Source organism: Zootoca vivipara, chromosome 7, assembly GCF_965207765.1.
Source record: "Zootoca vivipara chromosome 7, rZooViv2.hap1.1, whole genome shotgun sequence".
Classification (NCBI taxonomy): domain Eukaryota; kingdom Metazoa; phylum Chordata; class Lepidosauria; order Squamata; family Lacertidae; genus Zootoca; species Zootoca vivipara.
In genome coordinates this window covers 81,529,925-81,749,403 of record NC_142590.1, presented here as the reverse complement: position 1 = coordinate 81,749,403, position 219,479 = coordinate 81,529,925, and the positions used below count along the sequence as shown (strand labels likewise).

At 43.7% G+C, this 219,479-nt stretch overlaps 3 protein-coding genes and 2 long non-coding RNA genes across 8 annotated transcripts; 2 read left to right on the top strand and 3 right to left on the bottom strand.

Moving 5' to 3' along the window:
• Positions 1 to 3,917: 3,917 nt before the first annotated feature.
• Positions 3,918 to 8,314, bottom strand: LOC148685162 (uncharacterized). The gene is made up of 2 exons (XR_015951182.1): positions 8,284 to 8,314; positions 3,918 to 6,129 (listed from the first exon to the last, which is right to left on the bottom strand). It is a non-coding gene; the product is annotated as an uncharacterized LOC148685162 (long non-coding RNA).
• An 820-nt stretch (positions 8,315 to 9,134) lies between these two features.
• RAE1 (ribonucleic acid export 1) lies at positions 9,135 to 20,214 on the bottom strand. Its single transcript, XM_035123371.3, has 12 exons — positions 20,087 to 20,214; positions 18,305 to 18,401; positions 17,502 to 17,606; positions 16,333 to 16,425; positions 15,893 to 15,979; positions 15,206 to 15,292; positions 14,546 to 14,617; positions 14,212 to 14,319; positions 13,226 to 13,332; positions 13,022 to 13,097; positions 11,609 to 11,803; positions 9,135 to 10,641 (listed from the first exon to the last, which is right to left on the bottom strand). The coding sequence occupies exons 2-12, from the start codon at positions 18,392 to 18,394 to the stop codon at positions 10,555 to 10,557; spliced, it is 1,107 nt and encodes a 368-aa protein (XP_034979262.1). The 5' UTR covers positions 18,395 to 18,401; positions 20,087 to 20,214; the 3' UTR covers positions 9,135 to 10,554.
• Positions 20,215 to 22,969: 2,755 nt separating this feature from the next.
• SPO11 (SPO11 initiator of meiotic double strand breaks) lies at positions 22,970 to 47,313 on the bottom strand. The gene is made up of 13 exons (XM_035122091.3): positions 47,174 to 47,313; positions 43,161 to 43,274; positions 39,883 to 39,977; positions 38,682 to 38,748; positions 37,263 to 37,371; positions 35,292 to 35,378; positions 32,575 to 32,608; positions 32,247 to 32,356; positions 32,024 to 32,123; positions 31,298 to 31,335; positions 29,460 to 29,536; positions 24,877 to 24,988; positions 22,970 to 23,135 (listed from the first exon to the last, which is right to left on the bottom strand). The coding sequence occupies exons 1-13, from the start codon at positions 47,311 to 47,313 to the stop codon at positions 23,016 to 23,018; spliced, it is 1,203 nt and encodes a 400-aa protein (XP_034977982.1). The 3' UTR covers positions 22,970 to 23,015.
• LOC148685161 (uncharacterized) lies at positions 36,836 to 74,937 on the top strand. Of its 3 annotated transcripts, none has more exons than XR_015951181.1 (5): positions 36,836 to 37,055; positions 40,320 to 40,373; positions 70,949 to 71,042; positions 71,788 to 71,831; positions 72,911 to 74,937. It is a non-coding gene; the product is annotated as an uncharacterized LOC148685161 (long non-coding RNA). The 3 variants fall into 3 exon arrangements; XR_015951179.1 differs by having other exon boundaries at positions 36,924 to 37,050; positions 72,911 to 74,143; XR_015951180.1 differs by lacking the exon at positions 40,320 to 40,373 and having other exon boundaries at positions 36,911 to 37,050; positions 72,911 to 74,143.
• Positions 74,938 to 84,215: 9,278 nt separating this feature from the next.
• Positions 84,216 to 160,107, top strand: BMP7 (bone morphogenetic protein 7). 2 transcript variants are annotated; one of them, XM_035122480.3, is made up of 7 exons: positions 84,216 to 85,035; positions 140,747 to 140,939; positions 148,010 to 148,158; positions 152,521 to 152,721; positions 154,019 to 154,095; positions 156,006 to 156,116; positions 158,946 to 160,107. In XM_035122480.3, the coding sequence occupies exons 1-7, from the start codon at positions 84,585 to 84,587 to the stop codon at positions 159,093 to 159,095; spliced, it is 1,332 nt and encodes a 443-aa protein (XP_034978371.2). In that variant the 5' UTR covers positions 84,216 to 84,584; the 3' UTR covers positions 159,096 to 160,107. The 2 variants fall into 2 exon arrangements, with proteins under 2 accessions (XP_034978371.2, XP_060133302.2); XM_060277319.2 differs by having other exon boundaries at positions 84,253 to 85,035; positions 152,521 to 152,736.
• Positions 160,108 to 219,479: the final 59,372 nt, after the last annotated feature.

The window sequence follows — 219,479 nt, the reverse complement described above, 5'->3', positions numbered from 1 at the left end:
CGGATTGTGCATGTTCCAAAATTTCTGATCTGCACCATCATGTCTGCCACCTCATTTGTTTAAGTCAGACAAAAGATGCAACAGCCGGCATTGTTGGCTTCCTAAAGGGAGCACATTTTCTCCTACTGACTGATTAATTACTCGGTGAATGCATTCAGCTTGAAGAGACACTTTAATTATTCAGGGGCTGCATGGATGTTAATGTAGTGTGTGTGTGTTTCTTTTGAGTCTGCCGGATCTTGTCACGTGAAGCCAAGCCCCTAGCTTTTGTGTATGCAAGGAAATGTTTCTGAAAGCTGCCTTCCTGGACCAGGTACCAGGCGAAAGTAATGCAATAGCTCTAGAGAGGGAGGGCTTCGCTTATTCTTCCACTGCTTTTTGGGAACATTGAAAGGAACAGCTGGTATGGGCATAAAACCCTCCTACCGTATGATGGGTAAAAAAGTGCATTGACTCTGTTCGTCCTGGAGAAGCAGGCATGGGGGGAGATGACATACTTTATGGTGGAGAGATAAGATTTCCCTTCCAGATTTACTTATTTATGGTGTATAAATAATGGGTGAGTAGGCACAGCTGTTTTCATATAGCTTGCGTTCTCAACAAATTACAGGGATCCTCCCTTAGAAATATATTTTCCCCCACTGGGACTGGTGGGGTGGAAAGCATGGAGACCAACAGTATTGTCATTGCCATCATTATTATCAACAATAAAACTAAAAAAATTGTATACAGCCCTTCATCTGTAGACCTCAGGGCAGTTCCCAGCAGCAGAAAAATGCAAGATTAAAAACTCAGAATACATAATGAAGACAAGAACAAAAGCAAAGCAAACCAACATTAATAATAATTTTATTATTATACCCCGCCCATCTGACTGGGCTGCCTCAGCCAATCTAGGCAGCTTCCAGCGTATATAAAAACATAATAAAACATTAAACTTTAGAAACTTCCCTATACAGGGCCTCCTTCAGATGTCTTTTAAGGGTTGTAGAGTTACTTATCTCCTTGACATCTGATGGGTGGGAGTGCCACGATTGAGAAGGCCCAATAACCAGCCCTCCCCCAGTAGCCAATGACAGGCAGGGGCAAGTGTTTTTGCCCCTATGCTCATCGCTGCTGAGTTCTGTAAAGACAACACTTGAGATTGAGGAGGAGCGTGCCATACAAATTTAACTACGCAACAAATATAACTGTCATCTCCATTGTCTTTTAGTAGACGTTATTCTGTCTCCTTTGAAGCAGAGCTTGCTATCCTGGTTGGTACCTGTGTTGGATTTGAAATGGGTTATAAAATGTTTTCATTGCTTTATACGTAATTGTTGAAAACTTGCTTTTATACATGCAATTGTTTTATATACATTTTTTTTATTGTGTTGCTTTTGGCTTTGAGATGCTCATCAGAAGCAATTCATTTGTAAATGAAATAACTAACCTATGTATCCTGTTGCGATTACTGAAGGCACCCCCTCATGACGCTGTTTTTTTTTATATGGTGGGGTGCAAAGAGAGTACAGAGGTCCCTTCCACCAACAGGGAGGGCATGTGTCCTACCTTACAAAGGGCAGTCCTCTATTTGAAGGGCTATCTGGTCCAAGTCCAGATTTAAACATACCGAACCCTAAGGAAATTCTGTATCATCAACAGCCGCAGGCTCTCCTGCTGCGGTGTAGTTTTTATATTGATGGGAATTGTTTCTAAATTTGCATCTATACAGATACACTAATACATGCAAATTTTATGTAAATCTCTCTTTTGGTGATGCCTACAAGGCCAGCCTGTTCACCCAAGTCCAGACTTCATCACCTTTTGGAAGTGTGGCAAGACCCACCTGCTTAGGAAGGTGGGAGGGATTGAATTGATTTTGTTTTCTTGGTGCCATTTTTCTTTTTCGTTTTGATTTTCTTCTTTCCATATGCATCCAGGGTTTGGTTTTAAAAAAATAAAATTTTGTATATAGTGAATGCTGTATGGCCATCCCTTATATAGCCAAAATAACACCATTCGAGCATGAGGAGGAGGTAAAAGCAGGCTGTGGGGAAATCCCAAGTTTTTTTCTGAAGTGCAACAAACACCATCTCCCTTTAAAAAATAGGGCCATGGGAAGTAGGGTGGGTGGGTGTGGGAACTGCAAACAGACTAGGGAGGACTGAGCATGCTCAGCAGTCGTGGAATGCTAGCTGGCTGCTTGGGTGGGTGGAGAGGTGGGAAAGCAGTATATAAATATCCAAAACAAACAAATAAAAATGGTGGTGGAATGGAATGGAGTATCCTGAAAGAGGATTGGGACCATAAATAGGAGCACTGCAAGTCCCACTTGTAAATATATATTGCTCTTTGAATACATCAACCTATTTTTTAGCAGAGAGAGAAAGGAATACTTATAATAGCTGCTGAAGGAGTTGGGAGCTAATCCTGGAACACAATGGGGAAGCACTTGACGCAATTGCAGCAGGCACCTATAATTATCAGGAAAATAAAAATAAGGCATCTGACTTCAGAGGGCGCTTGTTGTTTCCTGGTGTCAATAAAGCCCATAGTCATGGAAGTCTGTGTGGTCTTCTTTTTTTCTTGTTTCATTTTTTCTTTTATTAGCACCTGGCAGAATGTACTGAGCCCTCCAGAGGCATCGACTCAGTAAGTTTCAACGGATACAAATGCTGCCATCTTCTGGCCCAAATAAAGGTTTACAACTGCCAATGTAAAGTCATATGCCAAGTGCAAGATGCAGCTTTTAAGCATCCTGTTGATGGGAAAACCCACTGGCACCCAAAGAAGTTGGTTCCATTGTGAAACAGCACTTACCTTTCAAGAAATTCTCATCCATCTGACAAAGTGGGCTTTGACCCATAATAGGATTTATGCCACAACAGGCTTATTAATCTTTTGAGGTCCCTCCTGGATTCTTTGCTCTTACAGGGTAGGAGCGGCTTTTTCCTTTCTCCACAGCATATCGAAAGCTAAGCCAGAGGGCAGTCTGGCATTGTGACTGTTCTGATCTCACTTGTCCTTTTTTTGCAGGCTTTGGGGCTCAATCCACATAGCCACCAGATGGATACGGGGAGCGAACGGGCAATTGCTACTGCCAGGAGGACAAGATGAGCCCATTCAGGAAGAATGCTTGCTGAGGATTAAGACCCACACAAAACTAAGAGGGCCAACAATGTATTAAAAAATAAACTTTAAATAGCTTAACAGTGCAATCTTATGTCCACTCCAAAGTAAGCCACATTGAGTTCAATGGGTCTTATTCCCAGGTAAATGAACATAGGATTGCAGCCCAAAAGTCTCTTTTATGCAATATTTAAAGATAACAAGAATCCAAACTGGTATTTGTGCACATCTTAAGATTATGTATCTATAAATACTAGATCAATTATCCTGTAACTTTTCCAGCAAGCAATTCACTGGATTCCAATATATTGTCTTATAATATTTGGCAAACACATTTGGGCAATGATATAACGTGCCGTAATTTTTTGTCTTTAGAAGAAAGGTGGAGTGTAATTTCATTAAATTCTCTAAGAGGAGATAAATTGGTAAAGAGTTCAATGCAATGCACTCTCTTCTCTCCACACAACCACTGGGGGAGAAAGCACATAATTAACATAAGATAGCCATCTTGCACATTTTATTTTGCTATAAATTCAAGTGACATGACAGACTGCTTTTTCTAGCAGATATAGTCTTAAACCAATAACCCAGGGAGCGCAGTTATTCCTAGTTGCATATCATATTTACACCACAGGTTATATTTATACAAGAAAGTCACATAAATTCAAGTTTTACTGCTTGTGACCAGTCCTGTGATACATTTCTCTTTGTCATCAAGATTACAATGTGTGGCATATTACATGGGGTGGTGTGTGTGTGTGTGTGTGTGTGCGTGTGTGTGCTGGTGGCCAGATTTTTTTAAAAAAAATTAATGAAGGTTGTTACTTCTCTTCAATGGAAGTCATCTTTTGTCTACTTTCAATCTGGATTAAGACTGGATTCTTACAATGTCAAAAGATTGAGAGTACTCATTTGGAGTGCAAGATCATTGGAAAATGTGTTTCGAGCATTAATGTGGTAGTATATGATCTTAAAGCTGCAATAAATCTATCAATAAATCTATCTATCATCTATCTATCTATCTATCTATCTAACTCTAATGTAGTAGTGGAAAAAACTTTTCGAAAGGTCTCAAAATCAGGTCTGATTCACACCAATAGCTGAAGAGCTGGTAAAACTGCAGTGGACTGTTTCATTTCAGACTGAGAGCACATGGCTGAACATATCTTCATAGCTGCCAAGTCTCCCGTATTCCCCAGGAAACCCCCATTTTTCCAGCCATTTCCAGCTGAAAAAACTGATTTTTTTTTGTTTCCCCCCGGTTTATTCTGGCGCGGTGGCCATTTTGGAACTGGGCGGAGCATGCTCAGAAGCGACAGTTCCAAAATGGTTGCAGCGCGACTTCCGGTGTGCTACTTCTGGTCCGATCCCTTATTTTTCCGGCAGGAACTTGGCAGGTATGCATATCTTCATGAAAGAATAGAAAAATCAAGCACATAAAAAAAAGCATATCAGAGATAAGGCTGGATTCTGATGCACAAAACATATTATGATGATTAAGGGAAGGGAATTTTGTTATGATCCACTATCTACAATCTGTTGTGGTACAGTCCACTTACCACCTCATGAAACCCTTGTAGATCACATAAATGCATTAGTGGTAGAGGACCTCAGTTAACCCTTGGACAGCGCAGGAATATTACCACTGGTCCAACTGTACACCACCCACTTAAATGTGGCTAGCCACAGAAGGCCTTTGAACACCCAGCCCAGATTAACTAGGAATACCATTTTGAATGAAAGAGCAAGGAAGCATGAACAAAATTATTTCCCCCTTTCTCCTTGCAATAAGCCAATTTATGGTGAGAAGCAAGGCCTGAATGATGAAAGGAAGGGAACGCCAGAGGCTTTCCCTCAGGCATAAACTAAACCAATACACATTAGAAAAAGCTAGGATTCGGCTTCGGTGTCTTTTGTCATGGCCGGTTCTTATTGTGACTGGCGTAGAGGGTGGTCGCACACAGCAGACCTTAAGGCAGAGCAGTGAAGATGCAGGAATGTATTGCTACAGAAAATGGATCTTTTTGGCCAAGGGAGGGGTAGGGGAAGAGGGAGACACCAGGGGTGGCAAGCCTCCAAGGATTCTGCAAGTAGGGAGCCTTCTTCAGATTAACTAACTTGCTGAGGAAGAACTGCTTTCTTACAGCATCCCCCCACCCTTCATGCAGGGTGCTTGCTGGAGCCATTGATCCTCACCATCATATTAAAAGTTCATTATGCAATACAGATGTTTCTACATGCACATTGCAGGGGAACAGCAGTAGTCTTGGGCAGACCATTGTTCATCTCTTTAACATACATGTACTGTATTTACATCGCACATTTTTCCCATCAAGAAACTCAAGGTGACGCACTTGAAGTTCTCAAGCAGTCTCCTATCCATGCAGGCACTGACCAGAACGGGACCATCATGCACCCTCAGACTATGTCAGGAACAAGGATGCTTTTACACCTTTACTGATCATGGAAGGAAGTCCCTTGCTAAGCCTTCAGTGAACTTTTCAAGGTGCCCTGGAAATTACAGAACTAGGGAAATGAACTGGAGACTGCTTTGTTCTTGGCAAGGATGGAGAAGGCAGGTGATACAATTTTGCACCTGTTGTTCAGCTATGTGAACCTTTGGGTACACATTTTTAAGCTACAGGTGCTTGTCTGCCTGTTAATGTTCTATAACTCAGTTTAAAACACCTGCTAGTAGTATCATGTGCCAATACTGTGCAATCCTATGCAAGTTTACTAAAAATAAATAAAAAATACGCCCTTGGTGTAAGTGGGTAGAAATGTTGACATAGGTCAACCCATAGGAGGAGAGTTTAAGGAAAACCAGGGGTAGTTCCCACAGAACAAAAACATAGATAAAAAGGTTTAGGAGGAGAAGAAGAAGAAAAAACAGCAGTATAGTTTAAGCATTTTGGTTGCTACAGGTAAGATGACACAAGGAAGAAGCCCAACTGGCAAGCAAGGCTAGCTAACTTCTGGGTAGAGAGACACCTTCCTCAGTTGAAATTCCTGTGGTACCTTCAAAACAAAAACAAAAAAGAACAAGAGGACTCGTAAGGGTGCTTTATTTATAAAACTCAACTCCAGCCCTTCAAAGACCTTAAATTAGAAACAGAATAGGGAGGCACCCAAGAGGCTAATTCATTCAACCTTGTTCCACAAAACACTCAAGGAGCATGACAGCCCTGAAGAGTTGTGTATGGATAAGATTGCTATTGAAACACTGGAAGGGAGACAGCAGGGGAGAGAACATTTTACAGCATAAATCCTAGCACAAAGGCGAACAATAATGTTGGGTTTTTTTTTTTAAAAGGAAGCACTAACAAGCCTGTAGGGCTTAGAAATAACTTCGCAGACAGACTGAGCCACACCATGCTGCTAATTCAAGCACTTCGGTTTAACAGAATGGCAAAAGGGGCTGGCACTTCCTACTTTCCCTTACTCACTTTCCTTCCCTGCTTCTGGCTATCCCAGGGATGCTACATGAATTTATTATTTGCTGCATTTAGAGCCTTAACAACTTAATACATATAAGTTTCATAAAATACATTTCATTTATTTTATACAATAAATAAATCTAGACAGCCACAGGCTAATCTTCCCTACTGTATAGGGACTGGCTCCTATATGCTTGATTCTTTAGGATAATTCTTATTTTAGTGGTTTTTGTGCTGTGATTGGGGAAATTCTACAGCTCTTTTTGAAGCTAGTTCCTTAAGATGCACAACGGAGACCAGCTTTCTTGAAATATAGCTTCGACATTTCAAATGATATTCTCCCTGAAATCTGGAGTTCCATGGGAATGACAGGAGTATTGATTGATATGGGGGGCAATGTTGACGTTCAATAGGCCTGGGCAGTGTCCCGCATGAACTCAGCATGCACTGCAGAATAAATTCCAGAATCTTTTACTTACAGCAAGGTGGAGATGTTGCTAAATAGCTGAGAACTAGTAGCTGCGCTCAGAAATTTGGTTGGGGACAACATGGAAATATCATAAATAAGCAATGTATTCTGTACCCATTTGCTAAAACAAAAATGCTATAATTTTTTTAAAAAACAGAAATATAGACCCTTCAATGTAGCTTAAGAACCTTATTTAGTTATAAATCAAGCTTTCAGTGATAACTATTTTTATGTGAAATATCTGATGTGCAAATGGGAAACTTGATTTAAAACTTCAATTTAGATCAGTCCACTCCTCGTTTATCACGTTCATCTCAAAATAACTATGAAGGCTACAGGAAGAGTCCACTCTCATTTTCTGCCTCATCCACAAAGCCGAGACACTTCTCTTCAGAAAGCTACATCAGCTAATGCACAAAATGCTCTAACAGCATGCATAAAAAGGCAATCAAACTCTGCTTAACTCTGGTCTTGCCCTCAAAGTGTTCTCCTCACACACAAAGCACAGAAACATAATGCAAGTGATATTCCCTGCAGGTGCATCAAAAGGTAAACAGAATATACAGATTCCTGAATGAGCGCATTTCTGAAGGAATGTGCTCATATAATCAACTAAAACTCATACGAAAATAGCAGCCTGCTACCTTGTTATAAAGGTCTTAGGGGAACCAAGTTTATCATTTCAGCTCTATAGGGTTCCTACGCTATACTCATAACTTGCTCCCAAGGATATAAACAAAGAGGGTGGTTAAAAAAGAAAAGAAAAAAGAAGATCTGGATCTGTTCCAAGTTCCCCTTTTGGTATGGATTTGCAGAGTGGTTGTAAATAAGTTGCTTTATCAGGCACAGACCTGGGTTTCACATACACAAAAAGGAAGTAAAGGACTGATTCGCATCTGAATATCAATATAAATCACCACGAGAAAACAGCAACCATCTCACCAAATGTAGTCAGGCTAGCAAATAAGCATGATGCTTAAAACTGCACAATACAACCATAATGCTAAGCCTTCTTGCAAAAGCGAGCCAGAATTAGAGTAAAAACCAGTTTGCTCTTGAAACTTCACCAGCCATTTTGGAAGGAACATCAATACTGCATGTGTCGATTGTGGGGTTTCACTAAATTGCCACGCCACTCACTAAAAAAAGGGAAATATATACTGTACTATGCTCAATTTACTACACAGATAAGCAGGCGGTAGCTCAAGTGAAGCCAGGGATTATTTGCTCTGCACAGGTCACACACGTAACACACACCATTGTTACCTGCTAGACTTCTGACCTCCACAAGATTTAACTGCAAAATGAAAGAGGTTGTTTTCATAATCAGAAAGAATAAGTGTTAAGTCTGCAATAGTCCGTTTGCAGTTCAGCAGCACACGGACGCTAAAAAAACAAAACAAACACCCAGCCCTAACAAAGAAGGCATGAATTGCTAGTGGCTAAAGTTAACTGTACATGACAACTAGAAGCAGCACGAGGGGAGCTTGCCTTGAGGAAAAGACTGAGCTGATAGCCAAAGCAATGAATTTGGCACTGGAAGCTTATAATTCTGTATCTGTTTCACCTCTTGAGAAGTTCGATGCTATCTTATTTACTGGTTATTCAAAGTACTGTAGTTGCATCCAAAGTACTGGGTGTATACCACACTGCCATTGTAAATACATATGCAACATGCATCTCCAAGGCCTTCAGAGCAGACAATTCTGGGCTGGTTATACAAAATATAATCTTGTCGTATGGATGCCGGTTCCCCAGGACTTTCACATACAGAATTGGCAGACACGTGATACATGGCCCTATAGGAAACCATGCCAGTATTTGAAGAGGCCCGTGTTGAGGTTAAGAACCTTTTAAGCAAGGTATTGGTCGAATAGTTTTCATGCATCCTTGTGTTTTGTGGAAAGTGGCCCTTTTGATCAGCGATTCCAAAGAACCTATTTTTTGTTCTTGAATTCAGGCTATCTGTACCATAATGGAACCATCGTAGCTCACGCGTAGAGCATGTGCTTTAAGGTCCCAGGTTCAACTCAACTGGCATCTCCATTTAAAAGGATCTCTGGTAGCAGGAGTCAGAAAAGACATTAATTTGTGTACAATACAAAACAAGAGACTGGTTGAGATTCCATGAAATCATTTAATAAGAGTAGTTTTAAATATTTTGCCTCTGATCCCTCAGTTCACCAGCACTAATAACTGAAGTACTTACATAAGGCTTTGTTCAAATTCAAAACAGTTTTATTTAAATCATAGCAAGTTTTACAACATATGTGCTTACAGAAAAAAATTCTGCCAGAAGCTTATTTGTATACAAATTCTGCCCCCCCCTTCTTCCTTTCATTATAAAACGGAAATCAGCATCAAGCTTTTTGTAAGAAAATCCTTTGACGTTTTGAACAGCAGATTCCCCAATGTGAATAAGCCTGGACTAGATGCACATTATATAAGCCTCTGTACCATTTCTACTTAGTTGTATTCCGATGAGGTTTACCCGCCTAACACTATGCAATATTAGTGGAGTTAGGAATGCTTTCTCTACTTGAGGCAACACTTGGAAATAAGCTGCATCTGCAGCTCTTTTAAGACACAGATTAGGGTACAGAAGTGGTCCTATTATGTGGCACATGTATATGAAACTGTTCTTTTAGTTATGATAAGGCCCTTTCTTTTTCTTGCTACTGCAGACACGGGCAGAGTGCAATGCAGAGACATTGTATTGTTCGTCTGATATCTTGCATCCAATGACCAGGCAAGAGTTCACGGAATCACAGGCACAACAGTATTTCTACATGACACGGAGTCCCTGGGTCTGTAGCCACCTTCTCAACTGTTGAATGTTAATGTGCCATAAGAGAGGGCTTGTGCTATGCAACTCTAGCCCCCTAGTGAGTCGCCCACATCTCAAAAGCACAACCCAGGCACAGTCTGCAGCAAAATCAGAACTGAATTATTCCTAGAATGCATCAAAACTTAAATTTGGGTTTATTCTGGAATTTTTTTTGCCTTCAGTACATAGCCCACTTACATGAGTAGAAAAATATGTCTAAGACCAAAAACCAGGTACACATTGGCAGCAGATTAATATTTAATTTACAATTCTATGAAAAAGAAAACCTCAGAAGAATCTAAAATCACAAAAACTTACTTTCCCTAACTCTCATTAGCCCCAATTCTCAATCCAGTAAGAAAAAAAAGGTTTGCCGAGAATTATTGCAAAGCACATATTTTTCTGTAGTATTCATAAAATATTGGCAAGTACTTAGGATGCAACAACTGTTTCTTGGTCCAGTGCAGGTATTTTGCAACTATTAAGAAAACTGGCAAGTCTTCATGCAAATGTCAGGCATTCCTGGGCAGCATGGAACACACTAGTCAAAGGGTACTTTTCCAGCCCATAAGAATGTACTTTGGTATTTGTCACAGAGACCCCTGCTAAGGGTTACCAATCCAAGACAGACAACTGGAAAGAGATCAATGGGGCAAGGGGGGGCACGTGGCAAGAAAGCAGTGCTACAAGGATGGTCTGAATTATACTCACTACTTCTTATTTCTGGGTTTTAACTCTTCGGCAGCATTGCGCAGAAATATATAGTTCTTCTTTTGCGGATTATAGAATTCATGCCCCTGCAAAAATGGTTAAATACAGTTGTATTACACAGTGGTAGCAAATTAAACCTAAACCAAGTACCGTATATGCTGGCGTATAAGGCGACTGGGCGTATAAGACGACCCCTTACTTTTCAAGTTAAAATATAGAATTTGGGATGTACTCCAGCCCTTTTTTGGCGGGGAGGGGAGGGGAGGCTGTCTTCTCCAGCACTCAAGTCTGCAGCCGGGGAAATGGTGGTTTGTTTGTTTGTTTGCTTGCTTGCTTAGTTATTGAGAGGGGGAAAGAAGCCAGAGAGAGGAGAGATAGAGAAGCAGAGACATCGATCAAAAGGAGGGAGAGGGAGAGGGAGGCAGAGACATCGAGCAAAAGGGGGGGGAAAGAAACCATAGAGAGGATAGCGATAGAGGGGCAGAGACATCGGAGGCTCACACAGCCAGCGAAAGACGCTGAGCAGCAGTGAAAGAGAGAGCGGAGAGAGAGAGAGACGGAGAGATCCCTTTGCTTTGCGCTGACAAAAAGAGAAGAGGCAGCAGCTTGACACCAATGAAATACACAAAACTGTATCTCTGCGCTGATCCAGGTCACAAAGCCATGAGGGAGCCATTCTCCCTGGCGGGGAGCAGCCCCCTCCCGAGCGCGCTTCTTTGCGTTCATATGGTCACTGCATACAGTGGGGATGCGGCCGTTTTTGAGCTCCCCCCACCGTATGCGGTGACTGCAGATTCTTGGACGCGGCGTATAAGACGGGCCCCCAACTTTTGAAAAAAATTTCCTGGGTTCAAAAACCGTCTAATACGCCAGTATATACGGTATCTTATTTAACATCTTACAAGTAAGTGGGGCTCTGGCTGCATTTGGATATTGTGCCACGATACTAGATGTGTTTCCTTCTCTTTCTAGATATTTCAGTTTAACTGAGATGCCAAATTTCTCCAATGACATATATTAAAAGATGCTCTCTTTACGTTTCAGCCAACTCACCTTTGACCAATCGTAACTAGATGCATATGCAAATATATTGCCGTTGTGGTTGAAGGAGCAAGCAGATATTGGCTGGTCCAGCTGTTCTGAGGTTTTTAGCTTTGTCCGTGCATCTTTATCCCAAAAGCTGAATCTGCCATCAGATCCTACGGTTGCAAGGGTGCCGTGGGCAGGATGAAAGGCGATCCCATTAACCTTCAAAGTAATCATTTAAAATTTAATTTAAGCGTTTTCACGCCACTCTTTGGAAAACATTTCGAGTGACTTACACGGTATTAGTTTGCGCTCTCTGGCTTATAACCTAAGAGACATGATAGCGAAAGAGGGAGGAGGAAGGAAGAGGAAAATATTCACATTCAAACACCAGTTCCAAAAGTGAACAAAAGTCTTATACGGATCAGTTTGAAAGTTAACAGCTGAACCAACACACTTCGGAGAGGAGGCAAATGATCCTGGTCTCCCACCACAGGCAATGGAGAGGCTGGGCTTCTCATCTCTCTCTTTTGAGTTAATGCAAAACAAAATACACAGTAGATAAATGTATTTTTAAAAAAGTCATTGCAAGCTTTGTTTAGTCGTTTCAGACCAAAACAACAAAGTTCATTCATGTAAAAAAAAAAGTCTATTATTGACAGTTTCCAATATTTCCCGAAAATACTTTATCACCCTTCCCCCACCTCCTAGTTTTATACCACTGAAGCAGGCCTGACACCACAACTAGCTCTGCTTACAAAGGCAATGGTCACAGGGAAGGACTGGAGGAGGAAAGGAGATGAACTGTTGTTCTTCGGTCCTTCCTCACCTACCCCCCTAGACTAAGGACAAGGTGGGGTCTGACGTGCAACTTTAAGTTTTCCCCTACGTAAACAAAAGGTGTGTGTGTCATTAGATCTTATGGTAGAAAATCAAGATATACACTCAAGGGATATTCTTGGCCTGGTAATCCAAGTATTTTGGGGGGGAGAAGGGGGTTTTACCCCTCTAAAATGTTTCCCAAACTGGGTCCCATTTGCTTTGTCCTAGTTAAAATCAATGGAATCTGCAGCTCTAAGTCCCAGTTACTAAACATGCTAAAGCGGAACGAAACGTTAGGAGAGAATATTGGAAACTGGCTATTATATAGACCATCTGTCCCAAGGGCATGGGGAAATGTCATTTTCTTCACTCAAGAACGTATTTTACTGGAATAAAAAAAAAATGGATTGAAAACGTAGCAGGCCAAAATTCTTCAGCGACTCATATTCTGATTGTTACAGATGTCAGTTTTCTGCCTTTAGACAGAGGCAAAATTTCTCTTTAGGGACAAAATGTCAAAGAACGAAGACTCCAGATTTGACATCATATCTATACTTGGTCTGGATAACTTTCAGCAGCCCTGGAGGATCCTTACTGCATGTCGTGCGAAATACTTACAGCATAGATATCCTGAGGTGCAGATGTGTTTGTGCCATTGGAACGATGACATTTGAAGGTGAAGTTGTCTTTGGCACTGGAAGGAGGGGGGAAAGCATTTAAGTTTGTCATTTCACATTGCACGCAACAGATTGCCTACTTCTACAAGCCCATGTTCCGTGCAAGCCTAAGTGGTCAGTTTGCAGCCCATTTCAAGATACTTACGGATTTGGTGGGTTAATGTAATGAATGGCTACTCTTCCTTCGATGCTTCCAAGGGCAAACCCTGTTGGCTTGTTCACTTTGTCTTTAAAGATAGCAACACAGCGATGCTAAATGGGGGATAGAGGTTGCGTTTTATGGCACCATCTTATACATGTCTACTCCAAAGCAAATCCCACTAAGGTGAATAGGACTTATTCCCACATTAGTGTATATAGGATTGCATCTTCAGTCGGCTATCAAACAAGCCTAAAGTGTTAGCAGGGACAATGCAACATGAAAGCTACTGAATAGTTAAGAGCATGCAGAGCATTTACTTATTAAAGATTTTGCCAAGGAATTGTGTGTGATTCAAATCCCAATGGGAAGAACAGGTCCAAATATTCAAGGGCCTTTGGGAAGTAGTTATTTCTCAGACGTCAATTTCTGGCTGCACTCAGAGGATGAGGGCCAAGTTTCAAGTAACTCACTTTGGGTTTCTCAAACGGTAGCCCACCATGCCATAAGACAAACCTTTTCAGAAACTGAAGAAATTTTCAAAGTGATTTGCATTATGGCATGGAGGTCTGTGTGCCAAAGAAAAGAGCGTTTTACAATTCCATATGTGTAAGCTCAAGTTCTCTTAAACACTTGGAATAGCGTTTTTGAATTCTAGATTATCAAATTTAAATTCATTGCAATAAGATATATGCTGGCAAAGTCATTTTTGGGGGTACTTCTAATAAGCTATTCTTTCAACCAGTTTTGATTCTTATCCCTCTCAAAAGAACAGCTAAGAATAAAATTTAAGATACCAGTAGTGATAATGGCAGAGTTATTTATGTAAACAAATTATAGAATTTGGCCCATGATGCTAAAAATAAATAAAAACCTATCACATAAATAGAACTCCTAGAAATACTATTTTTAAAAGTATTGATTTAGGCACAACTTAAAGAAGGCCAACTTCCTATAAATCAAGACAAGTTAACTCAAGTTTAATTATTTACCTGATGCTTAAGTGGAGAGTCTATTCTTCGAAATTCAGAAGGCTGATTCTCTAACTGATAAACTATCAAGCCTCTCTCTGCAGTAGCTACAACAGCCATGGGGTATACCTGAAACAAGATAAAGTAAAAAGTAGAAAATAAAACTTTTAAATTATCATCTGAATCAAAATTTACATAAAGTCAAAACGAACAGCAAAAGCACTTGCCTAAAATGATAACAGCAACACTTAATACAAACTCAGCATATTAGTTACTGTGGTAGAAAGACAGCTAAACAAATGGCAAACGACAGCATGTTTTCATGCAAACACACGCCAAAAGATCTCTTACTTACTACATCAGCACAGTAGCACCGCTCAGGCAACTGCAGGGTCATCATTGGTGTGGGTGATCGTGTATCCCAGAACTAAAAAAAATGAAAAACATCAACAATCCCACATGTAAGGTATTATATGGGCTACCTTAGCAAAACAAGACTATGCTGTCTCCATGACCTTAATTAAGACTGGTTCTGGAAAGCCTGTGCTTTTACACACTGAAGTCATATTAAAAATAGATACTACTATATAAACAAGCACTGTATAGCTGGCTAAAGACTTTGGGCATTTCACATGCATTCTTTATCATTCTCAGAGCAACCTTGAACAAACTAGGGCACCAAAGGAGTAGAGCAAGTGGACCCTTTTAACAATCCTTTGTTGAGGGAGCTCATGGCCTCACACGGATTACAACCAGGAGCTTCCAGTTCATACCTCACACCCTCAAGCATAAATGTTAAGCACAATTATTTAGAATAAAGGCCCACTGAATGCAGCAGGGCTTGCTTCTAAGTAAACATGCATACGATTGTACTGCATACAATAATGCTACAAACAAAACAAAACAAAACACAGAACCCACAATTTTCTCCATAATACATGCTTCGTAAAATCTGCTGCAAACATTTTCAATTATGTAGAGCAGCATTAATGCAATCAAAATATCCACATCTTACCTTCAGAGTTTTATCCCAGCTTCCAGTCATCACACAGCTATAATTTGGTGCTTTAATCCAATGGACAGTCTTTACAGGAGCTTCATGCTAAAGGACAAGAAGGTTTTAAAAGATGTCTAGAATAAGGCTCATTCATGCATTTTAGGTTGGGTGTAGACATAAATGGAATGAAGACCGCTGCTTTTTCTTCTTTTGCAAAGCAAGCCTGGTTTCGCCTTGTACCTTCTCTTTTGATGGACATAGTTAGCAATGCAAAGCAAACACTAATCACATTAGCGTTCTTGCACTCCCCCCCCCATTTCATACAGGCATGGGAGGATAGAGCAAAGTTCTGCCTTTTGCAAAACCTAGGGCATATGAAGGGTACTGCAGAGCTTTTCTCTCCTATCTTCTTACAAGCTCTGTTTGAAGCATCTATGGAGAAAATTGATAGGTGAACCTGGAGTGTACTAAGAATTAAATATATACCTGTTTCCATGGGAAATAGGTTGTGAAGGTTTGACCCACTTTTTAGTTTAGCCTGCCCACTACTAGAATGCAACCCCTGACAGCTTTCTATTAAGGTAATGCAGACCATGCGTAAGAAAGCTTCCCCATTCTGATGAAGATGGATTAAAATTCTTGACATTTATCTGAATAGCACTTCTATTCAGTTTTTCTATAAAAGACTATGGGGAAAAATCATACCTGTGCAATTTGTATTGCCTGGTTGCTGTTGAGATCCCACATTTTGGCAGTTTTATCACAAGATGCTGTAAACACTTTACTCCCATCCTATATAATGACAAGAGAAGGTGTGGGTGGGAAATATAAATTCCATTGTATTTTATCTGTTTCTAAAATTCATTTCCGAGTGTGACAGCATATCAAGGGCAGAGATCTCCTGATATTGTAGAAAATAACATTATAATTTTCAGGACAGGATCATGCCATTTAGTGGATGCAGGTTATTCTAAAGAGGTTCTTCCACCCAACTCTTCCATCCTTCTCCACTGAAGAAACTATATAGTTATTCTAAAGAGGTTCTTCCACCCAATTCTTCCATCCTTCTCCACTGAAGAAACTATATTTCCCAAAGAAACATTACAGATCTTTAAGAATACTTCTTGTGCAATAAAAGGACGTACGTCACTCCAGCAAACGTCTAGCACAGGTCCTGTGTGCATTTGTTGTGCTTTTGGAATTGTCTGCCCATTATCCTGGACTTCCCAACAACGAACCTGAAGTAAAGAGACAGAATAATTTTAAAGTAAGATTCATTTGTACACCACTCTTATTGTACAGCTGTTCACATTGTTTGCCCTTAAAACAACCCTGAATTCTTGTGACTTTCCCCATTTTACATCAAAACAATGGAGGTAGTGAGATTGCAGCCATCTGGTGAACCCTTTCCTTAGGTTTTTATTTAAGGTCTTTGATTTCCACCTTAGCCACTGGGCTGCAATGGTTCTCAATATTACCCTAAATATTATTGGGGTTTTTCCAGGTGTTTTGAAAACACTAGGCCAAAGAACCTCCTGATGAACTGACGCTGCTTTATGAATGCATCAATAAATTTGTTGCTTTTAAGGTGCCACAGGACTTTTATTTTTGCAACAATAGATGCAAACCTAATCCTATGAATGCTTACTCCCAGGAGTAAGTACCACTGTTCAAAGAAGTCTATTAAGTATGAATAAGATTGCAGTATAGCATGACTATTATTTTAGAATTTGCCTGCTAAAACAACTTCATTCTCAACAGATGAACCAACAGATGCAGGAGACCTTGAGGCTGTGATGCAATATCCACTTACTTGGAAGTAAGACCCAGTGAACGCCATGGGACTTACTTCTGAGCAGACATGTATAACATTGTACTATTAGAAAAGAGTGAACAATTAATGCACACACAGATGTTATGTCAACAGCCCTGTGTTAAGAGAAATGCAAACTATGATACTACTACCTCTATTTTTCATCAAATTGTTAATGTTTTTAACGATTAAAATCTTTTGGAATGTTTTATGGGAAGTGATTCATGTATAAAAGAAATCATCATTAGTCTCTATTCCAATAATAGGAGATGCTCCTTGTTAACAGGAGGCAACCAATTTTTTTAAAAAACAACATTTAAATTGTTAATGTTTTTTTAGTCTGTCAGTATATTGCAACAGACTTGTCTCAGAGAGTGGTACACAAATGCTTTAAACATTAAGATTATCACATTATGTCTGCACGAAGCAGCTGCCCATATTCAGTACAAATTGTGCAGGCAAAGTGCATGGCCTCAATACCTACTTTCATTTGTTACTTACATCATTTGCCCATGATCCTGCAATAAGGAAATTCCCCGGCAATGTTGGTGGGCTGAAAGCTAAACAGCCTATGCTGTCATCAGGTGGTGAAGTAACTTCAATATCCTGGAACAGAAATCAAAGTTAGACATGTCTCCAGGCAGATATATTACTTATAAGAGAATATCATCACACTGCCCCCACTGGAAAATTTATTTCCAATTTATTTCACTCGTAATCCCATGTGCTATCTTGAACATGAAGTCTTCAACTCAAAGTAGCAATTCTCAACAGGTATTCAGTTAACAGGCAAATACCCATATATGTACATCCATCAATTAAACTTAACCTCTTCCAACTGAACAAGCTAGCTTACAGGCTTGCTGTTAAAATCCTATTCCTCTTATATATAAAGCAACATATATAACCACAGGGGTGTGTGCAAAGGGGGCTGCAGAACACGAGAGGAGAGGAGGCATGGAAAAGTGGGTGGTCTATATGCAAGGGAGAGTTGAGAAAAGGAGGACGGAAGACAAATCTGAGTGAATATGAAAACGGTGGGCACAAGGCAGGGTTGCAAAAAAGGAGGGACAGGTGGCATGGTAATGGGAGTTATGAAAAGGCTGCAGAATAATGACTTCATAACTGGATGGAAAGGGGGAAAGGGTGCTTAGTAGGTGCAATGTGTAGGAGGAGGAAGATGCAGGAGGTTACCATGGGAGTGGTCTCTATGATGGGAAGAGTTTGCACAAAAAAGGGAGGTGGCATGGATATGGGGGTCACCTAAAGGTGAAAACAAAGAGATGCAAAGTGGGGCTATATACCTTCATAGGGTTGTGATTATCTGTGGCTGTGCTGCCAAACATGCTGGTACCTCCAGTTCCAAACCCTGATGTTGACCCAAACAAACTCATCTTGCCCCTGTAAAAATAATTGAAAATAATTTAAATAGAAGTATTTTCTATGCGGACTATGCAACAATAATCATACTTACAATATGACCATTTATTTATTATTTACAAAAATTTATGCCCTAAATCACACAAATACAGTGGCATAGAAGCAAATCTGAAGGACTACCTTCTTTCACATGACTTATCTGAGATTCTCCCTCCAGACCCATCATCTAAAGTTAGGCAGGTGGTGACTGGGGAGAAGACCTTCTACAGTCAAACCTTGGTTCCCGAATGGCTCTGCTCTCAAATGTTTCGGCTCCTGAACGCCGAAAACCCAGAAGCTGAACGTCCGATGCAGCTTCCACTTGAGTGCAGAAAGCTCTTGCAACCAATCGGGAAGCTGTGCATCGGTTGTCAAACGTTTTGGAAGCTGGATGGGCTTCCAAAGTGGATTACGTTCGACAACCAAGGTTTGACTGTATCCTTCCTGAGGATTATATAGTAGTTGTTGACATGGCTTTTGCTGGATTTTACTGGTGACATATCGTTTTATGTAGTGTTTTATTGTGTTTTAATTTTGTATACTTTACACTGCCCTGTGAGCCTTGCAGTGAAGGGTGGTCTATAAATAAACGCCACTGAATTAAGTGGGATTTACACAACCATACGCATGCTTACTGAAAAGCAGGTCCCACTTTATTCAATGAGGTGTTACTCATTCTTTAAGTAAATGTGTTTAAGATTGAATCCTTCATTCAATATTCAGATAACACCCTCCAGAAAGAAGAACTATCACAATGTAAGTGGGGGTGCACTTTGTTCTCTACCTTAATGCTGGTTCGTATTGTGGAAAATTCAAAGTTTTACTTAGCACAAGCAGTGTAAAACGGTGCATCTCCAGGGAAAGCATATGGATACTCTGCACATATTCCCAACTGTTACTAAAAAGGGTAATGAAGCATTCATGCTTTCACTGCTGTACATTGTACAAGACACATCCCTGTAGCAATTATAAAGATCTCTGTTTCAAGGTGACATCCCAAAAGTGTAGGGTGTACCGGTATCTCCCCACCCCCACCCCCAGGCATGCTGCGCCTTGGGCAACTGCATAGTTTTTTTTCTCCAGAGTGTTACAACAACCCTGGGCGGCAGGGGACACTGCTGGTACCCCCACAGGACCGTTAGCTAAGGTTGAGGCTAATAGAATCAGTGAGCCGTGGAGTAGGAGGGGACCCCAAGGATCATCTAGTCCAATGCCCTGCAATGCAGGAACCTCAACTAAAGCACCCATGACAGGCGGCCATCCACCTGCCCTTTTCTCTGCCTGTCTTCCTTTCTCTTTTTGCCTGAGGGGAGCACTGAATTGCCTTGAAGAATAAATAAAGTCCTGCTCCGACAGCACGTGCGGCGGAAGTCCTTCCCTACAAGCGGCTCTACTGCGCTGCTTGAAAGGGCGGGCTACCAGCCCTATCCCTCCCCCCCCCCCAATGCCCGGAGGGCACCATCGCTGGGGAAGGACCCCCATGACGCGGCCAAGCAAGGGAAGGGCCGCGGCTGAAGGGGAACGAGCGGGCGCGGAGAAAACCGGGAGAGGGAGCCGGGGAGAGAAGCGCGAGGTGCCACGGCTCCAGCGGGAGGGCCTGGCGAGCCACGCGGCCGGCCCCGAACGCCACACGCGGGCTTGGCCAGGCGCAGGGAAGGGGAGCGTACCTCAGGCGGGCCGGGGCCGACCGTCCTCCTTCCCCACGCGACTCTCTCCTCCTTCTCCAAGGGACACCCCGGAGCCGCGGCAACAGAACGCAGGCCCCTCCGCGCTGCGCATGCGTCACCGTAGAACTGAACTCGTAGGCGCCGGCGTCAGTTCACGGGTTAAAGGAGGGCGTGGCCTCTGGCGGGGGCTCACGTGCTTTACCCGGTTGGTCCTTTCCCTTGCAGGCTCTGTCTGTTCGCAGGAGCTGCTGCTTTTAGGTTATTGCAAAGTGGTTTCCGATACTCGTGCGGTTCCCCGATTAGGCTATTACTTCAATTTAGCCAAAGGTAACAATTTTGGCTAAGGAGCGGGAAATCTGGATTAAAAAAATTATTATTATTACTTGTGAGGTGTTGGGAAGTTTGTTCAACGACGAATCTGGATGCATCTTAATTTTGCATTTTACCTGCTTTTGAGGGGGGGGTTAACAAGTGGCCAGCCAGCCAGGTGTAATGGAATGGTAAATTTTGAAGTGCAGGAGCTCGTCGTGACGCCCCCTATAGGCACGTCTCCAAGGAGAGTTCGGTTCCTTGTCCTCAAGAGCCGTCCAAAAGAGCAGACAGCTAGCTGTGTTTGTTACCATTCGCGTGCGCACCCCAAACGGCAGCAGTACATAGCATAATAACCATTTTACTATATCAGCAATATTATATATCGCTTCCTGGGGAGGAAACTGCAAAACTCAGTGATCTTCACTTCTAACAACTCCACTGAACTTAGCGATGCTTTCTTCTGACTATATTGGTTCAACTTGAAAAACATATTTAATAAAGAACTTCCTCCAGCTGAAATGCAATCTTTAGCATTTAATTAGAAAGCAAACAATTTTGTAGAGAAGTGTTACCATTTAAACAAGTGTAAAGTAGGAAGCCCATCAAAACTAAAGAAATACTCTGTATGATTATTTTCCTCATTCTGTGACTTCCTCTATGCCAGTTACAGGTAGGTAGCCGTGTTGGTCTGACGTAGTCGAAACAAAATAAAAAAAATTCTTAAGTAGCACCTTAAAGACCAACTAAGTTTTTATTTTGGTATGAGCTTTCGTGTGCATGCACACTTCTTCAGATACACTGAATTAGAAGTCCTAATTCTAATTCAGTGTATCTGAAGAAGTGTGCATGCACACGAAAGCTCATACCAAAATAAAAACTTAGTTGGTCTTTAAGGTGCTACTGAAGGAATTTTTTTTAATTTTGTTTCCTCTATGCCAGTCTTCCCAAACCTTGTTTTGTTTAGTCGTTTAGTCATGTACGACTCTTTGTGACCCCATGGACAGAGCACGCCAGGCACTCCTGTCTTCCACTGCCTCCCGCAGTTTGGTCAGACTCATGTTGGTGGCTTCGAGAACACTGTTCAACCATCTCATCCTCTGTCGTCCCCTTCTCCTTGTGCCCTCAATCTTTCCCAACACCAGGGTCTTTTCCAGGGAGTCTTCTCTTCTCGTGAGGTGGCCAAAGTATTGGAGCCTCAGCTTCAGGATCTGTCCTTCCAGTGAGCACTCAGGGTTGATTTCCTTCAGAATGGATAGGTTTGATCTTCTTGCAGTCCATGGGACTCTCAAGAGTCTCCTCCAGCACCATAATTCAAAAGCATCAATTCTTTAAGGTCCAGCTCTCACTTCCATACATCACTACTGGGAAAACCATAGCTTTAACTATACGGACCTTTGTTGGCAAGGTGATGTCTCTGCTTTTTAAGATGCTGTCTAGGTTTGTCATTGCTTTTCTTCCAAGAAGCAGGCGTCTTTTAATTTCGTGATTGCTGTCACCATCTGCAGTGATCATGGAACCCAAGAAAATAAAATCTCACTGCCTCCATTTCTTCCCCTTCTATTTTCCAGGAGGTGATGTGCATAGCTGCCAAGTTTTCCCTTTTCTCGCGAGGAAGCCTATTCAGCATAAGGGAAAATCCCTTTAAAAAAGGGATAACTTGGCAGCTATGGTGATGTGGCCAGTGGCCATGATCTTAGGTTTTTTTTTTTTATGTTGAGCTTCAGACCATATTTTGCACTCTCCTCTTTCACCCTCATTAAAAGGTTCTTTAATTCCTCCTCACTTTCTGCCATCAAAGTTGTGTCATCAGCATATCTGAGGTTGTTGATATTTCTTCCGGCAATCTTAATTCCGGCTTGGGATTCAAACCTAGCTAACTCCAAATGTCTTGGACTAACGGCTCCCTTTAGTCCCAGCAAGCACAAATGTTACTGCAGCACAGTTGGACATTAGGGAATGCTGCTCTGGGCTTCTATGTCGACCACACTTAAAAGCCTCATAGTCACCTCATTCATGCATGCCAAAGCAAGGAAGATCCATCAACTACTCTGGTGTTCCTACTCTGAAATGTTCTGGCACTGCACTCTCATGCACTGACCAACCCACTTCAATATTACTACAAGTGCCTGTGAAATATTGAATGTTTGCATATGTTTCAATTTTTCTAGGAATTTTATAAAGATGAGGAATAATCATTTTATAGTTTTTTATCTTGTGGTTAACTTGCAATTGTCTGTAAGCTGTAATAAAATAATGAATATAAGATACATCATATCTTACAGTATTTGCAACAATAGTTTGCATTAAAAATAGCAGTTTTGTATCTTGAATTATGAGAAATTAATCAAGGTTTTAAATTAAATGTTAGAACATATCCTCTGCCTTTCTGTAAGAATCACTTTTTATTTTTAACAATTTGCAATTGGTATATTTTGGTGGCACTGCAGAATAATGTGGATTCATGGAAGGAAATTATCACTCTTTCCAATAAAAAAAAAATCAAAGACAAAAACAAATGCACCCCAAACTAAAAAAAAAAACCTGCAGCTTTTCAATTAGGATTGCATGAAACATTTTTACAGTGATGCATGAAATGTTTTAACAGTTGACTGAAAATTCATATCCATCCACCAAACTGTAATTTATTTGGCAAATACACTCTGGAAAGATAATCGGATGAAAAATATGTCAATGCTTGAATTTCGGCCTTCATTTTGCATGTTGCCATAATATCCAGCTGTAAAGGAAAGCATTGGAAATTAAACTTCTATTGAAATTGATATGATGCATATATTACACTTAGTAACTGTGCCACATCAGAAACAAAGAGTTTTGTTCCAGTTTCAAGTTATTTCGTAGTATAAAAACAAACCTTTATTGTACAAGAGCAGCTTTTGGCCACAATTGAATATGTACTGTGTAAGTGTACTGAAGCTATTGATTTTGATTGACTTAAGGATGCTTAGGTTTGTGTTGGATTATGGTCTTGATCTCTTTTTACTTGTAGAAATTACCTTTTTTTACGTTATGCATGGCAGTTTACAGCTCAATCTACCAGCTGCTGCTGCTGCAGTACAATCAAAAGCTTGCACTGCAACAAATAAAGCAGCTTACCGTACTACTGTATATGAATCAAGGTAGTCAGATATACTAAGGTCTGTAATGTGGTCTTTTCTTGTTCCCTGTTTGTATTTTATTTGGTGGTATAATAATAAAATGTCTTTCATTACAATTACAGTGTTTGCTGTTTGTCAGTGGGAGGACAGTTGGGCAACGTGCTTAATAAATCATGCATTTGTTAGTGAACTGTATTTTTATATGGCTTTGGCTCACAGGCACATATGACTTCAGTGTAGTTGTGGTAGCTGAACTCCAAGCTCACAAAAAGCCATGGATAGGCTTTACAAATATGCAGCATGTTTATTGTCCCTTTTATAAGGCCTAAATACTGATTTAAATACCAAGGATTTATTCTACCTATATAAGCCTGAAAGGCCTTTAAAGGACTAGTTATTGGCTATTGGTGAGAAAATAACTAATAACTTAAAAGTGATAAAAGGATAAGCATGACTGGACAAATGCTATGCAATACAGTAGCTGTTTATTCAATATACAAATGAACGTGGTCTTAAAGATAAACTGTGATGGATAAACCAACTTTTGTGCTGTCACCAAGACATTTTATGTTTGACATTTGGATAATTTGTATGGATTAATAAAAACTGTAATCCAATCTATACCTGTTATCTGTTAGTCTGCTTTTATTTTCCATTATCTTAGCATTTACATTAATACACTCACTCCTGTCTCAATAGTGCATCATCTAGAGGCAAAGCCGTGGTGGGTTGTATCAGTTGGTAGATTACACAAAGCTAGTTAGCAGAAAACATGAACTTTGATTCAAAAGTGTTCTTCTAATAGTTGAAAGCCGTTGCACAGTAATTTCCAATTGCCTGACAGCCAGCTGGCTGTGGTGCGCTTGGGAAATGTACAAGGGATTTTGATAGGTGAGTGAGATAACACACCTGTCAATAATCTGATGTCATGACAGTTTATGATCGACATATGGGATGTCCCACCCACCTGTCAAATTTGGCCTGTTGGGGTAAAGCCAATCTGGCCTACTGAACCGGGAAAGGTTCCCCACCCCTATGCTAGCTGTTACACATGAGTTTGTGGAATAGATTTCTCTTTCCAGTTGCTTGAATCCAAGCAATAATTTGGAATCCTAGTTCTGATTTGAGTTTGGTGGTTGATTGTATACCATGGCTTCCTCATTCAAGCACCATGCTATTAAACTGTTGTTTGGCATGATGTATGATTTTTTCTCCTACTCTACAGAGAAAGAATATATTACCTCAGTTAGAATCACATAATTCTATTCTAATTAAGGTAACATATTCTTTCTGTGTAAAGTAATAGGGGAAATGAGTTTGTTCAGGAAGCTAAAAAAATAGTAAAAAAATGTCTGTACATACTTCTTTTTTCCATGTTGATTGATAAGCAATATAAGGTCTTGTATTCAAACTGTCCAATTTACTTTGATCTTGTTTAGTCAATGGAATCAATGCAGTCTTGGGTATACTCAGTCTGAAAGGCAGATAGGTGAATCTGACTAGTGTATCTTTATTTTTCACACTTGTATAAAAATATTTTTTCCATAAATCACTACACACTGAAATAAAAGGGGTGGGGCACTGATTGAAAAACCCTCCCTCTTACCCTGTAGCTGTCCATGTGTACCGTGTTTCTCATATTATAAGACACGTCTTATATTTATTTTTTCCTCAAAAAAACACACTATGGCTTATTTTCAAGGGATGTTTTATTTTTTTCCTCCTCCTCCTGCCGCGGCCGGCATTGCTGCTGCGCCTATCACTATGTCTTATTTTCGGGGTATGGCTTATATTCCTTGAATGCTTAGAATCCTGCTATGGCTTATTTTATGGGTATGTCTTAAAATATGAGAAACAGGGTATTTTATACAAAATAATCCAACAGAAGTTTTCCAGTTTTGTGGGATTTAAAGTAAATGTGTTGTTGTTATTGTTGTTTAAGAATTTTTATTGCAAAGTAAATACATAGTACCAAGCCATACATAAAGAATGATATAAAGAAAAAGAAAAAAAGAAAAGAAAAAATGTGAAGAAAAGTAGACAGTAAAAGAATAAAGAAAAGTATATTTCAATATAATAAACACTATTTTACAAAATCCCCTTCATGGATCAATGCCTTGTCGTGGCGAAGGGGCTTGAATAACTCAGAGAAGCTATGAGCTATGCCATGCAGGGCCACCCAAGATGGACAGGTCATAGTGGAGAGTTTTGACTAAACGTGATCCACCTGGAGAAGGAACTGGCAAGCCACTCCAGTATCCCTGCCAAGAAAACTCCATGGACAAAGACAACAGGCATATAAAAGTTATGACGCTGGAAGATGAGCCCCTCAGGTCGGAAGGCGTCCAACATGCTACTGAGGAAGAACGGAGGACAAGTTCAAGTAGATTCAGAGCTGATGAAGCGGCTGGGCCAAAGCCGAAAGGACACTCAGTTGCGGATATGCCTGGAAGTGAAAGGAAAGTCCGATGCTGTAAAGAAAAATATTGCATAGGAACCTGGAATGTAAGAACCATGAGTGGAGGTAAGCTGGATGTGGTCAAAAATGAGATGACAAGAATAAATATCGACATCCTGGGCATCAGTGAACTAAAATGGAAGGGAATGGGCGAATTCAGTTCGGGTGACTATCATATCTACTACTGTGGGCAAGAATCCTGTAGCAGAAATGGAGTGGCCCTCATAGTCAACAAAAGAGTGGCAAAAGCTGTAATGGGATGCAATCTCAAAAATGACAGAATGATCTCGATACGAATCCAAGGCAGACCTTTTAACATCACAGTAATCCAAGTTTATGCACCAACTACCGGTGCTGAAGAAAGTGAAATTGACCAATTCTATGAAGACCTACAACAACTTCTAGAAATGACACCAAAGAAGGATGTTCTTCTCATTACAGGGGATTGGAATGCTAAAGTAGGGAATCAAGAGATAAAAGGAACAACTGGCAAGTTTGGCCTTGGAGTTCAAAATGAAGCAGGGCAAAGGCTAATAGAGTTCTGTCAAGAGAACAAGCTGGTCATCACAAACACTCTCTTCCAACAACACAAGAGACGACTCTACACATGGATATCACCAAATGGGCACCATCGAAATCAGATTGATTATATTCTCTGCAGCCAAAGATGGAGAAGCTCTATACAGTCAGCGAAAACAAGACCTGGAGCTGACTGTAACTCAGATCATCAGCTTCTTATAGCAAAATTCCAGCTTAAACTGAAGAAAGTAGGAAAAACCACTGGGCCAGTAAGATACAATCTGAATCAAATCCCTTATGAATACACAGTGGAAGTGAGGAACAGGTTTAAGGATTTAGATTTGGTGGACAGAGTGCCTGAAGAACTATGGATGGAGGCTCGTAACATTATACAGGAGGCAGCAACGAAAACCATCCCAAGGAAAAGGAAATGCAAGAAAGCAAAATGGCTATCCAACGAGGCCTTACAAATAGCGGAGGAGAGGAGGCAAGCAAAATGCAAGGGAGATAGGGAAAGATACAGGAAACTGAATGCAGATTTCCAAAAAACAGCAAGGAGAGACAAGAGGGTCTTCTTAAATGAGCAATGCAAAGAAATAGAGGAAAACAATAGAATGGGGAAAACCAGAGATCTGTTCAAGAAAATTGGAGATATGAAAGGAACATTTCGTACAAAGATTACCATAATCAAGGACAAAAGTGGTAAGGACCTAACAGAAGCAGAAGACATCAAGAAGAGGTGGCAAGAATACACAGAGGAATTATACCAGAAAGATATGGAGGTCTCATACACCCCAGGTAGTGTGGTTGCTGACCTTGAGCCAGACATCTTGGAGAGTGAAGTCAAATGGGCCTTAGAAAGCATTGCTAATAACAAGGCCAGTGGAAGTGATGATATTCCAGCTGAACTATTTAAAATTTTAAAAGATGATGCTGTTAAGGTGCTACACCCAATATGCCAGCAAGTTTGGAAAACTCAGCAATGGCCAGAGGATTGGAGAAGATCAGTCTACATCCCAATTCCAAAGAAGGGCAGTGCCAAAGAATGCTCCAACTACCGCACAATTGCGCTCATTTCACACGCTAGCAAGGTTATGCTTAAAATTCTACAAGGCAGGCTTAGGCAGTATGTGGACCGAGAACTCCCAGAAGTGCAAGCTGGATTTCGAAAGGGCAGAGGAACCAGAGACCAAATAGCAAACATGCGCTGGATTATGGAGAAAGCTAGAGAGTTCCAGAAAAACGTCTACTTCTGCTTCATTGACTATGCAAAAGCCTTTGACTGTGTCGACCACAGCAAACTATGGCAAGTTCTTAAAGAAATGGGAGTGCCTGATCACCTCATCTGTCTCCTGAGAAATCTCTATGTGGGACAAGAAGCTACAGTTAGAACTGGATATGGAACAACTGATTGGTTCAAAATTGGGAAAGGAGTACAACAAGGTTGTATATTGTCTCCCTGCTTATTTAACTTATATGCAGAATTCATCATGCGAAAGGCTGGACTAGATGAATCCCAAGCCGGAATTAAGATTGCCGGAAGAAATATCAACAACCTCAGATATGCAGATGACACAACCTTGATGGCAGAAAGCGAGGAGGAATTAAAGAACCTTTTAATGAGGGTGAAAGAGGAGAGCGCAAAATATGGTCTGAAGCTCAACATCAAAAAAACCAAGATTATGGCCACTGGTCCCATCACCTCCTGGCAAATAGAAGGGGAAGAAATGGAGGCAGTGAGAGATTTTACTTTCTTGGGCTCCTTGATCACTGCAGATGGTGACAGCAGTCACGAAATTAAAAGACGCCTGCTTCTTGGGAGAAAAGCAATGACAAACCTAGACAGCATCTTAAAAAGCAGAGACATCACTTTGCCAACAAAGGTCCGTATAGTTAAAGCTATGGTTTTCCCAGTAGTGATGTATGGAAGTGAGAGCTGGACCATAAAGAAGGCTGATCGCCGAAGAATTGATGCTTTTGAATTATGGTGTTGGAGGAGACTCTTGAGAGTCCCATGGACTGCTAGAAGATCAAACCTATCCATTCTTAAGAAAATCAGCCCTGAGTGCTCCCTGGAAGGACAGATTGTGAAGCTGAGGCTCCAATACTTTGGCCACCTCATGAGAAGAGAAGAATCCTTGGAAAAGACCCTGATGTTGGGAAAGATTGAGGGCACTAGGAGAAGGGGACGACAGAGGACAAGATGGTTGGACAGTGTTCTCGAAGCTACGAACATGAGTTTGACCAAACTGCGGGAGGCAGTGCAAGACAGGAGTGCCTGGCGTGCTATGGTCCATGGGGTCACGAAGAGTCGGACACGACTAAACGACTAAACAACAACAACATTTTACAAAATAATAATAGTAATAGACTTCCATCATCACTCTCACAACACTTCCTTTCACATTTCATATTTTATCTGTATTTCAGTATTCTTTTCATCTTTAATATACAGGGATAGATATGTATATATATGTTTCCCCTTTTCCATTCACGAGGTTATTCTAGACACAGCCAAATTTTTACATTAGAATCTTGTCTTTCTAAATAATCATTCAAGCACTTCCATTCCTTCTTGACTCTATTCATTGGCTTTAGTCTTAACAAATTCGTCAATTTGGCCAGTTCCAAATATTCATGTAATTTACATAACCATTCCTCTTTGGTCGGTACCTGGTTACCCTGACAGTACTTAGCCACCAGGATTCTCACCACAGATTTCGCGTAGAGGAAGAATTTAGTATTTTCTCTAGAAATATCACTAATATTCCCAAAAGGTATGTTCCCTAGTCTTTTCCTATGTGAAGTTCTTAGTAACTTTTATTATTTTTTCATGGATCATGTCCCAAAACTTTCTGATCTCTGGACATGTCCACCACATATGGTAGAAGGTTCCAATCTGTATTGTTTTTGGTTTCATTTTTGTGAAAGAATGGGGGAAATTAAAGTTCTTAGAAAAGTAACTAACCGGTCAAAATCAGATGGAAGAAGTCCAAGCCATCTTATAGCAGGAACCGTGAGGCGATGGGCTTCAAATGACATAGACTGAAATGTGGGGGGGGGGACATTTGTTTTCTCAATTCTTATGACAGTACTCTCCACTTACCTGTCTGTAGCTCATTGCAAATATCTAGATAAGCTTTATTTATTCTTGTGAATGAAGCATCCCATACTTTTTTGATTTTTATGTGTTTCATGAAGTTCTATTTTGTTATTGGGGTTATATGGTTAAAATTAAATAAAAATACTTTTTTTAAAAAAAGAAAAATGTCAGCTTGGAAGTTTATCTGACAAAAGATATTGGTGGTAGTGGGATAGATAATGGGAAAAATAAAAGCCTCTTTCTATTGAGATAACTGGTTTTAGATGAGCTTCAATCCTTCTATTAAAAAACCCCATCAGAATCCTGTTTTCTAGTCACATCTATCCAGGATGAGGAATCTCCATCTAAATGTTCACAACCCATGCTCATTTTGGTAGAGATGCAGGTATACTATTTTATAGGTTTAGGGACCCTCCTAATCCTAAACCCTAGAAATTAATAAATGGTAGGATTTTAATTATTTGGGATGTGAAGGGAGAAATACAAACTGCAGAAGAATTCCTGGGCTAGCCTATGCAAAAAGAAAAAAGACCTAGCTAAGTCAAGGGTATTAAGAAACAATACAGGGCCATTGAGGGCCATTGGCAATGTAAGAGAACTGTCCTTCTGTCCTGAGGTGTGAACAGAGACTGAGGGTTGGAGGGTTGCTAGGGTAACTGGGTATGAGGTGACAGTAAAAGAGTATTTTTAGCAAGGTATGTTGGGAACAAGAAGGGATAACAAAAAGGGAAATCCATGTTGGGCAGGCTGGCTGAAGGCATCCTACCCCCTCCAGATCCTGGCACTGATTGCTGTGGATCTATTCTCCATAAACTACAGTCATACCTTGACATCCGAACGACGCGACTTCCAAAGGTTTCGACTTCCGAAGTTGACAACCCCGGAAGTCTTTTCGCCGTGCGCGCGGTCCGTGCATGCGCAGAAGCACAAAATCGCACTTCGCACATGCACAGAATGGGCGCTTCGACAAATGAAGACTTCGACTTATGAAGACTTTCCACGGAACGGATCGTCTTCGTAAGTCGAGGTACCACTGTAAGCCCCTCAGGACCCTTTCCTTCTATGCACTTGGCTGCATTCAAAAGCCCACTTACCTGGGAGTAAGTCTCACTGAATTCAGTAGAACCTACTTCTAAGTTGACATGGCTAGGCTTACACAGTAAACCCAATTCAACTTTAGTTTACTAGGCAGGATTAGTCTAGGGCAGCCCTTCCACTGGAGAAGCAATGAAGACTCACATTGCCTTTATGCTCCAGGGGAAAGTGCCATCCCAAGATTAAGGGCCCTACAGGAGCCTCATGAGAATGAGATACTGTATAACCCACTCTGCACCTTTTTTTTTTACTTCTAGGATGTATTTTTGGAGATAGAGTGAACAGAACTATACAAAATACTCTAAATGTGGTTACAACATAAATTTGTATCAGAACTTTACAACTTTACTATACAGTTTCATTTTCAGTTCTTTCTTTTGTAATTCCTAGCATGGGTGTCATCCTTTTCCCAGCTGCTACACACTGAGTTGACATTTTCCATCAACTGCAGTCCCAAAAGATATGATTTTGGTTCAGAAACAATATAGACCAAAATAAGACATAACGTATTAGTCCTGCTTAAATAAACCAGCAATAGTTTTCACATATCACATTTTAGCTGGAAATGGTGCAACAGAATTTTGAATTTAAAGTTGTAAAAAACTTACCACAGAACCATACTTGTAGATACACATTATTTCAATACCTAATATAAAGATGATATGAAATGAAAATTGAGTTATACCTACTGGGGGGCAGATTTGGTTCATAGAACATTGCCCCATTGCACTTTTGGTTGGGGCAATAGCATTAGTCCACTGGTGGAGCACTTCTGGGCTGGGCAGAAATATATCTCCACTTTATCTAAACTCCCCTCCCCAGCATGTTGGATAATATTTTGGATTGAGCCACCATTGGTGTTTTGAATACATGGTTGCATTTTTTGAAAGGTAAAAATAAATCACTGTATGATTTAGCAATGTATCTTAACTGTAAATCTTTGTATATCAAAATAGTGCTATGAATTATTAATAGATACGTTGCCTTCCCAGTTTTTTCAGTAGGGCAGAGTTCCTAACTCTGTTTTTGCAGAAATCATGCAAATGTCTGGTAGGGGGCACTTGGAAGGCTGCCAACTCTGCCTGCTTCTGCATTTATGTTCACTTTTGTTTTCAGAAGAAAGCTGGGGAGGGATGATGGGTTGCTGGGTGGGAAAATGTTAAGTATCTCATTCCAATTTTCTCCTGCAAGTGTTCCCAGCATCACTTTACAAGGGAGCCATGAGACTGAGAGAACTGTTTCTATCATAAAGTCTCATTCTGCTCTTAGACTACTCTATCTTTATAAATAATATGGTGAGGAGGACTATCTTCATTCCCATTTCTCACACTTACCATGTGGATCACCATCCATGAGAGCAAAGATAGGCACATGGCATGTATCCCATAACTTTCTGACTAGAAGCCTCGTGTTGACATCCGGCACACCTTTTCCCTAAGGAAATAATGCCTAACTAGAGTTTATATAATTATCAATGTTTTGAATATATATTGAGAAATCATTGCACTACCAATCAAATACGGTAAGTTCCAGAGTTACAAAATGTTAGCTACATACCGTAATTATTATGCATGGGGACATTTTACTGCAGAAGTTGTCATCCAGCAGTCTCTGAAAAGTTGCATCTTTTTCAACAATTAGAATAAATTTTGCTTCTGTGATCAAATCTATAAAATTAAGGCCACAAATATTGATAGGATTCCATTGTGCCATACAATTAAGTGCTGAATACTGTAGTAAATAACTTAGTATCATTTTACTAAGTAATATTACTTAGTAATATTTTAAAGAGAAAAAGAAGTACAAATTTTATATTGGTCTTTGTCTCTCTTTAGAAGAAAAACCCTCCCCCAGTCTACAGATAGATGTTTTCCTTAAAGGATACTTCTCATTCCTTCTACATTAGATGGTACAGCTACCTAAAACAACAAAAGGCAAAGTACCAAAAATAAAGATATGCAATTTAATAATTTAATAAACAGAAACAGGAATAAATCACCTAAAGGCCTTAACTGTTAATTTCCAATATAGTTTTCTACATTAATAATTGATTGCTTTATAGACTCCATGTGTATTGATGAATACTGCACGTGCAGAAACAACCTTATTGACCTTTGGACTCATTTTTGGTTTTGTCCACTCAATCTACCAGTCCATCTTCATATGCAGGGGAAATCCCTACCTCACTGAGTGTTTGAGACCCATCAACTACCATCACCTGGTTTAGCTGGTTAGTTGATGCGATTCCTGGGGTGTGGGCACTGCTGCATTATGACAGCTTCCAGGAGCCACAGGTGAGATCTGACTGCAGGGTGGGAGCAAAGGTGGACAAACTGCTCCAGAAGGAGCACAATGTCTCCCCCATCAGAAGTACTACCCCACCCTTAACACCCCATATTGCATTTATATCCCACTGGCGCTGTGGTCTAAACCACAGAGCCTAGGGCTTGCCGATCGAAGGTCGGCGGTTCGAATCCCCGCGACGGGGTGAGCTGCCATTGCTTGGTCCCTGCTCCTGCCCACCTAGCAGTTTGAAAGAACGTCAAGTGCAAGTAGATAAATAGGTACTGCTCTGGCGGGAAGGTAAACGGCGTTTCCATGCACTGCTCTGGTTTCGCCAGAAGCGGCTTAGTCATGCTGGCCACGACCTGGAAGCTGTACGCTGGCTCCGTCAGCCAGTAAAGCGAGATGAGTGCCGCAACACCAGAGTCGACCGCAACTGGACCTAACAGTCAGGGGTCCCTTTACCTTTATTCTTCTCCAAAGAGTTCAAGGTAGTGAGCATGGTTCTCCCCCTTCTCATGTAATTCCCCAAACATCCCTGTGAGGTAGGTTAGACTGAGGGAAGACAGTGACTAGCCCAAGGTCACCCAGCAAGCTTTGTAGCCAACTGGGAGTTCAAACCCTAGTCTCCCAGGTACCATGTTTGACACTCTAACCATGAAATCAATGTGCCCAAAACACACTACCCAAACAATAACTTTCTTTTATGCTGAAATTTGCATATGGTCACTAGAAAGAGCAAACGTTAAACATCCTGATGACAGATGTTTACAGACACTTTAAACTGCTGTATTTTCCATTTGTTTTATTGCCTTTCAGCTATTATTCAACTCAAGTGAGATATGAGTTCCAGAGTTATGGGGAAAGTTGTTAACATTTCATATCTCATATTGGAATTTGACTCAATATGGCAAACATATGGAGAAAGAACCAGGGAAGGAGATGGGGGAGGGGAGAAATTGGCACAGATACCTATATACTGTAAGCTGAAGTGTGTGGCCTTACTGTTTAACCATTATATCATTGCAGGTGTTCAAGATAGAACATCTGGACATACTAAAATATAAGGAAAGCCTGAGAAATATTAATCTTGAAGGAACCTTATATTTAGTCCTAGAAAAGGAAATGTGTCTTACATGCTCACATAGTTATTTTTTCTCCATTGGAATGAATGGGCCAGATTGTGTGCACTAGGGAACTGAATGCATGTGGTTCTCTGAGTGAGAAGCTTGTTTTTAAGTAATGTATTCCCTCATATCTTGCACTACTTAACTTATTAAAGCATCTCCATTGTGTATGGCTGGGTGGATCCATGGTGTGGCCAATGCATCTTTGTGGGAGGAAGTGGTCCTGGCCTTCTTGAATAATAGAATCATAGAGTTGGAAGAGACCACAAGGGCCATTCAGTCCAACCCCCTGCCAAGCAGGAAACAAGACAGTGATTGAACTGCTTCTGAAAAAGCCCACTCTAGATGAACTGGGTTGTTTGTTTGTTATTTAATGTTTTTGTGAATGAAAAAAATTATATATGGTTTGTTGTCGATATGTATTGTTAAATATTTTTTTTAATGTTTCATTAATACAGTGGTACCTTGGTTGTCAAACTTAATCCGTTCCAGGAGTCTGTTTGACTCCCGGAACCATTTGAAAACCAAGGTGCGGCTTCCAATTGGCTGCAAGAGCTTCCTGCACTCAATCGGAAGCCACAGAGGACGTTTGGCTTCCGAAAAACGTTCGCAAACTGGAACACTCACTTCCAGGTTAGGGGCGTTCAGGAACTGATTTGTTCAGGAGCCAAGGCATTCAACAACCAAGGTACCATTGTAGAAGTGTTGAGATTTTATATGTTTACTATTAACACATTGCAACATCTTTGAATATTTTATGGATTTAGACAGACATTCTGTTACGGTTCTAAGAGAAGCAATAGCTAAGGAACAATTGGTTTTAACTCCTTTTCTTACATTTTCTTACATTCCTTCAACATTTCCTTACATTGCTTCACCATTTTCTTAGACAGTGTTGGTTAAGTTGTAGTCAAACATTAATTGCAAACTAAAATATGGATACTATATTAGGACTCCTGAGAAAGAATAGGAGTTCCCCAACTCTTGAGGAAAGGTTATAATATACAAAATGCATTGAGCAATCATTTATCTTTTGCAAATATTTGAAATCACCTCCTTCTTTAGTTGCCCAGCTGCAAAACCTCAATTGCATATTTATTTATATAATATGTAAATTAATTAACCAAAACTATTTCCTTCCAACTCTACAAATTCTATGATTCTATTATTCTAAGGAATTAGTAATACATACTGTTGTACTGCAGCTACAATTCACTTTTGTACCATCTTCTTCAACATAACTTAGATTACCAGCAATGCAACCTTTGCTGGTAGACAGCTGTGGAAAAGAAATTGGAAATTAGCTTGTCAGTTTTTTGGGTCAATCTGATTTTGGAAATATGTTGCTTACTGTAGAACTCCATTCACTTTCCAAGTCCCTTTTGACAACTGGTTTCCCAAAATCCTGCCATCTCACTTAAAGGGCTCACTACAACACAAAGTGGGAAGAGAAAGGTTTCTTCTGCCCATTGTTGCAGTGGCGCACTCACTGTCTGTTTTCTGACACCGAAGCAGCCCCTGCAGTTTTTTCAAGGGCTATTGCAATGTCAACATGTTTAAGCATAGAAAGGAAAGTATGGCAAGGGGGGGGGTGAGTAGAGGGAGACCACCCTGTCTTCTTGGCAGGCTACAGGAGTGCTGCCACCAGACAGAGGGAAATACCTTACTTTCCTCTTCTGTAAGTCTTGCAGCTACTACAGCCTGGTGAGAATGGTAGGTAGAACAGGTTGGGGATTAAAATGAAAGCTGGAGAAAAATTTAGAAGCTGTAATACCATCTCAAATGTGAGGTGAGTCTTACAGGCCTATGAAACTTGTATTTCTGAGCCCATAAGTAAATGTTTTGTTGTCATCCTTAATGGTTACAGTGTACCACAGAAATAAAGAATAATGTTGCATACTGTAGAAATAAATAAAAGTAATGCTTATACAATTCAGAACACAGATGTGAAATAAAAATAGTTTCGTAAAGACATTATAATTTTTTGTTAGCTATGACTTCTGTGATTAGATGATTGAACAAGTAACTCTTGAATCACTAAACCTAGGAATAATTACAGAGCAGACATTGTCAAATATTCAAAGAATGCTGATGTCATGGTGTGTTTGCTTCAGAGAAGTTAAATAGTTCAATGAGAAAGCAATGAAAGTTGCAAAAGAGAAAAGTAAATAAGAATAAATGAAGCTACTGCAAACTCTGTTCCTTATAAATATCTGGGATGTTCACAATCTGAGGCCTTGAGCTGTCAGAAATATGTGTACTGTGTTAGATATATAGGACATGTATAATGATATGGATATTATAGAAGTATTTAAAATCAAAATTGCTGACTGTGCTTAGAGTCAGAACTGCCTGTCCAAAACAGTGTACGTAAGCAGCAAGAACCTTGCAACTATGTTCTTTAACAGGAGATTAATAGTTGGCCAGATAAGAGGAGGAAAACATATTGGAATGTAATGGTAAGGAGTTAGCACAAACAAGAATTGTCAAGGACAAGTTTGGGAGGGAAAGGTAACAGAATATGCAAGCCAAAACCTGCTGAAAAGGAATGATTGAGGATGGCATCTTAATAAGATAACGGGAGTTTCAAAGTGGAAAACAACTCCAAATATGGTGTGTCCAATTGGAAGGCCAGGTAGAGTATCCACAAGCTGTTCACACATTGCTTTAGCCAATAATGTTGCATAAATGATACGGGCAAGAGGATTTCATGTATTTACCTGATAGAAGATGAGTATACAGTATAAGAAGAGCCTGAGAGCATGTACTGTTGTCAAACCTTGCTTGTGGCAATAGCCTCGTGGCTGACCATTCAGCGCTGTCTTAATGATTAATAATTATCTGTTGTGACTACCTTGTGTACCTGACTCCTCTTTCCTTAGAGGCTTTCGGCAGTCTACTTCAAGGAAGGAGCCCTAAGAATTTTCCTAGCGGAGCTGAGACACTAATTGGTGAGGTATTAAGCATTTTTTTATTGTAGCAATGTACCAAGCTTTTTTATTTCTCTCCTTATTGGCATCTTCAGCTAGAAATAGTAAGTGCAATAACTTTCTTGGCCTATTTGCCTTCTACAGCTTCAAATGATAATACTGTAATTTGCTGTACTTTTCCAAATGTGATACATTTTTGCAGACCATGTAATAAAACTTTTTTGATACTTAACAATATGTAGACTCCTTCTTGGGATCTTGAGCATACAGGAAATGTCATTGGTAATGTCATCCACCACTCTTTGGTTACCAAAATGTGCTGTATCAGTGTAAAATATGTCTCTGTCAAGATACAAAATATTGTCATTCAAATAATAATAGTACCATAAAATATTGATGTTACATAGGGAATACAGTATAGTCTAAGTACTTAAATATCATGCATATTATCATGTCTTCTACCACCTGCCTCCCTAAACTGATACCACCCCAACAACCATAGCCTTGGCCCGAACAAGTACTTTCTGTGTATAAGACGCCCCCATGTATAAGACAAGCCCAATTTTTCTGAACCCAAAATTAAGAAAACAATATTTTAAGAGCAGAGCATGACCCACCAGCGCCGGGGGGTCTAAGCAGGGAGAGGGGGACATCCTTTGCTCCACCCACCCTGCGAAAAGGGATCGGGCTACTGAACTGCCTCAGGGCTGCCTTGCCAGTCGCCCATGAGGTGGGCTCTTTCTGGCCAAGCTGAAAGCAGCCACCTCGGGGGGTTCAGCAGCTGCAAGTCAGCTGCACTTTTTGCAGTTGCACGAATCTGGCACTACAACAGGGGGGAGCTGGTGGGGAGGCGCACTGGGGAGGTGCTGGTGGCCTGGGCACAGAGTCCCCACTATGACCGACCTGTGGATCGGGACAACAAGGTGCTCCTCCTCCAGCTCCCTCCCTGGGGGGAAAGTGCCAGGCAAAAACATTCATCCTCTCCCACACCTTTGGCTAATGAAACAATCTTTGTCATTTTAAACTGTGTGTGGCAGGGTGGGGGGAGGTATTGTTTTTGTTTATGACTATGTTATGCATTTTTATGTTTTTATATTGTAAACTGCCATGTGATCCTCGAATGAAGGGTGGTCTAGACATTTAATAAATAAATAAAATAAGTAACCCTGAGATCAGATTCTCCTTCTTCAGGAAATGAGATCTAAGACTTAAGTGCGAAGAAGAACTGGATGCAGGGCCAATCTAAAGCACATCCACAAGATGAGCCTATGCTAACTGTGCCACTTTAACCCAAAGATGTTGTATTGCTGTCCTCTGACTCAGAGGACTCCATTCCAGAAGTTCCAATACAACCAGAGGCTCCCCTGCTCTGTCAACACACTGGTGTGAGCCAAGCCCCTTTAACTGAAGAGGCACTTTTCAGGAAAGGTGGAGTTTACAACTGAAACAAAACTTGTGCTCTATAAGACCCTGTCTATGGTTGATTGTTGCTGAAGCAACAGCTGAGTGCTGCTCACTAAAAACATTCAACCTGAGCTCAGTGCTTGCATCATAACACTATTTTACCTATACATAGTGTGCCAAATCTATTATATCACATTTTTAATTTTAAATGGTTATTTCAATTTTGCAGTTACATACAAAGTTATTACCTTTTTGTTGCATAAATGTTTGTCTGTACCATCTTGTAGATAATAGATAATATTTTAAGAAATAGAGCTGAAATATAAAATAACAGCTAGTAAATTTTACCAGCCATCTGAGTGTTTCTGAATAAAGATTGGTGTACTCTTAGCTGAATTTTAAAATGTATTATACCATTCTGTGTATATATACTAATCAATGAAGTTTCTGCAAGATTAGAAAAATGTACTTTGCTGTAATTACAAGTATCCTTTTTTTCAAATCCAAATCTTGAGGGTGAACAGGACTTCTGTAGTCCAATACTGTATTCCACTCTGTTCAATGCCTGAAGTATGATCCCTACTATGATGTAAACTTTCTGTACCAAGCTTTGATGTGTAGTAGAAAAAAAATGTTCAAACATTTTTCAAATCTTTCCTTTAATCAGTTACCCTGAGTCCAATATAGTTTTAGTCCTAGTATGGTGTTCATCTTACAGCTAGCCTTGCTTGTCAAGGAACAAAAGGCAGTACACTTTAAGGCTCCTGGTTGTTTCCCTGCAGTTGTGCCTTTACCTGCCCCACATCAGATCTCACAGTCAGGTGTGGGCCAGGTGGGTATAGTTTGGAGAAAATGGCCTTTTGTGCCAAACTAAGTCCCCTGCTGAGCCTAATTGGCCCAAAGTTAGTTTGAGCAAAGGACATGCAGTATAGTTTTACAGTAAAGGAAAGGTGTTTTAGTTGAATATTATATTGGTGTCAATACTGTTCCAACACATTACAAAAAGGGATATCTGAAAGAAGAATCTGTTGGGATTGTTGGACATATGTGCTGAGGATGCTCAGTCAAGTGGTTAAGTTCACCGCATAAAACCCATTTAACAGAGTTATCTTTACTAGGCCAAAACCAACATACACTACTATACATAAACACACTATTTACAGATGTTACAAGCAGTCTTCTCTCACTGATTCCAGAGAGGGATCTTTGCTTCAAAGTTTTTGCTGTGTTGGAGTCCCCTAAGTGGCACTGAAGGGCCTGCTGATTCAAATGTGCTCCCAATTGCTGACCCCAATACAGAGAAAGTCGCTTTAGCATCATTGACTGATTGATAATATTGAAACTGCAGATAGATAGATGATAGATAGATGTAAAGTCATGTTTTTTGTACTTCAGAATATTACATTAAAATAAAATAAATTGGTATATTGCTCAGTTTCTTAAACTTACCAAATTTTGGTGCTGATTTGGGACAGTCACTTCTTATTTTCCTTGTGGTACAATTACCAGTAGATGTCATCTGCAAACCTACAGAATCTGTAAACCTGTGGATGTGTAAACCAGTTCAGCTGTATGTTACACTTCAGAATTGGTGTTATCATGTAAAGTTTAACACAAAAGAGGGTTGCTTCATGAATGCAGATATGCAAAAGTCAAATGCTATCTCAAAGGAAGATGGATTTGGAATTTAGAAAATGGTTTGTCTCTCTGTTTATCATTTGTTTTCTATGTGTGTACACCTTCCAAAATGCTGCCCCCAAACTCAGCAAGAGGATTTATAGGGTGGTGTGGCACACTTTCTTGCTGTTTGACACTGGGTGCCATTTGAATAAAAATGGTGAACCCAAACTTGACTTCGGTGTGTCTTTCCCATATTTTGTCCATAGATTCAGCTTGCTTCTGAATATATTGACACCAAGCTTGGCATGAAAGTTCCTGAGGTAAGGATGGGCAGGATCTACATTGACATTTTGGTGCCAGGGGCCATTTTGAATCAGGGTATCTTTGTTGATGTTTAGATGCCAGGTATCACTTTGAATCAAATTAGTGGACTAAAATGTGACTTTGAAGTAACTTCACCTGTTTTTGGTGTCATAAGTCAAAAACCACAAAATTCAATAATCCATTTAAAAATCACAATATAGTTTGGTTTCTAAAAATTCCCATGCACTCCCTGCTTGTAATTATATAAATGCACTGTGCATGGTTAAATTAAACCGACATATTGTCAGATCTAGGTAAGGAATTAGAATAAAATCTAGAGTCATGGGCATGTAAACTGCCCTGAGATCCTAGGAGGAGGAACAGCATATAAATGTGACTAATAAATCATTTATTTCAACATAATGTACTTGAGATTTGGTCACAATGTATATTTGTCATCCTGGATATTGTACTATATTTACTAAATATGGTGTGCCATGGTATGTGTTTACCATTAACGAATAACATTCATAATTAACATATTGTTGATAGGTATAATCACAATGAAATTTGGAGTGGTATTATTAGGGAAAGGTTATATTGGTTTCATTGCGCAAATGTGACATGACTGCATTTTCACTTTTTAAATGCACTGCTTTTTATGTCCTTAAGGTGGCAGAAGACACTGCACTGTAAAGTTACAGAAAAGCCTATGATCCAGAAAAAAACTGACTTTTCTCTGCAGACTATTTCCATTCTTATCTTGCTCTACCCCTAGAAAAATAGCTAAAGGTCAGCTATCATCTAAATAAAGAGGTAGGATGTACATAGGTCATATCTGAAGGTATTTCCATACAAAACATAGATCTAATTTTAGACCAGTTGCACACAATCTAATCTCATGGTTTAAATTAGCATACAAAAAGTCCAAATGGGCTACATCTGAGACAAGTCATATTTCGAATATGCTTTCTTTACAATCATATCTGCAATTTCAGTTGTGGAATGTTGTGATTAAGTAACACAATTATTACATAGGAAGTTATTTGGGTTTGCTGTGCAAGGTTCTGAAGCAAAACCTGTTGGGGGGAGTCAAACCTTGGAGCCTTCTGCATACAGTGCATGTTTGCTATTAAATAACTAATCACAGTACAACACATTTAAGTCAGCTGCAAGTTAATTTCCCAAGTGTCTCAATGCAATATACGTAAAACTTGAGATGAATTGGTCTAGAACTGTTGCTGTTTGGGATATCCTTGTAAACCAGCTATAAATATGTAATTAGCTATTCAAAAACATCACTAACAGATCCTGATTCCATTGATTTGATTGCATTTATATTCCAACTTGCCTCCAAGGAGCTCAAGGTGATAAACATGGTGCTCCTCCTCCTCATTTAATTCCCACAACAAACTTATGAGGTAGGTTACACTGAAAGGCAGTGTGGCCCAAAGTGACCCAGTGAGCCTCATGGCTGAGTGGGGAATTGAACCCTGGTCTCCCAGATCATAGTCCAACACAGACTACATCACACTGTGTAGTGTAGCATCATTGTTCAATAGAAGCCCATGATTTTCCTATTACTTTGTAGTTTATGAGATACCACATATGGTATATTGGCAGTTCCTTTTTCTCTTTCTTATGTCTGTGGGCTGTATTTATGAATGGTTCTGCAGTCGTGGCTGCTTGAAATTTGGTATTGTTAATAGCCATGTCAGTCCAGCACTCTTTAATAATAATAATAATAATAATAATTTATTTATTTAAACCCAGCCACTCTGGGTGGCTTCCAACCGAATATTAAAACAGTACAGCATTAAACAGTAAAAAATTCCCTAAACAGGGCTGCCTTCAGTTGTCTTCTAAATGTAAAATAGTTACTTATTGCCTTGACATCTGCTGGGAGGGCGTTCCACAGGACGGGTGCCACTACCGAGAAGGCCCTCTGTCTGGTTCCCTGTAACCTCACTTCTCGCAATGAGGGAACCACCAGAAGGCCCTTGGTGCTGGATCTCAGTGTCCGGGCTGAATGGTGGGGGTGGAGACACTCCTTCAGGTATACAGGACCGAGGCCGTTTAATTAATTACTTCTATCAATTATTTCTATCAAAATTAATTTACTTCTATCAATTCCTCAACTGTCTAGGGTTCATAGCAGGGGGTTTAGGCACGAGTGGTGTGCACACAGTGGGTGCTAAAGCTAAACCATGTGAGGTGCCTTCTCAAAGTTAGGCTCTGGGTTTGGGGAAGGAGACAGAGTCATAGAGTCTCTTATCCATCTTTGGGAACGCAGCACAAGAGCTTGGGTGTGTGTCAAATTTTGACCTTGCACAGGATGCCATATTACCCAAGCCCTCTGAGAGGTATAGAAAGTTAATTTATTCATTGTTCATCGTCTGCTAAGATTATAATGTACTACTTCAAAACTTGTATTATCATCCACAGTTGGGACCTGTTCTTGGGACTTTTAAAAAAACTGTGTAGCAGTTGTGATTTTCACTGAAACCATGGTGACCTTTAGTCAGATTGTCAGTTCATGCACTGACTAAAAACCACACACAGCAGATTGTAAGAATAAGTGTACAATTTTGTTAATGGTTTTTTTTCTGGAAAACATTGTAGCATGGCATAGGGCTTCATAAAACATGAAGAAGCAATAATAAAAGTTGTTAATGTTTTTGTGTTTGTTTGATGCCAGTACACCACCTTAATACGTGGTGTGATTAAGATGATAGTATATAATGTTATAAACAAACAAACAAACAACTTTTGTTACACACACACACACGGTAAAATATACCTACTGTATATTTCCCCAATTAGATCTGTTATTTAATATGAGAACGGGTGCTTCATTTCTGGATAGACTTGCGATAACATCTTCAATAACATTTTCAATTGCTCTAAGAACATCAGTGCTGAAACAAGTTATGACATAGAATTAAAGACTGCATGTATACCAGTTCCAAAGTCTACAATAAAATGTTGACATGCATAACTGCCTTAAGTATCTGTTAGATTTATGAAGCTGCAAGAAACATTTTACTGTCCTTTTTTTTTGCTTCAGTACCCTTAGAAATCTTAATTTGCTATTTCATGTGTGTATACTTCAAGCATTAGAAAGTATACTGCCTACCGCTTCTCTTGATATTTTTTTCAACCAGCCAAACATTTGGATCAACTGGTTTAAAACTATGATTAATGTTTTAAATCAAATGATGTAATATTAACTTTGGCTAGGGTTTGACTTAACATGTTTTCAAATGCTGTAAACTTCAAAAAATGTTCAATGGTATAATATAAGTACTTCCTCTCTACCATAGCACATTAACCTTTTGATCTGACACTTTGAATGAGTGCCTGTGGTTTTTAATTATATGTAGGTTTTGGCAGGATAACAACATTGTGTGTGTGGCGGGGGGAGATAAAGTGTGCAATGAACTGAACTAAGAACAGTAGTACTGTAATATTGTTCCCTATATAGCAAAATAGCAGATTGTGTGGAACCTCCTATAAACAAAAGGACATTTTTGCTTAATTTTATCAGCTCCCTTGCTCTCCAAGCTGTGTATGTTATACAGAGCTGCCATTTCATAGATGCTGAGATCTGGGGGAACCCCCCCCAAAAAAACACCCTACTTTAGGCACTCAAAATAACTTCCTTTAGCTCAGTGATTTATTTATTTTTTTACTTGAAAGTACACACCCATTACATATCACAAACCACTTTAGAGACTCTCCTCAGTTTCAAAAAATGATTTTTCATGAGAGTGGAGGTGGTGGGGTGGAAGGGAGTTTGGCTGAAGTTGAAAGAACACAAGTCCAAAGTTCCTTTTGGCATACAGAAATACTTGTGTGGTTCTTTGGATCCTGACCATAAACTTCTAACTCTGGATGATCACATTCAGTTGTGGATAAGAATGTGGTCCTTTTCTTAAATGGGAGCACATTGATGATATATATCACAGTGAACTTCAGACACTCATAATATGCTTCCTCTCTATTAAGGAAGTACAGTATTAAGTGCTTTTTGAAGATGATTGTATATTACTCATAATCTTACAAAGGAGGAAACTGGAAATGTTTTTGTTTTGTTAGAAAACTAGCATTTATCAAAATAAGAAGGAAGGGATTGATATAGGCCCCCACAATCCTCAGCTTTTAGATATCTTCTCTCTAAAAAATGGTTAATGTGTCAGGTTGAAAAGTTTCAGAATAAGATTATTTGATGGTTCGATTTATTCAACAGACAAGGGTCATCAGCACTTCTCATTTGCTATGTTTCCTACTGGTACTTTTTATTATTGCATTATTATTTATTTAGGACATTTATGCACCATTCCAGTGGTTTATTTGCAATCAATTAAAATAAGGCATCCCTGCAAGCAGATTGAAAATCTTAAACACAGAACACAAAAGGAAAGAGGGAAGAAGAAGAAGAAGAAGAAGAAGAAACAAATTCATGCACCAATTCTTAAAGTTAAATAGTGATTCTTGTTCCAGATGGAACTTGGTAACTTTTTACCCAATTAATTATGATTCCTTCAGTTTCTGCAGTTGCTGCAATGATCTTTTATGACCCATGTGCATTGAATTTTATCATAGTTCTGTATAAGGCAGATAATTTAGCTGGATAGGTTTCTGTTTCATCTTTAAAAATGTGTGGGTAAGTGAGCAGTGCCAAATGGTAGATCCAGGTTTCACATTCAGGCTTATTGTCTGCTGTTTGGGGCCAACATAAGTTGAGAGTACTTTAAAGGAGAAAGAGAAGGATTTGAATGGCATGCTCATTGGAACAAATCACATATGTTCTTTCTTTAATTTTAGCTCCCACTTCTTAAAGATGAAGTAACCTTTAAGAAGAAAAAGATACATTACTGGCCAAACATGCCAACTTAAAAAGCTCTCAGCATTAATTACAGAGAAATCTAAGCTGGGAACAGCAAGGCACTGCAGATGTATCACATGAGGATAAAGCCTGTCAGCTCATTTCCAACAAGTCACAGCATGAGCATTATTTTTTTCTTTCTTTTTTCTTTTGGCAGCACGAATAGAAATGCACTTAAATCATTATTTCACAACAGGAATAAAACAAACAAACCAAGTTACAGATTTAATCCTATAGCGTGTGTGTTAAGTGAACGGTATGCACGTAGATTAGAATTATTTTAAATTAAATTTGCAAAACCATATGTTGCTTAAGACAAAGATATTAAAGTGCCAAATTTCTTATGCTAAATATATCCATTGCATTAGTATGATAAATGCATACAGCATCAGAAGCACACTATTTTTCCTTTGTGTGTGTGTGTGTGTGTGTGTGTGTGGATCTGGTTATTATAACGTATCCTGCAATTGACTTTTGGGTGAACCCCCCTCCCCCCAAGAAGAGTATTCTACTAAATATGTATAGGTTCAGAGCCTTAAAAAAATCAGTCTGTGATTCCAGGTTGTTTACACAGATCATGTGTGGCTCTTGAACAGTTCCACAGTTGTGGACTCCCCTGTGAGGGAAGGTTACAATTTACGGGTTTTTTAGTTTAGAAATAAGGCAGGTAAGGAAGGGGGAGTTCAAGCTATGTAAAATTATGCATGGTGCGGGAAAAGTGGATAAAAAAGATGTTTCTTGCTATGCAGGACAGACAAAAGGAAGTACTGGTTTAATACAGCACAGTTAAACCTTCAAATATGCTTCTACAAGATTATGGCCACCAGCTTAGATTGTTGTATTTCATTAATCAATCAGTCAATCAATCAATTAAATATTATTATTGTAAACTTATTTGCAATATGAGCTTGTTATGTTACCTATCTTGAGGAGGCTTCCTCAGGGAAGGATATATTTGTGGGCTAGAAAGACCAATATTTACCAATTAATTTGTTTAGAAAATGGATATCCTGCTTTTCAATGGAATGATCTTCCAGGTGGTTTGAAACAAATTGGATTTAATACTCAAACAGGCAACACAAAACACAGCAGCTCTCTGTCTTTTACCAGTGGGCAGGGCTTACTTTCAACTTTGTAATGCCAAATATCCAAAGCAACTTCATATTCTCAGAATATAACAGTTTAGAAGCAGTTCTGTGGTAATAATGTTGTCTTTTATTCATTTTACGCCTCTCAATGGGGTAGGTACTGCCACTGGGACTAAGCTGAAGAGTCAAGCATTCATTATTGCAATGAACTTTTGAGGGAAAGATCCTCCACCACTCTAATATCTCCCAACTATTGGAGCTAGAAAAGAGGAAGCATTAAGTGTATAAAAATGCAAATGGTTAAGTCCAACATGTTTCAGTTACAACCTTCTTTGGGATCACAGGACTGCAAAACAAAAACATGTTTGCTCTCCAAATACTTTGTTGCAAAACAGCATACAAGTACTACTGTACAGATAAACTGCAGTTTCCGTACAGTAAAGCTACTGTAGTTCCATGCTAGTAGCTGGGGTACAGTTTCACCACAGAATGAGCTAAGTAGATGCCCCTCATTTCAGAGCATGAGTTTCATTTTAGGTGATGACAGATCAGAAATCTCTTTCCCAATCCTTTGTGAAATGGCCATCCAATGGATGTCTCCCACATTGATGGAGTGAACTGTTTGCATACGTAAGCACCAGGTTACTGTTTTACCAGTATCTGCTCTGTGAGCTGTTTTGAGGGAGGAACGAGTGAACCTGGGCAACAACACTAGCTACCTTCTTTCCCTTTTGTTTAATGTGGTGTAGTTTTTACAGAGAAAGAGAGAGGTGGTGGTTGCTGCCTCTGTGGTGCTCGCAGTGGAAGCAGCTTTCCATCTTGCCTGACTATGAGTCTTTACCTAGAGATCTCACAGCTCTGGCTGGCCACAAAGGGGCCATGCCTGCTTCCAAGTGTTACACCAGCTGCTTCCCTGAGTGAAAGTCGGTGTTTGTCCAGTAAGGTGAACAAGGACCAGTTCGTCTCTCCAGGGAAGGTCATGGCTAAAGATGGAGCGAAGGCACTAAATGGAAGGCTAGGAAAAGAGGGGGGCGGGGGTGGAATCTGAGAGGAAGCTATTCGTCGCTCGTCTCTATCTACTGATCCTTTTTCCGTGGCGTTCCTGAAGAGGAGAGGCTCGCGCGCAAAACCAACGGTCTTTCCCGCCCTCTCCTATATATTTTGGCGCGCGGGGAGGGGGAGGAGGTAACGCGCGCACCTGTCCAGCAAAGACGGTTTTGCGTCAGTCTTCAGCAGGACTGAGCCAGACAACCAATCAAATTAGGAGATATAGGCGGGCTCTCCGCTCTCTCCCTCTCATACACACACCGAGTTGAGGGGAGGGATGAAGATCTGAGGGAGGTTATGAGAGGAAAAGTTGCCACGAGGATGCTTTTTTAAAAACCACCACCACCACAACAACAACTGGGGAGGAAATAAAGCTTCGAGAGAATTCCTGAAGGAAAGCTGCCACGAGGACCCAGCTTTTAAAATAAAAACAAACAGATAAAAGATACTAGGTTTGCTAGTTGTTGCGCTAAATGATTTGCTGAGGAAACGCTTTGACTGGATGGCAACAAACTTCACTGTTTCGTTGTTTGTTTTTGTTTTGAAAACGGTCTCCCATCTGCCTCCGCCACAGATAAACAGAAAGTCAACTCCAGGGACGACTTGTTAAACAGATTTGTATTAGTGTTTAGAAAAAAATACAAACAGGGCAAAGGAGGGAGAGAGGTGATTATTACTAGCTGCACAATCCTAATAGGAAACCCTGCTGAATTCCTTGGGGCTTTTTCCCAGTTTAGGGCAGCCCAAGAAGGCACCTATTGTGGAAAACTTGAGATGAAAGCAGTGGTTTTTTTTCCCTTTAAAAATGTTTATGGGTACTCTCATTTTGACTCAAGAAAATCACCATTTTATAGTTCAAATCGGGGGAAAGAAATACAGTAAATGGACAAAAGTACAAAGATTCACAAAATGTTTATGTTTATGCGTACCCCTGCGTGCCCCCAGGAAAAAACCCACTGGATTAAAGTATTATATAGTATAAAGATGGTGGTGCTCCTCGAAATTTGCCGCATATATTTCCCGTCCCTCTGTCTGTGTATAAATGCCAACTGAAGCATCCGATGAAGTGAAAACTACTCCACAAAAGCCCACATGCTAAACTGGGTAAAAGCGTTGCCCCTGCCCTATATCGTTTGCAATCCTGACATCCTTCTGCTCTTTGTGAGGACTAGGCTACCATTATTTTCAGAGGGATAACCATATAGAATTGTAGCGTTGGAAGGGACCCATCTGTTGGTGCAAAAGCAAGATTCTTCTGGCACCTGCAATACTTAATACATATTGTTGTGGCATAAGCTTACTTATTCTACCACTGGTCCCAGTTTTCCTGCAACTGAGAACATCCCAGTTGTCGAATGTTAAATTGTGATAAGAAAAAAGCCAATATGTCAAGGGGTGCAGAAAATGTTAATGCTGCGATCCTAAGCACACTTACCTATGTGAGGCATATGAGCCTCTGTCTTTAAAGTGGATAAATACAGGGGAAAGTAAAGGGCCAATCTTCACAATGGGAAACTCCCAAATCATGACCACATAGTATTTAGCAAAATATGGTGAATCTAGCCTAGGACCCAAGAGGTGTATGCACATGGCTCGAATACCATGGGTTAGTATAAATTCTAATTTTGTTGTATAGTAAATCACTAGAGCTAACAATGTCTAGAAGCTTTATGATAAAGATATTTTCCTATTTTCTTGTTGTTATCCCTGTCTACAAAATCTTTGGTTACAGGTAGGTAGCCGTGTTGGTCTGGATCGAAGTAAAATAAAAAAATTCCTTCAGTAGCACCTTAAAGACCAACTAAGTTTTTATTTTGGTATGAGCTTTCGTGTGCATGCACACTTCTTCAGGTATCTGAAGAAGTGTGCATGCACACGAAAGCTCATACCAAAATAAAAACTTAGTTGGTCTTTAAGGTGCTACTGAAGGAATTTTTTTTATTTTACAAAATCTTTGTGAAGGAGAGCTTCAAAAAAAGTAACCACAAAGGCAAACAATCCTACCCACAAGAATTTTGGGTGCTATGTTTTGAACATTTGTGTTCAAGAGCAGACTTTATGCCATGATTTCCAATACAAAATTAGAAAGTTGTTACAGAATTTAGTTGATACTCACCATGTGGCATAATAATTGCTCACATTAAAAACTTTGCTAGTGTTTGCAATTGCCAGCAGCAGTTGCTGTGAAGCAATGCCACAAAGCATTGCTATGGTCCATGGGGTCACGAAGAGTCGGACACGACTAAATGACTAAACAACAACAACAATGCCACAAAAGCTTATCTGTATAGTGCTGAAGTTCACTTGGGTAGAAGTAGGGCAGAACGGCATTGAGGTCAAGGTGACTAGCCAAAGGTTACCTGGTGAGCTTCATGTCTTGAGTCCTGATTTTAACCCTAGTCTCCCAGGACATACCGATAATCTAACACCAGTGGCAGATTTTGGTGTCTCAAATTTCATTGGTGCCCAGTACAATACCAAAATTTGGTGTCCCTCTGCCTCTCACCTTCCATTCAACATCATACAGTAGATGTGGTGCCCCCCTGCAGCACCCTTGAGGCTCCGTGCCCAGTGCAGCCAAACCAGTCATGCTACCCTAAATCTGCCTCTGCTGCCACCTGCAAAACCTGCTATTTATTTATTTATTTTTGTAAATGCTGTGAACCAATTTAGAGTGGGTTCCTGAGTTCCTTTCACAAAAATTATAATGATAGATAGAAATTTGGGACAGCATTGGATCCATGCCACAGGATTGTCAGCAATTTGCCACAATTTGCCATGAAGGGGCAGAATAATTTCCTGTTGAATTCTACCTTTGGGTCTATATACCATGGACATAAAGTTCACAACATTGCTTTCACCAATTAGCCTCAACTGAATTATATGGGATTTGAGATTTAGCCCACCATGACAGTGGTAACACAAATATAAGCTTTTCATTTTAGTAAAGCCTCAGGCTCCAACATGAAAGAAACTGGTGCAATTATCAAAGAAACAACAAAAGAAGAGGGAATCAACAAATCCTTTTAAATAACACACCTTTTTTTGCCTTCAGGTATATTGAGATCAAACGGAAAATACTTATGCAAACCCCCATAGCTCTTTTTAAGAACTCCATATCAAGCATCTGTGTTTCAAGGTTTATTTGATACACAGGCTGACAAGTATATGTCAGGACTTTAAATAACAGTTGCAAATGAAATTGTGCACTATATTAAGATATTTTAAAGACTCCTTTTATTTCAATGCAGCATCAAATATCCACTGCAATTAGGCTTGACTCCAAAATTGAATATAATTTCCTACATTACTCTTATTGAAAGAAATAATGATAATTTAGTATTTAAATTGCCCTTCTAGATAAACTCAAGTATTAGAATGTTCTCAGTGAAATGGTCACCATTTGGCAAGTTCCCAACATTAGTCAATTAAAGGTAGGTTGTGCTCATAAGTATTATCATTTAAATAAAAATACAAAACACATGTGGATAGCCCACCAATGTTGTATCAGATGAAATGCCTCAGTGTACAAACAAATTTATCATCTTCATCTTCTGTGCTAATTATTTAATGTTCTAAAGACAAGTGGTTACTTCCACATGCAGCGTGTGATGCAGTGAATTACACACATCAAGAAATTAAACTACTGTATGCTCATAATGATTTCATAATCCTTAAAAAAGTAACTTTTTACTCCACATTATATTGGTTCAATAGTTACAAAACATTCAGATTTATTATATCCATAATTATGGGTTTGGTTTTTTACAAAGAATCTTATTGGATAATACATATTGTCTCATATTAGACAATGTCACTTATTTCCCTTCCTCTAACAGGAACAGGTTATTTTCCTACTAAGAAACTCTCTAGAATAAATTATAGCAATTTGGTAACATATAGGAATCCAGTTGCTTTTGTTAGTAGAATGAATGAATCAATTTATATCAGTCACTGACCAGAGTGTTAATAGAAATAGGAAGTAGTTGAAAGACAATATAATTGGCAACAAGAATTTTCTGGATCTGTTATTGTATCACTTCTCAGTTTCTCATGGCTGTGAGAAAACGTTGAAGAAAAATGTATCCCATGCACCAGCAGATTTGACTATGAACAAGAGCTGAGTATGGGAACCAGACCTATCACCTGCTGCTTACATGGAAAGATGTTGATCTTTTTTAATGAACAGGGCCTCTAGTATAGAAATAGGAGATGAAAAGTCATTCACAGCAAAGAGCATAAAGAGGGCATATCCTTTCTGATTTGACATGCCTTGCTTAAAGAATAAAATCCAATACGTTTTTAGCTTACATAACGTTTGAATGAGAAACACCTGCAGGTAATTTAGTATCATGGCAGCCAGGCCAGTACAATAGAGGGATTTTATTTTCTGACCATTGTTCTTTGTTTTGACTCTTTCAGCCACATATCCTTTATTTAGTGAGAAGGAAGCTTATGGCTAATCTCTGTCACAATACCTTTGGAATCTAACATTGAAGATATTTATACTTTTTCTAGCATGATAGGAGAGTGTAACACCAAGCAACTATCATAAAGTGTTCATCACACTTATATAATTGCAAAGTTGTTTTATGGGTTTTAAGGCTTGTATCTTTTGTATTTCATTTTAACTTTATTATCATACACTGCTTCAGTTCTTCTGAGTGAATGTTATATGTGAATGATGTGGTTTTAGGAAAGAACTGATATTTTTATTTGTTATGTTTAGTATTTATTTCATGTGCATATTTTTGAACTCTGAAAACAAATATTAAAAACCACCAGTGGGCGCACTCACACATGCTGTGCACATTGTGTGATTTATCTTCATCTAGTAATATATAACTTCAAACTGTATGTGTGAAATGACTCCATTTAAAATAATTGGCTTGCATTCAAAGCTCCCCCATCCCTTCACAGAGTGGATTATGGGAGACAAATTTTCATAGACTAGGGGGAACTTTTTTTGATAATATATAGCAGAGGTGGCCAACTCTGAAGAGACTAAAGTTGTTAAGCTTTTTTTAGGGAGGAGGAAAGCCCGTTTTCAGGGGTTCAGGTCAGAGTTGTTGAGCTTTTCTGAGGCGGGAGGAAAGCCCTGTTTGGGGGGGGGGTGAAGGGCTAAAATGTTGAGCATTTTTTAGGATAGCCAAAGTTGTTGAGCTTCTTTGGGGGGAGCCAGTGATCTACCACAGATGTCCAGTGATCTGCCAGTAGATCACGATCTACCTGTTGGACGTGCCTGATATATAGGAAAAGAAGAAATGTAGTATGTGATGCTATCAGACCAACACCACTTCACTGGCTGCTCCATTTGGAAGGTGAATGAAACATTTATAGAATCATAGAGGGACCGTGAAGACTGTGATGCTGTCATGTGATGTGTAACTACCGGTATGTGGCTGCTGCTGACCTAAAAACATTTGGTTCAGTTGCAGCCACATAGACATGACCACTACAATTAGTTAGGATCTCAAATGCTGGCATTCTTTTATGCTTTGCTAGGGAACATAATTCCTTGGCTCTTGTGCCATGCGATTAAGAAAACATTACATAACACTGTTGGGGGTTCACTGCACCAAGGAGAAAATTTTATTCTAAGGGATTAATTTTGTTCCAAGTTGACTTTGTCTTGACACCCACAGCACTCTCAGTGCTGCAAATTGGCAATACTGATTTCTTAAATTTTAATGCTATTTTGAAGGGAGGGGGGGACTCATTTGGCTATTGGGTACACAACACAATTAAACCCACCTTAAATCACCCTGAAGCTACTATAACCCATGATGGGGTGGAGCAGGAAGAGTTGCTTGTGTTATGTGAATACCTATATTTTCCGCCACCACAGCTAATGGGATAGGCAATTTAAGAAAGGAAAATACCGGTAGCACTTGGAAAGGAGCTAATCCCTCCCAAAGTGCCAGTCCGAATCAGCACAAATGGCTGCTTTTTAATAATAATAATAAAAGAACAGAACCTCTTGGGAGATGACAGATGATATGTAATTTGCCCCTAAGGTTATATAGTCTAAGCAAATTTAGAAATATGTATCAGTGAGGTGCCTTTCAGTGTGCAGTCTACCAAAATCTAGTCTCAACAACAAAGAACCTTCAGGAACTTGTATTTTGTGTTTGAAACTGTTATCATGCTTTTCATTCTCTCTCTCTCTCTCTCTCTTTTTAAAAATATATATTTTATTTTCAAAAAGAAAACATTTTTTTAAACACACACACGTACACAGAGACATGTACACTTATTTCCACAAAACCATATTCATATCAACACAGTACAGAATTTCTAAACCCCCGGACTTCCTCCCACCCCTCCCCTGGCTTCCAGAATTCTTCCTCTTTTAATTGCCTCTAATTACTTTATCTAACTTTGTTATACTCCATTTTTACCCTTTGTTGATTTAAATTACAAATGTTATGTGAATCCTGCTAATGTTTTAAAACTATTACAGTGTTCTTTAATGTATTCAATAAAGTTTTACCATTCTCTACTAAACTTATTGTCCTCTTAGTGCCTGATCTTCCTGATTAATGGTGCCAACTCCGCATATTCTATCATCTTCAGTATCCATTCTTCTTTCGATGGGGCTCTTTCCTCTTTCCATCCCTGGGCGTATAATATTCTTGCTGCTGTCATCGCATATAAAACCAATACTTTTTTATCCTTCAGTATTTCTTCTCCTGCTAAACCTAATAAAAATGCCTCTGGTTTTTAAATGAAAGTTATTTTGAACATTTTTTTTCAGTTCATTGTAAATCATTTCCCAGAAGGCCTTAGCTATTTTACATGTCCACCACATATGGTAGAATGTACCCTCCTTAACTTTACACTTCCAACATAGGTTGGTTATGTTCTTATACATATTTGCAAGTCTTGTAGGAGTCAGATACCATCTATACATCATGTTCATAATGTTTTCTTTTAATGAACAACAACCAGTAAATTTTAGGTCTTTATTCCATAACTTTTCCCATGAGTCTAGTTACAGGTAGGTAGCCATGTTGGTCTGAGTCGAAGCAAAATAAAAAAAATCCTTCAGTAGCACCTTAAAGACCAACTAAGTTTTTATTTTGGTATGAGCTTTCGTGTGCATGCACCAGTGTATCTGAAGAAGTGTGCATTCACTTAAATCCCTGCGAAGTTATGGAATTTGGACTGAAAGCAGCACCCTATTCAGATTGGCGAGAGACCATTGTGACGTCACAATAGAGGGATACTTTTAACTTTTGTTTCCTGGCTGGAGGCTTTGAAGCTACTGTGGTGACTGGAACTGATACTTAACTTTCGTTTTTCAAGTTGGGAAATACAAGTTTCACCATTCCCTGTTTCTTAAACCCTGCTGCAGCCTCTAATATGGAGAGATGCCAACAAATAATACAACATCTGATTTTTATGAGATGATAGTTTAGATTAAATTAGATAATTGCTAATGTTAATATGTGAGGAATTTATAGTAAAGGATAGAATTTAAAGAATATTTTAAGCTATGATTTATGAAAACTGCTAAAGATGATTTAAAATGAAAATCAGAAGGGGGGACCCTTTCTTTGTTGTTAGTTGTATTGTGCATTGTCTTTTGTTTTATTATGTGTGTTATTATAAAATGAATTAAAAAAATTCAGAAAAAAGAGAAAAGAAATAGGGCTAGGGATGTGGTGATAACTCCACCCTACTGTTACCAAGCTGGGATTTGGGACTCAGCTATATTAGTCAAATTACAACGTTTTAAACGTTATAACACCCGTGACACCAGATGGCGATGTAGAGCTAAAACCGCAACTCAATATTTTCCATTGTGAGCTTTACAGTGGGTTTTTCAAGAGCATTTTCAGAGCATTTTTTTTTATAGCTGTGTAGATCTAGCCTTGGATTGTCCTGCAAAAAAGATAGCCAGTGTAACAAGCACATTGGAAGATCAGACAAATATGCTGTGAAGTCCTTCAAATGTCTCTTGAGATAAAAGCTTTTCAAGCCAATCGTCTTAAAAACACAAGAGGGTGTTTGGTGGGCCTCTTTGAGCAGGGAATTCCATGTATGCATCCTAACATCAAAAGGGGGCCTGCTTCATGTCACTATATTTCTAACCTCACTAGGCCAGCAAGCCCTCAGCAGGGAAGGCCTCAGAAGGGATTTTCTTCTCTTTATCTGTCTTCTACTGTGGTACTTTTTAAGAATTGCACCGGAATATGAAAGGGAGTAGAGCATGTGCTTCAGGCTCTAACAAATCTGCTTGTGGTCTCCTGCCTTTGGTACTTCTGAGGAAATGAATGCATGTTACTAGCTAGCTAACTAACTAACTAACTAACTAACCAAATAACGTATCCGAATGTATCTGAAGAAGTGTGCATTCACACAAAAGCTTATACCCAGAACAAACTTAGTTGGTCTCTAAGGTGCTACTGGACAATTTTTTATATATTTCAACTGAAATATTTATATATTTCAGACCAACAGCTACCTACCTGTAACTAACTAACTAACTAACTAACTAACTAACTAACTAACTAACTAACTAACTACTCATCTTATTTCTTGTCTAAGTAGGCCAATAAAACCTAAGTAGGGCGTCAACATACAGAGAAGGGCTCATATGGGGGTGGGTGGGTGGGAAGCAAGTATTGTATTCTCTTCAACTGCTTTCTATCCTAAAATGTGGTACTAAAAAATTAAACAATTATGTGGGCTACCCACTGTTAATCAACACAGTGTTAAGTAAAGCAATGTATTGCATTGAAATCTCAGCTAGTGTACCGCAAATTAGCTTATTTTTCCCTATAAGGAAAGCCTGCACAGTAGTTGCATTATATCTGTCTCCAGTTAGAAATATGATCTCTTGTTCTTTTCCAGTTTTTTCCATGTTAACACAATCTTACAAAATATAAGATTACTCCAAGGACCCCCAAAAATAGTCTAAAAATTTAAGATGCAGCCTGCTTACAATTACACGTCTATCAAACCACTGAAATGAAGGGTGTGGTGCCTTTAACATTTATGCAGTTAGAACTCTGGAATACAGGCGTCTCCACACTTTTGCATGTTTGACTCGTGTGTGTGACCATGTGTGACACCAGGAAATAAAAAAATTTATGTAAACTGCAAAAGGACACAAAAAGTGCAAAAATTGCCCCAAAAGAGTAGGAAAAGTGCAAAAATTATACCAAAAGAATGGGGAAATGACTACCGTAGCAAGCCCAAGAGCCTTTGCAACTGCAATCTCAGAAAGCTTTGTGCTGACATTTGAGTTCTGTGGAGAGTTGGAGTTTGAGAAAGGAGATTTGGAGGGAGCAATTGTGATGGAGTTTGGTAGATTTTTGGCAGAGTTTGGCTTTTTAGATGGTGTTTCCCACTACAGTGGTACCTCGGGTTATAAACGCTTCAGGTTACAAACGCTTCAGGTTACAGACTCTGCTAACCCAGAAATAGTACCTCGGGTTAAGAACTTTGCTTCAGGATGAGAACAGAAATTGTGCGGCGGCGGCGCAACAGCAGCGGGAGGCCCCATTAGCTAAAGTGGTGCCTCAAGTTAAGAATAGTTTCAGGTTAGGAACGGACCTCCAGAACGAATTAAGTTCTTAACCAGAGGTACCACTGTATACACAAGTTCACGTATATGTGCAGTACCTGGGAACATAATCCCTGTGTATGTGGGGATAAGGGGATGCGGGTGGCACTGTGGGTTAAACCACTGAGCCTAGGGCTTGCCAATCAGAAGGTTGGCGGTTCGAATCCCTGTGACAGGGTGAGCTCCTGTTGCCCGGTCCCAGCTTCTGCCAACGTAGCAGTTCGAAAGCAAGTCAAAGTGCAAGTAGATAAATAGGTACCACTACAGCGGGAAGGTAAACGGTGTTTCCATGTGCTGCTCTGGTTTGCCAGAAGCGGCTTTGTCATGCTGGCCACATGACCTGGAAGCTGTACGCCGGCTCCCTCGGCCAATAACGCAAGATGAGCGCGCAACCCCAGAGTCGGTCATGACTGGACCTAATGGTCAGGGGTTCCTTTACCTATGTGGGGATAAAAGGAAAATGGGCAAAAACATTATTGCCAAAGATCCTTGATTTTATTTTGCTCATCATGAAATGCAGTGGAAGGACTCCTGTCAACCTGTTATGGACCTCCATATTTTTTGTTTCTCTTATTTTGCTTAATAAGTATTTTAAATACTTCCTTGCCCTCCCCCCGCCATCCAGTCTTAAAAGTTAGGGGAAGTTACATTTCCATTTTTTCAGGACTCTTTCCTATGTATGTGTAGGTCATTCTTTTCTTCAGGCTCAGAACAAGCCCAAATGAATCGGATTGATGTCATCACTGTAAATCACATGCTGTATTTGGGTATGCAGGAAAGCATGACTTATTGCTTTGTGGTTGGCCAATGGGAACTGTGAATGATCTAAGTTGAATTCTGCTTCCAAATAGCATTTCAGTTCTTGAATTATTAACTGTTCTGTCAGTGAAACTGCAAAAAGAATGATATGAAGACAAATAACTGAAGTATTGAGCTCTTCCTTACTGCAGTGAGCTCAAAACACCTTTGAAATCGTGAAATAGACACATTGTGTGTGAATTTGCCAGGTTGTGTTGGGAGAAAATGGTTACCTGATGTATTAAAAGTTGTCTTTCTGTTATAAGCTACATTTATTAAATACAATAACTACACAAGGTTTGTTTAGGACCTACGGTAGATAAACTGTATTTGTGACAGATGCACTGAAAAAGTAACCATGAGGTCAAAACATACTTCTCACAGTTCACGTGAGGCCTGGGTACCCGTTTAAGGAAAAGTTCATTCAGTAACTTTGACTTTAGTTTGAAATTATCTTCTTTGAATCCCAACCATGCCCAACTGAAACAAACCCATTCAGAATGTTCAAAAAACCCTCTAGTTACTCCACCACACATTAAGCCAGAATTATACTTCCTTTTTGCTTATGATGCCATTCTTCGCTCAATCCCTAACAAGTTGGGTGGCGTCCTAGCCCTTTTATTTTCGATCTTCATCCTACTTATTATGCCAATAACCCATTTATCAAAACAACGCACCTACTGCTATTGCCCACTATCCCAAATACTATTTTGACTTTTAATCTCAAACATAATCATGTTAACATGAATTGGGGACCAACCTATAGAACATCCATTCATTATTAAGTCAATTAGCTTCAACACTATACTTCACAATCCTTCTTTTCCTTCTGCCTATAGCCGCTATAATCGAAAACAAACTACTTAAATGATAACCAGCCTTAGTAGCTTAAATAACCTAAAGCACAGGCCCTGTAAGCCAGAACTGAGAACACACTATCCTAGGACATCAAAAGAGAAGGCAAGGCCGCAACCCCTCATTCTGAATGGGTTTGTTTCAGTTGGGCATGGTTAGGATTCAAAGAAGATCCTGAAGCTGAGGCTCCAATATTTTGGCCAACTCATGAGAAGAGAAGACTCCCTGGAAAAGACCCCGATGCTGGGAAAGATGGAGGGCACAAGAGGAAGGGGACGACAGAGGACAAGATGGTTGGACAGTGTTCTCGAAGCTACCAACATGAGTTTGACCATACTGCGGGAGGCAGTGGAAGAAAGGAGTGCCTGGCGTGCTCTGGTCCATGGGGTCACGAAGAGTCGGACACGACTAAACAACAACAGGATTCAAAGAAGATAATTTCAAACTAAAGTCAAAGTTACTGAATTAACTTTTCCTTAAGCGGGTATTCCAGCATTCTAATTCAACAGTCACACCAGAAGCTGCTTTTTTCTGAGAGTTCATTGGTCTACCTAGTTCAGTATTTGTCTACATTGACTGGCGGAAGCTCTCCAGGGCAATTCCAGATGGGTGTGTATTGTGACATCAGCACCCCTCAGGCATGCAAGTTCCTAAGCAGCAATATTCTCATAAAAATGCTGGCTTGTGTTTCCCTTCCTCTTCATTTAAATTGGAGTTACCTTTCTGGGAGAAATCTGGGTTTGTTTTGGTTTTTGTTTAACAACCTGTCACCAACTACACAGTTAAAATATTAAGTTGCATCTTGGAGCACCCTTAGAGACAGGAATACCTAGAACACTTGAAAAGGTACATATGCTTTACCAGAGTACGCTGTACTTGAGTACGTAATGAGGTCATCAGACACCATGGACGCTGTGAATTGTGTCCAGTTAAGTCATACTCAGAGAATTAGCTGAAACCTTAGTGTTGCCTGCTAGCAAGTCCTAGATACTATGTTGGGTTGCTGTTTTGTTGTTCATAAATACAACTATTGAAGTTCTCCTGACTCCTGCTGTTTCCTGGTATTATGCCAGACCCTTTGCAAGGTTTAATCACACAGTAAATATCCTTCCCAAATACTAAAGTTCATTACAGTCATACCTCGGGGTAAGTATGCTTCAGGTTGCGTACTTTCTGGTTAAGTACTCCGCGGACTTCCGGGTTCCACCCCGCACACATGCACAGAACGATCTGTGCAGAAGTGTTCTGTGCATTTCACGCATGCGCAGAAGTGCTCTATCAACGCTTCACGCACGCATGTTATCGCTGCTCGGGTTAAGTACTTTTCGGGGTACGAATGGCACCCCGGAACCAATTAAGTACTTAACCCGAGGTACCACTGTAAATGTTAATTTTTTCTACAATACTGTCTTATTTATTTTATAGTACAGTACATTGATTATTGCCTTCATTTTATGGGTCAATGGTCTCGTTAGACAGTAAAATTTGTGTTAAATTGCTGTTTTAGGGGGTGTTTTTCATTGTCTGGAACTGATCAATCCACTTTCCATTACTTTCAATGGGAAAGTTCGCTTCAGGTTAAGTACGCTTCAGGTTATTTACGGATTCCGGAACCAATTAAGTACTTAACCTGAGGTACCACTGTAATTTCAATGGGCGCCTACTCTGTTTTTGAACTACTGTAGTTGACACAACCCATAGCATCCTAAGGCTTTCTGTATTTTGGGTACTGAGATGAGCATGCAGAAGAGATTCTCAGGAGCATATATATTTACTTTATTTACTTTTCTGGCATGCTTTATATCTCTACAAAATACTCAGGCATTCTAGAAAAATTATATATTTCTGGTACCATCAGGTAAGGTGTGGGGTGAGGGGGAGGATAGATCAGTTGTGTGGCATGATGGTGCTGGGGTGAGTTCAAATTCAGCCATGCCCAAATGTCAATGACATTTGGACTTGGCTCATATTAAGTTTGAAGGTGGTGAATTCTTTATTTCATCTTATGAGCCCCCACTTATGAACTTTTGAACCAGCTTTTATGCAGACTATGCTGCTGGATCCATTTTGTTTAAAAATTAATGGCAGAACATGACCCTGATTAGAGAGATCATATTTGCAAGTTTTAGAAGCGAGAAATATCATTTACAGTAACATTACCTTATCCATCTAGAATCATAAATGTAATTTTATTAGGTTATATTCTCTTAGGCAAACTACTTTATAACTATTTCATTTTTTGTCTTGTTCATTTCAGTATATGGACTTAATAGTTGGAAATATGACCTCTTCATACCCTCCAACATTTGTCTGACAAAAATAGGCACGTTCCATATTCAATATGTATGGAGATTGCTTGTTTTAGGTGTTCTTCAGGATGTGTGTGCTTCAGTGCATGCATGCTCCCTTCTCCCATTCCTTTATCCTACTGCTTATATGTGCTAGAGGGGCAGAGTGCATAGCCTAATTATTAGGATCTTAGCTCAGTGGCAGAGCACATTTTGCATGCAAATATTCACTCCTGGGATCTCTATGCAGAGGAGGAAATCCTCAATAAATGTTGGAGTAAAAAAATACATAGGAATACATTTATCCTTTCAGCTGAGTATTGTCTGCACCATGGGTAAAGAAACCTTTTCACCCCAAGAAGTACATTCCCTCATGGGCACCTTTCTGATGGCTACATATCATTTGGCCACTATGAGAACAGGATGCAGGGCAGTCTTGAGCAGGTCGCGCGCCCTGGCGCTGAGGGGCGGAAATCGCTCCGGCGCCCCTGCCCTGGCGCCCCGCGCCACCGGGACTCTACCTAGAGCCGGCCCTGACAGGATGCTAGATGAGATGGGCCCATTGGTCTAATTTAGCAGGCTCTACTTAATGTTCTTAATGCATGAAGCTCATAATGGTGAACAAAGATTCTAAAATACAGTACAGCACCAATGAATGCCATTTCCTTTGAAAAAGGGCTATGCCTTCTCCCCCTCTTACTTGATGTAAGTCACTAAAATTAGTGCTTTTCACATAAAGACACTTTTCCTTAGAGTGAACATGAACGACCCCTTAAAGGCTAGCTAATGATGAAATCCCTGAAGGTGTTAATTAAACAGGACAATTATGATCTACCCGTGATTTATAGTTATAGATTACTAGCCCACAGTGGTTGGTCTGATAGGCATTAATTGCCCACTTAACCATTTAAGGTTGTTTTAATATTTTAAAAAATCATTGTGGTACAAAAGGTGATGAATGTTTCTGTTCAAACAGTCCATTAAGATGATTAATTAACATTACAATGAGGTCCTGCAGGCTTCATTGGTGCTGGTAAAAGTCTGGGAAAGTGTGTGAGAGGCATTACCATAGGAAATTATATTGTGGCCAAATGTGCACATAGAATTTAAAAACTGCTTTCCAGAGAGATCTTTCTTTCTTTCTTTCTTTCTTTCTTTCTTTCTTTCTTTCTTTCTTTCTTTCTTTCTTTCTTTCTTTCTTTCTTTCTGTTACCCAACCAGGTTTACATGGATGCTTTGTACAACTTCATGCCTTTGGCATAAAGAAGGTCTTATCTTTCCAATGCAAGAGATACTGGAAGAAAGGAATAATAAAATTCAAACACTAAAACTTCATAGTCCTCTTTGAAGCGGTTTGGCTGGAATGTCAAACCACTGGTTGCACCATAGGAGAATGAAAGGGGGAGAGAGTTAAATGCAATGAATTATGGTTAAGAAGGCCATAGCTTTATTTGATCATATGTAAAAATAAAAAGAGGTGCTCTATGTGGTCATTTCAGGTCAAATAACCAACCCCCTGTAGCTGGGGGTCTCTGTAAAAAGAAAGGGGAAATGCCACATTTTCAAACAGCATGATTTAGAAAGGCAGCTTTTGAGTTCATTACAACTCTGAAACTGGCAACACTTGTAGGTTTTCATTCCAAGCAAAAGTATAAGAAAACAACGAAGAGAGGAGTTTCCTTTCTCAGAAACTCTTGTGAGCTGCCCTGAGTAGCATTTAGAGAATAACACGGTGTGTTTTAAGCAATTTATCTGTCTGGGAAGATTGTAAGGATTTCCTATAGTAAGGAAGATTCTGACAGTAAGTGCTATTTGACAGAGGAACAGACTGCCATGAAAGGAGGTGGATGGCCAATGGTCATGTGTGATCTAGTTGATATTTCTGCATTGCGGGGGTTTAGACTAGATGACCTTGGCATCCCTTCCAACTCAACAATCCTATGATGCTATGAAATCCATAAACCAGTGTGATAAATTGGTTTAGGTATCAAATCCCTTTTATTGTTCAAGGCAGTCCATATATCCCTGAACTATATTCTAGGGTTGTGGAGCTGACAGACAGTGTAAATGGGTCGTGTTGTGCCATCCCTCAATGGCGGGTGGGTGAATAGGGGTGAGGCTTCCACCCCCCCACACTTTGGGGACCCCATACCTGGTGCCAGCAACCACAGTCGGTGAAAAGTAAGTTGGGGGAAGAGTCTGCAAAAACAACAAAATGTCACTGGGGAGGGTATCAGAGGCATATAGTCAATGCATAGGTATAATGGGCTGTCGGCAATCTGGCTGCAGCATTCTGCACTAACCAGTTTCTGTTACCAACTGCAAGGGAAGACTTACATAGAGTGGATCACAGTTACCCATGCCTGGACTACCTACTTTCATCAAGCTATCCTGGATTAGGAACGGTTGCAGCTGTCATATTAGCTGAAGCTGGTTCCTAGTCACCAAGGTCACCTGGGCCTCCAGTGATAAGGCTGGAAGAGCAGCCACACACACACACCGAAGATGATGCATAGGATCAAGTAAAGTTTTCCATAATAATAATACCCAAGAGGCAAGTGACTGAGGCAAGTGATTGAATAGTCTCTCCTCTGATGTGTGCAGGTCACACCTCTTTTAAAAAACAGATTAAAGGCAATTTAAAAGGGAAGAAAATAAAATGATGACAGAAAATAAAATGATGACAGTAAAAAAAACAACCTAATTGCTCATTTTGCCCTGGATAAATTAAAAATTCCTCTTCTGGGGGAGCTCTTCTGGGGAGGGTTTCAGAAAATAAGGTAAGGTGTTTTCAACAATTTTTTATCTGTCTGGAATTTCCAAACCATGAAGCCTTTGAAGCTGCAGCCAGCAGACTGCAGTCAGTTGTAGTCAACCGTTTATCAGAAAGACTCATAAGTACATTGCTGCCTTTTGAGTAGAAACTTTTCAAGTAACAGAGACAACATGTGGCATAGTTTAATGGTATAAAACTCTAAAGTGTGATACATTCTTTGGTACATTTTGTCTTGCAACCTAGACCCCAAATACCTTACAAGCATATATGAATATGTTTGCACACAGAAGAAATCCTTGTAGGTATTATTATTATTATTATTATTATTATTATTATTATTATTATTATTATCAGTTTTATATTAGGCAGCACACATTAAGGACAGACAGCTGACAGGACAGAAGCATAATTATATAGTTTTCATCATTTGCTAAAGACTTGCTTCTTTACCCTGGCCTTTGATTTTTGTGAGACCAGTTCCATTGTCTGATGTAAATTCTTTGTTTTAAATCTTTTTTATGGGATTTTAATATTGTAACCTGCTCTGGGGCCTTGGGGTAAGAAATCTGATAAACAAACAACCTGATCATTAAGATCTTTCCATCCAGTGCCATCAAAAACCACTAATCTTGAGTGACACCTTCCCTCTATTACACACCTTGGGCCCCTCAAGACATTCTTTTTATTCTGCATTCCCAGTAATTTGTGCTTACAATGGTATTGGGGTGGTTAAATGAAAGGGACCCTAAGGGTCATCTAGTCCAACCCCGTGCAATGCAGATGGTCATCCAAAGAAACCTTCAAAGGAGAGTCTACCCCAGGCACCCCCAATGATCCCTAGCTAACAGGACCAGTGGTTGGGGAAGATGGGAATTGTAGTCCTAAACATCAGGAGGGCCGAAGTTTGGGGATGCCTGGTCTACCCCCTCTTGTGGGAGTCTGTTCTACTGTTGAACAACCCTTTAAACTTTAAAGCACATTATTTCCCCCAAAGAGTCCGGGGAGTTTAAGGGTGCTGGGAATTGTAGCTTTGTGGGGAGTGAACTACAGTTCCCAGAATCAGGAGTAGGTGGCATAATGTGTTGGAAATGTGTGGTGTATATGCAGCCCTGGTCACTGAAGCATAACTTTGTTTTGCTTTGACGGGAGAAACTGTGCTTCACAAAGACCAGGCCTTGGTTGAAGGAGCTAGTCTCCTCATGATGTTCATTTCTAGGTAGAAAGAATTGGAGTTAGTCAGGTTGTGTGTTCTAATATAAACTTAGCCCTCACCAAACAACTGTCGGGAACTGGATCACAACAGTTCACAAAGCTCCTGACCCCTTTCTGAAAAGGCTTGGCAGATTTAAATCAATGTCAGTCCAAAAACCATCCACATGAAGGGGTCCTATTATCAGACCAATCACCACCTCCTAATTATGGGGAAAGAGGCAAGGAATTCAATGCGTGCATTTTCTTTCCGGTTGGATTTTGGCGGAAGGTTGCCTTTCACATTGTTCAGAAACATTTTGGGCATAAAATAAAACAAGGGGACTAAAGCAGGAAATTATTCATAACCTCATTAACCCCCAGTTGTATAAAGAGACACTTTTCTGACAGCTGCGGAGAAGTACACAACATCTTCGGACAGGCATTTAACTTGCAGGCCACTGTGAAGCTTTGGATTTTTACAGGAGCTAAATAGCTTAAGGTTACAAGTTGTGCTGCAGTTTTTCCCTTCCTGTAATTCTTTAAGGCCATGTTTTCCCCAAGTACACCAGCTGTGTGTCTCATTTCCCATCATGTTCCTAGACTCTTAAGAGCTAGTGTGGTTTACAAGGCACCATATTGAAGATAGTAGAGGGACCTGGGTTCAAATCCCACGGAAACCATGCAGGTTACTAGGTAACCTGACTCTGTTGCTTTCTCTGAGTCTAATCTACTTTTCAGGCTTATTGTGAGGACAAAGTGGCAAGAGGAAACCATGTAGACTGACCTGAGATACACAGGATAACAATGTAATAAATGGTTTCCATAAATATTTCTGTTTGCACAGCCTACATCATCACGTAGTATGCATGAATAAAATCTGGATTTGTGCTATTATATCTAATTCAAGAAAGAGATTTTACTTTCTTGGGTTCCATGATCACTGCAGATGGTGACAGCAGTCACGAAATTAAAAGACGCCTGCTTCTTGGGAGAAAAGCAATGACAAACCTAGACAGCATCTTAAAAAGCAGAGACATCACCTTGCCTACAAAGGTCCGTATAGTTAAAGCTATGGTTTTCCCAGTAGTGATGTATGGAAGTGAGAGCTGGACCATAAAGAAGGCTGATCACTGAAGAATTGATGCTTTTGAATTATGGTGCTGGAGGAGACTCTTGAGAGTCCCATGGACTGCAAGAAGATCAAACTTATCCATTCTGAAGGAAATCAGCCCTGAGTGCTCACTGGAAGGACAGATCCTGAAACTGAGGCTCCAATACTTTGGCCACCTCATGAGAAGAGAAGACTCCCTGGAAAAGACCCTGATGTTGGGAAAGATGGAGGGCACAAGGAGAAGGGGATGACAGAGGACGAGATGGTTGGACAGTGTTCTCGAAGCTACGAACATGAGTCTGACAAAACTGCAGGAGGCAGTGGAAAGACAGGAGAGCCTGGCATGCTCTGGTCCATGGGGTCACGAAGAGTCGGACATGACTAAATGACTAAACAACAACAACAATCTAATTCACAAAGAAAAAAATTGGCCCAAAGAGACAAGTGGATGTACAACGATAAGGTCCTCCACTGAACGTTATGTTAACCACTAAATCACACTGGCTATAGGCCTGTAAGAATGCAAGCCTATGCACATTAATGATAGTAGGGAACATAGGAATCTGTGTTATACTGATTCAGATCATTGCTCCATGGAGCTCAGTATTTTCTATATTCAGTGGTAGTGGCTTTTCAGGGTTCCTAGAATTGGAGAGTTGGAAGGGACTCTAAGGGTCAACTAGTCCAACCCCCTGCAATGCAGAACTCTCAACTAAAGCATCCATGACAGGTGGCCATCGAAACTCTGCTTAAAAACCTCTAAGGAAGGAGAGCCCACAACCTCCCAAGAGAATTTGTTCCACTTTTGAATAGCTCTTAGTCAGAAAGTTCTTCCTGAAGTTTAATCTCCTTTCTTGTAACATAAAGCCATTAGTTCAAGTCCCATGCTCCAGAGCAGGAGAAAACAAGCTTGCTCCATCTCCCATGTGACAGCCCTTGAGATATTTGAAGATGGCTGTCACATCTCCTCTCAGTCTCCTCTTTCCAAGGCTAAACATACCCAGCTCCTTCAACCTTTCCTCATAAAGCTTGGTTTCCAGTCTCTTGATTTTCTTGGTTGCCCTCCTCTGCAAATGTTCCAGCTTGTCAATATCCTTCTTAATTTGTGGTGCACGGAACAGGACACAGTATTCCAGGTGTGGCCTGACCAAGGCAGAATAGAATGGTACTATTACTTCCCTGCCTTGAAGCAGTCCATCAGCAATTTGCAGAAGGCATACATACAGGTCACCTGGTCACAGTCTTCACTACTACCGTGAAATATATTTCTATTTTAACTCATAGGAATTATTTATATTCCTAGTAAATTTATATGTACTTGCACCTGTACATATAAATTAGCAGATGCAAATCTGTGTCCACTTTATTTTTTCTTTTCTCCTTTTCTGTGACACATAAGTGGGCAACCCTTAAAGTTTCGGAGGGTTCATTCACCCCACCCCTTCTCTCTTGCACACACTTCCATGAAATTTCACAGGTCCTCACTTGCAGTCTCTTATTTGAAAATGAAATGAAGCCCCAGAGCAAATTTCAAGCATGCCTTGCTATTTGTAGGATGATATGTCAGGTTTCTATCTATTTTTGCTCTTGTTTTCTCCTATCCCTTTTCTGCAGTCAGACCACCAAGGTGGTGCGAAGAGCCAGCAACTCTCTGTGAGTTTCTACTTCACGTTCTGCTCTGCTTAGCCTTTTGAAAGGGGTCTCAATACAGGGCCTTGTTGATACCTCCACTGGTGCCGCTGTTGATACAGGGGATCATTAGGAACAGTTTAGCCTGAACAAAAGACTTTTTGTTTCCATTGTCCTCCTTGCAATTTGATGTCTTAACTGAAAAAAATCATCTTAATTGTCCAACAATATATATTTGCCTACAGGGTTCAGAAAACCATAAAGGGGGGGTGGGGTTCCCATTGACTGCTGAAAGGGGGGATAATTTATGCTGGAGAGCTCTGCCATATAGGGAATACAGTTTTAATGTATATCATGCTAAAAATCAATTTGAGCTTTGCAGTCAGGATTATATATTGGGGTTGCATAGCTGTCAAGTTTTCCCTTTTCTCGTGAGGAAGCCTATTCAGCATAAGGGAATTTCCCTTATAAAAAGGGAGAACTTGACAGCTATGTGGGGTTGTGCATTATGATTGTTAATAATAATCCCTCACATAAAAAGCTCCTTGCCTTGCATGAAGTAAACTTGCATGTTAAGGTAAATGCTGTGCTAAATCTTTGCCACTGGTGTGTTGAGGTTTTTTAAGCTGCTGGGGCCACATATTCCCCAGCTTAAAATGTTATATACATTTGCAGGGATGTTTTCACACAACACAAGGGACCCAGGTGGCGCTGTGGGTTAAACCACTGAGCCTAGGGCTTGCTGATCAAAAGGTCAGCAGTTCAAATCCCTGTGACGGGGTGAGCTCCCGTTGCTCGGTCCCAGCTCCTGCCAACCTAGCAGTTCGAAAGCACGTCAAAATGCAAGTAGATAAATAGGAACTGCTACAGCGGGAAGGTAAACAGTGTTTCCATGTGCTGCTCTGGTTCGCCAGAAGTGGCTTTGTCATGCTGGCCACATGACCTGGAAGCTGTACGCCGGCTCCCTCGGCCAATAATGCGAGATGAGCGTGCAACCCCAGAGTCGGTCACGACTGGACCTAATGGTCAGGGCTCCCTTTACCTTTACCTTTCACACAACACAGTTTTCAAATACAGTGGAAGCTTGGTTCTCGAACTTAATCCGTTCCGGAAGTCCGTTCGACTTCTGAAATGGTCAAAAACCAAGGCGGGGCTTCCAGTTGGTGCAGGCGCCCCGGAAACAATAGCCGGCAGCCGCATTAGACGTTTGGCTTCCGAAAAACGTTAAAAAACTGGAACACTTACTTCTGGGTTTTCAGCATTTGGGAGCCAATTTCTTCGTCAACTAAGCCGTTCGAGAACCAAGGTTCCAGTGGATGGGTCTGGCATAGCACACTCCAGTCTTACTACCTAATTACAATGAATTCCACAAAACTAGGCAGATTCATTGTCTGGTTTCAACATGAATTCTGAAGGAGGAGAGTGGATTGCTCCATTCTAAGCTGCACATGGAGGAAGACATTTTCTAATGTGCCCATATTAACAACAACTCTATGCAAGTTAAAAAACTAGTACATCAGGGAGAAATATTCTCCCTCTCCACCTCCCTTTCCTTTTGTGTGGTGCCTTTTAGATTGCAGGGACAACCTTTTTAATTCTGTGTGTAGCACTTAGCAAATTCTGGGCCCCATTCAAGTGGTGTATAAATTGTATGAAATGCACAAGTAATAAAATATATACTGCAGTAACTGTACGTTACTCAGCTCCTTGATAGCTATGTACAAGATTGCTCCCTAGAGACAGGAGTGAGATTCGCTGGTTTTTATGATTGACTAAGCAGAGAAGATGGGCAGACACATCTAGGTAACCTCTCAGTCACTGAAAATATAGTTACAGGTAGGTAGCCGTGTTGGTCTGACGTAGTCGAAACGAAATAAAAAAATTCCTTTCAGTAGCATCTTAGAGAACAACTAAGTTTGCATGCACACGAAAGCTCATACCAATGACAAACTTAGTTGGTCTCTAAGGTGCTACTGGAAGGAATTGTTAAAATTTTGTTCTGAAAATATAGTACAGCAACATAGTTGTGGGTGACAGGGAAAAGACTGAACCGTGGTTTTGGAAGTTTGGGGTAATTATGTAATTAATAAGGTAAAGGTAAAGGGACCCCTGACCATTAGGTCCAGTCGTGACCGACTCTGGGGTTGCGCGCTCATCTCGCATTATTGGCCGAGGGAGCCGGCGTATAGCTTCCAGGTCATGTGGCCAGCATGACAAAGCCGCTTCTGGCAAACCAGAGCAGCACATGGAAACGCCGTTTACCTTCCCGCTGTAGCGGTTCCTATTTATCTACTTGCATTTTGATGTGCTTTCGAACTGCTAGGTTGGCAGGAGCTGGGACCGAGCAACGGGAGCTCACCCCATCACAGGGATTCGAACCGCTGACCTTCTGATCAGCAAGCCCTAGGCTCAGTGGTTTAACCCACAGTGCCACCTGGGTCCCTTATGTAATTAATAATGGAATACAAATTCATCAATGCTTGATCCCTGCCAAATAATTACACAGGATATGGAAGATTTCCCTTGCTAGTCAAAAGCACAATAATTAATTAATTTTATTCCTCCTGCACCCTGCCCACGCACTGCGTATAGAGATTGCATGCTACTCTTTATGTAGCAAACTAGTGAATCAGGATGAGAGCCAGGTTGATCCTACACATGGGGCAGAAAAAGAGAAGGGTCCTGGGGTGAAAAGAATGAGCATTCCTCTTCCTGCTCTAATGTGCAAAAACACTTTTGAATGCTCCTAGGTCCATGGTGACAGGCAGCTCTACAGGTGAGTGGAGCCCATAGGTCAGAGGCACGGGCACTGAAGCCTCTTCCAAATGACCACTTGGGGCAAGGGGCTCACTTTGCCTAATGGATGGGCTGGCCCTGAATGCTCCCACCAAATAATAAACTGCATGAAGAGGAAAAAAGTAGCACATTAGTTGGAATGGTTCTCTCCAAGCTCTTTGCCTACGGTGCTAGTTTTCTACCCGCAGGGTTGTTGTCTTTTTAACCACAGAACATTCAAAAATATGATACCTCCCACATGCAGTTTGATTGGACAAGTTAACACTCCCATTTCGGCATTATACCGCCTTATTCTGCAGCTTGAGAAGCCCAAGCCTAAATCTTTCCTCCTGATGTTCTAGTTTCCTACATACTGAGAATGAGTTTTTCTGTTAGGAAGAATTTGAAAAATGCAATTCAGAATCTACCCTCTCACTCTGTGCAAAGTAGCTGAGCTGTGTCCTTACCTAAACAGTTTGGAGCAAGTCACTATTTCTTGGCTTCAGATGCTCATCGGTCTATGTTTGTGTATATGTGTGGGATGTTCCTCAACATCATTTATGCTATTACAGGAACACGTTTCAGTGATCTGCCTTCCTGTGCTTTGCACTGCAGTGAAGTTCATCTTGGGACATGTCTTGCCTAGAAATACAAAACGCTACAGAGGTGGGTATGTTTAGCCTGGAGATGAGAAGATTAAGGGGTGATATGATAGCCATGTTTAAATATATACTGTAAAAGGATGTCATATGGAAGAGGGTGAAAGGTTGTTTTCTGCTGCTCCAGAGAAGCGGACACAGAGCAATGGATTCAAGCTACAAAAAAGAAGATTCCACCTAAACATTAGGAAGAACTTCCTGACAGTAAGAGCTGTTCGACAGTGGAATTTGCTGCCAAGAAGTGTGGTGGAGTCTCCTTCTTTGGAGGTCTTTAAGCGGAGGCTTGACAGCCATCTGTCAGGAATGCTTTGATGGTGTTTGCTGCTTGGCAGGGGGTTGGACTGGATGGCCCTTGTGGTCTCTTCCAACTCTATGATTCTATGTGGAGAATTTGTAGTTTCATTTAATGCCAATTTTGATTTCTACCTTTCCCCTGGTTCTGCTCCTGTGCCCAGCAGGAGTTTGACTCATAGAAATTTATCACCTTTCCCCCATTTTTTTTTTACTTGCATGCCAAGAAAAGCTTCAAGTATTATTTGTTTGTATTTATTTCAGATGTGCTACTTAAGAGAGGCACAGGAGCCTCAAAGGCGTAAAAATTAAAACAAAGATGGCAGTCCTATCTAGGGTTTCCAACATTTTTTTTTTAAAAAATTAGCCCCTGCTAGTTTAACAGCACCTTGGCATGCAGGCATTAGCACAGGAAAGTAGTAATCTCATGCTGTGACACCTTTACTCACTGATTTCTACAGATCACTAATGGCTGCAGAGTGTGACTGGCGTCAGGTTTTTTCAGGTCAGTTGGCAACCTTACCCATGGTAAATTTTCCCACAGTACTGAGAGTTACAAGTACTGTTCTGTAATGAGTTGCGGGTGTGTAACAAACCTGCTTAAAATAATTATGTCGTTACCACAAATCTCTTAATTGTCATAGAAGACGTAAGACCCATGCAGATTATTTCCTACATGGTTGAGGTTGACAGTGAAAAACAAACCATCTGATAACTGTAATGTAGGAACCAGCCCAAGGGTAAAAGTGGAGTTTCAGTTTCATTTGGGAAAGGAGTAAGTAAGAAGAGTTGGGCGGCCTCATATCCAAAAATATAAAATCAAGAAGAGGCTTATCTGACCAAGTTGTGCAAGTTTACTTGCCTCCATAATGGATCAAGGTGAATTCAGCTGCCAGGAGGCAAGGCCTGATCTCAGATGTGCTTTCAGATTAAATTTAAAGTAGAAAAGCATTTTGAGGGCATTTGTTGCTGTTACTCCTTTGTCCTTCAAAATAACCATATCAATATGCTTAATACAGGCCAACAACTCCCCTTTTTTAAGGGATCCAGGTGGCGCTGTGGGTTAAACCATAGAGTCTAGGGCTTGCTGATCAGAAGGTTGGCGGTTCGAATCCCTGCAACGGGGGGACCGCTCCGGTGGGAAGGTAAACGGTGTTTCCGTGCGCTGCTCTGGTTCGCCAGAAGCAGCTTTGTCATGCTGGCCACATGATTCGGAAGCTGTCTGTGGACAAACGCCGGCTCCCTCGGCCTATAGAGTGAGATGAGCACCGCAACCCCAGAGTCGGTCACGACTGGACCTAATGGTCAGGGGCCCCTTTACCTTTAAGTCTCCTTTAGGAGCCAAATTAGATATTGTGGCACATAACTGCTTTAGTTAAGGAGAAAGAGAGGGAAGGGCAGGAGTCTGATTTTGAAAGCAAAAAGGTCAGGCAGGTGAGGAGTGGGGAACCCTTTCCCTGCCATAAATAATCTTGCTCTAGCCTGGCATTCCTCACCTCCACACCATCTGGGACTTAAAAGTGATGCTGGCTAAGATTGTTTTTTAACTGCTCTCCCTTATGCTGCTTTTCTTTTTAAAACCAGATTCTCTACATCTTCCTTTGAAGAACAGCCTAGAGCAGGGATGTCCAAGAGACTGCGATCTACTCCCACTATAAAAACACCGGCAGTGATCTACCCGCTGGATTGACCAAAGTTGTTGAGCTTTTTTGAGGGAGTCAGACCCAAAGTTGTTGAGCTCCCCCCCCCTTTTTTGGGGGGGGAGGGAGGGAAAAAATACACCAGGATCAAGCGATAGACCACAAACGCCCCACGATCGACCAGTAGATCGCGACCCATCCTTGGCCTAGTGGTTCTGCATACAGAAGGTTCAAAGTTTAATCCTCAGCACCTCCAGTTAAATGGTCAAGTAACATTTGGTCAGGTTGGAAAGACCTTGCCAGAGCTTCTGGAGAGTTGCTGCCAGGCAATACTATGCTTGACAGACAGATGACATGCAAGGCAACTTCTTAAATCTCTATGCAATTGGGGTGGCTCCGTGCTTAGAACACACAGAACTGTTGCCATCACATTTGGCTCATCCCTATGCATACCAAAGGATAAAAGATCTGCAGAGCTAGTTTATAGCCCTATTTAATTGCTTCTAACAACAGCCACTCCCTGTATAGAGATGCTAGGAGCCACACCGAGGCTGGTGCAAGAACCTTGAACCTATGCTCCATCCCCCCCCCCAATTTGGTAAATTAAGTTTCCTTTACATATGTAAGACTGTTTGTATTTAGGTTTTGCTCCTTCAGTTATTCATACCCACTCCTTTATTTGTTTGGCTTGGGCTGCAGGCCTGTGTAGCATCAATCTCTGAGCACTGAGCTCTTCTTTAGACTGACCCTTTACATTGGCATTGGAATTTAACTTCTTTGGCACAGCGTGGGGTTGGTTGAGCTCCACAGCCCCTGCTAGAAGCTTCAGAACACTGATCCATTTGTGGCGTCCTTTGATAAAGTGCCCCCCCCCCCCCGTCCCATTTTTTGCCTAATCCCCAGATCCATTTACTGCCTTTGGAGTTAATTTTGCATGCAGATGACCTTAATGAGCCTCTGGCATGCGCTTCCTCAATTTGCATACATAGTATGCATGGCAACTCACCCCATGGGGATGGGCAACTGGCTTTTAGGAACTTTTAGGCAACTTTTAGGCAACTTGCTTTTAGGAAGCTTCTTTTTTCTGTGTGTGGGGGGAGAGGACTGGGCTTCTCCTGCTCAAAGTGCAACAACAATTAAAAAAGAAAGAAAGAAAGAAGTAGAAGCAAACCTTACGAAATATATGAAAAAAAACAAGGAGATAATGAGACTCTGGAAGACACAACAGCAAAAGTTGCTGATCTTGTCATATGACCTAAGTGGAATTCTGCGGGAAAGAGGCACCCTGGGTTGGATGTTTATCTCATGGAAGAATCTGAAGAAACAGCTGCCAGCACACACAGGTTGCTTCATCCTGGAGGAGAGGAGAGAGGGCCAAAAGGAAGGCAGGAAAGCAGAAAAACTGGTTTCTTTATGCTGCTCTGGGATGAGATCATGGATCTTTAATATTCCCAGCAAACTGTTTTTATTACATGGGAGCTTAGGAGCATGGTGCATTTCCCACATGGGTTATTAACAAACGTGGATGTGTTCATGCAAGGTTGCAAACAACCTGGGAAAGATGCAAATTAAAAATAAATATATGAATAAACATAAGCCTCGAGGAGGGGGGGGTGCACAGGTAATACTTTCACACACCTTCTCTTGGTTATACATTAATGTGAATGTGACCATTCTATATTACTTAAAAATGATTCGAAGAATATGATGTGTCAATTCTGAAAAGTTTAACAGGGCTATTGTAATAGCTTTATAGTTGTTTGACCTTATATTTTCTTTTTTAAAATCTTTCTTGAGATGTAATGCACAGTGTCTGTAACTAAAAGTATTGTGTGGTGTGGAGTACCGAGCGAGACCATTGGTCAGCCTAGTTCAGTATTATCTGCTTTTGGCAACTCTCTTAGGCTTTAAACAGGGCTCCTTTTAAAATAAAAATTATTATTAAAACAAACAAGCAAGCAAACAAACAAACAAGGCTCCTTTTCTGGAGATGCCAGGGGGCAAACTTAGGATCTTCCACCAGAAAAAGCATGTGATTTACTGCAACGCCTCCCTTATTAGTACTTTCTGGGTACTGTAATAAACTATGGTTATCAAATTCCCTTTCAATGGTCATACACTGCTACATGAGTGGCAGTTCAGTAGTAATATTTCCAAATGATTGGTCATGACTAGGGCTCCTGACTTCTTTTTTCCTTGGATGGCTTTTGTCATACCTGCAAAATGGGCAACAAAAATGAATAGGTTAAACTCTTCACATCTGTGCATCTCTATGGAAAAAATATATATTATTGCGGATTCCACACTCAGCGGCAGAGCTTCATGCTCCACCACCGGGGGAAGAGAGCAGGCGCACTGCCCCCAGTGATGTGGCACACGTTCTGGGGGCGGAGGGCGGCGCGTGCAATGATGTGGTGTACGTTTGGGGGCGGGGCGCGCCGTGTGCAGTGACGTGGCTTGCGTTTGGGGGCGGGGTGGTCAGCGGCGATGGCGCCCCTGGGATCACGTCACTCGGGGCGCACCGCCCCCAGCGCCCCTATCTTCCTACGCCTGCAGTTGTTAACCAGAAATTTGGGAGTGGGACGAATAGTACCGGTATGTTGAACGTTGCAAGTCAATGGAAACCAACAAGATTGAATGCAAGTAGCCCAATGTGATTATAAAATTAAACCTTATTGACAACCGGTTATCAATCATTCCAGTGCATTTTGTCATTGGCATAAACTCTGGAAACAGGAACAGAGAAAGTGTCATAGACCAGCAGGGGTCAGCAAACTTTTTCAGCAGGGGGCCAGTCCACTGTCCCTCAGACCTTGTGGGGGGCCAGCCTATATTTTGAAAAAAATAAAATAATGAACCAATTCCTATGCCCCACAAATAACCCAGAGATGCATTTTAAATAAAAGCACACATTCTACTCATGTAAAAACACCAGGCAGGCCCCACAAATAACCCAGAGATGCATTTTAAATAAAAGGACACATTCTACTCATGTAAAAACACGCTGATTCCTGGACTGTCCGCGGGCCGGATTTAGAAGGCGATTGGGCCAGATCCGGCCCCCAGGCCTTAGTTTGCCTACCCATGGACCAGATCATACCAGATCATACCACTGGCTCATTTAATACCTACTCTCAGTGGTGGCTGGTGTCCATTGGGGCTGGTTGGGTGTAAGGCAGGAGGCCAACAATAGGTGGAGACAGAGCCAAGGACAGGTGCAGCCATAGCAAAGGAGAACACAGACTGAGGAGGGGGAAGCTGACAGCCAGTGCCACCTACAGGACTGGTTGTACATAGGAAGGCAAGAATTGGAGACTTTTGAGAAATGAATCCTGAAGACAAAGGGAAGAAACATACCCGAAGGGTCAGGAAACACCTGCCTACAACCTTGTTTAAGCACAGGGGAGCCCTGCCAGGAAACCGCTTTCAGCCTAGTCATGACCTGCCAGCGAATCACAGGTGTGTTTTGGCTGCGTCACCATCACCTAATGGCTGCAAAGGGCAATATGGAATACAAAGTAGATTTGCTTCAAAGCCTGGGACATGAGCCAACAGATGAACCCTGAATAAAGGCAAACTGTCAATGGGTGTATCCTTGGCTTAGGGAAAAACAGTATGAGAACTGCTAAAAATGGGTACTGACTATAAAATTAACAGCAACTTTTATACTGTGATGGAGACCTATTTGCCAGCTTTTTACTCTGGAGGGCCACTCCGGACTGTTTTTATCTTTTGTTGCTGGGTATTCTGAAACATGTTCATGGCACAAAAGTAATACATTAGTGGTGGATTTATACTACCGGTAGACCATCCATCCATCATTCTGCATTATTCATTGTTCTTCTCAGCTTTCCCCATGCTACCATTATTATTGGTGCCCGGAAAAGGTATAGCACAGCAAAAGTAAGAATCCTCCCCTCAAAAAAATCTCAGTACAGTGGTACCTCGGAAGCTGAACGGAATCCACTCCGGAAGTCCGTTCAACTTCCAAAATGTTTGGAAAGTAAGGTGCAGCTTCCAATTGGCTGTAGGAAGCTGCAGCCAATCGGAAGCCCCATCCGACGTTCGAGTTCCAAGGAAGATTCGCAAACTGGAACACTCACTTCCAGGTTTGCAGTGTTCCGGAGCCAAAACGTTAGACTCGCAAGGCGTTTGGGATCCAAGGTATGACACTACTTTTGTGTTATGAAAAGTTATGGGATTTCAACAGGAAGTTATAGGATATGCACTGGTGGGAAACGAAGCCATACAACCTCCCCCAAACTTTTGCAGACATGAACAATATTGAAAATTGGATTGTGTATGACTGCTCCAGTAGCATCATGAGCACAAATAATCATAAATACACATAAGAAAGATGTCTGTAGAGGCCCCTAGACTATAGGTTAGGCTTGTCCAACTTCCAAGAGACTGCAATCTACTCCTACTATAAAAAAAGCTGGCAGTGATCTACCCACTGGATTAACCAAAGTTGTTGAGCTTTTTTTAGGACATAAATGTTGTTGAGGTTTTCATTGGGAGGTCAAAGTTGTTGGCTTTTTGGGGGGGTCCCAAGATCTACCGCGATCTACCACAGCATCAGGAAAAGACCCTGATGTTGGGAAAGATTGAGGGCACTAGGAGAAGGGGACGACAGAGGACGAGATGGTCGGACAGTGTTCTCGAAGCTACGAACATGAGTTTGACCAAACTGCGGGAGGCAGTGCAAGACAGGAGTGCCTGGCGTGCTACGGTATGGTCCATGGGGTCACGAAGAGTCGGACACGACTAAACGACTAAAAAACAACAACCACAGCTACCTCGCAATCTACCAGTAGATCACGATCTACCTGTTGGCTATCCCTGCTCTAGGTCTTAGAATTAGATGCTTAGTCAGTGCACCAGTAGTGCAGACCTTTGGATACAAACATTGCTTAATAAAGTAACACAACTTTTTGAGGACAAAAGAATTAGGTATTGCGTACCCATGATTCTATTAATCCACTTTCATAAGGGAGCTTGTTATGCCAGATCAACTTTTCAGCTTCCACCACCTGTGACCTGATTCTGAGCTTTCGAATTGCAGCTTAAGAAGAATCTTGGAAGGTTGCAGTGAGAAAAACCATGTTTTAGCCAATGAGCAAAGTCCAGCACACAAGCTTTCTGGGAAAATAAGCAAGATCTATCCCACTAATCCAAATGGGAAACATTAGGGAATGAGCAGATTCAAAACCGTGTTGGGGCGGTGGTGGGGGGCCACGGAATCCCATTATATAAAGAGCAGTTCTGCATAAACACAATCAGGATTAGGCTGTTAAATGGCAACCTCAACCTAATCAGTGAACAGTTTAAGCGTGTTTACATGGAAGTCTCACTGTATTCAGTGCAGTTTTAGCTAGCTTCTAGCTAGCAGTTTCTTGAGAAGTCGGTGCTGTTCATGCATGCATATTCTAAGCAGTGTCCACACAATAACATCAACATGATGCCCCAAATTGCTTTCCCATTCAGGCTACATACATCATATGCGGTGAAACCCTTGTCAAATTCCCTGAAGTCAGGCTCCAATTTGTGGTAGAGCTGACAAGATGGTGCAGAAACTCTATGCAACTAGTTTCCCCTTCCAAAGACCAGCACTGGTGTGCAATGAAATACTTGCTTTTTTTAAAAAAAAGCAACCACCTGACAAGGCTTTTCTCCAGTTTTGTCAGCTTCACCTGAGTACAGAGAAGGGAAACAGTAAAGGAAATGGCCCTGTCTCAGAAACCCTGTTGCAGAAAAGGAGGAGTAAGGGAGCCACACTTGCATCCAATAATTATGACCAAAGAGAGACTTCCATATAGGGGTTGAGAGGGAAAGTGGAAAAAGAGACGCTCTCAAATGTGTATGACTGTATGGAAAAAGAGGTAGGCAGAGGATTAAAAATGCTCTTTATATAGGAAGTAGGCAGTTGGAATGTAATTGTAGCCCCACCTTCCTGCATGGTGAACTAAAACAAATTCTGCAGATAAGCATTTCAAGAACTGCATCCATACAAATGGTGATGCTCATTGCCTCTCCAGATGTCTTTTGTATTGTAAATTACTAATTATTTGTGCTCATGATGGTGTTGGGGCAGTTATACATGATCCTGCTTTCAATACTGTTTGTGCCTGCAAAAGATCTGGGGCAGTCACGCTGTTTTGCTTCAAACAGTCCATGTCCTGTAGCTCCCTGCTGAAATCCTTTTCATGCCACAAATGTTCTGTTGCTGTCCCCCCCCCCCCCCAGTTTTGTTGCACTGTGGTGTAAGGGTGCCCCTTTAGACAGTAATAATCCAGTAACATTGAGGAAGCATCACAGAACTACTAATAAAGCAGAAAAATGAGTGGATGGTCCAGCATAAATCCACCACTGGTGTACTATTATTGTGCCAATGACATTTTGTAGGATTTACCTGCTTTTTTAAAATCATGAACTTGGAGGGGGCATCATAAGCATTTTAACAGACACAAGTGAAATTAATCATGGGACAGATACTCCAACCAGCAGGTAGTGCCATTCTCTCTATAGCAGTGATGGGCAACTTTTTGAGCTTGGTGTCAAAATTCGCCAAAAAAGCGAGCATAACTCGGGTGGTGTGGAGAAAAAATAATACTTTCGCGATATTTATAGTTTAAATAACAAAAATGTATAATTGTAATATATAACTGTTTTTAATAAACCAAAAACTAATTATTTAACCAAACCAAACCAAAAACCCATTATTTATCACAAAGTGCCCAGAGTTGTTGAGCTTTTTGGGGGGAGCTGCTGACCAAAGTTTTGGAGGTTTTTTGGGGGGATGCAAAAGTTGCTTTGCTTTTTGGTGGGGATGCCCCAAAGCTCTGTGCTTTTTTGGGGGGGGGGGAAGAACAGAAATAAATGACGAATAATACCTTCGTTGGAACTAACACGCAGCACCGACATAGTCTGCCAAAGCACCAAAAAACCCAGCACAGAACGGGTTAAAAAACGAATGCTGTTACACCCAATCATCGTCTGCCAAAGCGCCAGAAAAACGGCACAGAAAGGGTTAAAAACCAATCTCTGGCTACCAGCAACAACAACAACAAAAAAGGATCCGGGTTTTAACAGCGGAGACAAGCTGTAGCGCGAATGGGCAGATGGGGCGTGTGCCAGCAGTGAGAGCTCTGCGTGTCACGTCTGACACGCGTGTTATAGGTTCGCCATCACTGCTCTATAGTGTAGGACAGTGGTTTTCAACCAGTGTGCTGTGGGGTGTCTTGAATGATGGTCAGGGGTGCTGCAGGCACCCCTGGCCTCTGTCCCTCTTTCCTTCCCTCCCTCCCTCCTCTGATGCCCTCTTGTGTCTCTGCCTCCCAAAGGCTTGCAGGGCGTTTTGTTGCAGCAGCCTTGGCTACAAGCTCCGCAGGTGAATGGTGCCTCTCTCTTTGGGGAGGGGGGCAGCTCAGAGACCAAGGACAGGACTCCCAAGGGGAGGGGAGAGGAGGCTTCCACAAAGGAGGGTGTTCGAAAAAGGGTGAGAGGCTGCCAGCTCTGCAGGCATGGGGTGACATAAGTGGGCTCCTGAGCCCCACAGGGGTGCAGCAAAAAGGTTGAAAACCTCTGGTTGAGGAGCTGAATTCTACCTCATGTCAATGGGGGCGAGGGCAGCTAAAATCTCTGAAAGATTCTTAAAGGAAAAGTTGGCTTTCCCAGATTTTGCTCCTGCTCTATCTCTGCACCATAGAAGAGCAACGTAAGCACCTATCACATCAAGAGGACCAGCAGCGCCTGTTTTATGTAATCATGGCACAGCAGTTGCTTGACCTGGTAACACAGCCTCTCACCCCTGTAAGCAGAGAATGGTGTTTTTTTTTTAAATGCACTGTGGCATCCCTCAACGCCCAAGTCAGAATCAGGTGTTGCTGTGAGGCAAAGATTATATATGATAAGGAAGTTGGATCATCAGTTTTGTCTATGCTAAAACTGAAGACAAGACACAACACGTGCATGTGGGTGGGGAGGCCTGGATCAAGAACTGTTAAGATCATGCTGCAACATAAGCTAACACTGACAGTATCAAGCTTATTTCTTTGTCTTATCAAACCACAAGCTGCTCTGCTTAAACATTTTCATGGCAACTTTCCTTTCCCCTTTTCCATTGGGGAAAAGTGATCTTTGGCTGTCTTAGCCCACATCCATGCTAACCTGTTTGTAGTATTAGAAAGTGTTTCTCAATATACAATCATTCATGCACGTCCTCAACATGCTCCTTTCAATCTGGAGCAGAGGTTCCCAACCTTTTTTTGGCCATGCCCCACCTAAGCATCTGTAAAACTGATGCCCGCCCCCCCACCCCCTGTGACATATAATTTTTATTCAAAAAGTGAACTCCTATTCACACGGAGGAAGCCTAAAAGGCCGCTCACTGTTAATAACTCATCCTCGAATTGCCCCCATCAAAAATAAAATTGCCTCCCTGTGGGGCGTGTGCCCCACATTGGGAACCACGGATCTAGAGTGATTCTAGATCCTGCCACCCACAAGGGTGAGTGTAGTTACTCGATACAATTTGAAAAGGTTACTTGCACCTTTTCCTCCCTGCACATGATGCAGGTGAATGAAAGAGAAAGTGGTGACACACCCATCCACAAGATCATTGAGCAGGTGTGAATATGCCCGCCTCCCATTCCCTAGTGAACTGTCAGAGAAGCGGTCTGCCTGAGTGACACCAATCTCCCAAGCTCAACGTCACCGACTACTATCCTCACAGAGCCAATTCTCTGATAATTGTTGCTCCATGTGCGGAATAGAGGTCCCCCAACAGCTGTTAGTTCCCTTAACAAACCACAGTTTCCAGGATACTTTTGGGGAAGCCATGTGTGAAGGTCCTGTGTGAGTGCCTGGAGCCGGTTGGAGGATGGATGGTGGCTAATGGGATTGAGGTTGAATCCTGACAAGACAGAAGTACTGTCCATGGAAGTGCAGGTCAGTTCTGTGTCAGGACAGCTGTCTGCCAGCTCCATCTGGTATGCAGGCTGAGACCCTACCTGCCTCCAGACTGTCTCACCAGAGTGGTGCATGCTTTAGTTTATCTCTCGCTTGTGCTCTACATGGGGCTACCTTTGAAGGTGACCCGGAAACTACAACTAGACTGGTGACTGGGGGCAGCTGCCGAGACTACATAACACTGGTCCTGAAAGACCTACATTGGCTCCCAGTATGTTTCCGAGCACAATTCAAAGTGTTGGTGCTGACCTTTAAAGCCCTAAACGGCCTCAGCCCAATATACCTGAAGGAGCGTCTCCACCCCCATCGTTCTGCCCGGACGCTGAGGTCCAGCGCCGAGGGCCTTCTGGCGGTTCCCTCACTGCGAGAAGCAAAGTTACAGGGAACCAGGCAGAGGGCCTTCTTGGCAGTGGTGCCCGCCTTGTGGAACACCCTCCCATCAGATGTAAAAGAGATAAACAACCACCTGACATTTAGAAGACATCTGAAGGCAACCCTGTTCAGGGAAGTATATGACAGTGCTATGACACTGTTTCAATTGTATAGTGCAGACTGAGTCCTTGAAGAGTCTCTGGCAGAGTAGGCAGTGGATCAATTGTCTGACTCGGTATAAGGCAGTTTCATGTGTTCACCCTGACTTGTATGCTGAACATTCTCCAGGACGTGGTGAACCACAGTGACTTAGTGGGCATTCAGAAGACCAGTTGCTATGAGAAAAATAATAGCTCACAACTGCTCCATCAAACAGTCATCACTATGTAGAAACAAGTGTGTGAATCATCCTTTTTTTTCTAGCTCCAACAAAGGCTGTAGTCAAATGTCACTTTCTGAAAGTCTCAGTGATTACTATCAATTGATATTGGCTGGACAAATAAAGAAATAATGTAGCGAAATTATTTCTGGACTGCAGATGGGATATTGTGTGCTTGACTATTCCTCCATGGGAATGGGGAAGAGATAATCAAAGTTTAAACACAAACATACACTAGAAACCATCTTCTTGACTTTTAAATTTCTGTTTTGGGGTATTATTTTTAAAGTGGAGGAGCATTCAGTCATGTAATTCCCCACAAAGCTGCTGTCTAATGGAAGTCCAGTTACCTGGACTTCCTGTTATCTGCTACTGATGGGCTGGGTTCCCCCCCCTTATCTATAATCTGAACTTTGTTTGGCTTTCTGCTTTATTTGGTAACTGGTTTTCAACATTTTTGTATGAATTGTTGTGAATCTTTCAAACTGATGTGTATTGTGAAGGAAAAATGACCCCCCCCCCAAAGAGGAAACGTGGAGGTGCCCTGCAAAGTATGGGGACGGGGGTTAATAAGGATAGGTTCAAATATTTTAAGTCCTTTGCACTGGGCCCTAGATTTCCTGGCCACCCTTTCTTAAACATGAAAAAGGTTTTTGAAAACAACAACTTGGCATTCAAGGCAGTGAGCATGCTGCAAAGTGCGAGCCACTCGCCGTCTTAATTTGTTCAGAGATCTAAATTTGCATCCATTCATACATATTAGCATTTGCAAAGTCTACGCAAATTTGCATCATGAGCCTGTTCCGAGAATCCTTTTAAAGACCTAGAAACGCCCTTACTTACTTACGTAGTACTGTAGCATAAAGCTACGGAGATCGAAAGGAAGCAGTATCGAGCTTTATTTTGTTTTTACCTGCTTGCTGTGCTTGCTTTAAAACTGCGCAGCTCCTAGTCAAGGAGAACAGTATACCAGAAGTATAGTTCCCACTTCACAATCCCGCCCCCTCCAAAATGTGGTTAGCAGCTACTACACTTTAGAAATAAACGCTGCGGTTTAATTCCCCCATCCCAGAACTTTGGCGGGGCGTTGCTGTTGCCGGAACTGCAACAACTTCACCGCAGCCGCCCGCTTTGGGGCTCGTTCGAGGCCGCCCCCACGTGAGATCCTACCTGGGGGAGCAAACCCCGTCGAGCAAAGTGGGGAGGGGTCGCTCCCGCGGAAACGCGCCGCGTGCCTGCGTAAAACAAGTGCCTCGCTTTCCCGGTGCCAGATGTGGAAGGCCGATCCGCACGCCGCGTGCGTAAAAACCTTTATTTCCCAACCGCCCACCCCCCCACTCCAAGGGTCCGTGCGTTGTTGGGGACACAGAGCCTGAATCGGCGGGGGCAGCAAACGGCGGACCCAGGCAGGCGGCGAGGCTGGCTTTTCTTGTGGCTTCACTTCGGGACACTTATACCAGTTGGGCGAGGGAGTGCAACGCGCCGAGCTCCGCCCCTTCGCGCGAACTCCCGCTGCCGCCTGCTCTGCGAAGCCGCCGCTCAGAAGACTTGCGCTTGGTGGTGAGGCGGACGGGCGAGCGAGCGAGCTAGCACATCCCCGAGGGAAGCGGTCAGGTCGGAGCCCGGGGTCGCCGGGCCGCTCTCCTCCCCTCTCTCCGCCTATGGCTCTCGGCAACTAAGCGCGCTCGCTCCTCCCTCCTTCCCGGGATCGCCCGGGCTATCATGCGCGCCTCTCGGTGGGCTCTCCAGGGCAGCTCGCCGGCCAAGTGATCTGTCCCTCCGCGGGGCGCTCGGCTGCCCCTTCCTTTTTAATGCGCGGCTCTTTCGGCCGGTCGCCTCTCCCGCCGCCGCCGCCGCTCAGCCCGCCGGCTCCCTGGCTCTGCCCCCCGTGACGGAGATGCGCGCGGCGGGGTGGTTCAAGCGGCGGGCGGCGGAGGCGGCTGCCGCCCGGCTGCTCGTGTGGCTCCTCTTGGGCGCCTGGGCTGTGGAGCTGCGCTGCGCCCTGGCCGACTTCACGCTGGAGAACGAGGTGCACTCGAGCTTCATCCACCGGAGGCTCCGTAGCCAGGAGCGCCGGGAGATGCAGCGGGAGATCCTCTCCATCCTGGGCTTGCCCCACCGGCCGAGGCCCCATCTGCACGGCAAGCACAACTCGGCACCCATGTTCATGCTGGACCTCTACAATGCCATGTCGGTGGAGGAGGAGGGCGCCGGAGGCAGCGACGGCGGAGAGGGCTACTCGTACCCTTACAAGCCCATCTTCAGCACCCAGGGGCCGCCCCTGGCCAGCCTGCAGGACAGCAACTTCCTCACCGAGGCCGACATGGTCATGAGCTTCGTCAACATGGGTGAGTCTCTTGGCTTGCAGGGAGAGGGAGAAGGTGCTTGGGGAACACTTTGGAGACGGACACTTCCTCGTGGCCTCGGGGAAGCCAGGAGGAACCTGTGGGGTGCTGAGGCCGAGTGGCTGGCACCGGCAATGCAAGGGCATAGCAGCCCAGGCCTGGCATCCTGGGCAGTTCCTGTGGCATCCATGCGCCACCCTGTAGGGCCTGTTTGGGCAGACACCTGCTGAGGGCTTCTCTAGCAGCAGCCAGGAGCCATTTTCCCCAATCCTCCCCCAATAGTGGTACTCTATGGCATTGTGGGAAATTGCAGTGACCCAGTGGGGTGGCCCCCCATGAGAGGACACTTTGCCAGACATCTCTTCAAACATGGAGCTATTTTTTTAAATAAAAAAACACACAACACCCAGAAGTATTAGACTGGGCTTTAAAAATATTAACGCTCCACTTAAGCACCTTTTGAGGAACAACCCTCTGGTTACATGTATGAGGCAGCTGTTAAAGGAAGGGCAGCACTTCTGAAGTGTTTTGATCTCCACCTTCCAAAAAGTTTATTTTAATTTCCGGGCTCCCCCATCCTTGCACCAACCACCAGGACAGCAAATCCTTGGTGTGCCATTCTTGTGTGCCTGATGCTGTTAAAGACCTGTTGATTGGGGTTCTTACCTGGCATTTGAAAAGGCGATGGTGTTTGAAAAGCAGATTTATGATGCCTCTCAAATCTGCAAGCAGGGAAACATCGAAATTAGTGGGTCTTTGCTAATCTGGTTGGATGGATGGAGCAAGTGGAGGAACTGCTATCCTCACAAATCCAATGTGAATCAGTTATGATCCTCTTCTAAGGGACATCCACCCTACCAGTGTGTCTTGAATGCTGAGAGAAGGGTGGGTCCACCCGCCTCAGGATCCTGCCCTCCTTATACCTTTATATCCCTCCTTCTAGGACTAGGTGATCCATACTACTCAACAAGGGTGGTGGTGTCCCACAGTACGAGAGCCATTAATTTAACATGTAACCTGTCAGTGCTGAGTGATCTTCAGATATGTGCTTTTTGAGTGTTTCTAGGATAGCCACCTGAAATACTATTCCAAAGCCAAAGGTTTGTGCCACCAGCTGTCTTCAGTCCTTTCCCTGCAAAGAGAGCATTCATAGATTCACTTTAAGGCTGCAATCAGATGCACACTAACTTGGGAGTGAGTGGTGCTTGAATGCATAGGACCAAGATGCATGGCAAACCATGGCATGTTCAAAAGGCAGATTAACCACTGAGTAGCAAATAGAGCCCTTTGGGTTCCATGCTTGCAACAGTCAGTGTGCATTGCAAGCATCAACTGAAAGCTTCACCAATGAGTATGGATTTTTAAAAGATGAGGAAATTGCATCATTTTACTGTGTACGAGTGCTTGGAGCCTGGAGGTTACAGAATCTTGTGTATGGGCCCCTAATTATACTTTAATGTACATGTTTTGGTACCCAGTTCACAGTAGGGGTGGGGTACTTGCTTAGCTCTTTAAAAATCAAGTAAAACAGGGAGGGGTATGGTGCTGCTATGGGGTAATTTAACCTAGAATAAAGACCTTCGTGACTAATTTAGGATTGTGAGAATAATTCCATATGCATGTGCTGAAAGAGTAATAATTTCTTTTCTTTTACCATGGAAGTATGGATAAAGTGTTCTTATGGAAAACAGCTCTTTATCAAGAAGACTTGAGAGCCAGCTATAAAAAGGTGGTTCTCAGTTGTGGTTGCAACTGTGATGATTGATCATGTGGTGTTGTTAATTGTGGATTAATTAATCTCAATTAGTGTCATCTTGTAAATGCACTCGGGAGCTGGCTCAGAGATATTTGCTGTGGCGACTTAGAACTCCTTGCTTCACCTCCCAATCTTGTTTTGTTGTCTTTGATACTGCCTAAAGAGGAATGCCATGATGTCCATCCTTATTTCTTTGCTTTAGCGGTGTTTGCCTGCATTTTGCCGTGAGGCTAGTTCTGACTTGGGAACCTGAACTACAGCAGGCCACAGGCTGCAACACATAACAGATGAAGGGGCTTAAACCACCTGCAACATTGCTGGAGCTGCTGTAAATGGAGAGATCCTGGTGGAAAAGGAGATACACAGAGGCAGTATTTAAGCTTCTCCAAAGAGCCAGCTTTCATAGGATTGCTTGTGGGGTTTCATTTCTTCTTCAGGCTGCAGTCCCCAAACCCTTTACTTTAGAGGGATCGTATTTAGACCAGTGGGAGAACTCTGCAGTAAGTGGGTTGTGATCTTAATGACCCCAAGAAAGGTTCTCTAGTAAATCCTCATTTGCTGTTCTTTCTAATGAGCTAGCCTGGGTTGCCAGCCTGTGCTCTTTTGGTGAGCACATGTGGATGGGTTTATGCAAATTAAATGGAAGTTGTCACTTTTCGGCTTGCGGTTGGCTGAGCCTTTTTAATGGGATGTGGTCCTCCAATGGGGTTTTCTCTTTGTGTGTTATGGGTCAGAATAAACTGGCTGGATTTGAGTCGAACACTCTCAGGGGCAAGCTGTCTATTTAAAATATATAATTATAGGCACCAGTTTTGCTGTATCTGTTTTTAGCCTGTGTCACATGCATCTGTGAAACCACCGCATGTACAGATTGCAACTCTGTGAATCCAGACCAAATCCAAACAGAAGTTCAGAACAGCGAAGAGCTTTAAACGCAGCCCCAGGCTCCCCCCACTGCTCTCTACTCTGCAACTCTAAACAAGAAGGGACTCACCGGGAATTTGAAGGGACACACACACCCTTTGAATATGAAATGGTAATCTGACTCATCTTTGTTGTTGTGTATATGGGTTCTTTTGCCTAAGATTTCATGATTGTCCAGATGAGCACCAATGATAAAATTCTGGTTTTGGAAGAAACTTATGAATAGTCTGCAAGGTGCGGTTGCTGGGAGATAAAAGGCTAAAGACATGGGTAGACAAACTAAGATCCGGGGGCCGGATCTGGCCCAATCGCCTTCTAAATCTGGCCCGCGGACGGTCCGGGAATCAGCATGTTTTTACATGAGTAGAATGCATTCTTTTATTTAAAATGCATCTCTGGGTTATTTGTGGGGCATAGGAATTCGTTTACCCCCCCCATATAGTCCGGCCCCCCACAAGGTCTGAGGGACAGTGAACTGGCCCCCCTGCTGAAAAAGTTTGCTGACCCCTGGCTAAAGAGGTGCCACTTCTAAGGAGACCTGGGTTGGGGGTGTCAAATCACCACCCCCAGGCCTCTTCACCTGTCCATCAGGACTTTTCTGAGGCCACACCTCTTATCTCCAGGCCAGATCCTTCAGTGAATCTGCTCTGTATTGCCTGGGTAGAATATTTCCTTTAACTGCGATGATGCTGGCTTGGATCGATGGCAGCGAGATAGGTGTGGGTCTATGCACTATACAAAAGTTAGAGGCATACCCACTTTTGACTCTGGTCCCCAGAAGGTTGCCTAAGATAGTATGTGGCTCTTGGGCTGACAAGAGTTCTGCACCTCTGCTTTAGACATTGTCGTTGAACCTGTATGGAACTCCATTGTTGGGAATCCTTTGTACCTGTAAGACTTGGGTTTGGTAAGGAAAAACCCCATACTGAGCTGAGCGTTTGAACCAAGCTTATTCTTCTCTCTACAGCAGGCACCCCCAAACTGCGGCCCTCCAGATGTTTTGGCCTACAACTCCCATGATCCCTAGCTAACAGGACCAGTGGTCAGGGATGATGGGAATTGTAGTCCAAAACATCTGGAGGGCCGAAGTTTGGGGGTGCCTGCTCTACATTCATTCTCTAAAAGAGAATTGCCAGCAGCTTGCTGTTTTATGTATGTCATCGTTTGTGCATCGGGTGATATACATCTGATCCTTGTAATTGTTCCACCCCCTCTTTGATGCAGAAGGATCATGGCAACTGGGTGCACACACACTGGCAACCACGTGAACCTGCACACAGTTGTTTATAAACATGGTGTGTATGTATGTATGTAGATACATGCGCATAAACACAGAGAGAGCCAAAATGTTCAGGCACACTATCTAATTCCAGGAAAACCAGGATGAACTTATAAAGAATGAAACTCAATTCATAGAATCATAGGATAGCTCAGTCTGCAGAGCACGTGACTTTAATCTCAACCCAATCCTGTGCAGGCTTAAAAGGTAAAGGGACACCTGACCACTAGGTCCAGTTGTGACCGACTCTGGAGTTGCGGTGCTCATCTTGCGTTATTGGCCGAGGGAGCCGGCGTACAGCTTCCGGGTCATGTGGCCTGCATGACAAAGCCGCTTGTGGTGAACCAGAGCAGCACATGGAAACACCGTTTACCTTCCCGCTGCAGCGGTACCTATTTATCTACTTTCACTTTGATGTGCTTTCAAACTGCTAGGTTGGCAGGAGCTTACTCTGTGCAGGCTTACTCTGAACTACCGGTAAACACTGCTGTGTTCAGAGGAACGTGGTCCCCACATAAGTGAGCAAAGGATTGCAAGACTTGGAGCTGCTTTGCATATACACATCCATCCCTTGGTGGCTGCAGCAGCGTCAAGCAATGACCTGTTTGTGTGATGAAACCATCAGGTTGAACACCACATATAGAGCTGTAGTATTCCATTCAATCAATGCCTTGCCTTTCCATGGAACTGCTCAGCTGCATCAAATAGTGAGCAATCAAGAGATGCACATGAATGAATGAAATAGCTCACATTTTCCATTGTTTATCTCCGGGGTGGGGAACCTCTTTCAGCCCAAGAGGCATATTCCATTGCGGGCAGCCTTTCAGGGGCCACGTACCAGTGGTGGGCATGGCCAGAGGCAATGTGGGCATAACAACAGGTTTGACTCTTACCTTTGTAATAGTAGGCTATTTTCCAGCATGCAAAAGTCAGAGATTTCTGCATGCACATACACCCCCCCCATCTCCTCAATTCTTGGTCGTACACCTAGGCAAGCAGAGGCATTACTGCAGTTCAAGTACACATCCCATTCTAGGAGGATCACTTGAGGCAGTTTCAGGGCAGGAACAATGAGGTGTGAACCATAGAATTGTAGAGTTGGAAGGGCCCATGAGGGTCATCTCCAACTCTCTGCAATGCAGGAATCTTTTGCCCAACGCTGGGCTCAAACCCACGACCCTGAGATATAAGAGTCTCATGCTCTACTGCAGGCATAGACAACCTTGACTCTCCAGATGTTTTGGAACTACAACTCCCATGATCCCTGACCACTGGCCCTGTTAGCTAGGGATTATGGGAGTTGTAGTTCCAAAACATATGGAGAGCCAAGGTTCCCTATGTCTGCTCTACTGACTGAGCTATCCCAACAGTTAAGTGTGCAGCTTGAGGAGAGGGGATGTAGCTTAGATAAAAGTTATATAATAGTAGGAACATAAGGAGAGCTTTGCTGGATCAGACGAAAAGCCCATCTGGTTGAGCGTCCTGTTTTCACAATGGCGAACCAGATTCCAGCAGAACCTGAGTGCAACAGGTTCTTATGGTGGCAGATTCTTTGTTTAATTTTGTGCTTTGTTAAGAAATTCTTTTGTCAGCCTTGAATCTTCCAACATTCTGCTTCATTGGAGATCCTGGGTTCTCATACCATGCATAAACTTATGCACCTTTATCATGCCCTGTTTTACTCATGCTGTGATGCTTTCTCAGAACAGAATTGGCCAAGCCACTGTATCATTTTGGTCACACTTTTCTGATTCCCCCCCACCCTTCTCCAGAATGCCTTTTTTGAGGTGAAGTGACTAAAACTGTACACAGTATTTCAAGGCTGGCTGAACCTTAGATTTTTATTAACAGCATTAATGACAGTTTTGTTTTCAATCCCTTTCCCAATAACCCTTAACGTGAAATTTGTCCTTTTACTGCCTATCCACACAGTTTGGAAATATCATTTTGGAGCTCATTGCAATCCACCTTTCTTTTAAACTACTCTGAATAAATTGGTATCAACAGCAAACTTTGCTACCTCTCTGCTCACCCCTTAACTTTAGATCATTTATGAACAAGTTAAAAAGCACAGGTCCTAATACCGGTGCCAGTCCTTGGGGTGGGGGGGGGGAGAGAGAGAGAGTTCACTTTCTAAAACTCTCCAGCAGTAGAAGTAGATAAACACAGGTGGCAGTTCCAGAGAAACAGCATGCATTATTTGTTTCCTAAAAAGCTAGCTGACTTTCCACAAATGTCTTAGAATCCTCATCCATGATCTCTATGTAAACAAAAGCTACAGGAGTCTTGTGTTATAGTTTGAAATATTTTAACAAACCATTTCATTTGAGAGTTTAAGCGATATCAGAAAAATTGTAGCCCAGAGAAAAGTGTAAAGCTTCATTTGAAATGCTGAACCGAAAGCTCTTCTTTGTCAGGTCCTGTTTAGGAAAAAATCACAGTGTCCATAAAAGCAGACAACATGCTTCTACACTGTGCAGGTTGATGGGACAAAGTTAAGAAAATTGCATGTATTATATTGGGTCCAAACCCAACCCCTTCCTAGGGCCAGCATATATACAATCAACTGGGTTTCTCTGCCCCCCCCCAGCTACTTAAGGTTAGATGAAGGGGGCTGTGCACCTGAGGCTACCTTTGTGTTGAAAAAATACCACATCAGGGAGAAGGATAGGCTCAACTTTTCCTCTTGATGTGCTAATTTTCTATGGTGTGTAGGCAGTTTGCTTTATGGGAGAGCACCCAGTCGCTCCCCTGCTGCCCGCCGATTGTAGAGACCAGTCTAATGCTATACTGCAGGAGATGCTCTTCAAGAAATCATGGTGCTGCTATAGTTCTGTTGTGTTTGCCTTCTGTTAGCATGGTCTGTCATTAGTAAGATGATAGGCAAGATCCAATCGTTTTAACATAGACAGGTGGAACAAGGCACTTCTGAGAGTTTTGTCTGTATGGTTTTGTTCCCCTGTCAACAGTGCATGCCAGGACGAGTTTAAGAAAGGACATAGATCCATAATAGCTTTCTTCATCCTTGTGCACACCTTTCATCCCATTGTAGCCTCAGTTCTTTCATCTCCATGGGACAAAGGCCAGCTTGTTTATAGGCTTCTTAATGAATTAGACTAGTTGCTAGCCAGCCTATATAGCGAAGCACAGCACCTGGTTTCAGACATACAGATTTCTATTGACAGTGGAAATTAGAAGATCTTTTGTGAGGTGGCGTCCCCCCCCCTTTTAAACTGAACGGTTTCTATAGCGATCTTTTAAAATTGCAGTCTGTATTAAACTGTGTGCCTTGGTTTTGTAAGAGATACTCTTGTGGGCATTGTATTTCCCAGGCAGGGTTTTGTTACATACGTCAAACTAGTGCAGCAAGTGCCATAATGCCAGAATGTGCATTGCAGCAGAGAAGTGTCATAGCACTATGGAAGCCTTTGCAGTTCCTTTTCCTTTTTTTTAAAAGTAAGTTAAGTACAGAACATAAATAAAATAAATGCATCCCTCAATAACTGCAACATATTGGTACACATTAACTGACTTCCTAGCAGTTTTCTACCTACCCCATTGCGTGTCTGGTCATTCGGAGAAGGAGTTTTTCAAGGAGGTGCTAGGTGGGCAAGCTTTGCAAGGATGGCGAAAGATCTAAAAGATTTTGCATTTGGAACAAATGATCCTTTATGAGAAGACAGAGTGGCTTTGTAAGTTGCAAGGAAGCACCGAAAGATGGAGAACCAGCAAACGACACTTACTCTTTTCTTTTTGTGCTCAATACAGTCAAGTGTAGTTGGGGAATGTGTGAGGAGCTGTGTGTCCTCTGATGCATAGACAGCCCCAGAGGTGATGCATGACTTTCCCCTCCATTGGTTACACTGGAATTGCAGAGAGAGGAAGTGCAATGGTCATATGCTTCCTTGCAATGTGCAAAGCCACCTTGAAAACAAACTTTGGTTATGGAAACCACAACAGTTTACTTGTCATGACTCACACTGGAGAACCTGGGCTTTTAACTTGATGTAGGTATTGAAACTTCACTTTTAAGAAATCCTGTCCTACTGAGTGACAGTTCCCATAATCTGCAGATCATTGTTTAGTGTGCACAGTTCATCAAACTGCCATCATAAGGGCAAAGGAAACGGGAAATACCGGTGTGCATTGATCTTTGCTATTCTTATCCAAGGAGGGGTTGTCCCTAATATGGCAGTTACGGGTGCAAGTCTCTAGCACTAGCGTGCCAGCAAAACAGTGCAAGTTGGGTTTATGGGAGTATTGACCCTGCCTGCTCTGCCAGTAACATCAGAGCGCCACATGCCTGCAGCAGCTAACAGCTCTTTTTCCAGCCCCTTAAACAGATGTGGAATTGAAAAACAGCAGTGATTTGACAAACCACGCAGAGGAAGGCTTTCCAAAGGTGTGGAACCACCACTGTCAAGACACTGATCCTTTAGGAGGGAGGGTACATTAACTGAAGGGGGAACGGATTCTTTTTTCGGGCAGGGGAGTTGTTGATATTTGAAGTTGAGATCCCATCTGTTACACTGTTTGTAGCCCTGGGCAAGTTTCCACCTTGCTGAATATTCTTTTTACATAAGCCCATCAAATGCCTTTGAGAAGCTTGCAAGCAGGTATGAAGTCAACATTTCCTTGTTCATGATGAAAATGTTGGCAAGGAGAGGGGCTGTTAGAGGCACCAATTGGTCTGGAGTCCAGAGGGCAGCTGGGACATAGAGCAGGGGAAGCCGCCTTATATTGATCAGACCAGAGGTCGGTCGGTCTGTCTGTCTGTCTGTCTGTCTCTCTCTCTTGTTTATATGGATTGGCAGCAGCTCTTCCCACCCCTACTTGAAGATGGCAGGGATTGAACTTGGAACCTTCTGTGTGCAAAGCAGATGCCTTACCCCTGACGGTTAAATCAGTTTTAAGTTTGTGGTGCAATATGCTCTTAGTGTTACAATTTTGGCCCTTATTCCTGCTTCAGCCGGTATCTTCCTCTCTTCTCTTGTTCCTTTTCCTTGGTTTTTCCTATCTGGCTCTCTGCTTGTTGTTGTCCCTTCTCTTTTTCACACTCGCATATGGGCAGATAAAGCATATTCCAATACGCATTTAAAGCACATTGCTTCCCCAAAAGAATCCTATAGACAGAATCCCCTGACAGAGCTACCATTTCCAGAACTCTTTAAAAACTACAGTTCCCAGCAGCCTTTGGGGGAAGCAGCGGGTGGCGCTGTGGGTTAAACTACAGAGCTTAGGGCTTGCCAATCAGAAGGTCGGCGGTTCGAATCCCTGCGACAGGGTGAGTTGCTCGGTCCCAGCTCCTGCCAACCTAGCAGTTCGAAAGCACGTCAAAGTGCAAGTAGATAAATAGGTACTACTCCAGTGGGAAGGTAAACGCCGTTTCCATGTGCTGCTCTGGTTCGCCTGAAGTGGCTTTGTCATGCTGGCCACATGACCTGGAAGCTGTACGCTGGCTCCCTCGGCCAATAACGCGAGATGAGTGCCGCAACCCCAGAGTTGGTCACAACTGGACCTAATGGTCAGGGGTCCCTTTACTTTACCTTTATGCCCTTTAAACATGCATAGAATATGCTTTAAATGTGTAGCGTGGAGCTGTCCTCCTGCATTCCGGCTCCCTTCCTTTCCTCTGGCTCTCTTCTTGGTGGCTGAGACCCACACCCCATTGTTGTCCTGTGCTGGGCTGAGCAGTGCTGCATCCTCAGGGAGGTCTTCTTGCTCCATCCCTTCCTTTCCAACTGGCTCACCTTCCAGCCAGACTGCCAACACCACAGCACCCTGGAGATGACTCCTTCCTAAACTCTCATCACAGTAGCTTAGCCCCAGAGATGGTTGTTGTTGTTGTTGTTTAGTCGTTTAGTCGTGTCCGACTCTTCGTGACCCCATGGACCATAGCACGCCAGGCACTCCTGTCTTGCACTGCCTCCCACAGTTTGGTCAAACTCATGTTCGTAGCTTCGAGAACACTGTCCAACCATCTTGTCCTCTGACGTCCCCTTCTCCTAGTGCCCTCAATCTTTCCCAACATCAGGGTCTTTTCCAAGGATTCTTCTCTTCTCATGAGGTGGCCAAAGTATTGGAGCCTCAGCTTCACGATCTGTCCTTCCAGGGAGCACTCAGGGCTGATTTCCTTAAGAATGGATAGGTTTGATCTTCTTGCAGTCCATGGGACTCTCTCAAAAAAAAATCCTTCCAGTAGCACCTTAGAGACCAACTAAGTTTGTCATTGGTATGAGCTTTTGTGTGCATGCACACTTGGTATCCGAAGAAGTGTGCATGCACACGAAAGCTCATACATATGACAAACTTAGTTGATCTCTAAGGTGCTACTGGAAGGATTTTTTTTTTATTTTCTCTTCCTTCTGGCTTAGTTAAAAGCAGCAGGCAAGGGCTTGGCAGTTGCCCATCTACCACCAAAGGACTCCCTCCCTCAGAATAGGGCCCCCAGGCCAACTTTTAAGATTGATGGTTTTCCCAGATCAATAGGTAAGTGAAACCCCAGTATTCAAGGAGAGAACAATACCACCCCACCTCTCTCAGACATGCAAAATAACCTGAGGGGTGTGTGTGGAGATACTTGCCTTCTGCTTTAGGATTGCATTTGAAACATAGCCACCCCAGGGTGAAACTCATTGTCTTTCTGTTGCAAATTGAGGAAGGACCTCACCCTTTAAAATGAAGAGTAAATCTTGGCTGCTGCTACTGAGAATCAAAAGGCAGGTTGTTGTTGTTGTTGTTGTTGCTGTTGTGTGTTTTTTTTAAAAAAAGTATTAAGCTTTAGGATGGATTTAGAAGGGGATTAGGCTGTGAATGGCTCCTGTTTACCAGTCATGATATATGCTATCTCCAGGATCAGTGAGCCTTTGCACTGGGGAACGCCTTCAGAGTGTTGTTGATTTCAAGTCCTACTTAGCAGGGTGCCTAGTTGGCTGCTGGGGGAATCTGGGTTGCCGGACTGGATAAGGCTCTGACCTGGTCTAGTTCAGCATCCGGTTCTCACAGTGCTGTGGGGAGCCCGCAAGCAGGACCTGAACGCAACAACACTTGTGGCACTCAGCAACTGGGAGCGACACTTGAGCAATCCTTATACCTGCCCCACACTGACCGATGGAGACTGTTTTGTGCCTGGGGACATAAGATGCAGGAAGGATAGGGCATAGCCAAGTAGCAAGGAAGTGCTGTAGGTAGCTCAGTGCACCTCAGCATCTCCCTGGCCTCTCTTGCAAGAGCTGGGAGGGACTCCTGTCTGAAATTATAGCTGGCCACTGGCAGTCAGCGTTGACTGTACTGATCTCAATAGACTAATGGTCCGACTTGATTATAAAGTAGCTTCCTATGTACATTTTCCCAGGCTATGGTTGGCTTTGCATATGCCCCAGCCCCTTCTCTGTTTATAGTGGTGTTATTAGGAAATATGCTTTGTTTGCACTTGTTATTTGGGCATCTAAAGTCATAAATGGCTTGGGAACCAGGTAATTGAAAGAGCACATGCCCCGGTATCGGCCATCTTGGACACTATGATTGGCAGACGAGGCCTTGTTGGTGGTGATGCCACCAGGGGCTGCTTGGCTGGTGTTGACCTGTGACAGGCCCTTTCTGGTGGTGGCTCCCTTTTTGTGGAATGCCCTCCCTCTCTGGTGAGGTGTATCTTGCTTTCAGAAGCAGTTTGAAAACTTTCCTGTTTATAGGCATTTGATGGCTGAACTTGGATACTGTTCCTGACAACCCTGAGACCACGAGATGAGAGAATGCTTTTAACTGTTTTTAGAATGTCTTGATGATAACTGTTTCTGGTATTTTTAACTGCAATTGTTTTTTTTAGAATTCTCCATGATTCCAGAATGGTGATACCCAAATTGGATATATTTCAGGTTTTAGAGAACTGTTTCCATATTGAATTCTCTGTGGACCTGCTACAAATGCTTTATAGGTTTCAGAGTACAGTGGTACCTCTACTTACGAATTTAATGCATTCCGAATGCACATTCGTAAGTCGGATTTTTTTTTAAGTCAAATCCCATAAGAATGCATTGGGAGAAAAAATTCGTAAGTCGAAGCAACCCTATCTAAAAATTCGTAAGTAGAAAAAATCCTATCTAAACCGCATCCAAGATGGCGGACGGAGCTCTGTTCGTAAGTAGAAACATTCGTAAGTACCGGTAGAGTTATTCGTGAGTAGAGGTACCGCTGTATTTTAAGGTATGTGCTGAGCTCATAGGAAACAGTGGTCCAGGCTGTTGGGGACTGTTACCTCATGTGAACTGAGAGGCACCCCTTCCACCCTGATCACAGGAAATCAGGAATCCAGCTGTATTTCTGAGATGTTTGTCCATTATTATTTATCTCATTGATTAAATCCCTTCAGGATTCCTTGCAACAAGGTTTGAAAAGTACCTCTCTAGGCTACCAAGGAGTCCGTGCTGCTTCTCAACAGGGTTCTGTGTGATCCTTGGAAACGCAGCTGGGTCTTTCAGTAGTGAGAAGTACAGATTTAACTCAAAGGTGGCCAACTGATTTTATCTTTTATGCATTGCTTTTTAAGCTCAGGCAATGGAGCTGGAAACTGTGACTCATAAATTTTATAAATAAAAACAATAATACAAGGCCATGAACTCTTCCAGTTGTGGTTTTGGTGATGAAGCAGGAATAAAATCATAGGCTGGGCACATTTGCAGTGCATTTCATTCTGAACATGATTTTAGCAGGCTTTGCTGTAATATTGTTTTCTTTTCAGAAAATTCTTTTTTTTGTGTGAATCAAAAGTGCATCAGCATGGAAGCAGTTTCTCCCTTCCACCGCTCAGGTAGCCCTGTAATTGACATTGAGGTGTGCTGACTTCAGGCTTACAGGATGTACTTCGTTATACACTGAATGTGCACTGGGATAGCTCAGTTGGTAGAGCATGGGACTCTTAATCTCAGGGTTGCGGGTTCGAGCCCCAAGTCGCACAAAAGATTCCTGCATTGCAGGGGGTTGGGTTCATGTAAGCGAAGATGCTGAGGAGACCTCAAGTTTCAGTTTACTTCATACCACCTGGTGGTGTTCTCTCCCCCCCCTCAATTCCCACCCCTCCCGACAAGTATTTGGCACCAGAATATGCATCCCGTTGCCCCCCTAGAATAGCAGGCTTTTAGCACTGTAGGGCATTAGCGCTTTTTCATTCTGAAGCAGTTTAAAGAGGTTTTGGGGGGGGCGTGTACAGAATCCTCCGTTGGGAATTGCTTTGTGAAGTGAATGCAGGGGGCAGGCATTTGCAGCTGTAACCTGGCTTGTGTTAAAAATTGGAAAGGCTGCTTTGCATTCCATCTCACTACAGGCCTTCCTTGGTGTGCAGCCAAAGGTTAATATAGATGTCGCAAAGTTTCTCCCTCCCCGCCCCAACCCCCCACTTCGGAGAGCTTCAGATATAAGAGTATGTGCACAGCTGTGTTTGTAGTAACCCTTTCATAATCACACTTCTTAAACTTCATTTCCCGGCTTGTATAAATGAAAAGAATTTCTGAAGGGATATTTGACCTGCATTTGAACTTATTTGATCTTCACGTATTTCCCACTTGAAACAAAGCAGATTAAATCTTGGCCCTGGGAAGGCCTGTCGAGGATCACATGATGTGGTCCATACATCAGGGTAAATACACTTCGCTCTCTCTTTCTCCCTCCTTTTTTAAACGTCTCTCTGGCTCTTTTGAGAACCGTGTGCATTGGGTCATTTTATGGTGAGATTTATAAACCGGCCCAAAGGCGCAAAGCAAAGCAACACCAGTGTTCCTTAGGGACCTTTGAGAATAGCTCCTACAACAGCAATCTTAATAAGGATATGCAAAAAGGTACTTCTGTATGTGAATGTAGAAAAGTGTTCAAAATTGCCTGTCAAATCATCTCTCATTAAAAGTTTGCTAAAAAAAAAAGCTGCAAAGTTTTCTTTGAAGATGCTTGTGCTTTACAACCTCTAGATGTTCTAGAACTAGGGAGCAACCATTGAGAGGCGCCCTCTCCCCCTGCTCTGTCCCCCCCAACATTTTAATCTGATGTATAGGCAGCACTGCCAAGCATTGAATGGACCATAGAAATTGACGTGGGACATGGCCTGGGCTGATGGGTTCTATAGCATGTGTGTCAAATAAAAATATCAGGTGGTGTGATGTTGTTCAGCAAGGTGCAAGGGTGATTATTTATAGCAATACAAAGGATAAAGGGGAAATGGAAAACGTATGTTCCAAAATCCAGATCGAGAGTGGTCTGTGTATGTGTGTGTTGCAGGTGGGGGTCTGCATGCTTTTAGTTACGTTCCTGAAATATCTCATTTCTCTCTAGCATTTCGCATCAGGAGGCTTTGAAAACCTCTTTGGGTTGGGAAGCATTCAAACTACTTGACTTTTTTTTTTTAAAAAAAGGGAGCTGCATATGTGCATGGACTTGTAATTAAAGTACCAGGACAAGTGGTTAAGTGCATAGGCCTCAGGAGGAATATTGCAGAGGGAGTTGTTTTCAGGCTTGTAAGCCTGCTTTAGGATATCATCGCTATGCACGAGAGATTCAGAACAGGTCCTCTAGCACATGTATGTTATGTTATGATTGGCAGGATGTTTTATTTAGTTCCTTTTTTAAAAAAAATAGTTCCCTAATCAGGGAAAATCCAAAGCAAAGACTGCAATTCAGTTGGATTCTTCTTAGGATATCCTTCATTCTGAATATCAAAGTGTTCGGTTAACAGTTGTATTTAGGAATGAGGGTTCCAGAGCTGAACCTCTCCACTGAAAGACACCCCCACCTTTCTGAGCCATTAATGCTGATATCTGTTCTTTAGATGATGCTGTAATATTTTGGTATGTTACAAGGGGTGGGGGCAGAAGCCATGCAATTTATTTGTGACATATTACATGTTCTTCACGACACAAACAATTTAAAAAGTTAAGAGTGTAGCTGTCAGAGATGCAGATGCGGCTACTCTAGAGTAACGACTCCTCACAGCATTGTCCTTTTAGGCTTTTATTAAGTGCTGATTATTTACAGTGCTCGGAGCGATCTATATACAGTGGTACCTCGGTTTATGAACACAATTGGTTCCGGAAGTCTGTTCATAAACTGAAGCGTTCATAAACTGAAGCGAACTTTTCCATTGAAAGTAATGGAAAGTGGATTAATCCGTTCCAGACGGTCCGCAGAGTACTTAAACTGAAGCGTTCATAAACTGAAGCGAACTTTCCCATTGAAAGTAATGGAAAGTGGATTAATCCGTTCCAGACAGGTCCGCAGAGTACTTAAACTGAAGCGTTCATAAACTGAAGCATGGGTGTAATTGGTTCCGGAAGTCTGTTCATAAACTGAAGCGTTCATAAACTGAAGCGAACTTTCCCATTGAAAGTAATGGAAAATGAATTAATCCGTTCCAGATGGGTCCATGGTGTTCATAAACCGAAAATTCATAAACCGAGGTGTTCATAAACTGAGGTTCCACTGTACATGTTGTCTGTCAGGTGTCAGTACCTACGAATGGAGGTTGGCGCGTTTTCTTCCAGCAAAGAAGTTTGGGAAGACCTAATCTCCTCCCACGACGTTTCTTGCGTAATTCCGGGGTCAGCGGGATCGGCCTTCCCCCCTTGCTCCCCCCCTTCCTGTCCCACCTTGTGCATGGGCTCCGCTACCTTGCCGGAGCCTCGGTCACCACTTCCTGAATCTCCGCTTGAGGCGGAACCCTCCCTGCTTTCCCCAGCGCTTGGCGATGAGCTGGTACTTAAGATGGGAGGGACCTCCCGGTATCCCCTGTCCCTCACAGTAGCCAACTAAGTTTTACTTGAAACCAATGGACCTAAGTTATGGAGCAATCCTGAGCTCAGATCTGCTGGGATGAGCAGCTCCAGAGCTCATGGCTGAATCCTGCCTCAGCTGGGCAATGCTAGCGTAAGCTCCTGCTGAGCCAAGACCAGCACATTGTAAGAATTCTGGGGGAGTGGGGAGGATAGGAATGAAGTGGAGATGTGTGTGCGCCTTATGCTGGATCCTTAGCCTGTTCATCTTGGTCACATGACCCGACAACCTAGCATGAGTTCCGCCAGCAATTGAAGTCCATGGGGACTTTCATGCAGAAAGGCAGTCCTGTGACTGAGACCAAAACTCAACTCTGCACCTTGGCAGGAGGGGGACCCCACTGTAGTGGTTTGCAAATAAAGACTGAATGTTTGCAACTGTATGCTCTGTCTCTTGTTTATTCACATATATTGACTGCTACATTAATTGCCAGTTGCTATCCAGGGTTTCAGACACTGCCCTTTTCTAGCCTTATCCGGAGATGCAAGACGTTGAACATGGGCTCTTTTGCATGTAAAACTCAGGTTTTTCTTATGAGCTACGGACTGCTCCTCCTTGATGCTAAAGGAGAAGATGAGGCTTACATAAAACCCTCTCTACCCTGTTTCTCCTATTTTAAGACGTAGTCATAAAATAAGCCATAGCAGGATTTTTAAGCATTCAAGGAATATAAGCCATACCCCGAAAATAAGACATAGTGATAAGCGCAGCAGCAATGCCAGCCATGGCAGGAGGAGGGGGGAAAAAGGCATCCCCTTAAAATAAGCCATAGTGTTTTGTTTGTTTTTGAGGAAAAATAAATATAAGACGGTGTCTTATTTTCGGAGAAACACGGTATATAGGCAATGAGTAATGCTTGACCCTGGGCTGTTACTCATTTTGCACAACCTCAGTACAGGTATATGGCTGGGTTAACTGTTATGCTAAGAGCTCTGCAGAGTAGGGCCCTTTTTACCTTGATGAGTTATGCATATCATTGCTATCTTTTTAGCTGCTGGGCATGGTAAGCAGAAATCTTTAGGAAGGTAGCTGAAAAGTAAGACAAAAAAAGCCTTATTTGCTAGAAACAATAGCAAAATCCTGTCTAGATTTCTGTTCGTGCATGCAAAGAAATCAGTACACTGATGTATTTATCTAATGTGCTGGGGTTGTAACCAGCAATGTAGCACCTGGCTGATGCTCCACTAGCCAGTTGACTCTAGTGCATTTTGAATGAAGCTATATGGTCTGTTTGGAGATTTCTCTCCCTCCACATTTCCCTTTTGTAGCCTCTCCCAGCTCAAGGCCTTGGAGGAAAAGTGACTGCTTGTGACATGTTAATGAGGTGTTAATAGCTCCAAGTGAGGTGCGAATAGTTGCTGAAATAGTCTTAATGGCAGCTGCATGGACCTTATACTGTAGGTGGGGAAGAAGAAGAAGAAAGACCGAAAGGACTTTCATTTCCCAGAAGGTGGAAGAAGCAACAAGGGGAGCATCTTTCTTGGACCTGGTCCTCTCTAACAGAGAGGAACTGATTGACGAAGTGGAAGTACTGGGAACCTTGTGAGGAAGTGATAATGTTCTCTTGGGTTTCATTCTATAGAGGCAAGGGAAAGCTGAGTGTAGTCGAACATGCACTCTGGACTTTAAGAAGACTGATTTCAAAAAGCTTAAGGAATTACTGAGTAATCTCAGAGACTCTGTCTATCATCTTTGAGAATACTTGGAATACAGGTGAGGTCCATCTTCAAAAAGGCGAAAAGAAGACCCAGGTAACTATTAACCAGACAAGGTGGTGTTGATACCAGGAAGGGTCCTTGAGCATATAACTAAACAGTCGGTCTGTGAGCACTTAAGAACCAGCATGGGTTTCTAAGCTGCAACTACAGAAGTATAGTGTCCTATCAAGGGAAGTAATAGTACCACTCTATTCTGCCTTGGTCAGGCCAGACCTGGAGTACTGTGCCCAGTTCCAGCCCAAGCTGGAACATAAAGAGGAGGGCAACCAAGATGATCAATGGTCTGGAAGCCCTTGAGGAATCGTTAAGGGAGTTGGGTGTGTTTAGCCTGGTAAAGACGACACTGAGAGGAGATATGATTGCCATCTTCAAATATCTCAAGGGCTGTCACATGGAAGATTGAGTAAGTTTGTTTTCTCCTGTTCTGGAGGGTAGGACCCAAACCAATGGCTTCAGGTTGCAAGAAAGGAGATTCCAGCTTAACATCAGGAATAACTTTCTGATGGTAAGAGCTGTTTGACAGTGGAATGGACTCCCTCAGAAGCTGGCGGACTCTCCTTCCTTGGAGGTGCTTAAGCAGAGGTTGGATGGCCATCTGTCATGGATGCTTTAGTTGAGATTCCTGCACTGCAGATTTGAAGTATAACAGCTGATAGGAAGTGGAAGTTTAATGTATAAAGGTAAAATATATGTAATATAGCAGCTTTATAAGGGAAGAAACGAACACCATGGAAGGCTGGATGGGAAGGCAATGCATATGAGATACCGGTATATGTTCTGACGGTTGTTTAAAAGAATTTGAAAAGCTAAAAAAAAAAAAAAAAAGAGTTTCATGAACTTCAGGGGGTTGGGCTAGGTAACCCTTGAGGTACCTTCCAAGCCTACAGTTCTATGGTTCTTTAACAGGAGGGCATGTGCCACTGCTGTTTACATGGAGGGTGGCAAGGAGGAGATCCATTGTCCATGCCTTTGGAGCACGGAGAGGCATTACCAACTCATTCTTGAGCATCCACATGCACTGAATACTTGATTTTGCGAGGCAGTTGGGCAATCAGATTGGCCAAGGGTACTTTCTAAGGGCATTCCAAAAAGTGTGAACCTGTCGACTTCGCTAGATCACCAGAAAACAGAGCTTTGGGAGAAGGAGCTGCTACAGAGACCCTCGTCAAGGCCTGTGGTTTTAAGAAGCCCCGAAGCAAGTCTTGCAATGTACAGCCGAAAAGGAAGGCCCCTCTTGAAACCCATAACATGTGTTCTTATGGTGCGGCCATTGCTGTTGACGAACAGCATACATTTTGACATCCCTGTGTGCATAAGTGTTGTTGTTGTTGTTTAGTCGTTTAGTCGTGTCCGACTCTTCGTAACCCCATGGACCAGAGCACGCCAGGCACTCCTGTCTTCCACTGCCTCCCGCAGTTTGGTCAAACTCATGTTCGTAGCTTCGAGAACACTGTCCAACCATCTTGTCCAACCATCTCGCATAAGCATACCAGATGTCTTTGGAGAGTGTGGGCAGCCTGAGCAGGTTGCTTTTAGTCACTGCAGTGGTTTTACACCAGTTTGGGGAGCAGTTTTATTCCAAGACATACAGAGGTCTAATTTGACCGTTTTTGTTCTCTCCGTTGTTGCTTGTTCAGCTGCTTTTAAAACACACACACACACACACACACACACAGGGAGAGAGAGAACTTTATGCCTTTTGTTAATAAAAATTGCATCCAGTTTGGGACATCTTGTGGGGGCAACGGTACAGGGTGGAGAATGAATGCAACTGGAAAGATTAATTTTTTTAAACGCTTCTAACTATTAAAGCCTAGTCAGGGGCCGTTGACAGATGCCTTTTTAAACGGGACACTGTTATGCTTTAGTTTAATATATTCTGGCAGTGTCAGTGAGGTTAAGGCTAATACAGAGTTGTGTGGATCCTGTCAGGAGGAATGTGGGAATTACATTAAAAAGGGGGTGGGTGGGGTGAGCGGCGCAGCTGTGTACACTTATTACAAAAAGGGGGGTTAAGTCCCACCGCTAGAATCAATATATTAAATTGCAAGGGCCTTTGTTTTTAATTAGTCAAAATAAAGTATGCTGTTATAGCTGTTATGGCTTCTCTCCTTGAACCGCAGTGAGGAAATGCTAATATTTATACTGAAACTGTTAATTTGTGGCTAAAACAATAACATGTTTAGTTTTTACACAGCTCAGTGCGTCTTAATGCACAAGATGCCCGAGAGTGGCTGAGATGATGGATTGAAATCAGCTGAGTGAATGAATAAGGCAGAGTGCTTAACAGTGGCCAGGTGGAATATTTTAGCCAGTAATGCACCACATTTGGCAATAATGGTATCTCCCCCCCCCTTTCTTTTTTCCTAAACCCTTCCTGTCACACACTTGACTTATTTCAATAATGTTCATCCGGGATTGACTTAATTGTGTCCGTTTTAGACTTTCAAGAAACAAACTAAGGGACAGCTTTAGAAATAAATTTTTAAAAATGCATTCTATGGGATTTCTAATGAGTAACATACGCACAAGAGACTGCAATTTTTACTCAGACTAGACCCATTGAAATGAATGGACTGAGTTAGTCACATCCATTCATTTCAATGGGTTTACACTGAGTGCTCCTAAACCCAGGATCAGGATGCGGGAACTGATTCTTTAACGCAAGGGTGGGGTACTGCAGATGTTTTTGGCTCCCAGCTCCCAGCAAGGATGGCCAGTAGTTGAGGATGAGTTGCAGCCCATCAAAATCTGAAGGGCCACATTCCTGGCTTCAGTGTTGCTTTATAGTCTGAAAACTCATTAAAAGTTAGGTAAGCATCTGTCTGAATGAGCAAGCTCCATTGCTCATTAGCAGTAGAACAAAAACTGATCTTGACTTTAGTTACACAAGCATAAATCCTGCATTATTCTAATTGAACCATATTTTCACCCAATACAACTGGAGTAGGCTACAGCCAAGATCACCACAAGGAAAAGGCTAGCATGTGGTAGCTTGTTATGTTTGGCCTCAAATTAAGTACCCAGTGAAGGAGTGCAACCTTGGGTGTGTTTTTTTTTTAAATTCAGGCCGAGTGAGATGTTCTTTCTTAGGTGTCTAGAGCAAAGGAAAGATGTTTTATGTTTGTGCAGTTCAGTAGTTTGGTGTTATGGTAGTAGTTTCCCCTGTTCACTTCTGGGACCTCTTTTGTTTATTGATTCATATTTGGTGTGCTGCATCCCCTGTGCCACCTCTCACACTGTTCCAGTCTGCCCCCAACCTTCTGGAGCAGTTTTTTGGAGTGTGCAGGGATCTAAATGGGGAAATGGGCAAAAGTCACCTGCCATTCTGCCGGCAGGAACAAAGCCTTGATCCAAGCCATAGTAGCTATTTGTTGCATTGAGATATTATATACAATGTGTGTGTGTGTGTGTGTGTGTGTGTGTGTGTGTATGCACCTTTGAAAATTGTAAGTATGAAAATCAATGTGTTAAGGAATGGTTGACAGTCATTAGTTTCGGAATGGTAAATTTAGGGATGATGTACGACTATTCTCTCTGCGTTGGTCTGACAAAATAGTTCTTAGGTATTTTAACATGCTGGTGTGCCTGTAGTTTTTAAGAGAAGTGAATAATTATGTGCAATATTTTCTTGACCTTCTTGTTTATTTTTAAATAAAAATGCATGTTATATACGGTATATATATTTACCAATGTGTGCGAGGCATGTGCAGCCTAAGTAGCTCACGATGCTTGCTAAAATGAAACTCAGATATCACTCAGAACTGCAATTGTTAGTTCTTAAAGAGGAGGGCCATTCCAGCTGGCATAGCCTTTTCCCCTGGGGCAGAGTGGAATAATTGTCTTTGCAGCTGCCCCAGGGAAGTCGGCTATAAACGCAGCATGAAATCAGTCCTGTTGCCGAATCCCCAGAACATATATTAGTGCAATCCTTCTTTCATAATGGCATAGGAACAAAGGAAGCGGCCTTCCAATGATTCAGACTGTTTCTCTGTCTCGTTCATTATTGCCTGAACTGACTGGTAGCAGCTCTCTGGGGGTTTAGGCAAAGGTCTTTTCTGGCTCTACCTAGAGGTACTGGGGATTGAACCTGGGGATCTTCTGTATGCAGAGCAGATGCTCTACCCCTGAGCTATGGCCCTTCACTCTGCAGTCTCCATTGGCCTTTGGTCTGCACCGAAGTGCCCTGGCTACCTGGGGAAAGGAGGGTGAGCTTCCATCTGCATAGAAGGGCCTGGATGAGAGCCAGGAAGAGGTAGAACCTCCAGCTCTAATATGATCTTCCAGTTAGAACTTCTTCATTGCTGAAGCTTTCCGCTCCATCTGGGGAACAGACCAGAAGTCCTTAAATGCTTTGGGTTAGGGGGCTTCTGGGTCTGGTTGTAGGTAGTTCTGAGCTCTTGTAGTTCTCTTCTTATAACCGCAGATCCCTATTATGGTGCCCAACACAAATTAGAGCCCCACATTCTCCTTTTGGCCTTTGGTACCTTCTTGCTAAGTGGAGCAAAACCTCCAAACAATGGCTTATCTAGTCGCTCAGAACAATCATGGTCTACAGTCCTCCTTAGGACTGGGACATTTAAGAATGCTGCTTCAAATGCCTAGGGAAGATAGGAAGGTCCCTTATACCAGGTCCACCTTATTCTAGTATTGCCTAGCATTGGGGTGGGAAGAAGGTAGATTGGGAATTTAGGGTAGATCTCTGGGTGTTTTGCTTTTGGTCGGCTGGACTTTTGATTTCCAGTTGTTGAACCATAGCAACAACAGAAAATACTTTCCCCCCCAAGTAGACTTTTGAAACAAAGAAAGCTGGGGCAGGAGTGGGAAGTGTGGAGTTTTCTGTTCAAAGACTAGGAGTCATGGAATCATAGAGTTTGAAGGAACCCCAAGGGTCATCTAGTCCAATCTCCCACAAAACAGGAATCCCAACTAAAGCATCCATGACAGATGGCCACCCAACCCTCTGCTTCAAAACCTCCAAAGAAGGAGAGCCTACCACCTCTCATGGGAGTCCATTCCACTGCTGAACAGCTCTTATCGTCATAAAGTTATTCCTGTTTAGTTGGAACCTCCTTTCCTGTAACTTGAAGCCATTGGTTCAAGTCCTACCTTCCAGAGCAGAAGCTCAGTTCTAGCACCAGAAACAAATTGTATGGTTGAGCCATGTGCTTGAAAGTAGCCTGCACCAGTTCTTTATCTGGCTCCTGAGCCACTGTTTTTCACTTGGGTCTGGTTGTTGGCTTTTGAGGTTCTAGCAAAAAGCAAAGTAGGTTCTGTAATCCTGAAATCTGTCTCCCACCCACAAGGCTAGCAGATGCTGCCCAAAGTCTCAGGCAGAGCCTTACTGCCTGAAATAGCTTTTACAGTACTGGAGATGCCCAGGATTGAGTTCAGGACTTATAAAAGCATGTGCTCTGCCACTGATCCATAGTCTTCTCTATGAAAACTTCCCCACACCTAGAAATGTTAGCACGTCAGGCAGAAAGCTAGACATGTTTCCCATAACACTCTAGCTTTCCAGAGGCAGTGTTGTTGTTGTTTTAATATGGAGACCATTCAGTTACGGGATTCCCCACAACTACAGTTTGCTGCCCCGCACGGTTTCTGAACATGTAGATGAGGTCTGCGTGCTCTAAGCTCCAAGTTCCAGTGTAATTGCCTTATTGTTTTGGAACCAAGATGTTTATAATCTGGTTCCTGTGCAAACATGCTGAATGTGTGTTAATGTGTTTCAAAACCCGACCCCCTCAGCAAAATCTCTGCTTTTCATTAATTGACATCAGTAGCACATGGTACAGTATTTCAAAGTGCCGGCCAAATCTGAGCTGTGTTTCTAATTTCCTTACTTTCCTGTGTTTGGAATGCCAATGTTAATTTGTTCCCATGGAAGAGCAAGCACTGCCAACCATCGCTTTAAGTAAATGGCTTTGCAGTGCGGGGCTGCCAACGCTAAATGATACTTGGGGGAGATTCCTTGGCCGAGCTTGCCAGATTTTGTACCCAGTGCTGGAAGTGCAAAGCAAGAATGGGGTGTTTACAATATTGGTTACAAGTCTTTGCTTTGAAAGATGCAGTACAGCATGCTTTCAATTTTAATGAATAATCATAATAATGAAAAGGGCCGGATTAGCTCATTTAACGAAGGACAAATGCAAGAGATTTACTGTTTGCACACGTTTCAGGCAGTGAAACCCTCCCCACAGTTACTTGCAACCTGATTTCAGTGGCACTGTCTGCAAAAGGAAAGGTGTTTAGGGCTTCCACCTTAAAAGCAAATGACTACCCACAAACACCAAGTCATTATTATTTTAATTCATGTTTTACATCTATACACTTCCAAGCGCTTTGAGGTACTTGATTTTACTTGCTGTGGTATGCTAACAGGTTCTCTCTGAAGTCACCCTCAGGCATGCAAGCAGATCTTTCTCTCCCTCCCTCTCCCCACTGTTATCAGGCAGGTGACCCTGTACATTTACTCAGATGTCAGATGACATCATTAATGTGCGGATCCCCTCCCCTGAAGTTTGTATGTAAACCTGCTATTAGGACCCGGCTAATAATGTAGGGAATAGTGTCCGTTCCTCCTTAGAGTCATTTTCCTACTAGACTTTTTTTTCCTGCCTCCTATGATCCTTTTACTTTTTGTTGTGACTTTCAACTACTGTATTATTGCTTTCCCCCCCTTTATGGCCCTTTGAACCACAAGGGGCCCCAGGGTGCAGTCTGAAGCCACATTAGACCACCAACTTGCTGAAGCCAAGCAGGTCTCGGTCTTATCAATACCTGAATGAAAGACCTCCTGGGAAACTCCCATCTTTTGCACCTTGTGTTCCATGATGGAAGAAAAGGGGGGTATAAATGCAAGAAAATAAATGAGAGTTAACTTTTCAAAAGTTGTCTCACAAAGAGGGTGTTGTGTATTGAGTCAAAGGATTTTATATCTGTATTATTATTGTCTGTATTTGCATTAGGATAAAGTAACTGCCTTTTGGTTCCAGAGGGTACAGCTACTATTGGTTCATTTAAGCTGCTGTATTTGGATCCTCTGTCTTATTGGTTCCCTCCAAAAGGCAGCACTGTGATTGCCTGATATTGTTCCCTCCAAAATGTATCCCTTTCTAGCTAGTTCCCTGTCCCTATAAATGTAGCCTTCGAACTGCCGTCCTTCTGATCGGCAAGCCCATGAGGCCCAGTGGTTTAGACCACAGCACCACCCACATAGAATCATAGAATCGTAGAGTTGGAAGAGAGACCACAAGGGCCATCCAGTCCAACCCCCTGCCAAGCAGGAAACACCACCAAAGCATTCTTGACATATGCCTGTCAAGCCTCTGCTTAAAGACCTCCAAAGAAGGAGACTCCACCACACTCCTTGGTAGCAAATTCCACTGCCGAACAGCTCTTACTGTCAGGAAGTTCTTCCTAATGTTTAGGTGGAATCTTCTTTCTTGTAGTTTGAATCCATTGCTCCGTGTCCGCTTCTCTGGAGCAGCAGAAAACAATCTTTCTCCCTCCTCTATATGACATCCTTTCATATATTTGAACATGGCTATCATATCACCCCTTAACCTTCTCTTCTCCAGGCTAAACATACCCAGTTCCCTAAGCCGTTCCTCATAAGGCATCGTTTCCAGGCCTTTGACCATATACATGTTTACTTATAGGCAAATCTCACTGTGTCCTGGCACCCACCATCCCTGATCTGGTAGGGCTGATAGGCGTTGCACTTCAACAACATCTGCAGACCACCAGAGGCTGGCTGCTCTTGCCCTAGTAACTGTGTTTACGATGACTGTGCTAAGTAACACTTGAAGGATGCTAAGGTACAGATGGCCAAGCTTTGCCATGACATAATGTGAAAGAAAATAAGGAAATTGTATAAGCTCGTGGTTAGTTTTCGTTGTGTGCGCTATCTCTCTTAAAGATTCAGAGCATTTTGATTTGATGTATCTCCTTTTGCTTGAAATGCAGCTTGACATAAGGAGGGCAACTTCACCTACTCCAGCCCTTCTCTCGAGGAGGCTTTTCAGAGCACAAGCTGCCTTCGGTTTCGTGCGGCTAATGACACCAAATGGTTTTGAATCTCCTGTTTTATTGGAACAGGTGTAGCGTCTGCCATCTGCGCCAATGCCTTCCTTGGCCGGCAAGCAGAGCACTGTTTTGGTTCAATGGATTTAAAAGCCTCCCGAGAGCAAAGCAGCGAAAGAATGCAGAAAGTGTCTGGCAAAGGAAAAGCACTTTAAGTAATGAGCTTTGTCACTCAAGGCTTCTAGTAAATTGCCTTCAAATATTTCCAAACTCTTTTTGGGGTGGAGGTGGGGTGTGTGTGTGGCAGAGTTGGGGGCTGGAGACGTGGAAGGGGGAAAAGAGAGAAATCTGCCTGCAGAGTTTTAAGTTTCTGTTGCTCTATGAAATCTTCTTTATCTTCTTGCAGTAGCTTCCAAGTGAGTTTGTTGGCCGGTTGATTTCAGCCTTATGCTGCGTCCGTCAGCGGTGTGTGTGTGTGTGTAGGAGGAGATACTTTTAATACTTTGATAAGAATATAAAACTGTTGCAGTGTTGCAGTGATGGGAATTCTGTTGATAAGAATAGGAGAAAGACCAAAACAAGGTTCTTCAGAGCAGTTAAAAAAAGAAAAGGAAAAGGAAAAGGTAATTTTGCAACTCTTAACAGACAAAGATCGTGCTGAGTCTGCGGTTAGAGCAACCACCACCACCCTTCATTGTGTCCGACCTGGCAGGGTTGAGTCAATGTGTCTGGAACACTCTTAACAGCTAAAGGGCCTGAGGGGTGGGAATGAATTTTTCTCCTTTAGTGCACAACCTTGTAGTATCAAGTCTGTTTGACTTGGGAAGCTAAGCTGGCTTTTTGGAATGGAAAATCCTCTTAGTTTTATTATGACAGGAAACTCTTTAAAACCTTTAAAGCACTGTCCGCTTCTCCCCTCCCCACAAGTTGGCATGCCTTTACTTGGAAAGCTTTAATGAGAGAACAATCTTCAAATAGATAGTTTTATGTAATTATGCAGGTGCTCATTAAAAAAAGTCTTGTTTCTCCCTGTGCCCAGCTGGTTTCCTTTCTCTTTGTCCCTGTGGAGGCTTTTATCCAATCATGTATACAGTAGCAACACTTGTAGAGCTGAGGTTGAAGATGCTGAAAAGCAATAAAGAGAAGTCCCTGAATGATCCTTCTCTCCCCGCCCCCCGCCTTTTCCTTTGCCTCTTATTTTCACCTTGCAGTCTGAGTAGGCAGTACTTCTATCTGTGTGCCGTATGAGTCAGAAAAAAGGAACATTGTGTCTCCACTGCCAGAGATAGGATGGCCTTTCTTGTCCGGCAAGTTCGTAATTATGTGATTTGGAATGTAAATTGTATGGATGTATTACGAACTCAGCCTGGATTCCCACAGAAATTCTCCTCCAGCTTGGAATTTAAAACGAGGTTCTGTGCATAAAAAGTAAAGGACCCCTGACAGTTAGGTCCAGTCACAGACGACTCTGGCTTTACAGGCCGAGGGAGCCGGTGTTTGTCCGCAGGCAGTTTTTTTCAGGGTCATGCGGGCAGCATGACTAAGCTGCTTCTGGCGAAACCAGAGCAGCACACGAAAATGCCGTTTAGCTTCCCGCTGGAGCAGTACCTATTTATCTACTTGCACTTTGACGTGCTTTCGAACTGCTAGGTTGGCAGGAGCTGGGACCGAGCAACGGGAGCTCACTCCGCCGCAGGGATTCGAACCGCCGACCTTCCGATCTGCAAGCCCTAAGCTCTGTGGTTTACACCACAGCACCACCCGTGTCTTACACTTCTAGTAAGTTACTAAATTTGCGTTTACAGATTGTTGTTGTTGCATTTCAAGGTAGAAAATAACATATCTGGGAATTTAGGCTCAGTTTGTAATGCCTCCAAATTCTAGGGTTTCCAGGTCACAACCCAGAGATCCATCTGGTGCAGCTCAGAGATACCTTGTGTCGTTTAACATTTCCTGATGTATCAAGAGTTGGAGTGGGTGTACCCTCTCCTGTCTGTTCCTTGCCCAGTCCAGACATTTCTTCCCTTGCTCATATCCCAATTTGCCTGCTGTAACAAGCCGGACTCTAGGTGTGGTACAGTGCAAATGGAGAGGTGAATTGATGACAAGGTCAGAAGGAAGAGCTGGCTGAGATAAAACACTAAGGGTTCAGGGCAGATACTGTATTTTGGCTGCACCCAGGCGGCTCAAACCATTGTACCCAACAGTGGCCTTTTTACTTGCAGATTTGTCAATTGCCATGCAGATTTCCCATGTTAATTCTACATATCTCTATACCTTCTGGTTTACTTTGATCATTTTCTTGTGATAGAGAACATGGATATAAAATGCCCTTGGCCACGGACAGTTGAACTATAGCAATGAAAACAACAGGATGCATATCTCACCTGTTTTCCAATTAAAAGGATGGGCTACTTTCCCAGGTTGATAAGCCCCATCTGCCCCTAACTTCCCTGAGTCCACAGCATGTGCAGAAAATGCCTTCTTGACTCTTGGACCCACGATGGGTCTTGTCCATTCAATCCACTGGAGCCTGTCTTTGCATGAGCTGCTAATTCACAGAGGGTTTGAGACTCATTGGCTACCCTCACCGGGTTTAGCCAGCCAGTCAGAGCCATTTTCTGGGGTGTAGCAGCAACAAAGAGACAACCACGGTGATGTTGGCGAAACAATGAAAAGGTAAACCACCGTGAGGTGTAAATATTTAAATGTAATACATTTAAATATTTACACCTCACGGTGATTTTCTGGGGTGTGGCTGCTGTTAAGGGGTTTTTATTTTGTTTTTTGAATGGTCATTGCTGAAGTTCTATAAAAACTCAAAAGTCACAATTTTCTGCTGGATAATAGAAATTGGTAGTGTGGGATGGCATATTGCCTTGAGACATTTGTGTTGAAGGCGATTAATAAATAATAATAATATTGAATCCTTAAAAACTGTGTGTGTTTGTATGGGGGTGAAGAGAGAAGCCCCTGCCTCTCAATATGTTTAAAATTAACTCTGGTTATTGCTTTTTATATATATAAAAATGCACCATGTTCACGAAAAATAGACCTCAGAGAATTTTATTCTTGCACATTTTCATTTTATTTTAAAGTACTGAGCAGTTTTAAACTATAAAGTTATAAGCCCAGAGGGAAACTTTGAGGGTTAAAAATATATTTTGCCCATCACTTTTTCTGACCCCAGTGTGGCCCTATAAATATTTGCATGGGAGTTTAAGTTCCTCTTTTTGATTATGAGTTGGGGGGGGCAGGGTTGTTTCAGGAGGGTGATTGGGGTTATTTTAAAGTGGAAAAATGTAACTTTAGTTCCATGATCTGTTAAGTACATGGAGTAATAAATGTTTATTTGAGGCAGGGAAAACCTAACCTAGTAGTGGTTGGCTGTTTCCTTTTGGAGGAAACTATAAATTCACCCACTTGTGCTTTAACTACATTACCACTGGGGCCCCTAATTACCCTCATGCATATAATAAGCTGCAGTGGAGGGGAACTTGCGTTTTTTCTTTCTTTCATTTTAGCATCATTCTGTAACTAACTTACAGCACTAGACAAGAATCTTAAATGTCTTGGTTATTGCAGACCACTTGTGGTGGTTTGCTAGTAGTATATGGACCACCAAAACCCTCTCCTTTTGACCTTAAGAACAGAAGAAAAAACCGCTGAATCAGACCAAGGGCCCATCTAATCTAACATTTTGTCCCAGCAATGGTCAAACAGATTCCTTTGGGAAGCCCACAAGCAGAAAATGAGGACAAAAAGCTTGCTCCTACTGTTCCTCAGAACCTAGTATTCAGGGTGTTCTGGGAGTGTCATGCCTAGTAGCCTTTAGCAGCTTTATCTTCCATGAATTTGCCCTAACCCCCTTTTAAAAGAGGCATTTCCTTTTCTCACTCCCGAATCTCCCACAATTCAGTTCCACTGGATGACCCTGGGTTCTAATATTACGGGAGAAGGAGAAAAAATGGCCCTCTGCCTGCTCGCTTCACACGCATGCATAATTTGACACACCTCTATCAGATACCCCCTTTTCTTCATTTTATCCAAAGCTTTTCCTCATGGGGGAGTTGCTCAAGCCCCTTCGTTTTGGTTGCTCCCCCCCAGCTTTAGGGGGGGGCACTTTCTGAGGTGTGGTGACCGGAACAGGAGAAAGTGGCTTTTATTCCATGTAGTGTTAAGTAACTACCCTGTCGGTGTAAGGATTTCCTCTTGCAGAACAGGACTCCTCCTGTGCAGCTTGTATCCTCCCCACATTTGCTGTGCAAAGTTGGGAGAACCCCCAGAAGAGATTTAGGGGGCCCATGGGGGGAGGAGAGTGGGGAAACTCCCATTGCACCAGTGGAAATCTTTGTGGTGATGGGACAGTTACTTAGCACTACAAAAGGGACGCGGGTGGCGCTGTGGTCTAAACCACTGAGCCTCTTGGGCTTGCTGATCAGAAGGTTGGCGGTTCGAATTCCCGCGACGGAGTGAGCTCCCGTTGCTCGGTCCCAGCTCCTGCCAACCTAGCAGTTTGAAAGCACACCAGTGCGAGTAGATAAATAGGTACTGCTGTGGCAGGAAGGTAAACGGCGTTTCCGTGCACTCTGGTTTCTGTCACGGTGTCCCGTTGCGCCAGAAGTGGTTTAGTCCTGCTGGCCACATGACCCGGAAAGCTATCTGTGGACAAATGTCGGCTCCCTCGGCCTGAAAGCGAGATGAGGGCCGCAATCCCATAGTTGCCTTTGACTGGACTTAACTGTCCAGGGGTCCTATACCTTTACCCTATTTTACTTAGCACTACGTTGGATACAAGCCAATATTCCAAGTGTGGTACAATGTAGAGTTGTAGAGGGGTCTTGTAGTTATTTCTGCTATCCCTTTCCTAATGATCCCTAGCATTGAATTCAGGTCTTTTCATCTTTCATATGGGAGGCTGGTGGTTCTGGTGCGCCATTTATACAGCTGCCAGATGATGTTGGGCAAAAACTCCCGCCAAGTTACCGGTATTAGACAGGCGATTCTGACTAAACACCAGGAAGAGCTTTCTGACACTAAGAGCTGTTCGACAGTGGAACAGACTCCCACAAGAGGTGGTGGACTCTCCTCCTTCAGAGGTTGGATGGCCACCTGTCATGTATGATTTAGTTGAGATTCCTGCATTGGAGGGGGTTGGACTAGATGACCCTCAGGATCTATTCCAACTCTGCAATTGTATGATCATTCCTGACCCTTTGTCAGGCTGGTTGGAGCTGCTGGGAGCTGTGGTCCAAAATATCTGGAGGGCACCAAATTGTGGAAGGTGTGTGTAAATGATAATTAAAAATGCAGATGTTAGGGAATATGAAGTTTGCTCTGGAGGGATAAAGATGGCAACATCCCAATTTTTGCCTACCATGGTTTGTAGGGAACCACTGTTTAGCATAATTTCTATACCAGCCTTTGTGCTTCACCTCTCCCTACCTGAGTTTTGCCACCTTATCCTGAGCATGCCTCCCATATGCTTTTGGATTCGGATGACAAAGTCAAATTGTGTGTGATGCAAGAGACATGTGATTAGCCTCCTTGGGTGTGTTTGCTGCACTCAAATACATTCATGGAGGGTTCTGAATTCAATGGAAGAACATGTGTGCAAGTTATTATCTGTTCCTTTTTACCAGTCAAAATCACTCTCCTACCTGCAAGGGGAAAGACACAGGCTCCACATCCCCCCCCCCCCCCGAGAAAGCAGTTGGGCAATAAATTATTCTGATTAGAAAAACAGTTCTAATTCCCTTGGGCTTCAGTAGATTCACAGACCTCTGTTGGCGCAGTTGAGGGGTGTTTGGTGTTTTTTTAAAACCCTCTTCCCTCCTCAGCTCTTCTTCCTTTTATGCCATGTCTTTTAGATTGTAAGCATTCAGGCGCAGGGACTCTTTAGTTTCAGTTGGTTGTGCATCAGCTTCTCCGGGGCCTTTTTTTGGCTGAAGAGTGGATGAAAGCTGTTCCAAGTAAATAACTGGGAGATTAACCATATGTTTCTCACATCACATATAGTTTGAAGCTGCAAAGACAGAAAAATACTATGAACTTGAAAAATAACAACAGAGCAGGTGTTTCAGAGGTTGACAGGGAAAAGGCATGGGAATTATATTGAGGAACTTTTTCGGGATAAAGAGCTTTGTTTTCCCAAGACAAGCATCTAGTCAACAGCAATCTAGTCAACATTCCAGCGATAGCAATAAGCCATTAGAAGATTCCATCACCTAATCTCTTTCCTTTAAGTGTTACCAGTTGATGGATGTATGGGCTCTATATGCTTGTGCTTTTTAAGGACTTTTATTCTGAACTCAAGATGTGGATCTTATGGTATTAAGGGAAACAGAACAATCCTTTATTTAGCTGCACCTGCACCTTAATGCCTAATGAGTTTAGTTTGATGGAATCCAGACCTCAGGAAGGATTATAAATTCTCATTTGATTTCATTTACTTCTGAAATACCTTAAACCAGCTGTACCAGCCTGCAATCCAGTTGGCTCTTCAGGACTTTTTCTTCTTCTTTTTTGCAAAGGCCTGTGAGCCTATTGCATTTGTAACTTTAACTTTCTAATGTGCAAACAGTAATAAAGAACAGGAGGCAGGTTTGAGAAGGGGGGGGGGAAATCTACTGGAAAGATAAATTTCAACTTACATGAATTTGAAAGCAATCACCTTAAGAGCAAAAGTCTGCCTGCCCTCCCCCATCATATTGAGCGTGAAAGGAAGCATTTGACAAAAAATAAAGGAACACGCCGTCCGACTTGTTCCAAGCCTTTGAAAAATTAGAGGAAGTGAATTTTCATAGGTGACATTTGAATTGCCTTTGAGCTTCTCTCACATAGTTCATGTGCATGAATTTCTGGCAGTTCTTAATGTGGAAGAGGGACTTTTCTTGAGTGTCGATCAGTTTCCTGACCATTCTAAGTTTTAATTTTGTACTGCAAAGCAATTGAAGCAAGCTCACTCAAACAGGGTTGCCATATTTCAAAAAGTAAAATTAATGACACCCTCAAATTTGTTGATTTTTTTTGGGGGGGGGGGATTTCCCCTCAAAATAGTGATTTTTAACGCCATTTTTACACCTGAAAACCAGGACATTTCAGGGTTTTTCCTGATGTATGGCAAGCCTGCACTCAAAAACCACCAACAACACAGCTCTCCGTTTAAGGCTGTAATCTTTTATGCACTTACAGGCTCGGCTCGTTTCTTTTGCAGTGTCGCATCCATACGGTACATTTAAAGCACACTTATGGCACACTGATTGTAAAGGCCTTCCCCAGAGAACCCTGATAATTGTAGCTGAGCCCTCACAGAGCTACAATGCTCAAAACCTTCAATAAAATGCAGTTCCCAGAATTCTTTGGGAGAAGCCATGTTATTTAAATGCTTGGTGTGGATGTGACTAGTGTTGTTGTTGTTTTAAAAAAGCAAGGTCAAAGGGGAACACAGATTTGCAGAAAACAGGCATATGCTAATTGGTGCAAGTTTAGGAATAATTCTTAAAAATTTAAATGAAACTATAATAGATCTCACTTTAGTGGGGAGTACTGTGACCAGGTCTATGGTCAAGATGTTGATGGGCAATTTCATGGCCCCTGTTCTTCAATGTTAGGTTTTATAAATATCTTTAAACCAGACTTGGACAGGACACAGCCCTTCAAAGAGGGGACTTTACTCTGTAATGTAGGAGTCAAGGCCACCCAACATGGTGAAACGGGGAGTAAGTTCCATTGGATTTCTTCTGAGTAGGGATGCATAGAATTCAGTTGAACATCTCCTGTTAAAATGCTCGATGGCCCCAGCTGCACTTAATATACCCCCATCTTCTCTTTCTGGCCAAAATGACACATTAGATACAGTATAGCTTCATGTAGCAAAGTTACATAAAAGGGAGCATTGAACAGGTATGTGGACAGTCTTCCACATTTTCACCCGACAGTCTTCATTTTTCACCCGTAACATTGGCACAGCAAGGGAGCCCCATCTCTTGTGTGATCTGGCAACCTCAAGACAAATCTGTTCTTCCCCGTCTGTCTCAGATTGGTTCTGTTAGGCGATGGTGCTTTCTAGTGTTCCTTGGCTTCCCAGATATTATTGAACTACAACTTCCATCATCCCTGACCATTGGCTAAGCTGGCTGGGGCTGATGGTAACTGGTGTCCAACAACATCTGGGAGCCCACGGTTGAAGGACACCGCTTTAGATTCAGTTGCATTGCTGCTTCTGAAGGACAGCAGCACAATGCAGCAACAACAAATTTAAAGAAATTTAAGTCCACATGACAACCCTGAGAGGAGCAAAACCATTAAATGACACCACATAACCACAAAGACAACAAACTAACTTTGGAAACTCCTCACCCCCGCCTCCTAAATCTGAACCCTTACAGACACGGCTAAATATGGCTTAAGGGAAATAGCAAATTCCCTCAAACACAGCACCAACGACGACAAGCAGAAAATGAGTAAAAAAAAATCTGCACACCAAAAACCTACACCCCAAGGCACTTAAGACACACACACACACACACACACACACTCACTCACACACACACACACACACACACACTTAAAATGCGTGCACACAGAAACAAGATTGTGTTTACCTCTTCCAGATTAAAATAATGCTTAAACTTCTCCATTGTGGGCAGCAACTGCCAGTAATCCTTCAGACTATTATTGAAAAGCCTCATTTGCTCCCCTGACCACCTCGCAGTAAAACTCTCTCAGGCAGTCTTGACCAGGCATCCCCAAACTGCGGCCCTCCAGATGTTTTGGCCTACAACTCCCATGATCCCTAGCTAACAGGACCAGTGGTCAGGGGTGATGGGAATTGTAGTCCAAAACATCTGGAGGGCCGAAGTTTGGGGACGCCTGGTCTTGACTCTTGCTACAGTTAAAAGCAGGCATAGGCAAATTTGGCCCTCCAGATGTTTTGGGACTACAACTTCCATCATCCCTAGCTAACAGGACCAGTGGTCAGGGATGATGGGAATTGTAGTCTCAAAACATCTGGAGGGCCGAGTTTGCCTATGCCTGGTTAAAAGGCATTTCCTAACCTCCAGTTAAATGAAGCTTTTCTAGAACTCATGATATTCCTTTATCGTCTTTTTCCTCTTCTCTTGCCTGATCGCTGTTTTGTTGCTGTCTTAAAATGAACTGCTTAAACCTGGAGGAAGAGATGCTCTTTGCCGCAGGATGCCACTCACTGCAGCTTGGCCAAAGCAACAACCTGGAGCTGGGTATGCGTGGTTCCGTCTTCTGTTGTGCTTGCAATTCTTTTCGTTTTGCTTCATCTGCCCTAACATCTAGCATCTGATGCCTTCCTCTTATTCATACGAATGTCATCCAACTTGAACTTTTAATAGAGTTTCTGACTTCCTGAGTAACAGATGGAATAGCAGGATGTGGTCCTTTCCAACCTTACGCAATCCCATCCCTTCCTGTAGCTTCAGGAAGGTTCTTGGTTCCTGGGTGATGGAACAAGATCCTTCTGGGTGTAAGCTTGGAAAAAGGCATGCCTTCCAAATGCAGCGCTGTGAGTGTGGGGATGGCTACCTCAAGCTCGCACAGACTAATTTTCTGGAGTTTGATTCCATCTGAGACAAACACGCGACAGCTTGAGAGATAATTGAATCCATCTTCCCTGAACTCCGACTTCTTGGTGTCTCCACAATGGTACCATTGTTCATGGCTTCATGGCACACATGTTGACATTAAAGTGTTTAATCTTGTACTACAGTATTCAGGTTCTCCCTCCCCCCCTCAACATCTGTATATGATAAGAAATGGTTTGTATTAAGAGGATTTGTTGACAAAGTAATAGCTAATGCTTATACATCTGCAGATGGGAAATGTCTCTCCCCCCCCCATTCCATTCAGCAGGAGGGACGTTCCTTACTTCAAGTCTGGCTGCAGATGTGATATGCCCCATTGCTATTAGAGGGGTTTTTTTTTTTAAAAAAAGCGAGAAGTCCATTTGTGATGGAAGGAAAAGGAAAGTCTCGGCTCTGTTTCAGGACAGATGATTTGGTTTTCAACAACATTATTGTGATGAAAACTTACAGCAGTAGGGAGTGGGTCCAGTGTTAGCTTTACACTTGTGAGAAGTGCTTTTGCTTGAATTTTGCACTTGATTTTCACTGATATCCCCTATATTTACTGTAGTCCTCTGCATATACTGTTCTGGAAGGTCCACCATCCTACAGGAACAGTTTTCCTGGGGGGTGGGGTAGGGGAAGGGAGCTGCAGCAATTCAGGGGATTGGCAGAAATCCAATGTCCTGCAGTGATAGAAGCAGAAATAATTTCCACCAGCACAAAGCCATGATGGTTGGCAACTAGCAATTGGCCCTTGAGCAACGTTGCTTGGTTTTGCTTGACGGTACAAGTCACATTTGGGCTACGGTCAGCAGAACTAAGGCCTGCTTTGCAAGATAGTGTACTGTTGTGTTTTGCACACCATGGTGCTACTGGGATGCCAGTGATAATACTCGAGGAAGCCTGTGTTTTCAAAACAGGCACATGGGCTGCAGCAGTGAACCGATTATCAGATTAATTTACTGGAGACTATGAAAGCAGTGTGTTGATTTCCTAGCACAAAGCCTCTTGTGCTGGTGCCCATAATTTTTGACAGTGTCATGCTAATACTGTTTTAAAGAAACATTTTCATGTTTGATACACAGTGTGCAGCATTTTCTGCACTCTGCTTCCATAACCCTTATTTGTGGATTCTTATTTTTTTTAAAGTGCTGATTCAGCTCTGTGGTCCAAGCATGTAAATCTCTTTGTCAAGGGGGCTGGGGTAAATGAAGACGAACTTGTGTAACTTTGCCTTAATCATTGTCTACTTTTTGTTTTATTTGCAACAACCCTCATAACTTACGTCAAGCAGCAAGTGGAGATAGATAGACATTCCGGCCCATAACATTGTTAATAGGAGAGTTGACTGTGGTCATTATGAATCTTGCCCTAATAAATTGGTTAGTCTTGAAGATGCCACCGGACTTTTCTTTTTGCTACAACAGAGTAACACAGCTACCCTTCTGGAAATTATTTCGGTATAGCAGCCTGCTCCATCTTGGTGCTGTCCAGCTGCTTTGAGCTACAACTCGCACCATTCCTGGCCGTTGGGTAGCTGGTTGGGGCTGATGGAGGTTGTCATCTTTGGAGAGCTTGCGGGCCCATACATGTACTATTTTGAATGCCATAATTTGGGGTGGCACGCCAGAATTTCAGAGATAAGGGGTGCCAATGCCAGCTCCATGTTTAAAGTGGCTCTTTGAGTGGGACGACTTCCTCATTGCCACTGTCATCACTGCGAATTCACTTCCCCACTTCCACTAGGCCCACTCCGCACTGTTGGAAGCGCAGCAGTAGAGGTCATTCTGTTTGCAACTCGAGGGTTAATTCTGTTAGTGTTAAAGTCAACTAGCCAAGGAGGAAGGGTGGATTGAGGTGTTGCTCAGCAACCTGGCAGAGTGGCATGATCTTCACGGCTGTGTCGCTGTCGTTCTGAGGGCGTTTCTCATCTGTATATTCCAGTGGTTTTCAGCCAGTGTGCTGTGGCACCCTGGGGTGCCTTGAATGATGGTCAGGGGTGCTGAGGGCAACACTAGCCTCTGTCCCTCTTTCTTCCCCTCCCTGCTCTGATGCCCTCTTGCGTCTCTGCCTCCCAAAGGCTTGCACAGCTGTTCGTTGCAGCAGCCCTGTCTTCTCTGGGGCTGGTCAGTGGGGCTGGTCAGCCAGGAGCTGAGGCGGCTTCGGAGTAAGCAACCAACACCTCTTGGTTTGCAGCAACTGGCTGAAAACGTCTTAAAATGTTTCCAATTTTGGTTCCTCTGTTTCATTTTTGTCGGGTTGGTGTTGGTTAAATGTTTAGTTTGGGGTTGGTGGTTGTTTTAATTTGGGTATAACTGTAAACTGTTCAATATTGTTGTTCTTGATTTATTGTTTGTTGCTTGTATAGGATATTTTGTTTTTAAATTTTTGATGTTTTGTTGTGTTTTTATATATAGTGGTACCTCTACTTACAAATAACTCTACTTACGAATGTTTCTGCTTACGAATGGAGCTCCGTCTGCCATCTTGGATGCGGTTTAGATAGGATTTTTTCTACTTACGAGATAGGGTTGCTTCGACTTACGAATTTTTTCTCTCAATGCATTCCTATGGGATTCGACTTACAATTTTTTTTCTACTTATGAATGTTCATTCGGAACGCATTAAATTTGTAAGTAGAGGTACCATTGTATGTTGTAAGTCGCCCAGAGTGGCTGGGGAAACCCAGCCAGATGGGTGGGATACGAATTAAAAAATTAAATTCAAAATTAAAGCCCAGCCAAGCCAGTCCACCAACCCTTGCTGTTGGGAATGGACAGACAAGTGGGAGGCTGGGCAGGCAGGCAGGTGCCACTCTGGCCTTTCTTGTGCTGGATGTGTGCAAGGCTTGCCTGGGAGCTGAGTGCCTGGTGCCAAAGGGGAGCCTTTCTGCCTGGCAGCGCCCGCTGCTGCCTTCCAAAGTAAGGTGCTGGCCTCCCATTCAGCTTCGTCCAGTCTCTGTTGGGCCACTAAGGCTGGCTGGGGCATCTTCTTCCCAGGCCCCTGTGGGGCAGTGTGAGGAGGCACCTCTCTTTGGGGCAGCAGGGGCAGCTTAGAGACAGGGGCAGCAGATGCGGCTGCCCAGAGCACTCCCAAGGAGAGGGGAGAGGAGGCTGAGGGAACACTTCACAAGGGAGGGTGTTTGAAAAAGGGGTGAGAGGCTGCCAATTCGCCACGCAAGGGGTGGCATAACGGCTCCTGAGCCCCACAGAAAGAATGTAATTGGTCAAGAGCAGGCATCCCCAAACTTTGGCCCTCCAGATGTTTTGGACTACAATTCCCATCATCCCTGACCACTGGTCCTGTTAGCTAGGGGTCATGGGAGTTGTAGGCCAAAACAACTGGAGGGCTGCAGTTTGGGGATGCCTGGTCAAGAGAGCCGTGGACTCCAAAAGGTTGAAAACTTCTGGTACATTGGGTTGAATGTCACCCTGCTACGTACAAGGCCAAAAGTAAGAAAAACCAAACCTCTCTGTTTCTTTCATTTTCCTCGGTCATGTTTTATGTAAGTGGCTTTGCTAACATGCACAACCTCACAGAGGGAGAACTCAAGGCACGCAGAGGATGTTGCACCGTCTTCTCATTCTTCCACTGCTTTCATGCTCGGAGAGGTTGGACAATGGTTAGGAGGAGGGGATCTCAGGGCTGGGAGGTCCCAGCAGTAGACAAGATGCCCCTGCAAAGGTGTGGATTTTGCCATGTGTTCTGTGATCCAAATGCTGCCCTGGTTGTGGCATCTGAAACTGGGAACTCCCATTAGGTTCTGTGATGTGTTAAACAGCAAGGGTTGTATTCAACATAGCACCAAAATGAATAGCACAACATAGCACAAGGGTTTCTCCTGGTACATTGGAATGTTCTCCCCCTTACCTTCTCCGGTGTACTACTCAATCTGTTCTGGGGTTCCCCCAACCCTCTGGGGCAGAGATTGGGATGCAAGGATTTAGTTAAATATCATCCCAAGAGTTTTAAAAAGTGGAGCATCTGAAAGCCTGCAGCCAATGTAGTACAGTGGTACCTCGGTTTATGAACACAATTGGTTCCGGAAGTCTGTTCATAAACTGAAGCGTTCATAAACTGAAGCGAACTTTCTCATTGAAAGTAATGGAAAGTGGATTAATCCGTTCCAGACGGTCCGCGGAGTAACCGTTCATAAACTGAACTGAACTTTTCCATTGAAAGTAATGGAAAGTGGATTAATCCGTTCCAGACAGGTCCGTGAAGTACTTAAACTGAAGCGTTCATAAACTGAAACATGGGTGTAATTGGTTCCAGAAGTCTGTTCATAAACTGAAGCGTTCATAAACTGAAGCGAATTTTCCCATTAAAAGTAATGGAAAGTGAATTAATCCGTTCCAGATGGGTCTGTGGCGTTCATAAACCGAAAATTCATAAACCGAGGTGTTCATAAACCGAGGTTCCACTGTAGATAACTAGCAGCTTCTGAACTGCAGAGTAGTATTGCCTGTCCTTTACTCTGTGGATGTTATGCTGTTTGCTGCCAGTATGATTTTTTTCTTAATCCTGGTGATACAGAAATTGTAGCAAACAACTGAAAACTAAACAGTTGTGAATAGAGTGAGGGTTATGGCTGCAGTGTTTTGCTGGAAGTCCAGTGGACACGCTCCATTTGTACCCTTGTTGTCTCTGTGCATGAGCATTGCTGCCGGATTAACCTCCTCCCTGTGAGGAGGCACACTCACTGCCTTGACTCAGTGAAAAAGAGGGTAATTCTTACTCCCATGCATTCTGAACACAATCCTATAAGGGTGTCACATGCTTCTCCACTTTTAATTTGGGGAGGAAAATTTGCGGAAACGTTGGCCCCTATGTATTACCACTCCTAGCTGTACCTGTGCAAATAAATGTAATCCTTCTGCACATCACCGTCTGCCTCCCTCCCCTTCATTTGAGGTGCCATCTTCCATTAGATGAGACTCTTAATCTCAGGGTCATGGGTTCAAGCCCCACGCTGGGCAAAAGATCCCTGCATTTCAGTGGGTTGGACTAGATGACCTTGGTGGTCCCTTCCAACTCAACAATTCTGTGATTCTGTTATTCTATGACACTGGGAGGTACCACCATATGCAACACCAGTCCCTTTCACCCTGAAGAAATGGATTTGCTTGTGAAGAGCAGAACCGTGCTGGCTAGTGATGTACCATAATGTGACACTCTGACCATGGCCCTGACCTTCACCGGTTTGGCTGTTTGTGTGCAGGGGCTTGCACAATGTTGAAAACCCCGATTGCTCAAGGTTTCCAGTTGCATGGATGCCACCCCCACCCCTGATATGTGGATATCTGCACATGTGCAGAAGCCCTTTTATGAGGTCAATTGAACACAGAGACATCAGATACGTGGTCAAAAGGGGACACTTGACTTGGGTGCCAGGAATAGAAGGTTCCACATCTCCATGTGGTCTGAGTCCCTTCATCAATTGATATCGTGAACATTGAATTGCGTTTATGCTGGAGATGACAATGCATGGAATTTGTGCATGTAATACCCGTTTTGTCCTCTAGACTCTACTTTCCCTTTGCTTATCTTTTAGTTTCAGGAATTCGAGAACTCGGGGGTTGGGGTGGGGACAGAGAGATTAAAAGTCCTTCGCAAATCCCTTATGGCCTTTTTTGGGGAGGAAAGAAGCTGAGAGACATTGAAATGCATGTGCATACTCAAAATTGTATGCACATTCCTGTTGGCCTGTTTCTTTCTTTCTCTCTCTCTCTCTTCACCACACTACCATTTTAAGTGGAAGGAAAGAATTGCTCTGCACTCTTTCTGTATGGGTCACCTTACTGGTGTTGGGAAGAGAAGCCCACATTTCATTATATTTATTTGCTACAAATATGCATACCCCGTCTTTTCCACATAAAGAGAATTGCTGGAGGCGGCTTAACAATACGGCAATAACCATGAGAAAGAGAATTTGTCAGAATGTAAAACTCAAGCACGCCATAAAAAAGAATGCCCCAAAGAAATGAACAGCCCGGAAAACAAAGATAGCACTAGCCATATCTCCAAGCAGCATAGGATGCACTTCAATAAAATATGCCAGGTGACAGGCCACTGGGCAAAGAGTTTGGTTATTGCCACTAGTGGAATGCCATCAAAAGGGTTTGGGAAGGCAAACCTCCCTAGGGAGGAGATACCAAAATCTAGATAATAATAATAATAATAATAATTTTTTATTTGTACCCCGCCCATCTGGCTGAGTCTCCCCAGCCACTCTGGGCGGCTTCCAATTGAATATCAAAACAATACAGCAATAACACAATTACAAAAGTCACAAACAATACATAAACCACATCAAAAAAATACACAACCGAATGGAAAACAGTTTTGACATAAATCAAAATCTAAAACTAATACATCCTTAATACAGTTTAAAATAACATAGGTAAAAATAACAGGAATTTACTGTAAACAAAAAACAAAACAAAATGGGGCCCTCTCTGCCCAGCAGCAGCGGCGGCAACAGTCCTTTATAAAGCCCATCAGGCCCCGCCCTGGGCCAGGTGGTGAGTGGCAGGACTGGGGCCTCCAGGCGCTGAGCAGGGGAGTCCTCCTGGCTGGTAGCAGCAGCAGTTCTTATAGGCCTCAGGCCCCGCCCTAGGCCAGGTGGTGAGTCCAGCCATTAAAAATGTCCTCTTTTTTGGCTCCCCACCAGAGGCACTTCTTACACCAGTGGGTCACAGAGGAGAGCCTCGCTTGTAGATCTTATTGCCTTGGGACAGGCTTGCAGTGGAGCAAACTGTCCTTCAGATCCAAGACAATACATTTTAAAGAAGGAATACAGATATTTTCATCCTCTTCCCTTACAGTTTGAATGCTTAGAATTTTGCAGAACATTTACACTGTGGAACTATTACAATAAGATCATTTTAACACACACACTGATCTCTAGCAGAAGCAGAAAAAATGGTGTACTAAGGCTAGTTTTCAGGAGTTTTTTTAATTGTGCATCCCGTAATGCTAACTCTCTTTCTTGAGATTCAGTATGCATTAGCTGTGATCTAATGAGGGGTGAGCTCCTGTTGCTCGGTCCCAGTTCCTGCCCACCTAGCAGTTCGAAAGCACCTCAAAGTGCAAGTAGATAAATAGGTACCCCTCCGGTGGGAAGGTAAACGGTGTTCCGTGCGCTGCTCTTGTTTCGGCCGAAGCAGCTTAGTCATGCTGGCCACACGACCCGGAAAAACTGTCTGCAGACAAACGCCGGCTCCCTCGGCCAGTAAAGTGAGATGAGCGCCGCAACCCCAGAGTTGTTTGTAACTGGACTTAACGGTCAGGGGTCCTTTACCTCTTTTAATGAGCAACTACCTGCTGCAGTCTGTCTCACGTTGGCCGGCAGTGGTCATACCCCCAGTTTTACTGCTAGTGGAATGACTTTGGTTTTGGCTCAGCAAGCAGCAGTCCTGGGAATGAAACTGGTTCCCACATGTCATGTGCTGCTCATGCACAAAGAGGGAAGATTTTTGTTTGCAATTCCCACTGCAGTTGCATTGCTGGCATGAGAAGTGAGAGAAAATTTCAATTACTGGGGTGCGGTCAGACTGGTTAGGCCTTGATGGTCTTGATGAACTGCTGCTCAGAACAGCACACTGTTATTAAAAGATTTAACAGTAGGCCTAGTGCAGTTGGTGGCAGGCAACTCTTTCGTGGAGAGATTTTGACCACTTGGTTGTTGGAAACCAATCCCATGTAGTTTTTCCAGTGCTTTGAATTACTCTGTGGAGCCAAAGGTGGATGGCGATAATATTTTATATTCCACTTTCCCACAAAAACTGTGTCCAACGCAGCTCACATAATAGAATAGCAACAATAAAGATCGTGCATTATTCCCAAACTAATGGTTTTGATACAACCCAATAAATTAAAAAAAGAAATAGAAATAGTGTTTCAAAAAGTTGTATCAGCATTTCCTGCAAAACAGGATGATGGTCAAGATATTGGAGAAGCTAACTTTAAGGACTTGTGTGTGTGTGTGTGTGTGTGTGTGTGTGTGTGTTTTAAATATAATTATTTTGTTTGTTTGTTTGATAATAATTTTTATTACTTTTCAATTACACAATCCAATAATAGCCGCATTATAACAATTCCATAATACAATTAAAGTGCCAATCATTGAGATGCCAAATTATACAGGTGGCCCCCCCACGTGCTAGAATTAATAGTTTGATGATTTTCTTTGTTTCTGTGTTCCAAAGTCTTAAAAATTTCAATTACGCTCCAGTCCAGATACCAGTCCCTTATATCGCAGCTGCAGTTTCAACGACTTCCATTCGTATTGACACATTGAATGATTTCTGCACCTACAGATGAAGCATTCAAACTCTTTCCTTCCTGTGTGCCCATAAGGTTTCTTCCTGTCCTTGTAATATATTATGTCTGTCTTTTGTCAATTGCTGCTGTTCTCCAGCATGCCTTGGCCGGTGCTAGTGTCCCATTAAATATCGATCCTTCTGGCCCTCCCCCTCCCATGTTATCCTCAAAACCACCCTGTGAGTAGGTTAGGCTGAATCATAGAGTTTGGAAGGAGTGACTGGTCCATAGTCCCCCAGTGAGCCTCATAGCTCACTAACATAGTTAGACTCAGTTATCCTCAGTCCGAGCCTGACACTCTAACCATTAGAATGCAGAAACTCCCTAAAATGTAGTGTCCAGTTACTGTGCTTGCACTGAAAAAGTGGAGGATGCCGACAGGCTGGTATGTAAAATGTCTCAGAATCTGGGGGCTGTCTACATATGTTTCTTTATTGCTGACTGTTCACAATTATCTGGTTATCTGGGCCGTGTGTGGCTTTGTGGAGAGCGTACAGTACGTTTATCACACTTAAGCAGCAATCTCCAACATAGTTGCAAAGAATCATTTTGTTTTATCTCTGTCGTGATACCTGTGATTGCTAGCAAGTGCCTCTCTTCATTTCTTGGCGATATGGCCCTTCCTCTATGCAGCAGCTTACACCAGGGTGTGTTAGGATGGAGAAAATTCAGATAAAAACACTCCCCTGAGTTGAACGGACTCTCTGAAATGGAATGCACCATTGTGGTTGTTTAAGGTTTAAGTAATCAAACAGGAAGGTCAAGTAGGGATTTGTAAATAATGCACGTGTTGCTTCCTAGGGTTGCTTGTTAATCGGGTAGCACAGGAAGTCCAAGTGGGATCAAGGAGGATACAAGCCCAAAGCCAAACAAACACATGGGGTGGGAGAGAGAAAGGTACCCATTTCAGCCGTGAATGGGTGATTATTGGGTTACTTACAAAAGGCCTCTCCGTTGTAATCAGTCATTCATTTTATCAGTATGCCTCCTTTCCAGAGTTAAAACCATGCTCGAGGTGGCTTACAACATACAAAAAGTTACATTACTACACTGCTTGATTGTCAAAAACATCAAAGAGGTTTGCATAAAAAAGGGTAAGATAATAAAATGATCACTAAGAAAAACAACTATAATTTAAGATGTACAAAAGTTAAAATAACTGTGGCCAAGTTAGAAAAAAAAGGAATTAAGATTTCTTTAATTGGGTGACAAACGCATTTATTTCATTTGAATATGCTCCCAGGGGTCAGCAAACTTTTTCAGCAGGGGGCCGGTCCACTGTCCCTCAGACCTTGTGGGGGGCCGGACTATATTTTGAAAAAAATATATGAATGAATTCCTATGCCCCACAAATAACTCAGAGATGCATTTTAAATAAAAGGAGACATTCCACTCATGTAATAACACCAGCAGGCCCCACAAATAACCCAGAGATGCATTTTAAATAAAAGAACACATTCTACTCATGTAAAAACATGCTGATTCCTGGACCGTCCGCGGGCCGGATTTAGAAGGCGATTGGGGCGCATCCGGCCCCCGGGCCTTAGTTTGGGGACCCTGCTCTAAACCATATGACTTGTTATGAAGGGTTTCCTTGCTTTAGTTTACATAAACAACTTTAAGAACTACTAAAGATAGGGACTGTGCAGGGCAACAAACTGATTTATTACGGGTTTGCAGAACTCACAAGAGTGTGTGATCGTACATATAACCAGCTGTGTTTGCGCATAATTGAACCTACTGTGGTTTAATGTGAATTAGCAGCATGCTGGTGCACATTGCTCAAAAGTACCTGCCTTGCACCTCCCATCAAGTAAACCATGACCAGTGAGCAAAAAAACAAACCTTGGTTACTGTTCCTGGTTTATTTGGAGGGAACGAAATCACAGCCCCTGGTTCTGATGACACAACGAACCAAGTCTTGTGGTTTGCTGCTCCCAGCATGAGAAGGAAAGTGGGGACTTCTGAGCTGCAGGGACCAATACACTGCTTCTGCCTGCTAAACCATAGTTAGTGCCAGGCCCGGCTCTAGGTAGACCCCCGGTGGCGCAGGGCACCATGGCGCAGGCCCGCCAGAAAGGCGCCGCGAGCTGCGCCCGCCCGCTGGTCGGCCGATCCGCTGGTCCGCCGCGCAGCTGCGCCTGTGGGAGCCGCGCTGTGCCCACCCGCCCACCGCGCTGGGAAATGGGGCGGGAGGGCGCCGGAGAGATCCGGCGCACCACAGCGGCAGGGGCGTTTAAGACGGCCCTGGTTAGTGCTTTCCCCCCCATACTCAAGGGTATGCCATACCGGCACCTCTTTTTTCGGTTGTTAAAAAGTGTGGCACTTACTGTAACAACTTCATGGTGTGTATCAGCACCCATTTTTCTAGAAAAATGCACTGGTTAAACTATATTTTAACATGATGTGCGAACCAGGGCACTGTTGCCTTTCCCCCACCCCCCAAATGCTAGAACTAAAGCAGTATGAATTCAGGGCAGTTTAAGCCTCCATAATACTTTTGTAGGTCCCATTGGGCTCTTTCTTGATGGTGTAGCACAGGGGTGTCAAACTCAAATTCATTGGGGGCCGCATCAGCAGTTTGGTCACCCTCAAAGGGCCGGTTGTATATGTAGGACTATGTGTCCACTCTTTATTATCATAAATTATTGTCACTGCATTCAATTATTACTGGTTTTTGTAAGAATGTAAGTAATAACTAGCTCTGAAAGCAGAAACATAGTCAGAATAATGGCAAGTAGATATTCAAATGTACAATTATTGTACAATTTATTGAAAAATGATTTTTGGTAAGAGACATCAAAGCAGGGGGGAGGAGACAGAAGGGGGAAAGATCGGACCTACAAACAGAAGGGGGAAAGTTCGGAGCGTACCTGTCAGCCAGCATACTAAACCTCCGGAGAGGGAGAGGCGCAGGGAGAGAGAGGAGGAGAGGGAGTCTGAAACGCGCACACTTTGACCAAACTCTTAAAACCACGGCCCAAGTCTGAGATTTGCACACATACCCCTCCCTCCCCCCGTGCTAACGCTTCAAAGCACCTTTTTAAAGGGCTCTTGCAGTCCTTCCTGTCCTCCTTCTGAGAAGCCCCCCCCCTGCTCCTTTTGGAGTACTAGCCAAAAAGCTGCTGTGGCGCAACCAATTTGACATGACGCTTTTGTTTTCCCCTCTCCCGTTTGCTAGACTGGTTGTGGCGCGAGGGTGGAGGTGGGGGGGGAGAGAGAAAGAGAGCGAGAGAGGAGAGCAAAGACCTGACATCAAGGAGGATGCTTCACTGCGAATCCTAATAATATCCTGCTCTGCGAGCAAGACTCCTTGCTCGGGAGAAGGCTGGCAAGCGGGGAGGCTGCAGCATTGGGGGCGAGGGAACGTTGCTAGATTGACCCCACCACACTTTTTTGTGGGGGGGGGGAGAGTACTGGTGGCGGTGGGAAGAAACTCGCAGCCCCTCCCTGGCTTAGAGGAACACAACTTTAGGAACACAACCTAAAGAGCGGCTGCCACCCCACTCCACCCAAAAGGGTGGAGTGGACACGCATTTTTTCCCTAAAAAAAAAATCTGAATCTTTCTAAAAACACACACACGAGAGGCAGCTGCATACTCCATCCATCCAGAGAGAGGGAGCCAGCCCCACACCCAGGGGGAGGGAGAACGCGAGAAGCAGTGCAAGGCTCTGAGAGAACGCGAGACCTCGCGCAGCTGCTGCTCCTGCCTCAGCTTTGGCGGCAGTGGCGGCTGCTGCTGCTGCTGTTCGGTTGGCGAGCTCTGCGGGCTCCGGCGCCTTCCCTGCCGAGGGGAATCCCCACGAGCTCGGCAGGGCATGAGGCTGGGAGCGCGGCGCCCTGACCGCCTGCCCAGCTCACGACTTCCCCTCCGCCTGGACCCTGGGCGGCTCTGGCCCTTTTGCACTCTGTTGAGCTCCTCTTCTGCTTTCCGGAGGAGCGGCCGCGGGCGCCTTGGCTTGCCATTGGTTGCCCAGCGCCTGACGTCGGGGCTGTGGGGAGGCGGCGCGGGTGCGGGCCGCCGGAGGATCGCTCCGAAACATGCTGAACTGAAAGCCCCGGAGCAAGTGGTGGGCGCCGCTCTCGCCCTCTTGCCCATGGCTGCGCGCTCCGCCGGGGTCCTGGCCATAGTGGATGCGCCGGCCCTGCTTCTAGAGGGCGGGCCACATGACAAGGTCTGGCGGGCCGGATTTGGCCCCCGGGCCTTGTGTTTGACACCCGTGGTGTAGCATATTTTTCTTTAAACACTTAACTATGCTATAAGAGGCACTGCAGTCACCCAGCAGATGCTGATTGAGGGTCCATGTTTCTCATAAATTAGTTCTGAAAGGATTTGTTACTTCTGGGTCAGCAAATATATCCAGGGAGCAAGGAGAAATATGGGGCGGGAGAACTAATAAACCCTAGCTGGAGGGGTCTTGGGGGATTTTTTATTATTATTATTCAATTACATACCCAAACCACTATTCTGATATGTAGCAAAAGATGTTGGAAAGTTAATCTCTGCATTCAAACATATTTTGACTCCTTTTCCCCATCCGTCCTAAAACTTGCATAATTACTCCCAGAAGTAATTATTTTGAACCTATCTGCATTGTCTGTTCCTTTCCCTTCTTCTCTTTCACAGTTTTACATATCCACTTACATCCTCATTAATTGGTGGATTAGTAGTTGCTGACCCCTGTGATGCTCCTATGTGCCTTTTTACTATGTCCCAGGGAAGTGAGGATTCATGGGAGATTCTTGCTGGAAAACAAAATAAGAAAAGTGACCTATTCCTGGATTGGCTACCACAATTTATACCACATTGGATTTAATAATCTAATCCTGTGATTTCATATAAATTTTCATAACAGGCTTCAGTCAGTCTCTGGCTACAGGCAGTCATGTCCTAAGGCTGGGCGTGAGGAACCGACCATGAATCCATAGAATGCAGTTTAGGAATGGACGGATCCAGTCCATGTCAATTTTGCTTGTGTTCATTTGCAAGTTTCTTGGTTCCATATTAATCTCTGAACTTGGTTTTTTTAATAATAAAGATGTCCACAAAAGTCTGTGTTTAAATATTTTAGTTACAGGTAGGTAGCCGTGTTGGTCTGAGTCGAAACAAAATAAAAAAATTCCTTCAGTAGCACCTTAAAGACCAACTAAGTTTTTATTTTGGTATGAGCTTTCATGTGCATGCACACTTCATCAGATAAATATTTTGTCACAGAATGCACATTTTAATGTATGTATTATTTCAAAAGAATCTTTTCTATACCTCTATGTCTCTCTGTTTCCAACCTTAAATTTAAGCAGTGCTTTTTCCCCCTTCAAAAAAATGCTTAGGAGTTCTCTCATTTTGACTCAAGAAAATCACCATTTTATAGTTCAAATCAGGAAAAATAAATGCAGTAAATGGACAAAAGTACATTGATTCACAAAATGTTTAGGGGTATGCATACCCCTGCACCCCCCCAGAAGAAAATCACTGAATTTAAGCATCAAACAAAGCATTAAAAAATCAAAATCAAATTAAAACTTTTCAGATGAAGGTCAAATATAAAGCTCACATTTACAGCAGCATAATTAACCAGAGAACAAAATTTCCTCTTAAATATGAAATGGATAAAAAAAGAAAATCAAATTCAAAAATGCAATGAACTCCACAAAAAGGCATCATTAATAACTAAACAAAATAACTAAGTTAGAAACTGCACCCCTACATCCCCTTGCTCAACATGGTAGGCTCTCAGAGATTTGTCCCCATATCCAAAAGACACTCTTCTGCATTCCCACCAACCACACAGGTAGCTAATCCTCAGCCAGCCAGTTATTTCCAGTAATACTTTATTCAAAATTAAAAGGCATTGGGTACATCTTTTGAGCCAAGAAAGAACTGCACCACAAAATTTGCAGGAGTGAAATCTGAATAATTACGGAGAAACAAGCAAGGCTGGGTTGCTGAAAACTCTGTCCTCCTGAACAGGATTCTCCTCCATCCCCAGTGCAGGTGGAGAGTTAAAACTCAACAGCGGTTGTGTCCCAGAGTCATATTCAGCCATCGGAGACAGCAGGAGCTTTATGTTCACCCAACAGAGAATGATGGGGTGGGCAGCAGCGAGGTTGAGGTTGTACCCACAAGAGTGCTAGTTTGGCTCTGCCAGTGCCAACCTCACCACCATGCTGGCACAGCCTCATTGCCACCCTGGTCCCGCCCCATCCACGTAACTTGCAGTGCTGCTGTTGCTGGGAGGGGGGGCAACTCCTCAGCTCCACCTCACCACCCTGGCCTCTCCTGCTGGCACCACAGCCTAGATGGCACCCATGAAGCGAAGATCTGATAGGTTTGCATTTGGAGCAGGGTGCTCATGGTGCAGGAGCTAAGGCGTCTGAGTCCTGACCGCTGGGTTCAACTCTCCCCTGGCTTCAGGCACCTTACAAACCTGTAGTAAACAACTGCAGCGCCGGCTGGAACATGCTTGGCAAGAATAGCAATGTGTGGGTTTTTTTTTATGACCCAGTACCCCTGGGCCTGGTTTGCAAATGATGTGTGTAGCTTAAATAGGTCACCTCCAGGTAGCCAGCAAAGTACTGTAGCTTTAAAATAAATAAATGACTGAACTAGGTATGAAAGAACAGGTGAAGTCCTGCAAATGTTTACAGGCCAACGGTTATTGTGGGCTTATTTACGAGCCAGTTCCAAATGTTTTGCAATTAGGAAGCTTTCTAGTCATTAGCAGCCTAGACTTTCTGTGCCTACATATAATTGCTCATGACGGATCGTACCAGCAACTACCAAAATATGTTATGAAAATGGATTTTTGACGTTCAGCCAGGGCTACGCAGAAGTCAACAGCTAGGAATAATAGCAGTCTGTCTCACAGGTTGGTTGTAAGTATGAGCGAGAGACGATCTGTCATTCAGAGGCGTACACGGAATTTATAGCACAATTTCTTGCGGAGGATTCCCCCTCGCTCTGCCATAATCTGTGTTTCGAATGCCACTGAATTGAAACAGCATTGTGCAGTATGAGGAAGGGCTGCTGGGAAGCTGAGCTGTTACACATGAATAGGAGCACATTAATCATCTCATTGGACCATGACCCAAAACCGAAAAGGGCTTTGCACATTAAAACGTTCTGTTTAAATGTCAAGAAGGTGTCATAAGCAGACAGGCCAGGATAACTGTTTACAATTTGTGTGCCAAGTAATTAACAGTATTTGCCATATATATAAAAAATTCTTTGCACAGCTGAGAACAGAGTATCTCACCATTCATCCCAATGCAGTTGTCATTCTGATGACATAAATGAGACAGGCCCATGGATGTTGATGGCCCCCCGGGTCAAATGCCTTGGAAGTCCGCAGCAATAAGTCCAAAACCACCTCTCTAAATTCAAGCAGATAAAAATCCCTGGGCAAATGAAGGTATTTTCCCTGGCGCTTGAAAGAAAGCAGAAAGCTCTAAGTGAATTTCTCTGGGAAGGGTGCCACGACTGACAAGACCCTGTCTCTGGTCACCAGCCACCTTACTTTGGATGGCAGGGGAACTTGGAGCCTGTTTTTGCATCCGACAAAAAAAAGAAATAGCATGCATCACCCAAATAGAGAGGACAGATTTGCATAAACTTGTGTTTAAGTAGAATTGCAACACATCTTACCATGAATTGGATGGGTTAAAAAGAGGATTGGACAAAACTCACGGACGCGAAAGCTCTGAACACTAGTTTCTTGGTGGGAAGAATGCTGCTGCACTCAGATCCTGTTTGTCGGCTTCCTACAGGCATCTAGCTGGCTACTGTGAGAACAGGATACTGTGTAGATGGGCCACTGGCCTGATTCAGCATGGGTCTCTTATATGTTCTTACCACAGCAGGGGGGGCAGGTCACAGAGCAGGTGACTGGTTGCCTGCTAAGTTAGTTGCCCAGCTGCCCAGCTGCTAACTATTTATGGGCAAGTTCAAAGCACTTTGTTCTCCCTTCTGGTTTTTCTTTTTTTGGGGGGGGGGGGGTAAAATGCAAAATGGACTGAGCAGAAAGAGCAGTGATGGGCAACCTTTGGAGCTTGGTGTGTCAAAATTTGCCAAAAAACCGAGCATAACTCGGGTGGTGTGTCATTTCGAGAAAAAAACCCATAATTTCACGATATTTATAGTTTAAATAACAAAAATGTATAATTGTAATATATAACTGTATTTCATAATCCAAAAACTAATTATTTAACCAAACCAAACCAAAAACCCCTTATTTATCACAAAGTGCCCAGAGTTGTTGAGCTTTTTGGGGGGAGCTGCGGACCAAAGTTTTGGAGGTTTTTTTGGGGGGTGCAAAAGTTGCTTTGCTTTTTTTGGGGGGGATGCCCCAAAGCCCAAAGCTGCTGTGCTTTTTTGGGGGGATAGAACAGAAATAAATGACGAATAATACCTTCGCTGGAACTAACACACAGCACCAACATAGTCTGCCAAAGCGCCCAAAAAACCAGCACAGAACGGTTTTAAAAAACGAATGCTGTTACATCCAATCATAGTCTGCCAAAGCTCCAGAAAAACAGCACAGAATGGGTTAAAAAACCAATCTCTGGCTACCAGCAGCAACAACAACAACAAAGGATCCGGGTTTTAACAGCGGAGACAAGCTGTAGGAGGAGCAGGAGAACAAATGGGGGGGGGGAAACAACAACAGCGTGAATGGGCCGATGGGGCATGTGCCAGCAGTGAGGACTCTGTGTGTCACGTCTGACATGCGTGTCATAGGTTCGTCATCACTGAGATAGAGGATGCCTTCAAATAGAGGATAGTCCTCTGTGAAGGAAGACACATGGCTGCCCTAGTGTGAGCTGCTACCAGACAGAGTTGACAGTACCAGGCCAGGCAGACGAATATTACGACCTTCTAAAAGGCAGCTTCCTATGTCAATTTAGCTGTGGGATATTTGCTTTCTGGGAATAGCTGGGAGGAAACTGGTGAGGCCATTTCACTTTGAATAAAAATGTGCTTGCATTGTGCATAGCTCATTTAATCTTCAAAGGCTTTAATAATGAATCTTCCCAGCCCTGCCTGTAAATTGGCGTTGCTGCTTTAGCAGACGAGAAAGCTGGCAGGAGAGTACGATAAGAAGTTTTCCCGTGGGTACATGCGAGTGGTACAATCGAGAGTTGCATCCTGAAAGTTCTTTGAGCAATACGTCCCGAGTCAAATTAAAGAATGGGGCGAGGGAAGCTGAGCAGGGGAAGGGAGGCAGCTATTCTGAAGCCTAACGTGTTTTTCCTCTTCATGCCATCTGCATGTTCATGCAAATGGTTGCATCATTTTGATTACCTTGTTTAATGATGATCTGATGCCGCATAGATAAGGTTGCATCCTTGCCCTTGAGAAGAGCCCTGTTGGATCAAACCCAAAGGCCTATCTGGTGCAGGATTAGCCAACCAGAAACCTATAGGTTGCCCAGAGGCGGGAGCATGACTGCACCGTAGCACTGGTTTGCTTGCTGCCTTTGAACTTGGAGGCAGCATGTGGGCCTTGCGACTGGTAGCCATGGATTGCATTATCCCCCACGGATTTGTCTAATCCCCTTAGATGGTTTCAAAGTTAGTGACCACATCTTGTTACCTCATGTTGCTTATTCCAGAGTCACTGTCACAAATGGAAACCTGCCCTACTTCTAGAAATGTGCAATTAAAAGATGGGAGATCTCGGTGACGATGCCCAGTGGTGGTGCCAGAGACTCACAGCCACATTTCAGACACCGCTCCACAGCTGTGGCCGAGTTTGTGTCGGGGTGGATGGGAAGAGAGGTATATCAGCCCAGCAACAAAGCACTGTGGTTAGAATGTGTAAACTTCATCAAGCACAGCTTGGAGGAAGAACAGTTGCATTCTCCGTAGCAAACAAGTAACAAGTACACCCAGTTAACAGGAAAAGATTGCATGGAATGGCGCAGCCACAGACCTCTGACCTTTTGCTTTTTAAGTCTAATTTTGCACATCCATGGATGAAGGAAGCACATGTTGGCCATTTTCTTTCCCTTTGTTTTTGTCATGCGAGCCATTGCGGCCTTTTAGGCTGTTCTGCATTTGCTGCTGTTTTTAATTCAGTTTAATGGCATGATATTTTGTTGGGTTTTATGATTTAACTGTTAGCTGCCTTGGTAGGACGGGTGAGGGGGCAGTCCATTTTTGCAGAGGAAAGGCTGATTAGAAATATTGTAATAAAGAAAATAAAATGTTTGGGGTTTTTTTTTGCAAATGCAGAGCAAACAAAAGGTGGTGGTGATTTGTGGGGTGGGGGACAGTGAAATTGCAAACCAGTTATTATGGGAGGGAGAAAGTGATATTTACTGTATATAGGGGTGCAATATGGAGGGAAGGGGCAGAGCATCAGCTTCGGATGCAGAAGGTCCCAGGTTCAATTGCTCACATTTCCAACTGGGGCTGGGAGAGACCCCTGCCTGAAACCCCAGAGAGCTGCTGCCAGTCAGTGTAGGCAATACTAAGCTAGATGGACCAATGGGCTGACTGTGTATAAGGCAGCTTCCTATGTTCCTATGAAGGTTCTCAGGAGCAGACTGCACAATCAAGAGGCAGAAACAACAGGATCCATGAAACGATAAGACGCAAACTGTAAGGGTTGTAACCGAAGAGATGTTGGTGCCATCCTACGGCATGTTTACATAATGGTTAATTTAGCCTTGAATAAATGAGTCCATCTAGCTCTTCATTAGAGTCTGATGCTCACGATAAGCTTTTATTCAGTGCAAGTATCCTTTGCAGAGGATGGGAACTAGACAGCCACAGAGCCAACATCAGATGATTCAAAGGTATTACTAAGATCTGTAATTACCACCGCTGATGGGTGACTCAAATATTATAGGGCCATTGGGAGCAACGGACCCTGGTACATGAGTCACAGAGGTCATGCAGCTGGCCGTAGTAGCCCTGCTAAAAGACATTAGGCATATATTTCTGTTTGTTCTTAGCCCTTGCTTCCTTACCTCAGTCTGCTGTCTAGCGCTTCCTTCCTTGCCTCTTCAGTAACCCCATGATCTTTGTAAAGGTGTTTGGACAGCAGACGGATGTCTATGTCAGTAAGCAATTCTTACTCAAATGCACCTGGAGCCATTAATATACATGTGGATGAAGCTAACAAGCAAACTCAGTCCAGACAGGTTGGAAGTGCTGGTGGTCCTTGAGTCATTTGACTTCGGAGGCTGTGCTTGGCCTGTTCGTGACGGGGTTGCACTCAATTTCACAGCCCGGGAGAGCTGTTTAGGTGCAGCCCTGGGGCATCTGTGCCCAGATGTGCTTTTTATCAACTCTGGTTGGTGCTCCAGCTCTGCCCCCTCCTGGGTAAAAGCAACCTGGTCATACATAGCATTGATACCTGTGCCTTGGCAACATCTTAAGTTGGATTCCTTTGTTTGGGTGTCTGCTTACGTGAAAAGGTGGGGAGCTCTGCCCTCTGTGTCACTATGCCCTTTGTTCTCAGTGAGTTGAACATAAAAAGAGTCTGCTGGATTAAGCCAATGACCCACTCAGCCCAGCACCAGATGCAGGAGGAAACCCACAAGCTGGACACAGGCTCAAGAGCCCTCCACCCTCCTGTGGTTTCCTGCAACTGGTATTCAGAAGCATTACTGCCTACAACTGTGGGGGCAGAGCAGAGCCATCAAGTAGCCTTTGATAGCCCTCTCCTCCATGAATTGGCCCAGTCCTCTTTGAAAGCCATCTAGGTTGGTGGAGAAATTTGAAGTGGGCAACTTCCTCTAATCACCCTCCAGGGTTCTAAATAACGTGGGGAGCCTCCACAGTTTCTTAACACTGCTGGAGAGCTGGAGTGCATACAGTCATACCTTGGTTTTAGTCCACTGCGGTTTGAGTACTCTGCGGACCCAGAAGTGTTTACTTCCGGGTTCCGCGGCGCGCGGGTGCTCAGAAGCGATCTGCATGGTGTGTGCATGCGCAGAAGCGGCACTCCATTTAAGTACTGCCCGGGGAGCGAATGGCTCCCCAGAACAAATTGCGTCCTTAAACCGAGCTACCATTGTACTCCTTGTACAGCCAGCATGTCTGTACACCAGATGTGCACCCTCTTACATATTTTTCTGCAAGAGTAGCAGGTCTCTATACTGTTGGTAGAATCCCTACCCAACCATCCCCTACTATGCCATCCCCTCTCCCCCATTGTCTTTGTCCAAGTTCAGGCATATACCACTCTGCTCATATAGAACTAGGATGCTTTATGGTTCTTCCAAAAAGCACGAGTGCCATTAAGTGTGCATTTTGTTTTTGCAGTGGAGCATGACAAAGAGTTCTATCACCAGCGCAGCCATCGCCGCGAGTTCCGGTTTGACCTCTCCAGAATCCCCGAGGGTGAAACGGTGACTGCTGCTGAGTTTCGGATTTACAAGGACTATATCCGAGAACGCTTTGATAATGAAACATTCCAGATCAGTGTCTACCAGGTTCTCCAGGAACACCCAGGAAGGTGAGTGACTGAGGAAAGACCCCAGCCTGAGCTGGGGGTGTGTGAAAAGGCAAGAGCCAATAATTGTGTGAGTGGCCGGAACAACTGCGTGGCATCTCATCCCATAGTGCTCATATGTGAATGTGCAAACTCATCCTTTTCAGACTGTCGGTGGTTGAGAAGATACGAAGCAATATGAAAGCTCAGTGATGGTTGTTGATCCACAATGGCTGTTTCACACATGCAAGCTATCCCTTAACGTAGCAGCTAAGAAGCATACACAGGGTGAACTCAGCCTTGGTCCAAGAATCGAGGATTGACATATTTCGATCTTCGTTGTGCCAGTTTGTGGACCAGGCAGAAAGATTAGAATAGAAAGATTTTGATTGTTTGAAACGTGAAGAGAGAAATATAACATGCAGAGGAATTCCTGGGCTAGCCTATGCAAAAAACAAACAAACAAAAAAAACCCAACCAGGACATTAATAAACAACTGAGGGCCACAGGCAATGCAAGAGAGGCCTAGTTCACCCAAAGCCTTTCCATACACATATTTGCACCAGGCTTGGTTGGAGGCTCGGAAAGCATGAGCTGGATCCTGACTCCAATCTTGCCAGTTGCCCAGCGCTGCTCAGTGCTTGCTGCAAAACGGGACGTGGAACCTTCCTTCCCCTGTGACTTAATGTGACTTTCGTATGGCGCAACTGATTGATTGGCATGCCCTTTGATTTTATTTCGCGTTGTGCCTTCTGCATTTAGGAAACCGAATGAATAACAAATTGAGCCGGTGCTTTTGTTTGGTTGGTGTTTTTCTTGACTAAAAGCGATGATGGAAGAAGTGAGTTGTTTAGCTTGGAAGGAGTTTCGTGATCGCGGATGCTCGTCTTCCAGCACTCGGTCCCACTCTTTGGAGGCTAGAGCAGGGAGGGAGCGCTAATCCATTATTGCTGTAGAGTAAAATTATTGGTCACCAGGGTAGGAAAGTTCCAAAAGTGTGTGCATATGGTAAGGAGGACTCCCTTTGATCTCTCTTGCTGAGGGTTTTCCCCCTCCAGGCCTGCTATTTGCCCAGTACTATAACTAACTACAGGAAAACAAACACATTATACAATTTCCCAGGCTGACTCACGGCGTACGGTGACATGCCTCATGTCGGCATGGGAGCTTTTCTTTCTTAAAGGCTGCAATTCCCCCCCCCCTGTGTAAATTAAATAATAAAAGCAGTCGCTTCAAGAAGTGGTTGCTTTTTCTCCCCGTTTCCCCCTCCCCTCCTTTTAAACTTTCGTGAATCGTGGTTTGTGGGTGAAGGAGATGAGTCAAGCAGTAAAGGAAGCATGAAAGCCTTTCACCTCTGGAAATTCCACATCAGATGCTGGGGTTTGAGTCCAAGAGCAATGCTTTCTCATCCCTGCTTCCTGTGGGAGTCCTTCGGTCAGATGTTGGTTATGACTTGAAAGCCCCAGGATGCATTTCAGTGGCAGAAACCTGGCTAACAAGTTGTGTGGTCTCCTTGATGCAAACCAGTAGAGGGAGGCCTCAAAAGCATTGTCTGTTTCCCAGGCTGGCCTTTTATAAGGGGAAAAGGGAAGTCTGCGGCCTGGACTTACAAAGTGTGTCACAAGCAACCTCAAAAGGTGCCTTATAGAAGCGAGTCAAGCTGTTTTTCCAACTAGCCCAATGCTATCTACTCTTGAACCTTATTAGCCCCAGGATCTCTGGCAAGTCTTTCCCATCAACCATTATATTTTATTTATAAAAATATTTATACATAAACCTTTATCGTAAAAAAACTCAAAAGCCATTTGCAGCAGTATCTATATATATAACAAAAGCACATAAGAATTGTAATTAGAGACCACCAACTAACTATTCCTCTGCTCTGCATAGCTCAGTTGGTTAGATGACGGTACTGATAACATCAAGGGTGCAGGTTTGATCCCCATATGGGACAGTTGCATATTCCCACATTGCAGGGGGTTGGGCTAGATGATCCTTAGGGTCCCTTCCAGCTCTACCATTCTAAGATTCTAGGACTGCTCTCCTCCTCTGTATCCTTCTGTGGGCCTTTATATTCTTCAGTTTGTTCATTGCTGGTTCGGCACCATATCGCTTTCTTTCTCCCTTGCATTTTCATGCTTTTTTAAAATCTTCTGCCACTTGATGGGACTCTGCCAATTATTTTTTGTTCATGTTATTCCGTTTCTTTCTCTCAAATGCTCTAAAACTCATTTATTTCATTTTGTGCATTTCAGCTTGCTGATTTCTAATTCTGCTTCACCTCCACCTCTTTCAGTTTAATTTTTAAAGCCCTCTGTAGGTGTTCTGATGCCACGTCAATGTGATTTTTCTAGGATTCTAGAGCGTGCAGGGAACCTCCACAAGTGCAGGGGGATATCCCTGCTCCATGCAATCATCCTGCAACTTGTGGAAAATGATGGAAAGGATCATGCAAATATGTGTGGTGCTAACACAATCCCATTCCCCTTTGATGTGATTATTTATTTAACGATTGTATTCATTCATTTATTTGTTGCCTGCCTGGCCTTTACCATAAGGTTCCAGGGTGTTGGGGTGAGCAACAGTTTCGAAATATAATATTAAAAAAGTTAAAAGTGCACAATGCGCCCTCAACAGTAGCGGATGGCAACGGTGTGTCAGCAATGCTCACTTGACCTCCTCACAGCCATGTTGCTCCTGCTGATTACTGAGAAAGTGAAGGCGAGGAGGGTAAGGAGACTGGCACAGTGCAAACACGGTCAGGGGAGTAAATCCAGGGCTCCTAACAGTGTGTGCACCATGCTAACCTTACCCCTCTCCTTCCTGGTGCTCCTTCCTGAAGCAATGCTGACCCCCCATGCAGTTTGCTATTGGTCCTAAAATATGTACAGTGGTACCTCGCAAAACGAATGCCCTGCAAGACGAATTTTGTGCAAGACGAATGCGTCTTGCGAGCTGATGGTGACTCGCAAGACGAATTCATTTTGCGAAAAATTCGTCTTGCAAATCACGTTTTCCCATAGGAATGCATTGAAATTTAATTAATGCATTCCTATGGGCAAATTTTTTTCCCAATGCATTCCTATGGGGAACCGTGATTTGCAAGACAATTTTTTCGCAAAACAAATTGACTCGCGGAACGAATTAAATTTGTCTTGCGAGGCACCACTGTAAAGCAGTGTTTCTCAACCTTTTTTGGGCCACGGCACACTTGTTCCGTGAAAAAAATCACGAGGCATACCACCATTTAAAAAGTTAAAAAAATTAACTCTGTGCCGCCCTATATTGACTATAATTATGACTGTAAGAAACACTTGCCAATTGCTGTGTTGGTTGCAATCTCCTGTAATAAGGCTTCACAAGCCGTCCGGTGGGTCAGTGTTGTGTATTGGCGGCCGCCAGGCTCGTTTGCACTGAGCTTTGGGAAAAAGGAGGAGAAATATTGCTTTCCAGTGGGTCAGCGCTGTACATTGGCGGCTGCCAGGCACGTGACAATGCAAATCGCCCTTCTCGTCGCCGCACGTCGCGGCACACCAGCCAGCGTCTCGTGGCACACTAGTGTGCCACGGAACAGTGGTTGAGAAACGCTGCTGTAAAGAGGTACCGCTACAGCGGGAAGGTAAACGGTGTTTCCGTGTGCTGCTCTGGTTCGCCAGAAGCAGCTTTGTTATGCTGGCCACATGACCTGGAAGCTGTACGCCGGCTTCCTCAGCCAATAACGCGAGATGAGCGCCGCAACCCCAGAGTTGGTCACGACTGGACCAAATGGTCAGGGGTCCCTTTACCTTATACATTTATAACTCTTTTCAGATAATTATTGTCTCCCCAAGTGGCTCACCACATTTACTACTACTACTACTACTGCTACTACTACTATTACTACTATTTACCAGCCCTTCACCCAAAGGTCCCAGGGTGGGTAACATAATATTAAAACACAATAGCAAAAACAGTTCAAAACAACTTAACAGCCACAAAAATAAGATGGGTCTTATGATAGACACCTCTTGACAAAAGCCAGGGCAAAGAGGTGCATCTTCAGCATACGAAAGAAGCTGTATCAATAATGACAAAGAGTCCTGCCACCAGGTTTACAAACTAAACAGGCAAAATCCACAGTGGAAGAGGAAAGTCAGGAGAAAGGTAGAGGAGGGCAATTCGGCTCTTTGAAGCTGGAACAAAGTGATGAGCTACAAACATCTATGGTATATTCAGTCGGGCTGATCTCCCCTTGTGGGTTGTTCTTGCCTGAGTAGCAGTTGGTCCCATGATTCAGGAAAGGGTAAAATCGGTCCAGTATACCTGAAGGAGCATTTCCACCCCCATCATTCAGCCCGGACACTGAGGTCCAGCTCCAAGGGCCTTCTGGAGGTTCCCCTCACTGCGAGAAGTGAGGTTGCAGGGAACCAGGCAGAGGGCCTTCTCAGTAGTGGCACCCGCTCTGTGGAACACCCTCCCGTCAGATGTCAAGGAAATAAACGACTACCTGACGTTTAGAAAATGTCTGAAGGCTGCCATGTTTAGGGAAGTTTTTAATATTTGATGTTTTATCGTGTTTTTAATATTCTGTTGGGAGCCGCCCAGAGTGGCTGAGGAGGCCTGGCCAGATGGGCAGGATAAATATTATTATTAGTGAGGTCTTGTTTCTTTGGCTGGTGCATGGGGCCAGAGTGTCCCCTAGCAACTGGTATTTGGAGCAGAGTTATTTCTGCCAGTGGGCATGGAAGCAAGCCATGGGGACAGGATGAGGGGCTCCCCCTTGCCACAATGTTATCCCAGAAAGACAGGGAGTGCCACCCTCCAATGGCCTGTTGGCAGAGCATCTGCTTTGCATGTAGAAGGTCCCAGGCTCAAACTCCAGCACTTCCAGGTAGGGCTGGGAGAGACCCGGGTCTGAAAACCTGGGGAGCTGCTGCTAGTCAGTGGTCCAACAACTTCCTGGGTTGGTTCCTAAGGCTGTCTCATGAGCACACAGCTGGTCTCATCCTTGCCTCTGTTGGAATGATCGCAAAGTAATTAGTTACACAAATATCTATGCAAAGTGTGCACAAGATGTTTGGCAAGATGATACACGAGAGTCAGCAAAAACAGACCGAAATTGAAGGTGCCGTGTTTGCATATCCAATTACCAAGCTTGCATAAACAGCCACAATATCTATGCTAGTAGTATAAACATAGATGTTTTGGTTGTTTGTGCAAGGTTGGCATATATTCGCTCTAAGAGCAGTATATTTATATGGAACCTTTTATAGTTGGACCAGACATCTGAAAGTAAGTGCATGTGGTTGTGTGTTCACAGGTTGCATGGCTGCTCTGCCTCTCCTGTTCAGCCCCTGAGATGCTCATATTACTAGCAGGGGGTGACGTTACTCCTCTTATGCCATCCTACAATTACTTGTCTTTGCAAGTTCTCAGTACCTTCTCTCTCCACCCTGCTCACTTAAAATCTAAGCTGTATGCTTAAGGCTATCGTGTCTTAAAATATTTACAAGTGTCCCAGTAAAAATAATTTTTAAGTAAAGCTCTGCGTTTGCTTTAGTTCTATATAATTTGTTTAATTACAGTGCTATCCTATACAGTGGTACCTTGGGTTAAGAACTTAATTCGTTCTGGAGGTCCGTTCTTAACCTGAAACTGTTCTTAACCTGAGGTACCACTTTAGCTAATGGGGCCTCCCGCTGCTGTTGCGCCGCCGCCGCACAATTTCTGTTCTCATCCTGAAGCAAAGTTCTTAACCCGAGGTACTACTTCCGGGTTAGCAGAGTCTGTAACCTGAAGCATCTGTAACCTGAGGTACCACCACTGTATATATCTGTTCAGAAGTAAGCCCTCTTGTGTTCACTGGGACTTACCCCAAGAACAGATAAAGGCAGCTTATATCGACTCAATTGGCCCACCTAGCTCCACGTTGTTTTCACTGACAGGCAGCTGCACTCCAAGTTTCAGATGGGTAGGGATTGAACCTGGCACCTTGTGCACATGAGAAACAGATGCTTTGCCACTGATGTGGGTGGGGCTGTGGTCTAAACCACTGAGCCTCTTGGGCTTGCTGATTGGAAGGTTGGTGGTTCAAATCCGTGCAAGGGGTGAGCTCCCGTTGCTTTGTCCCAGCTCCTGCCAACCTAGCAGTTCGAAAGCATGCCAAAAGTGCAAGTAGATAAATAGGTACCGCTCTGGCGGGAAGGTAAACGGCATTTTCGTGTGCTGCTCTGGTTTTGGTTTTCCGTTGCGCTAGAAGTGGCTTAGTCAAGCTGGCCACATGACCTGGAAAAACTGTCTCTGGACAAACACCGGCTCCCTTGGCCTGTAAAGCAAGATGAGCGCCGCAACCCCATAGTCACCTTTGACTGAACGTAACCTTCCAGGGGTCCTTTACCTTTACCTTTTACCCCAAGAAAGAATTGCAGCCTTAGTATTCTTTTAAAATGTACATGTTATGCATTATCTCTCGGCCAGCCTGTGTATGTGTGTGTTTTGTCTGCACCGGATAGAGAGTTGGTGTGATTGCTGCCTGCCTGGGTTTTTTGGCTGATTGCAATGTGTGGTATTGTTTGGCTGCTGCTGCCTGAGGTGTTGTGGTCCAGAGTCTACCTCAGTATAAAGACAGACTTGGCTGTAAGCAGCGGAGTCAACACCAAAGTGTGTGGTTTCTTCCCATAAATTATAAACTTTGCAATTTTTTGGAGGGCTAAACATAGCTGCCAAGTTATCCCTTTTTTACAGGGATTTTCCCTTATGCTGAATAGGCTTCCTCGCGAGAAAAGGGAAAACTTGGCAGCTATGGGGCTAAATGTTATAAATGCTTTTTGGTTTTTTATTTCATTTGCCCATTCCATCTCTTTGGTGCTTCCCTGCAGGTTAGAGATTACCAAATGTTGTTGGATTCCACTTCCCCTTAACCCCAGTAAGCATGGCAAGTGGTCAGGGACTTACAGTCGTAGAGGGCACCCTGTTGGCTATTCCTGCTTTATATGGTTTATCCATGATTGACTTTGGTATTGTTCAAATGTAATAAGCTTACATGTAGTAATATGTCTTTAAATATCCTCGAAAACCCTAATGACTTTCTCTCCTTTTTCTTTATCGCTCTCTAGGGATTCAGATTTGTTCTTGCTCGACACTCGGACAATTTGGGCCGCGGAAGAAGGCTGGCTAGTGTTTGATATTACAGCAACTAGCAATCACTGGGTGGTCAACCCACAACACAACCTCGGCTTGCAGCTATCAGTGGAAAGCATAGATGGTATGTTTCAGAAAGGTCATCGCTGACAAATCTCCATTTCGGCTTCATCCTGCAGCTTATGGCTAGTTCTTTTTAGAAACGGCGACATTTTCATATCCCAACCCTCCATTCTTGCAGCCCACTGATCTGTTCATCTTTCCTGCCTCCCGTACATGGGCCAGATTAATACTGGAGCAGCTCCACAGGAACTAGATAGTTTCAAAGACTGTCACTTTGGCGTTCATATGCTTTTGAGAAAAGGACGATGCTGTCCCTCGTGATTGCTGATAAGAGTTTGGATGGACCCAGCCTACTGAAGTCTTAGAAGTAGTTTTCCATGCTTTATATAGGCCTCTGCTGCTTTCCTATGACTATTACTTCTTGTCCTTCTAGTGTCCACTTGACACCTACCATCCTTATATATGTTTCCCCTTCCATCCAGCATTATGGTCCTTCCCTTTTGATGCTTCCTTCAGCAGCTTCTTGGAATACTTCCAAAGGCACTGGGTGAAATTCAGCATCACGCTCTGCCAATCGTCTGTGCAAACATTCCGGCTAGTCAGACGGAACAATACCTTCTCCCTACGCACTGTTCTAGGGTTCTCCTGACCCACCCAGAGCCATTTTTTGCTTGGGAGGCGGGCCCAGGTGGAAGAGAGGGGAGGAAACCCAATTGCTCAAGCATTGCCCTGGCACAGGGTGTCTACTGATGGAGATGGTTAGGCGACTCCTACCCACTGTCCCGGAGGAGGTAATAATCCCAGCAGAACGAGGGTTCTGAACACAAGGGACCAGCAGCAAGCAGATTCAGTGGGCACAAAGCAGGGTCAAGCGAGACCAGGTTGAGCAGTGCCATATCCTGGTGGGGTTTAAGACTGGGTAGCTCTATGGGAATGTTGGTTTAGTGACAGGTAACGTAGGGATCCGGGTGGCGCTGTGGTCTAAACCACTGAGCCTAGGGCTTGCCGATCAGAAGGTCGGCGGTTCGAATCCCCACAATGGGGTGAGCTCCCGTTGCTCGGTCCAAGCTCCTGCCAACCTAGCAGTTCGAAAGCACGTCAACATGCAAGTAGATAAATAGGTACCGCTCCGGCGGCAAGGTAAACAGCATTTTTGTGTGCTGCTCTGGTTTCGGTGTTCTGTTGCACCAGAAGCGACTTAGTCATGCTGGCCACATGACCCAGAAAAACTGTCTGTGGATAAACGCTGGCTCCCTCGGCCTGTAAAGCGAGATGAGCGCCGCAACCCCAGAGTCGTCTGCGACTGGACTTAACTGTCAGGGGTCCTTTACCTTTACCTTTTTTAAAACATGTATATCTGCACTAGAAAACTCCTATCACTGCAACCCCAGAGTCATTCGTGACTGCACTTAACTGTCAGGGGTCCTTTACCTTTACCTTTAACCTTGGACTGAGCCCCCCATGGACAAACTGGGGGCAATGATCTGGACCAATTGGCATTTCCATAATATTTTATGTCTTTAAAAGATAAGCCGATTCAGAGCTGTAGCTACAGGGGTGCTACCCAGGGTGTGTGTGTGTGTGTGTGTGTATGCAAATGTATGTGGGGGGGGTACCAAGCTAGGTCTTTGGCCCAGGTGAAATAAAGCCTGGTTTCACCCCTGAGCCACTTAGGTATTATAAAATCCCAGCACAGTATATTCAAGGCCAGCACCAGATTCAGGTGGTAACATCCTTGAATCCTCAGAGGGAATGCACCCCCAGGCTGAATGTTTATTCCAGGTGCAACAGAACTCCCAACCAACAAACTTAATCCATTTTATCAGGGATGACTTCTGTTTATTCGCCCTAACCAGCTCCAAAGTGGTCCCCCAGACACAGGTTCATAGCTCCCATTGCCTCTCTAGCAATTACTGATTTAAATGTGAAACAGAACAATGCGGTGGTGACATCTTGACTCCAAACCCTGGACCCATTTCTGGGGTTTTTTGGGGGGGCAACATTCAGAACACCCTGTCCCTGCCCTCTAGAGAGCATAATGCAATCACCAGAAACAGACTTCCCTTTTTCCAAACCAAGCATGGATGAAAATCAGGAGGAACAAGGAGACCCATTATATGGGTAGTAGCTTAGCCGAGGAACAGATGGAATGCATGGCATTGACACGGCCCTTGGTGTCTATCCCAGTTGTCCCATGGAGACCTTGGTCAGCCCAGGCAGAGTTGTTTTGAAGTGTTGTTTGAAACGATAATGAAAGACATTAGTTCATATTTAATAGCAATCCCGATTCCTTTGTATCAGCGCCAGCGAGATCCAGCAATGATAGGAAAGGAAAGGGGATTTTAAAGGCTCTTTGTTTACTCTTAGAAAGTTTGGATAAAGTGAAGCAATGCGAGAGAGGCTGAAGTAATTTTTTAGCCTGGGGCATTCTGTCATCTTCTAAGCACTCTTAATTCTTTCCTCCCTGACAATATGTTGGAGCGGCAGCTGGCTTCTTGGAGCTTGCTTGGGTTTCTTACCTATTACATCCTGTTTGTCTCATTGCAAAGGAAAGGAAAGCAGAGCTGTCCTTCAGCCTGAACCTCTGTGCATTTGCTTGGCACTAAGTCTCGTTGAGTTTAATGGGACTCGCTCCCAAGGAACTGTGCATCGAATTATAGCCTTCAAGGTGCTGAAGCCTAAGGAGAGTCATTTGAGAATAGGGGTGTCTCTTTACATTAAATTGTGGGACATCAGTGTCGGTTTTTAAGTCCTAAAGAACCAGAGTTTGGTTGTCGTTGTTTAAATAACGCAACCATTTGAGCTTATAAATAGCCATGCAGAATCAGCCCCAAAGCACATTTTGTTCGGTGTTCTGTTATCCTATAACTGGCAGCCAATAAGAAGATTCTAAATTGACCCAGCCTGCTGTAAATACTTTGAATTTGCCTAGGCGAGAGCAGGTCAAAAGAGCAGTGATCCCCTTTCTTCTGGCATCTTACTTAAAAGTTGATCCATTGAAATGAATGAACATGGCTAAGTTAGGGCCATTAATTTCAATGGATCTGCTTTGAGTAAAACGTAGTGGACTACCACCATATATTTGTTTAGACTTCTGTCCCACCTTTCGTCAATGAGCTTCAGGTGACACACATAGTTCTCTCCCTCCCCATTTCATCATCACAACAACTCCCTGAGGTAGGCTAGCCTGAGAGGGTGAATGACTGGCTCACGGTCACCCCAGTGAGCTTCATTGCAGAGTGGTGATATGCCCTGGTCTTGAATGCCCTGGTTCAACACACTAACCACTATACCACACTGCCTTTAGGCTGCAGCATCAAGAGCAATCAACCCTGGCTTGTGGGAATACTGTACACAGATCTGAATAGCCAGGCATAGTCCAGCATGCAAACTGAAGTACAAAAGTTGGCGTCAGTAAGCAAAATACCTTGGAAAGACTAAAGCCATTTCTTGCCCTCAAGCTCAATCTATCTGGAATGGCATTGGACTTCATTTAAGATGAGACGTTTTTATTTTAAGCCAATAACCTTCCAGTGAGAATTTAGTATTCCGCTGAGCCTAGTTTTTATGGTTCCTTTTTAAGCTGCTGAACTCAAAGAAACCTCTCTTAAAAGCAAAAACCAAAATAAATACTGTAAATAAAGAAGAAGAATAAAAACCCAGGGAAGTCTAATATTGAAGTTGACCTAGCATAACATAACATTTGCTTCAGTTTGGGTACCGTGGCATGTAACACAACATTTGTTGTGCTGAAGCATTGCTTGCGAGAAAAGCTGCATTAATTTCAAGGCCCAGTTTTTGATCCTAAACCTAGTGAGAAAGGCTTTGGGAGCAAATCCCTAAGAAAAACCCCCTGTAACCACTGACTTGTGGGGGACATCTTTCAGAGAAGAAAGGGCAAAGGAGTAAACCCTACACAAATCCAGCGTAGAGCCCCTAAGATGGTTGGATGGTGCCTTGCATTCCACCTTCTCGCAACTCCTGTAGCCGGGATGGTGCCAAACATATTGCTCTGCTTTCCTTGGGGCCACATCAGTGAGGCTGAGAGAGGGGTCCTGTCATCTGGGCAGCCCACGACCTCCATACACACAGGCTTGCACCCTGGGGTGGTTATTTGGTGCTGCAGATACAGCAGAAAGAGTGCAGGGGGCAGCAGTTAGGAGTTACCTGCAGCCACAGCAGGCGCTGGGATTCTCCAGCAGCTTGACTTCACCCCTGGAGGCTCACTCCGTCGTCTCTTGAGACAAATGGATGCCAACGGCAAGTTTTTAAGTTAGCCTCAACATGCGCCTGGAAAGCCATGGGAGTTGAGCGTGTGGGTTTGCAGGCCCGACTATTTGTCTTCCTGCTACTCCTGGTGCAAATGGGAAGCAGGTAAAACTCCGCTTCAGAGCTAATGGTCTGTCCGTCCCCATCTCCTTAGGGCAAAGCATCAATCCCAAGTTAGCTGGTCTTATTGGAAGACACGGCCCGCAAAACAAGCAGCCATTCACCGTGGCTTTCTTCAAAGCCACCGAGGTGCATCTCCGCAGTATCCGTTCCGCAGGAGGAGGCAAACAGCGGAACCAGAACCGGTCGAAGACGCCAAAGAACCAAGAAGCCTTTCGGGTGTCAAACCTCGGAGGTATGCAGGCATTAGGTGTGTGCTTTCCATAAAGCTAACCCTGGTGGGGAATGCTGTTTAAAAGCTGGAACAATTTCTGTTTCAGGGAGTGAATGCTGGCTGGGGCATTACAGGACAGCAGGCAGGGTGGAAGATGTGGGTGGAGCAGGAGTTCCACTGGTTGGGTGGGACCCCACCGATGGCACTTCTGCCCATCCACAAGTTTGCTGTATTGTGTGCCGCAGAACCATCAAGCCATAACATAATCGTGGTTCCCAACTCTGAGCCAGGCATCATACTATATGGAGAAATAGGCACCGCATGTTGTGTATGGTTTTACAACCGCGTGCCAGAGAGGAGAAGCCTGACTGAGGCTAAAGTGTGAGTGTGTTTTGCCTTTGCCCAGTTAGGCTAATGAACAAGTAGCCGTAGGCAAAAGCACTTGAATAAATACAAGCGGGTGGCGCTGTGGTCTAAACCACAGAGTCTAGGGCTTGCCGATCAGAAGGTCGGCAGTTTGAATCCCCGCAACGCGGTGAGCTCCCGTTGTCCGGTCCCAGCTCCTGCCCACCTAGCAGTTCGAAAGCACGCAGTGCAAGTAGATAAATAGGTACTGCTCTGGCGGGAAAGGAAATGGATTTTCCGTGTGCTGCTCTGGTTTGCCAGAAGCGGCTTTGTCATGCTGGCCACATGACCTGGAAGCTGTCTGCGGACAAACACTGGCTCCCTCGGTCTATAGAGCAAGATGAGTGTGCAACCCCAGAGTTGTCTGCGACTGGACCTAACCAGTCAGGGGTACCTTTACCTTTAGGGTTGTGTAAACACAGAAGCATCGTTTACTTTTCTGAGGTTTTGCCCTGGTTTGAGTGAGATGGCAAAGCTGATTTTGCAAATACATATGTGGATCAGAGGTAACAATAATTTATTTCTGGGGACTTCCTTGATTTTTCACGGGAAACAATAGGCTGCTTAAAATGTTGATTAACAAAGTTTCCTATTGTTGAAGTTTATAATACAACAAGTAATCAAGTGGAATGTCATCTTGTTTCACCTCTCACAATACTACCAACAGCTTTTCCTCGCACAGAGTTTGAGGCAGAATTTTGATCCTGCCCCCAACTCAAATTTTGATATATGCCCACTCAAATAAAAGTCTGATGTTAAAATGTTCACGTAAGTCACTGGTGAGGGTGATAGAAAGTCCCATTAACTGGACTGTGCATTCACTAAAATTGCAGTGTAGTGTGCTGCTGGTCAATCTTAGCTAACATGGTAATTTTTTCTTCTCCTTTTCCTACTCAACACTTTTCAAACTCAGAAAACAGCAGCACTGACCAGAGACAAGCTTGCAAGAAACATGAGCTCTATGTCAGCTTCAGGGATCTTGGCTGGCAGGTAATGTGATTTCTGTGCTTGGAATCAGAGATTTGTGGTGCATTTTTAGTCCTCTGTTGCTATCGTACTGGTAATGTGAACCCCATGACCTAGTTTTCCAAGTTCTGACCCTTAGAGAAGAGCAGTGGCTAAGCCCATCCTGGCAATTGCCACAAACTTCTAATGTACGGTAATACCTCCGTGAACGTCTGCCTTGTCTAGCGTCCATTCCAGCAAACATCCGCGGCAAACCCGGAAGTACCAAAACGGGTTACTTCCAGGTTTGCCGCTTGCGGTTTGCCGTGCGTCCTTTTCGGCTAGCGACCGGGGCTCCGGAATGGATCCTGATTGCAAAACAAGGTAGCACTGTATGTCTGCAAAGTCATAACAACCGGAGGGGTGGGGGAGGGGGGATATTATTGATTGGTCATCAGTCCTGCAGATTTGCAACTCCTCAGGATCATACTCACAACTTAGTTTGTTGAACTCTAATTTGGCTGCCCCCATCTAAAAGTCTGCTGGTTTAATGATGAGCGAATGCCCTCACAAAATCAGCCATAATTTGATCAGCTCTGTGTACTGAATCTTGCAAAATGTGAAGAGGTTGCTAAATGCCAGTGGGACACATGTCTCAAATGCAGTTGTTTTCCAATATCACAAAAGATTACCTGTGTGTTCAGAAGCAGGCTAACAAATTCGTGCTCTTAGTGGGATGCTCCAAACACTCCCCCCCCCCTTCATGGCTGTCCTCAAAGACTTCAGGGCATTGCTACCGATTTACTGAGAGTGATGGTAGATGTAGCATTGAAACAGCAGCCACCAGAAGCCTGCCAGGGAGCCCCAAAGCCAAGTTTGCCTCCCCTGTTGGCCATCAGCAAGCGGCATTCACTAGTCCTAAAGATGGAAGCTCCACCTGGTTTTTGGCTCCAACATCCATTGGCAGAACCATGCTTCCAGAATGTGGCCATTTGGTTCCTTCACCAAGTAGCTGGAACTTGATTCCCTTGTATCACCAAAAATGCCCAGCTGCAAAGCGAGAGATAAAGTAAAAAATGGTTCTTGATAAGCTGGAGGGCCACATTTCCTCCTGCGCAACCTTCCTAGGGCTGCTCAAATGCCACTTAGGGGCAGGGCCAGAGGCAGAAAGTGGGTGGAGCAATCCATGTAAATTTTGCCTTTGTACAGCACGGTAGCTTTTGCACCCTCCTCTCTTATCTTCCATCCAGACAGGTCAGAACCATTCTAAGGACACTTTCCAGCAAGGCAAAAACCAGCCAGGCAATACGATGTGAAGCAGGGCCGAATGAGGAGTGTGGCCTGGGGCAAGGGTATGGTGCGGGGGGAAGTCCCAAGGATCAGATGCAAAGGCTTGTAGGGCTGAATTTGACCTCTGGGTCTGAGGCTCCGCACCCCTGATGTGCAGCAGAATAGTCACAAAATCCTTCAATAGCTGCACTTGCATGTAGCAGCCGACCAGACTTTCTTATAGGGAATTATAGTAAAGTACAAACTGCCTCGTCGGCGCATGCCACTCAGTTCCTCCTCCTCTGCTTCTCCCCTGTTGTGAGCAGGATCAAGAAGACTTGATTTTGTGTTACGTCCAAATCAAAGATTGTGTTTTCCTGCTCGCTGACAAGACACAATCATCCTGTCAACCACAAACCATGGGTTTAGATTGTTGGAAGGCAGGAGCGATCAGGCAGGATGCATTGCTCTTTCCTGATAAACCATGGCTAGCACACTGCTTGTTCCTGATAAACCATGATTAACCGGAAAGTACGGCTTATCATTATGTGCAAATGCCTCCATGGTGTAGCCACAGGTTGGGATGGATCAGCTGAAGCCACTGCTGTGAACGTCTACTCTTGAGCAAATGTCCAACATACTGAGGAGTGTTTTACTAAATCTTCTCTTTCTCTGATGTAACCCAGGACTGGATCATTGCTCCAGAAGGTTATGCTGCTTATTACTGTGAGGGAGAGTGTGCCTTTCCATTGAACTCTTACATGAATGCAACAAACCATGCTATTGTACAAACACTGGTAAGCTCACCCTAATGCCCTTTTCGAACAGCTTGACTTAATCCGATCAGCACCTTCCTTTCTTTCTTTCTTTCTTTCTTTCTTTCTTTCTTTCTTTCTTTCTTTCTTTCTTTCTTTCTTTCTTTCTTTCTTTCTTTCGAATCACGCGAGGTGTTAGTCATTGTGGATTTTAACAGGGTAAAATAACTTCTAGATATTATGCTGGGTATTATTTGCACCCGTTTTGAGATTCGCTCACTTTAGGTAGGGGCACTTTGAGGAAAACCTGCAATGGGGAGAAGAAGGTGGTGCAAATAACTTTTTGCTGTTTTGAGAAAGGGAGGGGAGTGGGCTTACAAAGGCAGAAGGAGGGCTTCATCTCACCTCACTTTCCCTGTTCAAACATTTAACGTTGTCGGCAGCTGCAGCAGCAGAGTGTTCCCATTACAGTGGAACCTCGGTTTACAAACACCTCGGTTTACGAATTTTCGGTTTACAAACGCCGCGGACCCATCTGGAACGGATTAATCCACTTTCCAATACTTTCAATGGGAAAGTTCGCTTCAGTTTATGAACGCTTCCAATTGTGTTCATAAACTGAGGTACCACTGTACCACTGCCTTCCTTCTCCTGGGCAAGGGCCAATAACTGTCAGGAGATAGAGCTTCATATACAAGTCAGGCTGTTTCTGTTACTTCTGCAGGGTTACAGATTGGGCAGAGCCTTAATAATAATAATAATAAATTTTTTATTTATACCCCACCCTCCCCAGTCGAAACCGGGCTCAGGGCGGCTGACATCAGTAAAATTACAATAAGACATAAAGAAAGAAAAGAAAAAGAAAAAGAAAAAAAGAAAAACAATTTCAATTTACATTTAAACAAATGCAACCTCATTTTTAAAAAGGCCCGAGTCAAAAACCGTAAGGGAGGAAAACACAGGGGTCAGACTGAGTCCAGGCCAAAGGCCAGGCGGAACAGCTCCGTCTTGCAGGCCCTGCGGAAAGATGTCAAATCACGCAGGGCCCTAGTCTCCTGTGAGAGAGCGTTCCACCAAGTTGGGGCTAATACTGAAAAGGCCCTGGACCTAGTTGAGCAGTGCGCTGGGTTCCTTGATGTTGCAAGTGGAGAAGCCTGGACTGGCCATTCCCAGTGGTGGTACTTCACCGAGCCTCTTGGGCTTGCTGATCAGAAGGTTGCCGGTTCAAATCCCTGTGATGGAGTGAGCTCCCGTTGCTCTGTCCCAGTTCCTGCCAACCTAGCAGTTCGAAAGCACGCCAGTGCAGGTAGATAAATAGGTACTGCTGCGACGGGAAGGTAAACGACGTTTCCGTGTGCTCTGGCTTCTGTCACGGTGTTCATGCTGGCCACATGACCCAAAAAAGCTGTCTGTGGACAAACGCCGGCTCCCTTGGCCTGAAAAGCCAGATGAGCGCCTCAACCCCATAGTTGCCTTTGACTGGATTTAACCATCCAGGGGTCCTTTAACTTTGTCGTTACCTTTTACTCAGCATGTGGCTGAGCCCATTTTTAATTTTCAGTGGATTGCATCCATTGTGCACCCGTTGCACAAGAAGAATTAGTAGTAGCAGGTGCTACTAGATTTATTAGCTGCTCATCACAAGAAAACTTTCAAAGGATATGAAGTACTTAAAAGCCTCTATAAAAATCAGCCAGAGAGAACATAATAGTATTTGTGTGTGTGTAATCTCATTAAAAGATTAATCATATACAGTAAAGCGGTCACATAGAAGAAACAGCTTATTAAAATAACTATTAAAATAAATAGTTGTTTCTCATGGACACGCAGACATATATTTAACTCCCCCCAAGTTTCACTTTCCTTTTCCCCCCCCGCAAAGAAGTTTTTTGTTCGTTTGCTTGTTTTAATAAGAGCTCTCCAACACCATGTTCTGATTGTGAGAAAAGGCAAAAAAGAACTCCGTAATCCCAGTGGAAGAATGCACAGCTGAACTGCAAAGCCGTACCTATAACTCTTCAAAACCTCAAGCTCAAAATGCAGTTGCTTCCTTCAGATTGCATGCATGTAATTGCAAAATGCATGAGCACTTTTGCATATTTGCAAGGACCACATCTAGCTCTCTGCTGAGCCTTTTCTACCCATGCTTTGATCTTCTTGCAGCAGATCTTCTTGCAGAAGAAGGAACTATAATTGCATGCTTTGCACAACATCAAAGGCCATTTCCTCTCCCAGCTGCTCCTCGCTGGTGTTCAGGAGGCAACCCTAACGCAAAATTCAAATATCTTGTTAGGTGATGATGCAGTGTCTCTCACTTGGCACTTGAATGGGAACGGCTGTGGTGCAGACTTTCTCTGTCTTTCTCCTTGTGAAAGATATGAAAATGGAAGAAAATGGCAGTGATACTGTTTGTTACAGCAGGAATGGGAAGCAGATATTGTTGGACTGCATTTCCCATCATCTCGACCGTTGGCCTTGTTGTGAGGGGCTGATGGGCATTAAAGTTCAACAATATCTGGTGACAGGTAGGTAGCCGTGTTGGTCTGACGTAGTCGAAACAAAATAAATTCCTTCCAGCAGCACCTTAGAGACCAACTAAGTTTGTCATGCACACGAAAGCTCATACCAATGACAAACTTAGTTGGTCTCTAAGGTGCTGCTGGAAGGAATTTATTTATTTTGTTTCAATATCTGGTGAGATACACCTTCCCCATCTCTGCGTTAAAACACCCAGGTTCTCAAGTTTGGGTCAATAGGAAAGAGTCTATGGGAAATGCTTTGTGTTAACACCTATCAAAACATTTTGTGATGGCGGCCGTAGAAGAAAGGACGTGACTACCTTGATGTCTTACAACTTTTTTGTCCCAACAGGTTCACTTTATAAACCCCGATACAGTGCCGAAGCCTTGCTGTGCCCCGACGCAGCTCAACGCCATCTCCGTCCTCTATTTTGACGACAGCTCCAACGTCATTCTGAAGAAATACCGGAACATGGTGGTACGAGCCTGTGGCTGCCATTAAACATTAAAATCGGGAAAGCCGCATGCAGCTTGCAGAATGTGCAGGTTGTGTGTGCCCTTGTTTTATAACACGTGTCGTTAGAAAGAAAAGAAACCCTTCTTTGAAAACATGCCGCAGTTCTTAGGAATACCGTTTCTGAAGTGGCCAAAGAAAAGAGACGCAGACACAAGCGGCATCTTGAACAATTTTTGGCTTCCAAATAAGCATCATTCTGCAAATTGATGCACAAGGAGAACAAGGACCGAGGATCGGTTTTGTAAACAGGTCCGTACTTCTGTAAGGCAAGCAAAACTTGTCCAAAAGTGCTTTGTCAAGGGGGAAATGAACCTTTTTAACAACAACTAAAAGCCATCTGTAGTGAGAAACATGCTTGTGTGTGTGATTGTGTGTCTGTTGTGTGTGGGGAGGGCACAGATTTGTAAGAGTTACTTTTAGAGGAATGAATTGTTTGAACTGAAATGAGAGTGAATTAAGCTGCCTGAATGAAACAGTGTTTGTGTTAAAATGGCTGTGGATGTGTAAATCCTGACTTTTTATTTTCATGGATTTTTCTATCTTCCCATAACATTTTACATGTTTGGAACATTTCACCGCCAAAGCGGTCCTGCAATTCTTGCAAAGCAGATCTCAATTGTTGGTGTGTGTGTGTGTGTGTGTGTGTGTGTGTGTGTGTGTGTGTGTGTGTCAGAGAGAGAGAGAGAGAGAGAGAGAGAGAGAGAGAGAGAGAGAGAGAGAGAGAGAGATTGATTCACATGTTCCCCAATCAAAAGCACAGCCAGCAATAGAAATCTAGGATAGTTGTGGCTTATTTGTACATCATGTTCCCATCCTAACACACCGACAGCCATATAAACTGCACACGTATCTGATTCACTGTCATGTATCTCCAAAACAGTTGACTTAATTGTGTGACTCCTTGCACAATTAAGCCACTACAGAACTCCTATTTTTATATTTTAAAAATTTGCTGTAAACCAACAATAAAATTTGCAAAACTGGTTCCTTTTCATAACATTTAGCCACAACAACAAATGAGCAGTTTTTACTCTAGGAACAGAAAATCATTGTCATTCTCCGCATCCTTAAACTTTCTTTCATTTTATTTACTTCCAACTCCATAGGCAATAGGAATACTTAGGCCTCCAAAACAGTGGACCTCTTTTGTGATGTGCTTGTCACACGGATTTTATTTTCCTGAGCACCATCCTCTCCCTGATTCTAAGGTTCTGTAGTGCTGGTTTGAATCCTCCCCAACTCTGGCATGGCAGGGAGCTACTATAGCATGTATAGCATTCCACAGAAAAATATTATTGATCATTTTTTAATATTTCTTGTAAACCGCTTGGAGGTTTTATTACCACCCAGTGGCATATGAATTGTGTTAAGTGAATAAATAAACACTGGGCAGAGTTCTGTATCTTACCGATATGGTTGAGGAAATGGACAGGATCCTTATCAAATTGGGAAGGTCTGCAACGCTGTAAAGGACAGGTCATACGTATGACTTGGGGGACAGAATTAAATTCAGAAGAACCCATTTGCTGAGAAACTGGATAGGCGTCAGGGATTTTAAGAAAGGTTTAGGCACTACAGTTGATGACCAACTTGTACACAACTCAACGGTATGATGTTAAGAAAATATCATTTTAGGTTGCACCGACAGGTAGAACTGAACCAAAACTCGTTTTTGTGCTCCTGAGCTTAAGATGTCTGTATCTGAAGCACTGTGTTTCGTTACTTGTACTACTTTCAAAAAAAGGCTTGGGACACTGGGGAAAGTTTTGAGGGGAAAGATACCAAGATTAGTAAATAGGAAGGAAGACTAAAGGAAGCAGGCCTCTGAACATTGGGAAGGGATCAATTAACTTGCAGGATTCTTTTCCGCAAGATGAAGATGGCTTTTCAAAAAGCATTTGGAGCACAGAGGATAGCTCTATCAAGGACTATTAAGTGCTACAGCTAAATCCCAATTTTCCATACATGCACATCCAAAGTCCCTTCTAAAAATATAATGAATGAACACGGAGATCTTAGGAACAAATCAGACTGGTTGATTTTGTGGGGAGCAGATGGGATTTGTGCATCTTGGTTGGCCAAAAGCCTGTGTTGCTGGCGAAGTCATGCTTGGAAATTTGTGGGACTGAAAAAAGTGTCCACAGCAAATTCTGGCTGTTGCTGGTGGGACCTTAAGGTGTTACCAAGGACTCCCGAAAACTCCACACTGTCGAAGATGTGACTGGATACCTTTTATACTAATTGGACATGGAGTTCTATTACCCTGCATAGCTTATTGTCCCTTACGATGCTTAATACTTTTAGAATGTAGACTAAATTATGCAGAACAAAAGAAGTTTTACAGACCTGTACAATTCATAGATAAAACCCCTGTCTTGCCCACCAAATGTTTTGGGCTATGACTCCTATTAGCCTCCATCACGTTGGATGGGCTAATAGGAGTCATAGCCCAAAACATCTGGAGGGCACCAAGTTGGGGGGAGGCTGGCCTGAGACAGGGGTGCTAACCTTCAAACCTAGGCCTAAGAACACAGTGACTTGCCCAATAAATAGCCAGAGGGATTCATGTCCAAGCCAGGATCTGAACTGTGCTCTTCCAGACCACGGTATTTGCTGCCAGAAGTAGCAAGAGCGGCTTCTCTAAAAAGTTCCTTACATCCATCAGTCACATCCTCAAAATTCAGACATGATTTGGTGCAAGAAATATCAGGCGTCATAAATAACCAGCAGCCCTCTGTCTCATTGTACATTTCAACGAGACCTGGGTGGAAAAGGGGGGAGAAAATGACTTTAAAACACCCCAAAGTGCCGCATTCACGTGAGAGAACGACTGAGAAGGTTTGAGATCCATAGCACAGCCGTTGTTGTCATTCAGCGCTTGGGGTTTCGCAAACCTCCAATGAGGGGAGAAGGGTGCTGCTATCGCAGTGAGGTTCGTGCTGTGCTGAGATGGCCTTTTTCTTATGGCTGCTTCTAGCAAGCTGGCAAATTTGGGGCCCAGGTGAAAGCTGCATATTCTCCAAACAGAGCCTACTACTTGGGCTAGCAACAGGTGCTTTCGGGCAGCGTCTGAAACCTCAGCTCGTCGCAGGGCCAGCTGGTCCTGATGTGGGCCTTGGTTGGTCAGGACGTCCTCTGAGAGAGGACACTTCCTCGTCCTCCTTCACAGAGTCAGAGGAAAGGTAGCATACAGTACTTGTTTCTGGAGCGAAGCCACATGAGGAAGAGTAGGAGTTGACACCTCTGCTTGCCTACCCACTTCTCCCTCTGGCAGCGTGGGAGTGGGGGGGGTTGGTCTCCATGGGGAGGAGGAGTGGACCCCAGATAGGGTGTGTGTATTGCATGAGGTGCGCCCACCCACACCCAGAAAACCTTTAAATGATCATACCGTTCTACGCAGTGGTTATACGATCATCTCGGCATGTCTTTACTTTCACTCTCTGATCAGGAATCCAGTTCCTATTCCCCCAAAAATATTTTCAAAAAACAAATTTCTTTATTAAGAAAATGCCCATGGGGTTCTTCGACTTCAAGACTGCCATTATTAAAAATGCAATTACAAGTGAAATGAGGAGGATTTGGTATTCCAAATCCAGAACTATATCCCCAAGCTTATTTATTGCCAAATACAGTGGTGCCTCGCTAGACGAAATTAATTCGTTCCACAGGTCTTTTCTTATAGCGAAAAATTCATCTAGCGAATCCCATAGGAATGCATTGAATTTTTTTGAATTTTTTTTTGCCCATGGGAACGCATTAATTGAATTTCAATGCATTCCTATGGGAAACCGCGATTCGCTAGACAAATTTTTCGTAAAACGCATTCGTCTAGCGAGGCAACCTCCGCTCGAAAAATCCTCGTTAAGCGGAAATTTCGTTAAGCAGGGCATTCGTTAAGCGAGGCACCACTGTATTAGATTTTGGAAACCCCAAACTAGCGATAAACTTTCCGAATTAGGCAACCCTCGAATATACATATATAGCTCCTTTATCTTGATGGACAGCACTGGGATCAAAGTATATTAAAACTTTTTCTCGCCGTGTTTTGTCTCTGATCAGAAGGTAAATAATCAGATGCTGGTATATAACCACACAAAATTGGTCGGGGGCAACAAATATTTCAAACAAGGCCTTGCAGCGAAGTCTGGCTTACCTGTTGCGGACCATCAGGGGCCTTCGCAAGACCTGGAACTGTTCCTGCCTTGTTATCTTCTCCCCCACTTGGCTTTGCAAGAGTCCCTGCCCAGGCAGCCCATGCCAGCGAAGCCAGGATGGGGAAGTGCCTAGACCTCCGGTGCGTTGTTATAGAGAAGTTCAACCACCTACCTATCTACTTCTAGGGGTTTGATAAGCCTTGTTCAGGGAACTCAGATGCTTCTTTTAAGGCGAATGATACATAAGAAACACCTTCTGAGTGTGTATGCGTATATTATATGAGTGCCTTGTTGCCCTGTTGGTTGCTGTTCTATATGTGGCACAAACCGTTTCACTGTATACCCTCCAGTCTCTTCTTTTTAAGATATGTTTTATGGGGATATTGTTTTTCCTGGGGTAATAAATGGCAGGCTTTCTGCCCATCTCTGTGTAAACTCCGCATTGTTTGTACATGTTTGTGTAAATAGTTTTCACGAAAGCAAGAACAAAGATTATTTATTTCAGCTTCTGCAATTTTCTCTCCCCTCCCTCCAATCATGTTCAGGAAATATATAATTTTCATCTCTCCTTTGAGCACATTTTGTTTCCTTATTTAAAGATATTTATTAACAACTGTTGGTGCAAAAAGAAAATTATACATTTTGGGTCCTTCCCCCCACCCCCCTTAGAGCAGTTGTTTTTAGAAGGTTGTTTGTACAATTTAATCAAATAAATCATGTTTTACATGTTTTAAAAAAGAATGCCTAGTTTTGTGTGTTGATGTGATCATTCCTCTTTTTCCCTCTGATCTTCGCCACACCTGTGCTTGCACCCCAGACCTGTGCACATTTATTCAGAACTTGAGTAAAGTCCCACTAAGCTCAGTGGCCTTACTCCCAAACAGGTACATTCAGGATTTCAGCTGTGTACTTATCGTCCATCCTGCGCACACGAAGATGAGTGAAAAGATCTATCCTTTCGAGAGATAGGCAATTGATTTAACACAGGCACCCCCAAACTGCGGCCCTCCAGATGTTTTGGCCTACCACTCCCATGATCCCTAGCTAACAGGACCAGTGGTCAGGGAAGATGGGAATTGTAGTCCAAAACATCTGGAGGGCCGAAGTTTGGGGATGCCTGATTTAATGTGTCTGCCATGGTAATTTTGTTGGTCATGTTAGCAGTGCAGAAATGATGAACTTAAAAATATGTCAAGGCATCCTTGCTAATATTGCCAGAAGTAAACCTTTATTCAGGCTTGCGTTAGAATAATTCAACCCATGGTCTCCGCTTACTGTCCCTGGTTACACACCATACATTTCCCCAAAGTATCCTGGGAACTGTAGTTTTTTTAATGGGTGCTGGGAATTCTAGCTACAGTATGTGAAGGCTAAACTGCAGTACCCAGGATTCTCTCTCTTTGTGTGGAGGATAATGTGCTTTAAATATATAAAGTTTCCCAAACTCCATCACTGTGAGCCTCCACCACCTCCACTTCACCCTAGTTGCTGGGCATGTCAACTCGAAACATAATATTGAGAAGGTCCCAGGTTCAATCCCCAATGTCTCCAGTTAGGACTGGTAATATTCCCTCGCCTGACACCTTACAGAGCCTCTGCAATGCAAGTCATGGTAGACAATCCTGAGCTAAATGGACCAATGGTCTGATTTGGTAAAAAATAATATCCCGGCATCCTATGCAGTTGCATTCCTTCTTTCCCCCTTAGTCACGAGGCCTGTCAGTCTTCTAGATATCGGGTCCTCCCTCAAAGAGGGCACGTGTTGCGGTGAGACCTGGAGACTGACCACCTGTGTTGTGGGTGGGTAAGATTGGTCAGCCACAACACCTGATTGGTAGGTCCCTCGATGTTGGGGTTCAATCTGGCCAATGGGCACAGTCCAAACAGTTTGAGGGACTTATATATTCACATGCACGTGACCCAGAGATTCCTCTTTTGGTGTGTGCATTTGGAACACCTGCCCACCTCTCCCTACTTTTAGGGCTTGTTGTGCTTGACCTTGCTATGCCGTTGGTTGTCGTCTGTCGTTGGGACAGGGGCATGGCAGGAATTTTCCCCACTTGGCTGATTGGCTGCTGCCATTTGGGTTTCACCTGCCGCATAGCAAATCGTCACAACTTGTAAGGTTGCGGATAGGCTCTGGTTCAGGCTCTGGTTCCCCATCCCTATGTGAAGAGTATTCCATTAAAGGAATCCAGGGACTCAATGGTTTGGTCAACCCTGTGAGGGGGTTGTGCCTGTGCCAGAGTCCAGGGGGACATCTTGATGGTGGACATAGCCTGTTTCTGGCATTCCGCCTCTCCAGGTGTTCACCTTAGGCTGACCTATGCTGGTGCCCTGGGTCAGCGTTACCTGCAAGGGTGCAGGGGGCTAGTCGAACCAGAGCATATGCAACCACTCACTTGCTGTAATCAATAAAGTTGTGGCCTAAATTCTGCCAAAAACCAAACCAAAATTTGAGTCGTGTGAATTTTTTTAGGGAGGAAGTTCCTGGGTCTGAACACGCTACTCAAGATCACCTAATAGTGGGGAACTCGATCACTGCCTGCCCCCCTTGCTTTGATTCATTCCCACCTCCTATTTGCTTTTATTCCCAACTGCTTAGATTCTGTGCCATGGTTACTTGTCAACAGTCACAGCAACCACATAGATCTTAATGCAGAAATGTAGGGGTGGGGTGGGGGATAAGAGCCCCAAGGAAAAAAAACGTAAATCCATTGCTGGCAGCCCTGCAAAGATGCCCAGTTGATTCTAGCACAGCTGTCGGCAGCTGTTTCAAAGAATCAAGAGGTGAATTAATTCTGTTTACTGCTGACATAGTTCAGAGATTTAGTCATTCCAGTAAAATTGCAGAGGCACAAGAAAGGCAGGGGGAGAGAAATGCTAAGGAAACATCAGCCAAGAAGTTGAATCTCTCTCCTTTCCCCCTCCCCCACTGCCCAATTTAAGTGGATATATTTCCGAAGATGCCGCCGGCATTAAGATTCTCTCCTGGCAGCCTGACACCACTTCATGGAGAGTATGTTCTTGCTCCGGAGGCAACATATAGAGTGGTGGTTAGAGTGTCAGGCCAGGTCCTGGGAAACCGGGGTTCAAAACTTCCTGCAGTCGTAAGCCTCACCTTGGACCAGTAACCACCTCTTAGCCTAACCTACCTCACAGGGGTGTGGGGAGGACAAAATGAGAACCATGTACTCCACGTGGTACAGCAATAAAACAGCTAGCACATTTGCAAAGCTAAGCAGGGTCTAGTATGGTTTCAAATTGGATGGGAGACTGTGTGTTGAGATCCCTGCATTGCAGGGGGGTAGACTAGATCTGCAATTCTATTATTCTACGTGCACCACCCTGAGATCCTTGGAGGAAGGGCGGGATAGAAATGGAACAATAAGTAAAAATAAAAAAATAGGCTTGTACAGTCTCAGCGCAAGGATTTTTGCTTGCACAGTGGGACTCCCCACTGTATACCATCTAAATCTGCTTTGGGGGTTCCTCCAACCTTCTGGAGCAGATCTGGGAAGAGCAGGGAGGAGGAGAGGAAGCAAAGCCTGTTGTGCAAGTGGAACTTCTTGCACTGATGATACGGTTACGCAGCACTACAAGCCATAAAGTTTGTAAACACTTGTTTGCAGCAGGAATATTCACTGGGGACATGCCTCTGTATTGTTAGACAAATGTTTGCCCGTTATTCCAGAAACTGAACTGGAACCTTGCACAGAACATACTGAGGTACCCCACAAACTCCAAAAAGGTACATTTCCTTCTATTTCCAATGTTCAGGATGTGAGTGCCATTTCTTCTGTAGCCAAAGCAGCACTACACCCCACCCCCAAGAGACAATATACCAGCAGACTCAGGGGAACTGCAAGGTTCTCTCTTATCTCTCTCACTCACTTATAATATTTGACATCCAAAAGGAATGGAAACCTTCAAAACAGCCCAGTGAAATCTGAGCACGTTGAGTGGTCATACAGCTCTGACTGAGTGACGAAGGAGAGGGAATGGAGAATTGATTGAGCGGAGGAGCCATGGAACAGAGTGACTGGGATCCTGAGCAGCAGCACTTCATGCCGCAACACTTTGTTGCAGATCCTGCTTGTGTCTCTAATGCTGTGGTCTCAACAGGGATACCCCTGCTGCCTGTGGATGCATTCACACTGCACATTTCAGATGATCAGGTGGGAGAAAAACAGTTGCCCTTGGTGGCTTTTCTTGAAGCTCCTGACCATCTCATTTCTCAGTCTCTTTCAGTATTCATGCTGCCAGGGAGGTTGGAATTAGAGGCTGAGACAGTTCTGTGAGTTAAAATATGGGACCCCCCCCCCCACACCAATTGCGTGGATTCAATTTTGAGAAGAAAGCGATTGGATAGATTAAGTGGTGATGAACCTTCATAATCGTGCCAAACATTTACTTCTCCTTAGTCCCTCTCCCCAAGCACTTTTGCACAGCAGAGGTCACTTTGGGGACAGAATAGGTGCACGAGGAGAGAGGAAGAAATTCAACAGGTGTAGTTTCACCCACCAAGGGTAGGGAAAGCTGCTCCTATTGAACTTCTACCTGCCATAAAGATCTCACAGACGAGGAGTCCTGTTAAGGGGGAGTAACTGGATGAGCGATGAAGCGTGAGCAAAGTATTTGAAAGGACCCCAGCACAGGGTAGGGAGCAACTATATTCTCAGCCCAGTGCTGACGGCAAAGGGATATTTTGGTCAGATTTCTTTACTGCAACATCCTTAACCCAGCCGTTAATGTATCTGGCTCTGATATGAACTTTGGCCCGGCTAATGGAGGGAAACTATTCAAAGTTGGTGGATTTATCCCTATGCAATGTGCTACTGATGTGTCAAGTTCCTTGGATGACTTCACATAAACTATGTGAAAGTGGAAAGATGCCGAGTCTGGAATGAGTTACAAAGGGTCAAAGTTTAGCTATGTTGTCTCCCAGTTCTCTTGCAAGCGAAACCACTTTCCCCCCTCCGCTATTTGGGAATCTTATTTAACTGTTACCCCTAATCCTAAACACATTCGCTTGGGGTGGGGGTGGGGGCAGGTTCCATTGCTGTCAATGGCGTGTGCTTGTTCCAAGTAAATAATAAATGCCTTCATTGGAGGGGGAATTGAATCGCGAGTAAATTTATTGCAATTATGTTGAGGCAGCTCCAGTTATTAGATGTGTACAGTATTAACACCAACAATAAAACCAGTACAACACACACACAGCTTAACAGAAATCTTTTATATGAGTGGCTGACTCCGTAGTTCTCCATACCTCCTTTCTCTGAAGTTGCCCCACCGACTTGAACTACATTGCTCCGGGGAAAATTGTGTGGTTCCCTCCCCCATTTATATATTATGTTTCCATCTCACATTCCCTCAAGGTGTTGTACCTGGGGTTCCTCCCCCTTTGCATTTCATCCTCACAACATCCCTGTGAGGCAGGTTAGGTTGAGAGATGCTGACTGGCCCAAGGTATTTTTAAATAAACAAATAACACTCATTCCTTGCACTCCCGAAAGATTTGGGACTCAATATTTATATGAGTCACTTTCCCCCACCCCTCTCGGTTAGTTTTTGCAAAGTAAGTTTTTCATGACAAAGAAAAGTGAAAACAAAATGTAACATTGCAGATGACAGAATGTTCCAAGTTTCCCCTCCTTTTTTTGGTTAACCCATCCATTATTTTGGTTTCACATTACTACTGAGAAGTCGGCTGTAACAAGGGCAAGGTAAAAACACGCACGTAGCATAGGCAGAATGTGCAACGATAAATACTGTTAGGGCATCTGGGTTTAAGAAGCTGTAGTTAACTTTCTGTCAGCACTGCCATTGGAAACTCTTATTTTCTGAGATTTATATCTTTATTTTGTGAAGGGAGGGGAGAAGAGGGTGGTGGAAGAGAGATTGGATTCCCTTGGACCTCAACGCTTGAGTTTTAGCTATCAAGCGTTTATTTTTGTAGTTTGTGTTGCATGCTGGGCGGGATGGATTCAATTTGTCTGTTATGAATTTCAGTGGATCATGTAACTGTAGCACTGTTTACCTCCATTTTTTATTTTTATTTTAAGAATAATTGACATATTTTGTGCTTAGCAGGAAACCAAGGACCCCTGCAGATAATGGTTCTTGTTCAGAACACGACAACTGTAGGGCAACGGAGGAATTTTCTTTTCTTCTTTAAAAGGCTCACAAATACAAGCCAAGGGTAGGCATACGGTGGCAGCCATCTTGCCCTGCACATCTTGGACTCGGCCAAGGGTTGCCTCGAACCAATAGCATGAATCCAAACAGCAGGAATGAAAGAATGAGCATCCCTGGCCAAGAAGTCACAAAATAACAGAATTTGTTAGAGGTACCGTAGCACTGCCAAGAATCTGAAGAACACTCCAGAAATATGGTTAAGGAAGACATGCATAATGTCAGAGCTGCAGGCTTGAGGAAGCAGGTGTTGGTTCTTAAGGGAGCCATGAGGGCTAGCTCAAATGGATCTGCTTCCTGGGGTAGAACAACGAATGGTGCCCACCGCTCCCTCACACAGGCCGCCTATTCATCTCCCAGTACACTCCCACTGCTGGTTTGTAATGTGGTGCGCACAGAACATTTGCTCTTGGTAGTCCCACCTGCCTTCTTTATGACCATAAAGGACCATAAAGAACCATAAAGACCATAAAGAAGGCTGATCGCCGAAGAATTGATGCTTTTGAATTCTGGTGCTGGAGGAAACTCTTGAGAGTCCCATGGACTGCAAGAACATCAAACCTATCCATTCTGAAGGAAATCAGCCCTGAGTGCTCACTGGAAGGACAGATCATGAAGCTGAGGCTCCAATACTTTGGCCACCTCATGAGAAGAGAAGACTCCCTGGGAAGACCCTGATGTTGGGAAAGATTGAGGGCAGAAGGAGAAAGCGACGACAGAGGACGAGATGGTTGGACAGTGTTCTTGAAGCTACGAACATGAGTTTGACCAAACTGCGGAAGGCAGTGGAAGACAGGAGTGCCTGGCGTACTATGGTCCATGGGGTCACGAAGAGTCGGACACGACTAAACGACTAAACAACAACAACAGTCCCACCTGCCTCAGAAGTTCAGGGATGGTGTCCCAGGAGAGGGCATTCGCTGTGGCAGCTTCTAAGTTGCGGAACACCCTCCCCTTGGAAGTGTGTCTGGCTTCTTCGCGAATGCTGAAAACGCATCTCTTCAGTGTTTTCAGGGAAGTGAGGGGAAGATGGGGCTTGTCAACCTGAGAAGGTAGCGCCTCTAGGAGAAGGAAAACTCTGATCACAGACCCCTGCTGCCTTGTGGGCAGTGCTGTTTTCCTAGAAAAAGAGGTGCTGGAACTCACCATGAACTCCTCCCTTGTTCTCTTATAATGGCAATGGGGCCCATCTGAGAGATGCTGGAACTGCTTTCTGGTGAGTTCCGGCTGAAGAAAAGCCCTGCTTGTGGGACACATTTGGGAGAGGAAACAGCTAATGAGTAAACCCTACACAAATTTGGATTGGAGTCCCCAAGAGCTTGTTCACCTCCTTCTGTAGTCAAGCTGGTGCCAAATGTATTGCTCTGCTTTCCTTTGGACCACATCAGCGAGGCTGAGAGGGATCTTGTTGTCTGGGTAGCCCAGGACTTACTGCCCAGACTTGCATCCCGGAGACATCACTTTGGTGCTGCTAACTCAGCAAAAACAACACAATTTGACTTCACCCCTGAAGGTGCACTTCATTGTCTCTCGGGTGCGCCAACAACTACATTTGTTACCCCTGACATTGACCCATCAGAAGAAATAACATGGAACATCACAGAGAATTTGTGCAATTTGTGCATGAACCCAGCTTTTATGGTGCATTTCCAAATTAAAGTCAACTTCCAGTCATAGTCTGTTCATATCAACTTATTCATTGCTTTAGTACATCTTCTCCCACCACAATTAAATAAATAATAATCCACCTCTTCGGACACTGCGGCAACCCTGAAGCGCTGGTGTGGTTATAGTATGCCATGCTGTTTTCTGAAAATGTAGTGGTTTGACCACTTAGCCAAAAAGTCGGAAAATGAAACCTTCAGCTTTCTTTGGGGGGGAAAACCCACTAAACCACCAATAGTAGCCTCCTGGGAAGCTAGGAGTCAGAGTGAATGGAGTCTGCCAAAATGTATGGAATTTCCTGTTAACACCACTAGACCACAAATTCAAAGCATGTCAAATTTAGCTGGGGGACTGTAACACATGGAGTTGCAACTTTCAAAGGTACATGTGCAAAAGCATGGAACTACACATAAATGCAATTAGGACTCAAAGCACAGGTTGGATGAAAATCTGAAGGAACAGGGATACAAATCTGAATAAGTGCTGGTTAGGAAACTTCAAGCCCTACCAACTTTCTAGGTAAACACATTTGTGCACTCACACACATGTATCTTCCAATTTTGGAAAACACTGTCTGGTAGAGTGTGTCAAGAAAACGGGGCAGAAACATGTCTCATGTTTGTACATGTTTGCACAGAACATTTCTGACACAAAACTTCAGAAAAGAGGAGATAAGCCGAATGTTCGGATGAGGGGATGTGGAACAGTGGACTATGCCACTTAAGAATGAAGATTTGGTGAGTAATTATTTGGATCTTTCAGTGACCACATTCATACTCTGCCTTGAATTCGGTTCTTTGTGATCCACTCTACCACACTGGCTCTCCAACTTGTGGAAGATCCCACCAAGTTAGACTCCCTTCCTGTGGGAAGCCAATTTGTCCTGGAGAAGGTCTGTCACCTTGGATGAAGCTCCACATCTTTCCAGTGACTCATGCTCTCCTGCCCTCTCAATCACAATTCCTGGGAAGCAGGGGAAATTGTATTGAACCTAGAAGCAAAGCTGTGAGGGGGGGGGATGGTAAAGCCCTTAGCAAATTATGGCTGTAGTCCTATAGCCTACTAGCTGGCCTCTAATGGACTGTAGAATCTTGCAGAAGTCTTATTTCACTGGTGGAGATAAGCTCCTTTAGCCAGTTCCCAGGGGTCTTCCTAATCCAAGACAAGATCTGGCATCTGAGGTTATCCTAGCCAGGGGTTACAAAACTGTAGGGAGGAATTCAAAGCAGTACTAAGCAGATCACTCCATCAGTGCAGACATTTCTCTTTGCCTGGTGGAACAATCTCTTCTTTCCGCCTGCTGCATGCTGTTCTGGTGGCTCTCCTGACCCCCTGAGCCAATTTTGGGGGGTAGGCATAGGGGAGGGGGGGAAGGAAAAACCCATTGTGCTAGAAGTTCTTGCACAGGCTTCCACTAGCAGGACCTGGTTGACTCCAGCCAGCTCATTGTCTATAGACCTTCAGTGATCTGCAAGCTTCATTTAGGACAGGTGGTCCATGTCATGTGTGCAAAAATACAAATAAAATCATATAGCATCTAACACAGCACATTGCAATTGCTACAACTGGCAGACAAAATCATTAAATTGTCTGCCAAGACCCTCAGCAATATTTAAGTGTTTGTGTGAAGCCTGAGAACCACTGCTCTAAGGCAACGTGTTAGACTCTTGTAATTGATCTACCATAAACACTGTGATAAAATCCGCAAACCATTTTTTAAATAATATTTTTTATTAAAGATTCTCTTTGTTTACAAAAGTAAGTACATTGTCTCTTTTCTCAGGTTGTAAAGTCTTTCCCATATATCAGTTACATCTGATGTGAGACATTAGTGTTGTATATACAGAATAAGGTTGGGGGAGAAGAAAAAAGAGGGGAGGGAGGGAGGGAGGGAGGGAGGGAAGTGGTAAACGTTGGAAAGGCAATACCTCCACAGGCACATACCTCCACATGTGGTTGGAATGCTCCAAAATCCAACCCTTCTGGACAGCAGTCCTACAAGAGATACGCAAAATAACTAAACAGGTGAAATATACTCGGAGTCGAGAGTGAATTTCATGCTCTTTATTCAGCTCATAGTCATCAAGGAGAAGAGGAGAAGAATGGCTCTTTTACCAAAACCATCTGCTTATATACATTATTTACACAATGGGCCTTGCGTGATTGGCTACTTCAGGGCTACACCTGTGGGCCAATCAGGTTGTGGATTGACTTCTGCCTGCAGCCTGATCGGCTGCTCCTACTGGCAAATCAGGTTGCACATTCACTTCTGCCAGCCGCCTGATTGGCTGCTCCTGCAGGCCAATCAGGTTGCAGATTCACTTCCACCTGGAGTTGGATTGGGTAGCTCCTGCGGACCAATCAGACTGCTGATTCTGAATCCTATTGTTCTAGGATTCAGCTCAGTACATAACAACAGGTATTAGAACTCACCCCAGAACTGGCCCTATTGAACATTTTCCAAGATCATAATGCCCACTCACATTATAAAGAGCTTATAACCCACCTACTCTCAGCAGCCAGAAGCCTCATATCCAGACACTGGAGAGACCTGTCAGGAGTAAGCATGGACCAATGGTATCAAATAGTATAGGAAACAGCCTTACTAGAAAAGCTAACCAACAGACTGAAACAGACACGGGGACAAAGAGAAGAGGACACCTTCACCCCGGTATGGTTCCCCTTTATCACATACACAGCCCAACAAGACAACAACAAGAACCCACCGACAGCATACAAATAAATATGGTTTACTTGACCCAACAATTCCCACTCCCCAAACAAACAAATCTCGCTGCAGCCAACTAAATACAACCAACCATACCCTGGGCCCACCAACCAACCTCTCTCACTACCAAGGAAATATAATAAACAAACAGAAAGAGAACCTACCCAAATGATGCTGACATAACCCCCCCCCCCCACATGCACACTAAGTATAAGAATCTGCAAACCTTTCAACTCTGATCAGATCTCCCATCTCTTTTTCATTTATTTGGAAAGCAATGGTACTGTTATAAAATCATATGGGGGGGTTTGCAGGACACCATTATTAATGAACAGAGAGGGGTGACAGAATTTGACATCCTGTTCAATGCCATCTTCCCTGTCTCCTCACCCCTCCCGCTAGGACGCGACCCTGCCTGAAGGAAGGCTTAAGGATCTGCATATGCACAACAGTTAGCATAAACTCACACATTTCCCCTCTCCACCTCCCCTCCGCCCAGAACAAAACAATGTTTCCAGAAGAAGGGGGGGGAAGCCACCCAAATCCAAAGTGACACTTTTCTACTCAAGTTAATAATACAGCCTATTATACCATGAAATCTCTATCCGCTGCCTCTGTATTAGAATTGCTGTTTTATATCTTAGAACTGTATGTGTCAGGACTGCTACCTTTTAATTAGAAATCCCTGTATTAGGTATGTTTTCCAGGTATATTTTCTGTATGAACCCTGTATGATCCCAACCCACCTGAACCTTGCCCTACTACCACCCGATACCCATTCAAGGACACACGGGCAATAGAGGGATTAGCTGGAACAACTTTATTCAAATAAATTGCCATCCTCTACGTAGCCCACCCTTCCATGGCCTGGAGGAAAACACCTGCCGGGCGGACTTCCACCCCACGGAAATCGCCAGGAACTGCCCCACCTCTGCACCCATCTCGACTGATTGCCCCTCCTGCCAAACAACAGGGAGCACCATCAGCGACAGGAGAAGAGCAATTGACACCCCGCCATCTGAAAGAAAAAGTCATCTCCCCACCCAGCTAATCCAATCACCACCCATCCTCCTTGTCCTTCCCCTCCCTCCCAGTCCAGGGATTTTCACGCAGGGACAGGAGGGCATAAAAAGGGGCTTCACCATTTCCCGGGGTTCCTTCCTTCTTTCCAGAGGCAGGGACCCTACAGCTGTAGCTTTGCATTCTGCAATAAAGGGATCAGTTTGTTTTTCCTGACAGCATCCTGTGGTCTCTGTCATTTTCCCGGCGGAGCTGAACTTAGTGCAAATTTTGGAGCTTCCGACCCGCGTCTGTCCTTCTTAAAAGGCAACGCATTTTGGGGTACATTTTTCATAACAGTAGGGAAGCCCTGAACTGGACCAGAACCCCAGGGCTGGAGGAAGAGGTTAAATCCATCCATCTGCCATTTTCCTGATCCAAATTGCTCCCTCCTACTGCTGTTTACTCTGTTAAAGCAAACATACTTGTGGCTGCCTTTAAAAGAGATTAAAAGAGTTCAGAGAGCCATTTCCCAATGTCTTGTCTTGTTAGCCTCTGAAATGGCAGGGCTTCTCTCCCTCCATGAATAAATACCAGGTTACATTCCTGCAATTTCCTCTGAAACTTATCTTTCAATCTTCTTAATCCAGTTACTTGAGCATCTTCATGTTAAAAGGGGGGGGGAATGGCATCAGAATATGGTGATGAGAGTGTAATTTCAAGAGCCGCAGAGCTATATATAGGCATTGCTGAACAACCAAATGAACTACTTTACTTCTGTCAACCACAATGCCACTGAGATACCGGTAGATGGTATGAATTACTGTCATTTCCAAAATTGCTAGCTGCAGAAGAAACATCCAAGACACTCTATGGTGTGCTCTAGCAGTGGGACTGACAAATCCACTGTAATCACGCAAAAACATTTTAAATGGTGCTGGTAAGGATCAGCTCTGGAAATGGAGTGTCAGTCACTGAATCTGGAGACTTATGGCAGTCTGATATGGTCCAGGGGTTGCATGGGTGGGGACTGAGCTGATACTGGGCAAGGCAAGAGATGTGGCTCTTACCTTTGTACAATAGGATAGATTGTTGGCATCTATCTGTCTCAGGAGACAATGGAGGAGTGCACCTTCAGGGTTGAAGTCACAGTGTTGGGGAGTTACAGCGCCTGCTGTGGCTGTAGAAAGCGTTATGGGAGAGACATGTTTTGTTGCAGCTGGGGCAGATGAAGGCCCAGTCCAGTTGTGTTGCTGCAAATGTACCATGATATTTCTTTGCTCTGGTCACTGCTGTGGATGCACAACCTGGCTGTCTGTCTCCAGGCACTGTGGTTGCCTGCAAAGGCTTCTCATACGGCAGGGTTGATGTTGCCAGCCTTCATGTCTCATTTCCAGACAACTTTGTAGCACAGAGTTGGTCTGCCAATGGGCCTGGTGCCTGAAGCCAGCTCCCCGTCTTTCCTTCTGTGGACATGACCAAGCCAGAGAAGATGTTGCTGAGACAGGAATGTGCACATGCCGGGAATGTGGGTTTGGGAGAGCACATCTCTGTCCTGCCATGTGATGCCCAGAATCTTCCTGGTGCAGCACATGTGGGAGACATTGAGATGTTACTTGTAGCAGGTGTAAGTTGCCCATGACTCACTCCCATGAAGCAGTGTGCTCAACATGCAAGCCTGGTAGACCTTCGTGGTTTACATGGACCTCCATCCAGGCAAGCAAGAGGCATTGCCATATTTCAAGGACACATTCCAACCTCACAAATTTTTTTTGGAAAAGGCACAGAGGACAGCCGATGAGGACAGCCTTGGAGAATCCCTCTTGTGTTCTGAGCTGATGCCAGAACCCACGGGGGAAATGGCAAGACTCCTGGACCATGGACAGATACAGGTGAGCCTCTTGCTCCAACAAAGATTGGTACCAGACTGAGGCCTTTGTGCCTCTGTCTCCAGACTTCCACCTCCAAGCACCACCTGATTGAGAAAGTTTCAGAGCCTTGAAAGGGCAACTCTCTGGCCTTAATGCTCTCCTCTGCTAGAGAGACCTGAGTTCACACCCCTGATCCACTGAGTCGTGTAGTTGTGCAAACCTGTGCACAGCTACCTGGGAGTAAGCTCCACTAAAGTGAGTGGAGTAACTTCTGATTGTTGTTAAACGCACCAAGCTTTTCCCAAAGGTCTCCAGTCAGCTGAAAAGCAGCCCTTAGCTGTAAATTAGAATGGCAGAGGATCTTGCAAAGAAGTGTTACCACTTAAACCGCTAGCATAAAATCGTAACCCTGTCAAAATACCCAGCCCCTGCTGGATCATTTCCCCCATTCTCTGACTCTTTCTAGGCTATTCTGTCATAAAAGGTAAAGGTAAAGGGACCCCTGACCATTAGGTCCAGTCGTGACCGACTCTGGGGTTGCGGCGCTCATCTTGCATTATTGGCCGAGGGAGGCGGCGTACAGCTTCCAGGTCATGTGGCCAGCATGACAAAGCCGCTTCTGGCGAACCAGAGCAGCACACGGAAATGCCGTTTACCTTCCCGCTGTAGCAGTACCTATTTATCTACTTGCACTTTGAGGTGCTTTCGAACCGCTAGGTTGGCAGGAGCTGGGACCGAGCAACGGGAGCTCACCCCGTCGCGGGGATTCAAACTGCCAACCTTCTGATCGGCAAGCCCTAGGCTCTGTGGTTTAACCCACAGCACCACCCGCATCCCTGTCATACGCAGAATATGACATATTCTGTCATACGCAGTGGTAAAACTCGAAAGCCTTGTTATCACCTTATTCGTTTGGCAGAACAAGGAGGGCCAATCCATTACCTCGGTGCTCTGGCAAATTACATCGTTACTGCTGCTTTGGAAAGAAGAGTCCTGGTGGTGAATTTCCCTTCTCCTCCCCATTCCTGAGCCACCAAACCACTGCAGTTGTCTCTCCTCAGTCAGGCATCCTTCTACCCCTGTCTTTCACCAGTGGTGGTGGAGATAAAACCTTCACAACAACTATGAAGCACAGCTGAGGAGGAGAATGCAAGGCTGAGAGCAGTGTCATAACTACCCCCCCCAAAAAACCCATAACTTTGTTGCTTCTCTCTGTGTCTTTTGCAGTGTGTTTATTAACAGAGGCATATTTCTCATGGGTCAGAAATGTGCATGGCCAGAGGATAAGTATAAGGCTCTCTCTCCCCTTAATCCAACCCTGCGTTTCTACACTGCTTCGTTTTTGTAATGCATTCACAATACACCCCCTTGCACAATGTTCCAACGACCGATGGCCTCCGAGCACACTGCCTTATCTCTCACAGACATGACATTTGCAGCTGCTGCGGGTTTCTTCCTATGAGATGAAAGGACGGGAGGAAGAGTCTTCCAGTAAATTTTATAGTGCCCACAACAGAGCAGTTGGAAGTCACTAGGATTAAAAATAAAATAAAATCCAAAAAAATAAAATCACTGCCTCCTGGTGAGTAATGAGTAAGGAGCAAGCCAACAAAGTAAACACCAAGACAACATCTAAAGACAGGGCAAAAGGAACTGGATTAAAGGATATCTAATGGGTGGAAGGCACAAGAGGGACATAAACAAGCTTCTCCATCCTGTTAAGTGTCTCATAAGTGCCTTTCCCCCCATATGACCCCCACCCAAACCATGGAGCTCACTGCCTGAGGCCCTTCTTTGCACTCCCCGTCCAGCAGAAGTCCAGAGGGTATCAGAGAGAGAACAGGCCTTGTCGATGGCAGCTCCCTGCTTGTGGAACGTTCTCCCCATGGAAGCTTGCCTGGCTCTGACATTATTTTATTTCTCGAAAGGCCTTTTCTAAAATGTTTCATGTGTTTCCCAAACTTGGGTCTTCAGGTGTTTTTGGACCACAACTACCATCACCCCTACCTAGCAGGACCAGTGGTCAGGGATGGTGGAGACCCAAGTTTGGGAAACACTGTTTTAAAACACAGGAAGCTGCCTTATACTTTAGTCCATTAAGCTCAGTATTGCCTACATTGAAGAGCAGCAGGTCTTCAGAGTTTCAGACCGAGGACACTATTTTCCAAGATTTTGTGTGGGAAACTATTAGCATCACTAACCAGGCGAACACCTGGCATGTTCAAGGTGGACTTAGGGGACCCCTAGGTTAGTTTTCTTCTCAGCCAGGGTCTCCTTGGATGCACAGCTATGTAATTACAGCACCTTGTGGGGGGGGGCACATAAACTGTAAAGACCCCACAGCATTGCTCTGCTTGAGAAGTCCTGACCTAGGTCATTCTATGGCGAGCAAGAACCCGTCTTTCTAAGGTCAGAAGGCTCAGATAATCACCCAAGATTCTTTGCTTTTCCCTGTATAAAAATGTCGGCAGAACAGCTGTCCTGGCAATGTATTATTCGTTGTAAACTCTTCCTATTGTGTGTTACAATGGTGGCCTCAGGCAAGGGAGCTTATCTCCCATCTACTTCAGCTCTCAGAAGAGCTGCTCTAGAGAAGTGCTGAGCAATTGCTGAGCTCCCCAGTGCTTTACATTTTCACCGTTTGCCCCTCCTGGCACCAGATGCAAGTCCAGCCGAGCGTGTCAGTTGCCTGCTGAAACTGCTACAGATGCCTGGTTTAGCCAGGAGATCACAGCACTCCAGCCCCCCAGTGCTTTTGGTCAGATTCACATAACCTCTTTTGCACCATCCCTTCATCGGTCCTCATTTTGGATGTTAGCAGCAGCATTTTGGATGTTGACTCTGTCTGCCTTCCACTGATTTAAACATCTAAAAGGTGATGTTTGGTTAAATACATGCTAGAAAGAAACAATAGTTCTACAATGTATGTATTAGCTGTATATACCACCTTTTCCTCCAACTAGCGCAAAGTAGTGTATCCTCACAACCACTGTGTGAGGTTGGTTAGGCTGAGAGACAGTGAGTGGCCGAGGGTCACCCAGGGAGGTTGTGACCCAGTGAGGATTTGAACCCTGCTCTCCGAGGTCATAGTCCAACACTCTAACCATTACACCACACTGGCTACACATGGCACTACATGCCCCTGCCCCAATTTGTATTGTGTTTCCTCTGCCTTGAAATGAATAGGGTGGAATAATGTAGCGATGGTGTAATTTCATAATTAATGATGTAAGACACATAATTTCACCACAGCGGACAGCAAGACAAATAGCTTTTTTTTTTTTTGCAGAAAGCAAATTGCAGTGAAACAGGAACAGCGCTGTGTGGGACAAACACAGGGCAGAACAAAAAATGATGCCTCCTTACATCCCTGTTCCCTAACACTTGTAAGTTCATTTCAGCTTCACTTGGGTAGAGAGGATGACGTATACATTAAATTAAGCATACTTGGACACTTGCCTACAGCAGTTATCCCTCAAGCTCTTTCTTTCAATTCTTTCCGCAAAAAAAGATGGCAACTTTAGCTTTCACCTATTTCTTTACCACACGCTTCCTCCTGCTTTCCTAAATCTGCAGCTTGTACCCTTAGGGGAACTTTGATGTGGTCCTTGTTATTTTTGCATCTGGGTTCCACATTTTGGAGTTCTGCACTTGATGATGATCTGGTGGAGCAGCCTGATGCTAGTGGTATCCTGGTGCCGAGCTGCTTAATGAGTTGTTCACTAGATATCCTGCTGCGTCCGTATCTTGTTGCAGAATGGATTTCTCTTTGGTTTGCTGATGGCTACAATATTTTCCAGATGTCGAAACTGCAATAGTAATAATAATTAGCATCGTTTCCAGTTGTGGGTTGCGGAGCATGGTATCCAAGAGCGCAATCTCTCGTGAACCTCTCCAGTGCAAGTGTGTGGGAGCCCTGCAAAGGGCACAGAGCAATCCAATTGCTCAGCTCCTGTCATTCCAATGGCACTTGTGCTGGAGAAACGCCCAGTGGACTTTGCCCCAAGTGGAAGGAAGATTTAGATGAGTGGGGAACCTGTGACTCTCTAGACTACAACTCCCACCATCCTACTCACAATGCTGGTTGGGCTGATGGGAGTTGGAGTTCAACAAGTATCTGGAGACCCATAGTTTCCAGAGGTTGGGTATGGGTCAGAAATTTCAGTAACAATGTGCAAATAATAATCCATTGTTATGAGTTTTGGGTGTGAAGCTGTATGCCAGACCCTTCTAATCCCTGGATCCAGCAAGTGTTAAAAACTAATTGAGTTAAAGGTAGGTAGCCGTGTTGGTCTGAGTCGAAGCAAAATAAAAAAAAAATCCATCTACAGGTGTACCACTCCCATCAGCCCATCACCCATTCCCACCCCCCCATCCTCTGTATATAGATAAGGGTCTGACTTCTGTTTCAAGTGTATCTGAAGAAGTGTGCATGCACACGAAAGCTCATACCAAAATAAAAACTTAGTTGGTCTTTAAGGTGCTACTGAAGGAATTTTTTTAATTGAGTTAAATTAGCTTCCTGGTGAGGGGGTGAGGGAATAAGGTGCTTGGTGCGAGAGGACAAATGGGTGGGGGGGCCCTCCCTCAACAGACAGAGCCAGAGTTTGGAGTGGAGATTTTCAGTGATGTGACTTAGAAGTAAAGCAGCAAGCTGGAGAGAAAGTCAAAGCAATGTTTGAGAGCAATGCTTGATTTCTGTTTGAATCGAAGGCTGTGGCTATGGGAGAAACAAGTCCCACTTGGGGTGATTATGCTGTTGGCCTTTATAGGCTAAGGTTGTATATATGTGTAAATATATGTGTAAATAAACCCTATATCACAAAGACACCACAGTCTCCGTTGTGCCTACCCACGAACCCTGGGTAGGTGCCTGGAACTCCAGGAATCTTGCACCGCTCAGAGATTGGGGTGGTGTGCAACAGCATTGTTAGGGTGGAATTAGTGCATGTGACATAGCAGGAAGGAGTTGCGTAGGAGTGGTGCTTTCCTCACAGCCTATATCGCTAGGCATCCTTTTGCTGAAAAATGGGCTTCAGTTCAGAGATCAAGGATTCTATTTGCACTTTTTGTTCGAAAGTACAAAAAAAAGACTCAGGGCCTACTCATACTGTCGTGTGTATCATTCATTGACTAGACTATCAAGTGAGGACTTGCATGGGTGAATGAGGCCACCACAGATAGATGTTTCACATCACCCAAATGCGAACTGGCCATTTAGAATCCCGAAGTCTCCCTTTTAACTCTCAGGGAAGTCCTATATTGCAAAAGAAGAATCTATTGTAAGCCGGCAGGGCTTTCTCCTTCAGCTATCTTCCACAGTGAATATCCCCCCGGAAAGAGTAGAGCAGCAGGGGTTAGTTGAGCAAGATAACTAGAGAAATAAGACATATGGAAAATTCATGGCATCTCCTTCCCTTTCCTATGGGATTTTGAACAGCCAAAGCCAGCCAAATTTTCATGTGGTGAGTATAACATGTAGCTTGACTCTCAAGCACCATATTTTTCTATACAGCATGTTCAGCTGTTGCACCTGTGTGGCCAAACTACTGTAGTGTTGTTTCCAGATATTTGCAGTTGCAGCAAATATAACTCCCATGCACTGATCCTGAAAACATTTTCTCAGGAGCAGTTAGCCAGAGAGACTCTCTCTAAAAAGGTGTTCTTAGTTATTGCCCCATAGTCAATCCCTGGCATCTCTGGAACTCAGGTGGTGGGGCTAAGCGTGCCAGCCTGGGATCACCTCTGAGGGCTTCCCAACCTCCATGCCACTGCCACCCCTAGTGCATTATTGCAACTCATTCTCTCATCCTACACAGTATAGTTTAACATCAGACACCGCCTGGCCCTGAAAGCAAAATAATGCCTAGAAAACTCAACTTGTTTTCTCTAATTCCATTTTGGGGATGGGGAAGTTTATTAGTGCTTGCTGTTGCTGCCCACACAGAGTTCAGGGTGGGGTGGGGGGAGAGCGGAAATTAGAGGTTATAGCAAAGCAAATAAATGTTTCCAGTGGTTGGATTAACTGTGGACGGAAGCAATTCAGCTTGTCTTAAAATCTAGTGGACTGACTGTGAAGGGGGCAGTTGGGCTGCTCTGAAGTCTTTCTGTTTAGATGTTTGGAGCAATTTGTTGATGGCTATTTCAATCACTTCTCCTCCCTAAAGATACGATTCTACCCCATGACTGAAGAGGCATGACTGAAAAGGACCCTAGCACAGTGGTAGAACATCTGTTTTCCATCCAGAAGGTCTCAGGTTCAATCCCTGACAATCTCCAGGTAGGACTGGGAGACAACCCTCTTTGAATCCTGGAGAGCTGCTGCCAGTAAGTGCAGGCAGTACCAAGCTAAAGGAACCAATGGTTTGACCCATCTTCCTATGTCTCTATGTCTTGGCACTTCCGGTGGCCACTTCCACACCACCCAAAAGAGGACATGTATTTGCATATGCTAATGCACCTCTGTAGATTAGTTCTTTTAGTTCTAATTCAGTGGTGGGGAACCTCTGGCCTCCAGGCTAAATTAAGGCCAGGCTAAATTGGTCAGGTGAGGTTGTTTCCCTCAAGCCATGCCCACCTGCCTTGCACCTGTGATGTTAGGTGTAGGGCAGGTACAGAGCCTTCAAGTGTCCCTATTTTCCATGGACATCCCTGATTTAGAGAAGCCGTCTCAGTTTCTGATTTGATCCCAGAATGTCCAGCTTTTCCTTAGGATGTCCCTATTTTCATCAGAGAAATGTTGGATGGTATGGAGTTATCAACCCCCGAGCCATCTGAAGGCAATCCTATAGAGGGAAGGTTTTTTTAAAATGTTTTATTATGTTTTTATATATGTTGGAAATTGCCCAGAGGTGTGGGGGTATAAATAGTAAAATTATCATTATGGAATGGGACGTCCCTATTTTCATCAAATAAATGTTGGAGGTTATGCAGGTAATGCCATTTCCCACCATATAATGCATTTTTGTGAGTTATTTTCACTTATACGGGTATGTGCATTTAATCCACACTTTATCTCAGTACAGTGGTACCTCTGGATGCGAATGGGATCCGTTCCGGAGCCCTCTTTGCAACCTGAGCAGTGCGCAACCTGAATTGCTGAATCTGCGCATGCTCACCCTGCGATTTGTTGCTTCTGTGCATGCGCATGACATCATTTAGCGCTTCTGCGCATGCGCGAATGGCCGAACCCGGAAGTAACCCATTCTGGTACTTCTGGGTTCGGTGCGTTCGTATCCCGTGATGTACGCAACCCGCAGCGAACGTAACCAGAGGTATGACTGTATATGCATTTTTGTACACATTTAATTGACAGGACAACCACATCACAAAATTTGTTGGAGAGCAAATTTCAAAGGATGGTTGTGTTTCGGTTCCATTATTGTTTTGGAAAGCGTGGATCAGGTAGGTTTGCCTTTAAGTGCAAACTGAATTGAATTTCTACCCTATCCTTCAGAGGAGGACTGAATGGACTCTTTAGGTCAGGTGGGTACAGAAGCTGTGCCCCTTGAGAAGCCGTTGGACACTAACTCCCATCAGCCCCTGCCAGCAAGGGGTGATGGGAGCAATTGTCCATGTTACAAGGCACTGTATACTAGGGTCCAAAAGTAAACCAGCATACGCTCCAGCATTTCTCCGATGAAAATAGGGACGTCCCGAGGAAAAGTGAGCTGCTCCAAGATCAAATCAGAAACCGGGACAGCTTCTGTAAATCTGGGACTGTCCCTGAAAAATAGGGACACCTGGAGGGTCTGGATCAGGAGTCTCACACAAAAGGAATAAGATGTTTGATGGCAGGAATGAATGAATGAATTTATTAATACGGTCGCAGACCAGCATCAACACGCACAATATCACAGATCATAAAACATATCAAAAATACAAAGGACAGTATGAATATAACAAGGATTTAAATATAAAAATTAAAATTAATTATTAGTGTACCCCCTGTAGTTAACATTTAGGGGTTTGATCTTTATGGGATACCACTTGCTTCCTGCGACTGATTGCAGACACACAGAATTTGGCTACATTTAATGTAGTCTTGGGATTCTTGTCCTCTAGCAGTAGTTTTAAACTATGGTGTTCGGATTCTTTCATGGACTTTTGCAAAACAGGTGTAATAAAAGTCAAACGTATATCCTCATGAAAACGACAACGTAGTAGTACATGTGAAGCAGTTTCTACTTCCATCGAGCCACAAGGGCAGGATGGCAGGAATGTCAACAGGTGAATCTTTACTTCTTCACCCAGTGCATACCGGTAGTTAAACTCTGGAATTTGTTCTCACAAGAGGTAGTGATGGCCATCCACTTGGATAGCTTTTCATGCTCTCTGAGTGTGAAATGCTGTGGGGGGGAAGGAAGGAAAACAGGCAGTGGGAGGAGGGACGGAGGGACTGGAACCCGGAACAGCAGCACTCCACAATACAACATTTTGTTGCACGTCCCACAACAGTAGAATTCAAAGGATGGAAGGGCCTGGAAAACAACAACAACAACAACAACCCAAACCCAAGCAGCCTCACCTCCTGCCCTTGAAAAATCTGGCCACAGTAGGGGGAATCTGGATGCTTCCCAAGTAGGCCTTGTGCCTTATCTTTTTTCACCTTGATGGGAGACGAGCTCTTTTGAAAACACAACTGCTGTGAAGCAGAACTGCTCTGGGAAATCAAGTTCCACCACGGATCAGCAGTCAAATCTACAGATCCATCCCATGCCTGTAAACACATGCCAAAATCTGGCATCTTCCACCCTTACTGAGTAATAGCCGATCCTGCTGCAAACTCTTAACATGTGACCTGCTTTTCTTGCTTTCAGCTAGTCAGTTATTTCCCCCCCTTCTATTTAAAGATCTGTTCTCCCCCTGCTCCCCCCACCCTCTACATCTCTTCTGCAATCTGGTTATGATTACGGCTTACAGCCACCCGCAGCTTGATAAACTTATAACAGCTGCATTGCAGGAAATCACCCGCAATTCAACCCTGATGTTGTATGGATGTCTTTAGTTAACTCAGGCTTTTAACATTTGTGCGTGTGTGCGAGTGTGTGCTCGCACGTGCATGTGTTGTGCATGTGCGTGCGTGCACTTGTGCATGGGCACACAAAACACCTTTCATGAGTTTTGACTTGAGAGATCAAACGGCTAACAATGTGTTGATCCGGGGTTGCTTTCCCAATGATGTATTGTATCATTTTCGAGAATTATGAGGGTCCGAGGTTTTCGTTCGCTAATGTATCAAAGTCGATAGGCGAATGGGGGGGTAAAGCTGCGTCCTGGGAGAGGAAACTATTAACAGCTACGCTTGGAACATTTGGAGGGTCACACTGCGTCATAGCTCTTGGGTTTATTGAACATTAAGTTATATTCTCCCCCCTCCCCTAAACAAAGGAAATGAGTTCCTATAATCTACTGCTTTGAGCCACGTCCTCTGCGGGGTAATGAAAAATGACCTACCCCATTTGATAGGAGTCTGTTTGCAGGCCATGCATCATCACAAGAATGGACGCTATTCAACAAATAAAATTATTATTTCTTTCCTGAGCACTGAGTTGCAGCCCTTCGTAGAGGAATTATGTATTACCAAGCTGTTGAGTGTTTGCCTAAAAGGAACACACAGTGGGGGTGGGGGTGGGGAGCCAGTTTCAGCACTGGCTGCCTGTTCCCTTCTGGGTATGATCCAAGAAGCTGCTTGTTACACACAAAGCCTTGAACAGTTCAGGCCAATGTTGGGTCCCTGCAACCCTTCATCCCTCCCTTCCCCGTCCATTGGCTATGCTACTTGCAGTTTGTAGGAAATTGAAGCCTGCCAGTAATTTGGGGAGCCACGAGTTCCCCACCACAAGCAGAGACCCCAAATACTTCTACAGTGGTACCTTGGTTGTTGAGCTTAATCCATTCCGGGAGTCCGCCTGACTCCCAGTAGCATTCGAAAACCAAGGCGCGGCTTCCAATTGGCTGCAGGAGCTTCCTGCACTCAGTCGGAAGCCACAGAGGACCTTCGGCTTCCGAAAAATGTTCGCAAACTGGAACACTCACTTCCGGGTTTGTGACATTCGGGAGCTGATTTGTTCGGGAGCCAAGCCGTTCAACAACCAAGGTACCACTGTACAGTATTTCTATCTTAAAGGCTTTATGTTTTAATTGCCATTTTTCACACAGAATGGTTATTGACACGAGCACACATAAAATGCAGAAAGAATGATGAGTGTAACAAATAAAAATGGAAGGGGAGAGGGAAGCTAGGAGACAACTGAGAGTGCAATCCCCCATACAATTATCACATATACAGTAAGAAGAAAAGAGTGAGACAATTTAGTTCTCAGTAAAGTCTTTCCATATATTTATGTGTGGAGCAGGGGGTTTAGTGGGCTGTGCGTATGAAATATACTCAGAGTTGAGTGTTGATTCCATGCTCTTTATTTCAGCTCATGGTCAACAGTGAGTGAGTTTCCCCCCAAAACCTCTGGCTATTTTATTTATCTGGCTACATTATTTACACAATGGGTCCCGCGTGATTGGCTGATTCAACTCCCCTCCTGGAGCCTGATTGCTCCTGCAGGCCAATCAGGTTGCTGATTCACTTCCTCCAGGAGCCGGATTGGGCGGTTCCTGCAGACCAATCAAGTTGCTGCCTTCTAGGATCCTACCTGCCTATTGTTCTAGGATCTGATACCAAGTCGAATAAAAGTGGTCTGTTTTTGATGAACCGTTAAGGACTCTCCGTGTGTCAGGAGTTCCGACCGTGCAAGGTCCCATGCTTTTACTAGGCAATCCTCTTGGGAAGGAGGTGAGTCAGACTCTCCCAGTGCAAATAGCAGCTAGCAGGTCCCTGATTCTAGCGAAAGGTCACAGCTCAGTGGTGGAGCATCTGCTTTGAATGCAGAAAGAAGGTCTCAGGTTCAATTCCCTGCATCTCTGGGTAGGGTGAGGAGGAAATCATGTCAGAAGCTCTGGAGAGCTTCCACCAGTGTGGGAGTCAGTGTGGTGTAGTGGTTAAGAGCGGTGGACTCGTAATCTGGGGAACTGGGTTCGCATCTCCGCTCCTCCACATGCAGCTGCTGGGTGACCTTGGGCTAGTCACACTTCTCTGAAGTCTCTCAGCCCCACCCACCTCACAGGGTGTCTGTTGTGGGGGAGGAAGGGAAAGGAGAATGTTAGCCGCTTTGAGACTCCTTCGGGTAGTGATAAAGCAGGATATCAAATCCAATCTCTTCTTTTTCTACCAGTCATTATAGACATTATTATTCAAGTGAATGTGCATGAAAGTCCCCTGCAGACCTTTCCCATTCACCATGGAAAGCAAGGGCCAGTGTGCTCAGGGATGGATGAGAACAGGGACATTGGGATGGAGGTGTGGTTGTATATCTTGCCCCTGCCCCTGCCCCAACTTCTAAAAATTGCATATTCAGGCAAACTCCTCAGCATGGCTTGGGGAGCAACAAGCTAAGTTGCCAGGGCCAGCCCTATTGTTAGGCACAGTGAGGCAGCTGCCTCAGGCAGCAGATGTTATTGGGAGTAGAGTGAGAATGGTAGGATGTTCCATCTTGCCCTTTGCTTCTTGGCAGCAAAATGACTTTGCCCAGTCCTGAAGAGTCCCACCAAGTTGGCCACAAGAGTAGTTGCAAACTGGTTCAAGTCGTTTTGCACTTCTGAGCCTGTGCTTGTTCCTCAGGACAGGCTGATTCTGAAGTAGGAGAAACCATAAATTTTCTTCTTCTTCTTCTTCTTGATGGATTGTGCATGTGAGTGACATGGAACTATTAAACATACTGTACATAAAATCAAATTCAGGGTGGAGGGAGGGACACACACACACACACACACACACACACACACACATGCACAGATACAGCTGCACTGAATAGCCCCCAAGCAACAGAAAGCTGGTCAGTCAATTTGGATCTGCTAGTTTTTAACATTCCACAAACTGAATAAAAATGTGTATCCAATTACATTCTATGAAAGGGTCTTGCTTATGAGAAAAAACTTTTTGTGGTCAGGTCGCACTTTTCCATTTGTTTCTTGACCAGATTTGACTTGCAGTGTGTGAGAGAGTTTCTGTGTAAGATGGAGAGGCAGGCAGACAGACTCTCTAGCCTGAACTTTTGTTTGGAGGTTCTAGCAGGGGAGCGCAGCTATCGTATACCCTTGAGCGAAGAACGGTACACTCCTTCTATCTGGGATGGTCGTCCTCTTCCACCAAGCGCACAGCTTCGGGAGGGACGCACATGGAGCGGTGAGGGAGGAAGGGGACACCCGCCTAGCCAGCCAGATCAGCCGAATCAACCCTGGCGATCAATGGGGTGACAGATGTCACAGCCAGATCGCCCTCACATCCTCTAGCCTGAACTTTTGGAAGAAGTTGGAGTTTGTAGAAATCAAGTTTTCATAATCCTTCCTTCCTTCCTTCCTTCCTTCCTTCCTTCCTTCCTTCCTTCCTTCCTTCCTTCCTTCCTTCCTTCCTTCCTTCCTAGAATTCCCAAAGTAATGAACCTAGCACTAGTACAGTTCCATCACAACTCCTAATGAAGTGCATTTAAAATATAAATGTCACATAAAATACAATATCAAACCACTAAATCTTTTAAAACATACGTATATTGAAGCATTCGCAAGTCAAGCTTGGGCAGGTCTCTTTCAGGAGCAGATTTTGTTGGATAATGATTGTGATGGTGTTATTCTTTATGCATGTGTGAAGTGTTCTCTAATTTTTTTATGCCTTTCTTATTTCATCACCCCCTTCGAGGTTGGCAAACAAGCCCCTTGGCTCACAACCAGATTCTCCCAATGTCAGTGGGTGGTTTGGTACATTACACTGATTTGGGGAAGTGAAGAAGTGCAGATGAATTGTGCTCTTAGTGCACTGCTAGTAGAATGAACAAAAAAGAACTTAGTATGGAGAGAGGCCCATAATCTTCGGATGTGGGAAAAAATAAATGCTCATATCACTCTTCCACCACCATGGTTTGCTGAGCCCCTGGTTTGTTGTTGCTGTTAAATTTATTACCTGCCCTTCATCAGCAGGTTGCAGGCTGAGTTATAACAGTTTAAAATTCAGTATTAAAAACAATTAAAGCAAATTGCAATCACAGAAATAGGCTGGGTCCTGAAAACACATATTTCAGGTGTCAAAGGGGAGGTTAAAGTGGCAGGTCTTCAGCTTTTGTTGGGAAGGAACTCCACAATTTAGGGGCTGCTATGGAGAATGGCCTCTTCCAGGCCACCCTCCTCAAAGTTTGAGGGCTGTGGATCTACCAAGAGGGCCCTCTCTACTGATAGAGAGTCCCTAGAGAAGGAGCCAGTCTCTCAGATATTTGGGGCCTAAGTCAGTATGCATGTAAACTGATGTTCTCTGTGACTACTAGACTGGCATTCATTTACCAAATTTGGATCTAAATTAGTTTATGAGGTTGTAAGTCATGCCTTCAGATTTTGAAAAATTAAGTGAGTTCTGCAGAGATGGAAACATCTTTGATTTTTTTTAATTTACAGCTGTCTGCCAAATAAGCCTCTTAGATCAGTTCCTTCTCCTTATTTTCACGCTGTTGTCCCGTCCCTGCCAGTGAATAGCTCGTCTATAGAAACAGTAACACATTAACTTTGTTGGCGTTATATTCTTGGCTGATCAACTGAAAAGTTCTGAGAGAAGCACAAACACCTCTTGGGTCACTGTGAGCGGAGACCTTTTGGCTCGGGAGTGTAATTAAAAGTGCTCGGGAATGTTGCTAACCTCACTTTTCAAAAACAAATGCCATGTGTTTACTCTGACTCGAGGTATTGTGGAAATATTCGGAATACTTCTTGGGCTTAAAAGAAATGTTCTGCTTTAAAACAATATATATTCTGAAATGTTGTTTTTTTCCAGCCACATTGAGGCCGAGCATATGGAAGAAGTGCCTGGGAGCCTTCTTGATACAGGGTTACTCTTTATTTTGGTACATTTATATGTTGCATTTTTGCTAGGGCAGTCAAGGTGTTGAGTGGATAAATAGTAGATAAATAGGTACCGTGAGTAAATAAATAAGTACCACTGCGGCGGGAAGGTAAACGGCATTTCCGTGCGTTCTGGCACTTGTCATGGTATCTCATGCGCCAGAAATGGTTTAGTCATGCTGGCCACCAGAAAGATGTCTGCAGACAAACGCCGGCTCCCTTGGCCTGATAGTGGAGATGAGTGCCACATCCCATAGTCGAATTCCATTGGACTTAACTGCTCAGGGGTCCTTTACCTTACCTTTTTACCAAGGTATAAACCACTGAGCCTCTTGGGCTTGCCGATCAGAAGGTTGACGGTTCGAATCAGCATGATGGAGTGAGCTCCCGTTGCTCTGTCCCAGCTTCTGTCAACCTAGCAGTTTGAAAGCACACCAGTGCAAGTAGATAAATAGATACTGCCGAGGCGGGAAGGTAAATGGTATTTCTGTGTGCTCTGGTTTTCATCACAGTGTCCCGTTGTGCCAGAAGTGGTTTAGTTATGTTGGCCACATGACCTGGAAAGCTGTCTGTGAACAAACGCCAGCTCCCTTGGCCAGAAAGTGAGATGAGCGCCACAACCCCATAATCGCCTTTGACTGGACTTAACCGTCCAGGGGTCCTTTTACCTTTTACCTTATCTTTTTAACAAGGTAGTGACAATTTAAAACAATGGCATATAATCTGACACAATATGAATCAGGAAGATGGAGGTTCCGGTTTCCGCCTGCAGGAATGGCTGACCTGTTTTCCATCCCTCCGACCTTCATGAGGAATTTGGCGGTTGCTAGGGGAGTAAATGGCAACCCCCCTACCTCTCCGGGGGCTACGGAGAGGGGCCACTGGCCCGCGATGCCACCAAACCCACTCCGATTGTTTAAGGAGTGGGGGGAGGCTTGGGCTGAAAGCACTCATGAGGAATGTCGGAACTCCCAGACGCCAAACTGCACAGCGGGGATCTCCATGATTAAAGAAGATAATTAGGTTTTAAATTCATGGACATGCTTCAGAAGGAGGGGCAGAAGCTCTGTTTACTGCCGAGGAATTTGCGCTGCTGAGGGTGAGGAGTCAAAGGCTGTATTTTATCTTGAAGAAGGATTGATGGGGACGGAACGACAAGGGAAGCGAGTCTTTTTTATTTTTTGCATATACTCTATGAGTTACCTTCATACCTTCCCGGACGTGATGTTCTGGTTTGTTTGGAACGAACGAGAAATAAAAGACATCTGTGTGAGTTGAACTTTATAAACTGTTGATACTGAGTATATTTTTTGAAGATGTAAAATTGCTGATGAGAGAAGCCCCCCTCTAACTGGATAAGGAGTGCCTGGAAAGCGTTCGGAGGATTTATGGGGTGTGACGCACTTTGAATTTGAACAGCGACCTGAAGCTAAGTTCAGCTATAGGGCAAGGAGAGCCACTAATTTATCAAGAGTCTATGCATAATGTGACAGCTGGATCTTCTGCCTGGAAAAGCTGTAAATTTTATAAAGATCGTTAATCTACATAGTTATGGGAAGAAAACGAAAGTGATCTGAGTTTTCTAAGATGGCGCTGCTTCGTGTTGAGAGTCCGACGCAACAGGGACGCTCCAGACCAAGAAGATTTATGGGGAGGCTGGACTGATTAACTCACACAGGAGAAAGAACATATGTGAAATCTCGTTTGATACTTATCTCAGCAGCTGGGGAAAAATCAGATGAGAGGAAAACATCTTTGTGACTGTAAGGGAAAGATCGGGACTATAATAGACTTTGAGTGATGATTTGGACTTTAGAAAAAGACGGCAGTGAGCAGCTGCGAGGAATCCCCAATTTCTTGAAGCATGGGAACCCCGAAAAATTCTTAGATGATTTGGCATAACATTCGGTTTGATTGATATGTATTTGTATAATTTGAAATACAGTGGTACCTCGGTTTATGAACACAATTGGTTCCGGAAGTCTGTTCATAAACTGAAGCGTTCATAAACTGAAGCGAACTTTCCCATTGAAAGTAATGGAAAGTGAATTAATCCGTTCCAGACGGTCCGCGGAGTAAGCGTTCATAAACTGAACTGAACTTTCCCATTGAAAGTAATGGAAAGTGGATTAATCCGTTCCAGACGGGTCCGCGGAGTACTTAAACTGAAGTGTTCATAAACTGAAGCATGGGTCTAATTGGTTCCGGAAGTCTGTTCATAAACTGAAGCGTTCATAAACTGAAGCAAACTTTCCCATTGAAAGTAATGGAAAATGAATTAATCCGTTCCAGATGGGTCCGTGGCGTTCATAAACCGAAAATTCATAAACCGAGGTGTTCATAAACCGAGGTTCCACTGTAATGAATGAGATATAATTGTTTTTAATTGGAAAATTAATAAAAATAGATTATAAAAAAATAATAATAAAAATGAATCAGGAAGATGGAAACAAGCAAATCTTGAATGTGACGTAAGAGTTCCATGACCAGCGGCGGAGCTCCATGCTCCGCCACGGGGGGCGGAGAGCAGGTGCGCTGCCCCCAGTGACGTGGCGCACATTCTGGGGCCGGGGCGTGATGCGCGTTTTGGGGGCAGGGCGCGCCGTGCGCAGTGACGTGGCACACGTTTTGGGGTGTGGCACGCCGTGCGCAGTGACGTGGTGCGCCTTTTGGGGCGGGGTGCGCCACCTGCAGGGGTGCCGCCCCAAGCGGCGATGGTGCCCCTGGGATCGCGCTGCTTGGCGCAATCAGCCCCCACTGCCCCTATCTTCCTACGCCCCTCTCCATGACTGAAACATGTCATGGAATGCTGGAGGCACTATTTGGTTTGGAGCTATAGGATGTGAATGGAGCTTAGCTCTTTTGCTTTGCCAGGACAGGCTCTAGGATAAAGTGAAGTCCTTGGCAAAGTGTCCTCTTGTGGGCTCCTTCCTATGCCAGTGGGCCCCTTCTGGTTGTTTAATGGTGGTGGCATTCAGTGGATAACATTGGCAAGTTAGCTTGGTCAGGGAGCTGGCATTTAAACATTTCCCACAATGCCCTGGGGTAGTGCAATGTTGGGAACATTGCAGAAAATTAAAATGGCAGCTCCTGGACTCAGGCATTGTTTACAGGGGGAGCCCAGGGGGAGCCTAAGTTTCCTGTATGCTGACATCAGACCTGTCCCTCACAAATGATTCTCCAATGAAAATCACCCCCTGAAAATTGCTATTAGCTGTGGAGGAGACAGCAAACAGGCCCAATATGGGGACTACTCTCCCCTGCCCTCCTGCTCCCCCCAGCTAATAGCAAGTTCAGTGTAAGTGTGTGAGAAGGAACTGATGTGCGGGTAAATAGTTTGACCGTAATCATGCTTGCCTTTGGCTCACTTTTGGACAACAAATCACGAAACTCCAACGTCTTACCTAGTTTGTCTCTCAAGCTCTGATTCTTTTTGCCAGGAAGGATTCCCAAATGTACTTTGTAGCTGCACTTGAACAATCATGTATCATCCACTGAAAAATGCAGTGAAAGTTGTTAGCAAAGTCACTTAAATAACAGATGGAGTGCAAAAAGGAAAGAAATCCTGATGATATAATAAGAGGAGAAATAAACAAGAGAAGCTTTCACTTTCTTAGTAGTCAGGCCTCGTACATGGCAAGAAGACACATGCAGAGGAAAACTCCTTCAGACAACGCAGACAACCAGAGCACATGTTACCTCAGCAAGGCTCATGCAATTCTGACAGGTTGCTAGAAAACACTTCACCCCTTCATTGGCTGTCTGTCAACAGAATTATTAACCCTTAGGTTACTAACCAAATAATCCCTGCTGTTGTACATCCAACCAAAAGTAAGCAAATCATTGCTATAATATGACTTACAATTGATTCTGCCTCTATGTTTGTTTGGGCATTGAGTATACATGCAGATGGAGTTTAGATCTTGGCTCTTCCTAACAAGATTGTGAAAAGATTTTTATTTTGCATGTGGAAGCATTCCAATACAGGAGTCCCCAAGTGCATTTTAAAGCGAGATGGGTGAGAAATGAGTTTACTATAGGATATAGCTACTTGTGCATTGGCAAAAAGGAGGAAATGCCCCACCCCAAAGAAGGTAATATATTTACATACTATATTCTTGTGCTAATTCTTATCTGCAGAAGTTAGAAATAAGTGGTGGGTAAAATTATGTGTGCCTGCTGAGTCAGTCTGTTGTCCTGATTGATACTGATGAGCAACTTAAATGCCTCTGCAGTCCTGTCCTCTTTAAATTCTTCCTCTTTAAATGGACTTGGACCAGGCAGCCCTTCAAACTGAGCACCACCAGATAGACAACTGTCCTCTGTAAGGTCAGATTCATGGCCAGTGCATTTTACTACATTGTTGGCGGCTTGGGAGAACAAGGCCTAAGACAATCATGTTGATGTTTTGTGTCTAAGTGCATACCTTGTTTTTCCTTTGTACTGGAGAGAGAGAGAGAGAGAGAGAGAAAGAGAGAAAGAGAGAAAGAGAGAAAGAGAGAAAGAGAGAAAGAGAGGGAGAGCACTGGGAGCTGGGAGGTAGCTTGCTCTTTCTAATTTCATTGACAGCAGCGGTGATATATAGGGCAATTTTATCTTAACAACCTGTAACAAAGGATAAGACAGTAGTCATCTTACATTCCCCAGACAGTAGGAGATGTTTACTCATTCTCACAGCAGACTCTCTCATCATTCATCTAGACTTTATTAGCCTGCCAGGAAGCAGTAAACCTATAATTTAAGAAATGTATCACGAAGGGGAAAGCCTTTGTTTGCTTGTTTGTTGGTTTAGTAAATATAGCTGGAGATCTGGAATCAATTCCTTGTTTTTTGACTCCGTACAGCCCTCCCCCCCATCCATAATGAGGCCTCCCACAAGGCATGGCATCACATTGCAGGGAAGTAGCCACTTTTGTGTCCCTGGGGGCGACAACAGAAACTACGCAGGTTCATCCATGAGGGAGTCACAGAGAGAGCCGTTTCTCTGGACACCAATGGCGTGCCCTGCTAAAGATAACATGCAATATTAACCTCACGCTATGCATACATTCACAACTAGGGTTGCCAGACTCAATAGAGGACAGGACTTCTGTGCCTTTAATTGCCCTGCTCTCTTTTGAGTCTGGAAACCTTAAAGAGAAACCAGCAGACCCTTTGTTTAATTTCCAAGCAACGGGTCTGCTGGTTTCTCTTTAAGGTTTCCAGACTCAAAAGAGAGCAGGGCAATTAAAGGCACAGAAGTCCTGTCCTCTATTGAGTCTGGCAACCCTATTCACAACTAAGCAAGTACATGTTTACCACCATAAATTTCCAAAGTCGGAGCGAAACTGTGTAATTCTAAATTCAGGATACAAGCTGCCTTTGAAACAGCAGTGGCACGGGGGGGGGGGGGGAGGGAGGAGACACAACCTATGGGGGTGCACAGAAGGGGCAAAATATAATTTTAGGTGGGCAAGAAAGAAGGGAATAGCATCATCCCTTCCCAGCATGCCCATCTCAGAAGGCCAGGAATAGGACCCAGATAATCCCATGAGTTGTTTCCAATTCTCCCACCAGCCATTCCAGGCAGGGGATCTGACATGGTCCAAGGGGGTGTGTATGTGGGGTGTGTGTGTGGAAGATAGGATTGCCAGACCTGTAGGTCTTACCTAGTGGTTTGCCTGACCTTTTCCAGGTGGCTAGTGGAGAGCTTGAGTCTCCAGGTGGGGAAGAGTCCCTTTAACAACAACAAAGAAAAAGACTTGGCATGCAGCTTGCAAGCTTCAGCCCAGAAGCAGCTGGCTGCAAATTATACCACAGACACTGGTGTGTGTGTGTGTGTGTGTGTGTGTGTCTGTCTGTCTGTCTGTCTGCCCTCCTCCCTTCCCCTCTCCCAATTAACCTCTGTCTCATGGAAGCCACCGACACAAAAACAGCATTGCAGCATTGAGTTTCCCCTTCCTCTTCCATGATTTATTTAAACTTATATCCTGCCCTTCTTATGAATCACAGAATGGGTGTAGGAACACCCCGCATTATGACATCATGACATTATTTGCTTCTACTGCTTGGTTCCATGTCATTTATTGGCAGGTGTAGGAAATTACACATCACAATGTCACCATGGCACATGGTTTTTTGATCATCAGCTATATGTTTCCTTTTGCAAGTATTTCAGTGTTCGGCCAATCCTGGAATCACTAGAGTCAACTGGGGACTCAGCTACATTAATAAAAAACCAGCATTTTGAATGTGTTATAAACATGCAACACCAGATGGCGCTGGAGAGCAAAAAAATTTTAAGCAATTTTCCATAGCGTTTTTCTTTTGTTATAACGATTTAATGTCTGACTTTTTTGTTCTGACAAGCATTTGCAGCTGGATGAATAGGATGGGTAGGACCCAAAACCAATGGCTTCAAGTTACAATAAAGGAAATTCCGACTAAATGTCAGGAGTATGGGCAGGAGTCAGGCTCTGGGGCCTGTAGTGCTTTGAAGAACTGGGGCCTGCCTCAGCTTGTGCTGGAGAAGCAAGGAGTGGCCACTCAGGTGAAGACCTCAGCTTGTGCTGGAGAGGCAAGGAGTGGTCACTCAGGTGAGGCCACTTGATACCTCACTGCACCTGGTGGCAGGAGCTGGGAGGGATAAAAGCTCAGCATTTCCCTTCAGCTCTTTGCCACAGCAACACTATCCCTGCCTGGTTGCATCTGGCCTCTTGCTCCTTGGACCCTTGCCTTGCCGACATCTTGCTCCTTGGACCCTTGCCTTTGCCGATGCCTTGATCCTCAACCCTTGGACCTTTGCCTTGCCGACGCCTTGCTCCTTGACTCCCAGACCTTCGCCTCTGCCTTGCTCCTTGACCCTGCGACTGCCTGCTGCTGGACCCTCAGCCCTGCACCTGTTCCTGCTTCTACATCACCATCTTGCCTCTGGTCCTGACGTCCTCAGCCAGGGCTTCAACCGCCCGCCGACTGGACCGTGACACTAAACATCAGAAAAAACTTTGACAGTAAGAGCTGTTCCAACAGTGGAACAGTCTCCTTTGGGAGGTTGTGGAGATTTTTAAGCAGAGGTTGGATGGCCATCTGTCACGGATGCTTTATATGAGCTTCCTGCATTGCAGGGGGTTGGACTTGATGACCCTTGGGGTCCCTTCCAACTCTACGATTCTATGATTTTGCCTTGGTATTGTTTTTAAAATTTATTCATCATATAGAGATGATGATAATGATGATATTTATATACAAATCCAGAGGATAAAAATACATGGTAAAAATACCAGTAAATAAAACAACCATACAGTAACACATCCCTCCCACAAACACATTTAATAGTCTGTAGAATATTAATCAGCCGTATAAAGCAAAAAAAAAAAAACTAATACAAAATACAAATTACAATGTAAAACAACACCCCCACAAGTTAAAACTCTATCTCCATTAAAACTAAAAATTTAGCACAAGGGAGGAGAAGTGCCACCCCGAAAAGGATGATCCGCTTTGGGGTTTCCCATTTGGGGGCAGCCTCAACCCCAGGGCAGGGAGACTTTATAGAGCTGCCCCAGCAACTGGTGCATGCATAGATGGGGCAGCAGGTATTTCCAATGCTACTTGCCTGCCCAGGGTCCTGGTCCCTGCCCTATTTGCACAGCTGCAGGCAAGTCCTGGTCTGGAGGTCCAGTAGAGGCCACAGGTCCGGCAGGTGTGGGGAGATGGAGGTCCCCCGGTGGGCAGCAGCTGCAGGCAGGTCCCAAGAACCACCTCACTCAGCTGTGGAGGGCTGACCCCAGAGCTTCTGCTTCCACAAGCGGTTACAGCAGATGATCAGAACAGTGCAGCTTAAATCACTCACAGGGGATGTTGGGAACATAACTTTAATCTTTGATGAATGCAGTCCTCATGAATTCACAATACAAATTGATCTGATCCACACCCCCTGGATTTAATATGCCAGTAAAGGGACCCCTGACCATTAGGTCCAGTCGTGGACGACTCTGGGGTTGTGGCACTCATCTCGCTTTCCTGGCCGAGGGAGCCGGCGTACATGTGGCCAGCATGACTAAGCCATTTCTGGCGAACCAGAGCAGTGCATGGAAATGCCGTTTACCTTCCTGCCGGAGCGGTACCTATTTATCTACTTTCACTTTGACGTGCTTTCGAACTGCTAGGTGGGCAGGAACTGGGACTGAGCAACGAGAGCTCACCCCGTTGCGGGGATTCGAACAGCTGACCTTCTGATCAGCAAGCCCTAGGCTCTGTGGTTTAACCCACAGTGCCACCCGCATCCCTGTCATATGCAGAATATGACATACTCTGTCATACGCAGTGGTAAAACTCGAAAGCCTTGTTATCACCTTATTCGTTGTGTCCCTAATATGAGTAGGATCTGATTATATGCCAGCTTTTGGATTTCCCACATGTTTCAGCACAGCTCTCAGGTCAAAAAAGTATAATTTGGAGTAGCATGTTTTAAATGCAAATCTTTATGCAGACTTAAAAATAAACAATCAAAGATTGTAGAGATAGGACTTATTATGGGTGAACACATGCAAAGCTACATGAACCAGAAATATGCTGATTTGCCCATCCTTGACACAGCCTTCTTAGACCTTGTGCACGTCTCTAGGGTCACCTACAACACCCCTCCAAATCTTGCTGCTCCCAAGCAATTGACTGCAATCTCTGTGACTCTTCCACATGCCTTCTTGGGGTCCTAAGCAGAGCCAGCTATTGAGCCTTGCCTCTGATTGTTATCCCGGGCTCAGCCTGCCAGCACATGTTCCAAGGCTAACATGTCGGTTCAAATCAGTGCCGAATCTTTCTGCTTCTCCACCTGCAGGGCTTGCTCACGGCAGCGGGGAGCACAATGATTGGGATGGAAAAGGGGGGTGGTTTCCCCTACAGACTTCTCAAGAGGATTTATTCTACAAAATGGAGATGGAAGAGCAAGTTGCTCCTAGCTTTGGCCAGTTTTTTGCTTCACACCATACTGGAGCACGGACGGATATTGAAGAGCTCTATGCAGTTGCTTATTTGCATTTAAAATTATGGGTTCCTCTGTGCCTTGTTACAAGCCTGTGCAAACAACTCAGCAATCATCTCTTATCTGAGGATCATAGAAAGTGATAAACGATGAACAGTAATGAGTCTCTGAGGCCTCTCTTTGCAGAGGGTTTCGACAAAAGCAAGGAAGGCCGTGTTGGGTTGGCTACCTCAACGATGCACACACATTACAATTTACTCCGGATCCAACAGGCTCCCACTGCTGGTGTGTGAAGTGGAATACACATGACATTATTTGTCCCACAAGATTTATATACAGCTTGGTTGCAATAAAGCCTCAAAGTGGTACACAAAAAGATAACATTATCAGAGAAGAAGAAGAAGAAGAAGAAGAAGAAGAAGAAGAAGAAGAAGAAGAAGAAGAAGAAGAAGAAGAAGAAGAAGAAGAAGAAGAAGAAGTTAAAAATGACTACAGGCAATCCTCCTTTGGAGCGAGGGGTCTTTGTATGATCTTTATTTCCTGTGTTTCCTCTTTTTCTATTCACTTTCCTCTTGCTTATGTTTTGTTTTGTTTTTTGATGTCCTCTATTCTGGGTTGATGAGGGTACACACAGAAAGGTGATGGCTGGCTGGTGGAAGACTCTGTGTGAGAGGCAGGGAAGTCTCCCAGGTGAGAGCAGGGAGGGTCCATCGCCTTTCATGGGAGACAACAGGGGTTAAGTTCTACCTCTGATAGAGTGCTTTGTATTTCTTCTTCTCCTTTTCTCCTTCTTCTGTTTCCTTTTGTATTTTTTCATTTATATTAGTTTGCTTTTTATTGCATTGCATGCTGATAAGTTTCAATATTATAAAAACAAAACAAAACTTATGTATGGGGGAAAACACACACACACACACACATTCTGCATGCCTGGATAGGCTTTCATGAACAAAAGCATTTTTAGGAGGCATCGAAAAGAATACAGCGAAGGTGCCTGTCTGATGTCAATAGGCAGGGAGTTCCCAAGTGTGGGTGCTGCCACACTAAATGACTGATTTCTTACAAATGTGGAACATGTATGGGGGGAGATAATCCCACAAGTAAACTGTTCCCAAGCTGTAAAGGGCTTTGTATACTAATCGTTACACTTTGAATTTGGCCCTGTAGCAAACTGGCAACAAGGGCAGGTCTCTGAGCACAGGAATTACCGTATATGCTGACAAGGTCTCACTTCAGCTACCATTTGTACCTTGACGTGAGGACTCCTGCAAACAGAGGACCGTTCTCCAAAGCAGAACATCCGGCCACTCCATATAGGGTATTTTATCGCACTGATGTCCGCCTCTGTATTTCCTCTATCCCTTGGCATCTCTCCAACCTCGAGGGATACGAAACAGGGGACACCCTTATCACCACACGGAAACAGACCTTTATTATCTGACAGGAAATATCTCTATAAAAGCTGAACCTGCCACCTAAACATGAGACGCAGGCTTGACTGTAGAAATCTAAGCAGCCCTGGTGTTGGGGGGAATCAGCCTTCCTTGGCACCTGCCGGCAGCCAACATATTTTGCTTCTGTATAATCCAGGATTTCGCTGCCACCGTAACCCCAACAATATCACCTTCTCCTTCAGCGCTCCTGTTCGCAACTCGGCGTTACAGCTAAGCCCTTACGAAAAACAAAGAGGTGCCTGTTGATAGATAATCCTTGAAGACTGGCCTTTGTGTGAAACTCAGAGAAGAAGGGGGAAAGAACACCCCATCACGGAATGGCATTGGCAGGAAACACAAATAACTCTGGCTAATTTTCACGAGTGTTTTTCAGCTCTGATAATGGGCAGCATTGAGTATTTCTTTCTTCGGAGAGGCCAGCGGTAATGCGATGTATTTATCAAAGAAGAGATTCCAGGAAACAATGTTATATAAGGGGAAGGGGGGGAGCCCACCCGCATTAAACAGCCAGATAGGAGAAAGTGGTGGTGGTGGTGGCGATACCAAATCAGGTGCAAGAGCTCTTGCATCATGGAAAGATTATTCAACAAATGCAGTTTTATTCAACAGATAGGCTCAAGCCCAAGACGTGAGCCAAACCCAGCTTGGTATAAAGCAAACCTGGAGCATGCACTTTCCAGTTAGCAGATGACTCTTGGTCAAGAGGTCTCAAACTGTCAACAGCTTCTTGGTAAAGCACGTGTTTTTCTTTTCTCCTGCCCTCCCTTCGCCCCAGGCAGATTTTGTGTACCGTAGAGCTAGAACAGATAGCTTGTGTACAGGAAGAATTTGGCTCCCGCCATAGCTTTCCCACTCGGAATTGCCTCCTCTCTGGTTTACAGCTGTTTGTCACATCCCAGTTCCATCCACGGAGTAGTGCAGGAAGTTGTGTTATGCCAGGCCAGACCATTGGCCCATCTGTCCCAGGGCTGTCCCCTTAGGCATGAACAACTCTGTAGCATCTCCAGCCTTTGGCTTCTGCTGCTAACAGATCCCTTTGCAACAACAGGGTTGAAGGACTGAAGCTCCTGCTTTGCATGCCGCTGGGCCTCTTAAAGCTATATCGGAACCACAGAGATCGCCTCCCTCCCTTTTATCTCTATGTGGATAGTGTCATAATAATGTTTTGTCACTAGATGGCACTGGACTTGGTTGTGTCTGGGCGGAGTCAGGCGTTTCCTACCACTGTTCTGTTTGTGTTTAAGGGAAACAATAAAATTCTTGTCTAGCTTCCTGATGGATGTGCCCTCTAAGCTTTCTGGGACTGTCTCCAAAGAGGGTTTTACCTCTTTCAATTGTTTGCTCTGATAGGTTGGCTGCTGGTTGACTGATTTTGGTGCTGCTTCAGTTCCCCCCCCCATCTGCAGTTAGTGTTGTGAGTCACAAAGGTTCATTCCAAAGCAACTCCGCTGTTTTTTCTGTCTGCCTTATAACTGACAACAGTTCTTAAAATAGGCCACCCACTCGCAGCCTCTCCAGTTCTGCTGCTGCTGTTCTGAGGAGCTCTTATCGCAAATGCAGAAGCAGCGGTTGGAAGGGAAGGTGACAGCTTCTGAACAATCTCTAGTTTGGATTCTTCCCTGGAGTATTTTAATTGGGATCCTTGAGACACAGTTCTTGGACTTTGTCTACCATATGTGCAATATTTGTGCACAGAGGGTGTTTGCCTTTCATTGAGCTTGGTTCAAGCAATCCAGCCAGCTTCTTTTTCAGTACTTCCAGCCTGCAACTTTGGGGATGTGGAAATTGCTGTGTGGGCCAATGATGATCACAGAATAATAGACATGTCCTAGGAGGAAAGGAAGGAAGGTTGAAGGAACTGGCTATGTTCAGAAAGGAGAGGTGAAGACTCTCTTTCTCTGTGTGTCTGTGCCTCTCTCTCTCTCTCTCTCTCTCTCTCTCTCTCTCTCTCTCTCTCTCTCTCTGTGTGTGTGTGTGTGTGTGTGTGTGTGTAGCATATGATAACATTCCTTTAATCCCCAAAGCCTTGAGACAAAGACTCATTTTCTGCAGCCCCAGAAAGCAGGCTTAAGTGACAGGAAGGTAGATTTCAACTGAACATTATGAGGAGCCTTTTATCAGAGCAGTGTGACAAAGGAACAAACAATCTGCTGGGGTGGTAGGCTCTCCCTTCAAGCAGAGGCTGGACAGCCACCTTTGGGGGATACTGTAGCAGTGATTGAGGGGGTCAGACTAGATGCCCTACAGGAGTACCCCACCTCTATGATTCTAATGACACTGGATTACACCATATGCTGAATTAATCTCGCATTCTGGGTCCACCAACCAGGTGACACTAGCGCACTGAATCATAGAACCGTGGAGTTGAAAGGGACCCCAAGGTTCATCTCGTCCAACCCCCTGCAATGCAGGAATCTCTGCTAGAGCATCCAAGACAAATGGCCATCCAACCTCTGCTTAAAAACCTCCAAGGAAGGAGAGTCCACAACCTCGCAGGGGAGACCGCTCAACTGTTGAACAGCTCTTATTCTCATGAAGTGGCCAGAGTATTGGAGCCTCAGCTTCAGGATCTGTCCTTCCAGTGAGTACTCAGGACTGATTTCCTTCAGAATGGATAGGTCTGATCTTCTTGCAGTCCATGGGACTCTCAAGAGTCTCCTCCAGAACCATAATTCAAAAGCACCAATTCTTCGGTGATCAGCCTTCAATAGCATAAACAATGATATAATTTTCTGCATTTACAAGTAAGGGCGGAAAGGCAACATTATTACCCCAAAGGCTTCTTTATTCACCTTTGTGCATGTTGATAACAAGCTTTCAGGCTTGTTACACCAATATGTCCTTGGGCATTATTTTGATTACGGGACACCGTTTATATAATGCCCACCAAGGATGGCTTGTGAAATCAAATAGGAGGGCTGCCACAACTTTTATTAGGAAACCTTCCTGCTCGCTGTCAAGGCTGGGACTGGTTTTTACAACCTGTGCCTTTGACACAGGACACATGCTCTTTTCTTTGTCAGTCCCTTGCAACGAGGAGTTAATCTATGCCTTTTTTTAAAAAAAGGAAGCCATTATCTCCCTAGTACTCTCATTCTCAACTGGCCTTGTCTTTCCTTTTGGCTCTGCACCTGAATGACACCGCAATGCCTCTTCCTCAACCCCACATTGGCACTAAGGGGTAAACAAAGTTCTCAGGATATTTTCTTTGCATGTTTAGACCTTTAAACCTCCCCCTATAAATAAATAAATAAATTCGGACAAGACTCAAATTTGGGTTTGGTTTTTGGCAGAATTTAGGCCACAACTTTATTGATTACATCAGGTAAGTGGTTACAGGTAGGTAGCCGTGTTGGTCTGGATCGAAGTAAAATAAAAAAATTCCTTCAGTAGCACCTTAAAGACCAACTAAGTTTTTATTTTGGTATGAGCTTTCGTGTGCATGCACACTTCTTCAGGTAAGTGGTTGCCTAGGCTCTGGTTCGACAAGCTCCCTGGACCGTTGCAGGGAGCGCTGACCCAGGGCACCAGCATAGGTCAGCTTAGGGTGAACACCTGGAATGGCGGAAAGCCGGGGACATGCTATGTTCACCACCCAGAAGTCCCCCTGGACTCAGGCACGGGCACAACCCCTCTCAGGGTTGACCAAACCATTGAGTCCCTGGATTCCTTTAACGGAATACCCTTCGCATAGGAGTGGCAAGAGCATTCCCCCATCCCTATCACCTGAACCAGAGCCTATCTGCAACCTTACAAGTTGTGACGATTTGCTATGTGGCAGGGGAAACCCAAGTGGCACCAGCCAATCAGCCAAGTGGGGAAAATTCCTGCTGTGCCCCTGTCCCAACGACAGACAACACACGACAGCATAGCAAGGTCAAGCGCACAAGCCCTAAAAGTAGGGAGAGGTGGGCGGGTGTTCTGATGCACTGACCAAAAGAGGAAGCTATGAGTCATGTGCATGGGCATACATAGGTCCCTTGATCCGTTTAGCTAGCGTCCCATTGGTCTGATTCAACCCAGCATCAAGGTGTACCAATAGGGTGTTGTGGCTATCCAATCACACCCACCCATAACACAGGTTTCGGTTGACAGGTTGCACCGCAACATGTGCCCTCTTTTAGGGAGGACACGATTTGTTATTTGTTATTTGTTTAAATGCATTTATTGATTTTCATATATAATAAACGTTCCCCCTCTCCCACTCCCCAGAGTAGAGTTTCACCGGATCTCAGTGTAAATCCCAATTTCATTACTCATTTCTGCACATTATAGAGCAGCCAGAATAGTGTTGTTGTTTGGGATGCAAAAGAAGAAGAGGCAGCCTAGCATTATACTATCCAGCTTCTATACTATTGCTCTATGCATCAGAGGTGGAAACGTGGGCCATAAGAACACAGGAAGCTGCCTTTTGCTGAACCAGACCACTGGTCCATCTAACTCAGTAATGTCTACACGGACCGGCAGTGCCTCTCCAGGATTTCAGGCAGGGGGATCTCCCAACTCAACTTGGAGATGCTGGGGATTGAACCAGGAATCTTCTGCTTGCAAGGCAGATGCTCCGCCCCTGAGCTATGGCCCTTCCTAAACGGAGGCAGATAGAGGTTGTGCATGAAATTTCAGGCTGCACCTGTGCACTGTGCAATGCATCTGTCAGTTTTAGTCTCAAATTTTTCCACTCTTAATTCACATTTCCACATCAATTTGCTTTTTTTTAAAAAAAAGCATTTCAGTCCAGGTTTCTCCCAATATGCAATTTTGCTTAAAAGTATCTTTTTTATAAAAACAAAACAAAACCCAATGAATTTCTCCTAATATTTTGCATATTTGTATGTTGTTTTCACAAACATGTGCATTTGTGTAGCAGACTGGAAAACAGCCTTGCAAAATTTAGAGAAGTGTGATGTTTGAAGAATGGCTGGGTTTTGGTTCACGTATAGTTTTTCGAAAGTGCTAATTGGGCCCTAATCTCTTATTTGAGCATGCTCTTGGTTTTGAATGCATGCTGAGTGGTAATAGAAAATGAGAGGTGTGTGCAAGGGATTTTGCTTTGCATCATGGGTTATGTAGTTCCAAAGGATGACCAGGCATCTCATGCATGCATGTTTCATTTGGTTTCCTCCTTTCCGCATATGCCTTTCTGAGCCCCCAATGTTTCTTCCCCACATACCAGTACAATCACTGTCTGAATCACTCTGAAATACTTTGAGGGGCAGCCGAACTCTCAGCCCTTGTCCCAGATGTTTTTAGATACACTTCCAAAAAGAGGGCCTTTGCGGGATAAGATCTTTGAAGTCCTGATAAGGTTGTGTAATCCCTTTTACCATCTGAGAATTTTATAAGAGCTACCAGAAACACAGGGTGGTGGTATTTTATCTCTTTGAATGGATAACAACTGTTGGCCATTTGTAGCAGACATTTCCCCACCTTCTTTTGCAACATACAGCCCAATTGTGGAAACTCAGCAGAATGAAAAACACACTTTCAAATCTGGAAAAATTGCAGGAACTACACATTTTCAAAATGTTGCCCGCAAGGTACTTCCCCTGCATACAAGTGTGAACTGTGAACACTGAACTTGGCATATGTGGGTGTTTACCCAAAATTCTTGAAATTTGGGGCAAGCTGGAGGAAAGTGTCATAACATTCTGACATTTTACTAGGAAAAAGCAAGGAACTTGATGTCTCTGGTAGATGACCACATTTTACTCTCATTTCCAACATTTACCAATAAAGAATGAAATTGGTCATGGCACAGAAGTCAAAATCTTAAAAGGCGGAATGGTTGAAGCCAGCAGTGATATTTGCCAGTAGAAATGGCTCTGAAAAACAATTGTTGGATTAAGCTACATCTGTTCTGCGTCATTTCAGTTTTTTGCCTGGGGAAACCATTACGGTAAATGTTTACAACAGGTTATTTTATTTTACTAAAACAACTCTTAACATTTGCACTGCATCCTTTTTAGCATCCAGAGCACTTCATGTGCATTATCAATTGCCATCCGTACAAAAATCTTGTGTTCAGTGGTAGGTTTTGTTCTTTGGGGCCAGTAGGGCAGAAGATAGCAAGACTAGTAGAAGGCAGTGCAACCTAATTCTCCTTCCTGCTGAGCTCTGCTGAGATATCCAAAGAGATACTTGTTTACGCAGAACATGTTCTGTGCATTCCTAACCTTTGTAAAGGATAGGAGATGAAGCAAGACCTCACTTGATTTCTGAAAGCAGAGGTGGCAGGCCTGAGACTCTCCAGATGTTTCTAGACTAGGCCTGGAGGGCAGCAACACAAGAACGGGCCTTTTCTGTGGTGGCTCCCCACTTGTGGAATGCTCTCCCCGGGGAGGCTCACCTGGTGCCTTCATTACATAACTTTAGGCACTAGGTGAAATCATTTATCCCTCGTCTTTTGCTAATTAAATAACTGGTGGCCTTTTAAACATGGGAAGGGGGATTGTTTTCGTTTGCTGTTGTTACTTATTTTTGTTTTGTTTTTAAATTTCGAACAGCCCTGTGATCCTCAGATGAAGGGCGGCGTAGATATTCAGCCAACCAATCAACCCTGAAAATGGGCCCTGCTAGCTGGAGCTGATATCCAACAACAATTTGGGGGTTACTCATTCCAAACCTAAGGGCCCATGATATGAAACGAGGCACGCCCTGAAGTATGGCCCAGACCATTTGTGATGGCAACCTAAAAATATTCTCATAACAGAATCTCAGGGTATTTCTAGGTGGGTGTTTTCAAGTGGGATTCGTGATGTTTTCAGGTGGGATTCAATCACATACTGGGACACCGTGATGGTTGCTATGAACTGGATATAGCACAGACGATATCAAACTAGAACCCCCAGGAGGCAATAAAGCAATGCCAATGCATGTGGCACCATCAATACATGTCCTAACATGATACCCTGGGAGGGAAGCAATGGAAAACTTTCCCCATTGAATGGTTGCCAAGGAAGCTTATAAATACCATGACAATTTTGCATGGGTCCAAAGGGAGTTTGCCCATCAGTAAGTGAGCGCCTTGCATATGTGAAGGAGCCTGTATTCTAGAGCTTTAAATGTGTGCAGCCGCCTTGAATTTCTGCAGCTATGTGGCTGCATCGCTTCACATAACTCACCTGGAGCACGCGTGATTTCCTTCAAGCCATTTTTATGAGAATTGTGCACCCTGGTGTTGAGCTCCAAGAATTCACTTACAAGGACTGCATATAACAAAGCATTCAGCCTAGGAAATAATCATTCCTAATGAACAGTGAGCACAGAGAGGTAAATGAGCAAAGCTTTAAAATCCAGGGATTTTTATTGGATTACCTTTGAATAAAAATCCTGTTGTGAAAATCATCTCTCACATTCTGTCAGATCCATATGCAGCCGATACTATCTAAACATATAGGATTCAATCCCAATGTAGGTTCTAACTCTTTCCGTGTGTCAACCACGTGGATGTTTTGAGTGGTCTTATCTGCATCTCTCTTGCCTTTTTTTCACGGCTTCAGAACTTCCCTGTTTAGGGAAGTTTTTAATCTGTGATATTTGATGTATTTTAATGTTTGTTGGAAGCTGCCCAGAGTGGCAGGGGAAGCCCAGCCAGATGGGTGGGGTATAAATAATAAATCATTATCATTATCATTATATTGAATGAGATTATGCTTTTCCCTTCACAACTGCAGGTAGCACCTCTGTAAAATGACATATTTCTTTAAGGCGGAAGGGCCATTTACTCGTTGCACAAGAAGAGGCGGATTTTCACAGGTTTATATTATGTTTTGATATGCCTGTTTATATTTGCAGGTGCAAATTTATTAATTAATGCAATTTAAGCAGAAAGGCAATACACCTCACCATAGCCGGGAAGACTGAACAACCTACTCAGTTTGCTGCTGGGCAACTTCAAGACCCTTCCTGTTCTCCCTTCTTGCTGTTGTTGTTGTTTAGTCGTTTAGTCGTGTCCGACTCTTCGTGACCCCATGGACCATAGCACGCCAGGCACTCCTGTCTTGCACTGCCTCCCGCAGTTTGGTCAAACTCATGTTCGTAGCTTCGAGAACACTGTCCAACCATCTTGTCCTCTGTCGTCCCCTTCTCCTTGTGCCTCCATCTTTCCCAGCATCAAGGTCTTTTCCAAGGATTCTTCTCTTCTCATGAGGTGGCCAAAGTATTGGAGCCTCAGCTTCACGATCTGTCCTTCCAGGGAGCACTCAGGGCTGATTTCCTTAAGAATGGATAGGTTTGATCTTCTAGCAGTCCATGGGACTCTCAAGAGTCTCCTCCAGCACCATAATTCAAAAGCATCAATTCTTCGGCGATCAGCCTTCTTTATGGTCCAGCTCTCACTTCCATATATCACTACTGGGAAAACCATAGCTTTAACTATACGGACCTTTGTCGGCAAGGTGATGTCTCTGCTTTTTAAGATGCTGTCTAGGTTTGTCATTGCTTTTCTCCCAAGAAGCAGGCGTCTTTTAATTTCGTGACTGCTGTCACCACCTGCAGTGATCAAGGAGCCCAAGAAAGTAAAATCTCTCACTGCCTCCATTTCTTCCCCTTCTATTTCAATTTTCTCAATTTTCAACACCTTTATTGGCATATATATATATAATATAAAAACAAAGACAAAACATACATCACATATAGGTCATTAGTATAAATAGTCACTCTACATCATGCAGAAATAATGGAGAGCAGGAGGAGAGAAAGGCACACAAGGGATCCTCAGCTATCATTGTTGAAGGCTAGATGTATTGATTTTAATTACATAAATTCTGGACAAGTAGTGGGCCATAATTCTGGTAATTTCGGGGAAGTCATCCCTCAACAAGAGCTGGACCACTGTTTCCTTGTTGGGGAGGGTTCTAGGTCTTGTAAAGGATAGAGGGGGGCCAAAGTCGAAAAAATTGGAAAGGGGACAGTCCAGAATCATGTGAGCCATAGAGTCTACCTCTTTCTGGCCACAAGGGCATAATCTATTCCAGTAAGGGATGCCTTTGAGTCTTCCGGCTAACACAGAGGATGGAAAAGCATTTAGGCGGGCCAACATAAATATTCTGCGATAAAAAGGAGATACCAGGTCATATAAATAATTAGGTATCAATCCTTGGTGCGGCGGCAGCCCCAGGAAGGCAGGCGAGCATACTAGAGGTTGGGCAGGATGAAGTTTCTGGAATTCGATATCAAGCAGTCTCTGCTTAATAAGAGTAAAGATGTATGAGTCCTCATATGTCAGGAGGGAGTCCACTGGAAGGCCTAGTTGCCTCAGTTTGTTGGAAATATTAGAAAACCATATAAAGCTGTGGCTGTCTTTCAGAAGATAGGATATCAGGCTATCTGGATCGGTATTAAAGTGAATTTTTAGCCAATATTTAAGAGTAATAATCCAACCTCTTGTCTCAAGAAGGTGTTGGCCCAATTCTGCACAGATAGCCAGGTATGGCACACATTTTGGTACTCCAAGAATTTGCCGAAAGAAGGATGACTGGACTCCTTCTACTTTGTTGTTAAAGCTGGATATCCATAAGGGGATCCCGTATAGAAGCTGGGAGGCAGATTTTGCCTTATAGGCACTAATTGCTGCAGGTACAAATTGATTCCCACCAAGGAAGTGAAAACGCTTGATTTGTGCAACAGAGCATCTTGCTAAATTAATTGTTCTATTGCGATGGGTCGCCCATTTTAAGTTATAGTGAAAGGTGACACCCAAGTATTTATAGCATTTAACTTGCTCCATTTTTTGGGTTCCAATCGACCAGTTGAGTGGACACCAACTTTTAGAGAAAGCAAGGATCTTTGACTTGGAGTAATTAATTGCTAGGTGATTCACTTCACAATAATTGGAGAATGCTCTTAGATATCTTTGTAGTCCAACTCTGGAATAGGAGAGAAGAGCAGTATCATCTGCGTACAAGAGGGTAGGGATTGCTTGTGACGGGTATAGGGCTCCGTTGAGTTGTTTATGACTCAATTAGGAGCCTCTGATTATCGCCCGGCGCGCTTCCTCTCAGCTTCTCTGCTTACGTAGAACCGGGCTGGCAGTAAAACACACACACAGCAGAGTTCTTCTTCTCACACAGCGAAAGCTTGTATAGCCGTTGGATAAAAAGCCTCTTAAGAACACACAGAGTCCAAAGTGTTCTAATAACTACTTAAGTTTATTCTAGAGAGAAAAATAACAAACAACCTGGTGAGAGCGCAGACATCTTGCGACCGTCTCCCAGGCAGAAACGAAACCAACTGCAACATACAGAATCACTTCTGGTACATTCTGTAACATGATCTTCCTCAGTGGTCAGGTGCTACAGTACACAGTTAACTCTTTAGTTACTTGTTACTCATCACATTGCTTTGGTATCTAGTCTGGGAGGGTGGCCATTTACAGCAGATAAATGATGTTTCATATCATTTAAGAATAGGTTGAACAAGTGTGGGGCAAGTATACAACCTTGTTTAACCCCTTTGGTGATTGTGAAGCTGGTAGATAAATGACCATCAAGGGAAAACTTCACCTGACCTTTAGTGTTGGTATGTAGTTTTTTAATTAGACAGAGTAAGCGGGTTTCCATCCCAGTAGTTTTCAATTTATCCCATAATAGTCCTCTAGGTATTGAATCAAAAGCGCACTTTAAATCGATGAAGGCCACAAACAGCTTCCCCCTATCCGATTTCGTGTATTTTTCAGCTAGGGATGCCAATAATAGACACTACTGGGAAAACCATAGCTTTAACTATACGGACCTTTGTCGGCAAGGTGATGTCTCTGCTTTTTAAGATGCTGTCTAGGTTTGTCATTGCTTTTCTCCCAAGAAGCAGGCGTCTTTTAATTTCGTGACTGCTGTCACCATCTGCAGTGATCAAGGAGCCCAAGAAAGTAAAATCTCTCACTGCCTCCATTTCTTCCCCTTCTATTTGCCAGGAGGTGATGGGACCAGTGGCCATGATCTTGGTTTTTTTGATGTTGAGCTTCAGACCATATTTTGCGCTCTCCTCTTTCACCCTCATTAAAAGGTTCTTTAATTCCTCCTCGCTTTCTGCCATCAAGGTTGTGTCATCTGCATATCTGAGGTTGTTGATATTTCTTCCGGCAATCTTAATTCCGGTTTGGGATTCATCTAGTCCAGCCTTTCGCATGATGAATTCTGCATATAAGTTAAATAAGCAGGGAGACAATATACAACCTTGTCGTACTCCTTTCCCAATTTTGAACCAATCAGTTGTTCCATATCCAGTTCTAACTGTAGCTTCTTGTCCCACATAGAGATTTCTCAGGAGACAGATGAGGTGATCAGGCACTCCCATTTCTTTAAGAACTTGCCATAGTTTGCTGTGGTCGACACAGTCAAAGGCTTTTGCATAGTCAATGAAGCAGAAGTAGACGTTTTTCTGGAACTCTCTAGCTTTCTCCATAATCCAGCGCATTCTCCCTTCTTAGAGTTCTCCCTTCTTAGAGTTCTTTAAACCAGACTTGGACCTGCCAGTCCTCTAGATGGAGAACTGTGAAGCAGGCCCCCAGGCTTGAATGCTGTAACACTGCACACACTTACCTGGGGTGTAAGCCCCAAAGACTGAACAGAGTGGGATTCTTAAATTCCTTAAAGCTCTGCAATATATACAGTACAGTGGTACCTCGGTTTATGAACACAATTGGTTCCGGAAGTCTGTTCATAAACTGAAGCGTTCATAAACTGAAGCGAACTTTTCCATTGAAAGTAATGGAAAGTGGATTAATCCGTTCCAGACGGTCCGCGGAGTAACCGTTCATAAACTGAAGCGAACTTTTCCATTGAAAGTAATGGAAAGTGGATTAATCCATTCCAGACCGGTCCGTGAAGTACTTAAACTGAAGCGTTCATAAACTGAAACATGGGTGTAATTGGTTCCGGAAGTCTGTTCATAAACTGAAGCGTTCATAAACTGAAGCGAACTTTCCCATTAAAAGTAATGGAAAGTGAATTAATCCGTTCCAGATGGGTCCGCGGCGTTCATAAACCGAAAATTCATAAACCGAGGTGTTCATAAACCGAGGTTCCACTGTAGATAAAAATAATTTAACAGCTTTTGCTTAAAGCTCACGACAGCAAGCAAAGCTGGTCTAGGTTTGAGGAGGGTCCTGGGCAGTGCCCTTTGGTCAATTTTCCTCTTTAGTTGGTGAGTCCCACAGTTTTCCCTGGCAGAGCTGGGGATGTTAATGTAGTGTTAATTGATTTCCTACAATGTCTTGAGCAATGCTGCATTAAGGACCGTGTGGTAAATTAAAATAGAGGCGTCCAAAACCGGCGACTTGCTATAAGTGGGTGTTAGTGCCCCCAGGCCTGACAGTATAATATCCCATGCAGCTTTAGCCAAAATCCAGGTTTTTTCTCCTGCTCTGGCTGGGGTAGGACTGAACCAATGGCTTCAAGTTACAAGAAAGGAGATTCTGATTAAACATCAGGAAGAAATGCTATTACCATTTTTAAAAATGTGCATGTTAATTGCATTCACTAAATTGACCCTCAATTCTACTTTGGCCTTTCACCGGCTTTTTGCATGGAGCCACAAATCTTTAATCACCTTTGTTAACATTGCAGTAGGAGCTTGCCTGTACCTTTGAGTGGAGTTTGCTGACCTCTTCCGGCAGAAGGAGTGGTTGCCCATTGACGAATTCATTCAGCCTGTGCAGTCTTATGTTTTGCTCAGAAGACTCGGCATACACATTTCTGCACACTAACTCCCAAGAAAGCATGAATAACGCTGCAGCTCATTTGTTGCTGCAAAACCAACAGAATCTTGGGACACCTTAGAGCAAAGTTAAACATAAAATGACATGAGCATCCGTAGTCAAGGGCGTCAGCAGATGCACAAAGTGGATGGTGAAGGTGTTGGATGGGTGCTATTATATTCAAAACAGGAAGTGAAGATGAAAACTGAGATTGCAGGTTCAAAGAACATAACTAGCTTTGATCTCAGCTAAAGCTTAATGACCAGAATGCACTGCCCAGTATATCTCCATTGTGAACCTGTCGTGGCTTCTCCCAAAGAATCCTGGGAATTCTAGCTTGGTTAGAGATCCCTAGTCTCTCCCAGTTCTCAAAAATTAGAGCACCCAAAATTGTGGGAGAAAGGAATAGCTATGACACTGGCATGTTGAGTTGCTATGTGTTTAGTAATAGCCAGTTAACAGCAATCTGATGCACCACGAATTGGAAGTAAACCTGCTTTTTTAAATCAGGACTTGCTTCCAGGTACAAACTGTACTGCAAGTTTTTCAAGGGCAATCAATTAAAAAATTAAGCACAGTCTGACACCAACTTTCCTTTGTATTCTGAGAATTTCCCTGTTAATTTATCCACCAAAATTCTACTCTGGAGTCTTGCACTGCTTACATTATTTTGAAGTGTCCAGGAAAGAAGCACATATGACAGATGAAGACTGTACTGGAGGCACTGGGCATATGCCTGTCACATTTATAAATTCACACCTAGAGCTAGAGTGATGAATTGATTTCTCTTGTTTGGGATACAGGTTAAATTACAGAGCCAAATCCAGATTCCTGCCAGTCTTGTGCCTGCTGGGAAGATGAGGGAACAGCTGGAAAGAAACAGCTTTGAGTTTCTTTGACAACCAAGCAGTGTATAAATTTTATGAAATAAATACCCCAGCTCCCAGCTGGCATATTTCACCTTCCTTGTCGGGAGTGTGTCAGAGTGGGAGATTTTTGTATTCAAAGCCTCTCTTGATCTGCCTGCTCTCTATCAACCACGTACACCCCAAGTTAACGACTTGGGAGATTAGCTTGGATATTATTGGGCTGACCCTATCCATTCATTTATCTAATCCTATGTAAAACTACTATGTAAGCCAGTTGCCGTCACCACATCTCTGTGCCACGGAAAGAGAATTTTTAAAAAACGGCGTCATAAAAACGGAACCTAAGGTTGCAATTCTGAATAGATGCAACCCAAATCCTACTCGTGCATTGAAAACATACATTTGTTCCTTGCAGAGCTACGGTTACCAGCACATTTAACCAACTACAGTTCTCAGGATTCTTTAAAGCCGTGTGCTTTCAGTGGCATGCACACCACCTGAATCTTTTTAAAGTCCAGGAGGAATATTGTGCCTGCCTGTTGGAGGGATAACATTTCTAGCAACTGCCTGCTGGGGGAGCTAAAGCTACACTAATAAAACAGGTTCCCCTTATTATTATGTTTTAAATCAGCAATAAGAAAGAGAGAGCCCACAAGGGAGAAAGAGAAAGAGGGCAGGAGAAAGGAAAGGAGGAAGATTTGTACTATTTTCCTTTGATGCACAACCCTGCTTCTTCCAAGGAGCAGAAGTGAAGGGGCAAATCCCAAAGCATTGAGGGTGGTGCATCCACCTGCTCACTGGGAATTTTGGGGTGTCCTTTTTGTGCTACAAGTCTTGGTGATATGTGCCAACTGCTCCTCTAAATCACAGAAGCTGTGTAGCACATTCTGGTGCAGCATGCGTTGCTGCAAATTATTTATAATTCTCTTCCTTTCTTTTACTGCTTCCTTTCTATACAGCTGTATCATTAAAAAATTAATCACGGCTGTTTTCAACACTATAAAAACATAACACCAAGCAATAAAACCGCAAAAAGTTAAAGACAAAAAGAAATTAAAAACAAACACCAGTAGACCATTGTGGGGGATGTACTCTTAAAATAGGTCTGGTGGAAATGAAAAGTTTTCAGCCAGCAATTAAAAGTTGGCACAGAAGGTGTCCGCTGAATATCTAGTGGCAGGATGTTCCACAGGACTGGGCCAATGACACCAAAGACTTGATTTCCCATTGTGATCAAATGAGCCTCACCAACTCTGGGAGGAGCAAAAGACACTCCTGCAGATGATCTCAGTGGCTGAGCTAGAATATAACGGTTCTGGTAATCCCTGAAGTACCTGTGACCCAAGTTGTTCGGTGCTTTGTAAATCAACACAAGAACCTTGAACTTGGCTCAGGAGCAGATGGGTAGCCAGATCAGCTGTTTTAACCATGTGATGATCTCAGCTGTTTCTTTGGATCCCGCCTCTAGGGAGGGCTAGGAGGAGCCCAGGAAAACCCCAATTCGACCCCAAGTGAAGCCTTGCCCAGCATCACAGCTGGAGCAGCATCAGGCATCTTCATAACTTTCAGAGCAAAAAGAGTTACCGTCCTTCAACCCAACTCTAGGTACGATTGCATTTGCATTGTACCAGTTTTTAAATTTGTAAACCCTGAGGACATAGTTGACTGTGCAGGCTTTGTTGTTGTTTAGACATTTAGTCGTGTCCGACTCTTTGTGACCCCATGGACCATAGCACGCCAGGCACTCCTGTCTTCCACTGCCTCCCGCAGTTTGGTCAAACTCATGTTCGTAGCTTCGAGAACACTGTCCAACCATCTTGTCCTCTGTCGTCCCCTTCTCCTAGTGCCCTCAATCTTTCAGGCTACAAAAGTTAAAAATAATAAAAAATGCAAGTTGAAATAATAAATGCAAGTTGAAATTGCGTGGTTCAACATTTTGGTTGGAGAGGAGGGGGATGAGAGGAACTAAAGGGAGCCCCCTGCTCCTCTCGAAAGCAGTTTGGTAAGACTATGCCTGCACAGCTGGATCTTGTAGGATAATTTTGTACATGGTATCTGTTGGCCTGAATGATTGTCCAGGCCAGCCAGGAATGTAGCTCAGTGGTGGATTCAGACGCTTTTCATGTAGAAGATCCCAAGTTCAATCCTTGGCATCTCCAGGTAAGGGCTGACAAAGAGCCATGCCTCTTTGGTGATGCTGAATGAGGTAGACCAGCAACCTGGCTTTCCATTAGGCAGCTTCCTATGTGTGCAGTTCTCCATATCTGAGCCACGTCCATAGCTCAGCTCGCCATCTAAATTGGAATGTTTCCTGGCAAGATCATGTGGAGCCTGTGACCTGACAACCTTTGAACTTCTCAGATGCTCACATAGCCCACAGTGGGGGGGGGGAATACATCTCATATCCACCTGTAACAGAGAACATTTCAGATAGGTGGAGGAAATCAATGCTGTTCAGTGAGTCCCAGTGTGTTCTTAGCTGAAACAGAGGACACTTATTTTTATTGCTCATTGGAGGACAATATTGCAGGGGGAAAGTGTTACTTGACGTATTTCAAAAGGATCTGTGTACGAGTTATGTCATGCATGGAGGAAAGGCTGCTTTGGGAGCATATAAAGGTAGATTTACAGCGTTTCTGAAACATGTTGGGACTCATTGAACAGTGTTATAACAATTATTTTTCCTACTTGCATTTGAATCATTTCCCCCTCTATATTTGCATTTGTGGCACAATCGCCTTCATCCTTGAATTGATACCTGGGTCTGGCTTGCAGTCAATACTAACAGCAGAATCTTAGCAAAATAAAACGCAGTAACAGAATTCTTTGCCTGTATCACAAGAAGCACCAGAACACGGCGAATATATTTCATATATATCCATATCTGCCCGTGCAAGCACAGAATTTCCTGAAGACTGTTGCTTGAAATGCTTTCGAATCTCAAGATTATTATTATTTCCATGCAGCTTCTAAACTTCAAAGCATGAGGGTAGCGTTTGCTTATGTGTCGGGAACTAGATACATGATATGCAAATTTTTAGAGTGACCCAAGAGGAAGATTCCCTGTGTTTGCAGCTTGGTGTGTGCAGTTTGTTGAAGGAAGCACAGAAATCTCATGTGTAGGTGTGTTCTTACTTAAGAGGGATCTTATGGAGCCCAAAAGTGTCCTTGAAACTGTTCCGAGCTGTCTGTGGCTCACACAACAAACACCCTAGGATAACTGCTTCATCCAATATTTTCTCTTTCCCCTCCCCTCAATCTGATATTTTCTCAGCATATGGGTTTTCTTGCTAGCCTACACCCTGCATCCATGCACCTTCTTTCCCTTCTGTCATTTGTCATTTGTTTGCACCCATGAGCTCTTCCAGGCTATTCACTATTTTCGGGTGGGATTCCGTCACAGCGCAGCGCAGCAAATTCAGGTTGTGAAATATTACAGTTGCTTTGGAGCTCTTGCACAACTAATGTGCTTCCCCCAAAGGCTGGACTTTTTGCAGTAAGGGAAGCGATAGGGAAAAGCACTGGCAAAAAATGTGGGATATAACGCTCGCTGAATGAGAAACCATCTGTCCTCCCTGCAAACAACTCAGAATGAATGCTCAATAAAGAGGTCACCCTGAAGTGCTCCACATCACCGAAAAGAAGTCTCCAAGAGAGCACGAGGTGCATCTATAGGCCAATGCAAGTATTCAACAATGCTGCTTATAGTAACATAGCATAAAATACCAGATTGCTGGTTGAAGGACTAGGCTGATTTTGAGAGTTACAATTTTTATTTTACTTTTTGCAAAACGCACAAACCTTTACGTGTAATGCATTTGACTGCTGCTCACATGCCAACGGGCTGATGAAAGTAATGAAGTATGCATAGGATGGGCTTGTCCTTACACGATACTTTTCCAGGGATGCTGAAGATTCATACAGTTTGGGTTTCGCCTTGCTTTCAACTTCCTGCAAAGATACAAACAGATTGCTGAAAAATTGGAAGCTCAGTGATCCTACACATTCAGCTTAGGAAAGGCTCACAAAGCCAAGCACTTTGTTGGCTAACAAAGCAGTGCATAATACATTTGAATGTGACGGGAAGCTCATTTTGACATCTCCTGCATGACATCACACAGCAGGAGAAGGCCCAATAGGGCCCGCCGTGTCCCAGAAAGGCCTAACAGGGCTTGCTGCAGGTCCTCCTTCTACCGTGTGGGCTGCAGAATATTGAGGGGGGGCCAACCCCCTATTTGAAAATTAGTGGGGGATCAACTCCCATGGCACTGCAGAGATGCCCCTGCAAGGACCAGCCCCTGCAAGGACTTGGAATGACACCAAAAGTTTCATTACCACAATTGCATCTGTGGAGCTTCTCTTGGTGATGTTCCTCCACCTGGTGAACAGGATAGTTTTGCTATGGGTCTGGCCACTTGTTCCCATGGGTGGCTACTGTGAGAACAGCGTGCTGGACTAGATTGATGGGCCTTTAATCTGGTCCAGCAAGGCTCTTCTTCTTTCTGATCAAAATAGAAAAAAAATCCTTCAGTACCACCTTAAAGACCAACTAAGTTTTTATTTTGGTATGAGCTTTCGTGTGCATGCACACTTCTTCAGATACACTAGAAACAGAAGTGTCAGACCCTTATATATATATACAGAGGGTGGTGGGGAAGTTGAAAGCAAGGCGAAACCCAAACTGTATGAATCTTTCTGATGGTTGCCTAGTCATCCATTACTTGCTGTGACATTTGCAGATAAAATCAGTTGTTTTCCGTTTAAGATGGCGCAGTTGAAGCAGAGTGCAGAGCCACTTCCTGCTTCTTGTTGAAATGGTTTTTGGTTGCATTCAGTTCAT

What these genes read in the sequence shown, in the direction of transcription:
- BMP7 (XM_060277319.2), top strand. Translation starts at nt 84,585, where the DNA reads ATGCGCGCGGCGGGGTGGTTCAAGCGGCGGGCGGCGGAGGCGGCTGCC. An exon ending in ATCAGTGGAAAGCATAGATG is followed by an intron (nt 148,159 to 152,520) that starts GTATGTTTCAGA and finishes CCATCTCCTTAG; the next exon opens with GGCAAAGCATCAATCCCAAG. An exon ending in CGGAGGTATGCAGGCATTAG is followed by an intron (nt 152,737 to 154,018) that starts GTGTGTGCTTTC and finishes TTTCAAACTCAG; the next exon opens with AAAACAGCAGCACTGACCAG.
- SPO11 (XM_035122091.3), bottom strand. Translation starts at nt 47,313, where the DNA reads ATGACCTTCCCTGGAGAGACGAACTGGTCCTTGTTCACCTTACTGGAC. An exon ending in CAAATCAGCACCAAAATTTG is followed by an intron (nt 38,749 to 39,882) that starts GTAAGTTTAAGA and finishes TTTATATTTCAG; the next exon opens with CTCTATTTCTTAAAATATTA. An exon ending in AATCAACATGGAAAAAAGAA is followed by an intron (nt 23,136 to 24,876) that starts GTATGTACAGAC and finishes TTTCCTTTACAG; the next exon opens with CTGGATATTATGGCAACATG.
- RAE1 (XM_035123371.3), bottom strand. Translation starts at nt 18,394, where the DNA reads ATGAGTTTGTTTGGGTCAACATCAGGGTTTGGAACTGGAGGTACCAGC. An exon ending in GCTGGGATAAAACTCTGAAG is followed by an intron (nt 14,618 to 15,205) that starts GTAAGATGTGGA and finishes CATTTTTTTTAG; the next exon opens with TTCTGGGATACACGATCACC. An exon ending in GGTGCTACTGTGCTGATGTA is followed by an intron (nt 14,320 to 14,545) that starts GTAAGTAAGAGA and finishes ATCTTGTTTCAG; the next exon opens with GTATACCCCATGGCTGTTGT.